This window comes from Pristiophorus japonicus, chromosome 6 (genome assembly GCF_044704955.1).
Source record: "Pristiophorus japonicus isolate sPriJap1 chromosome 6, sPriJap1.hap1, whole genome shotgun sequence".
Classification (NCBI taxonomy): Eukaryota; Metazoa; Chordata; class Chondrichthyes; family Pristiophoridae; genus Pristiophorus; species Pristiophorus japonicus.
In genome coordinates, this window is record NC_091982.1 from 17,860,766 (window position 1) to 18,149,123 (window position 288,358).

Sequence of the window (288,358 nt, forward strand, 5' to 3'; positions counted from 1 at the left end):
AAAGATTTTATGGTGCTGGATTAAAAAAATAATGTACAGGAGCCAGGTTAAAAGTCCAAAATAAATATGTTTATTAAACATTTGTACAGCACAGTTGTACTCAGCTTAACATAACTTATCTTTTAACTTTAATAACTTTAAAATCTTGAATAAATTTTTAAATGAACAACCAAACAAACAAACACGCCATCTATCCTCCTCCTTAGCGGTGTGTGCCCCTCCTGCCCCTGTTGATGCCGCTACCCCTGTGCAAGCCCGTTGTTGCAGACTTCTGCTTCCTCGCTCCCCTCCCCCACCCACCCCAAGGTTTATTCTGTGTTTTTTCCGACGCCGCATTTCTTGTTGTTGGGTTACGACAGGGACAGAGCTAGCATGTGTCAATGTGGAAGGCCCGGGTTCCTCTTCGTGATCATCCTCAGCCTGTGGATCAACCCTTGATTTTGGTGTGGAGTTATAAACGTTCCTGGCAGCAATGACAGCCTGGGTAAGGCCCCCCACACCCCCCCCCCCACTCTTGCTGGTACCACCTCTGTCATCTGTCCCGAAAGTCTTGCTACCTCTAATGACAGTCCCACAGTTTCTCCCCTCACTTCACACATTCCTCCAGCCAGTGTTGCTACTTCATCTCTCAGCCCTGCTAATTCTACCATCACCCCACCGAATGTTTCCAGGAGCAATCTCGATTGTTGAATGTTCTCCCCACTCATCCCCACGAGGTGTCCTATGTTCTCTGCATCCTGTGTTTCTGCTTCAGCTCTCCCTTTCACCCTCCTCTGATGTTTCACAAGTGTGGCTTGCTGCGACACACTGGGACCCGCTTCCTCAGATGGCACAACCTAGAAATGTCCCGTCAATTGATTCGCTCAAGAAAGGGCTTGGAATCCTCGAGGGGTTCACCATCTCCAAATCCAGTGTAACCCTCTCGCTGTCAAAGTCTTCCTGCTGCCTTTCATTCTCCTGATGTAGAATAACTGGAATGGCAGTTTCCTGAACATACTTCAGGTGCACCATCTGTCTCCTCCTGATGTGCAACATCTGCAAAACATAACAGGGATGCTTGGTTAGCAGCAGGGAGGAAGGAGAAGCATTGGCAGCACAGACAGTATGTAACATTTAGCCAACCCAGACTGTGCAATTTTCAGGGCTTACCCTCTCTTGGGAAACTAGGCCCAGCTTCTTGCAAGATTTGATCATATACGCTATCCTCTGCTCCATGGCTGTTAGTTGCAGCCTACCTGCTGGACCTCCTCCAGTTTGTGACCGTTCTCAGTTGACCTGTGACACCATTTTCTGCAAAGATGAAAATTTAACTTTTTAAGAGAGGGTCCTTCTGAACACACACACACACACACACACACACACACACACACGAATCACATTTACAGATGTTATTACAGTACATAAATATAAATATAATTGAAAACATAAATACATTTAAATTAAAATTATTACTTACAGTCACTGGTTGTCCGAGGTCCTGCCACTTTTTCAGCTGTGCACCGGTTCGCGGGGCGGTGGACATTGTATTAAACTCGACTGCAACCTGATCCCAAACCTTTGCGAGTACAGAGGGTTTAAGTTTCTTTTTACCGAAGCTCCCTTTGTTTTCAAGAACTTCCCATCTACTCTCAGTTATGTCTACCAGGGGTTCAGTTTCTTCCACGAGAAATCTCTTGGCCCTTACAGCTTCCCCTTCTCCGACTCCGTCTCTGACCCTTTCTCATTCTGTGCGCCCTTCCCTTGCATCCATCTTTTGATTGAAGTTGTATTTCCGATCTGCAAGTCCACCTCTGCCACCAATGGATTCTCACTGGTGATCCAGACTGATTTTTTTTTTACAGCGCATGCGCAGAGTTTTTTTTAGTTAAGCGCATGCGCGGTGCATTTTTAGGTGCACACTGTTAGCTCCGCCCCCCCCCCCCCCCCCCCCTCCCCGAGATGGACTCGGGTAGCGAGTGCTACAACTAGTTTTTGTTTTGGGGAGACTAAAACGTTTTTTTTCCCAGCACTGACGGCGGTGAGTAAAACGTGCATACAGGTAAGTGGACGCCAGAAATCTTCATTACGGAAAATAGGTTCCTTACTCTCCGGCCTCTACCCATGAAACTCTACAGTTCAGGTACTCACCAATTTTTGGTCCAGTGTCAATTAACTTTGCTTGACGATTACTCTCACAGACCATATCTCAATTATAAGAAAACCTTTTTCTTTATTAAATATATAGCGCATCTCTTGAATCCCAGTTCAAGTAACATCTCCCAGCTGGTAAGCTAAGGATTGAAGTCCAGAGACACGTAGAGGGGTTTCCAAATGGGGAGCTGGGCCTCAAGTGGTGCCTCGACTGTATTACGATTACCATTGATAAGTGATCAGTGCATTCTGGCCAGACTGGTTGTTGGTTTTCTTCCCCCTTGGCAATGTATTCAGTCTCTACTTGATTACCACCATGTTATATATGTGGACTTGTATTTACTCTGTACAGCCACCAGAGGGCTCTTCCCCTGGAGTTGCAAGGGATCCCATAATCCCTTGGGAGCACAGGTATTTAAGGAAACTTCACAGGTTGGAGAGGCACTCTGGAGACCTGCAATAAAAGACTAAGGTCACACTTTACTTTGAGCTCACAGTGTTCAGTCTGACTCTTTCTCCCTACAGAACAACTGGCGACGAGATACAGATAGCGAACCCAGAGATGCAGAGAACAGTGGCCATCCTGGAGAAATTTTCAGAGGGAGATGATTGGGAAACTTTTGTGGAGCGACTCGACCAATACTTTGTGACCAACGAGCTAGATGGGGAAGAGAGAACTGCCAAATGAAGGGCGATCCTCCTCATCGTCTGTGGGGCACCAATGTATGGCCTCATGAAGAATCTGCTCACTCCGGCGAAACCCACGGAGAAATCGTATGACGATTTGTGCACACTGGTCTGAGAGCATTTGAACCTGAAGGAAAGCGTTCTCATGGCGAGGTACCGGTTCTACACCTACAAAAGATCTGAAGGCCAGGAAGTGGCGAGTTACGTCGCCGAGCTAAGACGCCTTGCAGGACATTGCGAATTTGAAGGACATTTGGAGCACATGCTCAGAGACTTTTTCGTACTTGGCATTGGCCACGAAACCATACTTCGCAAACTTTTGAATGTAGAGACCCCAACCTTGAATAAGGCTATAGTGATAGCCCAGGCATTCATTGCCACCAGTGACAATACGAAGCAAATCTCTCAGCACACAAGTGCTGCTACAAGTACTGTGAACAAAGTGATGTTGTTTTCGAGTCGTAACGCACAGGGCAGGTCATACATACCTGCAGCTACACGTCCGCAGATGACTCAGAGTCCACCATCAAGGGTGATGAATGCAAGGCCATTAACGCCTTGTTGGCGCTGCGGGGGTGATCATCGTTTCCATTCATGTCGATTCAAAGAGTACGTTTGAAAGGGCTGTGGAACAATGGGACACCTCCAACGAGCGTGCAGGCGAGCTGCAAAGCCTGTTAAACCTGCAAACCACCATGTTGCAGAGGAGGACAGATCCACGGAGGATCATGACGAAACAGAGCCTCGGATCGAGGAGGCAGAGGTACAGGGGGTGCATACATTCACCATGAATGTTCTTCTGATAAAGCTGAATGTTAAACTAAATGGATTCCCAGTGTCAATGGAGCTGGACATGGGCGCGAGCCAGTCCATCATGGGCAAAAAGACTTTCGAAAGGTTGTGATGCAACAAGGCCTCAAGGCCAGTCTTAACTCCAGTTCGCACGAAACTAAGAACTTACACAAAAGAACTGATTCCTGTAATCAGCAGTGCTACCGTAAAGGTCTTCTGTGATGGAGCAGTGCACAAGCTACCACTCTGGGTGGTACCGGATGATGGTCCCACTCTGCTCGGCAGGAGTTGGCTGGGAAAGATACGCTGGAACTGTGACGATGTCCGAACGCTATCGCCCGCTGACGACACTTTGTGTGCCCAGGTCTTAAACAAATTTCCTTCGCTGTTCGAACCAGGCATCGGGAAATTCCAAGGAGCAAAAGTGCAGATCCAGCTAATTCCAGGGGCACGACCCATCCATCACAAGGCGAGAGCAGTACCGTACATGATGACAGAAAGGGTAGAGATCGAGCTAGACCGGCTACAAAGAGAGGGCATCATTTCACCGATCGAGTTCAGCGAGTGGGCCAGTCCTATTGTTCCAGTCCTCAAGGGAGAGGCACAGTCAGAATCTGTGCCAATTACAAAGTAACTATCAATCATTTCTCCCTGCAGGACCAATACCCACTACCAAAACCAACGACCTCTTTGCAATGCTGGCGGGAGGAAAGACGTTCACGAAGTTGGATCTGACTCCAGCCTACATGACGCAGGAACTGGAGGAATCATCGAAGGCCTTCACCTGCATCAACTCGCACAAAGATCTTTTTGTTTATAACAGATGCCCGTTTGGAATCCGATCAGCGACATCGATATTCCAGAGAAACATGGAAAGTTTACTGAAGTCGGTCCCGCACACCGTGGTCTTCCAGGACGACATCTTGGTCACAGGTCGGAACACAGTCAAGAACCTGGAGGAGGTTCTTAGTCAACTCAACCGCGTGGGGCTCAGGTTAAAACGCTCAAAGTGCATTTTCCTGGTGCCTGAAGTGGAGTTCTTGGGAAGGAGGATTGCGGCAGATGGCATCAGGCCCACCAACGCGAAGACGGAGGCAATCGAGAACACACCTAGGCCACAGACCGTGATGGAGCTGCGGTCATTTCTGGCACTCCTGAACTACTTTGGTAACTTATTACCGGGTCTCAGCACCCTGCTAGAACCACTACATGTCTTACTACAAAAAGGGGGTGAATGGGTTTGGGGCAAAAGCCAAGAAAATGCCTTTGTAAAAGCGAGAAAATTGTTATGCTCAAACAAATTGCTTGTGTTGTACGATCCATGTAAGCGTTTGGTACTAGCATGTGATGCGTCGTCATATGGTGTCGGGTGTGCATTGCAACAAGCTAATGATTTAGGGAAACTGTAACTGGTTGATTATGCATTCAGGAGTTTGTCTAAGGCTGAGAGAGCGTACAGCATGATTGAAAAAGAAGCATTAGCGTGTGTCTATGCGGTAAAGAGAATGCATCAATACCTGTTTGGGCTAAAATTCGAATTGGAAACAGACCATAAGCCACTTATATCCCTGTTTTCCGAGAGTAAAGGGATAAATAACATCGGCCCGCATCCAGAGATGGGCGCTCACGTTGTCCGCGTACAACTACGCCATCCGCCACAGGCCAGGCACAGAAAACTGCGCCGATGCTCTCAGTGCTTCATGGGAGCTGTCCAATGACCCAGTGGAAATGCAGGAAGAGATAAAACTGTTCCAGCATGCACAGATGAAATGTCTATACAGGCAGACTGCCTTCTGTGGAGCAATCGAGTAGTGGTCCCCAAGAAGGGCAGAGACACCTTTATCAATGACCTCCTCAATACCCATCCAGGCATCGTAATGATGAAAGCGAAAGCGATAGCTAGATCCCACGTGTTGTGGCCCGGTATCAATGCGAACTTAGAGTCCTACGTTCACAGATGTATTACATGCTCGCAGTTAAGCAATGTACCCAGGGAGGTGCCGCTAAATTTATGGTCTTGGCCCTCCAAACCATGGTCTAGAATAAATGTCGACTATGCAGGTCCATTTTTGGGTAAAATGTTCCTTGTGGTTGTAAGTGCGTACTCCAAGTGGATTGAATGTGAGATAATGTCGGCTAGCACATCCGCTGCCATCACTGAAAGCCTGCGGGCTATGTTTGCCACTCACGGCTTACCCGATGTCCTGGTGAGCGACAACAGGCCATGTTTTACCAGTGCTGAGTTCAAAGAATTCATGACCTGTAATGGGATCAAACATGTCACATCTGCCCCGTTTAAACCAGCGTCCAATGGTCAGGCAGAGAGAGCAGTGCAAACCATCAAGCAAGGCTTGAAGAGGGTAACTGAAGGCTCACCGCAGACTCGCCTATCCCGAGTTCTGCTTAGCTACCGCACGAGACCCCACTCACTCACTGGGATCCCATCTGCTGAACTGCTCATGAAAAGAGCACTTAAGACAAGGCTCTCGTTAGTTCACCCTGATCTACATGAACAGGTGGCTTCAACAAAGTGCATACCATGATAGTGCAAATGTGTCATGCGAGATTGAAATCAATGGTCCTGTATTTGTATTAAATTATGGACAAGGTCCCAAGTAGCTTCCCAACACTGTCGTGGCCAAAGAGGGGAGCAGGGTGTTTCGGGTCAAACTTTCAAATGGGCTCATTCACAGGAAACACTTGGACCAAATCAAACTCAGACTATCCTGAGCAACCCACCTTGGACCCTACCTTTTTTGATCCCCCAACATACACACCAGTGGCAACCGGCACCACGGTTAACCACGAAGTAGAACCCATCATCCACAGCAGCCCAGCAGGGCCCAACACACCAGACAGCCCAGCAAGGCCAGCTGCACAGCAGCCCAGCGAGGGCCCAACAAATGATTCAACCAGCTTTCACACCGAGACGATCAACCAGGGCAAGAAGGGCCCCAGATCGACTCACATTGTAAATAGTTACACTATTGACTTTGTGTGGGGGGGGGGGGGGGGGGGAAGTGTTGTTATATATGTGGACTTGTATTTACTCTGTACAGCCACAAGAGGGCTCTTCCCCTGGAGTCCCAAGGGATCACATAATCCCTTTGGAGCAAAAGTATTTAAGGAGGCTTCACAGGTTGGAGAGGCACTCTGGAGACCGGCAATAAAAGACTAAGGTCACACTTTACTTTGAGTTCACAGTGTTCAGTCTGACTCTTTCTCCATACACAACACACCCCACTGCAGTAAGGTTGTGGTGGGGAATTCCTCCTACAGGTTCAAAGTCATGGACATGAACTTGCACCCTGCCACTTGTGGCGCAGCCATTGGTGGCCTAACATGCCACATCCAATACCCTCACTTCAGGAGAACAGAGTTTTATAAGACTTCTTTAAAGGAGGGTGGGGGTTGTACAAGAGTTCAGAGTCTGAAGGTTGCAGGTGGTTATAGAGATTGGGAGGGAGGGCGGGCGGGGAGCGGGGAGTGGGGAGCCCCCCCTCCCTCCCAATTGAGAAAAACGAGAATGAGAATTTTAAAATTAAGGCATGGATAAAGGTTTCAGCAGCAGATAGGCTGAAGCAGATGTTGTAACGGAGGATCAAGAAGGCTGGCTATCTGTGATGGACAGGATACAAGGTCGGAAGACCAATTTGGCGTCAAATAGGATTGGGAGTTTGCAATTCGTCTGGGTCAACCCGGGAGGGGAATGGAGTTTGTAATGGGGTATGAAAATGATGGCTTTGGTCTTCCCCATGTTTAATTTGAAGCAATTGCAGCTCATTTGGGACTGGATGTTGGACCCGCCCTCTGACAACATAGAAGCAGTGGAGGTGTGGAGAGGCAGTGGAGAAGTAGAGCTGCATGTCATCAGCAAACATGTTGAACCTTAACCCCATGCCTGTGGATGATGTCTCCTAGGTGGCGCATGTAGTGGAAGAGGAAGGGGGTGGTGGGTGCAAGGATAGAGCCAGGGACTGCTGCTCTGGGATTGCCAGCAAGCAGTCACCAAAATGCATGTGGCAGAGAACAGCAAGGAAGGTGTAAGGGAAATAAATTCCACACCGAGTCCGAGAACAGTGAGGGAAAGTTTATTCGTACAGAACGCTCTGGGAGAAATGGGGAAACTCCGCAGCTTCGCCACACCTTCTCCCTGAGTGGAGTTTTCAAGTTACAATTATACCTTTGGGGGCGGCCCTGCCCCCTTACATCATCGTCCAATTATTTAACATTTAGGCATAGTATTACCCTTTATGGTATTGCTGTGGCAGTCTTACATTGTGGCAAGTCAAAGGTTAACTAGCAGGCGCAGACACAAGTGGGGTTAGTTCCCCGCATCAGCAGAAAAACAAGGAACTATCTTTCTGTTATTAGTACAAGCGATATACATCTGTTTGCCTCTCCAACCGCCCATTGTCTTACTTCCTCTATCTCCCATGACTCAGGGTCAATGGACATTGGAGACTACACATGCCTTCTGCTTAAGTATACATTTCTTACTTGACTACGCTCCCTGTCCCATAATTCATCAGAGAGAGACAGGGGAGCTGGCGACACATTATAAAAGTTACAAAGGTTATAGGTTAAGAAATTTTCTCCAACAGAAGGAGTAATGGCAAAGCCATGAGCCAAGGTTGGTGGGGAGTTGCACCAAGAGAAATGTAGAGTGAGAGAGGCATTGTGCTTGTGAAGAGAAGTGAAAAGCTTTAAATAGTGTACTTCAACTCTCAAGCTCTTACGTAGGACAAACAAGATTTTTGAAGTAAAAGAAACTGAACTGAATACCATATTTCCAAGACAACAGACTAGCTTCTCATTTTATTTCCTCATTAGTTCTATAGTACTTCAGGAAAGAGGCTCCATGACATGGAGTTCAATATCACCACTGGAGAATACCAGTGCAGAGCATGGGTTTTGTGCCCTCATAGACATTTTTAAGTCAGGTTCTAACACAAGTACACAGGGCAGAGTTGTTTGCCAGCTCTACTTGTACTTAAACAAGAAAATTAGAGAGCATCACTACGGTTCCGGACATGAGACACCAGCTAGGCCTGGTCAACTAGCCTTTGAGCACCACAAAATAAATAACACCTGTGGAGTAGTGGAGGGAGACAGGGTAAAATCAGGAAAGTGATTGCATGTGAACAGAGTCTGACAGGGTCAGTTGTGATGGCCTCTGCGGTGATATAGGCTACAGTGTCACATGAATGCCTATTTAATCAGCAGCTACAGGAGAGGTTAGAATCACAGAAATTTACAGCACGGAGGGAGGCCATTTTGGCCCATCGTGTCCGCGTCAGCCAACAAATAGCTATCCAGCCTTATCCCACTTTCCAGGTCTTGGTCCGTAGCCCTGTAGTTTACGGCTCTTCAAGTGTATATCGAAGTACTTTTTAAATGTGGTGAGGGTTTTTGCCTATACCATCCTTTCAGGCAGTGAGTTCCAGACCCCCACCATCTCTGGGTGAAAAAATGTCCCCTCTAAATCTCCTACCAATTACTTTAAATCTGATTAGTGGTGGAGGAGGGAGGAGGAGGAGATCGAGGAGAAAAAGGTGTTTACAAAAAGAAAAATAACTGATGAGCACTGGAAAAACTAAAACAAGTACACCATCAAAAAGCAAGATCAATTTATTATATCAATAAAGCCACATATTTGAATGGATTCTCCCTGGAAGTGTATCTGATTTTATATTTTTCAAGAATCAGTTCAGCCTGAAAAAGCTTTTAGAAAGTCAACACACAAAAATAAACTGGCATATTTAATTTTTTTCCACCATCGCTCCAAAATGAAATTGTAGCCCAGCTTTTCACTTTTCATTTCTTAAGTTCAAATTTAACAAACAGTATCAGCAACATGGGAGTCGAATTAACCATTTATTTTGCACCAAAAAGCTATCCTGAATATACGTTAAGGCCAGGGGAAACCTTTTCCTTTTCATATTAAAAATTAGATACCAGCTAATCAGACACAAATATATTACAACATGTAAACATTTTAATGTAAATTGTGTCAGAAAATAGCAGCGACAAACCATTAAGTAATGGTGCAAAATTGAACAGATTTGTAAATTATTATAAATCTCAGCTCATTTCTCTTGGACCATCCGGGCCTTCCAGGCTTAGCAAATCATATTCTTTTTCAGGGTTCGAAATTACAGGGAGGAACAGATGTTTTTTTCACAAGTAAAATGTGGTCCATTTATAAATGGAGTGATAAATAACTACCTTGTCCATCAACCAGACTGTCATAAGGTTTGGCCCAACATTGATTGCTACTCGTGTCACAAATCTCTCTCCTTTAATTAGTGTGTTCGGTTAGTCCTTGATCAGGTTGCTAAATATAGCTGGTGAGGGGGTGGGGGGCGGGGGGATTGTGTAGGGAGGAATTCATAGATATTACCATTGTGCGATAGACAAACTACATTGGCATTTCACCCATTTCAATTAGAACTTTAAGTTTAAAACAATATTACGTGAAGTTCCCAATCATCATGTTAGGCTGACTAGATGATACACAACCAATGAAGCAGCCTCACAACATATTCCCCAAGCAATATTCCCCAACACCCAAGCAATTCACTGCTCTTAAAAAGCAGGAAATGCTTCAAGTTTAAATTCCTATCATTAGATGAAGAGGTCATATCATGTACAGCAAAGGCAATGCTGGTCCATTGTATAGGAGCACATTTATAAAAACGTTGTTTGCCTCCTTTCCAGTAATGTTTCAGTAATGAAACAGGGACCTTTGGAATGTAGCATGTGCACTGCAATAGACTAACACTTAGAACAATCCACATGTTTGAAGAGTTGAGACAAGCAACCAAAAAGGAATCAAACAAAAATTAAATCCTCAATTGAACTCGATAATGAAACAACAATTATCTATCTGGCAATTTGGCAACTACATTTCTACTATAGTAACAGCATTACAGCCCTCAAGGTGCAGCATTGTTTCTCAAACCCACTTCAGACAGCTGGACATTATGACTCATGAACTGACTCTATTTAAGATCCTTTTCCAAGGCAGCCTTTTCCTATCTTAATTATAATCAATTAGGGCATACCTGTAAGGGAAGTAGTGTTTAGAATTTGTGCACAAGTTAATTTGCTAAAAGTGCTCTATTACTATTTACAATAGTATCAGTTTAAGCACAAGAATTTTCAGTAGAAACTTCTTACAACTGATAAAGAAGGGAGGTAAAAACCTATACACTAAATAGAAGAGTCCTTTATAACAAACTAGGTGAAAGTTAACCCTAACCCTCCACATTACTAATAATTCACCTGGGTCAGCAAAACTCAATCCAGCCCAGAAGCTACTTGCAGACCATTTCTCTTGTATTTGTAGCATCTCTCAGAACTTTGTTCTGTATTTCTTTGGGTCTGCTCATAGCCCACTCAACTGCTTCATGTTACCAGAGCTGGCATTCAGTGTTTCCCTTTTCCACTTGCTGTTTAGTCAGAGAAGACGAGAACATTTTATTAAGAGGCATGCAAAGACTAAATTAAAAGGCTTTTATTTATTCACCTGGTCTCCACTCAGTAACTTTCTGGATGGCATATTTGAATCCAGAAGCTCACTGTTATGGGAAATTATAGACAGTGACACACATTCCATCATTGTTTGGTATAAAATATTGGAGTGTTCCTGAGAGTCCCTTCAGCAAGACAATATTCAGGATTAGAGAGAAATGTTATTAAAAGCAGACCAATCGCCCAAGATTTCATGCTATTACATGTCCAGTGTAACCGTGAGGACTAGAATCAGGGGAGAGGCCTACTAGTGAAGCACACAAAATAGTGAGCAACAGGAGGAAGGCTCATGAGAAAAATACCATGGAAATGTAGGCACTTAACAACAATGTTGGGATACAAGAGACTTTGTACAAAAATGACTCTTAAACATCTGAATTGGTTTCTTTAAAAGGAATTCAAGATTCAAGTATGCATAGGCAATAGATTCAGTCATTTCAGAAGGTAAAAATATTTGAAACAGACAAGACATGTCTTGATTCATGATATCAAGTCCACTAAGTGCATTATCAGTCATTGATTGACAAGTGACATTTGGCAGTAGAGACCCTCAAAAGTCTTTTTGCACAAAGTGCTCTTTCATTTGTGCTTCTTTCCTCCCAGTTGAGGCCGAAGTAGCAGGGAGCCTGGGATCCATTCATTGGGATTGGACATCATTTCTTGCCAGAGAGTCGCCTCCTCCTCTGTGGAGTCCATCCATTCTACTGGGATTCCATAACTATATCCTACAAAACAAGAGTGAACAGTGGTGAAAGTTCACTCACCCCAGTGACTACACACACAAAAAAGTCCATTTTTACTACATTTACACAAGGGTCAGAGCTGTGACAAGGAACATGTCAAACAACAGGTTAAGCACAGATGAGAATGTTCTTACTTTGAAATCATGATGACACAAGATTACTTTGTTGGAAGGAGGCAAAGCAGCAACTACCACGTGAATACACAGGTTGTGAATTACACCCACCTCCAACACTGAACTGTGCTCCTGGCACTGCCATATTTCAAAAGAACATTAGGAGGGATAATCACAGGCAATACTGAGGAGTCAAGAGCTAGCTGGAATTTCTTCCTTTTTGCTTGATGCTACCCCTGATCCAGCTGCATGCACACTTTTGAGTCATGTTAGTATGTTTCAACCAAAGTTTAGATACCATTGTGGACATCCATTCGCATGAGTAACATGCAGTCAAGCTTTTTTTTTAAATGACCGTGCCCCAGTCAGTACTCCGTTGAATTACATTAATTTTTGTACAGAAACTAAAGATATACTTATTTGATATTCCATTTGAGAACACATGCAACTAAAAAAGGAACTCTGCAGAAGGAGAAGAGGAGCAAAAAAATCCAAGGGTACTAAAGGTTACCAATAGCCCTTTTCAAAAGTATAAAATAATTTTCTATTTAAAACACTCAGTTTGGTTCAAAATTGGTGTGGCTAAAGACAGTCAGGAACAGACAAATAGTCAGTGAGATTGGATGGAGTACAGTCATACTACTGTCATCAACAATTCCCCCCTTTACAGTGGACATCATATGTTTGAGGGGGTGGAAAGGCTAAACTGTTAGTAAAAAGCAATGTTAAATTAAGAATTGATGGTTAGGGAGTCTCTTTTTGAAAAAAGTAGTGGTAGTGGGATGATCAACAAATGTCTCCTTACAGCAGCAATTTTTTTAATGGGGTCCACAGGATAATATGGAAGCTGGATTTCTGTTTTATGTACCTGCGGTTCTGACAAATGCTGCCCAATCCTGAAGGGTAACTGCAGGAGTTATGCTATAATCATCTAAATGTGGCTGCCTCTCTCACAAAGTCACTAGATGGCAACAGGTTATTAATTGAGTTGCATTCAGCCACAATAAACCTCCGCTCCATCAGGCAATAAAAATAAACATTCAGGAGCAGCAGTACGGACACGTATCATTTTTAAGAACGTGCATGGTGGCTATGTGCAGGACAAGGAATTATAAACAGACTTGCCACCACAAAAAAGGTTAGTCAATACAGTAATTGTCAAGCGCACTAAGTGCTACTTGCATTGGGAATATAGCATTTTCTACAATGTTAGCACAATCTTCTCCAACAGCCTGTTTAAGATTTATACCTGAATAGTTGACATTTCCTCCAGGTTAATGTTGGTAGAAATGGAGTAGTTTTTCTTCTCCCCTTGCCCTAGCTCTTGTGCGCCTCAAGCCTCAATTCTATCAAACTCTCTGGTTGCTAGCTCTGACTCAGCACCCTTTGGTGAATGCTTGGTCCGGAGCCGAGTTTCCTCTCCCACATCTGAACAGTTAAGGGCTGTTTGTTTTCCCCTTTCACCTACAAAACATTGTCCACTTCCATTCCTGCCTCTTCCCCACGGTTGCTGAAGAGCTAATTTCTCCAAAGCTCCCCCACGTCCACAAACTGCAGGTAATTTCGAACAGTGGTTCTCAAAATTCTTTTAGTGAAGTATCTTTTTTCAAATGGATTAGTAATCACGGACGCCCCATCTAAATTATTATCGCCCCCTTGTATTGATACTGTAACAGGATCTTCTGACAATGAATTGCAATATAGCTATGGTGACATTTACAAGAAGGGAATTCCTCAAGTATGCATGTATAAAATGATAGTGATTTTAAAGCATTGATTTTTTTAAATTACAAATGCATTGCTTATTCAGTGTATTCAAGTGCTGCCCAGATTATTATGCAGAGCAGGTCACCAGTCGTCCTGTTTAACCCTTGCCACTGGATAAAGACCTAGCTTTGTCAAGCCCGTGTGGTGGCTGATGTGCAATGGTCACCACACGTTAAAAAAAATCCATGCACAGGCATCTTCCATCCCCTCAATTGGAGTTCAGGACTGGAACATCGGGTCCTTCATTGAAACATCTGTGAATTCATGTAGAAGCAAGTCATCCTTGTTCGAGGGACCGCCTATGATGATGATGATGAGATTATTATGACAGATTTGCTCCTTGGCCAGCATTTGACTATAGACAGACAGATCTAATTTTAATGCATGTCTGACTTATGGGGAATGTTCTTTTTGGCCGTATCCTACATCCGGCTGTTAGTCGGGATGGGATCTTAGTTTACAGTCGGTTCCTCTCCAAACAGCTGGCCGTGTCTTCCCGCCTCCGACTCTGGTTGCTGGCAGTGGCATTGCAGCCACTGCTGGCCCGCAGTCTTTTCCCCTCTCGCCTTCTCCTCCTCTTCTTCCTGCAGTGCACAGCCCTTGCAGGCGCCGCCATGGTAACCATTCACTGCCTCATTCAGCAGCGCTCGGCCAATCAGCACCGGATCGCTCTCCATCACAGATTGCTTATTTCTTCACGGACCCCCTTGGAAAGTCCCTACGGACCCCAGGTTGAGAACCACTGATTTAGAACATCACGGCCCATGTTTTCCCCTGCACAATAAGCCATGCAACCAGTTCTCCCGTTCCATATATTCCAGTGCATTACAGATCATTGTCCTCATTTTCAAATCCTTCCATGGCCTTGTTCCACCCAGTGTCCTCCAGCAATGTCCCCACATGCAACCTCCTCTCCAATATACATTACTCCTCATTGCCCACACACTCTTTGCTCCATCAGTGGCCATTCTTGCAGCCACAACCCTACTGCTGTCTAGAACTTCATTCCTAAATACCTCGGACTTGCCACCTCTTTGCCATGCTTTCAAAAGCTTCCTAAAATCTTTTTCTTAATCTATGTTTTTGGCCCTTTACCCTTCCCATATTTATTTTCTATTTTCTCATGGTCAGTGTCCAACTTTTTCATCCTCCCTGCAAAGCGCTCTGAGGAATTGTTCTTTCTGTGGAGGAGGGCTGTAGAAATGCTAATCATTGATGATCTATTCGGACACCAGCAAATGCCATCTAGATATACCAGAGATCATATCTTGCCTGACCATCATTTCACTTTGGTTCCTTTGTAGGCATCGCTGATAGGAGACAGTCATCTCCTCACACCAATTAAACTCAATGGCAGGAATAGCACTGGTCAGTCAATGTCTGACGCCAGGTCTACCATCTTGTGATCAAGAACTACAGACCTCAAAAGAAAATTCCACTTATACCCAGGATAAACAACAACAACACATTTACCTGTGCCGAAGCCCAGCCGGAGCCCACCCAGAAAATGATTGGTCAGCTTTTCATGGTCCCATACGGTCAGCTCAACACAGGCCTCCTTAAGATCCTCTGTTCTGAAGCCATCATACACAATGGTGTGATTATAAATAGGGTTGGTGTCCTTCTTCACAATCCGAGTCTTCTGGTAGCTCTTCTTACTTGTGTCAGGAAGCACATAACTGAGGGATAAAACAGAGAAGGAAGTTAAATCATTTAAACAAATACTGTACAACAGAATATGAATATTCCAGACCGTAAACCAAGCCTGCACACTCTCTTTTCTGGGCAACAGAGAATAGAGAGAGAGGATAAATAAAATACATGTTATCCAGGAAAAAGGGCCTGTTGGCACTGTCTGCACAATCAATTACTCATTGTCACTGTCAGTGTGGCTCAGTGGGTAACACACTTGCCTCCGAGTCAGAAGTCCCACTCCAGGAACTTGAGCACATAAATCTAGGCTGACAATCCCAGTACAGTGCTGAGGGAGTGCTGCACTGTTGGAGGGGCCATCTTTTGGATGAGATGTTAAACCGAGCCCCCATCTGCTCTCTCAGGTGAACTTAAAAGATCCCATGGCAATATTTTGAAAAAGAGCAGGAGTTATCCCCGGTGTCCTGGCCAATATTTATCCCTCAATCAACATAACAAAAACAGATTATCTGGTCATTATCACATTGCTGTTTATGGGAGTTAGCTACAGTCCAAAAGTTCTTCATTGGCTGTAAAGCCAGTCGCTGGGTGGAAAGCAGGCAAGGATGGGCCTGGGTAAACACTCCTGTTCCTCCTCGCCCACAAGCAGTGCTGTAAATGCCCTTATCTTATGGAACCGGCCCCTCTCACCTCCTTTTGCCTGCCGGTTTCCCGAGCCCTGGGAAACTCATCCGAAATAGGTAAAAAATTAAAACCCTGTTAGCATGTAGCCTCCTTGAAAGATTTTACCGACCGACCCACCTCTTAAATCCGGGTTGATTGCCCGCACCCCTGACCTGCGCCGTTAAATCTGTTAGTAAGTTGGGGTCAGGTTTGAGATTTTAAAATAATTTACTCCTCGCCCGCCCCAAACCCACCCATTCTTGGGGTTAAAAGTCTCTCCACAATATCTGCTAGTTTATTCAGGACCCTCTGTTGCAGGAGCATCGATAACACTACGTGATTTCACTGTCCCTAAACCATTATATATTTCACCTGCCCATTAGTTCGAAGGCACAGAGTCTTTTCTCTTTCTCCCCCTTCCTCCACACCCAAGAGACTGACCAAGTTTAGCCATCATTTTCCAGTTTAGATAGTTTTCATAAAATAATTGGAGTGCTAATTATATTTTGGGTCTCCAAGGTTTTATAGTAGAAAATGCAATCTAAAACGCAGCAGAAATCCTCAAAGTATGACTTTTTTTCCTCCTCTATCAAATGGTTTCTAGTCATTCATAAACCAATGAAAAAAATTCTCCCTTTCCTTCCAAAAAATTCTGGTTTGACCCTTGAAAATGAAGCAGGTGTGTGAATTCGATGTAGGATATAAATTAGACATGACCATTAAAGTACCATTTCACAAATGAATCCACTCCAGATGATCGAAGCTGGGGTAAGTCCCTGGCATTTTTCATCCAGATGTGTACTTCTCCAGTAGGTGGATCACCAGGGCCTTAATAAATTATATAAAAACTCAAATTAAACCCTTCAATATTAAATATTTCAACTTTGTAAAACAATGCTGTAAATTAAAATCAGAAATAGAGGTGTTCCTATCCTTTTGTAGTTGATCAGAATTAAATCCTCTTCAATCCACCACAAAAGGACTCAGGGCAAAAATAATGTTCTCCAAGATCACCAATGTCACCACCATTATGTACAGGGAAGGAAAGTGGGCACCAGACCAGATGGTCTGCATAGCTCTTCTCCATCCAGGATGTGTAGTAGATCCCTAATCTGCACCTTGTGCACAACACAGGCAGAAGCTGCACTGAACTAATTACCAGCATGTTGCAGTATGTTGTAGGGGAGGACGGAAACCCCCTCATTTTACCCAGAAGGAAAAGGGCTGTGGGATCAGTCTGTGCTGTGAATTGAAACCGATGGAAGGAAAACTTTGGGACAGAAATGAATTTTAAAAGAGCAGACAAGGCCTGCAGGGGATAAAAGGGGGTGCATTCATGGAGACCGACCCCCCCCCAGTGTTTGGACTCATCGGAAAGGGAATTTAATTTGGAACTATCTACCAGAAAGTTTGAAATCCTAAAGTGCACATGGAAGAAACTACAAACTTTAATCGAATTTGGGATTTTTAAAAAAGATGTATATTGGGTCTGCAAGAAAAGGGGTGGGGTCAATATCAAAAGGGCCAGTTTGGACATTGGAACTAATCAAATTGTCTGGGAACTGTATACCCTCGAAACTTGCCCCTTGAAAACATTAGCATTTAAACAATGCCACATACATATTCCAACACCTTTTTCATCAGGCATAGAAATATCTGGCTCAGGTTAGACTAGCACAATGGCTACAGGAGGCCAATGCAATCAACACCCACTCAAACCTTGAGTAGGTTAAGATCAGTGGAAAAAAAAACCTAAAAATCTAAAACTGCTGCATTTTTCAAAATCAAAAAGTCCACCAATGAGAAGAATCGACTTCAGCAGGAGAGGCGGACTGGATAATCTGGCTATAAAAAAAAAGGGGTTTCTGACGTAGTGAAGAAAGAAGTGATGATTTTCCCTGCCCTCGTGATTCAACAACCACAACCAGCAAGCCTCTCGACACTGAAGGAAAACCAGTGTCCGAAGACACCGAAGATAGAAGAAACAAACCACCAGACTGCGGAAGGCACAGTAGTGAGTATAACCTCTGGTCCCCAGAACTCCCAACTCAGTTAGGCCAGGAAAGGTGGGAGGTTGGGCATTGTACTGCTAAACTGGTGTAAAGATTTTCATTGGGTCCGTTTTAGTGGGATTTAGGGGAATTGTTTTGTTGGTGTATTGCTGTTTGTTGAGTTACACCTTGTCAAATAAATTGGAAGCCTAAAGTTCCTCTTGGAATCACCTTGTCTCAGTTCTATTGTATTACATCTCCTGATCGTGAGTCTTATGTCAGAACCGTGTAAGGGAAGCTAGGAGCAACTCGAAAACGCTCAACTGTGTGTCACAGGCTAGGGAAGAAGGGGTTAGGAGTGTTTGACACTCACAGGTGCCTCACAGACTAGGCATAAGCTGTGGGGATGCACGAGTCTCAAAACCCCCTTCATAAGCTGTGGACACAGTCTCTCCAGGGGTGCTCTTGCAGCACTCAGGGTACCTCACAGGCCAGGCATAAGCTGTGAGGGCAGAAGCCCAGAGAGAGACACCCAAGGCACAACAACCCTGTGAAAACCCCTTACAGAACATGGCGACCACGAAGGGACATAAGCAAACAGGAGATGTTAATATAACAGATGAGGTGATAAGAGAGGAAACTAAAATGGAGGAGAGAATTTCCTCATATATTTTTGGCAAGGTGAACCTCACCAAACCTTGGGTGCAAGCCCTCACTCGGGCAGAGCGCCCAGTGGATGCTGCTGCTCAGTGGACAGCAGGGAAGGACCACAACCACAGGGTGAAAAGGCCATCTAGCTTATCTGCCTCACCCGCCAAGTCCGAAAGCTCGACCAGCGGGTGAAGGACTTGGAACAGAGTCTTCAGAAATCAGAGGAGCTCTCTGCTATCCGGGCTGTGGTTGGGGACAACCTGCTGGCCGAATTAGCTGGGGAGCAGCAAAGGAACCGGCAGTTGGAGGAGACCTTCCGAAATAGCCGGGACTATCTTCAGTGTCAGGTCACTGAGGCCAAGGGTAGTGAGGGGTCCCTCCGGGAACAGAATTCTCGGCACACCCAGAAAACTTGGGAACTGGAGAATAAATTAAAGGACGTACAGGCAGCCTATAAAGTGGCCAGTAGCAGTGAGTTTGCAGATCACGGTCCCTGCCAGGTGAGGATTAAAACTCTCACCCACGCTCTATCCCAGGCAAAGGGGATGGTCGCCCTGATAGGACCCGTAGGGTCCACAGGGGACAAAGGAGAGTATTGGGGGGGTAGAGGAGAATCCAAAGGCAAGAGGCGCCTGACCACCTCCTGAGGCACCGGTGGTTTGTCCGGTGGGGTACCAGGAGGGGCGGGGCACGCAGGTAGTAGCATACCCAGGGCTGGGGGCAGGACCAATGTGTCCCGTTTGGCAGCAGGGATGTGAGGCTCCAGCCGAGGGTCAGTTAAAGGCTGGATCAGGCGATCAGGCACTGTCTGCTGCACCGGGTATGGTGGGACAGCCGGAGGTAGAGGGACCAGCGCAGAAAGATCCTGAACCAGGGCGGATGTGCCCGGTCAGGCAGCGCAAGTACGGTCCTCCACAGGGAGGTGGCCAAGGTCGGGGAGCGACTTTATTATTCCCCATGGAGTTCAATCACTCAGAGCCATGGTGGCCCATTTGGCCAAACTCACTCGCAGTGGGGACCCGTCTATCCACTTCATGGAGGTGATGCAGGCAGGGGAAATTAATGGGTGTGACGAGGAAGAGACAGCCAAGCTGCTGCTCTTCTCTCTGGACAGCAAATTGTACCAGGCCCTACCGGCAGAATGCCGGAGGGGGCAGCGTACATTTACTGAGGTCCAGAGGGCCATCCTTGAGGCTATGGGCTTCGATGACGGCAGTCTTTCGAACGGGTCGAAAGGACAAGGCAGCTCGCAGGGGAAACCCCGCAGGCGTTTGCGGACAGGCTGTGGGTGGTATACCACGCAGCCTGTGGGGAGCTCCTTGACCGGGCGAATCTTTCCGCGGTACAGACTGGCCGCTGGCTGAGGATGCTGGTGGCAAACTGCTTGCCCCGGCTCAAGGCCAGGGCAGAACTGTGGTTCGATTCCCGGGACCCCAACCTCACCGAGGAAGCAGTGGTCAGGCAACTGGCACTGGTCCAACAGAATGGAGGAGGGGAGGAGGAGAAAACCTCCAAAGGTCGGGTAAATGAAGTAAAACCCAACTCGATTCCCAAAAGGGAATGGCACCAGGAGGGTGGCCGCTCGCCTGATAAGGAGGGAGTGTGCTACAGGTGCGGGAAAGCTGGGCATTTTAAAAGGGATTGCAGGAGCCCAGTAAAGAGATATGGGGGGAGAAGTCCTTCAGGAGCCGCCCAGAGTGGGGGAAGTGGAGGGAGCTCCTCACCATCCCTTGACCAGATAGTAGCTGCAGTGAGGACAGCACTGGAGGGGACTGGGAAGGTAGCCACGGCAACAAGCAGGGAAGCACCAGCAACCCTGCCAGTACAGAGGCCGTGACTAGCCCAGACCCAGCCTGTATACCTGTGCCCACTAGAATACGACCCCTGGGGACGACCCTGGGTCAAGATGGAGGTTGAGGGTGTATTGGGTACTTACCTTTTGGACACTGGTGCTTCCAGCATGATAGGCCATTCGGAGGACCCCGCAACCTCACCTCTATCAAACGGGGTGCCGTATCAACTAGTTGGGTTCACAGGTAATGAGAAGGCTGGGTTTTTCTCAGTCCCGCTCGCAGTTCGTTTAGGAGCACTCCAAACACAATGGAAGTGCGTCCTGATGAACTGGGAGCAGGTGGGAAAAGGGATTTTGGGGGCAGATTTTATCATCGCTCGCCAGATCCTAGTAGACTTGAGGAATCACTGTCTATGGGGCACAGTGGGCACGGGAGCAGAGGGAGAAGTCATGGTTATTGATAAGAAACAGGGAAAAGGGACTCTATGTACAATGAAGCCAAAAGGGGGTTACGACCTGGAGGTTCTGGTCGGTAACACCCCGGCCGAGTACCGGGCCTATGTGCAAGCAAATCTTGCAGCATTTGCCACCCATAAACACGACTGTGGGAGAGTCACAGGAGTGGAGGTTAGAATAGATGGGGATCCCATGTCCCGCCCGCAAAAGCAGTATGGCTTTCCCCGAGAGGCAGAAGCAGATTTGGAGACAGCTTTAAGCTCGCTTGTCGAGCAGGGTGTTTTGAGACCCATAGCCACCCATGTCAACTCCCCGCTTTGGCCGGTTAGGAAACCGGATAATTCTTGGAGGGCTACGGTGGATTATAGGGTGCTCAATAAAAACATCCCAGCTTGTGCCCCCACAGTAGCGGCGGTTGCGGATCTGATAGGGGAAATCCCTGCATCCGCAACCACGTTGACAGTGTTGGACATATCCAACGGGTTCTGGTCTATCCCTGTACGGAGGGAAGACCAGTACAAGTTTGCCTTCACCTTCCTGGAACAGCAGTATACATGGAGCTGCCTCCCACAGAGCTTTTATAATAGTCCCAGCACCTTTCACCAATGCATGGCGAACTGCTTAAAAGGCTTCAGCCAGCCACACCAGCTGGTCCAGTATGTGGACGACCTGTTGTTGTTCATAGACAGCAGTGAGGAACACAGTCCACTGCTGGCCGAACTGCTGGTCATACTGAAGGAAGGGGGTTTTAAAGTTAACCCCAAGAAAGCCCAGATAGGTCTAGGAGAGGTAAAATTCCTGGGCCTGACAATAAGGGCAGGAGAAAGGGCCATTGATGAGGCTAGAGGAAAGGCATTGCAGGAACTCCCTGTCCCTAGCGATGTGTGGGGGGTAAGGTCTTTCCTGGGAATCACTGGCTACTGTAGGGACTTCATCGAGGACTATGCAGCCACTGCCGCCCATCTGCTCAGACTCCTACATAAGAGGTTCGAGTGGGAATGGGACAAGGGCTGTGAGGCAGCATTTGTCCGTCTTAAGAGAGACCTGCAGGTAGCACCAGCCCTAGGGGCAATTGATGGGGGGGAGGAATTCTTCCTGGAGGTGGCAGCCAGTGGCGACAGCTTAAGTGCAGTGTTGCTCCAGGGGCGAAACAGTCAGCTGAGACCAGTGGTGTACTCCTCCAGGGTCCTCACGGAGGAGAAAAGGGATACTCCAATTGTGAGAGGCACTTGCTTGCCACCCACTGGACAGTAAAGAGAGCTCAGCTCTTTACCAGAATATCCCCCATTACACTCCTCACCCATCATACCCCGATGCAGATGCTGTTGGACGGGAGGATTAAGGACGGGACAGTGAGCAGTGCTAGAATCACTCGCTGGACTCTCCTCCTCTCCCAAATGACTTTAAAGGTCAAGGGCCTCTGCGAGCCCAGGCTTGCAGCAAATTTAATCTATCCAGGGCAGCCGCATCGATGCTCTGTGGAGGGAGTGTGGGACATTAACTTTGGATTTCGGGCAGGGATACACCTCACAGGCCGCGAGATCTACGTTGATGGCTCCAGTTCAGTGTCCGCGGGTACAAGACTCACGGGCTGCGGAGTTTGGGATCCCAAGGCAGGAATTGCCTTGGCTCTTAAACTCCCATGCACCCTGAGCGCCCAGCAGGCGGAACTCTCGGCGGTGATGTATGTGGTCACACACCCCGAGGAATTCCCTACCCCATACACGATTTGCTCGGACAGCATGTTCACTTGCAATTCGTGTACAGAGTATCTGGCGATTTGGTTACGCCGGGGTACACCTCTGCGGATGGGAAGCCCCTTGTGACCAAACCCCTGCTGGAAAAGATCGTGGCTGCAGTGGGAGAAACCGGGGATGTATATATCCATAAGGTAAAGGCCCACTCCAAAACTGAGCCACGGGGGGAAGGTAACCAGCAGGCAGACCTGCTGGCAAGGGAAGGTGCTCACACAGGTTGCCCATGGGACCCATATGAGGCAGGCAGGATAGCAGCAGCAAGAAGCAAGCCAGGGACACAAGGGAGCGTAGGGGCGGCTGCGGCCCCGGACCTTAAAGTAGTCCAGATGCAGGATCCGATCCTGAAGGCTGCCTTGGCTGCTACCAAAAGGGGGGAAAAGGCGGAGGGCCCATACAGTGCTGTAGATATTGCTGTGCGGGAAGGCATGTTGTTTAAAGGGGACAAATGGGTAGTGCCGCCACAATACCGGAGGGAATTCCTTCAGCTGGCCCATGAGGGTCCAGTTGCGGGACACCCTGGGCCGGAATCTACCTGGCAACGGGTAGAAAAGGCAGGGTGGTGGCCAGACCTCCGGGAAGACGTCCGCAACTTCTGTGCGGGCTGTCTGGTTTGTGCTGCAAACAACCCAGACCCTCAGAAAAGGAAGGTGTCTATGGGACACGTCAGGCGGGTAGAGGGACCATGGCAGTCGATCCAGATCGACGACATCGGACCTCTACTGGCCGCCCAGGGAGGTTATAAATACTGCCTCGTCCTGGTGGATGTGTTTTCCAAGTGGGTGGAAGCCTTCCCTTGCCGAACAGCTACCGCGGTGGGGACTGCAAAAATCCTGGTGAGGGAGGTGTTCTCTTGGTGGGGTCTACCTCAAATCGTGGAGTCCGACCGGGGAAGCCATTTCACCGGCCAGGTGATGCAGGCCACCCTAAAGGTGCTGGGGATAAGAGCCAAATGGCATGTCGCCTACAACCCTCAGTCCTCAGGCCCCATAGAACGCCTGAACCGGACCCTAAAGGAAAGGCTGCGCAAGGAGACGGGAGACTCACCGAACAAGTGGGTGGAGGTCTTACCGTTAGTCCTCATGGGAATCCGGGCCAGTCAGTCAAAGAGCACAGGGTACTCACCCCATGAGCTGATGACGGGCCGGATCATGAGAACCCCAGTGCATGTGTTGGCGCCGGTTCTCACCGAAGGGCAGCTCCGAGAGGTGAACCGGGACCGGTTTGTCAGGAACCTGTTTGAACACCTTAAACAGATTCACTGGCAGGCTGCTAGTAACATGGGCAGACAGCATCAGAGTAACCGATTGCTGCTAGAACCCAGCAAACACCACGAATGGGAGATAGGGGACCAGGTCATGGTGAGGAACTATGCTCGGGTCAGGGTTTGTGAAGCATTATATATGGGACCATACAGCATAGTCGACAAGGCTAGCCCTATGGTCTATGCGGTTCGACTGCCTCGCCGGGTGAAGTGGTATCACATTAATCAGTGTAAATTGTTTGACCCCAAAAGAGGTAAAAAACAGAGGGGACGAGCAAGGGAAGGGAATCAGGCACTGGGGGAAGAACAGGCCCCGGTGGATTTGGAGGCTCCGGAGGAGGCAGCGGGCCCCGAAGCTCTACAGCCGGGGCTGGTTCACTGCTCCTGTAAGGCTATCCCACCACTGGGTAGAGGTTCCCAGCCCACTAACAGAAGTAGGGAGAAAGGCTCTACCATTAGCAAGGTTCAAGGGGAAGCTGAACCTCCCATGGTGGATCAGCTGGGGCTAGCCCAAGAGGTGGAGGAGATGGCATTGCAGCCCATAACGTGGGACTCTGCACCGACAGTAAGGAGGAGTAACAGAGTGCCACAGCCCAGGGCGCCGTGGTCCCCTGTTTACTTAGCTCCCCGCCCCAGACCGAGAAGGCGAAAGACAACAGGGAGGGTGCTCTGTTGCGCTAGCAAGGGTCTCCCACCGATTATCCGGGGCTCGGGAGGGCCTTGGAGGGCAGCACAAGACTCATTAAGGGGGACCATACGAGCCCCTCAGCGGAGGGCATCCTGGTCCCCAGGGTACGGTCAGCCGAGTGGTCAACGACGCCTGTACAGTGACAGGATATAGCCTGGCCACCCGGGGACGGGTGGCGGTGTGTATATTTTCCCTTCCTGTTTTGTTACTTTGTGTTGTGTGTATATGTGTTTAGGTAAGGCAGTGACGGTTGGGTACAGCATTTTTTGTGTTTGGAACATGTTAAGTGGGCCGAGCCTGGAGAAGTCTCTCAAGGCAAGGCCATGTTCTTCTTGCCTTTCAGATGTCAATACCTCCCTACTGGACGTTAGTGATGCTGGTATCGCTAAGTATCTGCACCGGGCACCGAGGGGACACCGAGGACTCCCTGGTTTTCGGATGCTCCGGGGGCAGAGCGCCGACAGTGACCACAGGAGAAGGGACTCCGGCGGTGGATGGCCGGGTCACCTACTCCCACGAGGGGAAATGGCCTGGGTGGTTGGGATCGAACTCCACCAAGTACTCCAACCATAAGGACTTTACCTACAGAGAGGCCTCCATCCCCTGCCCGGAGATCACTGTGGCCACTTCCAGAGTGAGAGTGACAGAAGGCAGGAAGGTATGCCTAACTTGCCAAGGGGACATACCTCTGGGACGGTGGTGGTGGCTCAGAAAGCTCAAGAGGGACATGGGAGACCGACACTCGGACTGGGAACGTCTGGATAATGATACCTACCGAACCATCATGGGGTCATCTGGCGGGGTCACGGTGTGCTGGGAGAAATGGTGGGCGTACGACCAAGGAATTTATTTGTGTATGTGGGGATCCACTCGCGTGTGTTCAGAGGGGGTCTCCATTGCTTTTTATAGGTGGTGGCAGGATGTCGGGGATGGGGTGGTATGGTATCGCAGCGGGGAGGCGTGTGTGATCCCCAATCCCCGGGTACCAGTAAATGCCACCGAACTTGTAGTTCGGGAAAGAAAACCCCCACCCACGGCCAAGCCCACCGTCCCACACGAGTGCCCGACAACAACCAGGGGGCCGGGGAATGGTTTAGTGTTGGTCCCTACCGAGAAACTATTTTATCAGGGGGTACACTACACGGTGGCATCAGTGGTGCTAAATCTGACAGAAGTCCGCCTACCTACGTGGTGTCCCCGGGAAACCCAGCTGTTATTCCAGGCTCTGCTGCGGGAGATGTTCCGGAAGTTCTATGAACTGGACTTCGGGGATGTCAAAGTGACAGATTTGTATAAACAGTGGGATAGGGCCGAACCGGGCAGGCAGAGGCGTGGCACTTTAAATGACATTCTTACGGGGTTTAACACCGGGGCGTCCGCCATAAACAGTTTGGATAACATGCAGCTGGCCCTCCAGATAAATGGGTTAAAGAATCAGCTGCGCAAAGTCCTGGGGGACGAGAATACCGTAGTGGGATCCGCGCTCCACGAAGAGGTGGCAATGACAGTTCACTTAAAGGAGATTATCTCTCAATTGGAGGCGCAGGCCAGGGCTGTAAACGACTTGATTCGGGAGGATAGAAACGCCTCTGATCAAGCTGCCCAAAATGAGGTGTGCGTGCTCTATGGGGCCTGGTTGCTGGGAGAGGGACGGAGTAACCTCGAGGATCTGAGACAGGGACAGGTCCCCTCCTGGATCAGCAACCAGCACTTAGCAGCACTGCACCCTTACGATAATATTTTGAGTCCTTGCCAACTTCGTGTAGCGTCGGAAGCCTACCCGGTACCGGTGGACTGTGGAAAGTCAAATCATACCATCATGGGTGTGGTGGTCAGGATGCCCGTGATGGGGGCGTCCCCACGACCAGCACCCCTGTACCGAGTGGAGAATGTGGGAGTCATTCGTGGAGGGGTGCATGTTCGATTCCAAGAGGTCCCACCTTATGTCACAATGTGGGAGCACACTGTGACAGGTACAGACCTCTCGGGTTGTCGGAGCAGGGGAGCACAGGTAATCTTGTGCCCCCAGCACTTGAACACTTTTGCAAGGCCACAATGCGGGTTCAGCACTGCTGGGGCAGAGCCTATCAATTGCACAATGGAGGTAATGGCCCCTAACCACATGCCTCCACAGGTAGCATATGTAGGCAGTGGGACATATTGTGTCACCACAAGTGCCCAACAGTATGAACACGGACCGGGAAGGTGGTGTCCAATACCGTACAGCAGCTTTTGCTTTAAACCCAGGGCAGAGGTTCAAGTGGCACACACCAGAATCACACCCATCCCTGAACCTTCCACGATTCACCTCACGGTACAAAACAACCTCAGCCATCTACAACAATATGTCGCCCAGTTTGGCTATCCCATTGCCCCACTACCTGAGAAACTTACAGCCCTCCTCCAGGCAGTGGATTTGTCACAAAAACATTTTTACACCATGGAGCAGAAAACTGAAATTCTAGCAGGGGAGATTGCCCAGATTAAACCCCCAGCATGGTGGGATTTGGGAATACGTGCAGACATACCTGCGTGGATCCGGGTGGGATCGCATGCCTTAGTAATCGGCCAACTCCTGATTGTAGCATATCTGCTAGTTACAAGCTGTAAGCTCAGGAGAAAAAGAAAAAGAACGCAGTTCCTCAGGCTACTACACAGCCAGGAGAGCCTTTGCTAAACACTCAAGGTGTGTAAACAAAGCTTGACCGCGACACTTAGGCGGTTTTGTTATTTCCAGGGATGACTGCGTTTTTCATACATGGCTCCTGGGGAGTTAGCAGGGCAGGTTTCTTTGTTTTACAGTTGAGACTGAAATGAGACTCAATGTACAATTACTGCTGTAACCTTATGTACATATATGTATGTTGCTGTCGTGTATTGTAACCTGTTGGATTTGTGTGTTTAGTACCGCGTTAAAAGGAATTACGATATATATCGACGGGATCAGTTTCGAGTTAAACTGGGGAAAGTTGGGCAATTTGGGAGACCTAGGGTTTTCTCACCACCCTGAACTTTGACACACTCGAGTGGTGTCTGACTGTGTCGGATGGGGGATTATGTAGGGGAGGACGAAAACCCCCTCATTTTACCCAGAAGGAAAAGGCTGTGGGATCAGTCTGTGCTGTGAATTGAAACCGATGGAAGGAAAACTTTGGGACACAAATGAATTTTAAAAGAGCAGACAAGGCCTGCAGGGGATAAAAGGGGGTGCATTCATGGAGCCCCCCCCCCCCCTCAGTGTTTGGACTCATAGGAAAGGGAATTTAATTTGGAACTATCTACCAGAAAGTTTGAAATCCTAAAGTGCACATGGAAGAAACTACAAACTTTAATCGAATTTGGGATTTTTAAAAAAGATGTATATTGGGTCTGCAAGAAAAGGGTGGAGTCAATATCAAAAGGGCCAGTTTGGACATTGGAACTAATCAAATTGTCTGGGAACTGTATACCCTCGAAACTTGCCCCTTGAAAACATTAGCATTTAAACAATGCCACATACATATTCCAACACCTTTTTCATCAGGCATAGAAATATCTGGCTCAGGTCAGACTAGCACAATGGCTACAGGAGGCCAATGCAATCAACACCCACTCAAACCTTGAGTAGGTTAAGATCAGTGGGAAAAAAAACCTAAAAATCTAAAACTGCTGCATTTTTCAAAATCAAAAAGTCCACCAATGAGAAGAATCGACTTCAGTAGGAGAGGCGGACTGGATAATCTGGCTATAAAAAAAGGGGTTTCTGACGTAGTGAAGAAAGAAGTGATGATTTTCCCTGCCCTCGTGATTCAACAACCACAACCACAAGCCTCTCGACACTGAAGGAAAACCAGTGTCCGAAGACACCGAAGATAGAAGAAACAAACCACCAGACTGCGGAAGGCACAGTAGTGAGTATCACGTCTGGTCCCCAGAACTGCCAACTCAGTTAGGCCAGGAAAGGTGGGAGGTTGGGCATTGCACTGCTAAACTGGTGTAAAGATTTTCGTTGGGTCCGTTTTAGTGGGATTTAGGGGGATTGTTTTGTTGGTGTATTGCTGTTTGTTGAGTTACACCTTGTCAAATAAATTGGAAGCCTAAAGTTCCTCTTGGAATCACCTTATCTCAGTTCTATTGTATTACATCTCCTGATCGTGAGTCTTATGTCAGAACGGTGTAAGGGAAGCTAGGAGCGCCTCGAAAATGCTCAACTGTGTGTCACAGGCTAGGGAAGAAGGGGTTAGGAGTGTTTGACACTCACAGGTGCCTCACAGGCTAGGCATAAGCTGTGGGGATGCACGAGTCTCAAAACCCCCTTCATAAGCTGTGGACACAGTCTCTCCAGGGGTGCTCTTGCAGCACTCAGGGTACCTCACAGGCCAGGCATAAGCTGTGAGGGCAGAAGCCCAGAGAGAGACACCCAAGGCACAACAACCCCGTGAAAACCCCTTACAATGTTGATCAGCTGAATTTGAAGCCTTCTGTTACTGTTTCTCTAGAAAGATTCCTCCCACTCATTTTAAAGCTGAAAATGGCAAAAAACTCAATAGAAACACAACACAAGAGAGCTCTGCATCATCAATCACTCAAATCTGCCCATTGCCCTTGGATGTTAAATGTTCATTTGGTTAGGATTTACTATCTTAACATAGCAGTGGTTGAGAAATATTTGTCCCACTCAGGTTGAACCAAATGCTTTCAGCAGTAGCTGTTGTGAAAGATGCTCACACAAGCAAAGAAAAGGGGCCCATCTCCTCATCACAGGTCCAAGTTCCAGGGTTATCCTGTCATTTGCCTGTGCTCAGAAACAATTCCATTAATTTATAGAAAACTATGACAGGGACTCGTAAATTATGGTCATAAATGTTTATGCCCTCCTCTTCCCACAAAGTGACCTCTTTTTCCATGAAGAAAAATTCTCAATGGGATTAAAAGGCAAAAATGTTCATAACTAATTTTGAAACCATTTTTAAAAAAAAACTAGAATTGGGGGAAATGCCATTTGGTGCAATAATTATACCCTTTTTAATTAATCTCAACTCTACTACCCATTCACCTTCTCAGCTAACTTCCTACAAACGTCCCCCAAAAAAGTACCTTTGATCCCATGTGTACTGTTTGCTTCAATGGTCTTTCCTGCAAAATGTTCAGTCTAAATTCCCTACATATTCATTATTTTTAAATGATGTCCTCCAGTTTCTGAACCCTTTGCCTGGATTAATTAACTATCACCATAAGATTTAAGCCACCTTTCATGTCTCTTCCCCCACCCATCCCCATGCGAACAAATCTAATTTCATCAACCTGTCCTTATAAGATTTCATCTATGATAGCGACAATTAGGATGATACTATCAAGTTCCAGTGAAGTTCCTTTCTGAATAATACTTCCAACACTCATTCATCCTGATGGTTTTTGCCCGCAGTAGGTACACAGGGTTCCAGTTTGTACAGAATAAATCTTTAGTTGCACGAGTTTGGCCTTCACACTTAGCTATAAAATCTGTTACCATCTCACCTCCATTGAATTATGAAGGAATGGAAGTTCCACAAGTGTACCTATGCATTCAATACCTATTTGTGGTTGCTCCAATGAAATGGCAAAGGTGGTTTTTATACTACTTATTTTAGCCAATAACAATCATTTCCAAAGAGGGACCAGTCCTTACTACCAACATGGTCAATTGGGTGTGGGGAAGTTCTTATCCAGCACTGTTACATGCAGGATACATCTGGAGGAGTGAAATGGAGGTGAAGGTTGACCATTACTGTCAAAATTTTCTATTTTGCAAATGGAAGTACGTGATTAAAAAAAAAAGAAAAAGTCTGATAGCTGGGTGACCGAATATTGACGAACCGCTGTCGAAGAATATCGGAAAGTAGGTTTAGGTTTCTGGCTACATTCCCCTACACAGCTGAATCACTGAAGCAGCATTGAGCAGAGGCTGCACATCCTCCCCACAAGCAGGAGACAAGGAGAAGAGAAATTGAAGAAAGCTAAACCCAGCATCCCCTCTGGAGTTTTCAAGTAATATTGATTAATATCTTACCAGCCATCTTGGAAAGGGGGACCCAAATTGAGCACGGGAGAGAAAATAACTGGGATTTGTATACTCTTTGCTGGGCATACTTTGAGGCATCTTTGAAAGATAGATCGATTTTTACCTAAAGCGCCCGGTGGTACGTATTTGATAGCAAGGTTTATTTCCCCTCTGTGGTCTATTCCAACTCCCACTGCAGGAATCTGCAAAAGAAAGTCAAAAATGTTGAAACATGTACAAGAAATGATCAGTTCAGTTATTTTCTGGAAAAAATGGCTACTTGGAATCGAATCTTTACCTGGGTGAAAACAGTGATCATTGTCAATGCAGCGCTGGTGATTGAGCATTGCCTCTTATTTTCACCTCCCCAAAATCAAAATATTCACTGGTCTGGTGTTTTGTTTTTGGAAAAGGAACAGTCTCATGATAAAGTATTGCTACCAGTATCCATGAAGAAATGTGCAATATGTCCTTGACTGTGCCTTGTAAATAATAATGTAGTTCATTTCAGAACTTAAAAAAAAACACATCTATATATCTTGCATCCATACACACCCCATTTACAAATGTTTACTTTCTGTTGTCACATTTGTCAACCTCCCACACCCATTGTAAATTCCTGCATCCGCATTTAAAATGCTTACTTCAGCACATCACTGTAATGACACCCTGCTGCCAGTGGTGGCACTATTGCACCTCAATTTGATGATTCCTAGCCTGTACTGTAGAGAAACTCCTAAGCTTCAATCAACCCTAATTCTCCTTTTCCCAAATTGTCAGAATCTTTGCTATATAACTGTAAATAAGTATATAAAAATAAGGGCAAAATGTACAATTTTAAAATGGGGTCTGAATATTATACGCCTATAGCTTATTAAAAAAATCTTACCACAGCGCACCAAGGTCTAATTATCGTCCGCTCTCTAATCTCGCTTCATCTGAAGACTACACAGTGCCACAGGAGATTGACTAATTGTAATCATTTGTGTCGCAGTGTGTACTATCCCTGGGCGACTTTGAAGCAGTTTTTGGGAGTGGATTGTTCCAGAAACTAAATCTCTCTAACATTCTGCCTTCAAAAGAAAAGTTCAAGTCAATGCACATTTACAGAGTACTTCAAAAGCTCTCCAGATCAATGGATCAGCACAAGGTCTACAACTTAGCAGAAAAGCTGGTTATACGTTAGCAGCAACCTTCAAAATGTCAATGATTGAGGTTTACCCAATTCCAAAACTAAAAATAAATCCAAAAGTTTCAATAAAACTTGCAAGCACAACACCCATTGAAATTATATTTTGTATTTTGATTAAAATTATTTGAAACTTCACTTTTACATAGTCAAATGCAGAAACCCTGCTTACAATGTTATTTTACCACAACAGGGCACCATTTCCCCCCTTCTTGTACTGGATCCTGGGAAGCTACCATTGCTGGCAGTTTGCACTGTATAGAGGTAATTTCCAACTTCACCACCTGAGCAGTAACTTGACAGAATGAATTGCCTGCCCCTTGTAGAATCCGTCTAGTTTGTATTCCACAAAAATCAAGGAACAAAATCAGGCCAGTTCTATATAGGGTGGGCTATCTGCTCCACTGGGTCACTGCCCAGGTGTCATAGTTGAAAATGACTCCCTGCAGATGCAATGTAGGACTTTAGCCAAGATACTTTAAAGAACATTACTTGATTGTGCAATACTCTTTCCCCATCCACATATTCATTAAAACATTTCATTGTTTGATTTGTGAAGAACAACACCACAGTGGGTCATTATTTGCTGTGCTGGGTGATCTTATGGCGGTTACCGGAAGTTAGATTTGACTTTGCACGTTTAGGTTTTAAAATGTTTTGTAAGTTGCTGATAACGCCACAGCAAGGGAAACCGGGTATCTGGTTCCTGAGTGAACATCAACTGTGTATCTCCTTCAGCAATCAGTTTGAAGGGTTGTGAAATTAACAGCACCGGGACTGCGAAGGAAGTGCAAATTAGAGTAGGTGAATTCAATGTCAAATCAGGTACAGAAAGAGAAATAGAGAGGGGAAGAAAGACTGAATTAAGAGAGAGATTAAAAAAAAAAGACACAAAGGATAAGTTAACATTTAAAAACATTTTAAAATTATTTTTTAGATCACCAACAATACCCGAAGGAAAGAGACTCCATACTTTTAATAGTTAATTTTCAGTGCCAGAGGGGTTGTTTGGCAGTAATTAACACTTAGCACGTTGTTAAAGGGTACTTAGATAGGAAGCAGCGAAGCCTGGTCTCCAGTCGTCTTAGATCTCCTTTCCACTGGACCAAGACCTTGCTGTGTCAAGCCCGTGTGGTGGCTGGTGTGCAACGGCCACCCCACGTTAAAATAACTCACGCACAGGCATCTTCCACCCTTTAAAATAAAGTTCGGGGCCTGGAATGTCAGGACCCTCATGGACAACCCCAACAGCAACAGACTGGAACATCGCACTGCTATAGTTGCCTGAGAACTCAGACATTTCGACATAGACATCGCCGCCCTAAGTGAAATCTGGCAGGCAAGGGAAGGCCAACTCAAGGAACAAGGTGAAGGTTACACTTTCTTCTGGAAAGATAAACCAGAAGAAGAACGGGGCCTCCATGGGGTAGGCTTGCTATACAAAATGAGCTAGTTGGCCGTTTCAGGGACTCCCCTTGTGGGATAAACGAATGCCTCATGACTCTTCGGCTCACCCTAGCCCTGAACCAGTGCGCTATGGTCATCAGTGCGTACGCCCCAACACTGGAAGCTCATCATAGGTGGTCCCTCAAAACGAGGATGACGTGTTTCTACGCCAAAAAGATTACAGGCGAGACAAAGAGGAATTCTACTCCAGCCTTGAGCAATCCCTGTCCCGAGTCCCAACGGACGACAAGCTGATCCTTTTTAGCAACTTTATAGCCAGAGTTGGAAAGGACACCGACCTCTGGGGAGGTGTGATCGGCAGAGAGGAGGTAGGGAAAACTAACTCCAATGGTACTCTTCTCCTGACGAAATGCTGAGAACATGGTCTAGTTATAACCAACACCTTGTTCCGTCAGAGAGACAAGTACAAGGCTTCATGGCAACACCCTCGCCCCAAGCACTGGCATCTGCTAGACTACGTCATCATCCGAGCGAGGGATCGCAAGGTCGTCCACATCACCCGCACCATGACAGGAGCTGACGACTGCTGGATGGACCACCGACTAATCCACTAACTGAAGAACAAGGCCTCAAGAATAGATGGAATCCCAGCCAAAGCACTAAAACATAGCGGAGAAGCACTATTGGCGCGAACACGTGAACTCATTTCTCTTATGTGGAAGGAGGAGAGCATACCAGGGAATCTCAAACGCCGTAATCGTGACCATCTTCAAGAAAGGGGACAAGTCTGATTGCGGTAATTACAGAGGAGTTTCCCTGCTATCTGCCACAGGGAAAGTCATCGCAAGAATCCTCCTCAATCGCCTTCTCCCTGTAGCTGAAGAGCTCCTCCCAGAGTCGCAATGCAGATTCCACCCACTAAGGGGCACAATGGACATGATCTTCACCGTGCATCAAATCCCATAGAAAGGCAGGGAACAACACCAACCCCTGTACATGGCCTTCTTTGACCTGACAAAGACCTTTGACACTGTCAACCGTGAGGAATTATGGAGCATTCTCCTCAAGTTCGGCTGCCCTCAAAAGTTTGTCGTCATCCTCCACCTGCTTCACGATGACATGCAGGCCGTGATCCTGACCAATGGATCCACCACAGACCCAACTCACGTACAGACCAGGGTCAAGCAAGGTTGTGTCATCGCATCAACGCTCTTCTCAATCTTCCTTGCTGCAATGTTCCACCTCACATTCAGTAAGCTCCCCGCTGGAGTGGAGCTATACAGAACAAACGGGAAACTGTTCAACCTCCGTCACCTCCAGTCCAGATCCAAGGTCATCCCATCTTCCATCATTGAATTACAGTACGCAGACGATGCTTGCGTCTGCGCACACTCGGAGGCCGAACTCCCAACCATCGTCAACACCTTCACCGAAACGTACGAGAGCATGGGCCTTACACTAAACATCCGTAAGGCAAAGGTCCTCTACCAACCTGCCCCCGCCACACAGTACTGCCTCCAGATTATCAAAATCCACGACGAGGTCTTGGACAACGCGGGCCATTTTCCACACCTCGGGAGCCTACTGTCAACATGGGCAGATGTCGGTGACGAAGTCCAACACCACTCTCAGTGCGCCAGTGCAACCTTCGGTCGCCTGAGGAAGAGAGTGTTTGAAGACCAGGACCTCAAACCCAGTACCAAGCTCATGGTCTATAGAGCAATAGTGATACCCGCCCTCCTATAATGCTTCAGAGACATGGACTATGTACAGCAGGCACCTCAAAGCATTGGACAAGTACCGCCAACGCTGCCTCCGCAAGATCCTGCAAATCCATTGGCAGGATAGACACACCAACGTCAGCATTCTCACTCAGGCCAACATCCCCAGCATTGAAACATTGACCACGCTCGATCAGCTCCGATGGACGGGTCACATCGTCCACATGCCCGATACAAGACTCCCAAAACAAGCGCTCCGCTCGGAGTTCCGACACGGCAAGCAAGCCCCAGGTGGGCTGAGGAAATGCTTCAAGGACACCCTCGAAGCCTCCTTGAAAAAGTGCAACATCCCCACCGACACCTGGGAATCCCTGGCTCAACATCGCTCAAAGTGGAGGAGAAGCATCAGGGAAGGTGCCGAACACCTTGAGTCTCTTTGCCAGGAGCAAATGGAGGCCAAGCGCAAACAGCGGAAGGAGCGCACAACAACCCAAGCACCCCACCCACCCATCCCTCCAACCACCGTCTGCCCCACCTGTAGGTCCTGCCTCAGACTCAGCAGTCACCCAAGAACTAATTTTTAGTATGGAAGCAAGTCATCTTCGGCTCCGAGGGATTGCCTAAGAAGAAGATGACTTTGATTGGCGTGGACAAGACTTAATTTTCTGTGGCAAGTTTAGTTTTCATCTACCACACACATACAGCAACTTCACCCCATTCAATGCACGTCAATGGTGAGTCAGGCAGTGAGAAGCTGTTTGAAGCTAACAGTGACGCAACTTGGACAACAACTTTTGGATATCTGTGTTTAACCGCGTATCTGCCCCTCAACTGAAATTGTTGTACCATTTGCGCATAACAGTGAGTGCCATTAGCCTCATTGCGAGAGGGATGGAGTACAAAAGCAGAGAGGTCCTGCTGCAACTGTACAGGGTATTGGTGAGGCCGCACCTGGAGTACTGCGTGCAGTTTTGGTCACCTTACTTAAGGAAAGATATACTAGCTTTGGAGGGGATACAGAGACGATTCACGAGGCTGATTCCGGAGATGAGGGGGTTACCTTATGATGATAGATTGAGTAGACTGGGTCTTTACTCATTGGAGTTCAGAAGGATGAGGGGTGATCTTGTAGAAACATTTAAAATCATGAAAGGAATAGACAAGATAGAGGCAGAGAGGTTGTTTCCACTGGTCGGGGAGGCTAGAACTAGGGGGCAAAGCCTCAAAATGCGGGGGAGCCAATTTAAAACCGAGTTGAGAAGGAATTTTTTCTCCCAGAGGGTTGTGAATCTGTGGAATTCTCTGCCCAAGGAAGCAGTTGAGGCTAGCTCATTGAATGTATTCAAATCACAGATAGATAGATTTTTAACCAATAAGGGAATTAAGGGTTATGGGGAGCGGGCGGGTAAGTGGAGCTGAGTCCACGGCCAGATCAGCCATGATCTTGTTGAATGGCCGAGCAGGCTCGAGGGGCTAGATGGCCTACTCCTGTTCCTAATTCTTATGTTCTTATGTTCTTATCTTCTCACCGTTATTTTGACAGCAAAATCTTGCCAATGAACAAAAAAAGAAATTTACATCATCTAGACCGTTCTTCCCACAGAAAATGCATAATCTATTCCATCATAGACTCCAATCCAACACACAATCTCCTGAAGGATCACAAAAAATTTCTCCCCCAAAAGGTAAATCAAGAAAAGCTCCACATTATCTATCCTTACATCATACACATCCTTGGCCAGTTGCCTTTCTTGGCCTGATATTGCATTGATTTCTGCAGTTCAGCAACAATAATTGATTATCTCCATTTGCATTTATCCTTACAATCCCAAATTTCACTCAAACAACAACAACTTGTATTTATACAGCGCCTTTAACGTAGTAAAACACCCCAAGACATTTCACAGGAGTATTATAAGACATAAATTTGACACTGAGTGACATAAGAAGAAATTAGGGCAGATGACCAAAAGCTTGGTCAAAGAGTTAGGTTTTGAGAGCTAGAGAGGTGGAGAGGTTTAGGGAGGGAATTCCAGAGCCTTGGGCCTAGACAACAGAAGGCACAGCCACCAATTGTTGAGCGATTATAATCAGGGATGCTCAATAGGGTAGCATTAGAGGAGCGCAGACATCTTGGGAGGTTGTGGGGCTGGAGGAGATTACAGAGATAGGGGTTGGGCGAGGCCATGGAGGGATTTGAAAACAAGGATGAGAATTTTGAAATCAAGGCATTGCTTAACCGGGAGCCAATTTAGGTCAGCGAGAACAGTGGTGATGGCTAAACAAGACGATGAGATTTAGGCCATGGGCAGCTGAGTTTTGGATGACCTCAAGTTTACGTAGGGTAGAATGTGGGAGGCCAGCAAGGAGTGCGTTGGAATAGACAAGTCTCGAGGGAACAAAGTCATGGATGAGGGTTTCAGTAGCGGATGTACTGAGGCAGGGGAGGGGTTGAGAGAAGTGGTGTTGAGGTAGAGCTTGGTATAGTCCTTAGGACTCTCCCTTCTTTCACTCCTAAGCTGTGCTATGAAGAAAGCCATCAAAGTGAATGGAATAGCTGAAAGCCACTTTTGGATGATTTTGATAACTTCAGGGAAACAGAATTTTCTAAAATGGTAATGTCACTAAAAAGGTAATTAACAAAAGACAAAATTGACCCAAGGTTGGAGCTGAAGGGGTGAGAAGAAAAGGTGTCCTGTATTATACCTGCGCGGTATCACACAGGAAGGGCGGGTGGGGGAGGGGGGCATGCTACGCAATGAAAATCCTGATTTTCAATGTGGTAGATTTTGTAATGTGGCTTTTACAATATCTCTGTAATTGATCATAGGAATTGAACACCCTCATCATTGTTACTTGTGATCCCAAAGAACCATTTTTCTAAAAGACTGCAGTGGAGAAAGGCAATAGGATTAGAGTCAGGGTTACAACATTTAATAAGTTACTTACCCTCGATTTTAGAAGATACCAGTTGAGTTCTCGATTACTCCAGTTCCAGCTGGCCAAGTCCACATCCACCTCTCCCAGAAAACTATTCCGGCCCAGTGTGTCATTGTGCCAGACAGACAGATTGAGTTTTTGGATTAGGAGAACACTCTTCTCAATTTTATACTGTGGGGGAAAAAAAGTAATGACCTGAATAGAGATAGTTGTGTAAAATCAAATTATTTGCCTAGTAGATTGTTGTAGTGAATAAAAGCACTAATCTTTCCTCAGTATCTTGGCCAATATGCATCCCTCAATCAATACCACCAGAAACCAAATTAACTGGTTATTAATTCCATTGCTGTTTATAGAACCTTGTTGTGCACAAATTCACTGCCATGTAGGTCTACAAACAGAGACTACATTTCAAAAACAATTCACTATGAAATGCTTTGGGACATCCTAAAGATGTGAAATGCACTATATAAATGCAAGGCTTTTTCTTTATTTTTTTAAAAAAACGCTTTCACCTTTGCCATTGAGATACAATTCTAGCTCTGATCGCTGGGATAAACGTCTTCTTCCGCAGTCAGCTGCAAGACTGGTAAGTGAAATCAGACACAGGAATGCATAAAATTGTCTAATTTGGTATATTTTGCGCACAATTGGAAATCTGATCCGGAGGATGTATTGAGTTGCTGGTGAGAGAAATGGAATGGTCACACCAATGTAGTGTGAAGCAATTTGAGGTTGGGTGTTGAAATTTATTGACAGGAGGGCAATTTAGATGAAGCTTTACTCCATCTAACTAATACGAGACCTCTGTCACCATCTTATTAAGTAATCCTGCAACCCATTTGATCTCATCCTACAAACTCTATTATCTTTCCATAACAGCATCTGGCTATTTGCAGTATAATTTCCATCACCCTTCGTAACAAGCAGCCTTTGAGATCAGTAAGTGTATCCGAATGTGCTCGACATAGCAATGCATTTAACATGTGCTGCACTCGACCTAGAAATGCTCGACGCAAAAGGTATTCCATTCCCCAGCCCTGCATATTGACAGGTCATCCAGGAGGCTCCTAGGCAGGTAAGTCAGCTGTGAAAGAATGTACTCAGGTGGCCCATCAGTGACCCAAAGACTCAGAAACAGTCTTTCAAGACCTTTCCAAAGAGCTATATATGCTTGCAAGGTAAACCTTGGCTGAAGGCACAAAAATTTAGCTTCTGATCAAGTGTGTATTTAAGGCAGTCAGCCTCCACAAAAGGATCAAAAAGAGCGAGATTGCTAAACCACAAACAGATGGATGTGCCGTTTAAAAAAAGGGATACATCAGATATATCACATTTTTAAATCAAGGTTAGTGAGACTTGGTAGGTGTCTAGTGTATTGTAAGTTAAACTTATCGGGGTAAAAACTGGTCTTGCGTGGTCGTGAATCAGCAGCCCAGTTTGCACTCAGTCTGAGTTTCTTTTCGATTGACTACACCAGAAAAGAGGAGTGTAAATGGAGCTCCCGAGTCGCTATCACCTGTTTGTGCTACTGCCCAAGGCTAATCTATACCCCACAGACTTCAATGCCCAGCATTCCAAGTAGTACATACCTACAGAAAGCCTACAATTCCACTATCCCCTAGAGCGAGGAGTAAGCTGTAAGGAATGTTGGGATGTTTACACAGAGATAGGCAGACAAAAGGGAACGTGGAGAAGAATGGAAAATCAGTCCTAGAAGAGTCAGTCATAGGCGGTCCCTCGAAACGAGGATGACTCCACGCCAAAAAAAGATGAGTTCACAGGTGTTTCAATGAAGGACCCGAATTACATCCTCAAGGGTGGAAGGTGCCTGTGCGTGGATTTTTTTTTACTTGTGGTGACCGTTGCACACCAGCCACCACACGGGCTTGACAGACGTAGGTCTTGGTCCAGTGGCAAGGATTACCCAAGACGACTGGAGACCTGCTCTGTTGCACGGGCCTAGTGTGCACACATATTGCAGTGTGGACTGGCCTGTGCTGCCCCTGGGCCCCTGGCCCCGGACTCACACCTCCCTAGGGCCCCGATCACATCCCTCCACAGTCTCTTTGACTTTGACTATATGTTAGTGTGCTGGTAACTTTCCAGGATCCAAGATAAGAAGCCACTTGCTCAATAAAAATTACACAAGGTAGTCACAGGTTTGGATATTTTTCTCCAATGAATTCCATGTGTGACAACAAATGTATCAACTACAGTACTTAAAAAAAAATACATACAAGTTACATCATGGTGAAAGTCACAAAGATAAGAATTTTAAACCAGGCAGTGAATGATCGGTATAAAATTTGCAAAGCTGCAAATGTAAACCTTGGGTTGAGTTGCAACTTCCGGACCAGAGCTCAATGTAGCATTCTTGTTCTAAAATCAGTACATATGGATAAAGATGGTAGAAAGTGGCTTATTCACCATCTTGTCAAAATTCAGTAGAATACAAATATGAAAGCAATATTACACACACACACACACACGTCAGGAAATCGAGGAACTAATGGTTCTTTTAAGATTTATTGGCAAAAACATTGTGATATCAAAAGACTTGATAAAATGTCAGCTATCTGTAAGGGTAAGGACGAGGTAGCTGGCAATTTTTAAAATGGGGGGGGGTGGTGGGGATGCGTGGGCGGTGGAAATGGACCAGTGAGAAAAGAAAAGTGAGGGAAAGATAGAGCAGGTGAGCAAGAAGTGAGACAGAGGGAGACTAAAAAAGAGAGAGCACACTTCACATCCAAATGAACTACTCTTGAAGTGATGTCATGTTCTGCGGGCAAACATTGGGTCCAATTTGCAAACAGTAAAGGAGATCAATGGATCCATTTTTTCTGGTGTTGGCAAAGTGAAGAATATCTCTGCTCTTCAAATGGATCCCGAGGATCTGATCCTGGGGATCTTCAATGCTCACCTAAACAGGCAGGCTTAGTTTAACATTTTATCTGTAAGACGGCATCTCTGACAATGCAGCGAATTAGTGCAAAGGGATGCAAATGCCATCATCATACCTTCAATATTTCATTGTAGAGTGGATTAGTGTTTCTCCTTTTGACAGAGGTCTTCCTCTTGCCCATGCGTGCCTTGTCTGGAAGCAAGTAGGTCTTAACATACCTGTAATTACCCAAAACAATATGCTTCAGTTTGATCTATAATACAGCATAGCATTTTAAACCCTGGTCAGAATGTTATCACCTTCTTTCTTGCCCCTTCTTTCCCAGTGGTATTTGATAGCACAAATGACCCATACAAGACTAGGAAGATTTAATCTAATTCTTTGCCAAGTAAAGTGGTCTAAGCTAGGTGGCAGTAATGAACACTCCTGTGCGAGGGAGGGGGTAAAAGGGTGAATAAAGTCATCAGGGGACTCCCACTGCTGATTACTAGTCAGTGATTCTTGCATTTCAAGCAAGAATAAGATTAGGTTCTTCAAAGTCGAATACCCCAGGACTCCCTAGCATTACACATGAAAAGTAGGCACTCAGGTAATGTATTTTACTTTAAAGACACTATATCAATGCAAGTTGCTGTAGCTTCCAAAGGTAACAGGCACCAGAATTGTTAACTTATCACTGCCTTCAATGGGGGAGTGGGGGGTAAGGGAGATGGTGCTGCAGAGCAGTGAAATGTCACGGGATGTGTTCCTCACTCCTCATGACAAGCAGCTGACTTGAACAGTATCATCAACATGGTCTTGGGGGGAGGGGACGCAGGAGGGTGCAAGCGAAGGGTTAAAAAGCAGAAGCAAGAGAAAAAAAAATATGGCATTTCTCCAGAAAATGTGGTGGGGATGGGTTTAAAAATATTGAAAAAATGATGAGGACTGGTCACCCTAGGGCAGATTATTTTTGTCCCGGTGTGGTGAATGGGGGCGGGGGGTGGGGGGGAGGTGAGTAAAACCAGATGGGGAGTGCAGAGGAAAAGAAAAAGAAATAGTAGGAAAAATGTTGCTTTCTGAAAACAAAAAACTCTTAAAATTGAAGTCTACTTACGCATCAGTTCGACCCTTCCTGTCATCCACTATTGCCAGATCCTTACACTGACTCACATAAATCTGGAACTCCTTAGTCTTCTCGTTGTAATCCAAAGCAAACTGAACTGACCCCTGGGCATCAATGCTGCCGAAATCACCACTGTAGACACTCATGATGCTTCCGCTCACCTGAAAGTGGCATTGATGTACAGTTATTTCTATTGAACCCATCATACTGCCATTCACATTGGCAGATGTATCTGCACAGGGTACAAGAGGTGGTTATATTCATCATAGTTACATGGAATTTGTACAAAGGGAAGAGGAAACACTAATTTCAGTATCCAAGTATAGTTATGCCATGAAACTGTTAAACTCTTCCTCCAACAATCTACAATCAGGAAGCACAACTCAGACTTAAGTAAAATATTAGCTAGAATCATCAATAATACTCTTTAGTGTCTAACAGAATCTTTAACCAATTATCTAGCTGTGTTTTACCAAAAAAAAAAGATATAGCTAATGTTTTGAGATTACAGGGTATTGGTGAGGCCACACCTAGAGTACTGCGTACAGTTTTGTCTGCGTATTTAAGGAAGGATATACTTGCATTGGAGACTGTTCACGGAAGGTTCACGAGGTTGATTCCGGAGATGAGGGGGTTGACATATGAAGATAGATTGAGTAGATTGGGCCTGTACTCATTGGCGTTCAGAAGAATGAGAGGTGATCTTATCGAAACATAAAAGATAATGAGGGGGCTCGACAAGGTGGATACAGAGAGGATATTTCCACTCATAAGGGAAACTAAAACTAGGGAACATAGTTTCAGAATAAGGGCCTGCCCATTTAAAACTGAGATGAGGAGGAATTTCTTCCCTCAGAGGGTTGTAAATCTATGGAATTCTCTGCCGCAGAGAGCTGTGGAGGCTGGGTCATTGAATATATTTAAGGCGGTGATAGACAGATATTTGAGTGATAAGGGAATAAAGGGTTATGGGGAGACGGCAGGGAAGTGGAGCTGAGTCCATGATCAGATCAGCCATGATCTTATTAAATAGCGGAGCAGGCTCGAGGGGCCAAATGGCCTACTCCTGCTCCTATTTCTTATGTTCTTATTACTACAAAAAAAAACTTAGCATGCATGTTCCAATTTCTTTACCATTACAGAGCTATACAGGCCAACTTAGAAAACAAGCAAATATTGACACTGCCCACAAAAAGCTGATAACTCAAGAGCAGGGCTGACACCCAAGAACAAGTAGTTATACCTTAAGCAGTAGGTACACACAACATTCTCTCACTTGTACTGCAAGAAAAATAATAAGCACATGAAAGCCTAAAAGGGGAAAGCCAAGCTTTAAATGCACAAAATGGGTGGTGCATTTCTTGGGGGGGTGGGGGGGGCGATGTAAGAGAGGCACTTCCAGGTGACAAGCTCTGGTGAAATATTTTGAACATTTGCATTAAAATATAATTGAGAGAATCGTTGCAGAAATTCAAGACAGCCCCCACTCCTTGTCTCCAATATACAGGAGCGGTATTCCAGGTCATCCGTGCAGGACACACGTGAAGAGGAAGAACGGGCTCCATCTGGTGCATTAGCGACTGGACTCAGGAGAAGCTGGATGGTGGGTTGTAGGTGGCTGTTTGCACTCATTCAAGAAATGTTGAACATGCTGTCTGTGCCCCCAAAACACTGACTGTCAACAAGAGACACTGATGTTTGGCATGTATGCCTAGCAGTCCACGGACCAGTTTAACACTGAGTGCTTGAATACATAACAGAGGCTTGACTGGTTAATAATTAAAACTATAGGAAACTATATACTACTTATTACAATTATGAGGTGCTCAATGTTCACATGAAGAGTTACAGAAAAATGGAAGAATGGCGACATAAATCCCTCCAAAAGTTAACTAGTGGCCTATAGTGGGAAATACTTCACCCGGGCTACTCCACCTTTATCAGGGCAGGGAGGTTTCTTACTTTCAAGGTTTAAAATTCACTCGCAGCTGGCTCTGGTCAGACATGGCATCATTTCACCAGCTACACAAAGCCAGGAAGCTTTCCAGCTCCTGCTCTGCATGGGGCTCCAAAATTCTTATCCACAAAGATCCTATCTCCTTCCCTCTACACATGCTTTCTCTTGTCTCCAACTACACTCCACAGGTTGGAATTTATAGATGGGTTTGTTTATATTTCCACCCTGGGAAAAATGAGACAACCACAAAGCAAATGCCCATTTGAGAGTACCTCAGACAGAGGCAGGTTGAGCCCTGTGGTTCAAACATGTGTGTGTGTGTTCAAACAACTGTTTTTCAGCCATTTGCAGCAACTGAACGCCAGGTTTTACTGAACTACTGAGCAGTTGGCTGCTGACTGGTTCTACCACTGGGGAGCACAGCCAATACAGTTAGCAGTACAGGTATCACTCGGCAGAACACCCAGGGTGCCAGAGGGATTTGAATCTTTGTTGTATAACAGTGCATGCAAAACATGTGCTGGAGTAATTATATGGAATAGGCCAAGATTTTGCATGGTACTTATAGATAAATTCATACCGAAGACACAGATGCCATATCTGAGGAGTGGCTGGCATCACTAGGAGTCTTCCTATGCCATCCAACGTTGAAGCTGACCTCCGAAGCAGAATCAGATTCACTCTGACAAAACAAGACCAGTCGAATAAAGCAGTTCAATATCTTTCAGCTTAGAATCACATAAAATCAACAAGACTCTCAATCATAATTCAGGGGCAAAATAATTTAACACTCCTGTTTGTCGTTTCCTTTTCTTCACCAAGTTATTTAAAGAATTTCTAAAATTCTTGTTGCTCCTTTTACAGCATAGGAGACCTATGCTGGCATCACCGACTCCCAATGCAGTGGTTTGGTCAGCTTGAAGGTAATATGGATTCACTAAGTGGGGGGAAAATACAGACTTTCTGGAGGTTTATCTTTATGGCCAACTGCATGCGGCTTGCATTAGAAACTAACTGTGCTAGCATAGGTCTCTCCATAGTGTCAGCTGTGGCTCAGTGGGTAACACCCTCGCCTCCGAGTCAGAAGATTTTGGGTTCAAGTCCCACTCCAGGTGCTTGAGTACATAAATCTAGGCTGACACTCCAGTGCAGTACTGAGGGAGTGCTGCACTGTCAGAGATGTCATCTTTTGGATGAGACGTTAAAATGAGGCCCCATCTGCTCTCTCTGGTGGATGTAAAAGATCCCAGGGCACTATTTTGAAGAAGAACAGGGGAGTTCTCCCTGGTGTCCTGGCCAACATTTATCCCTCAACCAACATCACTAAAACAGATTATTTGGTCATTATCACATTGCTGTCTGTGGCAGCTTGCTGTGCGCATATTGATTGCCGCGTTTCCCACATTACAACAGTGACTACACTTCAAAAAAGTACTTAACTGGCTGTAAAATGCTTTAAGACGTCTGGTGGTGGTGAAAGGCGCAATGAAATGCAAGTTTTTCTTTCATAGTATAAAAGCAGCTCAAAGTTTGCGAATCAAAATACTTCACACAATGAATTGTTTTGGAATTGCCATTGTTTTGCTATGTAAAGAAATGCAGCAATCATTCTGCACCAGCAATACCCCACAAATAGATTGGGATGAATGACCATCCAATTATTTCTTGGTAGTTTGGTGAAGGGTTGAATATTAGCCTGCACATCAGTGGAACCTCCTGCTCAAATAATGCCACAGGATCTTTAATATCCACCTGAGTAGACCAATGGAAATCTGAATTTAGGTGTCTCATATGTAGAATATTTTCTGGAATGGAGAGACAGGCATTAGAAAAACTGTCCCAGCAATGGGAGCAATATTCAAGCCTTGGACAGACAGGCTGAAGTCTTTAAAGGTGGTTGTTGAGAGGAAAAGCAGTTTTTGGCATGGACGAAGGTTTTGGAAGTAGCTTCATCAATGGAGCTTGCATACAGTAAATTTTAACCATCAACAATTATTGTAGGGTAAGTGTTAGGTGACATAGACAGAAAAATGGTTAATATGTATTTTAAAGAACAGGAGAGGTTGCATGACAGAATTTCATGTATTTGCCTTTTCCACTGGAATGCTACAACTGGCCTCCCAAGACAAGGCATGCTTACCACACCCCTGGACTGTGAAGGAACCCGTACATGCTTCAGTGTGATGAAGTTGGTCTGGTGACTTCGAATAAGAGGTATGGGAAACTATAGGAAATAGCATTGTGAGATGAAGTCATCTTCACCCATGTCAATCAATAGTGCAACGTTTCCCACTGCTCATGTATATATCTTGTAGATTACAGTAGTAGATTCATATCTTATAGGCACATTTAAATTAGCGATTTGTAGTAAAGAAAGGTATATATATCGGTGAATTTTAACAGGTATTTGGATTTCACCCAGGACAGTTGAGCTCGAGAGCTGTATGCTCAATAGGCCTCATCTCCCTAAATCGGTTTTGCTTGATTTATAAATACTTTACCTTTGAATAAGTGAGACTTTGCTTATGAGAGCATTATCTTACAGTCATTGGATGAATTCACATAAATATATCTAGTTAACTAACACAAGGATTGTAATTGGTAGATTTTTCTTAAATTGCCAAAATTTACTCCCATTACTACTCAGCAGCTCAACATCTTTTTTTGAATTAATTCCATTCATCTAGTTTATGCAACCAGCTCTTACTTCAATGCACAATTCCTACTCACGATTATGTTCCATTACCTCAGAGGCCAGCAAAGGAACGGACTTGCTCAGCTTCTTCATCCTTGCATGCTCCAAAGCTGGAATGTTTATTACAGGTGGCTTGTCATCAGCTGAAAAAACCGATGTTGGCATAAAAATATGGAAACCACTTTGGACATCAAGTAAGGAACATTTAGCTGCAGTGATGCACTGTACACAAGAACTACTACTGCAATTCATGAATCACTGAAAGTTAGCATGCAGGTACAACAAACAATTAAGGAAGCAAATGGTTGAGAGGAAAAGCAGTTTTTGGCATAGAAGAGGGTTTTGGAAGTAGCTTCATCAGTGGAGGTTATTACAAGAGGATTTGAGTACAAGAGTAAAGACGTCATACTGCAATTATATAGGGCCCTGGTGAGACCACACTTGGTGTATTGTGTACAGTTTTGGTCTCCTTACCTAAGGAAGGATATACTTGTCATTGAGGGAGTGCAATGAAGGTTCACCAGCCTGATTCCTGGGATGGGGGGGAGGGGGTGGAGAGGAATTGTCCTATGAGGAGAGATTGAATAGACTATATTCTCTAGAGTTTAGAAGAATGAGAGGTGATCTCACTGAAATATAGAACATTCTTACAGGGCTTGACAGGGTAGATGCAGGGAGGATGTTTCCTCTAGCTGAGGAGTCCAGAATCAGGGTCACAAACTCAGAATAAGGGGTCAGCCATTTAAAACTGAGATGAAGAGAAATTTCTTCACTCAGAGGGTGCTGAATTTTTGGAATTCTCTACCCCAGAGGGCAATGGAGGCTCAGTCTTTGAGTATATTCAAGAGAGCGATAGATTTTTGGATATTAAGTGAATCAAGGGATATGGGATAGTACACTAGAAAAAAATAAAGCCTCACATAATAAAGACTGTAATATAATTAACATTGTCAAACATTGATCTGGTTATTTCCTTGCTCTGTTATTTCCATCAACGTAGCCTCAAAATGCCAATGACAACAGAAACACTGCTGCAGAAAAATCAACGCTGAAGCATTTAAAGACCCTGCAAAGAAAGTCCCATTCAGTCAACGCCTCACAACCAACCTGACGACTCCCAATGAACCGGAGCCGCAAACTGCCTGGTCTACCCTCAAGTCCACCATACCTAGCACCTGTGAAGAGACTCTTGGTTACTCTACCAGAAAACATCAAGACTGGTTCGATGAGAACGACCAGGAGATCCAGGAGCTAATAAACTGTAAACGCAAGGCTTTCTTGAATTAGAATCATCACGACACGAAAGAAAGAAAATAGATCTACAGACAACTGAAGGCCGAGGTCCAACAAAAAACTCGTGACCAAAAGAACAGATGGTGAGTGGAAAGAGCGCAGGAGATCCAGCAATCATGACGTGCGTGGAGTTTTTAGCGCAGTCAAGATTACCTACGGCCCAAGCACTCAAGGTCCTATCCCACTGAGGGCTAAGAACGGAGAGGTGCTCATCAAGAACAGAGAGGCAGTCAGCACCCGCTGGAAGGAGCAGTTCGAAGATCTCCTTAACCAAGACTCTGTCTTTGATGCGAGTGTCCTCGACTCCATCCCACAGCATGCTACCCACCACCATCTCGGCACAATACCAGCCCAGCGCGAGGTTGAAAAGGCTGTCTGACAGCTGAAAAACAACAAGGCCTCAGGAACAGATGGAATCCCTGCCAAAGTACTAAAACATGGCGGAGAAGTACTCTTGGCACGAATCCATGACCTCTCATCTGGAAGGAGGTGAGCATGCCAGGGGATTTCAGAGATGCCGTAACCGTGACCATCTTCAAGAAAGGTGAAATTAATTCATTTGGTCCTGTTACTTGTTTAAAGAAATGAAATAGCTTCTATGTTTTATTTACACTGATGCCCTGAAGCGGGAGGAAATGCTGTGCACCTCAGACATCACTTCCACACACAGCTGAAAGAACCCCATTGCAGAAAAGCACAGAATTCAATAGATTCAGAAATTATACAGGTTTATCAATTTGGTCAAATTTTGGATAAAGACTTGAAAATAGAACTTTGCTGCAGATTAACGTTTTCATAATGAATCTCTCACCATCTCTTTTTGTTTCATTCACATTCACTGAAGAAGTGATGGTTTCTCCTGTAAATAGGACATAAATTCTGGTTGTTACTAAAATGATGAACACATTCACAAACTGGACTAGGAGAGCCAACAGATTCCAGCCTCCATCTACCCATGAAGCATGGAAGTCAGCAGATTAAGAAGAACTTGTACATTAAAACGTTTGCGCATGGCATGCACTGCCCATCTACAAGCGTTACTTCCTATAATATTGTTTATACCAACATTTACTATGGAACTTGCCTATGTAAATGTTTAGAACCCTGTCTAAATAGGTCAATATTTTAGAATGATAAGTCCTTATGTAAACATTTTGCCATCGCTGTTGATGAATCAATCAAATCACTCAATGATTTCAGAGAAATTTTCATCCAATTTTTCCACAGTAACTAACATTCCTAATATCAGTAAGACTTCAAACAAACTTTAAAAAACCATAAGCAAGATACTGCAGTTGCTGGAAATCTGAAATAAAAACAGAAAATGCTGGAAATACTCAGCAGTTCAAGCAGCAGCTGTGGAGAGAGAAACAGAGTTAACGTTTCAGGTCAATGACCTTTCGTCAGAACAGTTGTTGAGGGGCACAACTGCTATTAATACTTTTACCAAACATACCAGAGTACTCCTCTTTGTATGCAAGCTGACTGTTTTGACAACAGTAAATTGACAGGAGTAATTTCATTCCACAGCTGTGTGTTAGTCAGCTGGGTAGAAATCCATCCATCTCAACAGTCATTAAGCTTAGTTATTTAACTCTTTCTCACACTTTGCATCTTTCAAAGGTGGGCAGAATTCATTGATGGCATAACTACTGCAGAAATTATTTTCCGTATGTGTAATGTTGAAGAAATAGAATCAGAAAATTTATACATAAAAATTCAGTTATATTAAGCCACATGTCCAGTCAAACAGATAGCTGATGCTCCAATTATATCTTATAGAAAGAAAGAAAAATGTAAGCATACAGAAGAGGGCAGGAAAAGGCTACCTGGTCGATTGATCCTATTTGATCCCAGCATAGTGCACCTTGTGCACACTATTATCTGCCCTCTCTCTTTCTGCCCCCTCCCCCCCCCCCACCCCCACCAAACACACACACACAATCTCCCAGGAAAGGTGAAAAACCAGAGTAGAACCTTAAGCTAATTTTGAAAATCTCAGTGAAATTCCTCTCTGAACAAATAAACAGTCAACTTAGTTTCATGTTATCAGAGTGACTGGTGTCACCAGCCCCATTGACACCTACATTCTAATTCAAGACGCTTAGTTCTTACAAGAACTCGTCCTGCTCCCTCTTGAACACTTGCAGAAAATCTGCCCTTGCTGCGCATGTTGACAACTTATCTGAGAGGTCAACAACTCCTAGAATCTAGTTCTATGCTTTCATAACTTTTATTTATGTCTCCAGTCCTCCCTTGCCCATATTTCAAACAGCCTAACCAAGTGCACAGAATCTAATCGCTTCATTATTTTAAAAAAGGCCTCAATGCAAATCTGTACTTTTCCAAAATAAAAAAGTTCCAGCTCTCTAAACCGATCTTGATAACCAAGGGGACTTTAAACAAGATATCAATCAAGTTGCCCTCTTCTGAACCTGTCATGTATGTACATGCTGTTTGTAGCCACCAGATGGTGTCATTGTTGGAGGCCACTGAGCAGCACGCACATGGTGCTGCTCTGATATAAAAGGCCAGCCATTTTGTGAGTCAGGCACTTTGGACAGAAATAAAGCAGAAGTAAGGTTGTACCTTGCTTAGTTAAACAGTACTCAGTTTGAACCTTTATTGCATACATAACAGAACCTTTTTCAGAGTCTCTACATAACCATCCCCTCCCCCCAGTACATGAGGGACTGAAAACTGGACACAGAATTCGAGATGTAGCCTGTCCAAGGCTTTGCACAAGGAGAGGATAGTACTTCTTGTTTTATACTTAACTATCCTAGCAATAGATCCTAACACCCCATTATTGTTTGCTGAATCATGCACTATAACCGCCAAGTTTCTTCGCACTTAGTGGCCTTGAGCACACAACCCTGACCAGCTATATTTTCCATTAAGTTGTAAATGCATCAATACAATATTCTACCAGGCAATACATTGAGAGTTCTTTTTAACTGCTAATCATGGAGTGAAACACAGCAGCCAACTTGCACATGCTGCATACTTCAGTGCAATACTAAGGGAGTGCTGTATTGTTGGAGGGACATTCTTTCAGATGAGACTTCGATCATATCCCCATTTTCCTGGTCAAGTGGACATAAAAGATCCAATTCCATTATTCAAAAAATGAGCAACAGAGTTCTCCTGTGTCTTGGGTAACATTAATACTGCAACCAACATTACCAAAACAGATCAACTGGTCTTTCATCTCATTGCTGTTCGTGGGATCTTACAGTATGTAAATTCATTGCAGCATGTGTCTCCATAACAGTGACTACATGTCAAAATTAATTTATTGGCTGTGAAATGCTTTGGGACATCCAGAGGATCTGAACACTGTTATATAAATGTGAGTTCTTTTTGTTTCTGCAACAGGAATATGTCACCATTTTGCTGTTTATAAAATATTAATTACTCTATTGAAACTTAAAAATGCCAAGTGAAAAGTTACATTTACAGATAATGCCAATACTTACTTTCTATAGTAGAGCTTAGGTTGTCCATACTCTTAGCATTAGCCTTCTTAGCTCTGGCTAAAGCCCTCATTACAGGAGACAATCCATAAGTAGGACCTGAATTAAATTAGGAGAACACTTTCAAACACAACTGATCACATTAAAAAAAATGAATCAAATAGAGTACATGGCAGCAAAGTACATTCCAGCAACTGAAGGATCAACCTTCAATATTTGAACCAGGGAAGCTGCTTTGGCTGAAGCAAACTTGAACGGTTGGTAGAAATCTGTAGGCAGGGGCCCCAAGTGTCCCCTTAGGAGGAACATAAAGAGAGAAGAGATGACAAGTTAAAACCAATTTGAAATAATTTTATTTTTTTACTAATGACCGCATTTTCTTGCTGCAATCTGTTTGCAAAGTATATTTTGTTCTAAACATTTGGACATCACAGGCATGGTTTGTTTCTTAACCTGAACAGAGATTCCACTAGAACCCAATAATCTTGAGGAACAGAGATTTGGTCCAACAAACTTCACCCTCTTTGATAGATCAACATCTATTCCCATCTCCCATGCGCTCAATCCCTTCTGTTGTTTCTTGAACCCATTATTACTGTATATTTCAATACCCTTCCTCGTTAACATTCCACAACTATTGGCCTCTGGATGTAGAAGTCCCACTTCCCTTTACACCCCTAACTTTCCAATTTTTAAAACTCACTTCTCCTGGTAATTTGAGCCCTTTGCCAGGGTGAACAATTTGCTTTAGTCAACTGTCAATTACTTTCAGAATCTTAAATTTCAGGTTCAGACACCGTAAAATCTCTTCTCCAAAAGAAAACCAACTTTTTAATCTTTGTTCTCAATTTTATAAACCCAGACTCATCTTTGTTGCCCACCCGTGAACCTTCTCAATTTACAGGTAGCCAGTGAGTTTTTGTATAAGCATCATGGTTTTCCCAAAGTTGAACAGAACCATTGTACAATATAGAACCAACATGGACAAGTTAGAGCAACACCTAATGAGTGGTGCGAATGGCATCAAACCACAACTTCATTGGGGGAGCGCCAGAAGATTGGGAGCATGATATTGTTTGCACTGACAGAAAAGTGGATAAACTAATAAGAGTTAGGTATCAGGATTTTAAGTGAAGTATTCAACCTTCAAAGAAAAGCAAATTACTAAATATGAAAAATCAAACCTGATTCAATCCTTTGAAAATCACCGTTACTCTCCGAATCATCCACACAATGGACGACATTTGAAGACTGCTCCTCCTGGACTCTGGAATTACTATTTACTGCTTTGTCCGATAGGTCAACCCCATTGTCTTCTGTACCGGTGAAGGCTAAAGGTTTAATATTGATTATAGGGTGCACATTGACTGAACACTGGAGTTCATCTGTGGATGATGCTCGCATATATGCATCTGCAGAATGTGCCTTCTTGCAGAACAATGTTGACTCTTCACTTGCACTTCTTGGCATCATGTGTTTATTGCATTTCAGTGTGGTCTCAGGTTCAGTTACATCACCTCCCCGGCTCTTCAAAGAAATGTTGACGCAGTCATTTTTTACAGGGTCCATTTCCCGTTCCACTATAGGAATATCAGATGGCGAAGAGCTTAACGTGATTTCCTCATCTATTTCCTTCGGAAAAAAATGGTGTTCTTTGTAGAGGTTTATTGTGTAACCATCTACAGGGGTCCTCACCTCTGGTTTGCGACCATTGTCAATCAATATTGGGCTCTCATTGCAGGCTTCATCATCAGCCTTTATCATTGTGTGCTCCTCCTCTAGTGCTGGGTCATACATAGCTGATTCAGCTGCCATTTTCTTTAGCTTCTCGTACATCTCCTTTCTCTCATTCTCTTTTGGTGGAAGAATCTCCTTTTTTATAGTTTCCTCCACAATGTAATCAGAAGCAGTTTGACTGCTGTCCATGATTGGCAAAGACTCATCCCAACTGGAGAGCTTCATTATTGTGGGTCTTCCATGTTCAAATGATTCCGGTACAACGGAGTCGTTTGCCTGATCATTGTTGCTGCGAGTTTGTTGGACAACTGTTTTAGAGGTTTCACCAACCATAGAAGGATTTGCTTCTATGTGTTTATCCAATTTGGTCATCCATGCACCATTCTTTTCCATTGTGACAGTTGGTTTGACTCTTGAAGCAGGAACAGGAGGCAACTTGTTAGTCCCGGTTAACTGATCAACTTCTCCCTCTTCCTCAGAGGAATGAGATACTGATTGATTCCTTTGAAGTTCCAATTTAGGAGAGCTATTTGTAGGAGGAATTTCCATGGTTACCAAATTGGACTTTGGCTCAGTCACTGTGGAATGCTTTATTTCAGTGGGACAGCCTTTGTAATCTGGTGATCTAAGTTTTCTGAATGGAATTTTGGAAACATCACTTGGAAGCTCATTGTTTGCTTTACTGGAATCAATTCCTTTTTCCCAAAAATGCCTCAGGTTTTTAAAATGGCTGGGATCAGTGAGGGCTTCCTCTTCAGGGTGCTTATTACTTAAAGCACTTATGGTGAACACAGTACCTGGTTTATGGCCTTTCTCTCTCTCATCATCAGAAGAGGATGACTGATATTTATCTATTCTGGAAGTAGGTTGGGAGGCAGCTTTTGCTTGGTCAGTCATCTCAGCAGTCCCATTCTTACCTTGCAACATTCTACTTGACAGCTTCAGATCCTCAACAGGTGCTTTTGGAGTTTCTCCTGCTGTTTCTAAAGCAATTTTCAGTCTTGGAATTTGAGATGTGGGTGACAGGTCCAATTTCTCAAGTACCTGGTGAGCTTGTTGGTCTTCATTAGCAGTGGTTGCAGGTAGTCCTTGTGGACCTACAGTATATAAAGCAATATCCAGTTAATAACAAATCCAGGCATTGCAAGTAAAGTTACACTAAAGTGAACTAGGCAGATATTAAATCAGTAAAACTTCCTATGATAAAATGAAGCATTTTTGTCCAGCTGTGACTTGGTAATGGTTCTGTTAAGTCAGTCACGAGACACGTTAAAACCAGCTGTACTCAGAAATCTTGTCCCTGCCTAAAATCAATACCATGTTTCAAGGATTATTCAGCTATCTCTGGGCAGTTCACTCGAGGAAGAAACCGAGTCACACAGTTCAAACAAATAGAAACATAGAAACATAGAAAATAGGTGCAGGAGTAGGCCATTCGGCCCTTCGAGCCTGCACCGCCATTCAATGAGTTCATGGCTGAACATGCAACTTCAGTACCCCATTCCTGCTTTCTCACCATACCCCTTGATTCCCCTAGTAGTAAGGACTTCACCTAACTCCTTTTTGAATATATTTAGTGAATTGGCCTCAACAACTTTCTGTGGTAGAGAATTCCACAGGTTCACCACTCTCTGGGTGAAGAAATTCCTCCTCATCTCGGTCCTAAATGGCTTCCCCCTTATCCTTAGACTGTGTCCCCTGGTTCTGGACTTCCCCAACATTGGGAACATTCTTCCTGCATCTAACCTGTCTAACCCCGTCAGAATTTTAAACGTTTCTATGAGGTCCCCTCTCATTCTTCTGAACTCCAGTGAATACAAGCCCAGTTGATCCAGTCTTTCTTGATATGTTGTGTAATTAGCTCATATGTGTCTAGTTGGCAGCTCCTTTTAAACTTAGCGGACAAGTTTCAAATGACACCAAGGCCATTAACTGTCTTGAAGCTAATTAAACACATTGTACTATCTTCACAAGACCCTTGGGAAAAGGAAGGAGAGCCACATCTCATCCCATTGAGGCTATAAAAAAAGCAAAGCAAGCACCATGGTTTATGTATAGAGGTATAGAATTGAAAAGTTGGAAAGTTATGCTAAACCTGTATCGAACTTTGGTTAGACCACACTTAGAGTACTGGTCACCAAATTATAAAAAAGGAAAGAGAGGCACCAGAGAGAATGCAGAGAAGATTTACAAGGATGATACCAGAAATGTGATGGAACGCCTATCAGGAAAGGATGAATAGGCTGGATCTTGTTTCTCTTGAAAAGATAAGGCTGGGGGGTGATAGAGAATTCAAACAGGCTGCATTTAGACAGATTGTGAAAATTCACAGACCCCCAAGTCAAGGCTGCTACATGCAGTTCAGCATGTTGCATTAAGGCATCAATCAACTTGACATTTTAGGACCCTTGGGTAGCGAGGTTAAAAGACTATTAATTGAGCCAATAAGGTCAAAGGCGGCAAGTTCTTTTCTGTAAATTGATCCAGGTATAAGTACAGCCATTTTGACCATGTGGTCCCAGAAGGACAAAGACCTGGCTTAAAGCCAAGAACTTGTTACTGCTGTCTGCCAAATTAAAGAATGTTAAAACTACAATCGGAGCTCATATTTCATTGGAAATTAAGAGATCTAACAATTTTGGCGTCACGAACACAATCGCTGAGGAAAGAAACTGAATTTTGGACATCGGTAAGGACTCCTCTTTTTAAAAAAGTCCTCGGTCAAAAGTCTAAATTCGCCTCTCCTTCTACGCGATTCCGAAAGCCTCCGGTTTGCGAACCCTCTGGTTGTTAGTCGGCTCGAGGTCCCATAGGCTTCTAAACTTCGGCAGTGTGTTAGTTAATTAATCACCGACCTACTGATCGGCTGGAAAGCTTACGACTCGAGACCCCAGTAAAGAACTCAGTATTATGGCAGCAGGAGATAAGAGCAAAGAATTGCCTACAACTGTTAAAAGTGGGCAAGCACCACCTGAAGTTTCGCTAGATTTAATTCTCGAACAGTTGAAAGAATACATAGAGCAACAATTCAACTTATCTAAAACCTGTATTAAGATCGAACAAAAGTACGGAACCTCCAAAGGACAATGGTCCTTGGACGAGATTAAAAGGGTCTGGGGAAAAATGACCCGTATGAAAAATAAAGAGCGAACTAGATGGTCCCTAGCGGTTATGGGCCAGATCCGAAACCGGAATGAAATTATAATGCGTTCCCAACATGATCGAGAACTGACCAGTACAAAGGATCAATTGCAAGCAGTTTGTGCACAGCTGCGACAGAAAAAGCTTGAACTTGAAAAGCTGGAAGCGGAAGTTAAAGATCTTAAAGGTGAAATTAAAGAATGGAAAAAATCATTAGATCAAGAGACAGCAATAGGAAAAGGAAAATGTATTGATCAATTCCCAGGGTACCCATGTTTGGATAAATTAAAAGCGCAAACCCGAAGACACGACCGAGGAATAGATACGAATTCTGAATCCTCCGACAATACAGGGTCGGAGGATGACGAATTAGGGGTGCGTTTTGCCCCGTTTAAAAAAAGACGAGTTGTAGTCAAATCAGAAGAGACTGCGGATGAGGGCGGAACCAAAAAAACGAGGAAAAGGGTGTATGCAGAATACTTATTTCATGATCCGGCAGACCCAGAGAAAATTGATAAATGGTCCAAGGAATTGCCCAATCCAAAGAAAGGGGGAGTAAAAACGTGGGACCAATTGGACCGCTTAAGAAATATATATCAACTTCATCCCTGGGACGGAGTGCAAATTTTGACCATAATGGTGCCAAAAACACAGGGAAGAAAATTGCACGACAAGGTAGAAGAAGCTTTGGGGCAGGATGAGCAAGATTTAGATGCAGGATGGGAGGCGATTAAACACTGGCTGCAAGCCTTCAGTCCAGCTAAGACAGACTGGGGAAAAATTGCAGCCTGCCAACAGAAAGGAACAGAGGAGGTCCTGGAGTATGACGAGCAGTTTAGATGCACGTGGCTAGAACATTCGGGTATGAATAATACGGATGAGGAAATGGATGAACAAGTGTTTGGACCCCTGAATGCAGCTTTTGTGGCAGGTCTAAAGCCAGAACTGTCCAAAATGCTTAAGGTAGTGTTACCGGACTGGGAAGGTAGAGGAACTACCTTTGCAGCATTGATGGATCGATGTAACCAATTAGATCGGGATATGGGAGCTAAAGTCCGAGCTGTACAGGCTATGCGATAAAAATCCCAGAATTCCGATAAACAGTTATTAGGAAAATTACCTGGAAAATGTCATTATTGTGGGAAAGAAGGTCACTGGGCCAAGACGTGCAGGGCAAAACAGCAAGGTCGTGGCTGGGGAAGAGGACGCAGCCAGGGATACAATTCAGCCAACAAGCCAGGCTTGTCACAAGATAACGACCTCATAGAAGCATTTAAGCGACTGACAATACAACAACAGAAGGAGTTACTTGGGATAGCAAAAAACGATTAGAGCCCACCCTGGCCCCCCCCTCCTCGCATGAATACAACAGAGGGGAGATGGGCTATATATAACTGTGAAGGTGGGCAATAAGGATGTGGACTGTCTTTTAGACACAGGGGCGGAATTAACATGCCTACCCCTACAATATGGAGACTTTTTGCCGTTGGATGCTAGGGCACGTACAGCCTATGGAGTTGGGGGCCATAAAATGGAAATTAAAAGGACAACACTGGTACTTATAGGGCTGGGTCCACATGAACTAACCACGCCGGTCTGGATAGGTCCAGTAGATCAACCCCTTTTGGGAATGGACGTTCTAATCCAAGTATATTCATCGTTGCATTTCGAGGATGGTCGGGTGACATGGTCAATTAGAACTTTGAAGAAAGAAGAATTGAAGGAACACCCGAAATGGGCTAAAGATAAGAACGATTGTGGCCTACTCCAGATGGAGCCTGCGTCATTTACCGGGACCAAGCCTCCATGAACTAAACAGTATCCCATCAGTCCAACTGCCATTGCGAGAATCTTACCGGTTATTCAGCAATTGGAGAAACAAGGGGTACTTATTAAAACGCATAGCTCCTCCAATAGCCCCGTGTGGCCGGTACAGAAATCTAATGAGACTTGGCGTTTGACTGTCGATTATAGAAAAGCTAACCAGTGTATTGATCAAAAAGCTCCTTTGGTCGCAGATCCCTCCACCATTTTTAATGCCCTCAAACCGGAACATAAATATTTCTCAGTTATAGATATGGCCAACAGATTTTGGTCGGCGCCTCTGGTATTCCACATGGCTTTACAAAGCCATTTGCGAGAATTACCTCCCCTGTCATCCACAGTCATCCAATATGTAGACGATACCTTGCTAGCTTCAAACACGGAGGAACAGCATGAACAAGATTTACGAGCTTTGCTGGATCACCTTCGGCTGAAAGGACATAAAGCCAGCATCAACAAAGCACAAATATCCCAAGAAGAGGTTGTATACCTGGGACAAAAGATTTCACAAGGAAAGAGAGAACTTACCCAGGATAGAACTGCAGCCATTCGGGCTGCTAAAAAACCCACCACTATTCAGGAACTAAGGTCTTTTTTGGGATTGTGTAACTTTAACAGAAATTGGATTGACTCCTTCACACAGCTTGCTCAGCCACTGAATGATATTTTAAAGGGGAAACGTGCCTCTAAAGAAGCCATCACCCTCACTAAGGAACAGCAAGAGGCCTTCCTGAGTTTGAAAAAGACTTTGTGTTCGGCACCGGCTCTGGGAATCCCCGACAGTGGTAAGCCATTTACCCTGTTTGTCCATGAGAAAGAAGGATATATGACAGCTATACTGACACAAGAACATGGGGATCGGCAAAGACCTATTGGCTATTATTCGGCAAAACTGGATGTGGTAGCCCTCGGATGGGGAAGTTGCCTAAGGCCCATGGAAGCTACATGTTGAGCGGTAATGATCACTGCGGGTCTAGTCCTTGACCAAAAGCTGATTGTCAAGTGTCCCCACACCGTACACGCTTTGCTGTCTATGAATAGAATGTCTCAGGTGATGGCAGCTAGATGGACCCGCTGGACAGCAGTTTTGGAAGCTCCTAATCTCCATATCGTCCGGGCCAGCCCGATTAATCCCGCAACTATGCTCCCGATGTCAGAATCGAGGGAGCAAGAGGGAGGAGAATGTGAAGAGCATGACTGCGTGGAGATTTTAAAAGAAACAGAAGAAGCAGCCTTAGCAGCAGAGGAGCCTCTGCACAACGCAGACCTCATCCTGTTTACAGATGGTTCCTCCTTTGTTGACAATGGTACCAGAAAAGCAGGATGGGCAGTTACAACCTTATATGAGGTAGTGGCAAAAGGATGTTTACCCTCAGGAACGTCAGCACAACAGGCTGAGTTACGGGCCCTGTCAGAAGCATGTCGAATAGCAGAAGGACAGACAGCTAATGTCTACACAGATTCGCGTTATGCTTTTGGAGTCGCTCACGACTTTGGTCTGTTATGGAGGAAAAGGGGATTCCTCACTGCTACTGGTACACCTATCTGAAATGGAAAAGAAGTCCGAGACTTACTGGAGGCCATACAATTAACTCAGGAAGTGTCCATCCTGAAGTGTAAGGCCCATACCAAGGAAAATACCACAGATGCACAGGGAAATGCCCTAGCCGACCAGGCAACTAAAGATGCCGCCTCACAGGGCGTTCCTCCAGAAGAACCAACACAGATGTGCAGATTGAAAGCACTCATTACATTCCCCGATGGGGAGTCCCGAGTAGCATTGACTCAGATCAGGGAACACACTTCACAGGTGCTGTCTGCCAAGAAGTCTGTAGGTTACTGAACATTACGTGGGATTTACACTGTCCTTATCATCCACAATCATCAGGACAAGTAGAGCGAATGAATCGAACTCTGAAACAACAGCTTGCCAAATATCACCAAGAAGGAACACCAGGGCCCCAGGCACTACCAATAGTGTTATGTAGCATTAGGGCAACCCCGAACAGAACTACAGGTCTAAGCCCATTTGAAATTATAACAGGAAGACCCATGTCGCTGCCAGGAACTATCGATTTACGGAAAGCTGATGGTCACTTAATGAGTGACACTTTGTTATCATACTGTCAGAACTTAACCAATGCTATTAGTTCTGTTTCCCGACAGGTATCGGCAGCTTGGGGTAATCCACCTGAAGGAGGACATGACATCATCCCGGGAGTCTGGGTGTATGTGAAAAAGTTGCATAAAGAACCTTTGGGTGCCAAGTGGGAGGGACCTTATCAAGTGTTATTGACCACCCAGGCAGCTGTTAAAGTCCAAGGAAAGAAAGTCTGGATCCACGCTTCACACGTTAAACAAGCACCCGTAACTGAAGCTGAAATCTAATAAGGACAATTACTTTTTGCGAAAATGTATAAATTTACTGTATTATTGATTGTAGGTATTCTAGGCATAGGCCTACTTCTTACTAGCCGACCCTCTGCACCAAAGGGAAATAGTAGGGTAGCAAGGGAATTACATGTAAATACCTTTTTATATATGTCATACATTTATGCCAAACAAGGTAACATTTCTAGTTGTTGGGTGTGTGCGCATATTCCTATTCACTCAAAGGGAGGGATTCCCTTGAGGCCAGTTCCCTTAAATATCTCGGAAATGGCTGAGTGGATAATTAATCAAAACAAAACAGGCAATGCATTTCAGGATACGGAAAACTGGGCACGTAAATGGAAGTCAGCAGGTTACAATCTGACTACCTTTGAAGGGGGATACCAACCATGCTACAATAATTCCAAACGGCCCCCATTTTTTGTTATCACTAATACAACGGGAATAGGAAGACCGGGGGAATCGCTCTGTCTGATTAGAAACATCAAAGGAGGCCAAAATATGGGGTATAGTAAGTGCTCCCGGAATTATAATATAATCAAGCCACGGAACCGTCCAAACTGGGCCGATGTGGGAATTTTTAACGTAACGGGGATTCTGAATAAAACAGATGAAAAAGCCTGGACAGGCCCCGGAGTGTTGCTAACAAAGAAACAGCTAACATTCATTGCATATAATGGCACCTATTGGGTGTGTGGCCACAAGGCCTACCCTTGGCTGCCCCAGAATTGGATGGGATCCTGCTATTTAGCCTACATTGTGCCTTATATGTATCATATAAAGTCACTGTCGGAAAACTTACACCGTCCTAAGAGAGCTATCACAGAAACAGAGAGGTTCTTTGCCATTCTGATCCCTGGGTATGGGACCGCCAAACTGGCAAGGGAATCCATTAACATGGCATCCATTGTGGAACGAGTAGCCAATGATACCTCAGAGGCCCTAGTTAAAATCAATGCAGAAATGGTAGCAATCCGCACAGTAGCCCTACAGAATAGACTGGCCCTTGATTACATCCTGGCTGAAAAGGGAGGTAATTGCGCCCTACTCGGAACTGAGTGTTGCACATATATCCCAGATAACTCCGAAGAAATTACCCACATATCCAAAAGGAGGTAGAAAAAGTTAAGCAACCCCCATCATTCACTTTGTGGAGTGGAGCCACTGAATGGCTAGGTTCAATAGGAACTTCATTGGTGGAAGGTTTAATTCTATTTGTTGTAATTGTTTTACTTTTATATTGTTTGTTTATGTTGATTAAATGTTGTTGTGACCAGGCGGTTGTAGCTGCTGTCCCGCAGGTGAGACACCTTGCAGGTCCCAGCAGACTGTCTGTACGTGGCACAGGGGTATGTTATGCTTAAGGGAAGGTTGTTTACTGGTTGAATTAAGATATTGATTTGGATTAAGGTTAATTAACCTACTAAAACCAGACTTCCATTGTGGCCACGATGGAATGCGGGTTGGTGTAAATTTGTGTGGAAGCTACTAGTCTGGACATCAACAAATTTTAGAAGGAAACTCTATTAACATGTATGAAATTATTTTGTAGAATGTTTAACCAGTGATACCTGATGTTTTATGATTCAGTTTGTGAAAGAATCAGAGGGATTGATAGAGAATTCAAACAGGCTGCATTTAGACAGACTGTGAAAATTCACAGACCCCCAAGTCAAGGCTGCTGCATGCAGTTCAGCATGTTGCATTAAGGCATCAATCAACTTGACATTTTAGGACCCTTGGGTAGCGAGCCAATTAAAAGGTTAAAAGACTATTAATTGAGCCAATAAGGTCAAAGAAGGCGAGTTCTTTTCTGTAAATTGATCCAGGTATAAGTACAGCCATTTTGACCATGTGGTCCCAGAAGGACAAAGACCTGGCTTAAAGCCAAGAACTTGTTACTGCTGTCTGCCAAATTAAAAAAGTTAGAACTACAATCGGAGTTCGTATTTCATTGGAAATTAAGAGATCTAACAGGGGGTGACCTAATAGAGGTCTCTAAAATTATGAAAGGTTTTAATAGAGTGAATACAGAGAGAATGTTTCCACTTGTGGGGAAGAGCAAAACTAGAGGCCATCAATATAAAGACAGTTACCAAGAAATCAAATCGGGAATTTAGAAGAAACCTCTTTACCCAAAGAGTGGTGAGATTGTGGAACTCGCTACCACAAGGAGTAGTTGAAGCGAATAGTAAAGGTGCATTTAAGAAGCGGTTAGATAAGCATATGAGGGAGAAGGGAATAGAGGGTTATGTTGATAGATTTAGATGAGGTAAGACGGGAGGAGGCTCAAGTGGAACGTAAACACCGGCATAGACTGGTTGGGCCGAGTGGCCTGTTTCTGTGCAGTATATCCTATGTAGTCCTATGTAATTCTATGGCAAGATTTCAGGCTCAACTGATATGATACAATGCTGCAAATCATGTTAACACTTTTACTTTCTTTAAACAGATAAAAAAGGCTCCTCAGATATTTCTCAAAAGAAGACGGTGCCCCTTTTAATATTTTCCCTTTTTTGATGGGGTAGAAGGGAAAGTTTACTAAAGTAATAATTGTGAGCACCACACATCACCTGGTTCAGAGGCAAGGGTTTCTGGCTCACTTTCTCTGGATGAGTTCTTCCATTTTGGAATCCGGGTAATGCTAGAGGTAGACATTTTCCTTTTGTCACTGGTCTCTGGAATCTGGTAAGTGGGTGCCCCTTTATAGCGAATGGCTATGCTCTTCTTTGGTTTTTGCATGACCACAGTCTTCTCCTGGATCGGAGACGCTACAGTCGAAATTGTGGCAGGTCCTTGGCCTGAAACAGAAAAATTGATACTCACTTAACTGGGAGCTATTTTCTGACACAACCTTCTCCGTTCACAAAATGTACAATAATTTCACTTTCAGTACTGAAATATACACAAATTGGCTGGTTTACAATGACTAGCAAATGGATATCGCAGCTGAATTGAATCCAGCTCAGACTGGAGAGGCAATTCTTTTCTCTCTACCAACTGCAAAGGAAGTGTTTGAGGAAGCCTAAACTCAACACCTAGTTGGCAAAAGTCTACAGTATGAAACCGACCATCAGTGACAGAAAATGACAATCTAACTGAAAGAGGCTATAAGGATAGGAAAAAATGTGGGAAAAGTCAAAGTCCCACTACATACGTGATTTCTTTGGAAAAGGAGTGAAGCCAATATTTTCTGTACTTGAACTCCGCCAGCTGAACAATGGAGAAAGTTTCCCCTTCCCTCCATAGCCTCAGTCCGCCACTGGTAGCTATGCTTTCAGCCAGCTTGGTCCCATTCTGGAATTTCATCCTCAAACACCTCAGCCTCTCCACTTCCCTCTCCCCCTTAAAACCCACTTTGACCAAGCCTTTGGTCATCCTTGCCATTTGCTCCTCGTTTGGCATTGTGCCTGTTTTCAGCCATCTCTGAAACACCTTGGGACCTTTTTCTGCATTCAAGGTACTGTAGAAATGCAAGCCACTGCTGTTATTTCACCTAAAGGCTCTGGGAATGCTTGTTACAGTTATTGAATATAAAAGCATTCTGTTTCCCCCCATATTGAATTCTTTTATCTTGATGTTTTACCAGCAACAAAGATTTCAGTTTGGAATCAATGGCAATTGTAGCACAAGATATATTTTCCCTAGCGGTGAGATCAGATTACTGAAGGATGTTATTTTTTGCCCCATTAAGCACAGCTACTACTAGCAGAGGGTAAAGCAAATGCATCATGTAGAGTGTGGAAAATCAGCCACAAGGACAAGTTTCCCCAGGATACAGGATAACCTTCTGTTCAATTACAGCTCCAATATATTGTGCATGATGTTCATAACACCACCTTCAGCCACGTGCTTTTAGCTCTCACCACCAATGACACAGCTGACTGCATCTTTCACTGTACATGGAATGGACAGTGTCTCACCACACTATGTATACTGGAGACTGAGCTAGGTTCAGATTCATGCTCAGGGTTCAAATGAAGTCACAAGTAACTTGGATAGTGTGTGAAACTCATTTGAAACCAGAGCCTTTAGGTGAGATAATAGCAGCAGCTTGCATTTCTATAGCACCTTGAATGTAGAAAAAGGTCCCAAAAAGGTTTAAAATCAATATCCCATTTGGTTTTTTTCCTTCCCACATTAAAGAGACAAGAGACTGCTAAAAGTGCTATAGGAGGAGACTGAGGCAGTAGTGTGGAAGACAAGCAAAACCTTGACAGTTTCATACTGATAATGGAAGATATTAAAGATTGTCCTGAAATAAAAACGATTGCACACCCTCATTACAAAAGAGGAAAAGTATTTGAAAGTAGAGGGGAAAATTACTCAAAGTTTCCAATGGATTTAAAGAGATATGATGGAACAGTGATATTTATGGTACAGCTGCCTCTCTAGGTTTTGATTAACTTCATGCTCATTAAGATGAGAGAGACCAGCAATGGAGATCAGAACACCCTTAGTACTCTTGGGTCTGATGTCGAAGTGGATAGAGAGACACGTTTCCACTACATTGCACAGATGTGATACTTCCATTTCCCACACCAGCTATGTTTTGTGGCTCATATTGGGAAAGTAATTTAACATTTCCTTTCTCTATTTCCATTTCAATTGTTTAAAAAAAAAACCATCACATTCACACTTGTTAATCTGAGTGCTGATGACCTTGAGGATTCTAACCAAGAAGATAGTTACTTAACCAGCGTGAGGGAGCTGGATTCATCGCGGAGCTTTGTCATTGACAAACTGCTGACTGGAAAGAACTGCTGACCTCCAACATGAGGAGATAGTCAGTAAGTAGTGGGCTGGGAGAAAGTGAAAGAAAATTGGATAAACACATGTGCAGCTGAAGTGATAGACTGATTAAACACTATGGGCTGAATTTTTGGGTCCGTTACGCTGCAGGTTTCGCCCCGGAGCGGCGAGAAATGGGGCGGCAAGGTATTCTGCACCCCGTTGCGATCATCCAGTCCCGTTTTGCGGCGGAGCTTAGGACCACCGCCAGGAAGAGCTGCACCAGGTGTGTAACGCCTCTCATTGTGACAGCGGCAGTAGTTTGGATTCACACCTGACCCGTATGCCCCGAAGCGTGCCCTGCGATGACCACCAGGGAATACAGAGCGGCCCTGCCGGCAGCAGTGAGGCAGATAAAGTGCAAAAAAAAGATACGTTTCGGTGTTTATTCTTTTAGTTTTTTGTAGCAATGTGTGTTGTAGTGGTGTGGGCAATGTTATGAGAATGTTTGCGAGGTTTTTATTTTTTTATTTTTCCCCTCCCAAGACCTCTCTCGGAGCGCTCCAGGCCCTGCACTTTAGCTAGGTTCCCATTTTTGTGCCGTGAAAGTTGTACGCCTCCCTTTACACTGCACCCCTGGGGCCCAGATGGCAAAAATTTCTCCACACAGCGCAAACGTTACCCGGGCGGTAACCTTCCCGCCCCGAAAACAGCAAAACCGAAAATCCAGTCCATTGGATCAATGGCAATCTGGTGTTCATTCAGGTCCTTCACATGGCCAGGCTTGCTAACCGCTCCCAGCTCATTTCTCCTTGCATCACCAATTAGGTCATTTTATCAGTTAGGAAGACTTTGTTTTTTAACCATCATGTTACTGAGAATGAAATATCCTCTTGAAATATTTTGTATTATATAGCTAGACTGTTGGAAATTTGGAGACAGAGGGAGCTAGGTCATTTTATTTTTTAATTGGCAAGGACTGAATCATTGCTGATTGGGCTTTTCTCAGAAGCTCAATTAAAATATTGCAAACCAGGGATTTAGGGGGGAAAAAAAGTGATTGAATTGCACTCTCACACACAGTGGGTGTGGATTGAGTGCTCATCATTTGTCCCCCACCTCCAGTAATGTCAACAAACATCGTCTTCTGAAACTTCAGATGAGAAGAAACATTTCAGCACCACATACTCACCATTCAAATCACGGTGTTCAGAATCTTTCGGAGCCTTCCGTGTTTCCTCTGTAAATTCTAAATGACTCCGTGCTTTTGGAATCGGAGTACTGCCAACAGTCGGCTCAGTTCTTTGGTCCTTGATCTCAGCAGCCTGGTCGGCTTGTGTCCGATTGCAGTGTGTTCCTGCAACATTGTCTTGTTTGGTCAGGTCTGGAGCCTGTTCACAAGTAGGAGACTCTGCATCGGGGACTGCAGGAATTCTGTGCTGACCTGTAACAGAGAATATATTAACTTACCCCAACGAGTAGCCCCTTCACAATGTGGTCTCACTAATTCTCAGCACAGGGCAATATCATTTCAAGTACAAAAAGACCCCAAACAATTTGAAAATTAGTATGCTTCAAGCGGCAATAAAATAAAGTATTTTTAAAAGAAAAATGAACTTTGAAACAGAAGACAAAATGAATGGCTTTGTGCCCATTTTCAACATAAGCAAGACAGAGTAGACTTTGGCTGCATATTCTCAGTGGGAATCAGTAGAGCCCCTATTCATAGGCCCTCTCCTGAGGGGGTAATACCAGCAAAACAAGAAATATCTCCAACTATGTATGGATCCATTTTCTCCTTACACCTCAGGTCAAGGGTTAGAGGGAGGAGTGGGGGGAGGGGGGGGGGATGATGTGGAAAGAGAAGAGTACGTCATATGTATTCTTCCCCCCCGCCAAAAATTAAATTCATCTCGTAGATGCCTGTATAAATCAATGTGGAGCATTTATTAGACACAAGAAACTGCACCATATTTTGAGAGGTTATGATATCGCTCCACAGTTTTGAGGGTGGATCGAGGGAAATTATACTTCTGCTCTTGAAGTCATCAGAATCATGATGTCTTACTATCAGCACCTTCAAAATAGTAAAATGTGACAGAATATAGTTATTTTTAAACTAATTTTTGAAAACCAAGGGAGAAATTTTAACCCCCACCCCCAATCCCCACAAACACACTACCCTGCACTCTCCCCGCAAATATTGGGACCCAAGTGTTTATATAAGGAAAAAAAGCTTGTGAACATTTAGGCGGTTAAAAATTAAAAATCGTGCAACCCGCTGCGTACACCCAGCTACCATTTTTACCGCAGCGAATTGCGTGGTGTGTCTGTGACCCGCTCGAGAGGCAGGACACCTCATTCAAATATTGAACTCTTTTAGAGTTTATCTGTAAAACAAAACATTAAACTGGGTGACACACCAGACATTTACAAGGCCCTTTTCATTCTAATATTTAAATCAGGCTCCCACAATGCAGCTGGGAGTCTGATTTAAATTAACATCTGTGCTCCAGGTTTCACAGGGCTCGGAAAACCAGGCAGCTGGATCAAGCAGGCAAGAGCTTTTTAGAGCGCGGCTTGTGGGCCACTCAAACAAATCATCTGCTGCAATTGGCCGAACCCCCCTCCCCCCACACCCCCAAGCCTGATATCCCGAGCCTTCCCTCCCTCCCGATTGCTAATTCATAAAGAGCACGGAAATCAATGGGATCCTTATATATTGTACATTACTGATAGTATAGTGTTGTATAGTATTGTGCTCACATATGTGAATCATTTTATTTGTAAATATGGACATAATGAGTAAGCAGGAGAGCAAGGGTAAATTTACTTTATTAAACAAATCTTACTGTAAAACTTAATATGAATACCCACCAACCCAATCCAAACTGCTATATTGCTCCCTCCATCATCAAATCATAACCCTCATCACCAAATCACACCCTGGTCTCTTCAGTCTATTGCTCTGGCTCCTTCTCCTCCTTCAAACACCTTAGCTTGGTCTACCACTCTCTCATGATGGTTCACCACTCTTTACTGTCCTTTAAATTACTCGTTCTCTACCATCCCACAAACCCCATTCCTTCTTTCGCCCAGAGACATTGTTCCTCCTTTGGCCTCTGCACTGAGTAACTCCTCATCCTTGATGATTTCTATATCCATCTCAACACTCCTTGCCCTCTTTCCTAGGATTTCACTGCCCTCCCTAAACATCTCCCTCTTTATAAACTCTCCTACCCAGTTCGCCTTGTTGAACTTGTGCACCCTCTCTACTCCCATCTCCGACCAGCTTGCATCCCTCACCACCCACTTCCCCGACTGCCTTCCACATCCGCTCCTGGAAAAAAAGTCTCTCCCACAAGTGCACTTTCAAATTCCCAACTTTCTATCCTTTGGCCTTCTATTCACCATGACGTAGTGGTCAATCTGCACATCACTCCTTCACTTCCCCCTTTGATGCCCTTGCCCCCAGCAGAACCTTTACTCTCTCCCATCCTGGTTGTTCTCCCTAGTACAATCTTAAAACAGCGAGAGCGGAGCGGCACAAAAAGAGCAAGGAGACAGGAGGCCCGAGACTGAAGAAGTGGGAGCAGAGCGAGAACGCCATAAAAAGAGCGGGAGGCTCCGATTCAAAAACAACCAAAAAAAACTCAGTGACATCACAGGGAGAGCAGGTAGGTGATTGGTTGCTGAGTATTACAGCTTTTCATTGCTATTTAAGTTAGGGAAGGGGGTTGAATTAAGAGCTAAGAAACTGAAACTTGTTAGTAATGATTAAATTAATAACTTAAACATAAAATAATTAAACAATAAATCTAAAACATTGATTGAATCAAAGATTTAACTAATTTATTAATAAATAAAACAAGGTTAGAGATGGCAGGGCAGGTGATGTGTCATAACTGCAGCATGTGGGAGTTGGCAGAGAGCATCGCGATCCACATCGGCAGTAAGTGTCTGCAGCTCGGGAACTTCGGCTCAGAGTTGTTGAGCTGGAGTACGAGCTGCAGACATTGCGATGCATCAGGGAGGGAGAGAGTTACCTGGACACTTTGCTCCAGGAGGCAGTCATGCCCTTAAGGTTCAATAGTACTTTTGAGTTAATCAATGATCAGGGACAGGAGGGTGTGACTATGAGTCAGGAAGGTATGGGGACCCAGGATGCAGTGTTGGAGGAGCCTCAGCCCTTGACCCAGTGCAACAGGTACGAGGTACTTGCTCCCTGTATGGATGAGGAAAAGGACTGCAGGGAGGATGGGCAAACTGACCACGGCACTGTGGTACAGCAGACCATCCAAGTTGGGGGGGCGGGGGGTGGGGGGGAAGGAGAAGGAGAAGGAAGGAAGGGAGGGATGTGGTAGTGGTAGGGGACAATATAGTCAGGGGGCAAGATATTGTTCTCTGCAGCCATGACAGGGAGATCCGGAGGTTGTGTTGCCTGTGTTAAGGATATCTCCTCGTGACTGGAAAAGAACTTGGAGTGGGAGGGGGAGCATCCAGTTGTCGTGGTCCATTTAGGAACCAATGACCCAGGTAGAACTAAAAATGAGGTTCTGCTGAGGAAGTTTGAGGAGCTAGGGTCTAAATTAACAAGCAGAACCTCAAGGGCAATAATCTCTGGATTATGACCTGAGCCACGTGCAAATTGGCATAGGGTCAAGCAGCTCATTGTTAAATGCGTGGCTCAAAGAGTGGTGTGGGAGGAAGTGGTTTCAATTCATGAGGCACTGGCACCAGTACTGGGAAAAGTGGGAGCTATTCCGTCGAGATGGGCTCCACTTAAACCGGGCTGGGACCAGTGTTCTGGCAAATCGAATAACTAGGGCTGTAGATAGGGGTTTAAAGTTTTTTAAAAAGGGGGGTGGGGCGGGGGATCAGGTGAGGGGAAATTTAGATATCTAAAGAGAAAGGTCAATGCAATAGAGCAGTGTCGCGATTTGGGTAAAAATAAGCTGAGTGTGACAGGAAGGTGTTATATATGTAAACCTGTATATACTTTGTGTAGCCACCAGAGGGCTCATCCCCTGGAGACCCAAGGGATCCCACAATCCCTTGGGAGCACAGGTACTTAAGGAGGCCTCACAGGCTGGAGAGGCACTCTGGAGACCTGCAATAAAAGACTAAGGTCACACTTTACTTTCTCACAGTATCCAGTCAGACTCTTTATTCATACATAACAACTGGCGACGAGATACAGATGACGAACCCAACGATGCAGAGAACAGTGGGCATCCTGGAGAAATTCTCAGAGGGAGATGATTGGGAAACCTCCGTGGAGCGACTTGACCAATACTTCGTGGTCAACGAGCTGGAAAGAGAAGCGAACGCTGCCAAATGTAAAGTGATCCTCCTCACCATCTGTGGGGCACCAACGTATGGCCTCATGAAAAATCTGCTTGCTCCAGCAAAACCCACAGAGAAATCGTATGATGATTTGTGCACACTGGTCCGAGAGCATCTGAACCCGAAGGAAAGCGTTCTGATGGCGAGGTATCGGTTCTACACTTACAAATTGTCTGAAGGCCAGGAAGTAGCGAGTTATGTCGCTGAGCTGAGATGCCTTGCAGAACATTGCAAATTTGAAGGACATTTGGAGCACATGCTCAGAGACTTTTTCGTACTTGGCATTGGCCATAAAGTGATACTTCGCAAACTTTTGACTGTAGAGACCCCAACCTTGAGTAAGGCTATAGCGATAGCCCAGGCGTTCATTGCCACCAGTGACAATACGAAGCAAATCTCTCAGCACACAAGTGCTGCGATAAGTACTGTGAACAAAGTGATGATGTTTTCAAATCGCAACGTACAGGGCAGGCCCCACATGCCTGCAGCTGCACGTTCACAGATGTCTCAGAGTCCACCATCAAGGGTGATGAATGCATTGGCCCGCATCCAGAGATGGGCACTCACGTTGTCCGCATACAACTACGCCATCCGCCATAGGCCAGGCACAGAAAACTGCGCCGATGCTCTCAGTAGGCTGCCAGTGCCCACCACGGTGGTGGAAATGGCACAGCCCGCAGATTTAGTCATGGTTATGGAAGCATTCGAGAGTGAGCAATCACCCGTCACAGCCCAACAGATTAGAACCTGGACGAGCCAGGACCCCTTACTGTCCTTAGTAAAAAATTGTGTGCTTCACGTGAGCTGGTCTAGTGTCCCAGTGGAAATGCAGGAAGAGGTAAAGCCGTACCAGCGGCGCAAAGATGAAATGTCTATAAAGGCAGACTGCCTTCTGTGGGGTAATCGGGTAGTGGTCCCCAAGAAGGGCAGGGACACTTTCATCAGTGACCTCCACAGTACTCACCCAGGCATCGTAATGATGAAAGCGATAGCCAGATCCCACGTGTGGTGGCCCGGTATCGATGCGGACTTAGAGTCCTGCGTGCACACATGCATGCTCACAGTTAAGCAATGCACCCAGGGAGGCGCCACTAAGTTTATTGTCTTGGCCCTCCAAACCGTGGTCTAGGGTTCATGTCGACTATGCAGGCCAGTTTTTGGGAAAAATGTTCCTTGTGGTTGTAGATACGTACTCCAAATGGATTGAATGTGAGATAATGTCGGCAAGCACGTCCGCTGCCACCACTGAAATCCTGCGGGCCATGTTTCACCAGTGCCGAGTTTATGACCCGCAACGGGATCAAACGTGTTACATCTGCTCCGTTCAAACCAGCATCCAATGGTCAGGCAGAGAGAGCAGTGCAAACTATCAAGCAGGGCTTGAAGGGGGTAACTGAAGGCTCACTGCAGATTCGCCTATCCCGAGTCCTGCTTAGCTACTGCACGAGACCCCACTCGCTCACTGGGATTCCACCCGCTGAACTGCTCATGTAAAGAGCACTTAAGACAAGGCTCTCGTTAGTTTGCCCTGAGCTACATGAACAGGTATAGAGCAGGCAGCTTCAACAAAGTACATATCATGATAGCGCAAATGTGTCACACGAAATTGAAATCAATGATCCGGTATTTGTGTTGAACTATGGACAAGGTCCCAAGTGGCTTCCCGGCACTATTGTGGCCAAAGAGGGGAACAGGGTGTTTTGGGTCAAACTTTCAAATGGACTCATTCACCAGAAACACTTGGACCAAATCAAACTCAGATTCACGGACTGTCCTGAGCAATCTACTTTGGACCCTATCTTCTTTGAACCCCCAACATACACACCAGTGGCAACCGACACCGCGGTTAGCCATGAAGCAGAACCCATCACCCACAGCAGCCCAGCAGGAGTCACCACACCAGGCAGCCCAGCAAGGCCAGCTGCACAGCAGCCCAGCGAGGCCCAATCATCGACTCACCAAAACCAGCATTCGCACCGGGACGATCAACCAGGGAAAGAAAGGCCTCAGATCGACTCACCTTGTAAATAGTTACACTATTGACTTTGGGGGGCAGTGTTGTTATATTTGTAAACCTGTATATACCTTGTATCGCCACCAGAGGGCTCATCCCCTGGAGTCCCAAGGGATCCCACAATCCCTTGGGAGCCCAGGTACTTAAGGAGGCTTCGCAGGCTGGAGAGGCACTCTGGAGACCTGCAATGAAAGACTAAGGTCACACTTTACTTTGAGCTCATAGTATCCAGTCAGACTCTTTATTCATACATAACAGAAGGGACAGAGAGTTTAATGGTAGCAGTGCAGCAGAGAATAAAATCAAAGCAGGGAATAATGGTAAAAAAATTAAATTAAAGACTCTTTATCTGAATGCCATGAAGCATTCATAACAAGATAGATAAACTAGTGGCTCAAATCGAGATAAATGGATTGATCTAGTAGCCATTGCAGAGACATGGTTGCAAGGTGACCAAGGTTGGGAACTAAATATTCCAGGGTACTCGATGTTTTGAAAAAGACAGGCAGAATGGTTAGCCCTGATAATAAAGGATGACATAAGGCCGGTAGAGAGAAAGGATCTCGGCTCAGAAGATTAGGAAGTAGAATGAGTATGGGCGGAGATAAGGAATAACAAGGGGCAGAAAACACTGGTGGGAGTAGTATATAGGCCCCCGAATAGTAGCTATACCGTTGGACAGAATATTAATCAAGAAATAGAAGGAGCTTGTAATAAAGGTAATGCAATAATCGTGGGGGACTTTAATCTTCATATAGGCAGGGCAAATAAAATTGCCAAAGGTAGTCTGATGGAATGCATTCGGGACAGTTTCCTAGAACAATACATCATGGAACTAATCAGGGAACAGCTATTTTAGATCTTGTATTGTGTAATGGGACAGGGTTAATTAGCAATCTCATAGTAAAGGATCCTCTGGGGGAGAGTGATCATAATACGATAGAATTTCACATTATATTTGAGAGTGACTTGCCTAAGCCCAAAACTAGAGTCTTAAATTTAAATAAAGCCAATTACATAGGTATGAAGGGCGAGTTGGCTAAGGTAGATTGGAAAAATAAATTACAAGGTATGGCAGTAGATAAGCAGTGGCTAGCATTTAAAAAATATTTCATAATTCTCAACAAAAATACATTCCATTGAGAAAAAAAAACTACACAGGAAAAGTAATCTATCTGCGACTAACAAAGAAGTTACGGATAGCATTAGATTGAAAGAAGAAGTTTATAATGTTGCGAAGAAAAGTAGTAAGCCTGAGGATTGGGAGAGTTTCAGAAATCAGCAAAGGATAACCAAAAAATGATCAAAAGGGAAAAAATAGACTATGAGAGAACATAAGAACATAAGAAATAGGAGCAGGAGTAGGCCACCTGGCCCCTCGAACCTGCTCCGCCATTCAATAAGATCATGGCTGATCTGATCATGGACTCAGCTCCACTTCCCTGCCCGCTCCCCATAACCCTTTATTCCCTTGTCGCTCAAAAATCTGTCTAGATCTGCCTTAAATATATTCAATGAACCAGCCTCCACAGCTCGCTAGGGCAGAGAATTCCACAGATTTACAACCCTCAGAAAAGAAATTCCTCCTCATCTCAGTTTTAAATGGGCGGCCCCTTATTCTGAGACGATATCCCCTCGTTTTAGTTTCCCCTACGAGTGGAAATATCCACCTTGTCGAGCCCCCTTATTATCTTATATGTTTTGGTAAGATCACCTCTCATTCTTCTGAAAACTAACAAGAAATATAAAAACAGATTGTAAGAGCTTTTACAAGTATGTAAAAAGAAAGAGAGTAGCAAAAGTAAACGTTGGTCCCTTAGAGGATGAAGCAGGAGAAATTATTATGGGGAATAAGGAAATGGCAGAAATGTTCAAATGTTTTGTATCTGTCTTCAGAGTAGAAGATGCAAAAAGCATATCTAAAATAGTGGGGAACCAAGGGTCTAATGAGGGTGAGGAACTTAATGTAATTAATATAAGTAGAGAAAAAGTATTAGAGAAATTAATGAGACTAAAAGCCAACAAATCCCCTGGACCCGACAGCCTACATGCTAGGGTTCTAAAAGAGGTAGCTGAAGAGATAGTGGTTGCATTGGTTTTGATCTTTCAAAATTCTCTAGATTCTAAAACCGTCCCAGCAGATTGGAAGGTAGCGAATGTAACACTGCTATTCAAGAAAGGAGGGAGAGAGAAAACAGGGAACTACAGGCCAGTTAGTCTGACGTCAGTCATCGGGAAAATGCTGGAATCCATTGTTAAGGAAGTGGTATCAGGGCACTTAGAAAATCATAACATGATTAGGCAGAGTCACCACGGTTTTATGAAAGGAAAATTGTGTTTGACAAATTTATTAGAATTTTTTGAGGATGTAACTAGCAGGGTAGATAAAGGGGAACCAGTGGATGTAGTATATTTGGATTTTCAAAATGGCATTTTTTTTTATACAAAATATTTTTTACCATATAAAAAGAGGTCATTACACAAGATAAGGGATCATGGGATTGGAGGTAATGTATGAGATTGGATAATGGACAGAAAGCAGAGAGTAGGGATAAACTGGTCTTTTTCAGGTTGGCAGACTGTAACTAGTGGGGTGCCGCAAAGATCAGCTATTTACAATCTATATTAATGACCTAGATGAAGGGACCGAGTGTAATGTATCCAAGTTTGCTGACGATGCAAAGCTAGGTGGGACAGTAAGCTGTGCAGAGAACACAAAGCATCTGCAAAAGGGACATAGATAAACTAAGTGAGTGGGCAGTAAAGTGGCAGATGGAGTATAATGTAGGGAAATGTGAGGTTATTCACTTTGGTAGGAAGAATAGAAATACAGAATCTTTTTTAAATGGTGAGAAACTATTAAATGTTGGTGTTCAGAGAGATGTGGGTGTCCTTGTGAATGGAACACAGAAAGCTAGCATGCAGGTACAGCTAACAATAAGGAAGGCAAACGACATGTTGTCCTCTATTGCAAGGGGGTTGGAGTCTAACAGCAAGGAAGTCTTGCTACAAGTCTTGCTACAATTGTACAGGGCCTTGGTGAGACCACACCTGGAGTACTGCACACAGTTTTGATCTCCTTATCCAAGGAAGAATATACTTGCATTGGAGGTGTGCAACAAAGGTTCACTACATTGATTCCTGGGATGAGAGAGCTGTCTTATTATTAGAGATTGTGTAGGATATATTCTCTGGAGTTTAGAAGAATGAGAGATGATCTCATACAAGATTCTGAAGGGGATTGACAGGGTAGATGCTGAGAGGTTGTTTCCCCCGGGCTGGAGTGTCTAGAACTAAGGGGCAGAGTCTCAGGATAAAGGGTAGGTCGGCCTTTTAAGACAGAAATGAGGAGGAATTTCTTCACTCAGAGGGTTGTGAATCTTTGGAATTCTCTGCCCCAGAGATGCTGAGTCTCTGAATATATTCAAGGCTGAGATAGATAGATATTTGAAGTCTGGGGAATCAAGGGATATAGAGATCAGGCGGGAAAGTGGAGTGGAGGTCGATGATCAACCGTGATCTTATTGAATGGCGGAGTAAGCTACAGGGGACATATGGCCGACTCCTGTTCCTATTTCTTATGTTGTGTTCTTAAAAGTTATCTGCATGCTTGCTAGTGTTTTAGTTGTGCCATGTTATCACTTTTATAATCTAAAACTAATCAGTTAGATGCAGCCTCATGTGTGGAACTTCACTTTTTACATGTTAATGAAAGGCCACAACTCAAATTATCACAGCTGAGCTTCACCTTCACAGGTCAAGGATATTCTAAACAACATGTTTCAAGCAATGCAACAAAGAGAAGTAAGAACGTAAGTATACAGATACAAACCACTCAAATCACCAGATATTTTTAGCATTAGATTAGTGTTGATTAATTCAAATTGCTAAATAATTCAATTTTTATCAATTTCAAAGCAATTGAATCATCAGCAAACTACCACCATTTAAGAATTATGGAACAGCTCAATAGAACATACTTCCCCTTTTCCTACTCACCATTTAAGTGGCCCTGTTCTAAGATACTAGCATTTGGTGCTGTTCGCTCCTCAGTTCTGCACAAGTCTCCTGAAGTACCCATAGGAGTAATTCTTCTTGGAATTTGAGAAACACTGGAAGTGTACCTCATCTGCAGGTCGGTGGATATGTCAGAACCTGTGGGAGTCTGGTAGGTTTGTGGATGGTGAATATCTATACTCTTGGTTTGTTTCTGCCAAGCTGAAGCTGGTTCAGATATTGGAGAGGATACAATAGGTCCTGCACGGTCTCTTTGCTGTCCTGCAACATACACCAGTTAAGAAAACTTAGGAGCTCCCTTAGAATTAAGAATTTATACCATGTATCAGGTGACCTCACTGGGGTCAAAAATAGACCACATTCAGATTAGTAGAAATTTTACTTATTCTTTCCTTAATCCATCTGCATTATAAAGCGTTCTCCAGTCTGATCATTATGAAACAACATTCAGCTGAGAAAGAGCACAGGAACACAAGTAGGCTATGCAACCTCTCGAGCCTGCTTCACCATTTAATCAGATCACGGCTAATTTGTACCTCAACTCAATTTACCTGCCTTTAATCCATATTCCTTGATACCCTTGCCTAACAAAATTCTATCGCTCTCATTCTCATCAAAAGGGTGAATTTGGAAGGAGGGGAAAAATGAAAGAAACCAAAATGCACACGAAGCATTCCATCCGAGTAGGACTACTCTGACAGGTTCTCATTCTCTTCCCATAATGGGCACTTGCTGCAATTCTGTTGCCACACTGATCTCTCAGATACCAAAGGTTTATCCCCAAGGAGATGGGAAGAAATGCCCTGAACACAGAACTGAGCCAAAGTGGCCTTATATCAGGCTGTCTATCTATTCCAACAGGGATTTCATACCGGGACGTTTGTTTTTTTTTGGAGAGGAAGCAAAGAGAATCTAGAACAGAAAGTAAATATTTGCTGTTAATGAGGGAAGGAGGAGGAATCACCAAGACATCTTCAGCCACTCTTGCACATTGTCTCCTGGTTAAAGTGATATTGGTAGAATCCTTGGAGATGATTACCGGCTCATCCCATTAGCCACAGATCGCTGCATTGTCCGAGTACAATGAAAGGTCATCGACCTGAAACGTTAACTCGGTTTCCCTCTCCACAGAGGCTGCCTGACCTGTTGAGTATTTCCAGCATTTTGTCTCTTTATTTCAGATTTCCAGCATCTGCAGTATTTTACTTTGGTGAAAATATCTGCTGTGTAGTTTAGTCCAGCCAGTAGAGGGTGCTTTATTACAGCAACTTGTGGTTCCATGTTCCAAGTTGCAAAGACAGAACTTTGACTACAGTCTGGTGCTTTGCATTCCACATTTGCACCCCAAAGTCTGTTGATCTGTAAGCTGAGACCAGTGCAGGACAGGTTCACAAGAGCTACTGTTCCACCTAAGCTCAGAAAATGTAACACGACATCAAATACAAAATGGTCATGGAAATGCCCACCTGCACGTAGGATTAGACAGCTAAGTGCAGAGATCTTGAGAAGGCACGCATTGGGGATGCAAGCATTTTCAACCAGCATTGAGAAAGGGGTTTTTGCACGTAATCTTTTAAGTCATACTGGGGGAGGGAACGTTTTTATTTATAAACAAAATACCTTGGGAATTAAATATATTTACATGTTCCAGGAAGCTTTTTGCTCTCTCAATAGTAACCTGATCACCCATCACAATGCCTTCCTCTTACAATTGTAAAGATTTTTAAAATCAGAGTTTGGCATCAGCAGGCTAACCAAAGTGCTATTTCTTGATTTATTTGATTTTCTCTGCAATGTTAATCCCCACAAAATTTGGGTCTTGGTTCTTAGTTTTCTCAACTTAAAGTCACAGTCACAGTATGGGTGCTCTGAAACATTGCATCGAGAATACTGTGAGATGGCAGAGTGGGTGGGAGAAGAAAAATCACATCCCTAAAGTTCAAGTGCAGATTGCTATCACTAGCTGTCCATGAGAAGGTGATCTTAATGCTGCAAAAATTCTTACGCTCCCAATCCAGTGCTAGAACTATATGGATCAAGAGAGTGACACATATGGCCCATTAGTTACCTATGGCTGTATAGCTAAATTATTCAGTTAAGCAAAGACAATGTAGCTTAACTCTAGCACATCACCCAGCAACTTGAATCCAAAAGGAATCCAATTCCAGAATGCTTGGGAAAGCAACTATACTGCATTTCTGGGGCTGTTCCAATACTTTATCTTCCAATGACAAACAAAGCAGTCCAACCAATGGATTTCAATTCCATCTGCATTGACGATGTATTTAAGGGGGAGCTAGATAGGTACATAAGGGAGAAAGGAACAGAAGGATTTGCTGATAGGGTGAGAGGATGAGGAAAAGGAGTGGGAGGAGGCTCGAGGAGCATAACTGCTGGCATAGACCAGTTGGGCCGAATGGCCTGTTCCTGTGCTGTAAATTCTATGTAATTTAACACGCAATGACGCACCTCCGCATTGTAAATGGGCCAAGAATTAGGATACACTGTCATTCAACCCCAGTACAGATACAGTTAATTACCATTTTCAGGTGTTTCTATAGCAACTCCTGCAGAGGTTGGCTCATCACTGCTGCTTTCCAGAGGATCATATTGTGACTTCCGCTGCAGTACAAGGAGAGAATAGTTACATTTACAGGTCAAGTCTAATCAAAATCTCAACTAGGGCATTATTAGCTGTACAACTGCTGCCAAAATAAGTAATGAGGAAAAGATCACTTAACCTATGAAACCCAATCCCTCCAAAAACCATGTACACATACCATCCTATGCAACCATACCATCCTCCTCCAGTGCCTCTAAAGCAGAAAAACAGTGGCAAGAAAAGAAGCACCAATGACTTAGTACCCAGGATTCTCAGAAGCTGTGGTGGAGATTATGTTGGCAGAGAAATGGGTTAGACAACAAAGGCTTGTTGGCACCCATGGAATCATGTCCCAGAAAAGGAAGCGCAACCAGTCTGGAGGGAGGTGACATTGGCAGTCAGTGCCAATTCTACCACTGCATAGTTATTCAGTGCTGGAAAATCTTTTATTGACTAGGAGAATGAGCTGGTAGCTCCGATTCCGTACATTGACCAGAGGCTCCAACCTCAACGAACGTAGCTTTATTTGACAGGTGCCGTGGTTCGCAGCCTTCTGATTAGCGGACTTGCGATCTTCTTCCTTTTCCCACATTCCATTAATGTAGAACATGTTGGTATTAAGTCAGCCTACATCATTGATGACACGTTGGATTTTAGAGTTATTCTTAAAATAACGAATATATTAAATGTAACAAGGTAAGTGAAGACACAAGTGCCTGTACAGATGGTGAGATACTGCTGATAGCATACAGGACCACAAAGTCTAAAATGAAGTGAATGAGATCATTAGTAAGGACAAGACACCCCCATCTTCCGCCTGAAGGGTACACCTGCTCTCGGACCATTCCACTGGCCCACATCACATTTCCTGCACTGTTTGGGTGAGAAAGCAAAAGACTGTTGGATTGCCTGCACCTGATCACATGTTCACAAGGAAATGTCTGTAGACACATTGGTGAGAACACAATGTGAATTAGTCAGTAACATATCTAAATCTTTATGTTCTTTCAAAAGGAGAAACGTGCACACAATCAGGAAATCTTAGTGTTTTCTAATTCCACAACTTATGTTCTTATCTGACCTGCACTGTACCCGACCCGAGAGCAGAGTGTTCTTGATGTGGATATTGAGCCCAAAGATAAAATGGGAAGATCCAATTGCCCGCAATGCATTCCATTATATGTTTTAAGTATAAACATTTTACAGTACATGCCTAACTTCAATTTCTTCCCACTTTTATCCGATATGTGATGCAATATAACAACTTGCATTTATATAGTGTCTTTAATGTAGTAAAATGTCACAAAGCGCTTCACAGAAGCATTTCCAAAGAAAATTTGACACCGAGCCACACAAGGAGCTATTAGGGCTGATGACCAAAAGCTTGGTCAAAGAGGTAGGTTTTAAGGAACGTCATGAAGGAGGAGAGAGGCAGAGCGGTTTAGGGAGAGCATTCCAGTGCTTAGGGCCTAAACAGTTGAAGGCACGGCCATCAATGGTGGCATGATTAAAATCAGGGATGCTCAACAGGCCAGAATTGGTGGAGCGCAGAGTTGTAGGGCTGGAGGAGATTGCAGAGATAGGAGGCCATGGAGGGATTTGCAAACAAGGATAAGAATTTTAAAATTGAGGCGTTGCTTAACCAGGAGCCAATGTAGGTTAGTGAGCACAAGAGAGATGGGTGAGCGGGACTATATACAAGTTAGGACATGGGTAACAGAGTTTTGGATGACCTCAAGAAGGTAGAACTAGGGAGGCCGGCCAGAAGTGCGTTGAAAGAGTCATGTCTAGAGGTAACAAAGGCATGGATGAGGGCTAGAACAGCGGATGAGCTGAGGCAAAGGCAGAGACGGGTGATGTTACAGAGGTGGAAATATGCAGTCTTAGTGATGGTGCGGATATGTGTTAGGAAGGTCACCTTGGGTTTAAAAAAATCCCAAGGTTGCAAGCAGTCTGGTTCAGCCTTAGACAGTTGCCAGAGAGAGGGATGGAGTCAGTGGCAAGGGCCGAAGACAATGGCTTTGGTCTTCCCAATATTTAATTAGAGAATATTTCTGTTTATCCAGTACTGTATGTCAAACAAACAGTCTGACAGCTTAGAGACAATGGAGGAGTCGAGAGAGATCGAGGTGAGCTAGCGCAGCATACATGTGGAAACTGAAGCCGTGTTGACAGATGATGTCGCTGAGGGGCAGCATGAAGATGAGAACTAGGAGGGGTCTAAGGATAGATCCTTGGGGGACACCAGAGGTAACAGTGCGGGAAGAGAAGCCATTGCTGGTAATTTTCTGGCTATGACTGGATAGATAAGAATGGAATCAGGCAAGTGCAGACAATGGTGGAGAGACATTGGAGCACAATTTTGTGGTTAACCATGTTAAAGGCTATAGACAGGTCGAGAAGGATGAGGAGATATAGTTTACCTTTATCGTCATCAACTAAGATGTCATTTATAACGTTGGTAAGAGCCATTTTGGTCATGTGCCGGGGCAGAAACTTGATTGGAGGGCTTCAAACATGGAGTTCCGGTAAAGATGGGCCTGGATTTGGGAGGTGATATGTTCAAGGACTTAAGAGGAAATGGAGGTTGGAGATGGGGCGGTAGTTTGCAAGGACAGAAGGGTCGAGGTTTTTTTTTTTTTTTTACTAGAGCTGTGATGACGGCAGATTTGAAAGAGAAGGGGACAGAACCCAAGGAGAGAACAGTTAACAATATTATTGTGTTTCTAATACAGATGAGGCTGCACACAGGGAGGTTAAAGTAACAGTGGCCTCAGTCTTTAATAAGACACTCCAGAGTGAGGAACAGGCCTTAGGGGCCGGCTTATATACAGTGCTCCCAAGGGACGCTGGGATCCCTTGGGACTTCAGTGGATGAGCTCCCTGGTGGCGGAACATGGGAGTGCATGCTTTACAGATACACAACATCACTCCCCCCGCCGGCCAAAGTCAAAGTGAAAACTATTTACAAGGTGAGGCAGTCGGGAGCCTTTCTTTCCCTGGTGGACCGCCTCGGTACAAATGTCTGTTCTGGTGTGTTGGCTGTGCCCTCACTGAGCTGGCGTGTTGTTGGCCCTGCAGGGCTGCTGGGTGAGCCTGGCCTTGCTGGGCTGTTGGGCGTAATGGGTTCAATTTCCTGGTCCGGCGTGGTGTCGTTGATCCTTTGGGTGTGTGTTGTGGGCTCGAAAAAGGTGGTGTCTGCTGTGGGTTGTTCAGGGCAGTCTGTGAACCGCAGCCTTGTTTGGTCCAGGTGCTTTCTGCAAATTTGTCCATTGTTTAGTTTGACTACAAACACCCTATTCCCTTCTTTAGCTATCACCGTACCCACGATCCACTTGGGACCATGTCCATAGTTTAGCACATACACAGGGTCATTCAGATCAATTTCCTGTGACACAGTGGCGCGACCATCGTTTACATTTTGTTGCTACCGCCTGCTCTCTACCTGATCATGCAGGTTGGGGTGAACCAGCGAGAGTCTGGTTTTAAGTGTCCTTTTCATGAGTAGTTCAGCTGGGGGCACCACTGTGAGCAAGTGGAGTCTCGTGCGGTAGCTGAGCAGTACTCGGGACAGGCAGGATTGGAGTGAGCCTTCTGTGACTCGTTTAAGGCTCTGTTTGATGGTTTGTACTGCCCGCTCTGCCTGCCCATTGGAGGTTGGTTTAAACGGGGCTGAGGTGACATGTTTGATCCCATTGCGAGTCATGAATTCTTTAAATTCGGCACTGGTGAAACATGGCCCGTTGTCACTGACCAGTATGTCAGGCAGGCCGTGGGTGGCAAACATGGTCCTCAGGCTTTCAATGGTGGCGGTGGCGGTGCTTCCCGACATTATTTCACATTCAATCCATTTTGAAAAAGCATCCACCACCACCAGGAACATTTTACCGAGAAACGTGTCCGCATAGTCGACATGAATCCTCGACCATGGTCTGGAGGGTCAGAACCACAAACTTAGTGGTGCCTCTCTGGGCGCGTTGCTCAACTGAGCACATACGCTGCATTGCCGTACACAGGACTCTAAGTCAGAGTCGATATCGGGATATAACACGTGGGATCTGGCTATCGCTTTCATCATTACTATACCGGGGTTTGTGCTGTGGGAGACCCGAGATGAATGGACAGCTCGTCCTTTCGCCGCTGGAACGGCTTGATTAGCTCTTGCATTTCAACGGCGATGCTGGCCCAGCTCCCATTCAGTACACAGTTTTTTACTAGGGACAGCAGAGGATCTTGGCTGGTCCAAGTCCTAATCTGGCGGGCCGTGACAGGTGATTTATTATTTTCAAACCCTTCCATGACCATCAACAAGTCTGCGGGCTGCGCCACCATCAACAGGTTTGCAGGCTGCGCCATTTCCACCCCCATGGTGGGTAATGGTAGCCGACTGAGAGCATCCGCACAGTTCTCGGTGCCTGGCCTGTGGCGGATGGTATAGTTATACGCTGATAGCACGAATACCCACCTTTGTATGCGGGCTGAGGCATTAGTATTTATCCCCTTGTTTTCAGCGAACAGGGATGTGAGGGGCTTGTGATCAGTTTCCAGTTCAAATTTGAGGCCAAACAGGTACTGATGCATTTTATTTACCCCGAACACACACGCTAATCCCTCTTTCTCAATCATGCTGTAGGCCGCCTCGGCCTTAGACAAGTTCCTGGAAGCATAGGCGACAGGTTGCAACTTCCCTGCAACGTTAGCTTGTCGTAATACACACCCGACACCGTACGACGATGCATCACATGCTAGCACAAGTCTTTTACACGGGTTATACAATACACGCAGCTTGTTGGAGCATAAAATGTTTCTGGCTTTCTCAAAAGCAATTACTTGTTTTTTTCCCCCATACCCAGTTCTCACCTTTGCGTAATAACACATGTAGGGGCTCTAAAAGAAGTTACCAAAATAGTTGAGGAGTCCCAGGAACGACCGCAGCTCCGTAACATTCTGTGGGCTGGGCGCGTTCGTGATAGCCTCTGTCTTGGCTTCTGTGGGCTGAATGCGATCTTTCTCCCCAAAAACTCCACTTCTGTTGCCATGAAGATGCATTTCTACCTCTTCAGCCGCAGCCCTACGCAATCCAGTCGCTGGAGGACCTCCTCCAGGTTTTGGAGGTGCTCGGCAGTGTCCCGACCCGTGACCAATATGTCGTCCTGAAAGATAACTGTGTGTGGTACCGACTTGAGTAGGCTCTCCATGTTTCTCTGGAAGAGCGCTGCAGACGACCGAATTCCATACGGGCATCTGTTGTAGATGAATAGTCCCTTGTGCGTGTTGATGCAGGTGAGGCCCTTCGGAGACTCCTCCAGCTCCTGCGTCATGTCGGCCAAAGTCAGGTTGAGCTTGGTGAACATCTTGCCTCCTGCCAGCGTTGCAAATAGGTCGTCTGCCTGAGGTAGCGGGTATTGGTCCTGTAGCGAGAAACGATTAATAGTTACTTTATAATCCTGACCGTGCCATCACTTTTGAGTACTGGAACAATCGGGTGGCCCACTCGCTGAATTCCACTGGGGAGATGATGCCCTCGCGTTGCAGCCTGTCTAGCTCGATTTCCACTGTCTCCCTCATCATGTGAGGTACCGCTCGCGCCTTGTGATGAATGGGTCGTGCCTCTGGGACCAAGTGGATCCACACCTTCGCCCCGGAAAAGTTTCCAATGCCTGGCTCAAAAAGGGAAGGAAATTTGTTAAGAACCTGCATATATGAGGCCTCATCGACATGTGATAGCGCTCGGATGTCATCCCAGTTCCAGCGGATTTTGCCCAGCCAGCTCCTTCCAAGCAGTGTGGGGCCATCGCTCGGGACAATCCAGAGTGACAGTTCGTGCACCGTGCCCTCGTAGGTGACCTTGACCATGGCACTGCCCAGGAGAGTGATAAGCTCTTTGGTGTATGTTCTTAGTTTCGTGTGGATGCGGCTCAGGGCTGGTCTGAGTGCCTTGTTGTACCACAGTCTCTCAAACATCTTTTTACTCATGATGGATTGGCTAGCACCAGTGTCCAGTTCCATGGCTACGGGTAAGCCATTCAATTTTACGCTTAGCATTATAGGTGGACATTTCATCGAAAATGTGTGCACCCCATGTACTTCAGCATCTGCCTCCTCTCTCTGAGGCTCGAAATTGCTTTGATCCACCATGGACCGATCTGCCTCTGCCACGTGGTGGTTAGCAGGTTTTGCAGAGCTCGCAGCTCATTTGCAAGCTCATTGGAGGTGCCCCATTGTTCCACAGCTCTTGCAAACATACTCTTTGAAGCGGCATGAATAGGCTGAATGGAAGCCTCCACAACGCCAACAATGCCTTGCATTTATCCTTTGTTGGGGACTCTGAGTCATTTGGGTCACCTGAGGCTTGCTGGCAGTTGCAAACTTGTGGGTTCAGCCCTGTACATTTCTGCTCGCAAACACAGTTCCAGTTAATTTATGAACATTGCTAGCACTTGTGTGCTGAGAGATTTGTTTGATGTTATCACTGGTGGACATAAACGCCTGTGCTATCGCAATGGCCTTACTGTGGGTCGGTGTCTCTACAGTCAAATGTTTTCATAGGATGGTCCCGTGGCCAATGCCCAGTACAAAAAAGTCTCTGAGCATTTGCTCCAGGTAGCCATTAAACTCACATTGTCCTGCAAGTCGCCTTAGCTCGGCGACGTAGCTCGCCACTTCCTGACCTTCAGATCGCTGGCACATGTAGAACCGATACCTCACCATCAGCACGCTCTCCCTCGGGTTAAGATGCTCCCGAACCAGTGTACACAGCTCCTCATATGACTTATCTGTGGGTTTCACCAGAGCCAGAAGATTCTTCATGAGGCTGTATGTCGGTGCCCCGCAGACTGTGAGGAGGACCGCTCTCCTTTTTGCAGCGCTTCCTTCTCCGTTCAGCTCGTTGGCTACAAAGTACTGGTCTAGCCGTTCGACATAGGCTTCCCAGTCCTCACCCTCCGAGAACTTCTCCAGGATGCCCACAGTTTGCTGCATCTTTGCGTTGGATTTGTATTCTCGTCGCCAGTTATTGTGTTCCTAACGCAGATGAGGCTGCACACAGGGAGGTTAAAGTAACAGTGACCTCAGTCTTTAATAAGACACTCCAGAGTGAGGAACAGGCCTTAGGGGCCGGCTTATATACAGTGCTCCCAAGGGATGCTGGGATCCCTTGGGACTTCAGGGGATGAGCTCCCTGGTGACGGAACATGGGAGCGCATGCTTTACAGATACACAATAAATATCAGCTAGCATGGGAGCCCAGAAAGGGAAGCTGGGTGGTCAGCAGTTTAGTGGGATTAGGGTCAAGAGGACAGGAGGTGGGTCTCATCAACAAGATGAGCTCTGGGGAGATGGGAGAAAACTAGAGAAATATGCAAATTCGGGGTTGTGGGGGGGGGGGGGGGTGGGGATCCTTAGAGGAAGTTTGGCCCAGTGGGCTAGGGGAAGAGTGGGAAGCAGTAGAACGGATGGTCTCAATCTCTAACAAATAAGGCAGTGCTATTGGTTGTGATTGGAGCAGTGAGACGTTTGGCATTTGCCTGATCAGCTCCAAGTCTTTAAAGAGCATGACTCAGTGGCTGGTGTGAGATTTTGTACAAATGAATTAGTAGCTTTACTTCAATTTAAAAAAAACATTCTCCAGAAACCGGAAAAGGTGGAAAAAAAATAAGAAAGTGTAGAAAGTGGCTAAAGTTAAAATAAAGGTTAAAAAAAATTAAAATTCACAAAATTCTAAAAACATTTCCCTCCTTTTGCTCCTCAGACATCGGTCAAGGACATTACTTGCCCCTGTATACAGATAACAGAATTTTATTTGTTGATACTGAATCGTGGTGTACTGTTGAGTATCCAAATTGGGCAATTTAAACAAAGTGGATGAATATAACAATAATGGCGATGATAAAAGGGGTGAGCAATACAGTGTATTTTTAAAAAAGGAAACACATTTATGATAAGGTTAGAAAGAACTCTTTTTTTTTGTGGATCACCAGCGTGCTGTTAATGGTTTGTGCTGTAGAATACACACTGCACACAGGGGCGTAAGTGTACCTAAAATATAACTGAAGCATGAAGATTTTTTTGAAAAACATAGAACTGATTATAAAAAGGGCTCAAGGGACAGAAGATGAACTATTGGCATTATGAATAGCCATTTGATTTACCCCTAAAGTAACAGGCAAAAAATACACCCCCTGGGTGATGGGGTAATGTATGGTTACTACAAGTGGTCCCTGTATTTTTGGCCAGGGAGCATGGGTGGGGAGAAGAGGGACTGGAATGAAAGGAAAAGGAGCCCAGAGTTCCGTCTCTATCAATATTCAGGGACCCTATCCAGAAACTGAATGTGTAGATGATCTTGAACAAGGACAGGATCAGCACACCTGGAATGTTACCCGTAATATATATAGCGCCACCTGTGGATTACTGTGGCACTGCAGCCAATGCTGTGTACAAATTAAAAAGGGAACAGATCACCTGACTAAAGTTCCAGAGTGTTCTGCCATCTTAAGGCTTGTGTGTGTTTGTGAGTTGTACTGAAGATACAACAATGGTGATGAGAATGGGATAATCGGGGGGGGGGGGGGGGGGGAAAGCTGCAATTTTTGTTGGTGGAGGATTCAGCCAACTAACAGAGAGACTTTGAGAGCTTCTCTGTTTTGATTAACAGCTACAAATCCAAGGTAAATTACAAGGACACTTGTCTGAACTGCCAGAGTCCAGGTGGCTGTGACTATGGGAATAATAGGGCACTTGGGGGAGTATCAAATGACCGTAAAAGTTTCGGAGCATATGTGAAGCAGCTTGAAATGTTTTTCACCGCAAATGATATCATCAAAGTCCGCAATGATGAAAACCATAACCAAATGGAGTTAGAAAGACAACGGGCGATTTTCTTAACTGAAGCAGGGCCCGAGGTGTATGAAACCCTGAAAAATGTGCTTGTGCCTGTCAAGCCAAAGGACACAACTCTTAAGCAGATAAGTTAGAACAGCACTACAGTCCTGAGACCCTGGGAATTGCTGAAAGTTATCATTTTGGAATACGGGATCAGTTAATCAAAGAAAATATCAGTGAGTACATTGTAGCATTAAAAAAGCTATCTATTCACTGTAATTTCGGAAACTTTCAGGACCGAGCATTGCGTGACCGCTTTGTTTGTGGGATGAAAAATGATGCAATCAGAAGAAAGTTATTGACAACACCTAACTTGACTTTTGATTTAGCTTGTCAGATAGCTATGGCAATGAACATGGCCGACCAATATTCCCGAGAATTTCATACTATTTCCAGTCATCAGACAACCATGTGAATCACCTGCTGGTTAAAAGCAAAAGGCAGTTGAGCCCCAAGGTCTCAGAAACTGGCAATGGTAACAGAGCATTGAAGTCCTGTTATCGGGACTTGGGACAACACATTGCTCAAAGTTGTCCATATGTGAAGGCAGAGTGTTTTATCTGCAGGAAAACTGGGCAACTTGCGATGACATGCCAACTGAAGGGTAAACTAACTTTCAAAGCTATAAGTAGAAATCCCCAGCGACTACATAGCATGGAAGAAAATCAACAGGACAAGGAGGTTTTAGATCACGAGGTTAACTAACAGCGATTCGAAAAGTATCATAATCCACATAGATGTTGCAGGAACAAAGATACCCATGGAAATCGACACGGGTGCATCCGTGAGAAACATAGAAACATAGAAAATAGGTGCAGGAGTAGGCCATTCGGCCCTTCTAGCCTGCACCGCCATTCAATGAGTTCATGGCTGAACATTCAACTTCAGTACCCCATTCCTGCTTTCTCGCCATACCCCTTGATCCCCCTAGTAGTAAGGACCTCATCTAACTCCTTTTTGAATATATTTAGTGAATTGGCCTCAACAACTTTCTGTGGTAGAGAATTCCACAGGTTCACCACTCTCTGGGTGAAGAAGTTCCTCCGCATCTTGGTCCTAAATGGCTTACCCCTTATCCTTAGACTGTGACCTCTGGTTCTGGACTTCCCCAACATTGGGAACATTCTTCCTGCATCTAACCTGTCTAACCCCGTCAGAATTTTAAATGTTTCTATGAGGTCCCCTCTCATTCTTCTGAACTCCAGTGAATACAAGCCCAGTTGATCCAGTCTTTCTTGATAGGTCAGTCCCGCCATCCCGGGAATCAGTCTGGTGAACCTTCGCTGCACTCCCTCAATAGCAAGAATGTCCTTCCTCAGGTTAGGAGACCAAAACTGTACACAATACTCCAGGTGTGGCCTCACCAATGCCCTGTACAACTGTAGCAACACCTCCCTGCCCCTGTACTCAAATCCCCTCGCTATGAAGGCCAACATGCCATTTGCTTTCTTAACCGTCTGCTGCACCTGCATGCCAACCTTCAATGACTGATGTACCATGACACCCAGGTCTCTTTGCACCTCCCCTTTTCCTAATCTGTCACCATTCAGATAATAGTCTGTCTCTCTGTTTTTACCACCAAAGTGGATAACCTCACATTTATCCACATTATACTTCATCTGCCATGCATTTGTCCACTCACCTAACCTATCCAAGTCGATCTGCAGCCTCACAGCATCCTCCTCGCAGCTCACACTGCCACCCAACTTAGTGTCATCCGCAAATTTGGAGATACTACATTTAATCCCCTCATCTAAATCATTAATGTACAGTGTAAACAGCTGGTTGTAGTACCGGAGTCGCTATACCGCGACAAATTGCGTGATTTCCCATTGGGGAAATCCAAGATAGAGCTGCGAGGCTACTCAGGAGGGAACATTCCTGTGGTAGGTCGTATCACCGTACCGGTGAAATACAAGGATCAATTTCAGAGCTTGCCTCTATTAATAGTAGCAGGAGACAAGCCTGCCTTACGAGGTAGAAATTGGTTGGGATCACTGAAGCTGGATTGGAGTGAGATTTTTCGTGTTGAAACGAGATTTGCATCAAAGGATGATGTCATCAAGAATTATCCGAAGGTGTTCTGTGAAACAGGCAGTCCGATCCAAGGCTTCAAGGCAAGTGTCAGGCTACAGAAGGACACTAGATCGGTTTACTGCAAGCTACGTCCCGTACCATATGCACTCAAGGAGAAAGTTGAGCAAGAACTCAAAAGACTAGAGACTGAGAACATTATTTCTAAGAGATCTATGTAATTGGGCTACACCTATTGTTGTTGTACCTAAGTCCGATGGTAAGGTAAGATTGTGTGGTGATTATAAAGTAACTGTAAACCAGATTCTAGAGGGTAATCTCCCCAATACATTGCCAAATGTAGCAGATTTGTTCACAACACTGACAGGTGGTCAGATCTTCTCAAAGTTGGATCTTACAAATGCCAGTGCCAGTAGCATATCGTACATCCAAGAGGAAGTCAGAATTTAAGTCTGAGTCCAAGTCAGGCAGACAAACAGTCTGAAGTTAGAGAGAGTTCAAATGGAAATCAAGGGCATCCCTTGGAGGAAAACTTTTCTCAGGATCAGCCTCGAATGAATTTAAATTTGACACCATGTTTGGAAGGTTCTGTTCGAGAGCGAAGGTATCCTCTTTGAAACAGAAAACAAGTGGTTAAGCTTGATTTGTAAATATGGCAAAATAAGTCCATATCTTTTGTTATGTATAACCATGCAAGTTATGTATGATGGTTATTTTGTTATAATTACTTCTTCATTAAGGTGGGAGAAGTGTAATATATATATAGCGCCACCTGTGGACTACTGTGGCATTGCAGCCAGTGCTGTGTACAAATAAAGAGGGAACAGGTCACCTGACTAGAGTTCAGGAGTGTTCTGCCATCTTAAGGCTCATGTGTGTTTGAGAGTTGTACTGAAGATATAACATTACCCACTTCCTCTCCCCTAAATACACATTACCAACATGGCTCACAAAAAGCAGCCATTGTGGGGAAGGTGCCAGAAAGTTGCTAGCATCAATGAAACAAGTACATGTCTTGAGAAGAGGCTGTAAAATGGAAAACAAATTCAAGAAAGATCAAAGTAATAATAATATAAGTAGTAACCAGGAGTATACAACATTGCTTTCAGTGAGGAAGATCACGTATTTGCAGATTTGACTGATAAAGCTTCTACACTCCAATATCGTCTTTTCTACCTGAAAGTCCTGTCGAAGCCCTGGCTTCACTTTAAACTTCTGCCTTGCTGCAACTTTTTCTTCCTCACCTGGAAGTTCTTCAGTAGCTCCATCAGTTGAAACACTACAAAACAAAAGTAACATACATATTGAGATCACTAGTGCTGATACACCCATGAGGAGGGTGGGTCATGTCAAGTTAGCTGCAGCTGTGGCCACTGGACCATCAATTTGTTAAGTTGTGAAAAAATAGCAGGAGGACATATTCTGTAGTAAAGGCAACATTACTTGCTTGATCAATTAACAGTTCTATAAAATTATTTTGATTTCCACAATTGTGTCCTGCTCAACAACAGAACTTTTCCCTGGTCTTAACTGAATGGGTGACATTACCCAGAGTACCACCCACCTTTTTTTTCCTTTTCTGAAAATGAAGGGCTTAAGAACAAAAAACAAAACAACTTGAATGAATCCTCAAGATTCCTTGGTATCATGGGAAACCCAGTCATGCTGGCCATGACACTGCACAAGGTCAATGTATTGATCAGTGACTGGGTGAAGCCAAATATCTGGTAACTGGCTGAAAGATAACTTAAGCTTGCCTGCAAACACGTCATACAAATACGCCTTGTGACAACTGCATACAAATATTGACCAAAGCCTGTGTTAACAAGGGTGTGTACTAATGTGTACCATGAACAGCCTCTCAGTGGTGAAATTACCTTCGCTCCATTTACCTTGGCAGGTATTGTCCATTAATCTGCATGGAGTTGCTCAAGCAGTGAATGCAAAGGTGTGATACAAACAGCAAACAATATAGACTCCGAGAAAGATAAAGAGAAATTAACAGTTAATGAATTGTTCTCGGATGGAGGGGGTGGGGGGGGGGGGGGGGGGGTGGGGGGGGTATTGCTACGTGCCCAAATTATCAAATATTTCACTTATCACTAACAATACAAGCCTCTAACGGTACAAGCCTCTATAGGGGCAACATCATTATGAAAATAATTTAGAAAGAAGAATAGTCAGACATAATTATCATCATGGCAATTGCCTATGGAAGTAGCTTAATGCATTTTGACAATTTATATCAGTCACACATGGGTGAACCTTTTGTTGCACAAAATCTTGTTTCATGAATGCAATGCTCTTTTAAAGTCATCATCATAGGCAGTCCCTCAAAATCGAGGAATACTTGCTTCCACTCCAAAAGTGAGTTCTCAGGTGACTGAACAGTCCAATATGGAATTTCAGTCTCTGTTGCAGGTGGGACAGAAAGTCGTTGGGAGGAAAGGGTGGGTGGGGAGTCTGGTTTGCCACACACTCCTTCCGCATGCTCTCGGCGACAAGACTCGAGGTGCTCAGCGCCCTTCCGGATGCTCTTCCTCCACTTAGGGCGGCCTTTGGCCAGGGACTCCCAGATGTCGGTGGGGATGTTGCACTTAATCAAGAAGGCTTTGAGGGTGTCCTTGAAACGTTTCCTCTGCCCATGTGGGGCTTGCTTGCCGTGTAGAAGTTCCGAGTAGAGCGCTTGCTTTGGGAGTCTCGTGTCGGACAATGTGGCTCACCCAACGGAGCTGGTCAAGTGTGGTCAGTGCTTCGATGCTGGGGATGTTGGCCTGATTAAGAACACTGATTTGGTACGTCTGTCCTCCCAGGGGATTTTCAGGGTCTTGCGGAGGCATCGTTGGTGGTATTTCTCCAGCAATTTGAGGTGTCTACTGTATATGGTCTGTTATACAGGAGGACAGGTATCACTACAGCCCTGTAGACCATAAGCTGGTGCCAGATTTGGGCCTGATCTTCGAACATTCTCTTCCTCAGGCGGCCGAAGGCTGTGCTGGCGCACTGGAGGTTGTGTTGAACCTCGTCGTCGATGTCTGCCCTTGCTGATAATAGGCTCCCGAGGTATGGAAAGTGGTCCACATTGTCCAGTGCCGTGCCGTGGATCTTAATTTCTGGGGGGGCAGTGCTATGTGGTGGAGTCAGGTTGGTGGACGACCTTTGGCTTACGGATGTTTAGTGTAAAGCCCATGCTTTCGTACACCTCGGTCAAGATGTTCATGATGGCTTAGAGTCCAGCCTCTGAATGTGCACAGACACAAGCGTTGTCTGTGTACTGTAGTTCGACGACAGAGGATGGGACGGTCTTGGATCTGGCCTGGAGGTGACGAAGGTTGAACAGGTTTCCGCTGGTTCTATAGTTTAGTTCCAATCCAGTGGGGAGCTTGTTGAGTGTGAGGTGGAGCATTGCAGCGAGGAAGATCGAGAAGAGGGTTGGCGCAATGATGCAGCCCTGCTTGACCCTGGTTCAGACGTTGATTGGGTCTGTGGTGGATCCGTTGGTCAGGATCACTGCTTGCATGTCGTCATGGAGCAGGCGGAGGATGGCGACAAACTTTTGGGAGCAGCTGAAACGGAGGAGGACGCTCCATAGTCGCTCGCGGTTAACTGTGTCAAAGGCCTTTGTAAGGTCAAAGGAGGCCATGTACAAGGGTTGGTGCTGTTCCCTGCATTTCTCTTGCAGTTGTCGTGCCATAAAGATCATGTCTGTTGCAGGTGGTGAAGAAGGCAAATGGCATATTGGCCTTCATAGCTAGGGGATTTGAGTATAGGAGCAGGGAGATCTTAATGCAGTTGTACAGGGCCTTGGTGAGGACTCACCTGGAATATTGTGTTCAGTTTTGGTCTCCTAATCTAAGGAAGGACGTTCTTGCTATTGAGGGAGTGCAGCGAAGGTTCACCAGACTGATTCCTGGGATGGCGGGACTGACATATGAGGAGAGACTGGATCAACTGGGCCTGTATTCACTGGGGTTTAGAAGAATGAGAGGGGATCTCAAGGAAACATATAAAATTCTGATGGGACTGGACAGGTTAGGTGCAGGAAGAATGTTCCCAATGTTGGGGAAGTCCAGAACTAGGGGTCACAGTCTAAGGATAAGAGGTAAGCCATTTAGGACTGAGATGAGGAGAAACTTCTTCAGAGAGTTGTTAACCTGTGGAATTCTCTACCGCAGAGAGTTGTTGATGCCAGTTAGATATATTCAAGAGGGAGTTAGATATGGCCCGGACGGCTAAAGGGATCAAGGGGTATGGAGAGAAAGCAGGAAAGGGGTACTGAGGTGAATGATCAGCCATGATCTTATTGAATGGTGGTGCAGGCTCGAAGGGCCGAATGGCCTACTCCTACACCTATGTTTCTATTTTTCTACCCCTTAGTGGATGGAATCCGCATTGTGACTACGGGAGGAGTTCCTCAGCCACAGGGAGAAGTCGCTTGAGGAGGATTCTAGCGATGACTTTCCCAGTGGCTGACAACAGGGAGATTCCTCTGAAGTTGCCACAGTCGGACTTGTACGGTTTTTTAAAGTGCCGCACCATTAATCCATTGATTTACTTGACTAACATCAAATTCTGTTTATAATGAAGGTTTCCAGGAGTTTTAACTAGTTTATTAGGATCACGTTAATTTTCCTTATATTGCATGTGATTGAGATTTTTTTTGAAACTGGTGTTGGGTGATCAGAGCTCTTTGTTTTCCATGAAAGCTGAAAACCAGCAGCCTTAACTAGGTGTGTACAATATCTGGCTGACTCGGCATACAAACCACTTAATTATTAATAGGCAGGCAGTAATCAATCTCTGTACAAAGCAGAGCAAAACCGCCTGGTGTACCACGGGCCAATAGGATACAAGTTGACACTGACAGTTCCCCATATAACAATGTTCTGATCTTAACAGAATAGTCGAGTGGGGAACAGCACTTCAATACAGCAGGGGAGGCGGGTGTTGTGGGCAGAAGAGAAAGAATTAAAAAGAAAGCTAACCCAGACTACTCACTGAAAAAGGAACCAGTTTAAAAACAGATGGCCGGGATGGGGGTTGGGGAGGGAGAATAAGGCGAATAGTTAGAAACATAAATAATATGAAGCTCCAGTTGCCTATTTTCCTTCCCTGTATCCTTATAGCACTAATTAATGTTGAGGTACAGTTCCATCAACAGCAGTCCCAACTATCTCCCTCAAATAGTCCTCTAGGCAGCAAGTGTTAACAAGTTAAAGCATCCAGGCTCACCATCATTGAGCCATATCCTAGTCCTTACCCACCATCCCCTAAAAGCGCACTTTCGTACAGGAGTCACTTGATAGTGATTGGGGAACACTTGCTGTTAGAACAGATTTGAAAATTGTAACCTTGTATATTCATATCTTGCAGTTTGAGGCAGTGTTGGGATGGGTAATGATGGAGTCAGGTGAGCTTGTTGTGCTTCAGTCTGCTCAGTAATCTCTGTAAACAGAAAAAGAAAATAGGTAAAAGATAACAAGCACCCAAAAGGAGAAATGATTATTTGCTCAAAAACTCAATTTGTTGATTCCAAGTACCATTTTATACCACCTCCCCAACCATTTTTTTTTTCAAAAGCACAAAAAGGGCAAATGAGCAATGCCTTGCTCCATACAGTACTTAGCTTTACATCTGGCAAGGACAGCATTGGGCTCAGTGGTGATAATCAAATAATCTGCTAACGTGCACTGTCAATCTACAAACACACTAACCACATGTATCTCTACAATCTCTAAAACTTCAGTTTTAAGCCTTTAAGTGTTTGTAAATACCAAATATTAGCAGTTTAAAATGTTGCCAAAAATTACGTTTTCAATAAACCAAAATTTATTATCTATTCCCACTGATTGTAAATTTGGCATTTTAAACTGAAAGGAAACTGGTCACAATTTTCCTTTTAATGAAATGTAATCCTAATCTCATTTCATAAAGTTAGGATCTACATTGATCCACTGGGAGACTGGTTTTAAACAAATCACAAGATTAAACATTTGCAATGTTCACAAGGTCAAAGTTTGCCATTATGATTACACTGACAGCTAATAGGTCCCTTATTTAAGGCTCTGATTGGGACGGGAGTGTGGCAGGATGTTAATACACTACTCCTTTCACCTCAAGGAACTGGATTCAAATCCAGCCCAGACCAATAGGATAAAAGCCATCTCCCCCTTGCTCGCTGCAAGGGTCAGATGTGAAATGAGTTTGTGGTGTTCTCAATGTAGTTCCTAAAGAGTTTGAGCAAATTGTACAAAACTTGCCAAATCAGGTCCTGCTGCCAGATTGAGAGAACACATGAACAATGATAACTTATAAATACATACCTCATGCAAGGAAACATCCGGGGCACATTACTGAAGGAGCAGAGGATACCAAGCAGGAAGCTGGAGAAAGGTTAAACACTGTCAAAGAGCCAATTTTGATGAGGCTTTTGAAAGTGTAAGAGATCGTGACAGGCAACAGACAAAGAGCTTTAGAAAACATTTGAGTATGTGGGAAAGCGACGTGGAGCTGAAGGGGGGAAATTAAGCATGGCACTGGTGTTGGAGGGGTTTTTTTATAAATAGGGCAATGACTTCTACTCAGCAATCATCCTGTGTTATAACAACAGCAATTTGCATTTGGAAAGCATCTTTAATGTAGTAAAACGTCCCAAGGTGTTTCACAGGAGCGTTATCAAGCTAAATTTGAAAAGGAGAGAGAGAGAGGTTTAAGGAGGGAATTCCAGGGCTTAGGGCCTAGGCCACCAATGGTGGAGTGATGAAAATCAGGGATGCGCAAGAGACCAGAATTGGAGGAGCGCAGAGATTGCGGAGGGTTGTAGGAAGTTAGCGAGATAGGGAGGGGAGAGGCCTTGGAGGGATTTGAAAACAAGGATGAGAATTTTTAAATAAAAAAGTGTTGCTGGTCTGGGAGCCAATGTAGATCAACAAGCACAATGGGTGATGGGTGAACAGGACTGGTGCAATTTAGGATACAAACAGCAGAATGTTGGATGGGCTCAAGTTTATAGAGGGTGCAAGGACCAGGAGAACATTGGAACAGTCGAGTCCAAAGGCATCAAGGGCATGCATGAAGGTTTCAGCAGGTGATGAACTGAGGCAGCAACAGAGACGGGCAATGTTAGAGGTGGAAGCAGGTGGTCTTGGTGGAGAGGTTATGGGGTCAGAAGCTCAGCTCAGGGTCAAATAGGATACCAAGATTGGGAATGTTCTAGTTGAGCCTCAGACTGTGGCCAAGGATAGGGATGGGGCCGGTGACTCGGGAACGGAATCTGTGGCGAGGACAGCAGGCTTGGGCCTTCCCAATATTTAGTTGGAGGAAATTTCTGCTCATCCAATGTCGGACAAACAGCGTGACAAATCAGAGGCAGTGGAGGGGTCAAGAGAGGTGGTGGTGAGGTAGAGCTGGTTTCGTCGGCGTACATGTGGAACCTGATGTGTTTTTTGGATGATGTCGCCAAGGGGCAACACGTAAACGAGAAAAAGGAGGCGGCCAACGATAGATCCTTGGGGACTCCAGAGGTAACGGTGCAGGAGCAGGAAGAAAAACCATTACAGGTAATTTTCTGGCTACTACTAGATGGATAGGAATGGAGCTAGGCAAGGGCAGTCCCATCCAGCTGGACAATGAAGGCGGCATTGGAGGATGTTAATGTAGTCAACCATGTCAAAGCTTACAGGCAGATCGAGAAGGATGAGGAGGTATATCCAGTTTACCATGGTCACTGTCACATAGGATTTCATTTGTGATTTTGATAGGTGCTGTTTTACTTTGGCAGTGCGGAAATCTGATTGGAGGAGTTCAAAGCAACCTAGGATGCAGAATCTGGGTGCTATGAAAGTGTTCAATCCCCAAGGGGATCTTGATCTGAATTCAGGAGAGAGAGAATAAAAAGGAAGGGGTTTGAAGACTCTAAGAGTTACCACCCAAATCTAACCTCTCTTCACACTACAGGTTCCCCTGTTATCTGGCTACACCGCAGCATTAGCAGAGAGCTTTGAGCACATCACCTTCCCACCCTCCACTGCAGAAAAGGAGGATGCCATGTGTAATTTGTAGAAAAAAGTAGCACTGGAGTGCAATTACTTCCAGACTTATGACTAAAACAGAACAGAACCAATGGATTGCAGTTATTGCTCAGAAATCCACACTTCTAGCTACACCATCTACTTCCGCCTTTGCTCCTAGCTCACATTTCCAATCATCCTGCCATCCATCTCCCCATTCTGACTGCACAAGTCTGAAAACAGAATGCAATGCATCTGAACCACAGAAGATAAACCACACTAAAATCACCTCTCCATGAGAAACACAGTCAGTGGAAGAGGGAAGATATTTAAATCAAGATAAACAGTAGAAACACTCAGCAATATTTGTTGCACAAGTAAAATTGAATAAACTATTCTATTATACATGCACACAAAACAAATGCCTGACACTAATATAATCTCAGGTTCTACATCATTCTCTTTACTATTTTAGTTCAAGACATCAAACATTACACTTGGCTTCCTCCTCCCCTGAGAGTTTTGGAATTGGCTCAAAGCTTCAAACTCACCATCAGCTAATTATCATTAATAACCTGCAGCTGCACTCCAGTACAATCCACAATTGTTTCCTTAAATCACTTATATTGTGAATCAGTTTGGCTACAAAAAATTTGAGGGATGTCAGAAATAATTCCCACAATGGGCTTTTATGGAAATGTTTGTATACATGATTGCAGGAATTGCTTGGATTGCCATCTACTGTGTGCGTGTATCTGTCTGTCTCACCCTGTCCTCTCCCACCCAGCTAATGACATGAGGTTTTCTATCAGATTCACGATTTAAGTTTCTCCTTTCTTCTCCCATCTCTCCAAAATAGACAATATCTGAACTAGCTGAGTAATGCATTCGAACCCAGGCCTATATTGGTCATGGGCAGCCCCTTGAATCCAACAGCCATGTTTTAATTTCCTCCTCTTCTCTTAGCACCACAGAATTACTGAATTAGTGTTAAAACAAGATTGAATCCTCTCTCTAAGTCAATCCTGTGGAGACAATCCAGCCCAGGATTTTGATTCCTCCATTTCAGTTTAGGAGAGGTCATCTGATTCCCACAGAGGCATAAGCCAATCAAATTTGAGGAAATTAGTTAATATTTGCATTGGCATGGTTACAAACTCAAATCAACTTTTCAGCTGATGATTTTCAAGCATAAAAAAAAAACTTAAAATAGTATCTCTAATCTGTCTAGCCGAATGGTAAGTACCTAAACAAACTGAAAAGTCCTTCTCGAGTGTCCTTGGTATGTTACATATTAATGCACAATGTACTTTTGGTTGTAAAGGGAGGACTGTATAAAAGAGCTCTGTGCTGGGGGAATAGAACACCATTCTATCTAGTATGTACATCAGTCCATGGTGTAACCGACTTAGGAGTACCAGATATCGAGTAAACCTCCCACTACATTGCTCAATTAAGTCCTCCTCAGTCAGGACATCAAAATGAAAATGTAAAGTTTCTTTGTCTGTGTTCCAGTATACAAGATCTAAAACTTCTACTGTCCTACCACAACATTCTTGGGGCGAGAGAGCGAGGAAGGGAGGAAGGGCGTGAGCGGGAGAGAGGGAGGGGAGACGAGGGGAAGGGGAGAGAGGGGGGAGACGAGGGGAAGGGGAGAGAGGGGGGAGGGGAGGGAGGGAGTGCAGAGAGAAGGGGTGGAGGGGGGTTGTGGAGAGAAGGGGGGGCGCAGAGAGAGGGAGAGAGAGGGGGTGGAGGGCGCTGAGAGGGAGGGAGGGAGGGGAGATGCGGGGAGAGAGGGAGGGGGGCGCGGGGAGAGGGAGGGAGGGGGGGGCGCGGGGAGAGGGAGGGAGGGGGGGGCGCGGGGAGAGGGAGGGTGGGGGGGCCGGGGAGAGGGAGGGAGGGGGGGCGCGGGGAGAGGGAGGGAGGGGGGGAGAGGGAGGGAGGGGGGGAGGGAGAGGGAGGGCGCAGGGGGAGGGAGGGGGGACGGAGAGAGGGAGGGACGGAGAGAGGGGGGAGGGAGGGGGGGGGAGAGGGAGGGAGGGGAGGGAGGGAGGGAGGGAGGGCGCGGGGAGAGGGAGGGGGGGCGCGGGGAGAGGGAGGGAGGGGGGATGGAGAGAGGGAGGGAGGTGGGATGCGGCGGGGGGAGCGGAGGGAGGTCGCGGAGGGAGGCAGTCGTGGGGGGGGCATGGAGAGAGGGAGGGCGTAGAGAGAGGGCGGGGGGAATGTGCAGAGAGAGGGCGTTGGGAGGGGGGGCGCGGAGAGAGGAAGGGGGCACATGGAGAGAGAGTGTGGGGGGGCGTGGAGAGAGGGAGGATGCGGAGAGAGGGGTCGCGGAGAGAGGGTGGGGGGCACAGAGAGAGAGAGGGAGGGGGCACGCGAAGAGAGTGAAGAAGGGGAGGCGCGAAGAGAGGGCGGGAGGTGGTGCGGAGAAAGGAGGGGGTGCGGAGAAAGGAGGGGGTGCGGAGAGAGGAGGGGGTGCGGAGAGCGGGCGGGGAGGCGTGGAGAGAGAGAGGGGGGGCAGAGAGAGGGGGGGGGCACGGAGAAAGGGAGGGGGACGCAGAGAGAGAGGGGGGGGCGCGGAGAGGGGGAGGAGGCACGGAGAGGGGGAGGGGGCACGGAGAGAGGGAGGGTGCGCGAAAAGAAGGAGGGAGGGGCGGCACGAAGAGAGGGAGGGAGGGGTCACGGAGTGAGGGGGGTGGAGAGGGGGGGGCGCAGAGAGTGGACAAGGGGGGGCGCGGAAAGGGGGCGGGGAGAGAGGGAGGGATGGGCGCGGAGAGAGGGAGGAGGCGCGGAGAGAGGGAGGTGGGGCGTGGAGAGGGGGGGCCACGGAGAGAGGGAGGGAGGGGGGGCACGGAGATAGGGAGGGAGAGGGGCCAAGGAGAGAGGGAGGGAGGGGGGCCAAGGAGAGAGGGAGGGAGGGGGGCCACGGAGAGAGGGGCGTGGAGAGTGGGCGAGGGGGGGCGCGGAAAGAGGGAGGGGGGGGCGTGGAGAGAGGGCGGGGGTGGTGCAGAGAGAGGGAGGGAGGGGGGGAGGGGGGACGCGGTGGGGGGAGCGGAGGGAGGTCGCGGAGGGAGGCAGTCGTGGGGGGGGCATGGAGAGAGGGAGGGCGTGGAGAGAGGGCGGGGGAATGCGCAGAGAGAGGGAGGTGTGGAGAGAGGGCGTGGGGGGGCGGGCGCGGAGAGAGGAAGGGGGCACGTGGAGAGAGAGTGTGGGGGGGGCCTGGAGAGAGGGAGGATGCGGAGAGAGGGTGGGGGGGCGGGGAAAGAGGGTGTGGGGGGGGGCACAGAGAGAGAGAGGGAGACGGCACGCGAAGAAAGTGAGGAAGGGGAGGTGCGGAGAGAGGAGGGGGTGCGGAGAGCGGGCGGGAGGGCGCGGAGAGAGAGAGGGGGACGCGGAGAGGGGGGGGCGGAGAGAGGGAGGGGGTGCGGAGAGCGGGCGGGGGGGGCGGAGAGAGAAAGGTGGTGCGGAGAGAGGAGGGGGCGCGGAGAGCGGGCGGGGGGGCGCGGAGAGAGGGAGGTGGTGCGGAGAGAGGAGGGGGCGCGGAGAGAGGAGGGGGCGCGGAGAGCGGGCGGGGGGGCGCGGAGAGCAGGCGGGGGGGGCGCGGAGAGAGGAGGGGGCGCGGAGAGCGGGCTGGGGGGCGCGGAAAGGGGGGGTGCGGAGAGAGGGAGGGGGCACGGAGAGAGGGAGGGGGACACAGAGAGAGAGAGGGGGGACACAGAGAGAGAGAGGGGGCGCGGAGAGGGGGAGGGGGTGTGGAGAATATAGGGGGCACGGAGAATGGGAGGTGGCACGGAGAGAGGGAGGGAGCACGGAGAGAGGGAGGGAACACGGAGAGAGGGAGGGAGCACGGAGAGAGGGAGGGTGCGCGGAAAGAAGGAGGGGGGGGCACGAAGAGAGGGAGGGAGGGAGGGGGCACGGAGTGAGGGGGCTGGAGAGGGGGAGGGAGGGGGCGCAGAGAGTGGGCGGGGGGGGCGCGGAAAGAGGGCGAGGAGGGGCGGGGAGAGAGGGAGGGATGGGCGGGGAGAGGGAGGGATGGGCGCGGAGAGAGGGAGGAGGTGCGGAGAGAGGGAGGAGGGGCGTGGAGAGAGGGGGGGGCCACGGAGATAGGGACGGAGGGGGGGCACGGAGATAGGGAGGGAGGGGGGGCCACGGAGAGAGGGAGGGAGGGGGGCCACGGAGAGAGGGAGGGAGGGGGGCCACGGAGAGAGGGGCGTGGAGAGTGGGCGAGGGGGAGCGCGGAAAGAGGCCGAGGGGGGGCGCGGAGAGAGGGCGGGGGTGGTGCGGAGAGAGGCCGGGGGGGGGAGCGCGGAGAGAGAGCGGGGGGGGGGGGGAGAGGGAGGGAGCGCAGAGAGGAGGGGGCGACGGCGCGTGAGAGGGGGTAGCGTGCGAGGGGGGGAGGGGCGCCAGAGAGGAGGGGGAGGTGCGCCAGAGGGGGCAAGTGCGCACCGGGGGATGGGCGCCAGAGAAGGGGAGGTGCCGGGGGCGGGGGGGGGGTGCGGCAGGGTGAGCGAGCACTTGTTCTTGGATCATGTTGAAATTGATATGAATCTATATTGTGGAGGCGATGAAGGTGCCTTCACTCACTGTTCAATGCACATAATGGATGACAATGAGTAGCCCACACAAGAGGAATCCATCGTTAGTGCTCATTTCTGCCCCTTATTTAAGCATTATCTTAAAATCAAAATTATAATCTATATTTATGCAATTTTATTTCCTCTCTCCTCCTGGGGTCTGGCTCGTCTTAATTCTACAAGTACCCACTCAACTATCCCGGGAGCTCTAGACATTTTAAATTCTGCAGTAACAAGCACCGAGAATTATTGTAATTATATCTGGTGGGTTTAATCCCTATCCTCTACTTGAGGCAGTTGTCCAAACCATTAATGTTGCCAAAAATGGTAACCCATATGAAACTGCAGTGAAGTGATGCTGTGGCCTTGCCTGCTTGCAAAATGCTGTCCGACTGGTTTGGCCTGTTGTGTTGTCATGCACGCTTGAACAAAGGGAACTGAGCACTTGTGAAAATATGATCAATGTTATCTGGAAATTAGTGAGTGAAGTTTTTTTTTTAAATAAAAGAGTCTGGTGCATAAGTATTAAATATTTTGATGACAACTATCGTAGAGTTAGATTTCAGAGAGGCATTCAATCGTAAGGAATTTCACATTGGCAAAGCTTATATTTTCACAATGAAAATAATGAAGATTAAGTCTGCACTTTAAAGACAATATTATAAAGTAGACATTGCCAATCACATGAGCAAAAGGGCCAGGGGTTTCCAAATGGTATCACACTGAGAACAATCCCATTTTGATTTTAGAAGAAAGCCTTGAAGTTTGAGCAGAAATGCACTTAATGTCAATATATGTACCCAACTCACATACAAACATATTTGAGGGTAAAGACTGTGTTTTTACCCTTCATAACAGAGATTACAGAACAATATGATAAAAGTGCTTAAAATTGTGAAAAGGAGTGTCAGGGTAGATAGAAGCAGATGGTTTCCAGTAGTTGAGATGCCAAGAAGGGCCTTAGATACAAGATTAAATGCAAGCGATTTAGAACACAAGAGCAGGAGAATTAAGGCTATGCAATTCACTTCCAGGCTTAATAGTTGAAAAAAACTCAAATATTCAAGATTAGAATGGATAGGTGGATGAAGGAAAATGGTGGATAAATGTAATTAGAACAATTTGCTCACGTGAAAAATAATCGTTAATTGGTGTAACTTTTATGTATTCTATGAATGCAGAACCTGCATCAGATCTACAGGAAAGATCAGTGATATTGAAACCAAAAGAAGATCTAGAACAGATATGAATTTGTAACAGAAATTAAACAACCATACTTATCTGGCCCATAATTTTTTTATGAGTTTTTTTTTGGATGAGATATTAAACCAAGGTGGACAGGTGTAAGAGATCCCATGGCACTACTTGAAGAGCAAGGTGTCCTAGTGAACCTTTATCCTTCAATCAACACCTCTAAAACAAATGAGCTGGTCATTAACCTCATTACTATTAGTGGGATCTTGTTGAATGCAAATTGGTGCCCTGTTTCCCTACATTTCAACCGGATGTAATTGGCTATGATGCACTTTGGGATGTGTCGCGGGTGTGAAAGGTGCTATATGTTACTGCTTTCTTTCTTTTGTACTGAGATACCTTTTTAGGATTAGGTAACAATTCAAATGAAAAGCAACTGTTATAAAAGGCATGCTTCATAAGGATTGTAGGAAATATATATATTACATCAATATACATTATTGGTCACTTGATCCTGTTTGCATTGTACAAAAAGTTAGAATACTGATCATTTACCATGTTTTATGGGTTTTTTCTTCCTTATGGAGTCCTTGATCAGGTCAACTCCAAGTAAAGAATTCCGGTATCTTTTTGCTTTAACTTCGTCAAACCACTGTCCAGTAACCAGCTTTCTTCTCTTCTCATCTTGAATGGATTTCTGTGCTGTCCTAAAGAAAGAGCAGAGGGGTTTTTCAAACAGACACTAAGTGATCAGTCACCTCACATCAGAGATGACATTCCAGTGTTCTGGAGTAGTCAAGCAGGGAGATTTACAAGAGGACTAGTGTGGAGGAGGAGGGAGTGGGGCAAAGAGAAGGGGGGGGTGATGGGGGGGAAGACTTTTTGCTTGTATGAAAGTGCATTGCCTCAACTCATCATCATCATCATAGGCAGTCCCTCGAATCGAGGATGACTTGCTTCCACGTCAGAAAGTTCACAGGTGTTTCAATGAAGGACCTAAAATTTTAGGTCCCCAACTAAATCTTGACGGGTGGAAGATGCCTGTACGTGGATTTTTTATTTTTTTTTAAACGTGTGGTGGCCATTGCACACCAACCACCACACGGGCTTGACAGAGCTAGGTCTTGGTCCCGTAGCAAGGATTAACCAAGACAACTGGAGACCACCTCTGCTGCACGGACCTAGTGCGCACACATAGTGCCCTTGGGCCCACGCCTCTTCTGGGCCCCAAACTCACACCTCTCCTGGGCCCTGATCACATCCCTCTACAAACTCTCGCCGCTCCAACTAGTGAAATAATCAATCACAGACCAAAATTCACAAGTGAACCTTGGCTACCTTGATTTAGGAACTCCGAGTAGGTTTTAAAAAAGAGTCAATGACCTATGTAATGGTGTACACTCTATTTGGAGTACATTACAAAGTCAAGTGCTAAGGATTAACATTAACAGTTCTGAAAGGATCATCTACCATCTGAGCACAGGAATTCCATTGTACAGTTGAAGGCCGCAGCCAATTAGGCGATAGGAAAAATTTTTTTGTTATTTTATTTCACTGGGGGTTGAAAGATTATTTCCATTTGAATAAATTTAAAATTAACATTCTAAAAACCATCTCCACAGTTCTTACAATAAATTGGATAATGTTCCCATCAGTGTGTTATTACTATGTAATGCAAGATATTATTCTGTTGCAAAGAATGAATTGTCTTTCAAGAGGCAAGTTAGCTTAAGGCCACAAGCCTAATTGGTATATATACACACAACATGAGATCACTCAGAGATTAACTGTTGTTTGATCAGCAAAGTTTGTGCATTATAATATGCTAGTCAGTTTCAAGTTCAGAAGCTCCCAGCATTTTAAGATTGCTCTCCATCACGCACAGTGTGATATCTGCAATCACTAAGATACCTGAATGGTTTATAATAAGTGCAATGATATGCTGTGTTTTACTGACAGTAGTGTATGTAATGTGCATGGTCTACAAATACAACACTTCCAATCTGCCCCTTGAAGCAATGTCATCATTATCATCATAGGCAGTTCCTCAAATTGAGGATGACTTGCTTCCACATCAAAAAGTTCACAGGTGTTTCAATGAAGGACCTAAAATTCCAGGTCCGAACTAAATCTTGAAGGGTGGAAGATGCCTGTGCGTGGATTTTTTTAACGTGTGGTGATCGTTGCACACCAGCCACCACACAAGGGCTTGACAGAGCTAGGTCTTGGTCTAGTGGCACGGATTAACCAAAACGACTGGAGATCAGCTCTGCTGCACGGACCTAGTGTGCACACATAGTGCAGTGTGGGCTGACCCGTGCTGCTCCTGGGCCCTCGCCTCTTCTGGGCCCCGAATTCGCGCCTCTCCTGGGCCCCAATCACATCCCTCTACAATCTCTCGCCGCTCCTTCGCCCCGACCACGCCGCTCCTGCTGTACCTGGATCTTGGTGACGTCCCTTTTCACTGCCATTGCTCTCCTGCACCAGCACGTGCTGCTTCCTGGAGTGGTACACTGCCTTGTTGCTCCTTCCACTCCCCGGCCTGCTCCGATGGTGCTCAATGGTATATTCCCAGCCATATCTGGGAGGTGCCTTAAAGTGTTTAAGAAGTAATAATGGCACACTAAATGCTTTAAAGAACATGATTCCTGGGTCACAGCTGGGAATGCAGCAATAGCACCTTTCCAGGACCGGGCTAGGATGACTTGGGCTAGAGTGACCTGGGGTGGCTTTCCCAGCACTGAGCCAAGAGCTAGATCTTCATTATTTAAAACTCCAAGCAATTGTATTGTAATTGCTCAACACTGGGAAACAATCAGTGTAGACATCTGAATTCCCACAATGCTAAAAGTAATAAAACAAAGCTTTACATAATCATTGCCACAGTTACCCTTTATTTTATGCTTTAAAGAGAAAAATAAAAGGCTGCCATGGGACCAACAGTTTGGACAGAATTCTCTACATCAAATAAAGTCTTTGATCTTTGAAACAGGAGTGGTTTCTGGGAGAGCTCCTCGTGGGGGAGACTTGTACTGGTACAATATGCCAAAATGACATCTTCCTATGCTGAAATTTCTATGGATTAGACTTCTTCCAAAAAGCTAGTCAACAACCCAGTAACTCATTAGGAAATGCATTGCATAATGTGGTACTGATCGATATCGACCAAGGTGAGCAAACTGGGGTGATGCACACAGACACAGCGAATGAAAAGTTTTCATTAAAAAATTATTGTTGATGCATCCGCTGTATACCAATATTTTTGGTTTCTTGTATGTTTTAAGACTATCTCTGTGCATTTGAAGTTGACAATGGATTAATTACAAGTTAGGAAATAGAGCATAAAAACTAGGGAAAATCCTGTGATAGATTATGATGAGTGAAATGAGAAGGGTTTTGGCTTGCAGCAATTCGATGCTTCAACCCGCAGGGTTTTCAGATACACATTAATTTGGAGTCAGTAGTAATACCTCATGGGTAGCAAGCCTACACCTGCATGTAGGTGTGGGAGCTACATTACAACACGGAACGTTTTTCAGCACAGACTGAGTTACAGCTTCTTAGTGAATGAAGGTTGATAAACAAGGGACTCACCTGATTCGCTCACTGTCTTTTTTCTTAAGTTCAGAATCCCTCTGAATTACCTTCAAGACTTTCTGATACTCATCCTCTGTCAGGAAACTAAGGTCCAGGTTACTATCCATCACTCCCTTCATTCCGTTATTGCATGACATGGGGTGCAGCGGAGGGTGGGAGGTTTGTGGATGGTGTTACAGAAAAGGACACAAACCAGTATGCAACTCCGGTCACTTCTACTGGAGTCACGGACAAGATTCAAACCAATCCTGCATGATCAGTTAATTGTACAAGCAATTAGATCATAAATTCCAGCAATGGTTTTCCTCAAAGAGTATCTAATTTCTTTTAATAGGTTTTAGCTTTTTGGTTGCAAGGTTAATATCAAAGTGTCCATATCCAAGAGTTGTTGGGCTTTGCTTCAGATGAAAGGGATGTCAATCAAAACCTTAGTAGATTTCCACATGAGCGTTCATGCGTCTGTAAATGGTGCACTGAAGATTATGGTCATCAATAGCTTCAGAGGGCAAATGGCTGAGAGCACCTACAATAAGAGAAACAAGAAAAGATTACTGCTGCAGCATTAATATATATAAGACCAGGCCCTCAAAACTGCCACCAAGCTCATGGTCTACAGGGCTGTAGTAATATCCGCCTTCCTGTATGGCTCAGAAACATGGACCATGTACAGTAGACACCTCAAGTCGCTGAAGAAATACCATCAACGATGTCTCCGCAAAATCCTACAAATCCCCTGGGAGAAGAGACCAACGTTAGCGTCCTCGACCAGACCAGCATTGAAGCATTGACCACATTTGATTAGCTCCGCTGGGCAGGCCACATAGTTCGCATGCCAGACACAAGACTCCCAAAGCAAGCGCACTACTCGGAACTCCTTCACGACAAGCGAGCCAAAGGTGGGCAGCGGAAACATTACAAGGACACCCGCAAAGCCTCCCTGATAAGGTGCAACATCCCCACTGACACCTGGGAGTCCCTAAGTGGAGGAAGTGCATCCCGGAGGGCGCTGAGCACCTCGAGTTTCATCGGCGAGAGCATGCAGAAATCAAGCGCAGGCAGCAGAAAGAGTGTGCGGCAAACCAGTCCCACCCACCCTTTCCCTCAACGACTATCTGTCCCACCTGTGACAGAGACTGGTTCTCATATTGGACTGTACAGCCACCTAAGAACTCATGTTAAGAGTAGAAGCAAGTCTTCCTCGATTCTAAGGGACTGCCTATGATGATGATGAATATATTAGACATGTATAACATGCCTTAATGGATTACAAACAACATCTCAGTTAACCTCAACCTGCTCAGCACAAGACACAGCAAGAGTGCATTAGATGTTTGTTCCACAACTTCTCCATACAATAAGTTCAAAAGTCACAGCCATGCCTCCAGGGAACAAGACTAAGTGGAGACAAAGTGGCTTCTCCTAGTAGACACGTCGTATTTTCACAACTAGATGACCCCAGATTTATCCAATCAGCTTGCAAATAAAACTTTCTCCTCTACACTTTATAGAAACAACGACGTCACACTGAAGACTCTCTTTTCTTCCACCACATACATTCTACAAATCACAGCATACTGGTGCTATAAAGGGCCTTCTGAATATAAACCAATGTAATGCAGCAATAAGCACCTTGTGCTAGAATAGTGGAGCTTCTATATTTTACATCCGAGGAGGATCCTCCTTCCTGCATGCTCATTTGCTTTTAAATCAAAATTTAAATCCCGCTGATACTCTTAAGTAATTATTTTACCAGGATCTAACTGTGAAACCCATTTACCCTACTCCCCTTCCTCCAATAGACGTCAGTTTTTAAAACCTAGCTTCATCACCTAATCATTATTTTTTGACTTGCCTCAGCTTTTACTTTCTTCAATCTTCATGATCCTGCAACTTAAATTTCTCAATTGCAAACGGTAGTTTCGGCAGCAAACTCACCCGACCATTCCACTAATTATCTCTTCATTAACGCAACTGTTTCTGAGCGCAAAAGTCCAATATTTCAAGCATAGAAATGATAAATCTTCTCCCTCCCCCACCACCACAGGCAACCTCTCTTAACTAACCTGTGAAGATAAGTTAAAGTTCAAGCCTCTTCCCCATCCTTACACAAGAGAATGTAAAGTGACAAAATCAAATCATTAAAACCATTCTTACAAATTAGATCTTATACCACTAAATACACGAGCCTGCTGAATATGTCAAGCAACCTTTACAAAAAAAATTGACCACCGCATGTTTGTTTTCCCTCCTAGTCTTTCTTGAAGTGAATAAACCAATAGCTATTCACAGCAGGGCAATGAACAGAATGGAGAAATATTTTAGAAGTCTCCAATAGTAAAATCAGGCATCATACAACAGTCCAGATGAAGATCCTACTGGTCACAGAAAGCTTTTAAATGGTCCAGTAAATACTCCACGCACATACCACGTCAGAAGAAAGGCAGAAAGGCAGTAATCACTCCTCCAATGATCTTACACATTCTGGGGTTTATGTATTTTGCTAAAATAGTTGTGAGTTGACCGACAGTACTACAATGATTACCTATTAGCTGGTACAGGCACACTTAAGGCAACAGGCACCTAATTACAAACCTGGTTGTTAAGGAAAACAAGAGCTTTTTGATTGGAAGAGGGGAAGAAAAAAAAACATGTTAAGACAAAAAATGCATTACATTTGAAGTACTTTTATCAAGATAAATCGGTCACTATTTACATAAACTGTTTGAAAAAATGGCCATTGCAGGGTTTTTTGAGAGTCATTTGAATTTTTACTCTCTGTCTAGAATTACTTTGGTTGAGAGGTTGGCAGGCTACCAAGTGTCTTGTAAAGCCCACGAGGTACACAAGCATGGCCCTGTGAGATTTGTCCTCCATTTCTCCATCCTGAAGAGAGGAGGGGGAGGAGAGAAAGAGAAGCTATTGCTTGTTCATAGCCTATAGCATGACAGAGCAACGCTACCCCACATCATGTCTGTGCCAGAACACCCAACAGCAATAGTAACAACTCCCACATGATTACTTCATTGTCTGCTTGGTTTGGGAAATTATGCCTCTTCAGCCATTTTCTAGAACTCAGCTTTAAACCCACATCATCGATGGTATGAGATGTGAATTGGCTAGAATAGACTGGCGAATGATACTTAAAGGGTTGACGGTGGATAGACAATGGCAAACATTTAAAGATCACATGGATGAACTTCAACAATTGTATATCCCTGTCTGGCATTACAAATAAAATGGGGAAGGTGGCTCAACCGTGGCTAACAAGGGAAATTAGGGATAGTGTTAAATCCAAGGAGGAGGCATGTAAATTGCCCAGAAAAAGCAGCAAACCTGAGGACTGGGAGAAATTTAGAATTCAGCAGAGGAGGACAAAGGGTTTAATTAGGAGAGGGAAAATAGAGTATGAAAATAAGCTTGCAGGGAACATAAAAACTGACTGCAAAAGTTTCTATAGATATGTGAAGAGAAAAACATAAGAACATAAGAATTAGGAACAGGAGTAGGCCATCTAGCCCCTCAAGCCTGCTCTGCCATTCAATAAGATCATGGCTGATCTGGCCATGGACTCAGCTCCACTTACCCGCCCTCTCCCCGTAACCCTTAATTCCCTTATTGGTTAAAAATCTATCTATCTGTGACTGGAATACATTCAATGAGCTAGCATCAACTGCTTCCTTGGGCAGAGAATTCCACAGATTCACAACCCTCTGGGAGAAGAAATTCCTTCTCAACTCGGTTTTAAATTGGCTCCCCCATATTTTGAGGCTGTGCCCCCTAGTTCTAGCCTCCCCTACCAGTGGAAACAACCTCTGACTCTATCTTGTCTATCCCTTTCATGATTTTAAATGTTTCTATAAGATCACCCCTCATCCTTCTGAACTCCAACGAGTAAAGACCCAGTCTACTCAATCTATCATCATAAGGTAACCCCCTCATCTCTGGAATCAGCCGAGTGAATCGTCTCTGTACCCCCTCCAAAGCCAGTATATCCTTCCTTAAGTAAGGTGACCAAAACTGCACTCAGTACTCCAGGTGCGGCCTTACCAATACCCTATACAGTTGCAGCAGGACCTCCCTGCTTTTGTACTCCATCCCTCTCGCAATGAAGGCCAACATTCCATTCGCCTTCCTGATTACCTGCTGCACCTGCAAACTAACTTTTTGGGATTCATGCACAAGGACCCCCAGGTCCCTCTGCATCTCAGCATGTTGTAATTTCTCCCCATTCAAATAATATTCCCTTTTACTGTTTTTTTTCCCCAAGGTGGATGACCTCACACTTTCTGACATTGTATTCCATCTGCCAAACCTTAGCCCATTCGCTTAACCTATCCAAATCTCTTTGCAGCCTCTCTGTGTCCTCTACACAACCCGCTTTCCCACTAATCTTTGTGTCATCTGCAAATTTTGTTACACTACACTCTGTCCCCTCTTCCAGGTCATCTATGTATATTGTAAACAGTTGTGGTCCCAGCACCGATCCCTGTGGCACACCACTAACCACCGATTTCCAACCCGAAAAGGACCCATTTATCCCGACTCTCTGCTTTCTGTTCGCCAGCCAATTCTCTATCCATGCTAATACATTTCCTCTGACTCCGCGTACCTCTATCTTCTGCAGTAACCTTTTGTGTGACACTTTATCGAATGCCTTTTGGAAATCTAAATACACCACATCCATCGGTACACCTCTATCCACCATGCTCGTTATAGCCTCAAAGAATTCTAGTAAATTAGTTAAACATGATTTCCCCTTCATGAGTCCATGCTGCATCTGCTTGATTGCACTATTCCTATCTAGATGTCCCGCTATTTCTTCCTTAATGATAGTTTCAAGCATTTTCCCCACTACAGATGTTAAACTAACTGGCCTATAGTTATCTGCCTTTTGTCTGCCCCTTTTTTAAACAGAGGCATTACATTAGCTGCTTTCTAATCCGCTGGTACCTCCCCAGAGTCCAGAGAATTTTGGTAGATTATAACGAATGCATCTGCTATAACTTCCGCCATCTTTTTTAATACTCTGGGATGCATTTCATCAGGACCAGGGGACTTGTCTACCTTGATTCCCATTAGCCTGTCCAGCACTACCCCCCCTAGTGATAGTGATTGTCTCAAGGTCCTCCCTTTCCACATTCCCGTGACCAGCAATTTTTGGCATGGTTTTTGTGTCTTCCACTGTGAAGACCGAAGCAAAATAATTGTTTAAGGTCTCAGCCATTTCCACATTTCCCATTATTAAATCCCCCTTCTCATCTTCTAAGGGACCAACATTTACTTTAGTCACTCTTTTCCGTTTTATATATCTGTAAAAGCTTTTACTATCTGTTTTTATGTTTTGCGCAAAAGTTTACCTTCGAAATCTATCTTTCCTTTCTTTATTGCTTTTTTAGTCATTCTTTGCTGTTGTTTAAAATTTTCCCAATCCTCTAGTTTCCCACTAACCTTGATTAAAAGATTAGTGAAGACAAACATAGGTCTCTTGAAGTCAGAATCAGGTGAATTTATAATGGGGAACAAAAAAATGGCAGACCAATTGAACAAATACTTTCGTTCTGTCTTCACTAAGGAAGACACAAATAACCTTCTGGAAATATTGAGGACCTAGGGTCTAGTGAGAAGGAGGAACTGAAGGAAATTCTTATTAGTCAGGAAATTGTGTTAGGGAAATTGATGGGATTGAAGACCAATAAGTCCCGAGGGCCTGATAATCTGCATCCCAGAGTACTTAAGGAAGTGACCCTAGAAATAGTGGATGCATTGGTGGTCATTTTCCAACATTCTATAGACTCTGGATCAGTTCCTATGGATTGGAGGGTAGCTAATGTAACCCCACTTTTAAGAAAAGGAGGGAGAGAGAAAACAGGGAATTATAGACCGGTTAGCCTGACATCGGTAGTGGGGAAAATGTTGGAATCAATTATTAAAGATGAAATAGCAGTGAATTTGGAAAGCAGTGACAGGATCGGTCCAAGTCAGTATGGATTTATGAAAGGGAAATCATGCTTGACAAATCTTCTAGAATTTTCTGAGGATGTAACTAGTAGAGTGGACAAGGGCAAACCAGTGGATGTGGTGTATTTGGACTTTCAAAAGGCTTTTGACAAGGTCCCACACAAGAGATTAGTGTGAAAAATTAAAGCACATGGTATTGGAGGTAATGCATTGACGTGGATAGAGAACTGGTTGGCAGACAGGAAGCAAAGAGTAGGAATAAATGGGTCTTTTTCAGATTGGCAGGCAGTGAGTAGTGGGGTACCGCAAGGTTCAGTGCTCGAACGCCAGCTATTTACAATATACATTAATGATTTAGATGAAGGAATTGAATGTAATATCTCCAAGTTTGCAGATGACACTAAGCTGGGTGGCAGTGTGAGGAGGATGCTAAGAGGCTACAGGGTGACTTGGACAGGTTAGGTGAGTAGGCAAATGCATGGCAAATGCAGTATAATGTAGATAAATGTGAGGTTATCCACTTTGGTGGCAAAAACAGGAAGGCAGAATATTATCTGAATGGTGACAGATTAGGAAAAGGGGAGGTGCAACGAGACCTGGGTGTCATGGTACATCAGTCATTGAAAGTTGGCATGCAGGTACAACAGGCGGTGAAGAAGGCAATTGGCATGTTGGCCTTTATTGCGAGAGGAATTGAGTATAGGAGCAGGGAGGTCTTACTGCAGTTGTATAGGGCCTTGGTGAGGCCACACCTTGAATATTGTGTACAATTTTGGTCTCCTAATCTGAGGAAGGACATGACAGAACATAAGAACATAAGAATTAGGAACAGGAGTAGGCCATCTAGCCCCTTGAGCCTGCTCTGCCACTCAACAAGATCATGGCTGATCTGGCCGTGGACTCAGCTCCACTTACCCGCCCGCTCCCCGTAACCCTTAATTCCCTTATTGGTTAAAAATCTATCTATCTGTGATTTGAATACATTCAATGAGCTAGCCTCAACTGCTTCCCTGGGCAGAGAATTCCACAGATTCACAACCCTCTGGGAGAAGAAATTCCTTCTCAATTCGGTTTTAAATTGGCTCCCCCGTATTTTGAGGCTATGCCCCCTAGTTCTAGTCTCCCCGACCAGTGGAAACAACCTCTCTGCCTCTATCTTGTCTATCCCTTTCATTATTTTAAATGTTTCTATAAGATCATCCCTCATCCTTCTGAACTCCAATGAGTAAAGACCCAGTCTACTCAATCTATCATCATAAGGTAACCCCCTCATCTCCGGAATCAGCCTAGTGAATCGTCTCTGGACCCGCTCTAAAGCTAGTATATCCTTCCTCGAGTAAGGTGACCAAAACTGCACGCAGTACTTCAGGTGCGACCTCACCAATACCCTGTGCAGTTGCAGTAGGACCTCCCTGCTTTTGTTCTCCATCCCTCTCGCAATGAAAGCCAACATTCCATTCGCCTTCCTGATTACCTGCTGCACCTGCAAACTAACTTTTTGGGATTCATGCTCAAGGACCCCCAGGTCCCTCTGCACCTCACATTGTTGGAATTTCTCCCCATTCAAATAATATTCCCTTTTACTGTTTTTTTTTCCAAGGTGGATGACCTCACATTTTCCGACATTGTATTGTATCTGCCAAACCTTAGCCCATTCGCTTGACCTATCTAAATCTCTTTGCAGCCTCTCTGTTTCCTCTACACAACCCGCTTTCCCACTAATCTTTGTGTCATCTGCAAATTTTGTTACACTACACTCTGTCCCCTCTTCCAGGTTATCGATGTATATTGTAAACAGTTGTGGTCCCAGCACCGATCCCAGTGGCACACCACTAACAACCGATTTCCAACCTGAAAAGGACCATTTATCCCGACTCTCTGCTTTCTGTTAGCCAGCCAATTCTCGATTCATGCTAATACATTTCCTCTGACTCCGCATACCTTTATCTTCTGCAGTAACAGGACTGACATATGAAGAAAGATTGGATCGACTAGGCTTATATTCACTGGAATTTAGAAGAATGAGAGGGGATCTCATAGAAACATATAAAATTCTGACGGGATTGGACAGGTTAGATGCAGGAAGAATGTTCCCGACGTTGAGGAAGTCTAGGACCAGGGGTCACAGTCTAAGGATAAGGGGTAAGCCATTTAGGACCGAGATGAGGAAAAACTTCTTCACTCAGAGAATTGTGAACCTGTGGAATTCTCTACCACAGAAAGTTGTTGAGGCCAGTTCGTTAGATATATTCAAAAGAGAGTTAGATGTGGCCCTTAAGGCTAAAGGGATCAAGGGGTATGGAGAGAAAACAGGAATGGTGTACTGAAGTTGCATGATCAGCCATGAATGGTGGTGCAGACTCGAAGGGCTGAATGGCCTACTCCTGTACCTATTTTCTATGTTTCTATCAATATTTTTTTAAATCCCCAAGTTTATCTGATGTTTAATCAGTTCTTGAGAGCAATTACACATCATGGTGGTATCATCAAATTCTCAAAGACAATGTTGTTCATGATGAATTGAATAAATGCTTAGTTTACAAATTCTGAGGAATGGTGCATTGTGTACAAGATTCTGAGACTCTTTAAAAAAAAAAATCCAGAAAAATCAGCATTCAAATCAATATTAAAATGATCCTGAATTGAAAGTGAGAAATTCTGCATGAGTGAGAAGTTCTACACCTTTACTGCGGATGCTGGAATCTGAAGTAAAACAGAAAATGCTGGAAATACTCAGGTCAGGCAGCATTTGTGGAGAGAGAAACAAAGTTAATGTTTCAGGCCACTGACCTTTAGTCAGAACTGGAAAAAGTTAGAGATGTCAACATGAGCATTGCCAGCATTTTATTTTTTATTTTAGTTCTACACATTTCCTTTGTTTGCATACAGCTTTCAATAAACCAATGGGGCAGGGTGACCACAAAGCATCAAGTTTGTACACAAGCCAACTTTCAGTTCTTACAAGCTTTTTAAAAAAACAAACGAATGTATCTCTCATTGTGAACAACAGCATACATGAAGGGATGTAGATACTCATAGGCTATCATTTTTTTTCAAGGCAGAGAGGAGTAGCAGTCATCGGGGGCAGGTTCCAGACATGGAGAGTTTAATTTGTTCCTGGAACAGATGTTAGTATTTTCCTTCCCAACTGCAGCTAAACCAATTTGTTGCATCAGAAATAAATCTCTGCATGCAATACGAGGGAACAGCTCTACACTTTTAAAACCCATCTACATGCCGGAACTTGATATTCAGACCCACCCACTTCCAAATGAGAAAATTGCTAACAGCACACCATTTCAAAAACGCTAAAAAATATTTTTGTCTCAAAAGTTCTCTTATTCCATTTCCAGGTTGAGTGTTTTATGAGGTCATTTTTATTTATCAAAATGTATTTTTCTTGAGACTGCACAAATAAGTTCCGACAGTATACTAAGCAAACAATGGCTGGCATCGGCCGACAGGCAGGAAAATGGAGTGGGCACATCCAATGGCCCGAAAGGGACCAAAGTATGTTAGGCCCCATTCTACGGGAGCACCTCTCTTCAAGGCTGCCTGACACTGCCTCCTACCCTCAATACTGCCAGAATCTGGAGCCCCCTCAACACCAAAACCCACCTCCAAATTAATTGCACTCAGCTATACAAACAGTTAATTCAGGAATAGCACAATGCACTATTTGCATTTATGAGCAAGCTGCCCTCTATCCAAAGGGTAGGCTCACCAATAAATGCTGTCCTGAAATTTCTGTCCAGGATAATCCATTCAGCAGTCATCTTAATCTTTAGTTTGCAAATTTGATCAACCCTAGGCTCTAAGAGGAAGGCAGTTCTGAGACAGATCCTTTTGGTTTCTGTTAAGTAAATAGAATGTAGATTTAGATCGCCATTCCCCTCCCCACTGTAGATTAGAAGGGAGGAACCAGATGAACATTTAATAAAAATAACAGCAAAGCTGGCAGGAACGAGTGTACATGGAAGTTAATGTAATTAATGCAGTTTACTTAAGCTCATATTACAGTTTGAATTACATTGAGATTGTCAATGACCAGCTAATGTGACACATCCACTAAAAGTGTGCAGAAGCAATTTTACCTTGAGAGGGACACAAGATGCACGGTAAGGTTGGGCACTGAAGACACCTTCTTACACTAGCAATGCTAAATTGAGCAAATCAACAAATCTTAACAATTGGTGATTGCCAATTCACCAAAATTAAAATAAGAGTGGGGGAGAGGAGGGGGGGTCGTCAAGAAATCAAATAACTCCAATTTGGCCTCATGGAATTTTGATTTCCATGCCAACACTGGTACATTGCACGCGATTTACTTCGTTTCACTCTTTGTGCTTAATCTTTTGGCAACAACCCAAGCACTGGTTCATTCAATGCCACAGTCTTAATGAAGTACTGTTTATGGGCAAGCTAGCAAGCATTAAACCAGAAGTTTGTGTCAGGTAAGAAGAACCAGGTAGGGAATGGCATGTTCCACTCCCCAAAGGCAACTAATGAGCCAGTTTGATTTTACAGTAACTTTTTCCTCTCATTCTAGCCCATAGATTTAAATCATTGTTACCGAAAAGATGGGGTGGTGAAGGGGGGAAAGTGGTTCAACAATAGTTTCTTCTCTACACCTTCCCTCAGCTGCTGAAGTGAGAATTGGAGAGTGCATAGGATCACCTCCTAATCAATGGCCAATCCATTTTTAAGAAAAAGAACATAACATCCACAATATAGAGCAGATGTACTGCAAGGAGGGCACCGTGGCTAATGTCACCGCAGCATGTCTGAACTTTTCTCCTTAAAAACCAAGCAACATAATATAATCTTTTGGAAGCCAAATATTTTACTTTATTTCATCTTACCAAGTTGATTAGAAACATAGAAACATAGAAAATAGGTGCAGGAGTAGGCCATTCGGCCCTTCGAGCCTGCACCGCCATTCAACAAGATCATGGCTGATCACCCACCCTAGCACCTCCCCCCCCCCCCACACCCCCTCCACACCCCCCGACCCCCCCAGCTGCAAGGGCCATATCCAACTCCCTCCCGAACACATCCAATGAACTGGCATCAACAACTCTCCGCAGCAGGGAACCCCACAGGCCAACAACTCCCCGAGTGAAGAAGTCTCTCCCAATCCCAGCATCAAACAGCCCACCCCCCATCCCAAGAGCGTGCTCCACCCCCCCGACTCCAGACTCACCCAACACCGAGAACACTCCCCCCGCACCCAACCCGCCCCGTCCCGTCCCGTCAGAATTCTTCCCAAATGCCGAACACCCCCGGATGTCGAGCCCCCAGCCCTGGCCACCCCGGAGCCACGCCCCCGCGACGCCAATCAAACCACATCCACCAACCGCCATCTGCGCAGTCAACCCGTCCACCCCACTCTGAACACTCCCCGCACCGAGACACAGAGCCCCCAGGCCCGCCCCTCCAACACACTTATGTTAAGCTTAGAAGGTGATGGTAGGCCTATAGAAACATAGAAACATAGAAACTAGGTGCAGGAGTAGGCCATTCGGCCCTTCGAGCCTGCACCACCAATCAATAAGATCATGGCTGATCATTCACCTCAGTACCCCTTTCCTGCTTTCTCTCCATACCCCTTGATCCCTTTAGCAGTAAGGGCCATATCTAACTCCCTCTTGAATATATCCAATGAACTGGCGTCAACAACTCTCTGCAGTAGAGAATTCCACAGGTTAACAACTCTCTAAGTAAAGAAGTTTCTCCTCATCTCAGTCCTAAATGGCTTACCTCTTATCCTTAGACTGGTTCCGGACTTCCCCAACATGAGGAACATTCTTCCTGCATCTAACCTATCCAGTCCCGTCAGAATTTTATATGTTTCTATGAGATCCCCTCTCATCCTTCTAAACTCCAGTGAATACAGGTCCAGTCGATCCAGTCTCTCCTCATATGTCAGTTCTGCCATCCCGGGAATCAGTCTGGTGAACCTTCGCTGCCCTCCCTCAATAGCAAGAATGTCCTTCCTCAGATTAGGAGACCAAAACTGAACACAATATTCCAGGTGAGGCCTCACTAAGGCCCTGTACAACTGCAGTAAGACCTCCCTGTTCCTATACTCAAATCCCCTCGCTATGAAGCCAACATACCATTTGCCTTCTTCATCGCCTGCTGAACCTGCATGCCAACTTTCAATGACTGATGTACCATGACGTCCAGGTCTCGTTGCACTCCCTCTTTTCCTAATCTGCCGCCATTCAGATAATATTCTGCCTTCGTGTTTTTGCCACCAAAGTGGATAACCTCACACTTTTACACATTATACTGCATCTGCCATGCATTTGCCCATTCATCTAACCTGTCCAAGTCACCCTGCAGCCTCTTAGTGTCCTCCTCACAGCTCACACTGCCACCCAGCTTAGTGTCATCTGCAGACTTGGAGATATTACACTCAATTCCTTCATCTAAATTATTAATGTATATTATAAATAGCTGGGGTCCCAGCACTGAGCCCTGCGGCACCCTGCTAGTCACTGCCTGCCATTCTGAAAATAACCCATTTATCCCGACTCTCTGCTTCCTGTCTGCCAACCAGTTTTCTATCCACATCAGTACATTACCCCCAATACCACGTGCTTTAATTTTACACACCAATCTCTTGTGTGGGACCTTGTCAAAAGCCTTTGGAAAGTCCAAATACACCACATCCACTGGTTCTCCCTTGTCCACTCTACTAGTTACATCCTCAAAAAATTCTAGAAGATTTGTCAAGCATGATTTCCTTTTCATAAATCCATGCTGACTTGGATCGATCCTGTCACTGCTTTCCAAATGTGCTGTTATTTCATCTTTAATAATTGATTCCAACATTTTACCCACTACTGATGTCTGGTCTATAATTCCCCGTTTTCTCTCTCCCTCCTTTTTTAAAAAGTGGTGTTACATTAGCAACCATCCAGTCCATAGGAACTGATCCAGAGTTAATAGACTGTTGGAAAATGATCACCAATACATCCACTATTTCTAGGGCCACTTCCTTAAGTACTCTGAAATGCAGACCATCAGGCCCCGGGAATTTATCGGCTTTCAATCCCATCAATTTCCCGCCTAATAAGGATTTCCTTCAGTTCCTCCTTCTCACTAGATCCTCGGTCCCCTAGTATTTCCGGAAGGTTATTTGTGTCTTCATTCGTGAAGACAGAACCAAAGTATTTGTTCAACTGGTCTGCCATTTCTTTGTTTCCCATTACAAATTCACTTGAATTTGACTGCAAGGGACCTACGCTTGTCTTCATTAATCTTTTTCTCTTCTCATAACAATAGAAGCTTTTGCCTATCTATGGGCTGCTTTTGTCTGCAGAAACTGTATAACTGAGTGGCTTGTTAGGCTACTTCAGACTGCATTAAGAGTTCATGTAATATGGAGAGAACACATGTAGCCCAGGCCAAGTAGGGATGGCAGAGTCCCTTCCCCGAAGGGAATTAGTGAACCGTTGAATTTTTGCAACAATCTGTCAGCTTTCATGGTCATTTTCCTGCCTCTGATGCTAGCCCACAAATTACAACATTTATTGGTTTCAATTTCACAAATTGCCATGAAGGAGTTTAACTTGTGACCATGGGTTGCTTTTTCAGGGCCATAACCACTACACTACTGTAGCCGTGAAACGCATCCTGATCCATTAGGGTGGATATATTATCCCAGTAAAGTTAAACTAGAGACAGTTGATTTGTAACAAAAAGCTGGCCCAATCTCAAAGTTCATACTCGAACAGAAAGAAAAAAATTGTGACGAGTTATCCAAATCAGTCTGCACCAGGAAGGGGCAAAGAAAAAACACAAGGATTCTGGTAACCCTTGCTGCATGTGTACTGTGCAGACATCAGATAAGGATAGCCTTAGACCTTGCTGTGATGCCCCTCCTGTGATTGAATAGCTTGTTCATACATTCTGTCGAAGCTCACACAATGGTAGCCAATTGGACATGATACCAGCATACAACTAGCTCCCATGCTATCATAACCTAACAAATAGTCAACGCATTCTGGAAGGGCGGAGAGAAAAGAAAAACACTGGCAAAAGAAAAAAAATATTGTAAGATCAGGTCCCCCCAGTTCACCTTTATAATAAAACGACTCTTAGCACTTGCATTCAGTGAAAGTCATGTGCAATATCATGCAACAACTTAAATAATTGTTTTAAATTTAAAAAAAAATACATTTCCCCATTACCAAGTTAAATCATGAAGAGCAGTTTCAGCTTACAAGTGCAGTTGCAAAAACCTGGTGGAGGTGGTCTTAAATTCTAATATTAAACTGCATTCAGTGTAATGCAGTGCTCTGGCAATGTGACTCCATTGCATATACCCTTCATAACAATTTGTTCAGATCAGGCTGTTCCTGGTACAAAGTCCAAAAAACACAAATACAGCAGTGACCCGTTCAGGTAATCTGATAGAGGTCATACCAGTAACATTATTTTTACATTTACTGGTTTTGTAACTTGAAGTGGAAAGGCATGTTAGAACCCAAATGATGCTTATCCCACTATGTTCCCAATTTGACTCAAGCTTTGGGATCCAAGTGAAGGGCAGACGTTTTTCGCAGCATGGAAGTCATCACTTTGTGCACCACTTCAGATCAACCTTTGCAAAGGCTGCAGGGTAACTCAGCTGGGCTCTGCACAATGAAAAATGTCCTTCATTGTAATCAAACACTATGAAAATGTTTATCAGCTAGAAGCAGCGCTTTAGTCCTGGGAAGTTCCCTCCCTAATGTCACTTGGACGCGAGTATCCCGCTAGGCCGCGGATATCAATCTCGACATGGGTGCCTACCTTCAGGAAAAGTAGAAGTACCTTGATTAAATACAGTAGAGGACATTTGAAATGTATTATTCTTGGGACAAATTTAACATGAAGAACCCACAATTAATTTGCACTCAAACTCAGCACATACACACACACACACACACACACACATATATAAAAAGGCCCTTTCATATCAGAATTTTTTTTGATTGGGGAAGAGCATCTTCTGCATACTACTCTGGTCTTTATTCATTCAGCAACCGGTGCTGGGCTCCACTATAACACCAGGTCCACTATAACATGCAGGATCTGTTGTTCCGGAAATTATTTTTGTCTTAAGCCAATAGCAGATTCTAGGCACACACTTTTGTGGCAATTTGCTGCTTTCAATTCCCTGCAGGTCCCACCATTTATACACTTGAACCAGCAAATGGAGAATCGTACATGAGTTGGCTGTACTCCTGTAAAATACAAACATAGGACTGTATAGAGCATTCTGCCTCGAGCACCATGTGGAATGGACTTAATTTTGTTTTAAATCACAGGAGAGTTGTAGATTGAAGATTCGTTCTTTCCTTGCACTTTGTTTGATGAATGTTGTGTGGAGGAATACACCTCAAAAATTTATTGGACTATGAACACATACTGTAGGGTAAATATTTGAATATTGTGTTTGTATCATGGTGAGGATTTTTAGTGTTGTCACTCATTAAATGAGTTAGTCAATGTGCCTGTAGGTGTCAAAGTACGTCACACAGTAAACTATGTGCCTAAAGAGACAGCAGCTCAAATATCAGCTCACCAATAAAGGAGCTTATTCAGTCAGAGGCTTAAGCTGCATCATAATAAGTATTACCCATAGCAACCAAGTGGATGGAGGAGTAGAAACATTGGCGTGATAGTCAAAAGATTGGAATTTCATTTAAAAAATTCGTAATACATATATAATATTTTCACATTAGAGACAGCAGATACTGAGCAGGAAGAGTTAGGAGTGTTGACACTGCATGAAAAAAGGATTTGAGAATGTTTTTTTAAATAAAAGTAGGGAGTACGGCATTGCTTTAAAGAAGGAGTTCCAGAGAGTAGGATTGAGAAGCTGCAGGCTTTGCCAATGAAAGAACAATGATTGGGAGAGCGTTTGAAGGAAAAGATCATGCAAAGCAAGGTGTGGGCTGATTGTAGGGCTGGAGGGATTTGTAAACATGGACAAGAATTTTTGAATTCAGTGCATTGGAAAACAGGGAACCAATGGAGGGCAGAAGGACAGGCGTGATGGGCAAGTGAAGCAGGGAACGTTATACAAAGTGAAGCTAAGGAATCCAACAAGAACAGCATTGGAAAAGCAAGTGTCTTAAGGTAATAAGAATGTGCATTCGGGTTTCAACATGCTGATAAGATGAAGGTGTAAGTGGGCAATGTTGCAGAAGCGGTCTTAATGAGGGACAAGATATGCGATCGTCAGAACAGTTAAAAGACTGAGGCTTTGAGTGCCAACAATTTTTCAATCTAAATTTTAAAAGTTCTAACAAAATACTTGGATTGAAGTATTCCAGACTATTCTGCAACTTGGGGAAGAGGGCTTGGGTGTGAATGATAAATGGACACGATTGGAACTGTTTTCCAATGTCATTTTGTACTTTACAAATCGGGAGGGCTGGTCTAGCCCCACTGAAGATGACCTGTAGGCTGGTTGTGAGCATCCTGTTCCGTCAGCTGGAGGATCTTCTCCCTCAACCCCACTTACCTGCACTAACCCAATATCCCTTGATTCCCTTAATATCCAAATATCAATCTATCTCGGTCTTGAATATATTCAAAGACTGAGCCTTCACAGCCCTCTGAGGTAGAGAATTCCAGAGATTCACCACCCTCTGAGTGAGGAAGTTTCTCATCTCAGTCCTAAATGACCCCGGTTCTAGACTCCTCAGCCAGAGGAAACATCCTCCCTGCATCTACCCGGTCAAGCTCTGTAAGAATGTTGTAAGTTTCAATTAGATCACCTCTCATTCTTCTAAACTAGAGAATATAGTCTACTCAATCTCTCCTCATAGGACAATCCCCCCATCCCAGGAATCAGTCTGGTTAACATTTGTTGCACTCCCTCAATGGCAAGTATATCCTTCCTTAGGTAAGGAGACCAAAACTGTACACAATACTCCAGGTGTGGTCTCACCAGGGCCTATATAATTGCATTGGTCCCCTCATCCAAATCATTGATACAGCTTGTGAATAGCAGGGGCCCAAGCATTGATCCTTGTGGCACCCCACTAGTTACAGCCTGCCAACCCGAAAATGACCTGTTTATTCCTACTCACTGCTTTTTGTCTGTTAACCAATCCTCAATCCATGTGAGTATATTACCCCCAATCCCATGAGCCCTAATTTTGTTCAATAACCTCTTGTGTGGCACCTTATCGAATGCTTTCTGAAAATCTAAATACACCGCATCCACTGGATTCCCCCCCCCCCTTATTGATTCTGCTAGTTACAACCTTAAAAAACTCAAACAGATTTGTCAAACATGATCTCCCTTTCATAAATCCGTTATTATTTTTTAAGTGCCCTGTTACCACGTCCTTAATAATAAATTCTAGCATTTTCCTTACTGCTGATGTCAGGCAAACTGGTCTGTAATTCCCTGTTTTCTCTCTTCCTCTTTCTTAAATAGCGGGGTTACATTAGTTACTTTCCAATCTGCAGGAACCGTTCTAGAATCTATGGAATTTTGGAAGATGACAACCAATGCATCCACTATCTCTATAGCCACCTCTTTCAAAACTCTAGGATGTAGGCCATCAGGTCCAGAGGATTTATCGGCTTTCAGTCCCATTAATTTCTCCAATACTGTTTTTTTTACTAATACTAATTTCTTTCAGGTCCTCATTCTCTCTAGACCCTTGGTACTCCACTATTTCCGGGAGGATTTCCGTGTCTTCTTCCGTGAAGACAGACACAAAGTATTTGTTTAATTTCTCTGCCATGTCCTTAGTCCCCATTATAATTTCTCCTGTCTCAGCCCAAGGGGACCCACATTTACTTTTGCTAATCTTTTCCTTTTTACATACCTATAGAACTTTTTGTAGATTGTTTTTATGTCTCTCACTAGTTTACTCTCATATGCTATTTTTCTCTTCTTTATCAATTAATAGTCCTCCTTTATTGAATTCTAAAATCCTCCTAATCCTCAGGTTTACTGCTCTTTTTGGCAACATTGTAAGCCGCTTCTTTTGATCCAATACTATCTTTAACTTCATTAGTCATGGTTGGACCATTTTTCTTGTGGGGTTTTTCTGCCCGAAAGGAATTTATGTTTGTTGTAAATAATGCATTAATTCTTTAAATGCTAGCCATTGCTTGTCTACAGTCATAGGGCTAGACTTTCCACTTTCAGGCTAAGGCTGAAAAAAATGGGCCTTGTTCCAGCAATGTAGGACCTATCGCCCATGCTGATCGCCGGCTCAAGGCCCATTTTTTTTGTTGCAATTTTCCACTTGGCCTTACCCCAGCGATGTAAAATGGGCGATGTGATTTCTCGGTGATCTCACGATCGCCCAAAGAAAACGGAAGTGAATGAAAAAAAAAAGCTTCCCTAGCAACGCATTACTGCGCATGTGCAGGTTGATTTTTTTTTTAGGTTGATGTTCTTTCCCGTGTTTTTGGAGGTCAGGGGTCATCACACATGCTCAGAAGCTCTGTGAGGGTCGGGGAGCGAGAGAGAGAGAGAGAGGAGAAAGCATTTATTGTTCGAACTAATCTGGTGGTATTAATCGATAATGGAGGCATCAGGTGAAAGGCGTAGGCGAGGAGGCCAATGAAGCCCTGGTGAATGTAGTGAGCACCAGGTGGGAGGATCTGATATGGGGTGGGCATATCGCAGGATTTGGGCAGAGATTGCCGACGTCGTCACGTCGGCATCAAATGAAGCCCGGACACCGGACACCGGACCAGTGTCGTAAGCGTTGGAACAGCCTACTTGCAGCTGCGAGAGTAAGTTGAAATTTATATTTATGTATTGTTTAATGATCTAAATAGTAACTAGAATCTGCAATGTTATTTGGTTACATTTAAACATAACCCAATTATGAATAAATTTATGCAACCCAGCATATAAAGTTAAATGTTGCAGTGTGAAATCCTCGGGGGAGTGTTTGCTAGTGCTGTTGGGGAGGAGTTAAACTAATATGGCAGGGGGATGGGAACAAATGCAGGGAGATAGAGGGAAACAAAAAGGAGGCAAAAACAAAAGACAGAAAGGAGATGAGGAAAAGTGGAGGGCAGAGAAACCCAAGGCAAAGAACAAAAAGGGCCATTGTACAGCAAAATTCTAAAAGGACAGAGGGTGTTAAAAAAACAAGCCTAAAGGCTTTGTGTCTTAATGCAAGGAGTATCCGCAATAAGGTGGATGAATTATCTGTGCAAATAGATGTTAACAAATATGATGTGATTGGGATTACGGAGACGTGGCTCCAGGATGAGCAGGGCTGGGAACTCAACATCCAGGGGTATTCAACATTCAGGAAGGATAGAATAAAAGGAAAAGGAGGTGGGGTAGCATTGCTGGTTAAGGAGGAGATTAAGGCAATAGTTAGGAAGGACATTAGCTTGGATGATGTGGAATCTATATGGGTAGAGCTGCAGAACACCAAAGGGCAAAAAACGTTAGTGGGAGTTGTGTACAGACCTCCAAACAGTAGTAGTGATGTTGGGGAGGGCATCAAACATGAAATTAGGGGTGCGTGCAATAAAGGTGCAGCAGTTATAATGGGTGACTTTAATATGCACATAGATTGGGCTAACCAAACTGGAAGCAATACGGTGGAGGAGGATTTTCTGGAGTGCATAAGGAATGGTTTTTTAGACCAATATGTCGAGGAACCAACTAGGGGGGAGGCCATCTTAGACTGGGTGTTATGTAATGAGAGAGGATTAATTAGCAATCTCATTGTGCGAGGCCCCTTGGGGAAGAGTGACCATAATATGGTGGAATTCTGTATTGGGATGGAGAATGAAACAGTTAATTCAGAGACCATGGTCCAGAACTTAAAGAAGGCTAACTTTGAAGGTATGAGGCGTGAATTGGCTAGGATGGATTGGCGAATGATACTTAAGGGGTTGACTGTGGATGGGCAATGGCAGACATTTAGAGACCGCATGGATGAACTACAACAATTGTACATTCCTGTCTGGCATAGAAATAAAAAAGGGAAGGTGGCTCAACCGTGGCTATCAAGGGAAATCAGGGATAGTATTAAAGCCAAGGAAGTGGCATACAAATTGGCCAGAAATAGCAGCGAACCTGGGGACTGGGAGAATTTAGAACTCAGCAGAGGAGGACAAAGGGTTTGATTAGGGCAGGGAAAATGGAGTATGAGAAGAAGCTTGCAGGGAACATTAAGACGGATTGCAAAAGTTTCTATAGATATGTAAAGAGAAAAAGGTTATTAAAGACAAACGTAGGTCCCCTGCAGTCAGAATCAGGGGAAGTCATAACGGGGAACAAAGAAATGGCGGACCAATTGAACAAGTACTTTGGTTCGGTATTCACGAAAGGGGTCGGGGGGTCTAGTAAGGAGGAGGAACTGAGGGAAATCCTTATTAGCCAGGAAATTGTGTTGGGGAAATTGATGGGATTGAAGGCCGATAAATCCCCAGGGCCTGATGGACTGCATCCCAGAGTACTTAAGGAGGTGGCCTTGGAAATAGTGGATGCGTTGACAGTCATTTTCCAACATTCCATTGACTCTGGATCAGTTCCTATGGAGTGGAGGGTAGCCAATGTAACCCCACTTTTTAAAAAAGGAGGGAGAGAGAAAACAGGGAATTATAGACCGGTCAGCCTGACATCGGTAGTGGGTAAAATGATGGAATCAATTATTAAGGATGTCATAGCAGTGCATTTGGAAAGAGGTGACATGATAGGTCCAAGTCAGCATGGATTTGTGAAAGGGAAATCATGCTTGACAAATCTTCTGGAATTTTTTGAGGATGTTTCCAGTAGAGTGGATAAGGGAGAACCAGTTGATGTGGTATATTTGGACTTTCAGAAGGCGTTCGACAAGGTCCCACACAAGAGATTGATGTGCAAAGTTAGAGCACATGGGATTGGGGGTAGTGTACTGACATGGATTGAGAACTGGTTGTCAGACAGGAAGCAAAGAGTAGGAGTAAATGGGTACTTTTCAGAATGGCAGGCAGTGACTAGTGGGGTACCGCAAGGTTCTGTGCTGGGGCCCCAGCTGTTTACACTGTACATTAATGATTTAGACGAGGGGATTAAATGTAGTATCTCCAAATTTGCGGATGAAACTAAGTTGGGTGGCAGTGTGAGCTGCGAGGAGGATGCTGTGAGGCTGCAGAGCGACTTGGATAGGTTAGGTGAAGTATAATGTGGATAAATGTGAGGTTATCCACTTTGGTGGTAAAAACAGAGAGACAGACTATTATCTGAATGTTGACAGATTAGGAAAAGGGGAGGTGCAACGAGACCTGGGTGCCATGGTACATCAGTCATTGAAGGTTGGCATGCAGGTGCAGCAGGCGGTTAAGAAAGCAAATGGCATGTTGGCCTTCATAGCAAGGGGATTTGAGTACAGGGGCAGGGAGGTGTTGCTACAGTTGTACAGGGCATTGGTGAGGCCACACCTGGAGTATTGTGTACAGTTTTGGTCTCCTAACCTGAGGAACATTCTTGCTATTGAGGGAGTGCAGCGAAGGTTCACCAGACTGATTCCCGGGATGGCGGGACTGACCTATCAAGAAAGACTGGATCAACTGGGCTTGTATTCACTGGAGTTCAGAAGAATGAGAGGGGACCTCATAGAAACATTTAAAATTCTGACGGGGTTAGACAGGTTAGATGCAGGAAGAATGTTCCCAATGTTGGGGAAGTCCAGAACCAGAGGTCACAGTCTAAGGATAAGGGGTAAGCCATTTAGGACCGAGATGTGGAGGAACTTCTTCACCCAGAGAGTGGTGAACCTGTGGAATTCTCTACCACAGAAAGTTGTTGAGGCCAATTCACTAAATATATTCAAAAAGGAGTTAGATGAGGTCCTTACTACTAGGGGGATCAAGGGGTATGGCGAGAAAGCAAGAATGGGGTACTGAAGTTGAATGTTCAGCCATGAACTCATTGAATGGCGGTGCAGGCTAGAAGGGCCGAATGGCCTACTCCTGCACCTATTTTTTATGTTTCTATGTTTCTATGTAATGCTAATATGTAATCGAACATTTAAATCTGTCAGCCTTAAATGTCTTCAACGTCTTAAATTGCCTGATCCATTTGTTTATGCCTTGCAATGTTATCGTATCATTTACAGAAGAAGATCTCGATCAATAATCGGGAGCAGCGCAGGACGGGCGGGGGTTCTGCCATGTTGCACACTCTGACTGCCTACGAGGAGCTCGCGGTGGCCTTGGTGGGGCCAGAAAGCTGTTTGGTCACATCCCGTGGTGTGGCCAAACCCACGCTTGAGACATGTGAGTAATGAGAAATGTGCATTTGTCAATGTGTGAATCATTCGTAAATACTGAAAATATCGTAGTTACGCATGTAAAGTTAAGCAATTAAAATGTAATTTGATGTTATGCAATGTTATGCAATTCCAATCGAATGTTATGCAATTATAATATAATCTGATATATAATGGTGATGTACTATCGATGTTCGAATGAGGTCATGTTAGGTCATGTTAAAGCTTGTGATCACCTGTGCAAATGGGGTAAATGAAAGCATTGCAATGTTTTGACTTTGAGAAAAATTGCAATGCAATGATTTGAATAGTTAATCGTTGTTTATCAAATTAAAGGTCAAGTGGTCGTCAAGTCAGTGGAGTCCACTACCACTGAACCGTCTCCAACATCACAGGAGTCAGAGGAAGAAGAGGAGCCACTGCAGACTCCTGTTCAGCAGGAGGAGGAGGAGGAGGAGACGGAGACGGAGGAAGAAGAAGAGATTTTTTTGACGGGGGGGGGGTGGAACAACCTGCGACCATCTCGGTTGAGCTGGAAGAAGCACCGGGACCAAGCGGTGTGCAGGTGGCATCATACTGCAAACGCCGACCCCACGGAGATCTGGTCAGCGTGGCGAGTAATCGCCTACCTTGGAGGGCCAGACAGAGAGCTTGATTTCCCCGTGCAGGGAGACGGTCACGATTGGTCGCGACCTTATCCAGGGGTTCGAGGGATTCTCTGCGAACTGGAGCCAGTTTCCGGCATCCTGGAGCGAGTCCTGCCAGAACTTCTCCAACTATTCTCCTGAGCAGTCACAGACTGCAAGGGAGACCTTGGAGGCTATTCGGCAGCAGACAACCGCAACCAATGCCCTACGGCATGCGTTGCTGGCTGGACACGGCGCTGCACCCCGAGGTGTCGTGTTTGCTCGCGGCGACACCCCGAGCACACAAGCGAGTACGGAGGGCACAGTTCCTCCGGACTCGGAAGTAGAGCCTCAGGCTTCCGCTTCCTCTCCGTCACCTCCACCACGGCAGGAAGCCTTGACATCCCACTCTGCACGACGTCTTGGTGTCGGTCTGCGTAGACCAAAACGGGCGGGTGGGGTGTGAACACGGGGTGGGACAGGGTCTGGAGGGAAACGTGGCCGCAGGTAGGGAGGAGGGAGTGCTTCTCTATAGTTCACTTGTTTTAAAATATTCACTTGCTGTTATCAATTTATTATAGTCTTGTTATTGTTAATGTTATTTTTATTGTTATTGTTACTAAATTGGCCAATTGTATGCAATAGTTAAATGTTCACTTGTTCACTTGTTATAATTACTTAACTGTTCACTTTCCATTCTTTCTGAAATGGTCACTTGTTAGCATCACTGAAATGGTCACTTGTTATCATGACTGAAAGGTCACTTGGTACCATCACTGAAATGATCACTTGTTGTCATGACTGAAATGTTAACTTGTTATCATTACTTAAATGGCCACTTGTTCCTTAAAATTCTTCTTTTAACGTTTTGGGGATTTTGAGGGAAGGGTGGGTTGGTGCAGCGGGTGGGGGGTTGGAGGGAGGGTGTTGTTCAATAGTTCTTTTAAAAAAAAATTGTTAATAAAAAAAAATTCTACAACTTTTGTACCTTCTCTCTTAGTTACAAAAAATTTACAATGTACAGTTTTTCATGCATATTTGTTTGTTTATTCAGTTTACCACGCAAATGAAACTTTTGATTAACCGTAACTGTAATTGAATGTTTGAATATCAACAATAATAGTTCATGCGAAGCGTTCATTAATAAGCTGCTGACGCAAAAGCTTAGCGGCCGTGTAACTGCCACTGGCTACTGGTCTTCGGGAAAGGTATGGTGGTACCAGTGCTAGATCGCCAGGCTGATTAAGCTTCCCTATGTCCTCGCACGCGTCCTCTCCCGCCTGTTCCTCCTCTTCATCTTCGCCGGCTGCCTCATCTCTCTCATCTCCTTCTGGAGGTGGACCTGCAGCATGATCTGGCATTATTTGTCCTCTCTTTATAGCTAGGTTATGCAGCATGCAACACACCACAATAAACTCTACTACCTGATCAGGGTGGTACTGGAGGCTGCCGCCCGAATGATCCAGGCATCTGAAGCACTGCTTTAGGACTTCAATTGTCTTTTCAACAATGTTGCGAGTCGCTATGTGACTTTCATTATACCGTCTCTGTGCTTCAGTGACAGGATTACGCAGAGGGGTCATGAGCCAACTGGCAAGGCCATATCCTTTGTCCCCCAGCATCCAACCGTGACCTTCTGGCTGATTGACAAACAGGTCAGGGATAGTACTTTCACGTAAGATGTGCGCATCATGGATGCTGCCAGGAAATGTAGCATTTACTGTCATGATTGTTTGATTGTGGTCGACAACAAGCTGCACATTTAGGGAGTGGAACCCCTTTCTGTTACAAAACACCTCCGTGTTCTTTAAGGGTGCTTTCAGGGCAATGTGCTTGCAGTCTATTGCTCCCTGCACCTTGGGGAAGTCTGCTATTCTTGAGAAACCCAAAGCCCTCTCGGTCTGTGCCTCCCTGGTCATTGGGAAGCTTACGAAGTCCATCCTGCGAGCGTAAAGGGCTTCAGTCACCTGTCGAATGCAGCAGTGTGTAGCGTGCTGAGAGATATGGCAGATGTCGCCAGCTGAAGCCTGAAAAGATCCCGATGCGTAAAAGGCTAGGGCAGCAGTAACCTTCACCTCAACGGACAGTGCGGTTCTGATGGTGCTGGAAGGCTGCAGATCATCCTTGACGAGTTGACATATCACATCGAAGACCTCCTTCCAGAATCGCAGCCTCCTTAGACAAGCATTTTCAGACAAGTTCAGGTAGGATTGCTTCTCCAAGTACCTTCGTTGGCTATACGGTCTCCTCCTCTGACTTCGTCTCTGTCTACACATTACTGTGCCACCTCTTCGATTGATCCTTTCAGCAACCAATGTGTTGCAATTAAAGGCAGGGAAAGCATAAGCACCATAATCACTATCAATAATTACTTTCACTAATTTTAATAATCGCTCTACTCTATACTCTCTAATCACTGTAGTCTGCCCTCTCTGTACCAGTCAGTTTGATAGGCCACAATATCATTAAATAACTTCACTATGTAAAAGCTATTTACTAAATTATTCCAATATATGAGATCTATTTAGCATAAATTTGATAATACCTATTTATATTCCCTGTCCAAAATTTCTGAGTACAATTTTCTTCAATTTTACTCTCTAAATAACTCAGAACTAATTCTCCACCCTTCCTCCGAAGTTAAAAATGGTGTCCGTAGTGCCCATTTCCCTCTAAGGCCCAGAAAAAGAAACTATTTTTGAGCACTCTTTTGGACCTTGCATCGGCCCAGCGAAGTGCATGCTAGGTGCCGAAACTTGGGATGGGCCTTGTGTGGGTGCTCATTTGGGCGATCACCTCGGCGATCAAAGTGGAAACTTAGGGGCCTATTTTTCGGGCGATATTTTGGGCTTAGTTTCCACTTTTTGCTCAAAATGGGCGATAGAGGTCCGTTTTGGGCCATAGATGGGCCATAGATGGGCAATGTGAAGTGGAAAGTCTAGCCCAAACCTTTTAATGGTTTCCCAATCTACCCAAGCCAACTCTCCCCTCAGTGTATGCTCTATAAAATATATATTCATCCAAATCTACTTTGTTAAAAAAGACACATACAATTGTCATCCAAAAGAAGTTGCTGAAAGTGAGAAAATAATGCTGTTTTAATTTTGAATTGTGAAAATGGCATTGTGATTGAAATGCCACAAATATGTTCCAGCTCTTCACACTGCTCCCATTCTCTTAACTACACCCCCACTCCAAGAATGCCTCTTAAAATATAGAGCCCTCTGAGTTGAAAGGTGCACTGCCGAGTTTGATACTGAGCCACAGAGTGCAGAAAGATCCCTGATCTATACGGAGTTATACCTGTTGGTGGTAGAGATGCTACAATTGGCCTCAATCCTTGGACTGTAGACTGGGTGGGAGAGGAAGCACAGCATGAATTCCTACATGCCATCCGGAGATCTCCATTGGAACGTGTGTATGGACACAGGACAAATACAAGATTGGTTGTGATACTTTCTACAGTTGAATTGCCTGCCAACACTCATTGTCTAACCTCATACATGAGGGATGGCCATTTGAATAAGGTATTGAAGAGCTACTTATGGAATCATACCTCGGCAAAAGCCAGTACCTTTAGGGGATGGTATGAAAGTTGCAGAAAAAGTACATTAAAACCTACCTTCAAAGTAAAATACACGAGAAACTGATCAGACCATCACCAATAGCATGCTGAAGACCGTAATCAATTATTACAATTGGATTCTGGTGAAACATTCAATAAATTTATCATCCAAGAGATTTAAAACCAAAACATTTAATTTCCAAAAGCTAAATCAAAATCTTCAGACTGTAGGCCAGGTCAGTTAGGAACTTAAGAGCCATTTGACTCCATCTTTTGTAGTCTTCAAAATATAGCAATATTTTATGATTTAAGGTACAATAAGATTGAGGAAGGTTTAAGTTAACATTTCCATCTTTAACAATGTTATCAAGGAAAAGTGAGAGAGTCTTGCTTTGAGGCTCTTCTACCTATCTGCTCAGTTAAACCAATAGTATTGGGCCTCCCAAAGGGTGTGAAAATAGCCCATTCGAAAATTTGCTCAATTTGAGGCAACCTCACATCACACAGTGTTTCAGAGTTGTCTTATTCCTGGTTTAAAGCTGGAGCATTGAAAAGCAAGGGCGTGTAGCAAGTGTCTCAAAAACTTTGTTGGTATTTGATTTTATCTCTGTTCATTCTCGAGAGTGTTTGTATAAACAAATCTAGTACTTAGAAACATTTCTGACTCAATTTTCCCAAAAGTGCAAAACACTTGGGGCCAGAGTTTGGTCAAACCCAAGTTCTGCCCATGTACCATCGAAAGGACCACTAAGATCCTGACTGTATTTTGGGCAGAAGTTTGGTGGAAAAAATGGTCCTTACACGCCGATTCTGGGCAGCAGCGGTCAGTAGGTCGGATTCTGGGCGGCAAATGGTCGGGCCCAGGGAGGAAGGGTGGAGCCTATCCACCAAGATCGCTGCAAAAGAAAAGAAAACAAGTGCACTAACCTTTTCTTGCCAGTCTTCATACTTACCATTCAGGTAAGACCTGCCTCCGCACGGAGGTCTCTTCTGCTGCCGGATCGGAGGACCGCCTGGACCAATCTGGGGAGTGAGCGGGCGGGAGGACTTTTGTTGGCGTTGCACGCTGGCGCACGCCAGCGAACGCTCCCCAGCGGTCCTTTCTCCCCGCCAGCGTGAGGACCTGACCAAACTCTCTCAGGAGGGGAGAGAGAGTGCCCAGAAATCAGAGAGTCCGCCGAGAAAACTTGGCGGCAGCGGAAGGTAAGTCCACCAAATTCGGGCCCTTGGTACATAGTTTCTACATGGTTTGGAAAAGAAAATTGCCACAGCGGTTTTAAGGTGCAAAGAGCTTTCAACTCGTATGAAGTTATTAATTCTAATAGGTTGGAATGGAATAAGTTAAATGCAGCAACACAACAGTAGATCCAACATGTTAACCAGCAAATTTCTCATTTACAAATCAATATCTCACCACTGATTGCAACACAGCCTTGTGAATCTCCAACCCCCAGAATCAAACAGATCAAATCAACTTATATTATCTGTGACCCGACATAGCCATTATACATAGTAGCCATTCCATTAGACATCTGGCAAGATGGCAGAAGTCATATCTAGATACCTAACTGACTGCAAGCCAAAATCACTTAACACTGGTGTTCAGTCACAGTCCAGCAATAGCTCTGGTTGCAGAGAGAGAGAGAGAGAGAGAGAGAAGATGCACTAGTGAGTTCATACTAACATACCAATCCCAATTTGATCCAGCTTGGCCTCCCACACTATCACTATGGCTAGTCATCCAATAGGCAATCCTTCATTTTTTGGAGATCTAATTGGACATAGTTCCTCTGAACTTTTTTCTTATTCCTAATAAGCTCCAAATATTATAGAATCATAGAATGATCAGCACAGAAGCAGGCGATTTTGCCCATTGTGTTTTTGCCGGCTCTTTGGTAAAGCTATCCGATTAGTCCCATTCCCCTGCTCTTTCCCCTACAAATTCCCCCCCTTCAAGTATCTATCCAATTCCTTTTTGAAAGTTATTATTGAATCTGCCTTTCAGGCAATACATTCCAGATCATAACTCACTGTGTAAAACATTTTATCCTCATGTCGCCACTACTTCTTTTGCTGATTACCTGAAATCTGTGTCCTCTGGTTACAGATCCTTCTGCCACTCCTTATTTACTATCAAATCCCTTCAAGATTTTGAACACCTTTATTAAATCGCCCCTTAACCATCTCTGCTCTAAGGAAGAACTCCCCAATTTCTCTAGTCTCTCCCCATAACTGAAGTTTTTCATCTTTGCTACAATTAGAGTAAATCTCCTCTGCACCCTCTCTCCTTAACATCCTTCCTAAAGTGTGGTGCCCAGAATTGAACACAATACTCCAGCTGGTGCCTAACCAGTGTTTTATAAAGGTTTAGCATAACTTCTTGTCTTTTGTACTACAGGTACAGCATCGAAAATCCAGAGTTTCGGAATCCGGACACCGGGACGATCCGTGGCGGGGTCGTCCAGAATCCAGAAAATGTTCCGGAATCCGGATCCCCCACTTCACGCCACTGCCGACCTCTCCCTTGCCTCGGACATTTCCAGATTCGGGACGTCAGAAAGACGTTCCTGTTGTGTATGGAGAAAGAGTCAGACTGAACACTGTGAGCTCAAAGTAAAGTGTGACCTTAGTCTTTTATTGCAGGTCTCCAGAGTGCCTCTCCAATCTGTGAAGCCTCCTTAAATACCTGTGCTCCCAAGGGATTATGGGATCCCTTGGGATTCCAGGGGATGAGCCCTCTGGTGGCTGTATGGAGTAAATAAAGTCCACAGACATAACAACACTCCTCTCCCCGCAAAGTCAATAGTGTAACTATTTACAATGTGAGTCGATCTGGGGCCCTTCTTGCCCTGGTTGATCGTCTCGGTATGAAAGCTGGTGTTGTTGAATCATTTGTTGGGCCCTCGCTGGGCTGCTGTGCAGCTGGCCTTGCTGGGCTGCCTGGTGTGTTGGGCCCTGCTGGGCTGCTGTGGATGATGGGTTCTGCTTCGTGGTCAACTGTGGTGCCGGTTGCCACTGGTGTGTGTGTTGGGGGATCAAAAAAGGTAGGGTCCAAGGTGGGTTGCTCAGGGTAGTCCGTGAATCTGAGATTGATTTGGTCCAAGTGTTTCCGATGAATGAGTCCATTTGAAAGTTTGACCCGAAACACCCTGCTCCCCTCTTTGGCCACAACAGTGCCGGAAAGCCACTTGGGACCTTGTCCATAATTTGATACAAATACAGGATAATTGATTTCAATCTCGCGTGACACATTTGTGCTATCTTGGTATGCACTTTGTTGAAGCCGCCTGCTCTCTACCTGTTCATGTAGATCAGGGTAAACTAAAGAGAGCCTTGTCTTAAGTGCTCTTTACATGAGCAGTTCAGCAGGTGGGATCTCAGTGAGTGAGTAGGGTCTCATGCGATAACTAAGCAGGACTTGGGATAGGCGAGTCTGCAATGAGCCTTCAGTTACCCTCCTCAAGCCTTGCTTGATGGTTTGCACTGCTCTCTCTGCCTGACCTGTGGCAAATGGTGTAGTTGTATGCGCCCATCTCTGGATGCGGGCCGATGCATTGGTATTTATCCCTTTACTCTCGGAAAACAGGGATATAAGTGGCTTATGGTCAGTTTCCAATTCGAATTTTAGCCCAAACAAGTATTGATGCATTCTCTTTACCCCAGAGACACACGCTAACGCTTCTTTTTCAATCATGCTGTCGGCTCTCTCAGCCTTAGACAGACTCCTGGATGCATAAGCAACCAGTTGCAGTTTCCCAAAATCATTAGCAGTACACACCCGACGCCATATGACGACGCATCACATGCTAGTACCAAATGCTTACATGGATCATACAACACAAGCAATTTGTTTGAGCATAACAATTTTCTCGCTTTTACAAAGGCATTTTCTTGGCTTTTGCCCCAAACCCATTCGTCCCCTTTTCGTAGTAAGACATGCAGTGGTTCTAGCAGTGTGCTGAGGCCCGGTAAGAAGTTACCAAAGTAGTTCAAGAGTCCCAGAATCGACCGCATTCTGTGGCCTTGGTGCGTTCTCGATTGCCTCCATCTTCGTGTTGGTGGGCCTGATGCCGTCCGTCCGCAATCCTCCTTCCCAGGAACTCCACTTCAGGCGCCAGGAAAACGCACTTCGAGCGTTTTAACCTGAGCCCCACGCGGTTGAATCGACTAAGAACCTCCTCCAGGTTCTGCAGGTGCTCGACTGTGTTCCGACTTGTGACCAAGATGTCGTCCTGGAAGACCACGGTGTGCGGGACCGACTTCAGTAAACTTTCCATGTTTCTCTGGAATATCGCTGCCGCTGATTGGATTCCAAATGGGCATTTGTTATAAACAAAAAGACCTTTGTGCATGTTGATGCAGGTGTGGGCCTTCGATAATTCCTCCAGTTCCTGCGTCATGTAGGCTGAAGTCAGATCCAGTTTCGTGAACGTCTTTCCTCCCGCCAGTGTTGCAAAGAGGTTTTTGGTAGTGGGTATTGGTCCTGCAGGGAGAAATGATTGATAGTTACTTTGTAATCGCCACGGATTCTGATGGTGCCGTCTCCCTTGAGGACTGGGACAATAGGACTGGCCCACTCGCTGAACTCGATCGGTGAAATGATGCCCTCTCGTTGTAGCCGGTCTAGCTCGATCTCTACCCTTTCTCTCATCATGTACAGTACTGCTCTCGCCTTGTGATGGATGAGTCGTGCCCCCGGAATTAGGTGGATCTGCACTTTTGCTCCTTGGAATTTCCCGATGCCTGGTTCGAACAGCGAAGGAAATTTGTTTAAGACCTGGGCACACGAAGTGTCATCAGCAGGCGATAGCACTCGGACGTCATCCCAATTCCAGTGTATCTTTCCCAGCCAGCTCCTGCTGAGCAGTGGGGACCATCACCCGGTACCACCCAGAGTGGGAGCTTGTGCACTGCTCCATCGTAGGAGACCTTTACGGTAGCACTGCCGATTACAGGAATCAGTTCTTTCGTGTAAGTTCTTAGTTTGATGCGAACTGGAATTAAGACTGGCCTTGAGGCCTTGTTGCACCACAACCTTTTGAAAGTTTTTTTTGCCCATGATGGACTGGCTCGCACCTGTGTCCAGCTCCATTGACACCATAGTTCAACATTCAGCATTATTGGGGGACAATTCGTGGTGAATGTGTGCACCCCATGTACCTCTGCCTCCTCGGTCTGAGGCTCCGGTTCGTCGTGATCCTCCATGGATCTGTCCTCCTCTGCAACATAGTGGTTTGCAGGTTTAACAGGCTTAGCAGCTCGCCTTCACACTCGTTGGAGGTGTCCCATTGTTCCACAGCCCTTGCAAACGTATCCTTTGAATCGGCATGAATGGAAACGATGATCACCCCCGCAGCGCCAACAAGGTGTTAATGGCCTTGCATTCATCACCCTTGATGGTGGACTCTGAGACATCTGTGGACGTGCAGCTGCAGGTATATGTGACTTGCCTTGTACGTGACGATTTGAAAACATAATCACTTTGTTCACAGTACTTGTAGCAGCACTTGTGTGCTGAGAGATTTGCTTCGTATTGCCACTAGTGGCAATGAACGCCTGGGCTATCGCTATGGCCTTACTCAAGGTTGGGGTCTAAACAGTCAAAAGTTTGCGAAGTATGGTTTCGTGGCCAATGTCAAGTATGAAAAAGTCCCTGAGCATGTGCTCCAAATGTCCTTCAAATTCGCAATGTCCTGCAAGGAGTCTTAGCTCGGTGACTTCCTGGCCTTCAGACCTTTTGTAGGTGTAGAACCGGTACCTCGCCATCAGAACGCTTTCCTTCGGGTTCAGATGTTCTCGGACCAGTGTGCACAAATCGTTGTACGATTTCTCCGTGGGTTTCGCTGGAGAGAGCAGATTCTTCATGAGGCCATACGTTGGTGCCCCACAGACGGTGAGGAGGATCGCCCTTCATTTGGCAGTGCTCTCTTCCCCATCTAGCTCGTTGGCCACGAAGTATTGGTCGAGTCACCCCACAAAAGTTTGCCAATCATCTCCCGCTGAGAATTTCTCCAGGATGCCCACTGTTCTCTGCATCTTTGGGTTCGCTATCTGTATCTCGTCGCCAGTTGTTGTGTATGGAGAAAGAGTCAGACTGAACACTGTGAGCTCAAAGTAAAGTGTGACAGTCTTTTATTGCAAGTCTCCAGAGTGCCTCTCCAACCTGTGAAGCCTCCTTAAATACCTGTGCTCCCAAGGGATTATGGGATCCCTTGGGACTCTAGGGGATGAGCCCTCTGGTGGCTGTACAGAGTAAATACAAGTCCACATATATAACAGTTCCAAAGTCTGGAAATACACAGAATTCGGAGTGGTCTCGGTCCCGAGGCTTACGGATTTGACGCCGTACCTGTATATTCCTCTATTTATAAAAGCCAAAGATCCCATATGCTTTTTTAACAGCCTTCTCAAAATGTCCTGCCATTTTCAAAGACTTGTGTATATAACCCCCAGATCATTCTGTTCCTTTTAAAATTGTACCATTTTAGTTTATATTGCCTCTCTTCATTCTTCCTATCTCCACATTAAATTCCTTCTGCCAAGAGTTTGCCCATATCACCAGTCAGTCTGTGTCCTCCTGAAGTCTGTTACCATCCTCCTCACTGTTTACTACATTTCCGAGTTTCGTGTCATCTGCAAAGTTTGAAATTGTGCCCTGTCTATCCAAATCTAGGTCATTAATATATATCCAAAAGAGCAGTGGTCCCAACACCAGTCCTTGGGGGAACACCACTGCACACTTTCATCCAGTCTGAAAATCAACCACTCTCTACTGCTCTCTGTATTCTGTCCTTTAACCTATTACATATCCACGCAGCCACGGCCCCTTTAATCCCATGGGTTTTCGTTTTGCTCACAAGTCTATTATGTGGTACTTTATTAAACACATTTTGAAAGTCCATATCCATATCAATATGATGTTCTAAATACCCATTCTCTTTCCTGCACCATCATGATGTTAAAAGCAAAAGTGATCCTTCCACAACTCATTTCCCCATCCCCCACTCCTTCCCTCCCCCAAGGTCGGAGATCTATTAAACATCTTACCTCCTTCAGACTTTTCTTCCTCATAACAGTTACAGGCTTTTAAAATCTAAGCTTGGTTTCACCTAAATTACTAATCACTTTTTAAAAAACTGTACTTCACCTTCTCTTCAAACTTTGATAATGTCCTTCATTATGGACTTTGATTCAGAATTAATCACTTGCGGAGAATGTCTCCTTTCTTGCTCAGGTACCTTCATGAAAAATGAGGACATGTTTAAACGAAATAAAAGGTATATAATTGGTTTGCAATTTTCCCTAGAAGCACACCTTCAGTAAAGTTGCACATTGCACTCTGAGGAGCAACTGAAGAGCATTGAAAAATCTCCATGCAGTGATCAATAATCAGGGCCATAGCTTGCAGTTCTCACTGAGAACTTGATCGTATCTCAAAATGTGATCCTGAAATAGCATGCAATTAAAAATAGAATTTGAACTTGCTCATTCGCCATACACCAGTGTGGGCCTATTGTTTCATAAAGTGGGCCCGAGCCACAGTCAGCAACCAGTCCAGGAAGCACAAAGCAAGTTAGACAAAGTATGCAAGTGAAGTGAATAGAACAAAAGCAGGAGAAATTTAATATGGACAAGTGTAAAACACTCCACACAGAAAGAAAGTATTCCGTGAATGTTGTCCAAATAGCTATGGCTCAAGTTCAAAGATCCAGGGGCATTTGTGGACTCAGCGGTAAACAAAAGGTAAGCTTTTTAAAAATTCAAAAATCATTCATGTGGAGCCAAGAGGAGCAGGAGTGCTCCCCCAACTCCACAGTACTCCAGCAATCGGACCCCCTGCTGCCTCTCCAACCGTCCCCACCCAGAGGCATACCTTCGGGCCAGTGCCAGTGAGATAAATAGCCCGACATTCTTCTTTTAATGGGCGAGCTGCCTGTGGAGGCACGACAGGTTTCAGCAGCTCACCCAAATGTTAATGAGGCCCGAGGCCCAATTTCAGGTCAGCCCCGGGCCTCTCGGTCAGGCCCATGATCTGTACCCGGCGCCTGTTTCAGAGCCGAAAATAGGCCTGAAAGAATTTCCACCCCATGAGCTGTTCAACCATAAAAGGTGATGACAAAAGTGGCCTTCTAGAGGTAAAAGCTAAAGGCAAGTCCAGAACAGTACTTCAAGTTAAAGCTAGACAGCAGGAACAGTGGACATGGAAACTTAGGACTGATATCAGAAATTTCTTCATACAGAATGAAGCAGAATTGACTTCCAGTGGAGCCAAAATCCTCTTGGATGCTGTGGTGATCCAAGATGTGCTGAACTTCCTGACCTGTTTTGATGCTACAATCTTTATAATTTTTACACACTCACTTATGAAGCACCCCTGGAAATTTCTTAAAACTTATTTTTTGTGAGGAGAGTTATTTCCTGTTAGAGAGTATAGTATTGATACTGTCTCCCAAATTCCCTTGCTCGGTTCTTCCTAGCACTACAAAAGAATTTCGAGGTTACTGTCCAGAACAGCAATAAGGAGGTACATATCATAAGTCAAAATAACACTCGTCTCTTTGATCTGTGCTGGATTATCCACGTTCGGCAGTGGTGGAGATGCTGCAACCAACCCAGAGTGACCCACCACTACTGGGGAGTAAGGGAAACAAAAAACAAAAAACAGCCAGGATTCTTCACTTTCAGTAACTCCCTGCTGGGCAAGTATGTGTGGCTATTGGGTGAAGTCAAAATCAAGCTCAGCTCTGATCCTCTCTCTGGTCAAATAGTCTGCTGACAGTCACTTCACAGTCTCAGACTTGAAGGCAGACCACTTGGGAGAAGTATTACAGCCAGCTCCTGTGCGAACCTAAAACAGTAGTCAGTGTCTTTAAAAATAGAAAAATCAGAGGGGAAAAGATGACAGTCAATGGACTAGCAACACATCAGAGGCCTGGAGATTATTTGCACAGCAAATTACCCAAGCCCATCACTCTGCACACAGATTGATTTATCTGAATTTAGCATCCCACAAACCATCTCCCTCGTTATTATAGATGTTGAACACTAAGAATTCTATGTTTGTGATGCAAAGAACATTACATCACCAAGTTTAGAAACAGTATGAAAAAAATATCATCTAAATCTTACAGAACTGATACTTAGCTCTATAGATATATAACGCAACTCCCTCACACTGTAGGGCTTAGTAGCTCTTCCTGGTTAGTTTCCTGGTGAATGCATAGCACTCAAATGTTTAAAAAACAAAATAATATATATTCTTTGACTTTGGAAAGCATCACTGATGAAGAATTACTCAAGGTCCACCAACAACAAGTGAAGATGTTCAGAATAATGTAGGATGCTGCAGGAGCTGTTTAAATATAAATCAGAGATTTGTGACAATGTCTCGGTCAAGGGCAAAGGAAGAATGATCGCAGTTGTCACTCTCGGTTATGGATACTGCAGCACAGTGACAAACAGGAATCCCTCCAGACTGTACTAATTACAAATCTGTGGAGCTTCACCAATGGTTCAATGGTTAAATACAATGCCCCGTGTGTGGAACTGGATCACACAGACTAGGAAAGTCTCAGTCAATCTCTCATCTCTGCTGTTAGCTGCTCCCAGTTTGGGCAGCAGCAAGAGTTGTGTAATTATTCACCGCATCTCTGGGATACAGAGGAATTTTTTTTTAAATCAGTCAAGTTTCCCACCCTTATTGCTATCCAGCAACTACTGGTAGAAATGTGGATTTTAGGTGAGGGCCAAATTGGGCTCATGATGATGCCTTCTTTCCCTCCCTTCCTTTTGGCCCATCGTGACCGACAAGGACACGATGGGCCGAATGTACTCCTTCTGCTTTGTCATTTTCTATGATTCAAGTCCCCCTCTCCCCACAAGTGCCACTCCCACCAGCCAAATAACATCTCAATAAGGCTTCCAATTTGGATGGTGCCTCTCAGGGCAGCCAGAATCCATATAACCATACCTCAGCAAAACGAGGCAGTGTCTTTACAAAGAGAAAAGAAAATTAGGGCCAAAATAAATCTTTAAGGCACACACCATTTCTCCAAAGTATCTGTAAAAAATTCATCAAAATCTTCATGTCTCACAATGCTTAAAAGATACCCAGAGGTTTTCATTCTTCCAAATGTTAACCAAATACTTCTTCCCTTATCTTTATGAAAAGTGGGTGGGGGGCAGAAGAAAAGGAAGGCGCTGCTATTGTCCCGGCTAAGTTTTTGCTTGGAGTGTGCGGCCCCCTTAAGGGGCTGCACGGCCCGTTCAAATTATCACGCATGCGTGTTTTTTTCCATTATAAAGCAGTTGGACAGTTTGCAGAGACCTCCAGATCACTGCACCGCCGCGCAGCTTAATAAGAACATTGGACAGCACCATCTTTTTGATGAGCTAAGGAGGCTGAAATTGCCTCTTCCCTTAAGGCCGGTTACCGTCGGAAATCGACAACCATGCAGCCGAGTGGTATAGCCACCGATTTTTCGTGGAATGGCCGCCATTTTGAAAATTGGCCGCCATTTTGAAAATTGCCCTCCTGTGGCATCCCGGCGGTGCCCCCGCTCCCCCCCCCCCCACTATCGCTCTGCTGCTGCCAATCTGTCCTAAGTGCATCATCAGAGCTCGCACTGCTGATGTGCCCTGCCCGCCCACCGATGGCAAAATTCCGCACTGAAAATCTTGTTCCCGCCGCTCGGTGCCGCAGACAGCTTTTTCTGTCAGTGCACTGTGCTTGCAGTGCTTGCAAAATGGCGGTGCGGCTGCCATTAAAAGGGGAGGACCTCCTGCCGCAGCCGCCATCTTATTTTTTTTGTTGTGGGCCGACTGCCAGGTCGGTCTGACACATATGCCCCCCAGGTTCAGCCGAGCCGCCAACAGGCAGCCTGGCACCCCGTCTTGGGTGCCAGGCCTCTGGCCCGGCCGAAACCCTCCTCGGTGGCCTAGTGGACCTAACTTTAAAGAATCACAGAGCTCGCAGTGGCTCTCCCCTTTAAGTGAAGGGGAGAAATGTGGTGACGTGCCAGCGTGATGACGTCTACGCTGATGAGCGATAGCGGCGGACACTCAGCCTGCCCCCCCCCCCCCATTTCCGCCCCTCTACTTACCGAACTTCTGCTCTCCACTGCACTTCCGCCCCCTTTATGATAGACTTACAGGCCGCTCGGAAAAAACAAAAGAGGCAAACAGCGGAATTTCATGCAAGAGGCCACAACATCTACCGCGGTAGCGAAAACAGTCGAAACACGTTCGGTGCGCCGCGTTTTTGGCATGGGGCAATTTCGGCCCCAAGGAATCCAAAGACAAATTGGAATATTTTCTTAACTACTGAGAGACTCGGAGCTGTGAAGGAGTAAAGGGATTTAGGTACACAAATCACTAAAAGCTAGTGCACAGGTACAAAATGGAATGTCGGCCTTTATCTCAAGGGGGCTAAAAACTCGAAAGTGAGGAAGTTATGCTTCAGTTAGAATCATGGAATCTTACAGCACAGAAGGAGGCCATTCAGTCCTTCACGCATTTGCCAGCTCTTTGAAAGAGCCTTCCAATTCAGTCCGACACCACAGCATTTTCCCCATAACCCTGCAAATTACTCCTCTTCTAATACTTGTCCAATTGGCTTTCACAGGATCCTATGCAATCTGATTCTACCACCCCTTCAGGTAGTGTCTTCACAGATCTTCACAACTCTCTGAAGAAATTTCTCTTCATTTCCCCTCTAGTCCTTTTGCCAACTATTTTAAATCTATGAACTCTGGTTACCGACTCACTTGCCAGAGGAAATAGCTTCTCCCTATTTGCTCTATTAAAACCCCGCAATTTTGAATACCTCTAATTAGGTCTCCCCTTAACCTTCTCTGCTCTAAGGAGAACAATCCCAGCTTCTCCAATCTCTCCACATCCCTCATCCCTGGCATCATCCAGGTAAACTTCCAAGGCCTTGACATCCTTCCTTCTGTGTAGTGCTCAGAATTGTACACAATACTCCAGCTGAGGCCTAACTAGAGATTTGTAAAGGTTTAGCAAGACTTCCTTGCTTTTGCATTCAATGCCCCTATTTACGAAGCCAAGTATCCCATACGCTTTCTTAACTGTCTTCTCAACTTTCCCTGCCACCTTCAAAGATATGTGAATATACAACTCAAGGGCCCTTCATTCTTGCACCCCCCTCAAAAGCTATATAAGGTATTGGTGAGGCCATACCTGGAATACTGCGTGCAGTTTTGGTTTCCATATTTACGAAAGGATATACTTGCTTTGGAGGCAGTTCAGAGAAGGTTCACTAGGTTGATTCTGGGGATGATGGGGTTGACTTATGAGGAAAGGTTAAGTAGGTTGGACCTCTACTCATTGGAATTCAGAAGAATGAGAGGTGATCTTATCGAAACGTACAAGATTATGAGGGGGCTTGACAAGGTGGATGCAGAGAGGATGTTTCCACTGATAGGGGAGACTAGAACTAGAGGACATAATAGAATAAGGAGCCGCCTATTTAAAACAGAGATGAGGAGAAATTTCTTCTCTCAGAGGGTTGTAAATCTGTGGAATTCGCTGCCTCAGAGAGCTGTGGAAGCTGGGGCATTTAATAAATTTAAGACAGAAATAGACAGTTTCTTAAACGATAAGGAGATAAGGGGTTATGGGGAGCGGGCAAGGAAGTGGAGCCGAGTCCATGATCAGATCAGCCATGATCTTATTGAATGGCGGAGCAGGCTTGAGGGGCCGTATGGCCTACTCCTGCTCCTATTTCTTACGTTCTTATGTTCTTATGTAAAATAGTACCATTTAGATTATAGTGCCTCTCCATGTTGTTTCTCCCGAAGTGCATCACTTCACACTTATCTGCATTAAACTGCATCTGCCATCTGCCCATTTCACCAGTCTGTTTATGACCTGAAGTTTGCTACTATCACGCTATTTACTACTTTGCCAAGTTTTGTATCATCTGCAAACATCAAAATTCTACCCTCTATACCCATCATCATAGGCAGTCCCTCGAAATCGAGGAAGACTTGCTTCACTCTAAAAGTGAGTTCTCAGTTGACTGAACAGTCCTATACAGGAATTACAGTCTCTGTCACAGGTGGGACAGACAGTCATTGAAGGAAAGAGTGGGTGGGGAGTCTGGTTTGCTGCACGCTCCTTCCGCTGCCTGCGCTTGCTTTCTGCACGCTCTCGAGGTGCTCAGCGCCCTCCCAGATGCTTTTCCTTCACTTAGGGCGGTCTTTGGCCAGGGACTCCTAGGTATCGGTGGAGATGTTGCATTTTATCAAGGAGGCTTTGAGGGTGTCCTTGAAACATTTCCTCTGCCCACCTGGGGCTCGCTTGCCGTGTAGGAGTTCCGAGTAGAGCGCTTACTTTGGGAGTCATGTGTCAGGCATGCGAACAATGTGGCCCGCCCAACGGAGCTGGTCGAGTGTGGTCAATGCTTCGATGCTGGGGATGTTGGCCTGATCGAGGACGCTAACGTTGGTGCGTCTGTTCTCCAGGGGATTTGCAGGATCTTGCGGAGACATTGTTGGTGGTATCTCTCTAGCGATTTGAGGTGTCTACTGTATATATGGTCCACGTCTCTGAGTTATACAGGAGGGCGGGTATCACTGCAGCCCTGTAGACCATGAGCTTGGTGCCAGATTTGAGGGCCTGATCTTCGAAAACTCTCTTCCTCAGGTGGCCAAATGCTGCGCTGGCGCACTGGAGTCCAGGTCTATATACATGCATACATACATACATACAAGAAAAATAATGGTCCTGGGGGACCCCATTGCGTACTTCTCTCCAGTCAGAAAAACATCCGTTCACTACTACTCCCCGCCTCCTAACCCTTAGCCAATTTCGTACTTAAGTTACCAGTGTCCCTTTAATACAAGATGCTTCTATTTTCCGAATAAATCTGTTGAGGTACTTTATCAAATGCCTTTTGAAAGTTCATATACACGACATCCACTACCTTGATCAACCCTCTATGTTACTTCATCAAAGAACTTGATCAGGTTAGTCAGACATGATTTGCCTTTAACAAATCCATGTTGGCTGTCCCTTATTAACCCAAGCTTCTCCAAGTGAACATTAATTTTGTCCTTGACACTGGTCTCTAGTAGTTTTCTCACTACCGACGTTAGACTGATTGATCTCTCTCCCCCTTTTTTGAACAGGGTTGTAATATTTGCAATCCTCCAATCCTCTGGCACCACTCCATTATCCAAGGAGAATCGAAAGATTGTGGTCAGAGCTTCTGTTATCTCCATCCGAGCTTCCCTCAGCAACCTAGGTTGCATCCCATCTGGATTAGGTGACTTGTTGGCTTTGAGTGATGCCAACCTATTTAGCACCTCGTTTCTATCTATTTTTATTCTATCCAGTGTCTCCACTCTCCCTCCTCTACTCCAACATTAATTTCAGCCTTTTCTTTTGTGAAGACAGGTGCAAAGTATTCATTCAGTACCTCAGTCATGCCCTCTGCCTCCCCAAGATGATTTTCTTTTCTGCCCCACCATTCCTTTAACTATCCTTATAGTTTTCATGTTTATAAAAAATGGGTTCCCTTTTATGTTACCTGCTAATCTTTTCTCATACCCTCTTTTGTATCATTTTTCAATTTCCCTGTATTCTGGCTGATTTTTGATTGTATTCTATACCTGATATTTGTCATAAACCTCCTTTTTAATGCCCATCTTTTTTCCATATGGAAATATGCTTGGCTCGTACCCAAACTTTCTCCGCCTTGAAGGCCTGCCATCGCTCATTTACTGTTTTCCTGGCCAATCTTTTGTTTACCCCAATCCAGTTGCTCACAGCCTTGGTCAGACCCGATCTGGAATACTGCACTGGTTTTCAGCCCCAGACCTTGGAAGAGGTACAATGCAAATTCACCAGAATTATACCAGGGCTTAAAAGGTCAAATTACAAAGTCAGCTTGCACAAACTCAGCTTCTATCCCCTTGGGCTTAGGAGGTTAAGCGGTGATCTAATAATGGTAATTAAAATTATTAAGGGATTCAATAGAGTATTCAGAGAAACTATTTCCTCTGGTGGGGGAATCTAGAACAGTAGGGCATAAGCACAAAATTAGAGCTAGACCATTTAGGAGTGAAATCAGGGAGCACTTTTTCACACAAAGGGTAGTGAAAATCTGGAACTCGCTCCCCAAAAAGGCTGTGTGAATTGAAATTTAAGACCAAGATTATTTTTGTTGGGCAAGGGTATCAAGGAATATGGAACAAAGATGGGTAAGTGGAGTTGAGGTACAGGTCAGCCATGATCTAACTGAATGAAGGAACAGGCTTGAGGGGCTGAATGACCTACTCCTGTTCCTATGTCACTTCTTTACATTTCAAATAATGTTCTCAAACCCAAACAATAGCAACACAAATAAATCAACAACAGCACTCGAGGAGCAAGGATGGGGAAAGAAATATACTTAACTATACAGTGGATAGGCTTGGAGAACAGTGAACGAACTAGCTACTGTATAGTCAGAGTGATAACACATCTATATATAATCACTCACCTGATGAAGAGAACTGAGAGCAGAGAATAAAAACAAATCCAACCAACTGCCATAACTAAAACAACTCCGGCTCAACATTCATTATTTTTGGGGGGGGGGGGGGGGGGCAGGAAGGAATATTGGCTCCCTCTGAAGTGGAAAACTAAACTTTCAAAACATGGATTCACGCAAGTAAAAGATAATCTCAAACATCCAGCCATACGTACAAAAATCAGCACAATAAAAATAAAGAAACTTTTACCTTCTCTGATAAATTGCATCAGGTGTCAAGAGGAAGTCACCATACCAAAACATTTTTACTCTAAGTTGGAAGACTGTACAGCTTGTCCTCACACCCAGCCTTAACAGGATCTCTTTACAGACATATGTGCACACCCAGCTCAATAGTGGGCCACCATCAGGAGGAAAACCTGAAATGGATTTTGGCAACAAAAAGGAATTGGTGAATCCACTACAGGATCCAGTTTAATGTTCAGCTCGCAGGTAGTCAAATTAATAACGTTTCCATGGGGATAAACCAGTCGGAGTTAAATATTCCATGTAGGGGAGGTTGCATGCAATTCAAAGGTACAGGGTACAATGGTCTTTGCAAAGTGTTTCCTAAACTTTTTTTTATTGTTTGCTTTCAAAAACACAATTCATTGTTATGATTCACATTGAACTGTTTTGTATCCTGAAAACTTTGTTATATCCATTGCAGGTGATAGGGCACACTGTTCTGTTCACACCCAATCATGTTAAAGACCGTGCTCCTTTAATTGTTACTGGGGCGTATTACACATTTCACACTGTGTGAACAGGAAGCAGGTGGAGCAGATGGAATGTGAAGGGGAGGGACACCATCGAATTGTTAAAACATTAGATTATTACAAAGAATTCCAATATATTTCATTATATAAATTTTCATTTATACAGTAAGTGCTGTGACCTTTAGTGGAGGAGAGGGGAACTGGTTAGGAAATGGTTGATTTAACGCACAATACAATTGATAGAACACGATTACATAGAACTACATAGAATCTATAGCACAGAAATAGGCCATTCAGCCCAATTAATTGCAGTGTCCACCAGTACGCTTCAAGCCTTCTACTACCAGTGGACACCGCAGTATATAAACGGGTGTCTAGTAGACATCAATAATAAAGTCCTGATTTAGTTGGGAAGGTGTCTTTTTGTTTTGGTGGCACTTGATGCTTCTTTTGGCATCTCTTTAGTTTGATTGGACCATCCCATATTAGTGGTGCCTTAAAAGAGGCACGTGTTGTGATGATTTTTGTTTGGTGACCTTGGGGCAACCTAATGTCACCCTTATTGGTCCATCAAAAAATGTCCACTCTAATGACCTCTTCCCAACCTTCTCCCTCATGCACGTATCAAGCATCTCTTTAATTGCATCAATGCTATGTGCTTCAAGCACTCCAAGAGGTAGTGAATTCCACATTCTCACGCATATTGAGTTAATAGCTATCTCTGTTCGAACTGGCCTCGGTGTCCCCAAGCTAAACAGTGGGGAAATCGGCCAAACCTTCTGCTCCTGATCGTTATCCAGTAAGCCCTGGTAGAAAATTAATGTCTGTGATTGTGAGGTGAGGACACAATTGAGCTCAGCTGTGATATCCTCCCCCCTCCCCTTCACACTAGTCAATTGGGTGAATTACAAGTGAAGACTAGCCACTGGGCAAAGTGCAGGAGAGCTACTAATGCCCACGGAACAGAACTCAAGTCAGTGTTTGTGTTATCAGGCTATAAATGTTAATCAGGCTGTTTTTTTGAGGCCCATTATATGCCCCCCACTGCGACATTTTTCTACACTTCCAGTATCCTGAGACAAGCTGAGAGATTGAGCAAATGACCCACTCCCATGCCTTAACTAATGCAACTCATGTTGTGGCTGTTGGGAGGTGCTCGAGAGTGGGCTGGTTTTGAGCCTGCTTCAACCCTACCTGTGGGGAAAGAAAATGGAGGGAACCCGATGGTGGGTAAATATAGTCTCACAACACAATTTTCTTTAACCCTCGCTCCTTTGATTCCCTTTTCCCCAGAGCAATGCTGATGAGATTAGACACTTGCTGAAGTGGAGAGCATTGAGTCTGCACCCCGGCCTTACCTGCACAGTCAAGGCCTATTACTGTATAACTATTTGCTCTTTCTTTAACATTTCACGCCATGGTTTTTTATTTATTTGTATTTCTTTGATTTTTAAAAAGGAAATAAAGGCGTTGAAACCTTTTCTTTAATATCTTTTAACCTGTATATTATTTTTAAGGTGCGAAGAATTATAATTAATATGAATTGATTTTGTTAATTATTTTAACAGATACACATAAGTATTTCTATTTAAGCAGAGCTCTGGTGACAACGCCAAGGAAAACTGACTCAGAGGAGTTACTAACCTTGACAACAGTGAGGCAATTGTGTTCAACTCTATCTGAGAAGCTGAAGCTCCCCTTTAGATTAGTGACTGCACCTCTGCAAATTTGAATCCAGCCTCCTCATGCTCCCCATCAATTGCCTCACTGATGTCATGAGGACTTATCATGTATGCAAAAGTATGCAAAAACTTAACAAATTGCTATAAAAAGGATTACAGAGGAGGGGTGATAACATTCAGACTATCTATTGGTTTGTGTAAGTGGTTTTTCCCTTGGTGGTTTTGAATCACCCCCCTTACAACAGTTCTAGACACCAGAATTACAGTAGAGAACAGATTACTCAATTATAGACAGATCTTTCGGTCTCAACCATCACAATGCTTTTATTCAAGTTAAAGCACACACCTGCTTCCAGTAAAACACACCCTGGTGGCGTAAAACAAACACAGTGCAACACACAACACTGGCCCGTCTGAACAGGCCCCTATCGCGAAGTACCCATGACTAAAACACCCCTGCTCAGCTCAATAGAGCACCACCGAATCTGTCGTACGCCTATGATCCACGCAGAAACCTCCCCACTAAACCCCTAAGGCTTGGTTGGGACACACGACACACCTTCACACTATGCGATGGCCTAAAGGATGTGTGGGCTGGGATAAAGCTCCCCTCTGGCTTACTTGCTGTGTCTCCTGATGAGGCGTACCTTCTGGTTTCGTACCGATCTATGGTTTCCAAGTCCCAGTCTCAAGGTTATCTTCCCAGTCGAAATAGCGAGGCTCTCTTTGCTCATAGACGAAGGTTTCTTCTCTCCGTCCCAGATGGAGTGCCCGGTCCTTGAATGCGTTGAACGAAGCAAGCAAGTGTGGAAGAGGAGAGCGAGAGAGAGATGGCAGCAAACTGCCTCTCTTATACCTGAAAAAAGCTTGCTGAATCCTCGCGCTTAAAAACAGTTCTTTGCCTGAGGCAGTCCAACTAAAGAGCAAAGATTTACATCTTTGGCCTGTGCCTTTGTTACCGGGCTCTTCCTGGGGATAAAGGCTCCAACGAGTCTGGGTGGCCAAATAGCTTCCTTTGTCCTGAGGTTCCCGCGCTCCGGGGCTCTCAGTCATTCCGATGGCTTGAGCACTTACCCGAATACCTGATCTCTCACTGATGGGTTCCCATTACATGACAAAAGGGTCCTCCATCTGCTTTCAGCCATCCCCACCCAGCTGATGTGTATTCCTGTGGAACATGCCTGGGCCTGTCCCAGTCATGCTGTCAGCTCTTCCGAAATATGAAAAAGCAATGTCCAAAACTTAAAATCCAAAATCCTAAAGTCTGTGTCGATGTTTATGCCAATGCTTACAGTTGACAGGAAGGGAAGAGGGATATGCATTGTCATTGTCTTTCAGGTTTGGTCTAGTGGGAGGATGGGGATATATCTGACTTGCTGTCACTCTGTATTCCCATTGGGGAAAAAAAGAAAGACTTGCATTTATACAGCGTCTTTCACAATCACCGGATGATAACAACAACAAAACGCATTACGGCCAATGAAGTACTTTTTGAAGTGTAGTCACTATTGTAATGTAGGAAGCACAGCAACCAATTTGCAAACAGCCATATGATAATGACAAGATAACTTGTTTTAGTGATGTTGATTGAGGAATAAATATTGGCCAGGACACCAGCGACAACTCCCCTGCTCTTCTTTGAAATAGTGCCATGGGATCTTTTACATCCACCTGAAAGAGTAAACGGGGCCTACCAATTCTCATCCAAAAGACAGCACCTCCAACAGTTCAGCACTCCCTCAGCACTGCATTAGAGTGTCAGCGTAGAATTTTGCACTCGAGTCTCTGGAGTGGGACTGTGAACCCAGAACCTTCAAACATAGGGGCGAGGCTGCTATCCACTGAGCCACGGCTGATGCAAAAATGTTGGTTGGTCAAATGGAAGAAATGCCTCGCAGTCAATGAAGTGGGCAGAATCGGTGTCTGACTCTGAGGAATTGATTGGTGAGGATGGAATCAGTGTCTGACTCAGGAATTGATTGGTGGGGATGCATTCAGAGCTTGGTAGGCTGTTGGTGGGCTAATGGATGCCTGCTGGCCCAGTGCAGATGGTTCAACAGTAATCGTGTACTTAATATTGATGGTCCACTGCAGGGTTAACCCCAGTCATCAATTGACCCTATTAATTAGATTATTTGAATGTGCAAGTTGAACTTATTTAAATGCTTGCTGCTAATATCATTTTTAATGAGGTGTAATGACAGATGGAATATATTGCTGTGAGGTGGCAGAAAACATAACAGTGTGAGAATAGGAGCAGAAGAACTGCACAGAACAGCAACAAGCCATTAGGCCCAACAAACCTGTCCCTTTTCATAGATCTACCCTGCTGTGTTTGAAGAACACCTTGAGGTTGTTGTATCCGAGCTAATTATTACATCAGTAATTTACATGCTTTGGTTAAATGCATAACCAACTAGAACAGGTTCAAACCAACTGTATAGTGAAAATGGAATCTCTGTCCTATTTTGTATGTACTGATGAATGGTGGCAAACCCCAATTCACCAGGAAAATTATAAGCAAGTCACAGCCCCTGAAGGAGTACTACTAATATATAACGGATGGCCTGTTCAAAGTAAAAACGAGTGTCAGTAAACATTTCAAATGACAATTTTGAAATTTGGGTCATAAAGGAGATGATGTATTGTGGACCAATAACCGTGGAAAACTTCTAGTGAACTGGTATTCATAAGAACATAAGAAATAGGAGCAGGAGTCGACCATTTGGCCCCTCGAGCCTGCTCCGCCATTCAATAAGATCATGGCTGATCTGATCATGGACTCAGCTCCACTTCCCTGCCCGCTCCCCATAACCCTTCACTCCCTTATCATTCAAAAATCTATCTATCTCCACCTTAAATATATTCCATGATCCAGCCTCCACAGAGAATTCCACAGATTTACGACCCTCTGAGAGAAGAAATTCCTCCTCATCTCAGTTCTAAATGGGTGACTCCCTTATTCTTAAACTATGCCCCCTAGTTCTAGATTCCCCCACGAGGGGAAACATCCTCTCTGCATCTACCTTGAGGAGCCCCCTCATTATCTTATATGTTTCAATAGGATCACCTCTCATTCTTCTACACTCCAATGAGTATAGGCCCAACCTGCTCAACCTTTTTTCATAAGTCAACCCCTTCATCTCGGACTCAACGTAGTGAACCAAAATTACCTGAGTAAGTACCAAAGTTTGAACACAGGCAAACAATTGGAGAGATCCTCGCTGGTGATTTTAAGCATGCTCCACCTGTGTACCAGAGATTTCACTAGGAGCAGTCCTTTCAGGAGGTCTTTTGAGCTGTTCAACCTGTGTATTCGGTAACCCAAATACTGCCCACTTCAACAGCCTTTCCTGGTAGCTTATTGTGCATCGCAATTACACTTGAGGTGAAAATGATCCGCCTGACTGTCTGTGGGAGCTTGCTGTGTGCAGATTTACTGCCACGTTTCTTCAAAAGTACTTCCTTGGCTATAAAGATAGGCATTGTAGGGAGTGTAGCTGAAAGCATAAAATTACAAAGAGATATTGATAGATTAAGTGAATGGGCAAAACTGTGGCAAATGGATTTCAATATAAGCAAATGTGAGCTCATCCACTTTGGACCTAAAAGGATAGAACAGGGAACTTTCTAAATGGTGTAAAGCTAAAAATAGTGACTGTCCAAAGAGACTTGGGGTCCAGGTACATAGATCATTAAAATGTGATGAACAGGTACGGAAAATAATCAAAAAGGCTAATGGAACGCTGGCCTTGATATCGAGAGGACCAGAATACAAGGGAGTAGAAGTTATGCTGCAACTATACAACTATTTTTGGTAAAACATAAAATCAAAAGCCCGATTTTGGCAAGAGCACTAGAACCCACAAATTAACAATTTAAACTTTAACAAAAACTTAAATCAAATTAAAATTTGGTTGCCAGGGATGATGACGCACTCCAGTTCCTCTGGACTGCAACTATACAAAACCTTTGTAAGACCACACCTGGAGTATTGTGAGCAATCTGGGCACCACACCTTAGGAAGGATATATTGGCCTTGGAGGGAGTGCAGTGGAGATTTACCAGAATGATATCCGGACTTCAAGGGTTAAGTTATGAGGAGAGATTACAAAAATTAAGGTTGTATTTCCTCGAACTTAGAAGGTTAAGGGGTGATCTGATCAAAGCTTTCAGGATATTAAGGAGAACAGATGGGGTAGTTAGAAATAAACTATTTCCATTGGTTGGGGATTCAAGGTCGAGGGGGCATGGTCTAAAAATTAGAGCCACATTTTTAGGAGGGAAATTAGAAAAAACTTCAACACTCAAAGGGCGGTAGAAGTTTGAAACTCTCTTCCGCAAATGACAGTTGATGCTAGATAAATTGTTAATTTTAAATCGGAGATTGATAGCTTTTTGTTAAACAAAGGTATTAAGGGATATCGTCATAGGCAGCCCCTCGGAATCGAGGAAGACATGCCTCCACTCTTAACATGAGTTCTTGGGTGGCTGTACAGTCCAATAGGAGAATCACAGTCCCTGTCACAGGTGGGACAGATAGTCGTTGAGGGAAAGGGTGGGCAGGGAGCCTGGTTTGACACACACTCCTTCCGCTGCCTGCGCTTGATTTCTGCATGCTCTCGGCGACGATACTCGAGGTGCTCAGTGCCCTCCCGAATGCACTTCCTCCACTCAGGGCAGTCTATGGCCAAGGACTCCCAGATGTCAGTGGGGATGTTGCACTTTATCAGGGAGGCTTTGAGGGTGTCCTTGTAACGTTTCCTCTGCCCGCCTTTGGCTCATTTGCCGGGGGCAAGTCCCGAGTAGAGCGCTTGCTTTGGGAGTCTCGTGTCTGGCATGCAAACTATGTGGCCTGCCCAGCGGAGCTGATCAAGCGTGGTCAGTGCTTCAATGCTGGGGATATTGGCCTGGATGAGGACGCTAATGTTTGTGCGTCTGTCCTCCCAGGGGATTTGCAGGATCTTGCGGAGACATCGCTGGTATTAAGGGATATGAGCTAATGACGGGTACATGGAGTTAGGTCGCAGATTAATCATGATCTCATTGAAAGACGGAACAGGCTCGAGGGGCTGAATGGCCTACTCCTGTTCCTATGTCCCTGTAAAGCGCTTTGGGATGACTTGAGGTTTGGAAAGGGGCTATATAAATGCAAGTGTTTCTTTAAATGTCTTTTTTTAGAGTTCTGCCCTGAAGTGCTAACTCTTTGCTGGGATACTGTTGCAAGGCTATCAGAGCTCTCCATTACCTCATCCAAGTGACCATTTTTCACGTGTAAGCCTAGACAATGGGTTTCACCAAATTATTTAATCCTGGGCGCAAGCCAGATCCATGTCCTCACCAGACATCCACAAATGCATATTCTAGCAGAGCCGATTGTTAGACTGGACTTAGCAGTTGGACTTAGTATCGTGCTTACTACTACCCCAGCTGAGACCACTTAAGTCAACACAGGCTTGGAATGGTTCAGTATAACACCGCACAGTACATTTAATCAAACACCTGCTGGAGGAGCAGAATTCTCTCATCGGCATTGTGGCCGGTTGAATCCCTAATGTTGCCACTTTGCACCAATCAAAGAAATTCATTTTTAATAAAAGTTACATATGTATAAAAACTTTGCAACGAACACCTCAGCTCCTCGGCCGCCATTTTCAAAATTCATTTGTTGTGTGATCTCTGTCACGGGATAATTACAGATATAATGAGCTTACCCTTAAAAGTCTTATTTACATGATGCGGAGGGAGGTTCAGAGAAGCAGGCTGGGTTAAAGAAACAATAAGGCAACTCAAACAAAGATAAATTAAAAACACCCTTCACAAACAATGCTGCTGGTTCCAAAATGTTATCTTCTTGGTACAACCTGTTAACAGCCCAGTTCAATACTGGTTACTCCCTCTTCTGTATAATAACTGCTGACTCATGCTCTTCCAGCAACTTGGCTCTCGCTTAAAGGGAACAAATTATTTGAATTTCATTGGTTCCAATGCTGGACGTGGAAGTGCTTGACAGGACAGTGTCGAGGAAGCTTAATTACGCTTGATATTATATTTTCATAATTGTCTGTAAAGTTATGTCTCCCCCTACAGTCAAAGAGCAGTTCCTACATATGGACCTTTGCTTGTCCTGTGAGGGCTAACAATGACCCCATTTGCAGTCATTTGCTCGCTCAATTGCAAACAATCTCACATTATGCCTTGCAATTCTTTTTGAAAATGGCAAATATTATCAATAAGGCCAATTGTAGCACCCTTAAATCCTTTGTCGAGGGTAGAGACGTTTTTTGATAAATAATCCAAGATAGATCCATAGTGGTCCTTGCCTTGGAATAGCCACTTTCCTCTTTATCATCCTTGTCTGCCGTCCAGACATGCCCTGGTGCACCATCTTGCCGTCCAGAAAATGCAGGGGTCCCCAATGGTCGGCTCTCAATGCGGGAGTCCTCCCTTTACCGAGTGAGGATTTGGCATGGAGAGTGTCACATGGGGCAGTCTCGTGCAGTAAGATTTTAAAGTAGGCCCACAAACTCCCAGGCCACCGGCATTTTCTGCAGGCTGGAGGAGTCTGTGTTCCATGTAGACAGTGAGTGTGAGAGCTTGCAGGCCCTCTTCCACGTTTGAAGGGGCAGCTCCTCAATATTTGGTTTCACTTCAGTCCCACGCTCCCTGACTTTGGTCACCCGGTGCAGACAGGAGCGGGCAAGTCGGAGGACCGCCTCATAGGGCTGCTCCTGGGCCTGGCCAAGGAGGCCATTGACAAGTCCAGGTAACAGGTGGTCAAGGGAGTCGGTCGGCCCGACTACCTGCCTCTCTTCCACACCTATGTTCGCGCCCTGCAGCTGGAGCGCGCGGTATCCACTGGCACACTTGGGGCCTTCTGCGACCAGCGGGCACCAGAGTGACTGGAGTGCATCATCACCTCCCCAAAACAGAATTTTGATTTAATTTGTGAAGTTTCTTTTTAAATCTTGGTTGAGCCCCTTTAAAAGAGTGCACTTGTTTCTTTTTACATTGGCGATGGCACCGCCCAGCGAGCACCGAAGTTAAATAACAAGTGGTTGTCTTTTTAAAAAAAAAATCAGGCTCAAGATTTTTATACTCCTAAAAGACAGTCAGGCATGCAGTTACACACCAGTGCTGCAGAGGGTATTGCAGTCCAACCTCCTGAAAGTTTTTACATAATGGCTGGAATTTTCCCATACAAAAAGGGTGGGTTTGGAGTGTGGGGCAGTTAAATTGTTAAAAATGTGAATCCCAACCTTATCCCGCCTCCAACCCGCCTGCTTCCAGGGGGAGGGGCTGGATGGGAGGCTCGGGGGGGTGTTTGGAGGGGCGGGGGAGGGGTATGGTGGGGCGGTGGTCAACCTGCTCCCAGAGGGCGTTACCATAATTTGAATATTGTAATGAGGCTGAAGCCTCCTTTCCCCCCGTCCATTTTGAATTTAACTGCCTGGGAAACCCGGCAGTTACATTGAGGCAGGGGCTGCTACGTCCAGGAGGTAAGTGGCTTCATACCTTCCTCCTGGATCCAGGGTCCCGACCATACCAACCCCCCACGATCGGCGACCCCCTCACAAGTCCTCCGATTGCATTTCCAGGCCTCCCACCCCCCCAGGCCCCTCCCCCACCCCAAGATGATGAGGCCAGCCCTGATCCTCCAGCTCCCTCCTGCCGATCTTCCGCCCCCCCCCCCTCCCCCACACCTCCACCCCCCCCTCCCGCCCCATCCATGGCTGTCCCACCCCCTCCCCATCCCACGATGCCCGATTCCCTTTCCCAATCCCAATCCCCAACCACCCCCATCGCCTGCCGATCCTGCAATCTCCTGCGGTCTCCCGGGTTTCCTGCCTGCCTCGGAGCTCCAGCCCCACCCCAAACACATTTCTGGACTATCTCAGTTGCATTTTTATCCTGCTTTCGTCCACTTGGTCTGATGCCCGCGACCATGAAATTTGGAACAGGCCACCATCAATGCCCCTATAAATGGTCATCAAGAAGCAGCCGGGACAACCTCAGGAGTGATTGCCTCTGCTCATATTTCTCGCAAGAGGGCATGAGAGGCACGTCTTGACTTGAGCTTTGTACGAGACTCAGACAATGTACAGGAAATGGAAGTTGTGTGGCATTCTTGGGCGACGACAAGCACAGAATGAAAAAGTTTGACTCGATCTGGAATTTATAAATTTCCAAGCTTCGGAGCCAGTTATATAACTTTAAAAAGGCTAACTTGAAAGAAAGGAGGGAACACCATAATTGGATTGATGAACTAAGATCAGAAAAATGACTTTCCTCATCCATAATCATCTTGTGATCTGAAGATCTATCCTGTTGCAGATATATTTCTGAAAACAGAAAATAATATTTGATGGGAGGGAATTCTATTTATAAGTTCCCAGATCATTTTGGGAGTGTTTGGAACACATTGTAATCTAAAGATACTGTCACTGAATCAGGCTGCGACAGGTCAGGGAAAAATTTGGCCACTGACAATTTCCACAGGTGTGCAGGGAATTTGGGAGTCTCTTGGGAATCCAGTGAAAGCTAATAAACTGGCCAGACTGCTTCTAGTATAATGCCTGCAGCATTTTGGCCTTTCTTTTTAAAGATATCCCTCTCTGGCTTTCAAATAGTGGCATTAGATTGTTAACAATCACCAATATCACCGGAAATGGCAGCTGCCACCTCAGATTAACATTGAACCGGAAGGAACAATAGCATTTCTGAAAATATTGCATTGGAGCATCGGTTTAGATTACGAACTCAAACTTGTGGTGTGGGTCTTGACTCCATTACCCAGAGGGTACACTGCTACAATTGACTCAAGTTAACACACTAGCTTCAGCTCGAAGTTAAGGTACAGTGTAAAACGAGGCAGGGTCAGTGAAGAAAATGTGGAAATGCAAATGTGGGCCTTTCACCAGAATGTAGATTGTGAGTGATGGAGGGTCACGCATTCAACGCTGTTGAGTTTTAGCGAGATCCTAAGGGCTCGAACTTGGTGGCCTCGGCTGCCGCCCAGTTTTCTGGGCGGTCTCCCCTCGGTGCCATTTTGGTGGAGGCGAGAGGGGAGTACCGCTGGTTAACCGCCCACTGACGGCCGCTGGCGCGCAAGTGTCCTCCCGCCCGCCGAGCTGGCAAACTGGCGCAGGCGGGAGTTGGCGGCAGCAGGGGGAAGGACTGCTGCGTGACGGCAGGGCTATTCCCAATGGTAAGTAAGAAGACCTGCAAAAAAAAGGTGAGTGAACTTTTTTTTAATTAATTTTTTTCAGCGATTTATGTGTATGGGGTCCCCTGAAGGCCTTCCAATGGGATTTTTTTTGGTGAGAATTTTTATTTCTATGTGCTCCCACCACCGCCCCACTGGGCCCGACTCAATCCTCAATGGCACTTTGGCGAGGATTGCATTTGCCACTGCCACCCAGATTCACGGTGTAAGTCCCTTTTTTGCTGCCGGGCGGTCTTTCAAGGCCTTTTTTACGAAACTCCCGCCCAAAGTTCCGTCAGGTACCTCGGTGGCACTTGGACAGAACTTAGCTTTAGAGAAATTATTTGATGGGGTTGTAAGGGGCCAGATTCTAAATGCAAAATGGGAGGTGGGCTGGGAATCCTAGATAAAGGTGGAAAATGCATTGGTTACAAAGATGCTTTATACTGTCCTACAAAAAATAACTTCTTCAGTTAAGCAGCCCTCAACCGTCACAGGCTCCCAGTAAATAGTGGTGGCATGGATTCCATCCTCTATACATGGTGAGATGCAATATTATCTCAGAATTGCTAAAATGGAAAAGTGCCTTTCTTAAAATTTTTCTAAAATAGTTAAAAATTGTCCCAAATGTTCCATTTACATTTTATTTGCAGCTATCAAATAAAAGGGACATTACTAAGCTTGGCTGTAAAGATAATGATTTTCCCATTTCTTGACTCTACTAAAAGATGTTTTCCATTTGTATGGCGTCACTCCTTCAATGCCATTTTCGATCAAAGCCTTTAAGTGGATACACTTGTAGTCATTTATTTTTGGAAAAGCAGTGACAGTAAAATCTTTCCTGTTATTGATTATAGCCCATTTGAGTGAAGACCACGCGGATTCCAAAGGACTGAGGTGAGGATAACTGGGAGGAAAGCAGAAAAGCTCATGGCCGTAACATCTAGCAATTTTAGGACAGCAAGAAATATTGGTCATTTGGATGGTCAATGATGGGGCATTCTGGATGACCTCTGGTTCCTGTGGAGGAATCTCTGAAAGGTCATCAGTCGGATTTCGGTGCTTCAATCCCGGAGAAGTAACCCACTGTTTTGGTCTGATCACCACTGTGCATTTTCCATAGGACTTCCTGAGCACCTGACATAATTCTTTGAAGGCTTCTTCATTAGCACCTGTAGTCTTTGGAGATGTCCACAGTTCTTGTGACTGGAAGAAGACCCTGTATTGCCATGGAACCCATCCTCTTAATCCCCCAGCATGGATCAGTGTCAAGCCACCCGACTGGGATTTGGGGTTGGCTACACCGTAGGAGATGTCGCCTGTAATCAGATTTTCAGAAATATGTGTCTCACCCAAATAAACAGTATAAAGTCCATCATTCTGAAATTTCCTCAATGTCTTCAAGTATTGCAAGCATTGGTGTCTCCCTGGGCTACTGATTTCATTTGAGTACATCTTAGATCTTAGAAGTAATTTAATGAAAATTTGCATATTGTTCCATATAGGATCCGTTCTCTTATGACTTTACTAATTGAGAGAAAAGCTACCATAACATAACAATGGATGGGTTTCATTATACATGACATTACAGTAGATGGGAGGGATTGGACATGACAACATAATGCATGAGATGACCTGTGCAAGATGTCACAATTGATGGGAGTGACTGTACATGACATTGTAATGGGAGAGAAAATCAGAAGGTCTGTTACGCCTCCAGACGCTGCTCTGGTCCACCTCCTAGACTATCATTGACTGATATTTTTTTTAATTCGTTTTGGGATGTGGGCATCGCTGGCAAGGCTACTATTTATTGCCCATCTTTAATTGCCTTTGAGAAGGAGGTGGTGAGCCACCTTCTTGAACCGCTGCAGTCCTTGTGGTGAAGGTACTCCCACAGTGCTGTTAGGGAGGGTGTTCCAGGGTTTTGAACCAGCGACAATGAAGGAACAGCGATATATTTCCAAGTCAGGATGGTGTGTAATTTTGAGGGGAACTTGCAGGTGATGGTTTTCCCACATGCCTGGAGCTGTTAGCCAGTAACAATGGTGGCAGAGGGCTCCCAATGGTCCCGAAGCGCACCACACCCCCATTGCCAATGACACATGAGAGCCAGGAGGAAGATCTTGCTTCTGGCTCGGAGCACATTCCCACCTCGGGACCATCCTCTCCCATATCCATCCAAGCAGTGGTTCTGCCATCATCCCTCCCAATGAGGCAGTACCTGAGGAGCTCCTCGGCCAGGTGGCTTGGAGTCAGGAGGTGAAGGGGAAGGGGTACAGGTGGGGAGGAGAAGCGGGGTGAAGGAAAGTGAGGTGCATGGCCACAGATGTTGTCTGGGGCATATTTTTAGGTTGCTGCTGTTATTTTGGTGGAAGGGTCGGGGCAAGGGGCGAGGGGGCTACCTTGTTGGTTTGCATTTGTGTTCTGTGTTGATGGAAATGGGGACCATTGTAATGATGTAAATGTGATAAATTTGTGGTGGGGTGGGGCGAGGGTGGGGTGGGGTGTTTTTACAATTATACTTATGATTTCAGACAAATGGTCGGATTAAATGTTTTTAATTTAACATAACCTTGTTGAGCATTGTCTCAGATAGCTGCTCCGTTATACACTGGTGATTCCTTAACATGAAAGGGTATAATTACACTTAACTTGAATCAACTTAAACTTTAACTGTCACCAAGGTGATGCACACTGTTGGTGTATGACCTGCACACCCAGCAGTGTTGCAGCTTTGTAAATAACAACAACGTTCTTTCAAGCAAAGCACTCATTTATGAGCTGCTGATGTAAGAATCTTGCTGCTATGTAGCCATCACGGGCCCTTTCCTGCAGTCTAGAGGGGGGCAGGGGCATGGTTTCAGCGTCAGCCTGATTGTCTGGCCCAAGGTCAGCGTCCACCTTCTCGTCCTCCTCTTCCTCTCTCTCCTGAGGTGAATCATCAGTCCCTTCTGGCAATTCTTGTCCCCTCAAATTGTGCAGCATGGAGCACACCACCACGAATTGAGCTACCTGCTCAGGATAGTATTGGAGCTAACCTCCTGAGTGGTCCAGGCATCTAAAGCATTGCTTAAGCACTCCAATGGTTTTGTTGATGATATTGTGAGTGGACCTGTGGCTCTCGTTGTATCGCTTCTCGGCTTCGGTGTGGGTGTCACGCAGGGGGGTCATCAGCCAGGTGGCGAGGCCATTTCCTTTGCCACCAAGCATCCAGCATTGAACTTGTGGCTGACTGGTAAACATTCAGATACAGCGCTCTCAAGCAGGATGTGAGCATCATGGCTGCTGCCCGGATATTTAGCATTCACTTCCATAATAATTTGCTGGTAGTCGACAACGAGTTGCATATTCAGGGAGTGGAATCCCTTGCGGTTCCTGAAAACCTCTGCTTCCTGAAAAGGTGCACGCATCGTAATGTGCGTACAGTCTATTGCTCCCTGCACCTTGGGGAAGTTAGCAATTTGGTAGAATCCGAAAGCCCTCTCAGTCTGAGCCTCCCTGGTCATAGGGAAGCTGATAAAGTCCATCCTGCGTGCGTAAAGGGCTTCAGTGACCTGTCTAATGCAGCAAGGTGTGGCATGCTGAGATATAGCACAAATGTTGCCAGCTGAGGCCTGAAAGCAACCCGACGCATAGAACGAAAGTGCCGTGGTGAGCTTGACCTCGACGGACAATGCGGTCCTGATGGTGATGGTAGGCTGCACATCTCCCCTGATGAGCTGGTATATCTCACTGATAACCTCCTTGTGGAACATAAGAACATAAGAACATAAGAATTAGGAACAGGAGTAGGCCATCTAGCCCCTCGAGCCTGCTCCGCCATTCAAAAAGATCATGGCTGATCTGGCTGTGGACTCAGCTCCACTTACCCGCCCGCTCCCCATAACCCTTAATTCCCTTATTGGTTAAAAATCTATCTATCTGTGATTTGAATACATTCAATGAGCTAGCCTCAACTGCTTCCTTGGGCAGAGAATTCCACAGATTCACAACCCTCTGGGAGAAGAAATTCCTTCTCAATTCGGTTTTAAATTGGCTCCCCTGTATTTTGAGGCTGTGCCCCCGAGTTCTAGTCTCCCTGACCAGTGGAAACAACCTCTCTGCCTCTATCTTGTCTATCCCTTTCATTATTTTAAATGTTTCTATAAGATCACCCCTCATCCTTTTGAACTCCAACGAGTAAAGACCCAGTCTACTCAATCTATCATCATAAGGTAACCCCCTCATCTCCGGAATCAGCCTAGTGAATCGTCTCTGTACCCCCTCCAAGGCTAGTATATCCTTCCTTAAGTAAGGTGACCAAAACTGCACGCAGTACTCCAGGTGCGGCCTCACCAATACCCTATACAGTTGCAGCAGGACCTCCCTGCTTTTGTACTCCATCCCTCTCGCAATGAAGGCCAACATTCCATTCACCTTCCTGATTACCTGCTGTACCTGAAAACTAACTTTTTGGGATTCATGCACAAGGACCCCCAGGTCCCTCTGCACCGCAGCATGTTGCAATTTCTCTCCATTCAAATAATATTCCCTTTTACTGTTTTTTTTTCCAAGGTGGATGACCTTGTATTCCATCTGCCAAACCTTAGCCCATTCGCTTAACCTATCTAAATTTCTTTGCAGCCTCTCTGTGTCCTCTACACAACCCACTTTCCCACTAATCTTTGTGTCATCTGCAAATTTTGTTACACTACACTCTGTCACCTCTTCCAGGTCATCTATGTATATTGTAAACAGTTGTGGTCCCAGCACCGATCCCTGTGGCACACCACTAACCACCGATTCCCAACCTGAAAAGGACCCATTTATCCTGACTCTCTGCTTTCTGTTAGCCAACCAATTCTCGATCCATGCTAATATATTTCCTCTGACTCCGCGTACCTTTATCTTCTGTAGTAACCTTTTGTGTGGCACCTTATCGAATGCCTTTTGGAAATCTAAATACACCACATCCATCGGTACACCTCTATCCACCATGCTCATTATATCCTCAAAGAATTCCAGTAAATTAGTTAAACATGATTTCCCCTTCATGAATCCATGTTGCGTCTGCTTGATTGCACTATTCCTATCTAGATGTCCCACTATTTCTTCCTTAATGATAGCTTCAAGCATTTTCCCCACTACAGATGTTAAACTAACCGGCCTTTGCCTTTTGTCTGCCCCTTTTTTTAAACAGAGGTGTTACATTAGCTGCTTTCCAATCCGCTGGTACCTCCCCAGAGTCCAGAGAATTTTGTAGATTATAACGAATGCATCTGCTATAACTTCCGCCATCTCTTTTAATACCCTGGGATGCATTTCATCAGGACCAGGGGACTTGTCTACCTTGAGTCCCATTAGCCTGTCCAGCACTACCCCCCTAGTGATAGTGATTGTCTCAAGGTCGTCCCTTCCCACATTCCCGTGACCAGCAATTTTTGGCATGGTTTTTGTGTCTTCCACTGTGAAGACTGAAGCAAAATAATTGTTTAAGCGCAGTCACCTAAGGCAGGTGGTGTCGGACAAGTTGAGGTAAGACTGCTTCTCCCTGTAAGTGCGGCGGGTATAACGTCTGGTCCTCCTCATCAATCTGGCACATCGTACATTGGGCACATAATGCTGTCGAATGTGCCTTCTGCCATCTCGAGTCTGCAGCCTGTGCGTGGTCATCAAGATAGGCTGAGAAATGACAGGCCCCATTCCAATAGCTACCAGTATTACACCGATTGTTCACAAACAATAAATGTCCCCACTAAGACACCTAAAGTAAATTCCAATCGTCCACAGTATGAAAAGATGTGTGTTCAGATGTTCACATCAACTTAAAAGACCTCCAGAGTACATCCAAACTCCCCTGAAGTTGAAGCAAAGCAGCCTTTTAAATGATGTGACCTGTGATTTAGAAAATGGCGTCCATACTGCTGTGATTAGGTCAGGTCAGTTCAACATTTTCACAGCGTTTTTTTCGGCGAGCGATATTGTCGGCGAGCTATGTGCGAGGTGCCGAAAGTAACACTGGGCGATTTTCTGGGCCTTAGTTTCGGCAAATGTGATCTTTACGACAAAAAAAACAGTGGCCAGGCGGTATAATTAAATCTCGGCATTACTTACGTGCCGAAAGTAACGCTGGGCGATATTATGGGCGTTAGTTTCTCCCATTCTGATCTTTCCGCCCCAAAAAAGTGGGCAGGCGGTATTATTTTTTATTGGTGTTACATACATGCCGAAAGTAACGCTCTTGCGATAAGTGGCCGAGAAATGGGCCTTCCTTTCCATTTTGTGGCTAAATGGGCGATTTATGGGCGTTACATCTCATTTCAGCGTTAAAATGGACATTAACTGGGCGGTATGCATGCAAAAACAATGGAAAATCTAGCCCCAGGTCTGGAACGGATCACTTGCCCATCCTCCCAGCAGAGATGTACAATGTAAAGAAATGAAGAAAAACAGGAACAAGTAAGTAAGTAAATAATTAATTGGAATCCATCACAGTAGCTAGGTTGATCTCTATAACATAAGAATGAATGGGTTGGACCCTATGACATCACAACAGATGGGTTTGATTGCATATGACCTCAAAGTGAATGAATTAGACTCAATAATGAGTGGGTTGAACTATATGACAAAGGCCCGGAGTTTCCACAGAGTTGCTCCCACTCTGCCGCTGTACCTTTGCCGGAAGTGCAGCAAAAACCTTGTGTACACATGTATACTGATTTCCACCACACTTTCAGTGAAGTTACAGCAGCAGAGTGGGAACAGGTCCAAGGAAATTCTGGGCCATAGGGCTAGATTTTACACTTTTGTGCTTATCGCCCAAAAATGAGCGTAATTTCCGGCGTGGGCAGTAAAAATAGGTTTTCAGATCGTCGACTTCTCGCCCCTTCTCAAAGCACCTAGTCTCCATTTTTGAAATTGGGCGTTACCGCGAGCGATATGAAATGGGCGGTAGCATTAAATCTCGCTGACCTTCTGCCGTAAAGTGTCGCCGTCCTTAGCAACAGCATGGCAACGCTCGATTACCACAATTCAGGAGGTCAAGGGTCATTATGACATGCGCAGAAGAAGAGAGAGAGAGGGAGCTGAGAGTGACTGAAGGCGTGTGTGGGTGTGGTGTGGCTGCTTTGGGAGGAAGAAGGGAGACTTTAGAGCTTTACAGCAAATAGGGAAACAAAAATTAGCTGTTACCAGCCACATATTTGCCCAAATTTGGCCTATAACAGAGAGAGAGGAGAAGGCATCACAACACGCTGTGGAGACTGATGCTGGAGAAAACAGTGAGGTGGGAGAGGAGCACATTGGAGGCCGCAAAAGAGACAGGAGGTTCTCAGACGAGGCAAATGCCTCCCTCCTGCAGGAGGTCGAGTTACGCTGGGGTGATTTGACACAAGGAGGGCGTGGGAAGCCCACCCCAAAGGCCTACCAGAAGATATGGGCCGAGATAGCAGAGGTGGTCTCGTCGGCGACCAACGAGGTGCGTGAGGGCAACCAATGCCGCAAACGATGGAACGACATTGTCAGATCCACAAGAGTAAGTATTACATTGATTTACATGTACTTATGTATTTATATAATTTGATTTGTAAGAGTCATGAGTGAGTATCAGCAGATGTGAGGTCTTCCACTTTTACCGGGAATGTTTTACTCAAAGCCTGCGGTCACGGTGCACGTCTTTAGGTAAAGAATGATAATAATCATAATAATCATAACTACATCTGTCAGTTATGTGTTGTATCAGTCTCTGTGACAGTACCTAGCAATGATATCACGCAATGATCTCATGCCATGTCATCCTGTCACCTTTTACAGAAGAAGCTATCGACGATGAGGTCCATGCAGAGGCGAACGGGCGGGGGGCCACCAGTCCCCAGCAACATCACTGAGATGGAGGAGCGGGTGCTCGCAATCGTGGGGAAGCACCCCCCGGACAGCCACGGAAGCATCTGCAGACCCTGAAGTGATGCCACGTGAGTAAAGCTTACACCATTGCGTGATGTAAAGTCAATAGATGCCACACCCACTCATATCCGAACAATCATATATGATAGATGATCTCTAAAAGTGTCATAGTAATAATGCTGGCCTAATGAAAATCATTGCAATACAAATGTGTTGATGGTCATGAAATGTGATGTCCGTGATGATTTTGATAGCGGTGGTGCTTTTGTCGTGCATATGCTGTGTGTAGCGCTGGACTCACCTTGTGACCCTAGCACCCCCTTCTCCTCTAATAACCTCATTTGTGTTTTGCAGCTCAGCCAGCAGCGCGGCCCCAGGCAAGGCCACAGAGGCCAGAAGGTGGGGGCGCGGGGCCGGACTCACCGGACGATCCTACATCTGGTGCTGAGGAGCTCCAATTCTCGCCCATCAATCTGCTGGGTCTGTTCTCTGAGGATGACAGCGCAGACGTTGAAGAACCTGCATCGCCACACTCCAGAAGCCATTCCACCCCAAGGCCATCTAGTGGTCCTCTGGTCATTCCTGCCTCCACTCTGGAGGTACTGGCTCCAAGCACCTCGCCACAGGGCACTCCATTTGTCCTCAGGATGGCGCCTATCCTGCGGAGGCCTCGTGGACGCAGCAGGTCTGGTCTACGAGCACCACATGAGAGCGAAGAGATGGTACAGTTGTCCAGGAGGACTGTAGACATTGGTGACCAGCTCATCGAAGCATTGGGGGGCATATCCCGACAGCTGGCTACCATGACTGAGTACGTTCCGTGGATGGCGGGGGCCCTGGATGCGATAGCCAGGAACACTGCTGGCACAGGCCTCCCAGTGATCCCAGAGCGCGGCACTCCACCCCTAGGTTCTGCACCACCAGTTCGAACGACAGATGAGAGCAAGGACCAAGATCCTGCTTCTGCATCAGAGAATGTTGCCCCCTCGGCACCCCCTGCTCCGGTACCCGTGCAACCACCGCATCTGCCTTCATCCACCCTCAATGAGGCACCACCTGAGGAATTCCTCGGCCAGGCGCCGTGGAGCGAGGAGGGGAAGGGGTAGAGGTGGGGAGAAGAAGGGTGGGGAAGGAAAGTGAGGTGCATGTGCGCAGGTGATGGCTGTGTTATATCTCCATCTGGGTGTATGCAATTTGTTGTAATGTATGGGGGGAGGGGGCCACGCTCCTGCTTTGCCTTTGTATTCTGTGTTGCTGGACATGTTGAACATTTGATTGATGTCAATGGTGGAAAAAGCGGGGTGTGGGCGGGGGTTGAGTGTTTTTGCCCTGATACTTATGATTTCAGACCAATGTTGGTATAAACATTTTGTTATTGAACATAACCTTGTTGCACATTGTCTCAGATAGCTGGACCGTTGCACACTGGTAATTCCTTAACATGAAAGGGTTAAATAAAACTTAACCAATCAACGTAAACTTTTACCCGGCACCAAGCTGATGGGCACCATTGATGTCTGAGCTGCACACACATAGCAGTGTGTCAGCATTTTCACTCACAGCAACGTTCTTTCAAGCAAATCTATTATGTCTGTGGTGTACTTATGAATGACTCCATGAGGCAATGTGTTGTACTCAAACTGTAGTGACCTTGGTCCTTTACTCGTAACTCCAGAGTGAGGCAGCCATATGGTGGCTCCCCTTTTATACAGCCCCTGCCACCAGGGCAGGAAACCCTGGTCTCCACCAGTTGCACCCTCTAGTGGTGCCAGCATGTATATACACAGTGTAAACCTTATTGACAGTACATCAGGTAGACAAGTCTCCATCTTATGCAACGATACAGTGACTACACAGAGAGTATATCTATAGTCTGCATTTATAACATCACTCTCCTTTGTGCCAATTACCTTTGCACTATGTGCTCTGGCTTAGCTCTCCCCAGACTTAAGTGCCAATAGCCCTTGCACCTTGGCTGTGCTTTGGCTTGGCTCTCTCCCTGTTAACCCCCAAGTCCTTTTGCCACAACGTTGGGTAGTGGTTACCAGTTTGGATGGTTCGATGATGCAGTGGAGGTTCCAGTGGGTTCTGGGTGTGATCCATGTGTGTGTCCATGGCTACATACATCCATTTCCCCCCCCCAACCCCAGATCATGCAGCTGGCCCATTACAGTAATATACGGGATCAGACACAGTGCAAGTACAAAGAAAGGAAGAGAAAAAATTTTTTTTTTACAGTTTCTATCGTGACACCTTGGTTCAGTGACTTACATTTATTACGTTTTACCATCGTGCACCAGAATTGGGTAGATTGCATTCATGGTTCAGTCATGGTCAGTTCTGAGGTAGCAGTCGAGGTATGCGAGCGAGCTAGTTCCAGAGCAATCGGATGGGGTCCTAGTTGTCTGATGGCGGTACTGCGCCTCTTGCTAGCGGGGTGGGCTTGTCAGGACTCAGGGCCTTTGCCATTGCCTAGTGGTGGGCAAAGCTACAGATATGTGTGGCCTCCCTGTCCTCCTTTGAGGGCTGCAGAATCTTCTGCCTGCTCTCTAACAGTGTTGGGAACCTGGCTGTTCCAAGTCCCGTTTGGGGAACTCGTTGGTTCTGACCTTTTGCTCCCGGACATGACCGAGGTAGCCACTGGGTCTGGGGGCTGCGCTGTCTCCACCCGGGAGGTGGGCAACGGCGGTCGACTGCGCGTATTGGCGCCGTTTTCATTTCCATGTCCGTGGCATCGGGTGCCTGCAGCATGGGATAGACCTGGGGCAGGGTATCAGGATCAGTGCCTTCATCCTCCCGAATTCGCTCGCTTGCTACTTTTGGGGACACTTTATTCCCGACATCTTGAAACAACATTTTGTTCTTTACATTTTTAATCGCTTTGTTACGTTGCCATCCATACAATGTCTCTTTAAGTTCAGTTGGTTGCAGGTCTCCTTTTAAGAGAACCCTGCTGGCTTTACCCCAATCAAATCCTTTGTTAGACACCATGTGTTGGTCCCTCAGTGTTGCACCTCGTGGTCTGGCCGTGGCCATCAGTTTTTCCAGCCACGCTGCACCTCGCTGTAGCAGGGACGCCATCTTGCCTCTGTCCTCGAGGTCGATTGCCTAGATCCTTCTCTCCGCAATTCTGCCACAAAAGCTGGAAGAGTGCCTGTGAATTCGATCTTCATCCCCAGGAGTCCTGCCACTGGAGCCGGGAAAGTACTTTTAGGTCGTTCTGGTCGGATCATTGCCACGCAGTCGTGTTGGATGGTCTGTGCCTCAGGTGCTGCGCTGGTCTGTTCTTTAGTGCCTGGCCCAAGCAAAGGTGAAGTTTTGCTCTGTCTTTGAGCATGGGGGATATCGTTTGCTGGAGTGAAGAGGTCTTCTCATTTCCACTCAATCTTCCCCATCCACCTTCTTCCGAGCAGCGTTGGACCATCACCTGCAACAATCTGCAGAGGTAACTTGTGCACCACGTCATTATGGATTAGACTTACATCCGCACCATCAAGGACTGGGATCAGCTCCTTGGTGTAGGTGTGCAACTTTTCCTGCACTGGAACCAGCTCGGGTCGTTTTTCGCTCCATAGCCTCTCAAAGGCATCTTGGCTCATCACTGACTGGCTCGCTCCCGTGTCCACTTTCATGAAGACTGGATCGCTGTTTATCTCAACTTCCATCTTCACTGGTGTACAATCGGTGGTGCAGGTATACACTCCATACACTTCTTCTTGGGGCTGAGCTGCCTCTCTGGCCAAATCATCATACTCCCCGCTGGATTCAAAGTCATCTACCGACTCCTCTGCTAGACGGTGAGTCTTATTTCTTTTACACATACGCTGGAGGTGGCCCTTCGTGTTACAGGCTTTGCATACGTACTCAGCAAACTGACACTGGTGAGCCCTATGGTTTCCTCCACAACGCCAGCATGGTGCTACTTGATTAGCACCCCTCGGCGGACTCTGAATTCTGGAACCCTAAGGTCTGTGCTCTCTGCCCTGGGCAGAGCCACGTTCTACAGTCTTGCCTGTGATAGGCACCATTCTGAGTACAGTATTTGCCAGGTTTGAGTCCACAGGATGAATAATTTGCTTGGTGCTGCAGGTCGAGGTCATGAATGCCTGACTGATGCTGATGGCCTTCTGCAGGATGACTGTGGTGTCGGCAGATAATAGCTTGTGAAGGAGGCTCTCGTGGCCAATTCCTATATCGAAGCTGTCTCACAATGCTTCGTTGAGGTGCGTGCCAAAATCACACAGTGCCGCAAGTCTCCTGAGGTCGGCAACATATTTTGCAATCTCCTGGCCCTCAGGTCTGTGGTGAGTGTAGAATCTGTGCCTGGCCGTGAGGATGCTCTCTTTTGGTTTCAATTGGTCACGAATTAGTTCAGTCAGCTCATCATATGTCTTATCCTTGGCCTTCGTGGGTGCCAACAAGTCCCTGATGAGGCGGTAGACCTCGGGCCCACAACTGGTCAGCAGTATAGCCTTGCGTTTCACCGCCAATGCATCCGTCTCCCGTCAGGTCACTTGCCACGAAATATAGCTCGAGCCTTTCCGTGAAAGCATCCCAATCATCACCCTCTGCGAAGTCTTTTAGTGTGCCAATGGTAGCTATAATTGCGTGAAAGTCCGTATTCTCGTCGCCAGTTATTATGTCTGTAGTGTACTTATGAATGACTCCACAAGGCAATGTGTTGTACTCAAACTATAGTGACCTTGGTCCTTTACTCGTAGCTTCAGAGTGAGGCAGCTGCATGGTGGCTCCCCTTTTATACAGCCCCTGCCACCAGGGCAGGAAACCCGGTCTCCACCAGTTGCACCCTCTAGTGGTGCCAGCATGTATTAACACAGTGTAAACCTTATTGATAGTACATCAGGTAGACAAGTCTCCATCTAATGCAACTATACAATGACTACACAGAGAGTATATCTATAGTCTGCATATATAACAAAATTGTTCAGATATCAGCTCCTCACGTAAGAGTAGCGCAGCTATGTAGCCACCATGGGCCCTTTCCTGCGTTCTGGAGGGGGTTGTGGGCATGGTTGCATAGCCAGCCTGATTGACTGGCCCTAGGTCAGCATCCGGCCCCTCGTCGTCCTCTTCCTTTCTCTCCAGAGGTGGAGCATCAGTCCCTTCTGGCAATTCTTGGCTCCTCCTGATAGCCAGGTTGTGCAGCATGGAGCACATGACCATGAATTTACCTACTTGCTCAGGGTTGTATTGTAGCTCCCCTCCTGAGTGGTCCAGACATCTGAAGTGCTGCTTAAGCACAGTTATTGTTTTGTGGACCACATTGCGTGTGTCTCCTTGGCTCCGGTTGTATCGCTTCTCGGCCTCTGTGTGTGTGTCACGCAATGGGATCATCAACCTGGTGGCTAGGCCATATCGGTTATCATCAAGCATCCGGCATTATCCTTGTGGCTGACTCTTAAAAATGTAAGAGACAGCGCTCTCACGCAGGATGTGAGCCTCATCGAAGCTGCCCGGACATTTGGCATTCACTGCTATTGTGATCTGGTTGTGGTCGATAACTAGATGGACCTTCAGGGAGTGAAATCCTTTTCTGTTACAAAAACACTCCGGGTCCTGAGAAGGTGGCCGCATGGTGATGTGAGTGCACTGTACAGCTCCTTGCACCCTGGGGAACTTAGCAATGCGGTAAAATGCTCCAGCCCTGTCAGTCTGAGCCTCTGTGATCATGGGTGTCATGTATCCTACATGGCTACTGTTGGTACTATCACAAGGTGTGCCACCAGAGGGCACAGCAGTGGGAGACTTGTAGGTTACCTGTACAGGTGTGCCTGGCCTAGTATAAAAGGCAGGCCACCAGGTGTGACCCTCACTCTGGAGTTAACAAATAAAGGACTCAAGTCACTGCAGTTCAAGTACAACACATTGCCTCGTGGAGTAATTATTAGAGCATCCAAGGACACAACAATTGGCGACGACATTACGGACTTTCACGTGAAAATGGCTACCCTTGGTACGTTGCAGCAGTTCACCGATGGTGATGATTGGGATGCCTTTGAGGAACGGCTGGACCACTTCTTCACAACAAATGACCTGGCCCGGCCACACTGGCTGATAAACGTAGAGCTAGCGTGCTATCCAGTTGTGGGCCCACCGTCTATGGCCTCATCAGGGACTTGTTGGCACCAGCGAAGACAATGACCAAGACATACGAGGAGCTCGTAACCCTGATCCATGAGTGACTCAAGCCCAAGGAGAGCACCCTCACAGCCAGACACCGGTTCTACACCCACCGATGGCCCGAAGGCCAGGAAGTCGCGAAATATGCCGCAGACCTCAGGACCTCAGGAGGCTGGCAGCACCGTGTGATTTCAGCAGCCACCTCAACGAAGCACTGTGGGACATTTTTGTCATTGGAATCGGCCATGAGAGCCTTCTTCATAAGCTACTGTCGGCGGATACCACAGTCACACTGCAGAAGGCCATCTCGGTGAGCCAGGCATTCATGACCTCGACCTGTGGCTCCGGGCAGATGACTCATCCTCAGTACTCAAACCCGGCAGGCACTGTGCACCAAGTGGCGCCTTTTAGGGGCTGGACTGTAGAACGCGAACCCTCTCAGGGGAGAGAGAACAGGCCCCCGAGTCCCTTAACTCAGAGTCCGCCGAGGGGACTAATCAAGTAGCTCCATGCTGGCGTTGTGGAGGGAGTCACAGGGCTCACCAGTGCCGCTTTAAAGACTATGTATGCAAGGGCTGCAGCACTGCCACCTCCAGCGAATGTGTAAGAGAAATATGACTCACTGTGTCGATAAGGGATCTGCAGATGGCCATGAATCCATTGCAGATTATGAAATGATAGGCAGAGAGGCAGCTCAGCCCCACGATGAGGTATATAGAATGTTTACCTGCACCACCGAGTGTTCCCCGTTGAGAATGGAAGTCGAGATAGATGACATTCCAGTCTTCATGGAAGTGGACACGGGGGCGAGCCAGTCAGTAATGAATCAAGAAGCCTTTGAGAGCCTATGGGACAATCAAGCTGAATGACCCAAGTTGGTCCCAGTTCAGGCAAAGCTACGCACCTACACCGATGAGCTTATCCCAGTCATTGGTCGTGCGGATGTAAAGGTACTCCATGATGGCGCGGTGCACAAGTTACCTCTGTGGATTGTTGCAGGTGATGGACCAACGCTGCTCGGCAGAAGGTGGATGGAGAAGATCCAGTGGAAGTGGGAAGACTTCACCCCTTCAGCGATTGATGTCCTCCACGTTCGGAGGCACAGCAAGCCCTCACTTCAGGGTGGACCCGGCACCAGAGAGCAGACCAGCACAGCACCCGAGACACAGATCGCTCAGCATGACTGCGTGGAGATGATGCAGCTGAGACGACCCGAGTGCATCTTCCAGGCTCCAGTGGCAGGACTCCGGAGAAAAAAAAATCGGATGCAAAGGCAACTTCCCAGCTTCGGTGGCAGAACCCGGGGAGAAGAGGATCACCGCAGTTGACATCGTGGATGGGGGAAAGATGGCGCCCAAACCATGAGGTGAGGCGCTGAAGAAAAAGATGGCGGCGGCCAGACCACGAGGTGCAGTGCTGATGGAGCAACACGTGGCACCAAACAGAGAAGCGGATTGGGGTAAAGAAAGCAAGGCTCTCTTAAAGGAGGCCTGCCACCCACTACAATTAAAGGGACAGTTCCACACACTCAAGCATTGTAATAGCAACTGTAAGTTAGAGATAAAATGTGTAACTGACGATCAGAGTTGTGTACATGCAATAAGCAAGGAAAAGTCACGCGATCATGTAAAATGTGTAATGGATGATCAGAATTGTGTACATGCAACCAGCGAGGAAAAGTCGCGCAATCGCGATCACAGCTACAGAGTATCCACAACAAGTAATGAAAAGTTGAGCAATGTAGGATTTCAACTGCACGCAGCCAATGCAGCGGGCAGACACCCAATGGGAGCACACAGGTCCAGCGAGCTACCCAATGCTGTAGCCAGCATCCCGGGGACCAGAGTTATGCATTATGGAGTGTGGCCACAAGCAGCCAACACACACGAGCTGCAGAGCAAGCGATCTCAGGAAGGGAACGGCACCGGTATCGATACCCTGCCCTTGATCGGTTCCACCTCTCAAGCACCCGATGGCACCAACCTCCACCAGCCTGAAAGAGCAAACTGTGCGAAGTCGCAGCCCCCAGACCACAGCGCCACCAAGGCCACACCAGGAAACGAAGGGTCACCCGCTACAGCCCCCCCCAAAGGGGACCGGGACCAGCCAGGATCCCAAACCAAACAACGCCCAGGCTAGCGAGTCAGTAGTTCCCTGTGCACTGCTAGACTACATAGAAACATAGAAAATAGGTGCAGGAGTAGGCCATTCGGCCCTTCGAGCCTGCACCACCATTCAATAAGATCATGGCTGATCATTCACTTCAGTACCCCTTTCCTGCTTTCTCTCCATACCCCTTGATCCCTTTAGCCATAAGGGCCATATCTAACTCCCTCTTGATTATATCTAACGAACTGGCATCTTCAACTCTCTGCGGTAGAGAATTCCACAGGTTGACAACTCTCTGAAGAGGTTTCTCTTCAACTCGGTCTTAAATGGCTTACCCCTTATCCTTAGACTGTGACCCCTGGTTCTGGAATTCCCCAACATCGGGAACATTCTTCCTGCATCTAACCTGCCCAGTCCCGTCAGAATTTTATATGTTTCTATGAGATCCCTTCTCATCCTTCTAAACTCCAGTGAATACACGGCCAGTCGATCCAGTCTCTCCTCATATGACAGTCCTTCCATACCGGGAATCAGTCTAGTGAACCTTCGCTGCACTCCCTCAATAGTAAGAACGTCCTTCCCCAGATTAGAAGACCAAAACTGAACACAATATTTCAGGTGAGGCCTCACCAAGGCCCTGTACAACTGCAGTAAGACCTCCCTGCTCCTATACTCAAATCCCCTAGCTATGAAGGCCAACATGCCATTTGCCTTCTTCATCACCTGCTGTACCTGCATGCCAACTTTCAATGACTGATGTACCATGACACCCAGGTCTCATTGCACCTCCCCTTTTCCTAATCTGCCGCCATTCAGCTAATATTCTGCCTTCATGTTTTTGCCACAAAAGTGAATAACCTCACATTTATCCACATTATACTGCATCTGCCATGCATTTGCCCACTCACCTAACCTGTCCAAGTCACCCTGCAGCCTCTTAGCATCCTCCTCACAGCTCACACCGCCACCCAGCTTAGTGTCATCTGCAAATTTGGAGATATTACATTCAATTCCTTCATCTAAATTATTGATGTATATTGTAAATAGCTGGGGTCCCAGCATTGAGCCCTACGGCACTCCACTAGTCACTGCCTGCCATTCTGAAAAGGACCCATTTATCTCGACTCTCTGCTTCCTGTCTGCCAACCAGTTCTCTATCCATTTCAATACATTACCCCCATTAACATGTGCTTTAATTTTGCACACTAATCTCTTGTGTGGGACCTTGTCAAAAACCTTTTGAAAGTCTAAATACACCACATCCACTGGTTCTCCCTTGTCCACTCTACTAGTTACATCCTCAAAAACTTCCAGAAGATTTGTCAAGCATGATTTCCCTTTCATAAATCCATGCTGACTTACTAAAGTAAATGTTGGTCCCTTAGAAGATGAGAAGGGAGATTTAATAATGGGAAATGTGGAAATGGCTGAGACTTTAAACAATTATTTTGCTTCGGTCTTCACAGTGGAAGACACAAAAACCATGCCAAAAATTGCTGGTCATAGGAATATGGGAAGGGAGGACCTTGAGACAATCACTATCACTAGCGGGGTAGTGCTGAACCGGCTAATGGGACTCAAGGTAGACAAGTCCCCTGGTCCTGATGAAATGCATCCCAGGGTATTAAAAGAGATGGCGGAAGTTATAGCAGATGCATTCGTTATAATCTACCAAAATTCTTTGGACTCTGAGGATTGGAAAGCAGCTAATGTAACACCTCTGTTTAAAAAAGGGGGCAGACAAAAGGCAGGTAACTATAGGCCGGTTAGTTTAACATCTGTCGTGGGGAAAATGCTTGAAGCTATCATTAAGGAAGAAATAGCGGGACATCTAGATCGGAATAGTGCAATCAAGCAGACGCAGCATGGATTCATGAAGGGGGAATAATGTTTAACTAATTTACTGGAATTCTTTGAGGATATAACGAGCATGGTGGATAGAGGTGTACCGATGGATGTGGTGTTTTTAGATTTCCAAAAGGCATTCGATAAGGTGCCACACAAAAGGTTACTGCAGAAGATAAAGGTACGCGGAGTCAGAGGAAATGTATTAGCATGGATAGAGAATTGGCTGGTGAACAGAAAGCAGAGAGTCGGGATAAATGGGTCCTTTTCAGGTTGGAAATCGGTGGTTAGTGGTGTGCCACAGGGATCGGTGCTGGGACCACAACTGTTTACAATATACATAGATGACCTGGAAGAGGGGACAGAGTGTAGTGTAACAAAATTTGCAGATGACACAAAGATTAGTGGGAAAGCGGGTTGTGTAGAGAACACAGAGAGGCTGCAAAGAGATTTAGATAGGTTAAGCGAATGGGCTAAGGTTTGGCAGATGGAATACAATGTCAGAAAGTGTGAGGTCATCCACCTTGGGGAAAAAAAACAGTAAAAGGGAATATTATTTGAATGGGGAGAAATTACATCATGCTGAGGTGCAGAGGGACCTGGGGGTCCTTGTGCATGAATCCCAAAAAGTTAGTTTGCAGGTGCAGCAGGTAATCAGGAAGGCGAATGGAATGTTGGCCTTCATTGTGAGAGGGATGGAGTACAAAAGCAGGTAAGTCCTGCTGCAACTGTATAGGGTATTGGTAAGGCCGCACCTGGAGTACTGCATGCAGTTTTGGTCACCTTACTTAAGGAAGGATATACTGGCTTTGGAGGGGGTACAGAGACGATTCACTAGGCTGATTCCGGAGATGAGGGGGTTACCTTATGATGATAGATTGAGTAGACCGGGTCTTTACTCGTTGGAGTTCAAAAGGATGAGGGGTGATCTTATAGAAACATTTAAAATAATGAAAGGGATAGACAAGATAGAGGCAGAGAGGTTGTTTCCACTGGTCGGGGAGACTCGAACTAGGGGGCACAGCCTCAAAATACGGGGGAGCCAATTTAAAACCGAGTTGAGAAGGAATTTCTTCTCCCAGAGGGTTGTGAATCTGTGGAATTCTCTGCCCAAGGAAGCAGTTGAGGCTAGCTCATTGAATGTATTCAAGTCACAGATAGATAGATTTTTAACCAATAAGGGAATTAAGGGTTACGGGGAGCGGGCGGGTAAGTGGAGCTGAGCCCACGGCCAGATCAGCCACGATCTTATTGAATGGCGGAGCAGGCTCGAGGGGCTAGATGGCCTACTCCTGTTCCTAATTCTTATGTTCTTATGTTCTTATGTTCTTATGTTCTTATGTTCTTATGTTCTTATGTTCTTATGACTTGGACCGATCCTGTCACTGCTTTCCAAATGCGCTGCTATTTCATCTTTAATAATTGATTCCAACATTTTCCCCACTACTGATGTCAAGCTAACTAGTCTATAATTACCCGTTTTCTCTTTCGCTCCTTTTTTAAAAAATGGTGTTACATTAGCTACCCTCCAGTCCATAGGAACTGATCCAGAGTTGATAGACTGTTGGAAAATGATCACCAATGCATCCACTATTTCTAGGGCCACTCCCTGAAGTACTCTGGGATGCAGACTATCAGGCCCTTGGGATTTATTGGCCTTCAATCTCATGAATTTCCCCACACAAATTCCTGACTAATAAGGATTTCCTTCAGTTCCTCCTTCTCGCTAGACCCTCGGTTCCCTAGTATTTCCGGAAGGTTATTTGTGTCTTCTTTCATGAAGACAGAACCAAAGTATTTGTTCAATTGGTCTGCCATTTCTTTGTTCCCCATTATAAATTCACCTGATTCTGACGTTTGTCTTCACTAATCTTCTTCTTTTCATATATCTATAGAAGCTTTTGCAGTCAGTTTTTAATGTTGCCAATAAGCTTCCTCTCATACTCTATTTCCCCCCCTCCTAATTAAACTCTTTGTCCTCCTCTGCTGAATTCTAAATTTCTCCCAGTCCTCAGGTTTGCTGCTTTTTCTGGCCAATTTATATGCCTCTTCCTTGGATTTAACACTATCCTTAATTTCCTTTGTTAGCCACGGTTGAGCCACCTTCCCCATTTTAGTATTACTCCAGACAGGAATGTACAATTGTTGAAGTTCATCCAAGTGATCTTTAATTGTTTGCCATTGCCTATACACCGTCAACCCTTTAAGTATCATTCGGCAGTCTATTCTAGTCAATTCACGTCTCATACCATCGAAGTTACCTTTCTTTAAGGACCCTAGTCTCTGAATTAACTGTGTCACTCTCCATCTTAATAAAGAATTCTACCATATTATGGTCATTCTTCCCCAAAGAGCCTTGTACAACAAGATTGCTAATTAGTCCTTTCTCATTACATATCACCCAGTCTAGGATGGCAAGTCCTCTAGTTGGTTCCTCGACATATTGGTCTAGAAAACCATCCCTAATACACTCCAGGAAATCCTCCTCCACCGTATTGCTACCAGTTTGGTTAGCTCAATCTATATGTAGATTAAAGTCGTCCATAATAACTGCTGTACCTTTATTGCACGCATCCCTAATTTCTTCTTTGATGCTGTCCCCAACTTCACTACTACTGTTTGGTGGTCTGTACACAACTCCCACTAACATTATCTGCGCATTGGTATTCCGTAGCTCCACCGATACCGATTCCACATCATCCAAGCTAATGTTCTTCCTTACTATTGTGTTAATTTCCTCTTTAACCAGCAACGCTACCCCACCTCATTTTCCTTTCTGTCTATCCTTCCTGAATGTTGAATACCCCTGGATGTTGAGTTCCCAGCCTCGGTCACCCTGGAGTCATGTCTCCGTAATCCCAATTATATCATATTCGTTAATAGCTGACCGCGCAGTGAATTTGTCCACCTTATTACGAATACTCCTCGCATTGAGGCACAGAGCCTTCAGGCTTGTCTTTTTAACACACGTTGTCCCTTTAGAGTTTTGCTGTAATATGGCCCATTTTGATTTTTGCCTTGGGTTTCTCTGCCCTCCACTTTTACTTTTCTTTCTATCTTTTGCTTCTGCCCCCATTTTACTTCCCTCTGTCTCCCTGCATAGATTTCCATCCCACTGCAATATTAGTTTAACCCCTCCCCAACAGCACTAGCAAACACTCCCGCTAGGACATTCGTTGCGGTCCTACCCAGGTGCAGACCGTCCGGTTTGTACTGGTCCCACCTCCCCCAGAACCGGTTCCAATGTCCCAGGAATTTGAATCCCTCCCTCCTGCACCACTCTTTAAGCCACGTATTCATCTTAGCTATCCTGCTATTTCTACTCTGACTAGCACGTGGCACTGGTAGCAATCCTGAGATTACTACCTTTGAGGTCCTGCTTTTTAATTTAACTCCTAGCTCCCTAAATTCAGCTTGTAGGACCTCATCCCATTTTTTACCTATATCATTGGTACCTATATGCACCATGACAACTGGCTGTTCACCCTCCCCCTCCAAAATGTCCTGCAGCCGCTCCGAGACATCCTTGACCCTTGCACCAGGGAGGCAACATACCATCCTGGAGTCTCGATTGCAGCCGCAGAAACATCTATTTATTCCCCTTACAATAGAATCTCCCACCGCTTTAGCTCTCCCACTCTTTATCCTGCCTTTCTGTGCATCAGAGCCACCCATGGTGCCATGATCTTGGCTGCTGCTGCCCTCCCCTGATGACTCATCCCCCCCAACAGCACCTAAGGTGGTGTATCTGTTTTGGAGCAGGGTGACCACAGGGGACCCCTGCACTACCTTCCTTCCACTGCTCTGCCTGATGGTCACCCATTCCCTATCTGCCTGAGTAACCTTTACCTGTCGTGTGACCAACTTACCAAACATGCTATTCATGACATCCTCAGCATCGCGGATGCTCCAGAGTGAATCCATGCGCAGATCCAGTGCCGCAATGTGGTCTGTCAGGAACTGCAACTGGATTTCCTTCACATGTAGTCGTCAGGGACACTGGAATCGTCACTGACTTCCCACATAGCACAGGAGGAGCATGACACGGATCTGGGCTCTCCTGCCATGATTTAACCCTTAAAAATTAATTTAATTTGGCAACAATGCCTAAGGTTTCTTACTGATAAAAGACACACACAAACAGCTCCTCTGCGAGCAGCAGCGACCCAGGGCGCAAAGAAAGGACAAGGAGGTCACAGGCATCTGTGAACCTGCCCGACGCGAGGGACAATGGCTACAGCCCCGAGAGCAGGCAACTTGAGCCAACTGGGTTCCCACTGCCAGCACTGGGCACCGCACTGCCACCAGACTGCAGGGACACCATCCAGCAGTTCTGGGACTAGTTCATCCTTACCCACCGGTCACCGCATCGATAATATATCTCATCAGTCTAACGTACTTGTCTCACAATGGAACCACAAATGTAATGCAAACTTATTTTGCTGAACTTGAATGTATATGAATGCAATGAGCCTCCGGCATAATCTATATGTTGGGGGTGGGGGGGGGGGGAGAATGGAGTGGTCAGGGACACACACAAACGGCAACCAGCACTCTACTGCACCAACCACTCACTCAAGATTGAAATGACCTATCAACCAGATAGAGCCCAGATAGAGCTAAGCCCAGAGCATTGTCAATGCAGAGGCGATTGCACTAAAGGCTCAGGGGAGAGTGATGTCACATGGCTACTGTTGGTATTATCACAAGGTGTGCCACCAGAGGGCACAGCAGTGGGAGACTTGTAGGTTACCTGTACAGGTGTGCCTGGCCTAGTATAAAAGGAAGGCCACCAGGTGTGATCCTCACTCTGGAGTTAACAACTAAAGGACTAAGGTCACTACAGTTCAAGTGCAACACATTGCCTCGTGGAGTCATTATTAGAGCATCTAAGGACACAACAATGGGGAAGCTGATAAAGTCCATCCTTCTTACGTACAGGGCCTCCATGACCTGTCTAATGCAGCGATGGGTGCCATGGTGAGAGAGAGGGCAAATCTCAACCGCGGAGGTCCGAAAGGAACCGGACGCGTAGAAAGACAGTGCCGCGGTGATCTTAACTTCGACCGACACTGACGTCCTGATGGCAGGCTGCATGTAGCTTGATGAGCTCACATATTTCATTGATCACCACCTTGTGGAAGCGCAGTCTCCGAAGGCAGGTGTGGTCGCACATGTCGAGGTAAGACCTCTTTTCCCTGTACGTGCGGGGTGTGTATGGTCTGTCCCTCCTCCTCATTGTTGCACGCCTCAAATTGGGGACATAATGATGTGCATCACATATTGAGCCATTTGCACTCTGCAGCATCTGTGTATTCATCGATGCCGGCTGAGAAATGACTGGCCCCATTGCAATGAAAGTATAATAGCGATTGATCAGAAGCAATAATTTCCTCACTAAAATACACCGAGAGTAAAGTCCCCAATAGTCCAGACTCTGAAAATATTTCTGTTGAGATGGTCTCTTCACCTGAGATGAACTCCAGAGTCAATCCACACTCCCCCGAAGTTGAAGTAGCCTTTTGAATGAAGCGACCTGCGATTTTAAAAATGGCAGCCACACCGCTGGCTTTAGTTCAGAACAGTTCCACTTTTTCTGGGCGGTTTTTTGGGCGAGCGATATTGTGGGCGATATGTGTGCGAGGTGGTGAAAGTGATGGTGGGCAATCTCCTGGCCGTTAGTTTTGCCAAATGTGGTCTTTACAACAAAAAAAAAATGGGCAGGCGGTATTATTGAATCTCGGTGTTAATTCCGTATGGAAAGTAACGCTGGCCGATATTATGGGCTTTGATTTCGCCCATTCTGATGATTCCGCCCAAAAAAAAGTGGGCGGGTGTTATTATTTTTTCCTGGTGTTACGCACATGGGGAAAGTAACGCTCGGCGATAAGTTTCCGAAAAATGCCCGTCAGTTTCCATTTTGTGGCTAAATGGGCGATATATGGGCATTATATGTCATTTCAGCGGTAAAATGGACGTTAAGTGGACGTTAAGCATGCAAAAAACGAGGAAACTCTAGCACATAGTCTTTAAAATGCTTAAAGGAAACAACAAAGAAAATGTGCGCAAGTTGGTAGATTTAAACCATTTTCCCCCTAAAGATGAAATGAAATAGACACCCAACCTGTGTCACTTTCTCTTATGATCTGGTTATGAATGGGATTGGAGGCTATAAAAATGAAAATAAACAGGGATACTAAAATCTCCATCATCCAGTCCTCTTAAGGCTAACGGAATGATATCTGGGAATGTAAATGATCTTGAAAAATATAGGTTGCATTATCAGACTGACAGATTATCTGCCATTACATTTGAGGACAAGGGAGAACTTTTTATTGAAATTTTACTTTTGATTATTGATCTCCTTCATAAGAGCATGAGAACATAAGAATTAGGAGTAGGAGTAGGCCATAAGACCCCTTGAGCCTGCTCCACTATTCAATAAGATCATGGCTGATCATCGATCTCAACTCCACTTTCCTGCACTGTCTCCATATCCCTTAATATCCAAAAATTTATTGATCTCTGGCTTAAATATACTCAATGACTGAGCTTACACAGCCTTTTTGGGACAGAAAATTCCAAATATTCATAACCCTCTGAGTAAAGAAATTCCCCCTCGTCTCAGTTTTAAAGGCCAACCCCTTATCCTGAAACTATGCTTAGACTCCCCAGCCAGTGGAAACAATCACTCAGCTATCACTACCCTGTCAATCCCCCTCTGAATCTTATACATTTCAATGACATCATCTCCAGAGAGTATAAGCCCAATCTACTCAATCTCTCCTCATAGGACAATCCCCTCATCCCAGGAATTAGCCGAGTGAATCTTTGTTGCACCACTTTGAAGGCAAGTATATCCTTCCTTAGATAAGGAGACTAAAACTGTGCACAATACTCCAGGTGTTGTCTCATCAAAGGCCTGAACAATAGTAGCAAGACTTAGTTACTCTTGTACTCCAACCCTCTATCGATAAAGGACAACATGCCATTTGCCTTCCTAATTGCTTGCTAGCGCTCTGTGATTCTTGTACGAGGACACCTAAATCTCTCTGAACACCAACATTTAATCGTTTCTCACCATTTAAAAAATATTATTTTTTCCTAATCTTCCTACCAAAGTGAATAACCTCACATTTCCCCACATTATACTTCACCTGCCACTTTATTGCCCACTCACTTACCTGTCTTTATCCCTCTGCAGGTTCTTTGTGTCCTCCTCACAGCTTACTTTCCCACCTAGCTTTGTATCATCAGCAAACTTGGATACATTACACTTCATCTAAGTCATTAATATAAATTACCCGTTTATCCCTACTCTCTGTTTTCTTTCTGTTAACCAATCCTCTATCCATGCTAATATATTACCCCCCTCTCCATGTGCCCTTATCTAGTGTAACCTTTTATTTGGCATCTTATCGAATGCCTTTTGAAACTCCAAATATACTACGTCCACTGATTTCCTTTTATTTACCCTGCTAGTTACATCCTCAAAAAACTTTCACAAAACCATGTTGACTCTGCTTAATCATATTATGATTCACTAAGTGCCCTGTTACCACTTCCTTCAGGAGATGAAATAAATTTGATAGAATCTATGACAGAGCACAGATTCAAAATGGTTGGGGGGGGGGAGAGACTTTCAACTGCTGCCCGCCTGTTTTTCGCCGGAAAAATGGAGGAACAGCAGTTGAAAGTCAAGTGGGGACCTTGTGCACCCATTTGCCTGCCTGAATCAACTTTCAAGCAGGCCTTTAAATGTGCACGCAGCACTCCCACCCAAAACCGATGGTTAAATATGCAAATTGGGGACCTACGCCTGTCATAGGACCCCAATTGCAGCTTTCAAAGAGAAATAGGCAGAGCGTACACTGTACATCAATTCCATTTTCCAAATGTTGAGAAGCCTTAACAGAAGGATTTAACAGCCTAACGGGGTTCCCTTAATCCCTAAAGGGACTGCTGGAGGCCTCTCCAGAAGAGTATGTTTTTTTTTCAAGATTCTTATGGGACTATAAAGAGCAGGAGTGCTCCCCTGGTCTTAACAAATTTTTTCCGGCCCACTTTTGCACTCCCTGAAACACTCAACATCCCCCCCACAACAGACCATATCTGCCGACCAGCTGCGTGCAGTAGCTGGCCAATTTTTCACCGCAGGACACAGGCAAGCTTCAATAGGGCACCCGATTGTTGCCTGCAGCTGCCCAATAAAATATTAATGAGGCCTGAACATGAATAATTCGGGCTTCCTGATTGCTACGTTAGGCGGGAGGGGCGCCTCCCTAACCAAAAGTCTCACCCATAGTCTGTGAAAAGTGCAGGCTAAAGTCAGATGAGTGATCTTTCAGATGAGAGTAGAGACAGTACGGAGAGATAGAGAGAGCAGTGCTGGACAAAGAGACTAGGGAGGAATACGAGAGGGAGGGCGGAGAAGGAACGCGAGAAGAGAGAGAGAGAGTGGCAGCGGTGTGCTTAATTCATCAGAATGAACTGCTGAAACGTCCAGTACAATTTAACGAGGAAATGTGACTCGAAGGTGATTTAATGATTGTGGTGTATGTAGCACACAAATCACTGACTCCACACGGTCTGGTGTAAGTCTAACTGCTGTGACCTTCGTCCTTTATTGTTCAGCTCCAGAGTGTCTCCCAGGTGTGGTGGTCAGCCTTATATAGTCCTTGTTACAGGTACTACCAGGGTTTCCCACCGCAGCGCCCTCTGTGGTATGGCATAGTACTTACATTACATTTAAGGTACTGGGACGATACACACATCATTACATAACATCACCTTCCCCCCCCCCCCCCCAACCTGGACGCAGGACAACGATACACACATGATTACATAACAATGATGTTGTCAGCTTGTGAGCGGTACTCTGGCTGAGTGTGCTTATCGCCATCAAGTCCTCCATTTGTTGTGCTGAATGTTATTTTTTCATATTTGGGATTTGAGATTTATTCACGGAATACTTCTGCGCAACTGCCAATAACTTCCAGATACTTTGCAGCAGTCACTCCATATATACTATCATTGGCAACCATAACCCATGTGATCCCCTATCATATTGTTTCAGATAACATCACAAAGCTTTATTACACATTGATCCCCAAAACTCCAGAGGGTGGAAATTTGGTCACGCCTCATTTGGGGCGGTAACCCAGGCAGAGCAGTAATTTTAGAGCCTTGAAAAAGTTTGCGCCCTCTGTCCAGAAATTCATCAGAATTGGTCGAAGAGCTGACAGGGGTGCTAAAGTTGGCATAACAAAAGTTTGGTCGGTAAATTCTGCGGACCCATTGCGCATGTGCCGAACTCCAAGTCAGAACCCGGGAACAGCCGGCTCTTAAAAGCGCGGCAACTCAACTATAAGCATGCGCACTTCAAGACTCTCACTCACCCGAGTCCGGGAGGATAGATGCCAGCACAGCCAGGCAACAAACGCAATGCTTCTCAGCCACAGCCTTTGAAGTGCTCCTGGAGACCGTGGAATGGTGACAAGGTGCCCTGCTGCCCAGAGGGAGTCGAAGGCCATCCCCCAAAGTCTTCAGGAGGCTGTGGCGGGAGGCAGCTCTGCCCGTGACACGGTGCCCAGGGCGGCCACTCAATATCGCAAAAAATTCAATGACCTGACTATGAGTGGAAATATCCTCTCTGCATCCACCTGGTTGAGCCCCCTCATTATCTTATATGTTTCGATAAGATCACCTTTCATGTCAAAGGTGTATGATTACATAGCAAATGGCAGGTCAAACCAGGTATCAGAGGAAGATATACATCCATACTTTGTTCATAGGAATGAATTGTCAATGGATAAAGATTGTATCATGTGGGGTGCAAGAGTGGTTATCCCAAATAAATTCAGGTCCAAATTGTTAGCAGATCTTCATGACCAGCACCTGGGAATGTGCTTGACCAAGAGTTTTGCATGCAGTTTACTTATGGTGGCCAGGTTTAGATAAGAAACCGCAGCAGTACCATTACAGCCATGGAAATGGCCTCCCAGGGTGTGGCAAAGGTTACATAGATTTTGCTGAGCTAGAAGGGCAACAATTGTTCATTGTGATTGATAGTCATTCGAAGTGATTAGAGGTGTTTCCGATGCGGAAAATAACAAGTAAAACACTAGACAATTTGACAAGCTTGTTTTCTTCATATGGCCTTCCAGAAGAAATTGTGTTTGATAATGAGCTGCAATTTTGTTCAGAAGAATTTGCACAGTTCACGAGCAGAAACATACCAATGTTCCACCGTACCACCCTGCTTCATATGATGCAGCAGAGCGCACAGTACAAATTGTAAAACATGCCCACATCAAGCAAATGTTGGATCCAAATGCAAAGAAACGGCAGTTGTCGTTGGACCACAAATTAGAAAATTATCTAATTACTTATCATAATACTCCTCGTACAACTACCGGTAGAACACCAGCAGAGTTGTTTCTCAAACGCCAGCCACAAACCAGGTTCTCGTTGTAAAAGCCAAACTTGGCGCAGTCAGTGGAAGAGAAACAATTAAGACAGAAAGAGAATCATAATAGGGGTAGAGTAAAAGAGAGAAGTGTGAAATTGAATCAGAAGGTTAGAGTGAAGAACCATTACAGGTTGAGCGTCCGAAATCCAGAGTTCCAAAATTCGGAATGTTCCAGAATCCGGAGAACGGGCCGATCCATGATGGGGTCGTCCAATTACCGCTGCGAGCCAGGCCCAGGGAAAATCCAAAAAACAAAAACTCACAGAAGCCTCACAAGAATCAAAAAACAAAATCTCCAACCCACCTCTTCCTGCAGGTCTTCACACCCACAGGCACCGCTGTTCCTGGGTCCCCCCCGGGCGTCTTCCCTCGGCTAGAACATGGGCGCGGAAAAACTGCATAGCACGGCGACCATGGCACCCCCAGCCTTGCACGCCGGAAAGACGTTCCAAAATCCGGAAATACCCGAACCTCGGCTCGGGCATTTCCGGATTCGGGATGTCAGAAAGACGTTATGAAATCCAGAAATACCCAGAATTCGTAATGGCCTCGGTCCCAAGGTTTCTGGATTTCGGACGCTCCACCTGTACCATAAATGGTTAAAGTGGTTACCAGGAAGAGTAGTGAAGATATATGGTCCTCGCACATATTTGGTCAAGGTGTTTGATCATGGAAAGGTTAGGTTTGTTCACATCGATCATATTTTACTACAGATGTGGAAGGAGTTGAAAGTTGGAATGATTCGATTATTTCTGATGAGTCAGATAGTCTTGTTACATGTAGAGTACCAGTAGCAATTCCTACATCAGATGTACTAGAAACAAGTCCAAGAGAAGGTCAGAATCGAAGTCTGAGTCCGCGTCAGGCAGACAAACAGTCTGAAGTTGTAGAGAGTCAAAATATAGATCAAGGGTTGCCCTTGGAGAAAAACTTTCCTCAGGCTCAGCCTGGAATGAGAGCGAAGGTATCCTCTTTGAAACAGAAAACCTGTGGTTAAGTTTGATTTATAAATATGGAAAAATAAGTCCATATCCTTTGTCGTGTATAGCATGCAAACTATGTATAATGCTTATTTTGTTATGATTACTTCTCCTTTAAGGTGAAAGAAGTGTAATAGTGCTCCACCTAGTGGACTACTGTGGTAATGCAACTACAGATATAATTAATAAAAGGGTCATGTGGCAAAGTCACATGATGGCAGTTTCTGTGTAAGAGCCATCTTACGGAATGTGCTTCTTAGTGATGTCGTAAGAATATATTACTGCTGCGTCCTCCGTAGTTTCTGCTGGTCATTGCCGCGTTGCTGGACATTCAGGACGTTGTCAGACTGCTGTTCCTCCTCCTGCTCGTCCTTCCTCTCCTCCTCGTCCTCTGGAGGTGGGCCTGCAATCCCCACTGGCAAGGCCTGGGCCCTCATGATGGCCAAGTTGTGCAGCATGCAGCACACAACAATGAATAGTGAGACCTGTTGAGGGGAGTATTGAAGGCTGGCTCCAGAGTGGTCCAAGCATTGGAATCGCTGCTCCAGCACCCCTATTGTCTGCTCTGTGATGTTGCGGGTGGCGGCATGGCTCTCAGTGTAGCGTTCCTCCGGCTCTGTGGTGGGGTTGAGGATGGGGTCATAAGCCAGCTGGCCAGGCTGTATCCCTTGTCCCAGAACAACCAGCTTCGGCCTTGCAGTGGTGGCTGAACCAGTCGAGGCACAGTGCTCTCCCGCAGGATAACGGCATCATGTGCGCTTCCAGGATAGCGAGCATTGACTGCGAGGATGCGCTGCGTGTGGTCGCACACCAACTGCACATTTAGGGACTAGTATCCCTTTCTGTTTCTGAAGACCTCTGCATTCTGAAATGTTGCTCGCAAGGCCATGTGTGTGCAGTCAATTGCTCCTTTGTCCCTCGGGAAGCCCGCTATTCTGGCAAACCGACACGTGTACTCATCCTGTTCCTCCATGCTCATCGGGTAGGTAATGAAATCCATTCGACGGCTGTAAAGAGCCTGTGTGACATCATGGATGCAGCGATGTGCTGCGAACTGTGAGACGCTGCATATGTCCCCTGATGCAGGCTGGAAGGAGCTGGAGGCATAGAAGGTGAGTGCCACAGTGACCTTCACTGTGACGTTGCAGCGCAGTCCTGGTGCCGATGTGAGGCTTCAGGTCTTCCTGCAGGAGATGGCATATCTCTGTAACAACCTCCTTTCGGAAGTGCAGCCTTCTGACACACTGCTCGTCTGACAGGTCCAGGTATGAGTGTTGCCGCCGGTAAAGCCATGGGGGTAAGGCTTCCTGCCCTGGTATCAAGGGGCTTTCCTCCTTTGGCCGCCAACGTGGCCAACAGCCCTTCCCTCTTCACAGCGCCTTGCTAGAGCATGTAGAATGCGACGCTGGTGAACAAGTAATGCCCCTATTAAAGTTTTACAAATAAGTCTCTCTGAAGCTCAACTGCTATGTCTGTCTGCCGCTGCAGACTCAGAGGCTCACCACCGTGCTGTGTGTAAACGTTGCACTGAATGTGACCCCCAAGGGAAGCGCTTCCTCATCTCCTTAAGTAGCCACTAGTTAACGATTCTGCAAGCCTGTACCAAACTGTTTTTCCAGACGTTGTTCTTGGCATCTGCTAAATGAGGTGGCCGCACCTAATTTTCCGACCGGGATACAAACGTGGGCGTTGCACCAGGAATACGTCATGATCGGAGCGATCGTCAGCAGCCAGGAACTACTGGTTTGTGCCCCCCCCCCCCCGCCGTGAGCCTCTAATGAATTTTCAGTCGGGGCACCAAACGCTGCACTCCCGGTCGGTAACCTCTTGCCCTCACATTAACGCTCCCCGTGGCCACTAACTGAGGGGTTAGGCAACCGAAAATCCAGCCCCAGTACTTTCATCCATCACAACCGTCATATTTCTACTATGCAACCTTGGCCTGCTGCTCTCTACAAATAATATTTCCACAGCCACTGAGATCTATTATGTTCCATGGAATATTTGATCATCTCACTTTAACATCTAGATAGGGAAGGGACCACAGCTATTGACAGGCATGAACTCTGGGATTATTTGCCCTGATATGAGGGGGTGAAAGTACGTTGTTGAAATGAAAATCGGAAGTTTTATTTAAGAAGTAGGTTATATTAATCCACTCCTGTTTTATTAAGACATTGGTTACTTCAAGCTGTTCCGTAAACAATTATAAAGTACATCACGGTTGATTAAAGTCTTTTCAGTCTTAGTGGCAACACAAGCAACGATTTAATCAATTAAACGTGTCTTAAAGACAACTCATGGTTATCTTTTGTCAGACAAATTTCTGTCTCACATGTGGACAGTAGATATTTCTATGGTAACATGTTCAGAATTAGACAATTAAAAAAAGCTGTTTTCTAACTGAAAACAAAAAGCAGAAAACTACCATTGCTGGAAATCAGAAATCGGAAATACTGGAAGCAATCAGCAGGTCAGTCAGCATCTTTGGAGCGAAAAGACAATTTAATATTTCAGGTATAACCAGCCATTACCAATGAACAGTATTGAAAATAAACAAAACCAAGGGAATAGTAGAAAAAAACATAACCACATATATGGAAATGAAATAGAATAACCTGCTTGAATGGAAAACAGGAGAAGTTTAAATACCTGCAGTGATGTTAACATTAAATGATAGAACAAAGCATAAAAACATAAATTCAACACATGTAAAAGACACAGAGAACTTGTGAATACCTTAGATGGTGGGGGGGGGGTGGGGGGGGGGGGGGAATATGACAAATGTGAAATAGAAACAGGAAAATCTGGTGAAGTGGAACAGAAACTAACAGCCTGAGGAGAAGAGAAAAACAAGCTGACACCAAGGGTACAGACTAACTTGCCAGCATGTTGATGTCGGTCCCTGTCCCAAGCACTCACCTGTCCCGCACCCTGCCCTGAAAATGCTGACACACCAATCCCACATCACCAACATGTATGGTGGGTGTAATGATGTTTCTGGGGGTAGGGGAAGATGAGATGGCACTTGGGATGGGGCCCTCAAGTGGAATACTGTGCTGACAGGTCAGTCTGCATTCTCAGTATCAGCTTTTATTCCTTTTTGGATACTTACATGGTTACATCGTTTTTACAGCACAGAAACAGGCCATTAGCCTCAACAGATCCATGCTGATGTTTATGTGCCACATTCATCTAACCCCATCAATATATCCTTCGATTCCTTTCTCCCACATGTGTTTATCTAACATCCCCTTAAATGCATCTATTCTATTTGCCTCAACCACTCCATGCGGTAGCGAGTTCCACATTCTAACCACTCTCTTGGTAAAGAGGTTTCTCCTGAATTCCCTATTGAATTTATTATTGACAAACTTATATTTATGGCCCCTTGTTCTGGTCTTGCCCACAAGTGGAAACATCTTCTCTACACCTACCCTATCAAATCATTTCATAATCTTAAAGACTATGGTGCAGAAATTGCGGTCGGAGGCAGATGCTTTCGACCTGAAAAATTTCTACGAACATACCCAGTGGTCCAGAAGGTTTGGAGACCTGGGCCTCTACGCAAAGGCCTGTGTAGAGGCCCATGTATCCCAGGGACAAAGGCACTTTACACGCATCCCTGGCATCATGTGGGCCGGCCCAACCAATCAAAGTACGGGTATTCCCATTCATACTTGTGGTGAGTTCTGTTTACACAAGCATGAATGGGAATACCCCCAAAAATGCACAAACACTTCAAATATTTTTTTTAAAACATCACATATTTAAAATTAATCAAAACAGAATTAAATTAATTATTTAAAACAAAAATTTAACTTTTTGAAAAATAAATTTACATTTTTAAAGGGTTTGAAAATAGGTTGCAACTATTTGTACTAACTGAAGTGCAGTCGTTTCTCTGATTGGCTCTCCAGACCTATTGCTGATTGGTCCCCTTGGAGGATAAGCCACACCCTGAAGTTCCTCTGGAATGTGTAACTGGAACCGCCCAACCCAAGTTCTGAGTGACGTTCCGATTTGTAATTCAATCCATTTTGACTTCAGAAGCCACAGAAGATAGGTTTCCCCAAAAGCTATCAAGTTCCAGCCGAAGTCCCTTACCCCAGCGCAAGTGCATCCCTCCGCCAGCTGAAGACCCTTATCCCAGCAATCCCTCCACCAGCTGAAGACCCTTACCCAAGCACAATTCCCACTAACCCTTTTCTGCGTATGCGTCCAACACCACGTTGCCTCCAATCCATCCAGCAGCAGCCCCGAGGCCCGAGCAGCCGAACGCATCCGCCGCATCTGCCCCATAGATGGGGCATTGTGGGCATGTTTATTGGGTAGGAAGTGAATAGTGAGTGTCATGACTTCTGGATTTCATCCACCACAACGATGTCACTTGTAAAACATGCACCGAGCTTGCACGCAGGAAGAACACGATCTATCTTCTCCGAGTTCCCTCTCTTCCCTCCAATTGTCCCCCAACCCCCAACCTGTGTCTCTCTCTTCTCTCCCTCCATCACCACCTCCTGTGTCTCTCTCTTCCCCATCCCCACGCTCCCTCTCTTCCCCCCCCACGCTCTCTCTCTCCCCCCCACGCTCTCTCTCACCCCCCCCAGCTCTCTTTCCCTCCCCCAAGCTCTCTCTCTTCCCCCCCCCCTAGCTCTCTCTCCCCCCCCAAGCTCTCTCTCCCCCCCAAGCTCTCTCTTCCCCCCCCCCCCAGCTCTCTTTCTCTTCCCCACCCCACCCCAAGCTCTCTCTCTCTCTCCCCCCCGCCCCCCCAAGCTCACTCTCCCCGGCGTTGTGGGAGGCTCGGGGCCCGCAGCCGGCTCAGGGCTATGGGAGGCTAGGCGGATGTGTTCGAGCCTCAGGGCTGCTGCTGGATGGATCGGAGGCAATGAGATGTTGGACGCACGCGCAGAAAAGGATTAGTGGGAATTGTGCTTGGGGGAGGGGTCAGTGATATTTCTCCAAACTCTCAATTCAGCTCATGGGGAGACTTAGTACAAATAGTTACTGCGTTAAAAACAAGCTTACCTTATTTCTCAGGTTTTTAAATGTTTAAATTACTGAAAAAAAATTATTTTTCTGTCCTTTAAAATCTCACACTGATAAAAGCAGGCCTTATGCCTTATGCCTGCTTTAATCAGTCTTAAGAATTTCAAGGGCATTCACTGGGCAGGAGTTGGGCAAATAGTCCAACTCTTCGCCCACGGAGGCCCTTTATTTCTGGATGCGTGGGATCTGCCAAGAGGCTTCTTGACGGATCGTATGTTCCGGGTTTAGGCGCATGCGTAGTGCATGTCTAAACCCGGAACTTGCGGAACGCCAATGGGCATGTGCACACCTTGTATGCGCCTGTAGGGGCCGCAAATTCAGGCCCTATATGATGTATGCGCATATGCCACAATCAGGTCGTCCCTGAGTCTTCTGTTTTCTAGAGAAAAGTGCCTCAGCTTGTTCAGTCATTTCAGATTGGTATAATCTCTCAGTTTTGGTATCATTCTAGTAAATTTTTATTGCACCTTCTCCAGTGCCTCTATATCCTTTTTATAATATAGAGACCAGAACTGTTCACAGAACTCCAAGTGTGGTCTAACTGAGGTTCTATATAAGTTTAACATAACTTCTCTGCTTTTCAATTCTATCCCTCTAGGGATAGAATTTCAATTTACTGTGCGCAAATCAGCTGCCATGTTTCCCACATTACAACAGTGACTACACTTCAAAAGTACTTCATTAGCTGTAAAGCACTTTGAGACATCCAATGGTAAATGCAAGTCTTTCTTTCTGTAAAAATGAACCCCAGTGCTTTGTTTGCTTTTTTTATGACCTTATTAATCTGATTCTGTTCCATTTTACCTGCCTTTTCTGTTTCCATTTCATACCTGCCTTACTGTCAACCCCACCACCCCACCAACCCACTACCACCCCATCAATTACTTGCACATTCTCTGTGTCCCTTAAATATCTTCAATTTCATTTATACTGCTCTTTGTATCGTCTCATGTTAACATCACTTCAGCCATTTAACCATCTCCTGTTATTAATTTAAGCACTTCACACATCATTCTACTTCTGCTCTTGTATGTGCGTGTGTGTACATATGCCATTTATACAGATATAGGATCAGTGCATTATTTAATAAGGTTTATAAAAGTTACATAGATACAGGAGCACAGCTGATTTAATAGCATATCTATTATAAATTTTGATAAAGGAGCCATATTTTTTCAAGACTGTTTTCAAAAAACATTTCAGTCTGTGTCACAAGACTGCATCACCTGGAACCAGGCCTGTATTATTAGATGATTTTATCTCCATTTTAGATTCCTTAAACCATGGAAAAAATGTTATGTACAAAATGTACTTCCTTTTAAAAAATTACATAGGTGACAATATTATAAACTAAAGGTTTCTCTTCTTTTCCGAAGATATTGAGTCACTGAGGATCCATGGGCTTGAGCTGCTTTTAGCTTACATATAGCTACTCGGAGAGACCTATTAGTCAAATAGAAAATGTTTTTTAAATGACGCTGATTATAAAATGCAGTAAGATATGACAATATAACTTTGATGAACAATTTGATTAGTGAGGTGATGTTAAAAAATTTGGGAGACCATAAGGATTTCAGCACAGCAAAAGACATTTCAGCTATCTGTGCCAGTGCTAGATCTACACTGGAGCTATCTATTCCAATCCAATTACTATATTCTTTCCTTGTACCCCTTAATATTTTTCTTTCAGAGTTTAATTCTCTTTTAAAAGACTCACCTACAGTAACCTTAATTCCATATTCAGGAACCACTTTCTGCTGTTGCATTAACTGGCTTTCTGCATTCCCGACACAGGCAAGGAGCGCACATCACACACAGATTTACACACACAGCACAGAAACAGGCCGCTGATATCTTGAAAACCCAGCTCATGATTTTCCATTCATTAATGATGTTGGATGAAATATTGCTGAGCACAATTTCATAATATATGCTTCTGGCATGCACCAGGTGTGTAATTTTTACCCCATGAGGCACTGGTTCTTCAATAATCCATTCCTCATTGGTGTTTACTCCATATATACATAATACATACACGCTATTTAATAGGCACCCTATCAATTAGAATACTTGCTTAAACAGGAACATTCACAAATACTAGGTAGTGGGTTTTAAGGATAGTGTAATTTCATCATTGGAGCCTGAATTTGACTCCAGACCAGACTGATAGGATGAACCTTTCTGTCCATGCTGGATGTAAGGTTCCATATGAAATAAGTCTGGGCAGTTTCAACAAAGCTTCATGTCACAAAGGCCTTTTTTTGGTTATTATTTAATTTTCTTTCCTCCTCTCCTAAAGACACTTGCCGGGGTAATGTTCTGTGATTAGTGGCAGCCCTGCAATACCTCACCGGAATAACCATTCTTCCTGTATAAATCTAGTCAGTGAATGTCAGCGGGTTATTCGACTGCAGTGGGATTACAGCCAAGTCTAATCCTCTTCTCAATTGACATCAAAATACGGATCTTTGGACAATGATTAGGAACAGGAATTAGGATTAAATTTTCCCTCCTTGGTTGATGGATGCTGAGGCCAATTGGAGCATCCCCACCACTGACCCTATGAGTTAGTCAAATTTAAAATTCTAATTACAACACCATTGTTGTGATTTAGTCTTTGGGCTGGGAAAGTCAGGCAACAAACTAATCATATGGATTAGTGGATATCTGGCACTTGGATCATTGGAGGAGTATATTTTGCCCTGCGTATAAAGTTAAAGAAAAACTGTTTTACTAATTTGGGAAGGTTTATAGTAGTTTAATAAAAGTTTTTTTTTAACTTTACACAGAAGCAAAATATACCCTGGGGCAGTTTTACACCCACTTAACACTTTATGGTGTTTGAGGTGGGGCGATTAATTTAGTTTTTGGGCCTGGACACATTACTTGCAATTGGAGTTTCAACTAAAGGAAAATGAGTTAATTGCCACAGCGCCACTCCCAATAATAGGCTTGTATTGTAATATAAAATACGTTGGTGTGTAAAAAGCCATCATGAAAGTTCTTCTACTTATGTGTAAAATGATAGCTTCAGATTCTGATACTGCTAGAGTAGTAGACTGGTTTTGTGGAAGGGTAACCTAAATGGCCTGTGGACCATCTCCCTCAGTCGCTTTATTTGCTGCTTTTTTAGTGCCAGAGGGAACAGCATTTTCACCCAACAGTGGAGCTTCAGTTAGAGGTTCATGCACATCAGATGCCTCCAGGCTATTCTGGCCTGCCTCTGGCAACTGAGCATCATTTGGGTTTGCGGATGCTGCTGGACCATCATCTATGGGGGCAGCCACATACACAGAGGATGTTTTCCTGGCTTCTTGTTTGACCCTTGAGAAAAGAAAAACAATGAACAGTTATGATATTCCTAACAGCCATGCCATGTTGTCTATGTGATTGAAAAATGCAGAATAACAAGCAACTTCTTTTTTCCTCTCTGATTTTCTTCATTTGAATCCAATCTAAAGGTATTGGTTGTGTCTGGAGTAAAGTCCCATGGGCAACAGTTGCCCTCTGGTTCTTGTCTAGTTCATCATCTTCAGGTATGAGCCTACACAGATAGCGAGTGTCAGCAGGCTACAGGAGCATGGTTTGGTCAACAAACATCCATGCATGTGCTCATTCCAGTGAACCAAAGCAAGAATCTTGGCAGATTTTGCCCTCCCTATCCCTGGGGAACTTTCAACAACAACTTGCATTTATATATATATTTTTATTCATTCACAGAATGTGGGCTTTGCTGGCAAGGCCAGCATTTATTGCCCATCCCTAATGGCCCTTGAGAAGATGGTGGTGAGCCACCTACTTGAACCGCTACAGTCCTATATTAGCACCTCTAATGTAGTAAAACATCCTAAGGTGTTTCACAGGAGCGTTATCAAACAAAATTTGACACCAAGCCACATAAGGATATATTAGAGCAGATAACCAAAAGCTTGATCAAAGAGATAAGTTTTAAGGAGAGATTTAAAGGAGGAACGAGACACCTAGCTTTACCTCACCACCACCTCTCTCGGCCCCTCAACTGTTTGTCCAACATCCAGTACTGCATGAGCAGAAATTTCCTCCAACTAAATATTGGGAAGATGGAAGATATTATCTTCAACCCTCGGCACAAACTCTGTTCCTGAGCCACTGACTCCATCCCAGCTCTACCTCAACTCTCTCGATTCTCCACTGTCTCGAAATTGTCATATTGCTTGACGGACATCCAGTACTGGATGAGCAGAAATTTCCTCCATCTAAATATTGGGAAGACTGAAGCCATTGTCTTCTGTCCCCACCATAAACTCTGTTCCCTAGCTACCGACTCCATCCCTCTCCCTGGCAAGCTGGTGTCATATTTGACCCCGAGATGAGCTTCTGACCATATATCCGCTCCGTCCATGAGGTCATTCAAAACTCTGCTGCTCGTGTCCTCATTTACACCAAGTCCCACTCACCCATCACCCCTGTGCTCGCTGCTCTACATTGGTTCCTGGTTAATCAACTCTTTGATTTTAAAATTCTCATCCTTGTTTTCAAATCAGTTGGAGGGTGAGAAAGTTGGTTCTCAAACCAGGGTCCTAAACTTAAATAAACGAGACTACAAAGGTATGAGGGCAGAGTTGGCTAAAGTGGACTGGGAAAATAGACTAAAGAATGGGACGGTTGATGAACAGTGGCAGACATTTAAGGAGATATTTCATAACTCGCAACAAAAAAATATATCCCAATGAAAAGGAAAGACTGTAAGAGAAGGGATAACCATCCATGGCTAACTAAGGAAATAAGGGAGGGTATCAAATTGAAAACAAAGGCATACAATGTGGCCAAGACTAGTGGGTGGCCAGAGGATTGGGAAACTTTTAAAAGCCAGCACAGAACGACTAAAAAAATGATTGAGAGGGAAGATAGATTATGAAAGTAAACTAGTACAAAATATAAAAATAGAGAGTAAGAGTTTCTACAGGTACATAAAAAGGAAAAGAGTGGCTAAAATAAATGTTGGTCCCCTGGAGGATGAGACTGGAGAATTAATAATGGAGAACAGGGAAATGGCAGAGACATTAAACAAATATTTTGTATCGGTCTTCACGGTAGAAGACACTAAAAACATCACAATAGTGGATAATCAAGGGGCTACAGGGAGGGAAAAACGTAATACAATCACTGTCACTAATGAAGTAGTACTAGGTAAAATAATGGGGCTAAAGGTGGACAAGTCCCCTAGACCTGATGCCTTACATCCTAGGGTCTTAAGAGAAGTGGCTGCACAGATAGTGGATGCATTGGTTGTAATCTACCAAAATTCCTTGGATTCTGGAGCGGTCCCAGCAGATTGGAAAACTGCAAATGTACCGCCCCTATTTAAAAAAGGAGGCAAACAAAAAGCAGGAAACTATAGATCAGTTAGCCTAACATCTGTCATTGGGAAAATGCTGGAGTCCATTATTAAGGATCAATAGCAGGACATTTGGAAAAGCATGATTCAATCAAATAGTGTCAGCATGGCTTTATGAAAGGGAAATCATGTTTGACAAATTTGCTGGAGTTCTTTGAGGATGTATTGAGCATGGTGGATAGGGGGGAACCAGCAGATGTGGTGTATTTGGATTTCCAGAAGGCATTCGATAAGGTGCCACATAAGAGGTTACTGCACAAGATAAAAGCTCACGGGGTTGGGGGTAATATATTAGCATGGATAGAGGATTGGCTAACTAACAGAAAACAGAGAGTCGAGATAATAATGGGTCATTTTCCGGTTGGCAAACAGTGACTACTGGGATGCCGCAGGGATCGGTGCTGGGTCCTCAACTATTTACAATCTATATTAATGACTTGGATGAAGGGACCGAGTGTAATGTCGCCAGGTTTGCTGATGATACAAAGATGGGTGGGAAAGCAAATTGTGAGCAGGACACAAAAAATCTGCAAAGGAATATAGACAGGCTAAGTGAGTGGGCAAAAATTTGGTAGATGGACTACAATTTGGGAAAATGTGAGGTTATCCACTTTGGCAGAAATAATAGAAAAGCAAATTATAATTTAAATAGAGAAAATTGCAAAGTGCTGCAGTACAGCGAGACCTGGGGGTCCTTTTGCATGAAACACAAAAAGTTAGTATGCAGGTACAGCAAGTAATTAGGAAGGCAAATGGAATGTTGGCCTTTATTGCAAAGGGGATAGAGTATAAAAGCATAGAAGTCCTGCTATAACTATACAAGGGTATTGGTGAGGCCAAACCTGGAGTACTGCTTAGAGTTTTGATCTCCGTATTTAAGGAAGGATATACTTGCATTGGAGGCTTTCAGAGAAGGTTCACTAGGTTGATTCTGGAGATGAGGGGTTTGACTAATGAGAGTAGGTTGGGCCTATACACATCAGAGTTCAGAAGAATGAGAGGTGATCTTATTGAAGCTTAAAGATAATGAGTGGGCTCGACAAGATGGATGCAGAGAGGATATTTCCACTCATAGGGAAAACCAAAGCTATGAAACATAGTCTTGGAATAAGAGGCCAGCCATTTAAAACTGAGATGAGGAGAAATTTCTTCTCTCAGAGGGTTGTAAATCTAAGGAATTCTCTGCCCCAGAGAGCTGTGGAGACTGGGTCATTGAATATATTTAAGGCGGAGATAGGTAGATTTTTGAGCGATAAGGGAGTAAAGGGTTATGGGGAGCGGGCAGGAAAGTGGAGCTGAGTCCATGATCAGATCAGCCATGATCTTATTGATTGGTGGAGCAGGCTCGAGGGGCCAAATGGCCCAGAAGAGATGTCCTTATCCCTGGCACCGGGTAGGCAACACAGCCTTCGGGACTCATACTCTCGGCTGTGGAGAACAGTATCTATTCCCCTAATGATACTGTCCCCTGCCACTACAGCGTATCTTTTTAATCCCCCCACTTGAATGGCCCCCTGTATCATGGTGCTGTGGTCAGTTTGCTCATCCTCCCTGCAGTCCCTGCTCTCATCCACACAGGGAGTAAGAGCCTCAAACTTGTTGGACAAGAGCAAGGGCTGAGTCTCCTCCATCACTCCATCCTGAGTCCCCATACCTTCCTCACTCGTAGTCACACCATCCTGTCCCTGACCACAGATCGAATTTAAATTAATTAATTTAATTGGTGTGACTAGCTCCTGGATTGTGGCGTCCAGGTAATTTTCCCCCTCCCTGATGTGTCGTAGTGTCTGCAGCTCGGATTCCAGCTCATCAATGTGGAGCAGGAGTTCCTCGAGCTGCAGACACTTGCTGCAGATGTGGTCGTGATGGACCTCAATGGCGTCCACCAGCTCCCACATGTTGCAGCAGTGACACATTGTCTGCCCCTGCCTTCTCTAATGTATTTAATTAATTAGATTTAGTTTTTAATTATTATTGTTAGGATTGTTGGAGTAGAGTAGGAGAGGTTAATGCTGCGTTTCATCAGCATACGTGTGGAACCTGACGTCGTCTTTTCGGATGACTTTGCCAAGGGACAGCATGTTAAAGAGAAATAGGAGGGGGCCAAAGACAGACCTTTGGAGAGTCCAGAGGTAACAGTGCAGGAGCGGGAAGAGAAGCCATTGCAGGTGATTCTCTGGCTATTACAACAACAACATGTATTTATATAGCGCCTGAAATGTCACAGTGTCCTACACAGGAGTATTATGAGATAAAAAATTTGATACCGAGCCGCATAAGTAGAAATTAGCGCAGATGACCAAAAGCTTGGTCAAAAAGGTAGGTTTTAAGGAGTGTCTTGAAAGAGGAAAGTAAAGTAGACAGGCGACGAGGTTTATGCAGGGAGTTCCGGAGTTTCGGGCCTCGGCAACAGAAGGCACGCCCACCAATGGTTGAGCGATTATAATCAGGGATGCTCAAGAGGGCAGAATTAGAGGAGCGCAGACATCTTGGGGGGCGGGGCGGTGTTGTAGGGCTGGAGAAGATAACAGAGATAAGGAGGGGCAAGGCCATGGAGAGATTTGAAAATAAGGATGAGCATTTTGAAATCGAGGCATTGTTTAACAGGAAGCCAATGTAGATCGTCGAGCATAGGGGTACTGGGTGTGCGGGACTTGTGCGAGTTAGGACACGGGCAGCCAAGTTTTGGATTACCTCTAGTTTAAGTAGGGTAGAATGTGGGAGGCCAGCCAGGAGTGCATTGGAATAGTCAAGTCTAGAGGTAATAAAGGCATGGATGAGGGCTTCAGCAGCGGATGAGCTGAGGCAGGGGCGGAGACGGGCGATGTTACGGAGGTGGAAATAAGCGGTCTCAGTTATGCTGTGGATATGTGGTCGAAAGCTCATTTCAGGGTCAAATATGACACCAAGGTTGCGAACAGTGTGGTTCAGCCTCAGATAGAAGTTGGGGAGAGGGATGGAGTCAGTGACTAGGGAATGGAGTTTGTGGCAGGGACTAAAAACAATGGCTTCAGTCTTCCCAATATTCAATTGGAGTATGACTGGATAGATAAGAATGGAGCCAGGTAGGTGCAGTCTCACCCAGCTGGATGACAGAGGGGAGGAGGATGGAATGGTCAACCGTGTCAAAGGCTGCAGACAGGTCGGGAAAGGCGATGAGGGATGGGTTACCACGGTCACGGTCACATAGGATGTCATTTGTGACTTTGATAAGAGCCGCTTCCATACTGTGGCACGGGTGGAAACTTGATTAGAGGGATTCAAACATGGAGCTCCAGGAAAAATGGGCACAGATTTGGGAGCCAACAACACGTTCAACGGCTTTGGGGAGGAAAGAGAGATTGGAGACGGGGCAGTAGTTTGCAAGGACAGTGGGGTCAAGCTTTTTTTGGGAGGAGAAGGCTGATATTGGCAGATTTCATGAGGAGGGGGGGGGCAGTAGCTGAGGATTAACAATAACAATATCAGCTAACATGGGGGCCAGGAAGGGAAGTGGTCAGCAGTTTAGTGGGAATAGGATCGAGGGAGCAGGGGGGCAGGTCTCATGGACAAAATGAGCTCGTGGAGGACATGAGGGAAGATATTTGAGAAATTAGAGAAAGATGCGAGTTCAGGACTAGGGCAGGGGGGGATCTTAGAGAAAGTTTTACCCAGTGGGCTAGGGGAAGGGAGTGAAGCAGCAGAGGCAGATGGTCTCTATGTCGGTGACAAGGAAGTCCATGAGCTCCTCGCACCTTGTTGGAACCTAGGCCATTTGTAGTAGCTGGCAGTTACCTGGGTCAGATTAGCTCACTAGGTACAGATGGGGATTATTTGTGGGATGTTCCTGGACAATCAAAAGGTCTAGGCAAGGACGCAGGAGAGGACAACTTCTAGTGCTTTTCCCTCTGCTATTAAGAGTCGAGTACAGATGACAAAAACGGGAGATAAAAACGCATTCCTGCAGCATGAAATCTAAAACATTACGCATAACACAGAAGTGAAAATAATACTTACTGAAGTTCAGTATCTTTTTCCACATTTTTCTTTTTCTTGTTTGTAACCACCCAGACAATAGCTCCAATGACCATTGCTACCAGAATTGCCCCAATTATGGCTCCTATAATGTAATCACTGTCAGAAGCTAGAGCACAAAGAAGAAAATGGGGGGGGAAAGTGCTTCAGTAAATCATTTGATCCATGCAGTCAGTCAGTCCAGTGGAAGAGCGCTTGATGCCATTGTTCTGAATAACCTGTCACACTTTATTGATACTCTCTGGTGTATTACTGTAACATTGTGGGCTCAATTTAGGAAGCCCAACAAGTAAGAAACCAAGATGTACACTGTAAAGTAAAAAAAAATCCAATGTGACCATATTGTGTAATTTCAGCTCAGATCCACTGTAATTGTAAACTCAAGATTTCCCAACATTATTGTCAGGCAAAATGATTTCACCCAAAGGATAATAGAAATGTGTAGTAGTAACCAACCAAAGAGATTCCATTTATGATCCTATGCCCAGTTTTCAAGGGTCTACTATTGGACTCGTGGAGTGAAAGTGGTGAAATATTGGTGCTCTGATTATGGCTCAAAATATCGTTACTATGTCTTATCACATTATATTTACTAAATGTAAATAATTGGTAGAATCTTACATAACAACCTAGAAAACTAGCAAATACTGTTGAGCAGCTTTAAAAACAGCTCCATAAAAGAGGACAACTCAAGATTATAATCCTATGATGTGTGAAGAGAATTAGTAACTGGGGCTTTGTGACTTAAACTGTAGGGCTATCCAACATTCCTTCAATTGTGTTGGAGGAAAAAAAGTAAATAAATGAAAGCTTGAAGAGGAAAATTCAAATCTTGTTGGCTCATGCTCATGCAGAAAGTGTTGAATTTGTACGTTAAAATGGTACAATCTGGTTATTATTAAGCACCTTTATACTTCACAGTTGATAGATTTTTAAGCAAAGTAACATGACATTTAGGGACCGAAATTGCCCCTTTTTATAGCCCCGCTAACGCCTCCAGGAGGCGCTAATAGAAACATAGAAACATAGAAAATAGGTGCAGCAGTAGGCCATTCGGCCCTTCGAGCCTGCACCACCATTCAATGTGATCATGGCTGATCATGCAACTTCAGTACCCCATTCCTGCCTTCTCTCCATATCCCCTGATCCCTTTAGCCTTAAGGGCCACATCTAACTCCCTTTTGAATATATCTAACGAACTGGATTCAACAACTTTCTGTGGTAGAGAATTCCATAGGTTCACAATTCTCTGGGTGAAAAAGTTTCTCCTCATCTCGGGCCTAGATGGCTTACCCCTTATCCTTAGATTGTGACCCCTGGTTCTGGACTTCCCCAACCTCGGGAACATTCTTCCTGCATCGAACCTGTCCAATCCCATCAGAATTTTATATGCTTCTATGAGATCCCCTCTCATTCTTCTAAATTCCAGTGAATGTAAGCCTAGCCGATCCAGTCTTTCCTCATATGTCAGTCCTGCCATCCCGGGAATCAGTCTGGTGAACAATCGCTGCACTCCCTTAATAGCAAGAATGTCCTTGCTCAGATTAGGAGAACAAAAATGCACACAATACTCAAGGTGTGGTCTCACCAAGGCTCTGTACAACTGCAGCTAGACCTCCCTGCTCCTACACTCAAATCCGCTCGCTATGAAGGCCAACATGCCTTTCTTTACTGCCTGCTGTACCTGCATGCCTACTTTCAATGACTGACGTACCATGACACCCAGGTCTCGTTGCACCTCCCCTTTTACTAATCTGTCACCATTCAGATAATAATCTACCTACCTGTTTTTGCCACCAAAGTGGATAACCTCACATTTATCCACATTATACTGCATCTGTCATGCATTTGCCCACTCACCTAACCTGTCCAAGTCACCCTGCAGCCTCTTAGCATCCTCCTCGCAGCTCACATTGCCACCCAGCTTAGTGTCATCTGCAAACTTGGAGATATTACATTCAACTCCTTCGTCTAAATCATTAATGTATATTGTAAGTAGCTGGGGTCCCAGCACTGAACCTTGCGGTACCCCATTAGTCACTGCCTGCCATTCTGAAAAGGACCCATTTATTCCCACTCTTTGCTTCCTGTCTGCCAACCAGTTCTCTATCCACGTCAATACATACCCCCAATACCATGTGCCTTAATTTTGTACACTAATCTCTTATGTGGGACCTTGTCAAAAGCCTTTTCAAAGTCCAAATACACCATATCCACTGGTTCTCCCTTATCCACTCTACTAGTTACATCCTCAAAAAATTCTAGAAGATTTGTCAAGCATGATTTCCCTTTCATAAATCCATGCTGACTTGGACTGATCCTGTCACTGCTTTCCAAATGTGCTGCTATTACATCTTTAATAATTGATTCCAGCATTTTCCCCACTACTGATGTCAGGCTAACCGGTCTATAATTCCCTGTTTTCTCTCTCCCTTCTTTTTTAAAAAGTGGGGTTACATTAGCTACCCTCCAATCCATAGACACTGATTAGAGTCCATGGAATGTTGGAAAATGACCACCAATGCATCTACTATTTCTAGGGCCACTTCCGTAAATACTCTGGGATGCAGACTATCAGGCCCTGGGGATTTATTGGCCTTCAATCCCATCAATTTCCCTAACACCATTTCCTGACTAATAAGGATTTCCCTCAGTTCCCCCTTCTCGCTAGATCCTCGGTCCCCTAGTATTTTCGGGAGGTTATTCGTGTCTTCTATCTTTTAGTGCCCAGGCACGACAGCCAGAGCCAGAGTGCACCTCCCCTCCCACCGCCCCCCCCCCCCCACCCCCGCCCCAGAATTGCCACCGGGATTCTGCATTCCCACTCCAAAACTGCCCTGCAACTTTTTCTCTTTCTAACTGCCCAATTCAGCAAGATTTAACAGTACATCTCGGCAAGCGCTAAATCTCCACTTAATTCAAATTGGGCACCCTTGCGTCAGACAATTTAACCCCTTTAAAATTTTAACAAACTATCACTTCCCAAAAGTTCTCAACAGTCACTCTGCTTCCTTCGATACTCCATTGATAGTTTGAATAGTTACTATGACTGCCTCTGGACCCAGTTCACTGTGACATTCTCTCCTCTGACACTCTCCCCCTTCTCCCCACTGCAGCTCCCCCCCCCCCCCCCACCACCACCTGTTGAAGATAGCACTGTTCTCCTCCAACCCAGTTTTGGCTGGCTCACCTCTCTCACAGTTCAAGCTGTAACTCCCACCCCCTCAATTAACCTGCCACTCTTCACCCTTTCCCTCCAGTTCAAGCTCTCACTCTTTCTCCCCCCAGTAACTCAGTAACATAGCTTGTGTATTTATGAAGTGCAGCAAACAAAGTCTAGTTGTGGAAAATCAGTACTGCAACTTTTGCATCTATGGATTCATTGGATCTCTGGTCTGCATGTCGTTCTCTCACATCCTGATTAAAAAGTTCACGGCAAATTACTGTCATAACTATGCTTTCAGAAGTCTTGCTTTTACAATCTCCATCCCTTGTACTGCTCATTGAAAGCTGTATTCCAATCCTATTAAAGATCATCATAACTGACATCCCCACTCCCTCTATATGCTCAAGCTTAACAAGATTGCTGTGGGAGACTTACAGAGTTTCGACAGGTCGACAGTGCATGATTGGTTTCCCAAAATATTGGATGCTGTGCACTGGTAAACATCATATTCACTCGCTGAAATATTTGAAATTGTCAGCATTCCAGTCCTTGCATCTGAAAGGTTAAACAAAATAAACGACCTTGGAACTGGTGAGCAATTGAAGAGTTATTAGAGGAACAAATAGATGGGAAAAGCTGAAAGAAATAGAATGTAACTTAAATACCCAATAAAAATTAGTCAAAAGGATTTGTTTTTCATTCTTACCAAGAGAGCCAGAGATATTCTGATGAACATTCTTTACAATTTTCACCCAGTGATAAATTGGAGCAGGTACCCCTTGGTTGGAATGGCAGGCTAGGATTGCAGTCTTGGTCTTCACAGGGTGTGCTGTAATACCACACTCTGGCTTGGAGGGTGGAACTGCAACAAAAATTACATTACTTCAACTAAAATTCCTGTAAAACAAGATTATTGAAACAAAACTACAGAACATTTCATATTACCCAAATCTCTTGCAGGGTGTGAAATTATTCTGCAGAATCGTATTTATTAACTCAATTTTTCTGCATGAGAGTAATGCACAAACTTGTCAGAGATTAGAAGGAAGAACAATCTCTCTATGATCATTTTTATGTATAAATTACACTGAAGCTTCAATAAACAATTTATCACAACGTTTTAAAAAAATAATTTGTGCTCCATAATGTTATTTGCAGGAACAAAAAGAAGTTAAAAACTTTAAAAATGGAAGTGGACATGTTTCCTCCTACTACTTGTTCTATGCGTAAGCTTCCAGTCAGCACCATTACCCTTTCCAGCTAGCAAGATAGAATTGGCTCAAAGTTTTCAGGATACTTAACATAAGCTATTATCTATAATTGACAGGTACCTTTAAGTACTCCTAGAGGGCAGAGCAACCGAAAGCCACGTTTATGAGTGAGGGACCAAAAGACAGAAAGCTAAGGTGAGAGAGCGAGGAAGATGATAGAATTAGACAGATAAGGAGACAAACTCGGGAACTATGAGTAGAGGAAAATAGTACAGTCTAAACCAGAACAGTCCAATTTCTTGTCTTTAATAAGAACATAAGAAAATAAGAAATAGGAACAGGAGTAGGCCATACGGCCCCTCAAGCCTGCTCCGCCATTTAATACGATCATGGCTGATCTGATCATGGACTCAGCTCCACTTCCTCGCCCACTCCCCATAACCCCTTATCCCCTTATCGTTTAAGAAACTGTCTATTTCTGTCTTAAATTTATTCAATGTCCCAGCTTCCACAGCTCTCTGAGGCAGCGAATTCCACAGATTTACAACACTCAGAAGAAATTTCTCCTCATCTCTGTTTTAACTGGGCAGCCCCTTATTCTAAGATCATGCCCTCTAGTTCTAGTCTCCCCCAGTAGTGGAAATATCCTCTCTGCATCCACCTTGTCAAGCCCCCTCATAATCTTATACATTTTGATAAGATCACCTCTCATTCTTCTGAATTCCAATGAGTAGAGGCCCAACCTACTCAACCTTTCCTCATAAGTCAATCCCCTCATCCCCGGAATCAAACTAGTGAACCTTCTCTGAACTGCTTCCAAAGCAAGTATATCCTTTCGTAAATATGGAAACCAAAACTGCACGCAGTATTCCAGGTGTGGCCTCACCAATACCTTATATATCTGTAGCAAGACTTTCCTGCTTTTATACTCCATCCCCTTTGCAATAAAGGCCAAGATATCACTGGCCTTCCTGATCACTTGCTGTATCTGCATACTATCTTTTTGTGTTTCATGCACAATTACCCCCAGGTCCGCTGTACTGCGGCACTTTGCAATCTTTCTCCATTTAAATAATAACTTGCTCTTTGATTTTTTTCTGCCAAAGTGCATGACCTCACATTTTCCGACATTATACTCCATCTGCCAAATTTTTGCCCACTCACTTAGCTTGTCTATGTCCTTTTGCAGATTTTTTATGTCATCCTCATGCATTAGTTTTCCTCCCATCTTTGTATCGTCAGCAAACTTAGCTACATTACACTCAGTCCCTTCTTCCAAGTCGTTAATATAGATTGTAAATAGTTTGGGACCCAGCACTGATCCTGCAGCACCCCACTAGTTACTGGTTGCCAACCAGAGAATGAACTATTTATCCCGACTCTCTCTGGGAAGCTTAGATGCAGATCATGGAGCTTCAAAGGCCAAGTATTAGGTTTATACGAAATGTCCCCATTAATTTACATATATCTGAAACTGTTGATACTAACAGACCTAGGTGTGCTGACACAGGATTTATCCACCAGTGGAGCAGCAGGACTAAGAACAGCCAAAACTCCAGGCCCACAGAATTCAAACAGGAAAAATTGTTGATTAAGAAATATAAGCACAAATAAAACGGCCTGGGCTTCATTGCTGGGAGTCTGAGGGCCAGAAATGGTCAACAGGTTATAATTTGGACACCCTTGGATAAAGTAGACTGCTATTTATAATAGTCTAGAAATGGCTTTCCCAACAGCGGTATTTTGGAGGTACAAAATATTTTTTTTTTAAAGCTGATGTTGGAGTTTATCCAGGAGATTGCTGGCCAGTGCCTACACAACTGTTTACTTTTATTGTAACTATTTGCAGAGCTGATAGGATGGACATTCAAGCAAGTAACATCTAATTGTGAAATTATCTCAATCTGGCAAATTTAGGCTCATTTGCTGAAATCCCCCAAATTTCACAAATTCTTGAAGCCAAATTAAAGCCCAATATTGAACTACTCCCAACTCCCCAACAGTTAATCCTAGAAATTAGCTAGCTTGGTTAAGAGAACGGATTTCGCTATCAATCAATGGAGTCCTTTTCATTATACAGGGTAGTCCAATTTCTTTTACTTTTATTTTGCTTCCTGGTATCAAATTGCATATGGCAGTATATGTGATTGGACTAGTAATCCAGAGCAATGCAAATTTAAATCCAACCATGGTAGTTTGAGAATTTGAATTCAATTTTAATAAATTTGGAAATAAAAAGCTGGTACTCCAGTAAAAGGTGACAAGGAAGCTGTTGGATTGTCACAAAATCTCAATTGATTCACTAATGTCCTTTAGGGAGAGGAATCTTGCCATCCATACCCCACCTGAAAATGAGGGCAGGAGAGTGATGTGCTTCTATAACGCCACTAGTATTGCCCTGAAATGTGCTGTTAAGAAATGCTCAAGATTAGCCTGGCAGCAACCTTTCCCTTTGAGAAAAGCTCATAATTGTCTCCATAGCAACACAGCAAAGATCAGTAATTCAGTGTCATGGGAATGAAGGCTGTAACCCCAGGTTCTACCAACCCAAGGAATTGTTCACTTGTGGACCGCCAGGGAAATAGAATATTTTCAAGTCCAGTCTAAGATTGGAATTATTTGTATAATTTAGAGCTTTTCTATATTTTTCCTCCTTTTTTGGAATCGCCCATAAACTACAAAGCGGTTTAGCTGAAGTCTCACAGTCCACAGCATGGTGAGATGAGAAGATGTGCATAATCAAAGCTAAGGCTTTCCTGCTGCAATCATATATTCAAATTACAGTACAGAGGCATCAGTTCACATGGAATTAATATAGGTTTGGAATGGACTATGATCACATGAAGTACATGTACTGCCTGGTACCTCATGTTACACCTTTGACAATCAGCCTAGGTACATACACAGAACCAACAAGTTTTGGTTGACAGTAAGCTTGACAGTTTGTTCAGGTGTGACTGTTCAAATGAAATAGAAAACAATGGACACCTGGAAATGGTTACAAGATGATCTAGCGATTGAGATGGCTTTATTTTTGCAAGTTCGAAATTTGAATGGTTTGTAAGTGTTATCTGAACCCAGAGATGAGATTATAGTGATGAAATGATTCCAAGTTTGTCTTTTTGTATAATTTATACTGTAAACTTTTTGTGGTGGGTTTTTTGGGGTCATTTTTTTACACCGGCAATGAATCTTACTGTGCTTCATGCTGTTGAAACAATTTCCACAACAAATAGCATAATAATGTCATAAAATAAGTTTGAAAGTTTGAAGGTTCCCTTACTACCCTATCTAAACATTAGCTGGGGAGATTGTGAAAACTTCATTTAATATTCCAGGTATGATCTTTTTGATACCCCACATATATCTGCAGCAAACCATGTATTTAATTGTAGTGCAAAGACTCTTCTAATGACAAAACAGCTTTCTGGATGAGATGTTACTCTTTCTAAACATGCTCTGCCAACTGAAAGTAATGCACTGGACTGAAGCCAACTCAAAGCAGAGAAGAAATGTATTTTATCCTACAAATATTCTACAATAAGTAAGAGTCATTAGTTGGCGTTATCAGTTAGAAACACTGGCCTCGATATTTCTTTCCATAGCACCTGGGGAACACTCAGTTCCAAGGCACTATGGAGAGAAAAAGGGGGCAGAGACCTGTTAATCAGTTGTAGACAGACACAACATACATTGGGAGCCTGGGGGAGGAATATCAAGACTATTATCTGTTCATCTTTGGGACTTGGATTTGCACAGATTAAGGAGATAAATGTTTCCCCTTATGTGGAGGCTGTCTCTGAACTTGGCATATACTGCCATTAAATTAGCAGATTGGCTTAAAAGACCTTCCCGATAGCCCTGTTGATAAAATCATTGGGTAACTGAGCTAGAAGGTTCCAGGTTTGAGCTCTGGTCTGTACTGAGTTAGCTCATTTTAGTTGAGGTGACAATAGAGCTGCTACAATTGACTTCAGCAGCCCTTAGAGAGTTGAAAATTAGCAGGGATTTGTCATGCTAATTGCTATTCTATCAGGCAACTTTTTCTAATACTAGTTGATCTCTCACTCCTCAACCCAGGGTGTGTGCCACCCTATGCCACAGCCCGAGCCTGCACCTCCACCAAGATCCACCTTCCCTGCACCTACCTCTGTCACTTGCATAGCCCAGCCTCAACATCAGTCTGCAAGCAGTGCCTTAGGAAACGCACTAAAATTATAATGGCCCAAAATTTGCAGTCGGAGGCTTCCCGCGGGCGGATGCCTCCGACCTGCAAAAAAATCCACGAATTTACTTGGTGGTCCAGGAGGTTTGTCGACTTGCGCTCCTGGGTTTCTATGCATTAGGCCTGTGTAGAGGCCCACATATCCCAGGGGCGCATTTGGTTCGTAAGCGCCCCTAACCACATGCGCCCCTGGGATCGCGTGGGCTTGCTCACCAATAAAAGAAGGGAATCTCCATTCATACTTTTGGAGAGTTCCATACGGAGTGCCGGGCTGCAAGAGCGCAGCACAGATCCCGATCTGCTGTGAAGAAGGCCATTTTTTATTTTTCACCATGGGCACCTCCCCTTTAATTTTTGCCCCGCTACCAGCTTACAGCCCAGCATGCACCCCACGAAGCTGTCGCCGGCATCGCCCAAGTCCACGGCAGCTTCATGGGGCGCTATCAAATTTTCACTCCGGGTCGAAGACGGGTCGCTGCACACGGTGATGACGTTGCCATTGCCGGCGCAGCAGCCCGGGGTGCTATCGGCTAGCGGCGCTGCTAAACTCTCCGGGGGCACTAACGGGAGCTGCAAACAATCCGGATTTTCCCCCCACTATACCTGACCTGATGAAACACTGGATGTCTGACATGGAATGTGTTCCAATCTCCAGCATTAACATCTCTCAGCTTGATGAGCACAAAATTGTAAAAATTGGGAGATAAATGGTTATAGCAGTAATACATATGTAGTTGACTGATGCACTACCTAACACTGTGAGCACTATTGTTCCAATGCTAGTGCCTGTGAAATCTGGTGGATTTTGAACTTGACACATGTAACTCCCAGAGTCAGATGGACGCAGCTTTTCAATGGTAATGGATGCGTTTCCTGGGTTACGTGCTGCCAGCAACCTGCCTTTGAAGTCTTGGTTTATAAACATCAGCTTGTCATTAGAATAATAATATATCTGTAAATGAAAACAGACAGAGTTACAATGCACAGAATAATGCTCGGGATTAAATACCAACAACAAACCCATAAATGCCTCTCCCAGCACAAACCTTCCCCGAGTTCAGCACAGACATTAATTTAACAAACACCATCCAAGGATAGATCATGTATAAAACAATTTTAAAAAAAGAGCAGGGACTGCTGTTCTGAGATTTCAGTGCAGGTTTAATTTCATTTATGCCACTGCACTACAACTGCAATTAATAATATACAGGCCCAGGAGTGCTGATTTCATTGTTTGGCTTATACCAATTTTCTCCTTTCTATCCATTGATTCCTTGATGCTGAATGATTCCACAGATGGCCTCCAGTACTTCATCCAACTTAACTTCATCATATGTGAGCCAAGACACTGAGGGGCGAAATTGCCCCTTTTTATAGCCCCATTAGCGCCTCTGGGGGGTGCTGATGAGGTGCATTGGTGTTTGCGCCCGGGGAGGGAAATTGCCCTGGAGGTTTGGGAGGCACTGTCCCGGTAGTGCCGTGCCCCGTGATTAGCACCCTGGGCCGGTGTGCAACCAGTGTGGACGTCATCGTCGTGCGCTCCAAACCCTCACCACCCCGCGCTGGCCCCTTTGCGCCCCGTGGGCGGAATTGCCCCGCGGGCTGCGAGTCTGGCACAGGCGCATGTCGACACTCGCTTCACGTGCCATGAAGCTGCCGGTCATCCGCCGTCGGGGCCGCACCTTAAAGGGGAGGCCATTAGCACACCAGGCCACCATTCTTATTTTGTCGGCCGACTCTTGCGTCGGCCCGAAAATGGCGTCCCAAGCGTTGACCAGGCCGCCATCGTGCAACCCGGCACTCCGTTTTGGGTGCCAGGCTGCTGGCCCGGTCGATCGCAGCCCTGGTGCCCCAGTGGTGGCCACCAAAGGGCCTGCAGAGTGTGCGGCGGCCCTCCCCTTTAACTGAAAGGGAGGGGGGGGGCGGTGTAACGCGTCAGCGCTACACGGAGCATCCGCCAGGCGCTGGCCTCCTCAGTGCGTCACTGGACCCAGCGCTGCGCTGCCGCCCCGGGAGCAGCCCTCCAGGGGAAGCAGAGCACCAGAGATAGCGCTCCGCTTCCTTTGAGGGGGCGCACGGTTTAATTCCGCCTTGGGGGCGGGACTTCCGGGGCGGGTGCAGGAAATTCCAGCCCGGAAGGTTACCGCCCCCAATCGGGACGAAGGGCAATTTCGTAGCCTGAATATTGGCAGGCTATTCCGCAATGGAGGGCATCACAGTCAAGCCCAATCGTGTTCTCGAACTACATAGAATGTATAGCACAGTAACAGGTTATTCGGCCCAACTGGTCCACTTTGGTGTTTATGTCCCACGCAAGCTTTCTCTCATGCCTCTTCATCTAACCCCATCAACAGATCCTTCTATTCCTTTCTCCCTCATGTGTTTACCCAGCTTCCCCTTAAGTGCATCTGTTATTCACCTCCACCACTCCCTGTGGCAGCGATTGCCATATTCTAACCACTCTCTGGGTAAAGAACTTTCTCCTGAATTTCCTATTCGATTTATTAGTGATTATTTTGTAATTATAGGCCCTTGTTCTGGTCCCTGCCACAAGTGGAAACATCTTCTCTACGTCTACCCTATCAATCCATTTCATAATCTTAAAGACCCTCTATCAGGTCTAGAGAAAAGAGCCCCAGCCTCTTCAATCTTTTCTGTTAACCTCTCAGTTTTGGTATCATTCTAGTAAATCTGTTTTGCACCTTCTCCAGTGCCTCCTTTTTATATGTGGGGACCAGAACTGTTCAGAGTACCCTTACGTGTGGTCTAACCAAGGTTCCATACAAGTTTAACATAACTTCTCTGCTTTTCAATTCTATCCTCCTAGAAATGGACTGCAGTGCGTAGTTTGTTTTTTTATGGCCTCACCTAACATCCACACATGCACATTCAGCAACAGTATGTGCATGTGTGGATAGTGTTCAAGAAACAAAGTCCTGGCCAATCTTCCAGCTGTGGTACTGAGGCCAATAATAATTCCCTAAAGTTTCTCTGGCTGAGATCATGCTATTTTTAGCACAGACCAGAGATTGAACCTGGAACTTTCCTGGCCAGTCCAAGTCGACTACTCACTGGCTTTACTAACTGAGCATAGTAGTTGATTTTGATATTACTTGATATCATTCACATGGATACACACATAAACACACACCAATACATGCAATCAGTGTTTCCGGGTTCCTCCTCCCTTTCCTGTGCTTTGGGTGGTACCAAACGATACACAGAGAAATATACAGCAAAACATGGCCTCCTTCTGTGCAGTAAACCTCTATGATGCTGTGATTCTATGGAAATGCATGGCACACTGGAAAAGTTACAAAAAGCACTTTACAACTTTGATGCTTTCCCTTTCTAGATCCCGACTGCTGTTATCCTTTCTGGTTGCTTTTCTCCTTACTTTCTATGTTTTTGCCCCGATGTATTACCCCTCCTCCCCACCCAGTTACAACAACAACAACTTGCATTTATATAGCACCTTTAACGTTGCAAAACATCCCAAGGTGCTTAACAAGAGCGATATAACATTGAACCATAGAGACAAGTGTGTACTGCAATAAGTGTTCCAGCACTACCCTGTGAGATGTAACAGTAAACAAGGTATTAACGGCTACAATTTATCATCTAGATCCATCCAAACTACCTTCCATCTTATATATCCATGCATGCATATCTTCTTATACATCACTTTTCATGTCAAAGTTCGCATATAGCTGCTAATTGTCTATGCCAAGAGGTGAAAGATGACCCAAATTGAAAAGGAAGTGTAGGAGGATGTTAAACAACAATAAATCCCTCTTTATGCAGGAGATAATTGCTCAAAATGGACAGGAACATTCGGTGACAAAAGGTGGACTAGCAGACATCTGCATTTTAATTCATCATGAGGAAGAGGCAATGGAGACACTGGACATAAACTCATTTAAAGCGTAGGGAACAAAGAAGTTCAGTCACAGTGGGTTCATTCAAAGCAGATGAATATGTTGCAAATGAAACATAACTTCATGTGTGTAATATAGAGCTCCAACTAGTGGACTAGTGTGGTAAATGTTGCTATGATTAGTTGGAGAGCCCAGAAGGAAGAGAAAAATAATGGATGCAACAACTTTAACGTGACTCTTTTAATCTCCACACAAGTAACAAAAGGTCAAGCATTGCACGAAGGCACAGAGGATGAACTACCTGGACCCGCAAAATTGGGCAGCACCACAAGAAATTTCACTCCCGTGTCATTCATTCCATCACTAGCACTCACCAGCTCAGAGAGAGACACTTGAAAGTATCCATGAGGAAATGTCACTGGGTCAGTCATAGAACACAGAGATTTAAAAAAAACAAGCAAAATTCTCAAACTGTCATGGTGAAATTTAAACTCATGTTCTCTGGATTATTAGTCCAGGCCCCTTGATTACAAGTCCAGTAACCACCACCCTCACCACCACCTTTGATGCCCTAGTCCCTATTAAAAATATTACTCTTTCCCATGCTGGCCGTTCCCCCTGGTACAATCCTCATCTTCGCTCCCTCAAGTCAAAAGGGCGCTGACTTGAACGGATGTGGCGGTCAACTGGATTAGACATTCACTGCCAGATCTGGCTCAATCACAAAAAACATTACCGGTTCCTACTCTTGTCTACAAAAACTGCTCACTATTCCAAGATCATTCTAGATTGCAAAAATAATCCCCGGCTACCATTCTCTACTGCTAACCATCTCCTTAAACCCCTCTCCCCTGTCTCCACCACACTCACCTCCAACAACAAGTGTGAGGAGCTCATGGACGTCTTTGTCTCAAAGATTGAGACCATCCAAGTTCCCTTCCTTCACCTAACCCAGAGCCAAACCTCATCTGAGGCCCCCACCTGCCCTAGCCCTAAACTCACATCTTTCTCTAGTTTCTCTCTGATCTCGCCTCTTGACCTCTCCAAGCTCATCTTGTCCATGAGATGCACTTCCTGCTGCCTTGACCCTATTCCTACTAGACTGCTGACCACCTAACTTCCTTTTTTGGCTCCCATGTTAGCCGACATTGTTAACGGTTCTCTCTCCTCAGGTGCTGTTCCCCTCTCCTTCAAATCTGCTGTCATCACCCCTCTCCTCAAAAAATCAACCCTTGACCCCACTTTTCTTGCTAGCTATCACCCCATCTCCAACCACCCTTTCCTGTCCAAAGTACTTGAACGTATTGTCGCATCATAAAATCCGTGACCGTCTTTCCATAAATTCAATATTTGAATCCCTTCAATCTGGTTTTCACCATTACCACAGTACCAAAACAGCTCTCAACAAAGTCACAAATGACATCCTTTGTGTCATATATGTATACTCTGTGTATATACTATGCTGGTACCACTAGAGGGTGCAACTGTGGGAGGCCCAGGCAGGAGCTGTATAAAAGGCTGGTCACCACGTTACGGCCTCATTCTGCAGTTACAATAAAGAGACTAAGGTCACAGCAGTTCAAGCACAGCACTAGGCCGCGTGGAGTTATTCTACAGATAAATAGAGACATATTAACTGGCGACGAGTACAGATCACGGACTTACAGGCAGAGATGGCTGTCGTTGGTCATTTAGAAAAGTTTACAGAGGGTGAAGCCTTTACTCGGGTTTCGTTGGCCAGGTATCGTTTCTACACACACCGCCGTACTGAGGGCCAGGGTTTGCCGGAATATGTCGCAGACCTACAAAGGCTCACGGAACTGTGCGAATTTGGCGAACTCCTCAACAGTTTTTTTAACCAATAACCAATAAGGGAATTAAGGGTTACAGGGAGAGGGCGGGTAAGTGGAGCTGAGTCCACCCGGCCAGATCAGCCATGATCTTATTGAATGGCGGAGCAGGCTCGAGGGGCTAGATGGCCTACTCCTGTTCCTAATTCTTATGTTCTTATGTTCTTATGTTCAGTGTGTTGCGAGACATTTTCACGACAGGACGGGACATGAAGCAAACTATCACCTTAAGCCAGGCGTTCATGACCTTAACGTTGAGATTCTCCCAGAATCAAAACTCACTGGCAAGTACTGTGCAGAAAATAACTGTTGATCAAAGAATTAGTCCGACTCAGAGTCCGCCAAGGGATGTAAATGTGAATCGTTTAACATGCTGACGTTGAGGGAGCAACCATCGGGCCCGTCTGTGTCAATTCAGACACTATGGCCCCAAGTTTCCACATGATTTGCTCCTGATTTTTAGGAGCAACTAGTGTAGAACGGAGTATCTTAGAAATCGGAATTCTCCACATTTAGTTTTCTGCAGTTCTAGTCAGGTAGAACAGTTTCACTTTGGAACTGAATTTTTTTGTCAAAAGGGGGCGTGTCCGGCCACTGACGCCTGATTTGAAAGTTTCCACAGTGAAAACGTACTCCAAACTAACTTAGAATGGAGCAAGTGAAGATTTTTGTACGCTTGAAAAAACCTTGTCTACACTTAAAAAATCAGGCGCAGGTTACAAATTAGGCGTCGGGAACGAGGGGGGGGGAGGGAAGGAAGTCATTAAATTCTACAATCAATCCTTAGTTATACTTATACAAATATTATACAAATAAATCCAACCTGAATAAAAATTTATAAGCAAAGAAAAGATTAAATAAACCATGTTCCTACCTGTGTGAAAGTGCTTCAGGCAGGCCTTTCAGGCAGAGGTGTGGCGTCGGTCTCCACGGCAGGGGCAGGCAGCAAGCAGCCTTCGAGCTGAGCTGCGGTGCTTGAGGCAGGCCTTCATTCCCCGCGAAGATGCAGCACCCGGACGGACTTGAGGCCATTCGGCCATGGGATTGCAGCGGCGTCAGTGGCTGGCCGGGAGCCGAAGAATGAACACAGGACACACGCAGCTCATTAAGGTTCTTGAGGCCATTCGGCCACGCTTTAGGGGCGGCGTCAGTGGCTGGCCGGCAGCCAAAATACAGCAGCAGCCTTCGAGCTGTGAGGGGGACTGAGGCCATTTGGACAGGGAGAGGCAGCCACATCGACATCTTTATATTTAAATTTGCAGAATGGGTGCACCACATATTATGCAATGGTTTGCTTCCTCATGCAAGAAATTCTTTGTTCTTGGTGGACGTTGATCCATTGCAAAGTTGAATTGCCACTTTTATTTCTCCAAACACACAGTCCTTAATTTGCAGGCACCGGTTCTGCAAGTTTAGCAGTGAAAAGCTGAACTCACTGATTTCAGCAGGTGATTTATTCAGCAGTGCTGCTAAAAGCACTCCCTCACACACAGAAATATCAAGAAAATTAAAATGCAAGCCTTTGCAGGGGCCCAAGAAACAAATCTTCACTTTTTCTGCAGCACTTTAAAAAATGGCCGAGTGCCAATGTTTACTTCAGACTGCGCGTGCGCGAACGCTCCAACGCGCACGCGCAAGGTTGCCGGCACCAAGAAGCCTCATTTAAATTGTACCCGTCCCCTCCTACTTACAAAATCGGCGCGAGTGGTAGGCTCCGCCCCCTGTGCGCCGCGCCAAGCAGACATCGAGCTCCAAGGAGCTCGAGAATACGGCATTTTTTTTCAGGCGCCGTTTCCGGCGCGAAAAACAGGCGCCCAGCTCCGAGGGGCGCCTTTTTCGCCGCGTGTGGAAACTTGGGGCCATTGTGTGCAAAGGCTGCAGCCAAAAGAGCCACCCACAGCGAATGTGCAGAAGGACTGCGACTCAAAACGTGGCAGAGGAGTCGGCAGGAGGTTTCCGATCCAGCAAGGATCATAAAGTACAAGCTAAAGAGGTGAGCAGTGCTGAGCAAGTTCCCATCCTTATTTGAACCAGGCATCGGCAACTTCACAGGCGGCAAAGTGCAAATCCACTTGGTCACAAGGCTTACATGATGAGGGAGAAAGTGGAATTAAATTGGACAGACTTCAACGCGAGGGAATCATATCACCAGTTGAATTCAACGAGTGGGCCAGCCCGATTGTTCTGGTACTAAAGAGCGATGGCATGGTGAGAATCTGCAGCAACTATAAGGTACTGATCAGCCAAGTTTCATTACAGGACCAGTACCCGCTACCCAACGCCGATTATCTCTTTGCGACATTAGCAGGGGGAAAGGCATTCACTTTGCTGGATCTAACCTCCACATGACCCAGGAGCTGGCTGAGTCATCGAAAAAATTAATGTGCATCAACACGCACAAGGGACTGTTTTGTACCACAGGTGCCCGTTCAGGATCCACTCGGCTGCAGCCATCTTCCAAAGGAACATGGAGAGTCTGTTGAAATCGTTTCCACGTACCGTTGTATTTCAGGATGACATCCTAATCACTGATCGCGACACCACCGAATACCTGCACAACCCGCAAGAGGTTTTAAGTCGACTAAACAGAGTCGGACTCCGGCTGAAACGATCCAAGTGTGTCTTCCTGGCGCCAGAGGTAGAATTCCTGGGGAGGAAGATTGCGGCAGACGGTATCAGGCCCACAGACTCGAAGACAGAGGCCATCAAGAATGCACCCAGACCACGAAATGTAACGGAGCTGCGTTCGTTCCTGGGACTCCTCAACTATTTCGGTAACTTTCTTCCAGGGTTGAGCACCTTGCTCGAACCGTTGCACAAGTTGCTACGCAAGGGAGATGACTGGGTTTGGGGTCAAAATCAAGAGACTGCCTTCAAAAAGGCCAGAAACTTGCTGTGTTCGAACAAGTTGCTTGTATTGTAGGACCCAGGTAAACGTCTAGTTTTAGCATGTGATGCGTCGTCGTACGGTGTCGGGTGTGTTTTACAGCAAGCAAATGTAGCCGGCAAACTCCAACCGGTTGCATATGCGTCTAGAAGTTTATCCAAGGCCGAAAGAGCCTACAGTATGGTCGAGAAGGAGGCTTTGGCCTGTGTCTATGGGGTACAAAAAATGTACCAGTATTTGTTCAGACTCAGATTCGAGTTAGAAACTGACCACAAGCCTCTAATATCACTGTTTTCGGAAAACAAAGGCATAAACACCAATGCTTCATCACGGATCCAAAGCTGGGCACTAACACTGTCGGCCTACGATTATACGATCCGCCACAGGCCAGGCACTGACAATTGCGGCGATGCCCTCAGCCGGCTACCGTTGCCCACCACCGGGGTGGAAATGGCGCAGCCCGCAGACCTGTGCCTGGTCATGGATGTCTTCGAAAGCAAAGGGTCACCTGTAACGGCCCGACAGATCAGGACTTGGACCAATCAGGACCCCGTGTTATCTCTTGTAAAAAGTTGCGTCCTCAATGGGGGCTGGTCAGCGGTCCCAAGAGAAATGCAAGACGAGATAAAGCCGTTTCACCATCGTAAAGACGAAATGTCCATCCAATCGGATTGCCTCTAATGGGGCAACCGAGTCATCCTGCCAAAAAAAGGCAGGGCAACCTTCATACACAACCTACACAGTGCCCACCCAGGCATAGTCACGATGAAGGCTATCGCCAGGTCTCATATCTGGTGGGCTGGCATTGACTCAGACTTGGAATCATGCGTGCGCCAGTGTAACATTTGCTCACAATTGAGCAATGCCCCCAGGGAGGCGCCACTTAGTCTGTGGTCCAGGCCCTCAAAACCATGGTCCAGGATCCACGTAGATTATGTGGGCCCCTTCTAAGAAAAATGTTCTCTATTGTAGTGGACGCCTACTCTAAGTGGATCGAATGTGTAATAATGGCATCCAGCACGTCCACCGCCACCATTGAAAGCCTCAGGGCCATGTTCGCCACCCATGGCTTGCCCGACATTCTGGTCAGCGACAATGGTCCGTGTTTCACCAGCTCAGAATTCAATAAATTCATGACCCGCAATGGCATCAAGCATGTTAGGTCTGCCCCCTTCCAGCCCGCATCCAACGGCCAAGCAGAGCGGGCAGTCCAAACCATAAAGCAAAGCTTGAAACGCGTCACGGAAAGCTCCTTACACACTCGCCTATCCCAGGTGCTGATCAATTACAGGACACGATCCCACTCACTTACCGGGGTCCTCCCTGCGGAGTTACTAATGAAACGTGCACTCAAAACCAGGCTCTCCTTAGTCCAGCCTGACCTCAACGATCAGGTGGAAACCAGGCGTTATCGGCAAAGCATGTACCATGATCGCGCGGCTGTATCAAGCGACATCACGGTAAACGACCCGGTGGTTGTGCTGAATCACGGTCATGGCCCCAAATGGCACTGTGTTAGCTAAGGAGGGGAATAGAGTGTTTGTTGTCAAACTGCTTAACGGACAAACGTGCAGAAAGCATTTGGACCAGACCAAGTTGCGATTTACAGGTAACCAGGAACTTCTGGGAGAGGACCTTACCTTCAGCGATCCACCTACACACACCCAATCAGCATCAGACCTAGCTGCAAAACACGAGGATGATCCCACCATCTCCAACAGTCCAGTCAGACCAATAGCGCTGCAAGACAGCAGTGGCCCGACCAACTCACCCCTGCCAGAAGTGACACTCAGACGATCAACCAGGGAGCGCAGAGTTCTGGATCGCCTCAACCTGTAACTAACTCGCATCAAAGACTTTGGGGGAGGAATGTTGTCATATATGTATACTCTGTATATACAATGCTGGTACCACTAGAGGGTGCAACTGTGGGAGGCCCAGGCAGGAGCTGTATAAAAAGCTGGTCACCATGCGGTGTTGCCTCACTCTGCAGTTACAATAAAGAGACTAAGGTCACAGCAGTTCAAGCACAGCACTAAGCCTTGTGGAGTTATTCTACAGATAAGTAGAGACATATTACTTTGTGAGTGTGACAAAGGTAAACTACCCCTCCTCGTTCTTCTGGACCTGTCTGCAGCCTTTGCCACAGTTGACCATTCCATCCTCCTCTAACGCCTCGCCACCATCGTCTAGCTAGGTGGGACTGCACTTGCACGGTACCTTTCTTATCTATTGAACCGTAATCAGTAAATCTCCTGCAATGGCGTTTCTTCCCATTCCCGCATCATTGCCTCTGGTGTCCCCCAAGGATCTGTCCTTGGCCCCCTCTTATTTCTCATCTATATGCTGCCCTTTGGCGATATCATCCAAAAACACAGAGTCAGTTTCCACATGTATGCTGATGACACCCAACTCTACCTCTCCACCACATCTCTCGACCCCTGCTTGGTATCTAAATTGGCAGTTTGCTTGTCCTACATCCAGTACTGGTTGAGCAGAAATTTTCTCCAATTAAATATTGGGAAGACCGAAGCCATTATCTTTGGTCCCCACCACAAACTGCGTTCCCTAACCACTGACTCCGTCTCTCTCCCTAGCATCAACCCGAGGGTGAACAAGACTGTTCGCAACCTAGGCGCCATATTTGACCCTGAAATGAGTTTCCAGCCACATATCCGCAGCATAACTAAAACCGCCTTTTCCCACCTCCATAACACTGCCCGCCTCCACCCCAGCCTCAGCTCTTCTGCTGCTGCAACCCTCATTCATGCCTTTGTTACCTCTAGACCTGACTAATGCAACTCAATCCTGGCTGGCCTCCCACATTCTACACTATGTAAACTTGAGGTCATCCAAAACTCTGCAGCCCGTGTCCTAACTTGCACCAAATCACAATCACACATCACCCAGGTACTTTCTGACCTACATTGGCTCCCGGGTTAAACAATGCCTCGCGAAAAGAAGTCAGTTGAACCGTAAACTTGCAGGAGCAAGGTAATATTTGAATGATTGGGGAGATGATTCCAGAAGTTAGGAATTTAGTGTTATATGAAAACTGCCATCCATGGGTGGTCCCTCGAACGAGCATGTAACACACCACTGTGCATTCAGCATTTGTAAATGTATATGGAGTGTTTGATAAAAGGGCTGCTAGATATAGGTGTGGTAAACTGGATTTCTCTGTTTGAATTTGAATTAATAAGAGCACTGTTTGCTTTCTGATGTGTAAAGATATTATTGTTTGCATATTCTGGTTGTGCTCGGCACTCTGTGGACTTCACCTTCCCAAGGAGATAAAAAGAGCACTCAACATAAATAAGTCCATAAAGGTTTGCTTGTTGCTAGGAGTGATGAAAGAATAACCATTATGAGATATGCTCTTGGAGGGACCTGAAAAGCTAAGGGTTGAAAGATCAGCCAAGCCCACTATAAGCCTATCAGAGAAACCCTTTCATATAGCCTTCCTGATAATAAGAGTGCATTAGGACTTGGCCAGGATATGTGTCAGTGTCTCCAATCTACACAAAGTATTCTCACAGACATTTGTGAACATTGAATCTTTTGATGAAAGTATGTTTGGAGATAGTGGTCATTTGGGTTGGCAAATTTACATTGTTGAAAGTTAAATGAAACCACCTTGACAGAGGAGACAATCATAGCAAGGGGAGAGGGTGTGGAGATGGCCCTTCTCTGGGTTGGAAGATGCCCAGCTATCCCCTCACTACGATGAAAAGGTCACACTCACAGTCATAGTACCCTAACAGCAGGTTTATCTTTTCTCTTTCATATTCCCCCTGCGCCCCCCCCCCCCCCGACCCCCACCCACACCTCCCCTCCCACTGTTTTGCTGTCTTTCTGTCTCTGAGGAAAGGCTTCTATTTGGAACATTAAGTAGCTTTTTTCTCTTTTCAAGTTGCATCAATCATATTCCTTACTGTAAACTCTAAATCTATTGGCTAGTCATTTGCTCTGGTGGCACTACACCATATTTGGAAAGATAATGAACTACTTTTCTAACTAAAACAAAGACACAATCCTTCCAGGTGGCAGAGCACAGTCTACATGAGAAGTAAAAGAACATTCTCCATACACATTTAACTTAACAATAATACCAGATACGTCAATGAAGAGCAGGGGATTTCTCCCCAGTGTCCTGACCAATATTTATCCCTCAACCAAGATCAACACAATAGATTATCTGGTCATTATCACATTGCTGTTTGAGGGACCTTGCTGAGCACAAATTGGCTGTCGCATTTCCTATACTGTATTACAACAGTGACTTCACTTCAAAAGTATTTCATTGGTCGTAAAGTGCTTTGGGGTGTCCTGACGTCATGAAGGTGCTATAAAAAAGCAAGTCTTTAATGGTGCTACCAGCAGAAATGCCTGGAACTTTACCAAAACATTCAAAAAGGTCCCTTATCCCTCTATCTCTGAGCACACAGACGTTCCACACATCAAGAGGGCACTTTTGAATATAAACATTCTCAGTAGCATTCTCAGTACCCGTGTTAGTGTTATCTCTTTGCTATGCAGTAGGATCGAGCATGACTGACTCAGATGAATGCAGTTCTAACTCCTACCCAGCTGTACAATAGCTGGTACTCCGTCAAATCTGCTGTCATTACTCCTCTTCTCAAAAACCAACCCTCAACCTCTCCGACCTTGCAAACTACCGCACCATCTTCAACCTCCCTTTTCTCTCCAAAGTCCTTGAATGTTTGTAGCCTTTCAAATCCGTGTCTATCTTTCCCACAATTCCATGGTTGAATCCCTCTAATCCGGTTTCCGTGCCTGCCACAGTACCGAAACAGCTCTCACCAAAGTCACAAATGACATTCTTTGTGACTGTGACAAAGGAAAACTATCCCTCCTCGTCCTTCTTGATTTGTCTGCAGCCTTTGACACAGTTGGCCACACCATCCTTCTCCAATGTTTCTCCACCATTGTCCAGCTAGGTGGGACTGCACTCGTCTGGTTCCACTCTTATCAATCTAATCGTAGCCAGAGAATCACTTGCAATGGCTTCTCTTCCCACTCTTGCATCGTTACCTCTGGTGTTCCCCAAGGATCTATCTTTGGCCCCCTCCTATTTCTCATTTACATGTTGCCCTTTGGCTACATCATCTGAATACACAACATCAGTTTCCACATGTACGCTGATGACACCCAGCTCTACCTCACCACCACTTCTCTCGACCCCTCCATGATCTCTAAATTGTCAGACTGCTTGTCTGAAATCTAGTTCTGGATGAGCAGAAAATTTCTACAATTGAATATTTGGAAGATCGAAGCCATTATTTTTGGTCCCCGCCACAAACTCTGTTCCCCAGCCACTGAATCCATCCCTCTCCCCAACTTCTGTCTGAGGCTGAACCAGACTGTTCACAACCTTGGTGTCATATTTGACCCTGAAATTAGCTTTCGACCACATATCTGCAGCATAACTAAGACCGCCTATTTCCACCTTCGTAACATCGCCCAACTCCATCTTTGCCTCAGCTCATCCATGCCTTCGTTACCTCTAGATTTGACTATTCCAATGCACTCTTGGCTGGCCTCCCATATTCTACCTTATGTAAACTAGAGGTAATCCAAAACTCAGCTGCCCGTGTCCTAACTCGCACCAAGTCCTGATCACCCATCACCCTCTGTGCTCGCTGACCTACATTGGCTCCCGGTTAAGCAACGCCTCAATTTCAAAATTATCATCTTTGTTTTCAAATCTCTCCGTGGCCTCGCCCCTCCATATTTCTGTAATCTGCTGCAGCCCCACAACCCCCCCCGAGATGTTTGTGCTTCTCTAATTCTGCCCTCTGGAGCATCCCTGATTATAATTGGTAGCTGTGCCATCTGTTGCCTAGGCCCCAAGCTCTGGAATTCCCTCCCTAAACCTCTCTGTCTCTCCACTTCTCTTTCCTCCTTCAAGACACTCCTTAAAACTTACCTCTTTGACCAAGCTTTTGGTCACCTGCCCTAATTTCTCCTTATGTGGCTCGGTGTCACATTTTTTCATCTCATAATACTCCTGTGAAGCAAATTGGGACATTTCACTATGTTAAAGGCGCTAGATAAATACAAGTTGTTGTACTGTTTGGTTTCTTCAGTTAGCTGGAGGATTACAACTTGTCTGTTTTCAGACTGGCAAGTTTTTTTATTTGCAAATTATTGGGAAATTTCTAAAAAGTAACCTGGATACCAAAAGTCCAGTTTTAAAAATTAGAACCTATTTCTCTGCCCTTTACTCTTTTATGATCCTATCCATTGCCCAGCCCCCTGTCTGCTTTTGGTTTGGCAAACGTAGACATCCCTACTGAAGTAAGTGACTGTGAAATAAAAGATTTTTTTAAAAAAGGAAAACAATAATGCACAAATGGTTTAAGGGAATTATTGTGTTGGTGACATCGTGATGCTTGAGTTAGTAACTTCTTTTCATAGGATCATGAGCATGCTCGCTAATGTTATTGTTCCAAGATATATTTCTTCCTGTCTCCTCAGACTATAACGGGAATGTAAGTCAGCTGACTTCGAAAGCACCATGGGTTGGAAATTCGTTGAAGGTTTTTTAGCCGGAAAATGATTTGCGACAGTAGCCAAAAAATTCAGTGGTGGCGCCCTGTTAGTGGAGCGGAGCGCTAAGGGAGGTGTTCCACACATCTCTTAGTGCGTTAGGCAAGGTGAGCAACTGAATATCCTATGTTAAAGAGCCGGCTTCGTAGCGCCCGAAGAGAAGCCTCCCTGCAAAAAAAAACGGAACAAAAAAACATGCTCTGTACATTACTCGCCCCAAATAAAGTTAAATCACAAAAAAACAAAAACAAAATATCACTCACTCACCTCATGCAGTCATTCCTTCCCTAAGCGCCCAGGGACAGCTCTGAATGCCAGCGTTCTCTGGCGGTGTCACTACGGGACGCTACGAGTGCAGCACAAAACAACTTTTCCATCCTGGCAATATTGGGGGCGTTGCACACCGGCGCTATGCTCCCAGGCGATACTCCTCAGCGCCGCCAGTACCGGCACTGATTTTGCCGAGCGGCGTGAATGCCGCGCTCGTGGCTACAAATCCTTTTGTGCGAGGGGTGCTAGCCAAACAAATTTCTAGCCCCATAATTGTGCACACTTTACACGTCAAGCGTATATCCCGTGAATTTAGAGAGCTGCTTAAATACATATATTTAATGTATTTTCTCATCCAGCCTAACGCCTTCTCCCCCTTTCAGGGCCCCAGCACTTCCTTAAGAATCTATTACATTTCAAGCTATTGCCAGTTTTGATGAAGGGTCATCAACCTGAAACGTTAACTCTGTTTCTCTCTCCACAGATGCTGCCTGACCCCATTTTCTGTTTTAATTTCAGATTCCAGCATCCACAGTATTTTGCTTTTGTATTTGTGCTTAAATACATTGCTCTGCACCATGGTCTGTGCAGCAGACAGAGACAGAACTTACCTTGACTAGCCTGCTACACAATCCTCGTATATCAAACATGTGTACCGTCTCAGGGCAGTGCCTCACGCTGCTCTCATCCACATTGTAACCAATAGGACAGGAAGTCTGCTGGATCTGGGTAGAAATGTGCTCGTTGGATAGCTTACAATATAAAGATTTATATTCTGTCATGCTGTATTAGTGAAGATCCCATTTTATATTGATTTAGAGTGATTTATTGCTTTGAAATAATCAAAACTGGTAGTGGTTAGAAGGATTATTTACTAGTTTTGATCTCGTTCACTTAAGAACATAAGAACATAAGAATTAGGAGCAGGAGTAGGCCATACGGCCCATCGAGCCTGCTCCGCCATTCAATAAGATCTTGGGTGATCTTCCACCTCAACTCCACTTTCCAGCCCAATCCCCATATCCCTTGATTGCCCTCGAGTCCAAAAATCTATCTATCTCAGCCTTGAAAATATTCGAAGACTCAGCTTTCACAGGCCTCTGGGGGTAGAGAATTCTAAAGATTCACAACCCTCTGAGTGAAGAAATTCCTCCCCATCTCAGTCTTAAATGGCTGACCCATTATCCTGAGACTATGCCCCCTAGTTCTAGACTCTCTAGCTAGGGGAAACAATCTCTCAGGAGGTACCCTATCAATCCCCCTCAAAATCTTATGTTTCAATGAGATCACCTCTCATTCTTCTAAACTCCAGAGAGTACAGGCCCAATCTACTCAATCTCTCCTCATAGGACAACTCTCTCATCTCAGGAATCCATTTAATTAATCTTTGTTGCACTACTTCCAAGGTAAGTGTGTCTTTCCTCAGATAAGGTGACCAAAACTGTGCACAGTACTCCAGGTGTGGTCTCACCAAGGCCCTGTACAATTGTAGTAAGACTTCCATACTCTTGTACACTATCCCCCTTGCAGTAAAGGACAACATGCCATTTGCCTTCCTAATTGCTTGCTGTACCTGCATGCTAACTCTCTGTGTTTCTTGTACGAGTACACCTAAATCTCCCTGAACATCAACATTTAATAGTTTCTCACCATTTTAAAAATATTCTGTTTTTCTACTTTAGTAACCTTATTTTCCTCTAATTTTTTTCTGACCTCTCCTGAAAGTGTTAATTCATTCGGAGGCATTTACAGTCACATAAATAATATGCACTTCCTCTAGAATAGAATCATAGAATCATAACAGCACAGTAGGAGGCCATTCAGCCTGTCGAGCTTGTACCGGCTCTCTGCAAGAACACTTCAGCTAGTTCCAATCCCCCACCGTTTCTCAGTAGCCCTGCAATTTTTTTTCTTTCATGTACTTATCTAATTCCCTTTTTGATAGCCGTGATTGAGTCAGCCTCCACAACCCTTTCAGGCAGTGCATTCCAGATCATAACCACTCGCTGCGTAAAAAAGTTTTTTCTCATGTCGTCTTTGGACCTTCTGCCAATCACCTTAAATCTGTGTCCTCTGGTTCTTGACCCTTCCGCCAATGGGAACAGTTTCTCTTTATCTACTCTGTCTGGACCCCTCATGATTTTGAACACCTCGATCAAATCTCCTCTCAATCATCTGTGCTCTATGGAGAACAACCTCAGCTTCTCCAGTCTATCCACATAACCGAAGTCCCTCATCCCTGCAACCAATCCTGTCAATCTTTTCTGCACCCTCTCTAAAACCTTCACATCCTTCCAAAAGTGCGGTGCCCAGAATTGTACACAATACTCCAGTTGAGGCTGCACCAGTGTTTTATAAAGAGTCATCATAACTCCCTTGTTTTTGTATTCTATGTCTCTATTTGTAAAGCCCAGGACCCTGTTGGCTTTTTTAACCGCTTTCTCAGCCTGCTCTGCCATCTTCAACGATTTGTGCACACATACCCCCAGGTCTCTCTGTTCATGCACCTCCTTTAGAATTGTACCCTTTAGTTTATATTACCTCTCCTCATTCTTATGACCAAATTGTATCACTATGGTATAGTCTGAAAATGACTGGTGAACCTGAGCTATCAAAGAATCATTAAACCTCAACATGCCTGGGCTCAGAGGTAAAAATCAGCCAGCATTCCCATTCTAATCAGTGACCGCTGCTTGAAAGTAGCCTAGTCACTGGAGTTGACAGAAGTATCCGGTCCCAAGATGCAGCAGGTTGAAAATCCGCTTGCTCTAAACCACTTTCTCGTTTCTACTTAATCCAATGCTTCCATCAGAGATTAACCCTCATCCCACCCTATAAACTCATTATATGTTGTGAAAATTAATACTCAGTGCATGTACCTGCAAGTGCTATGTAACCCACAATGTATCAAAACCCAAGAATGTGTTTCAAAAAGATATAAAATATTTTTTAGAAACAGAAAAAAGCCATTTTACCAAACAATCCAATTCTTTTTTCTATTATTTTAATCCTACCTGCCCACCTTAAATCCACCAGACTAAAGAGCTAGGATGGGACAAGTATCTTTCTTTATCAATATCTAACTTGTGAACTTGTAATCCTTTCTTGGTCCAGCAACACATGTAATTCTCTCTTGAATTAATGTGTACTATCTGCTTCAACGCCTCATGCCTATAAGTAAAAACAATGGTAACGGACCAAGTAATGGGACTTAAGAGAGATAAATCTCTACAGTCCTAGCCTCCCTATTGTCAACTGATCTGGACACTGCAATGAAACCGCAGTAGTGGGATTCCCAGGGTCTCAAGGCTGCGGTCCTATCTTCTTGTGTCTGATCAGATTGGGCATTCTATAAAGGAGGCTGATCTGCCTGTGTCAGCATTTGTGGTGGGGGGTTTCCTGACCTCCTCCTGCCATGGACACGCAAGATGTGCAGAATGATGCAGGTGTCTGCTGCTGGCATGCAAATGATGTAACCTTACCCTGATCATCCAGTGGAGTCAGGAGCAGAGGTCACCAGCTCCCACTCTACTGCACTTATGCTGGAGATAGCAGGGCTGAGGATTTTCAAACCCAATGTTCTGAGTTGGCTTTACCTCAATGTAGTCTTCGGAGGGGTTGCTGAGGAAAGTCCACTCGATGCTCAGTTTAGATAAGTTGTCCGTGGTAGTTGCGTATGCACATTGCAAGGTGACATTCCCTCCTTCTGTTGCATTCAACTGGCTGTACTTCACCGTCACCTCAACAGCAAGCACACACCCTGAGAGACAAACAGATCCAATGATGATCGGGAGATCCTTGCTACTAAATCTAACACAGAATGGCATGTGGATTTTAACATAATATAGTCAACAGAAGTAGAATTAGTAAAACAATGCATTGTTCACACACAGAACCAAAACATATTTTACAAATATTCCTGTAGGATTAAATCTGAATGCTTTAAATTAATTTTCTCTCTTTATCTTAAGCAACACAGACTTCACAAATGATGTTGAAATAGCTAAAGATGATAGGCGGAACTGATGAAAATTCTGTTGAGGTGAGGTTGAAGACAAATCAAGAATCTGGTTTATTTAAATACACTTGACTAAACAAAAATTCCAGACTTTAATTTTTTTTCCTACAATGCTTCCCAAAGCAACACAAAACAAGAAGACACACTAATCAATCCAAATAGCGGTGGTACATTCACTTTTTATTTTCTTACCCTACGGGTCGGCTTCTGGCTGGGAAACCCAATCGCTATTTCTTAATTCCCAATTGTCCCTGCTACTGCTTCCTTAATAACGGACTCCGGCATTTTCCCAACGACAGATGTTAGGCTATCTGGTCTATAGATTCCTGCTTTCTGTCTGCCTCCTTTTTTAAATAAGGGGCATTACATTTGAGGTTTTCCAATCCGCTGGAAGCTCCACCGAACGGAACAGCTCCCTCTTACCCCAGTACTGGTGCCAGTGTCAAACCAAAACCCATTTCTCCCACACTAGACTTTGAGCCACATGTTTAACTCTCTGATCTTATTTACCCTATGCAAATTTGCTTGTGGCTCAGGTAGTAATCCAGAGATTATTACCTTTGTGGTACTGCTTTTTAATTTGGCCCCTAGCTGCTCATAATCCCTCAGCAGAACCTCTTTCTTTGTCCTGCCTATGTCGTTGGGACCCACGTGGACCACGACAACTGGATCTGCTGCCCATTTAGTGAGGACTCAAACTCACAATCAACTTGTGACTATCCTCCTTGGGGTTGAAGTGGTTCCAAGATGACAAACTAGGTGATGGAAGTTTTGAACCAAGTTATCCCTCTGTGGTAGAATTGATAATCTGATAGCTGAACTAAAAATGTCAGCAGTTCTCCAGGACATTGTTGATGATTGACCAATAATGGAACTTGCAGGGGTAGACCTATCATTTGGGGCTGGGATTGTTTTCACTTTCCTCCAGATAACACTCTATGGGCTAGAACCTCCACTTTTGAGCTTATCGCCCAAAAATGGGCATTATTTCTGGCGTGGGCGGTAAAAAAAGGTTTTCAGATTGCCGGCTTCTCGTCCATTCTCAAAACAACTAGTTTACATTTTTGAAAATGGGCATTACCGTGAGCAATTTCAACTGGACGGTAGCGTTAAATTTTTTTGACCTTCTGCCGTAAAGTGTGGCCATCCTGCGCATGTCATGGTGACCCTTGATTGCTCGACTCCCACGATTCTGGAGGTCAAGGGTCACCATGACATGCGCAGGAGAGGAGACAGAGAGAGAGGGAGCTGAGAGGGACTGAAGGCGTGTCTGGGTGTGGTGTGGCTGCTTTGGGTGGAAGGAGGGAGAGTTTAGAGCTTCACAGCAAATAGGCAAACAAAAAGTAGCTGTTAACAACCACATATTTGACCGAATTTGCCCTATAATGGAAAGAGAGGAGGAGGCATCACAGCACGCTGTGGAGACTGACGCTGGAGAGAGCAACGAGGTGGGACAGGAGCATATTGGAGGCCACAAAAGAGCGAGGAGGTTCTCGGACGAGGCAAATGCCTCCCTCCTGCAGGAGGTCAAGTCATGCTGGGGTGATTTGACACAGCGAGGGCGTGGGAAGCCCACCCCAAAGGCTTACCAGAGCATATGGGCCGAGATAGCAGAGGTGGTCTCGTCGGCAACCAACGAGGTGCGTGAGGGCAACCAATGCCACAAACGATGGAACGACCTTGTGGGATCCGCAAGAGTAAGTATTACAATGATTTACATGTACTTATGTATTTATATAATTTGATTTGTAACAGTCATGAGTGACTATCAGCAGCTGTGAGGTCTTGCACTTTTACAGGGAATGTTTTACTCAAAGCCTGCGGTCAAGGTATACATCTTTAGGTAAAGAATGATAATAATCATAATAATCATGATTACATCTGCCAGTTATGTGTTGTATCAGTCTTTGTGACAGTACCTAGCAATGATATCACGCAATGATCTTATGCCATGTCGTCCTGGTACCTTTTATAGAAGAAGCTGGGGGCCATCAGTCCCCAGCGACATCACAGAGATGGAGGAGCGGGTGCTAGTGCTCATGGGGAAGCACCCCCAGACTGCTATTGATGCATCCGCAGACCCTGAAGTGATGCTACGTGAGTAAAGCTTACACCATGCGTGATGTAAAGTCAATAGATGCCACACCAACTCATATCCGAGCAATCATATATGATAGATGATTTCTAAAAGTGTCATAGAAATAATGCTGTCCTAATGAAAATCATTTCAATGCACAATGTGTTGATGAAATGTGATGTCTGTGATGAATTTGAGAGCGGTGGTGCTTTTGTCATGCATATGCTGTGTGTAGCGCTGGACTCACCTTGTCACCCTAGCACATCCTTCTCCTCTAACAATCTCATTTGTGTCTTGCAGCTCAGCCAGCAACGCAGCCGCAGGCAAGGCCACAGAGGCCAGAAGGTGGGGGTGCGGGGCAGGAATCGGCGGATGATCCTACATCTGGTGCTGAGGAGCTCCGATTGTCGCCCGTCAATCCGCTGGGTCTGTTCTCGACAGATGAGAGCACGGACTTCAAAGAACCTGCATCGCCACGCTCCAGAACCCATTCCACCCCAAGGTCATCTATTGGTCCTCCGGTCATTCCTACCTCCACTCTGGAGGTGCTGGCCCCAAGCACCTCTCCACAGGGCACCCCATTTGTCCCCGGGACGGCGCCGACCCCGTGGAGGTCTCGTGGACGCGGCAGGTCTGTTCTACGAGCGCGACATGACAGCGGAGAGACGGTACAGTTGTCCAGGAGGACTGTAGACATTGGTGACCAGCTCATCGAAGCATTGGGGGGTATATCCCGACACCTGGCCACCATGACTGAGTACATTCTGTGCACGACGGAGTCCCTGGATGCGATAGCCAGGAACACTGCTGCCACAGCCCTCTCAGTGGTCCCAGAGCGCGGCACTCCACCCCTAGGTTCCGCACCACCTCTGCGAACGACAGATGAGAATAAGGACCAAGATTCTGCTTCTGCATCAGAGAATTTTGCCCCCTCGGTACCCACTGCTCCCGTACCCATGCAACCAACGCATCTGCCTTCATCCCACCCCAATGAGGCACTGCCTGAGGAGCTCCTCAGCCAGGCACCATGGAGCGAGGAGGGGAAGGGATAGAGGTGGAGAGAAGGAGGAGAGGGAGGAAGGAAAGTGAGATGCATGTGCGTAGGTGATGACTGTGTTATATCTCCATCCGTGTGTATGCAATTTGTTGCAGTGTATGGGGGCTGGGGACCAGGCTCCTGCTTTGCCTTTGTATTCTGTGTTTCTGGACGTGTTGACCATGTGATTGATGTCAATGGTGGAAAAGCAGGGTGTGGGCGGGGATTGGGTGTTATTGACTGTGATATTTACGATTTCAGACCAATGTTGGTATTAAACTTTTGTTATTGAACATAACCTTGTTGCGCATTGTCTCAGAGAGCTGGACCATTACACACTGGTGATTCCTTACTAGGAAAGGGTTAAGTACAACTTAACATCAATCAACATAAACTTTAACTGGCACCAAGGTGATGGGCACCATTAATGTCTGAGCTGCACACATTAATGGTGAGCAGTGTGTCAGCGTTATCACTCACATCAGCGCTCTTTCAGTCAAATATTTCCAATATCAGCTCTTCACATAAGAGTGGGATTTAACAAATGCCAGCCACACCACTGGCGTTCGTTCTGGTTAGTTCCACTTTTTGTGGGCGTTTTTTTGACTGAGTGATATTATGGGCGATATGTGTGCGAAGTGGTGAAATTGAAGATGGGCAATCTCCATGGCCGCTCGTTTGGGTAAATATGCTCTTTGTGCCAAAAAACAGTCACCGGGCGTTAATATTGAATCTCGGCGTTAATTCCGTTCGGAAAGTAATGCTGGCCGATATTATGGACATTGAATTCACCCATTCTGCTGATTCCGCCCAAAAAAAGTGGGCGGGCGGTGATATTTCTTCTCGGCATTAAGCACATGGGGAAAGTAACGCTCGGTGATAAGTTTCCTAAAAAAGTCCGTCAGTTTCCAATTTGTGGCAGAATGGGCGATATATGGGCGTTATACATCATTTCAGCGGTAAAATGGGCGTTAAGTGGGCGTTAAGCAGGCAAAAAAAGTGCAGGTTCTTGCCCCATAGCCCTAATGGGTAGAGTAGTCCTAGTTGGACAAGAAATGGGAAGCTCACTAGTATTCTGTACTTGTAAGTTGTGCCTATTTAGGAGTCCTTTCAACTTGGCTCTGTTAATCTACAATTAAACTCTTTACATCTAGGTAAGTGGAATGTGCCTCTATGAGAGGCAGTGTGCATTCTACATCATGCAACAGGATTTCCACAGTTGTGGATTTCTCAGTTTGGAGTCTTAAACATAGTGGCCCTAAAATTCCAGGAACACCATTCCGGCGGGCAGTCTGGTCACATTAAAAAAAAAATGTGCACTTACCTTTCTCTCCTGCGTCCTCTTGAACTTCCGATTCTGTGATGAAGATTCCCGGGCAGTGTATGATGTCACACCGCATGGGAATGCAGCGCGCGCGAAGCCTGTGGCCTCTTTCCGAGTCTGTCCCCGCCCACAGGAGCTGTCAAAAGGAGCTAATTTACATAGGCCATGCCCCTGATTTTTTTTTCACCTTCAGTGCTGCAGCTGTTTTAGAGATCACGACAAGGCTTTCCCTGCTGTAGCTCCTGCCTGAAGGCCTGGCGAGAACCCTGAGACCAGGCCAGGAAGAGGAGGAAGGGGCTTTCTTCATTACAATCCATCCAGAGGGAGAGGAGGAGAGCAGAAAATTCACGACGCGGCTTTGAAAGGTGAGATTTTTCAATGATTTTTTTAATCTGTCTAATTTATTTTAAACATTTTAACAATTTTAAAAGTTAATTAAAGCAATATAAAGACTTTAAAAATGCCTTGCATTTCTGAACGGGTTGTGGTTGTGCAGTGTGTAATAGCATGGCCAGCAACTAAAAAGTAGCATCTTCTAAACTGCATGTACAAATGAAAGGAGGAGAAAATGTTTATAAGATTGATGGCCACAAAATTTCTGGTTTGGGGGAGGGTGTAAGTTGGCGGGGACAGGAATTGTTGGCGGGGCTATGTATGACAGAACACACTGGAGAAGCAACTGCCTTCCTCGTGCAGCAGCGTACAAATGAAGGGATTAGGATGGGATGACAGTACGTGTCCTAAATTCCAAAACTCCTGCCCTCCCATCCATTCTCGAGAAGCTGAGCCTCGATGTAAAAGGTGCAGTTTGTCGGGACCCATTCACCAAGGTGGAAGTACGTGGTTGAAAGTACGCTGTTCAACTGAGATTGTTTGTGGAAACCTTTGGCCATATTTTGGGACTCACTACGATTGCTGGAAAGCCTTTGCACTATTATTTTCAAGAAGACGTCCTCTATATTCTGCATTACCCTTGGAAAGCATTCTATCTCAACACACTTACTGAGCTAGGTACTGAGGCCCCAAGTTTCCACATGATTTGCTCCTGATTTTTAGGAGCAACTGGTGTAGAACGGAGTATCTTAGAAATCGGAATTCTCCACATTTAGTTTGCTCCAGTTCTAGTCAGGTAGAACAGTTTCACTTTGGAACAGAATTTTTTTTTCAAAAGGGGGCGTGTCCGGCCACTTACGCCTAATTTCAAAGTTTCGTAAGTGAAAACTTACTCCAAACTAACTTAGAATGGAGTAAGTGAAGATTTTTGTACGCTTGAAAAAACCTTGTCTACACTTTAGAAAATCAGGCGTAGGTTACAAATTAGGCGTAGGGAACGAGGTGAGGGGGGGAAGGGAAGTCATTAAATTCTACAATCAATCCTTAGTTATACTTATACAAATATTATACAAATAAATCCAACCTTAATCAAAATTTATAAGCAAAGAAAAGATTAAATAAACCAAGTTCCTACCTGTGTGAAAGTGCTTGAGGCAGGCCTTTCATGTTGGAGACAGAGGCAGCGGTGTGGCGTCAGTGTCTCGACGGCAGCGGCAGCAAGCTTCAAGCTGAGCTGCAGTGCTTGAGGCAGGCCTTCATTCTCTTCGTGGCTGGCCGCGAAGAAGCAGCACCGGACGGACCTGAGGCCATTCGGCCATGAGATATCAGCGGCGTCAGTGGCTGGCCGGCAGACGAAGAATCAGCGGACCGATGTGAGGCCATTCGGCCATGAGATAGCAGCGGCGTCAGTGGCTGGCCGGCAGACGAAGAATCAGCGGACCGATGTGAGGCCATTCGGCCATGAGATAGCAGCGGCGTCAGTGGCTGGCCGGCAGACGAAGAATCAACGCAGGACACACGCAGCTCATTAAGGTTCTTGAAGCCATTCGGCCACGCTTTAGGGGTGGCGTCAGTGGCTGGCCGGCAGCCAAAGAATCAGCAGCGGACGGACGTGAGGCCATTCGGCCATAGGATATCAGCGGCGTCAGTGGCTGGCCGGCAGCCGAAGATACAGCAGCAGCCTTCGAGCTGTGAGGGGGACTGAGGCCATTTGGACAGGGAGAGGCAGCCACATCGACAGTTTTATATTTAAATTTGCAGAATGGGTGCTGCATTGTCAACACCGCGTATTATTGCAAAGTTGAATTGGCACTCTTATTTCTCCAAACACATAGTCCTTAATTTGCATGCACCAATGCAGCACCGGTTCTGCAAGTTTAGCAGTGAAAAGCTGAACTCACTGATTTCAGCAGGTGATTTATTCAGCAGTGCTGCTAAAAGCACTCCCTCACACACAGAAATATCAAAAAAAATTAAATTACAAGCCTTTGCAGGGGTCCAAGAAACAAATCTTCACTTTTTCTGCAGTATTTTTAAAAATGGCCGAGTGCCAATGTTTGTGTGAGGCTGCGCGTGTGCGCACGCTCCAACGCGCCCGCGCAGGGTTGCCGGCACCACGAAGGCCAATTTAAATTGTACCCGCCCCCTGCTACTTAGAAAATCGGCGCGAGTGTTAGTTTCCTCCCCACTCCTGTGATGAGCGTGCCGTGCCAAGCAGACATCGAGCTCCAAGGAGCTCGAGAATATCGGACTTTTTTTTAGGCACAGTTTTCGGCGCGAAAAACAGGCGCCCAGCTCGGAGGTGCGCCGTTTTCGCCACGGCACGAAACTTGGGGCCTGAGTGTCTGACTTTAAAGTGGATCAGATTTTACAAGACAACACGGTACCTCAAATGTTATAAAAGTTGGAAGATTTGAATCTCTCATTACTTTGAGAGGAAGCTGCTTGTTTCTATTTCCTGCTGTTTATTTAGTTTGTGTTAAGCTTTTACTCTACAGAACTCCTCAGCATCGACTGCTGCTTATGCTGAAGGCTACTGAGCTGTTTGAAGCAAAGTTTCAGGTAAATGCACACAGACCTGCTTTACCTCGCGCAGAACTTTCCTGCCCTATTCCTGGGCAGAAGATCTCTAAAGGTCGGAATTTTGCGCGAGAACTCATCGCACGGGCAAGACCTGTCCAGCTGGAGCACGCGCATTGCGTGCTGAAAACCAGCTTTTCCGATGCCTTCCCGGGTCGGTAGAAACTTCGTACGGACCCGGGACATCGGAATTTCAGGGCCAGTGTTGGGTTTCTACATTTCTCAGGCACACAACTGAAATTTAAAGAAAAATTGATTCCTCTTAGAATAACAATCCACTCGTTTGGTGCTTAACTTCTAGAATCTGAAGATGTTTCTATAATGGGGTACTGAAGTTGCATGTTCAGCCATGAACTCAGTGAATGGCGGTGCTGGCTCGAAGAGCCGAATGGCCTACTCCTGCACCTATTTTCTCTGTTTCTATGTTTCTATGTTTCTCTAAGGGGAGCAAGAGAAGTTCTTACAGGGAGTCCCCCGGTTTCTCGAGCCTGGGCCTGCAAAAGGAGGGTACCTCTGAAACACATCAGAAGGCTGAGTAGCAAAATGCTGCTTTTATCCTTATCTTAGGCGCATGTACAACTTACATGAAATACGGGGCCGAAATTGCCCACCGCTGGAAACGGGGCGCATGCACCCCGTTTCTAGTATTTTTCCGCCGCAGTGGTTGAGGTGGCCTCTTGAGTGAAATTCCGCTCTTTGGCTTTTTTTTTCAGGTGTACAGGAAGTCACTCATAATGGGGGCAGAAATGCGGCGGTGAGTACACTAGAGGGGCGTAAGTTGGGGGGGGGAAGTGTAGTGACCGTCACTGTCAGTCATCAGCGTAACGCTGATGACATCATCGCGGCGCCGCGTCACCACAGTTTTCCCCTTCACTTAAAGGGGAAAGCCTGCGGGATTTTTAAAGTTGGGCCCACTGGGCCACCAGGGAGGATTTCGGCTGGGCTAGAGGCCTGGCACCCAACAGGGGGTGCCAGGCTGCCTGTTGGCGGCCCGGCCGAACCCGGGGGGCATAATTGTCGGCCGGGCTGCCAACAGGCAGTTGGCCGACAAAAAAAAAACATGGCGGCAGGTGGCAATGCGTCTTCCCCTTTGATGGGAGCTGCACCGCCATTTCAGAAGGCCACAGCCTCACTGCACTGTCTCAAAAAAGCAGGTTTTGGCACCGCCCGGCGGGAGGAAGATTTTCGCGGCGGGGTTCCACCGTCGGGGGGTGAACTTTGGCGGTGCACACTGTGATGGAACACTTAGGATGGATTGGCAGCAGCCGGACAGTAGCAAGGGAGCGGGATACCACAGGAGCGGAATTTTGATAATGGCGGCCATTACACAAAAAGTTGGCGGCCATTGCACTCCACAGCGTGGCCGCGGATTTCCGGTGTTAACAGGCCTTAAGGGTGTTTAGTATCTGATTGGCCTGCTGTAAACTTGCGGGATGTACATGTCTGCAGCTCAAAAGTATTAAACGGCACATTAAAAAAAAATACCCTGCTCTCCTCCGTGATATTTCACACAAGAGGAGTGAAATTCAAAATCTGAGACTGCTATCACTGCACTCAAACGAAGGGGATCTACCAATCACCTCCAGAAAGCAGTCTGGATCTCATGTGAATGAGTCAGTTTGTAATAAAATCACTTTTCCTTTCCACCCAACCTCACAAAGTGCCAGGAAAGTCCAAAAGCTTGGCAGGGTGTGACTGCTGTTTGCTAATAATTAATCCGTGGGCTGAAAACACCTTGTGACAAAACTTCAACCGTTTCAGCATTTCGCAGTAATTGTATCTTTGCTCTTGAGCGTGGGGGTGAATTTCTTATCTGCACATGTGGGCCCAGCCATCAATGTGCTCCAGCTACTGCTGTTTTCCAATGCACGCCCCAACCAGCAGCGTTTTGTGTCTGATGCGCACCACAGACATAACTTCAGCAAATTGAGGTGTGAGGCCGGGAAAGCCAACTCCTTCGACCCACCCCACTCCCTGGGTCTCACTATCTGAGCAACACTGACAATAGGCGCAGGTACTGTTCCGCTTCTCAGAAAAAGTTATAGAAAACCTAGGGCAATGTAATAGGGTCAGAGGCCCAGCCCAGTGATTGGCATGCAGGTACAGCAGGCGGTTAAGAAAGCAAATGGCATGTTGGCCTTCATAGCGAGGGGATTTGAGTACAGGGGCAGGGAGGTGTTGCTACAGTTGTACAGGGCCTTGGTGAGGCCACACCTGGAGTATTGTGTACAGTTTTGGTCTCCTAACTTGAGGAAGGACATTCTTGCTATTGAGGGAGTGCAGCGAAGGTTCACCAGACTGATTCCCGGGATGACGGGACTGACCTATCAAGAAAGACTGGATCAACTGGGCTTGTATTCACTGGAGTTCAGAAGAATGAGAGGGGACCTCATGGAAACGTTTAAAATTCTGACGGGTTTAGACAGGTTAGATGCAGGAAGAATGTTCCCAATGTTGGGGAAGTCCAGAACCAGGGGTCACAGTCTAAGGATAAGGGGTAAGCCATTTAGGACCGAGATGAGGAGAAACTTCTTCACCCAGAGAGTGGTGAACCTGTGGAATTCTCTACCACAGAAAGTTGTTGAGGCCAATTTACTAAATATATTCAAAAAGGAGTTAGATGAAGTCCTTACTACTAGGGGGATCAAGGGGTATGGCAAGAAAGCAGGAATGGGGTACTGAAGTTGCATGTTCAGCCATGAACTAATTGAATGGCGGTGCAGTCTAGAAGGGCCGAATGGCCTACTCCTGAACCTATTTTCTATGTTTCTATGTTTCTATAGATCGCCACTCCCTTTTTCCTGACTTTTGTAGCCGGGAAATTGGCATTAGGAAAATTGGCCCTGTAGACTTTACACACCGAGCTTTCTTTTATTTCTTGAGAAAACTAGGTGAAGATACAAGACCCATAGTGCAGGACAGCAACTACGCAGAAAAATGTAAAACATGAGGTCAGTTGCTCCCAAATTTGTGAGAAAGGAAAATTGAAGGAGGTACAGTGCTCCACAAATGTAACTTCCCAGGAAAGAATGAGTTGGAGTAGTGTTTAGGACGGCATATTTTCATGGGAACAAGAAAGGGAAATTCAGAAGACCAATGACCTTAGTGCCAATAATTAGACAGACAGAGGAACATGAGAAAAGTTGCGAAGAGTTTAATGTCTCGTGGTGAGAGAAGACAAGCTTTTTTTTAATATCCGGGAGTGTGTGAGAGGTGCTAGAAGTGTCTTCCCAGACTTGGGAGCAATATTTCAGTCCTCAACAGACTTGGGCTTTATGGAGATTTATTTTAGAGTTTAAAAAGTACATAAGATACCTATCTATAAGAAACATCAGCTTCTCTATTACTAAAGTAGCCCAAAGCAACCGCTCTACGCGGAGCTTCGGCACGGCAAGCAAGCTCCAGGTGGGCAGAGGAAATGCTTCAAGGACACACTCAAAGCCTCCTTGATAAAATGCAACATCCGCACCGCATCCTAGTAAAAGATCCTCTCGGAATGAATGATCACAGTATGGTTGAATTTGTAATACAGATTGAGGGTGAGGAAGTTGTGTCAGAAACGAGCGTACTATGCTTAAACAAAGGGGACTACAGTGGGATGAGGGCAGAGTTGGCTAAAGTAGACTGGAAACACAGACTAAACGGTGGCACAATTGAGGAACAGTGGAGGACTTTTAAGGAGCTCTTTCATAGTGCGCAACAAAAATATATTCCAGTGAAAAAGAAAGGCGGTAAGAGAAGGGATAACCAGCCGTGGATAACCAAGGAAATAAAGGAGAGTATCAAATCAAAGACTAATGTGTACAAGGTGGCCAAGGTTAGTGGGAAGCTAGAGGATTGGGAAAATTTTAAACAACAGCAAAGAATGACTAAGAAAGCAATAAAGAAAGGAAAGATAGATTTCGAAGGTAAACTTGCGCAAAACATAAAAACAGATAGTAAAAGCTTTTACAGATATATAAAACGGAAAAGAGTGACTAAAGTAAATGTTGGTCCCTTAGAAGATGAGAAGGGGGATTTAATAATCGGAAATGTGGAAATGGCTGAGACCTTAAACAATTATTTTGCTTCGGTCTTCACAGTGGAAGACACAAAAACCATGCCAAAAAATGCTGGTCACGGGAATGTGGGAAGGGAGGACCTTGAGACAATCATTATCACTAGGGGGGTAGTGCTGGACAGGCTAATGGGACTCAAGGTAGACAAGTCCCCTGGTCCTAATGAAATGCATCCCAGGGTATTAAAAGAGATGGCGGAAGTTATAGCAGATGCATTCGTTATAATCTACCAAAATTCCTTGGACTCTGGGGAGGTACCAGCGGATTGGAAAGCAGCTAATGTAACGCCTCTGTTTAAAAAAGGGGGCAGACAAAAGGCAGGTAACTATAGGCTGGTTAGTTTAACATCTGTAGTAGGGAAAATGCTTGAAACTATCATTAAGGAAGAAATAGCGGAACATCTAGATAGGAATAGTGCAATCAGGCAGACGCAGCATGGATTCATGAAGGGGAAATCATTTTTAACTAATTTACTAGAATTCTTTGAGGATATAACGAGCATGGTGGATAGAGGTGTACCGATGGATGTGGTGTATTTAGATTTCCAAAAGGCATTCGATAAGGTGCCACACAAAAGGTTACTGCAGAAGATAGATGTACGCGGAGTCAGAAGAAATGTATTAGCATGGATAGAGAATTGGCTGGCGAACAGAAAGCAGAGAGTCGGGATAAATGGGTCCTTTTCGGATTGGAAATCGGTGGTTAGTGGTGTGCCACAGGGATCGGTGCTGGGACCACAACTGTTTACAATATACATAGATGACCTGGAAGAGGGGACAGAGTGTAGTGTAACAAAATTTGCAGGTGACACAAAGATTAGTGGGAAAGCGGGTTGTGTAGAGGACACAGAGAGGCTGCAAAGAGATTTGGATAAGTTAAGCGAATGGGCTAAGGTTTGGCAGATGGAATACAATGTCGGAAAGTGTGAGGTCATCCACCTTGGGGAAAAAAACAGTAAAAGGGAATATTATTTGAATGGGGAGAAATTACAACATGCTGAGGTGCAGAGGGACCTGGGGGTCCTTGTGCATGAATCCCAAAAAGTTAGTTTACAGGTGCAGCAGGTAATCAGGAAAGCGAATGGAATGTTGGCCTTCATTGCGAGAGGGATGGAGTACAAAAGCAGGGAGGTCCTGCTGCAACTGTATAGGGTATTGGTAAGACCGCACCTGGAGTACTGCGTGCAGTTTTGGTCACCTTACTTAAGGAAGGATATACTGGCTTTGGAGGGGGTACAATTCACTAGGCTGATTCCGGAGATGAGGGGGTTACCTTATGATGATAGATTGAGTAGACTGGGTCTTTACTCGTTGGAGTTCAGAAGGATGAGGGGTGATCTTATAGAAACATTTAAAATCATGAAAGGGATAGACAAGATAGAGGCAGAGAGGTTGTTTCCACTGGTCAGGGAGACTAGAACTAGGGGGCACAGCCTCAAAATACGGGGGAGCCAATTTAAAACCGAGTTGAGAAGGAATTTCTTCTCCGAGGGTTGTGAATCTGTGGAATTCTCTTCCCAAGGAAGCAATTGAGGCTAGCTCATTGAATGTATTCAAGTCACAAATAGATAGATTTTTAACCAATAAGGGAATTAAGGGTTACGGGGAGCGGGCGGGTAAGTGGAGCTGAGTCCACGGCCAGATCAGCCATGATCTTGTTGAATGGCGGAGCAGACTCGAGGGGCTAGATGGCCTACTCCTGTTCCTAACTCTTATGTTCTTATGACTCCTGGGAATCTCTGGCCCACGACCGCCCAAAGTGGAGGAAGCACATCCGGGAGGGCACTGAGCACCTCGAGTCCCATCGCCGAGAACAATCAGAAAGCAAGTGTAGACAGCGGAAAGAACATGCGTCCACCCTGGCTCCTCGACCACCCTTTCCTTCAACCAGTGTCTGCCCCACCTGTGACAGAGACTGTTGGTTTTGCAACCAAATATCCTCTGCAGTAATGGATAGTGCAGTCATTTCATTCCACATCTATCTATCGTATTAAAAGTCTTGTGTATAGTGCATGTAACAACCTTAAGAGGTTGGGCTGTGAGAAGGAGGTGTTGTGGCTTTTTCCTCCCCAGGAAGGGTAAGCATATACGATAAGAGCCTATACAATCTACGGGAAGAAGAGCGAGATAGTGAAATTCAAATGCTGTTGCAGTTGCTGGCTTAAAATCATAGTTCCAGTTATTATTAAATACATTTAGTTCTATACACATAACCATGTTTGGAGTTTTGTCCAGAAGAACCTGAAGCCTCGGTTGTCCAATGTTTAATTGGGTCTTCACCTGCTCATATCCTGAAAACATAACATTTACTTCCTGAAGTACTTTCCTGAAACACTTTCCTGTCATGCTTTTTCCATCATGCTATTTCTGTCGTGCTTTTTTCAGTATACTATTTCAGTCATTCTATTTCCATCACACCAATCTGTCTGTGATGCTTACATTTGCTATTTCTGGCCTGATTACTTATACTAACATCTGATTGGCTCATTCTTTCCACATGACTCATTCCAGAGCTAATCCTCCCAGCTACCAGTTTGTGTCTCTGATCTGCTGTTCTAAACAGTGCCACCTGCCTGAGTCTTGTAAAGATTGGGCCACTTGCCCAACCCAAACCTTGCTGCCTCTCTCCATACTTGGTGCTGGCTGCTACCCACTCTCAGCCCTCTGGCCGCTTGCTACCTGCCGTCTCCCCAGGAGCTGCTGTCCTCTCCCTATCCAGATCTGTACCATTCCCCCCCCCCCCACCCCCCGCTCCTGTTACTTCCTTTTCCTGCTCCTGCACATGCCCACAGAGCCAATACTTTCTTCACCCCTCATCACTCCCTACATCAAACCAACCACATACTCTGCGTTAAAGAACTGAAAGCCAGTTCTCAGGTCACAGCCAGAAATGTCTCAATCTGTTTTTTCTTAGTGCAGAGCAGGTTATCATGAGCAGCTTTCCTGACAGTTAGGCACCAGCTGTCTTTTAGTTGTGTAAAATGCATCATGCATTAATATATTTGGCAACATACAGATCTTCAAAATTAGCTCTCCCAGTAAAGAGCTTTGTACCACAGGGGTACATATTGGGAGCAGAGGTCAGCCACAAGATTGTCCATCCACACCCCAGCACTCCACTTCCACCTCTTTCACAATCACAAAACACCACTCTCACTACTCCCAGACTCCCTCTGTTTGTCCCATAGCTTACCATATCCCCGTTCAGACTCCAAGACTATCTCCCAACACTACCAAACCACACAACCATTCCTCAGTACTTCTAAGGCCTCTGATCTTCTTTACCATCTTCCTCTGTATCCTGAACTTTAGAAAAAGTAAGGTATAAAATTAAAACAAACATTTAATAATCAAAGCCACTAATTTGCAATTTTCCACAAAAATATGGACTCAATCAATTAATCCAAACCCACGGGTACCGCTAACACTCCCAAAATACTATGTAATAAAAAGATAATTTAACTTATTCAATCACTGTCAATCAGTGGCCTTGATAATATATTGTATGTTACATGGTATAAAACAGCGTAACCTTTTACGCATTGTGAGCAACATTATTGGAGACCCTCTAATGGATACAATTGTTCAGACTGAAATATCAAAATCCACATATGCATGTTTGTAGACAGGATGTCAATGTCCTGTGTGCAGTAATTCATCTTTGTTTTGAGAGTCACTAACATTTTTGTTTTTAATGACTCAATTTCCAAAATTGTTCAGATTTGACAGCAAGTCATTTTTATTGACCAACAGGTAATTGGCCCATTGCAGAAACAGCCCACCCACCTTATGCTTTATTTTCGACACATTGTCCCTTACGGTATTGAAATCAAGACACATTGCAATCTCTTACTCTCTCCTACTCATACATTTCCAGAATCTCAAAATTGTGGCACTCCTTGGGCAGAACCTTCAACTTCATTGAGGGTCAGATCAGCTACTCGTTATACATCCCGCCCAGTCAGATAGCACCCAAGTTTCACCCCGTCAAGGTTAAAAGTTCCAATGCTTATCCTCTTTGGGCATTCCTATGATCTTCAGGATTTAAAACTTAAGCTTCATATAGGCTAATGCACTTTGTTTCCTCTGCTATCTTCAAATATGGTGGCATCCTAGATTTATGGGCCTTGGTCTTTTATTTTGATTTCTCAATAAAAATAAGACTTAAAATATCAGATAGGAACAAGCTTGCTGACAGAAAAAATGTTTTGTTGTGTAAAGTCCTTTCACAATACCACAAATCCACACGAGGCACATTCTATGGATAAGGTCACTCCATGATCTGAACCTTTATTCACAGGACCAAGAAGTGATGACCCTGCGTGGGACCTCCCTTTATATACCTGGATGACCAGGTGAGGAGTGTCTCCCACAAGTTCACCCCCTGTGGTCAAGGTGTGCATTTCTCAAGTATATACAGTATTGCAGTGTTGTTACATAAAGGTTACATACATGACATCACCTCCCCCTCAACATCTTATTGGGATCATAGGTTAAGTCTCTCGGGTGGTCTGCGCTCTCTCGTGGAGCGCCGCAGTTGGGGCTCTGGTTGTTGAGCCTTGGTGTGTGTGTCTGTCACCTGTGGTGATTCCGGCCTGTCCGGGCTGACCGCCGGGACTGTGCATGCTGCTGAATGTTCTTGTTGCTCGTTCACTGGCGGTGGTGTGAATACCATCTCATGATCTTCCTCAGGTTCCTCAGTGTCCATGCTGAACCTATTTTTTACTTGGTCCAGATGCTTGCGGCATATCTGCCCATTGTTAAGTTTAACCACTATGACCCTATTCCCCTCTTTGTCTATTACAGTACCCTCAAACCATTTGGGTCCCAAAGCGTGATTGAGAACAAATACGGGGTCATCAATTTCTATACATCTTCCCCTTGAATTTCGGTCAAGGTACTTGTTTTGGGACTGGCGCTTGCCCTCAACAATGTCGGACAGGAATGGATGAATGAGGGACATCCAAGTTTTGAGTGTTCGTTTCATGAGTAGCTCCACGGGCGGGACTCCCGTGAGCAAATGCGGTCGGTACCTATAGGCCAGCAGGAGGCGTGATAGGCGGCATTGAAGGGAGGATCCTTGAATCCGGAGCATGCCTTGTTTTATGATTTGGACCGCACGTTCCAAATTGGAGGCCGACTTGAACGGTGCTGTCCTGACATGGTTAATGCCATTACCCGACATGAACTCCCAGAATTTGTAGCTTGTGAAACATGGGCCATTATCGCTAACAAGGATGTCCGGCAAGCCGTGAGTCGCAAAGACCGCGCGCAGACTCTCCACAGTGGTGGATGTCGTGCACGAATTCAAAATGATGCACTCGATCCATTTTGAGTACGCATCAAACACAATGAGAAGCATTTTTCCCATGAACGGTCCCGCGTAGTCTACGTGAATACGTGACCATGGCCTGGTGGGCCAGGGCCACGGGCTGAGCGGGGCCTCCCTGGGGGCATTATCTAGCTGGGCACACGTCGTGCACCTGCGAACAGTGTTCCAGGTCTGAATCAATTCCCGACCACCACACATGTGACCGGGCAATGGCCTTCATCAGCACGATGCCTGGGTGCTCGCTGTGGAGTTCCCTGATGAATGCTTCCCTGCCCCTCTGGGGCATGATTACCCGGCTGCCCCATAGTAGGCAGTCGGCTTGGATGGAGAGCTCATCCATCCGTCTGTGAAACGGTTTGACCTCCTCAGGGCATGCTCCATGTGCGGGTGCCCAGTCCCCAGTCAGGACACATTTCTTAATCAGGGATAGGAGGGGATCTCTGTTTGTCCAGATTTTGATCTGGTGGGCTGTGATGGGGGAGCCTGCGCTGTCAAAGGCATCGACAGCCATGACCATCTCGGCGATTTGCTCCGCTGTCCCCTCAGTGGTGGCCAGTGGAAGCCTGCTGAGCGCGTCAGCGCAATTTCCGGTGCCAGGCCGGTGCCGGATGGTGTAGTCATACGCAGCCAGCGTGAGAGCCCATCGCTGTATGCGAGCTGACGCGATGGCATTGACAGCCTTGCTGTCTGACAACAGGGATGTTAACGGCTTGTGGTCCATTTCTAATTCGAACCTCCTGCCAAAAAGGTACTGATGCATCTTTTTCACCCCATAGACACATGCAAGTGCTTCCTTCTCAACCATCCCATATCCCCGTTCAGCTTGAGAGAGCGACCTGGAGGCATAAGCCACAGGTTGTAGTTGGCCCTCAGCGTTACCCTGCTGCAACACGCACCCAACCCCATAGAACGATGCATCACATGTCAGGACCAATTTCTTACAGGGGTCGTACAGGGTCAATAACTTATATGAATAAAGTAAGTTCCTCGCCCGATTGAAAGCCTGTTCCTGACAGTCTCCCCAAAACCAATCGTAACCCTTACGCAGGAGCACGTGTAGCGGCTCCAACAATGTGCTTAAGTTCAGCAGAAAGTTCCCGAAATAGTTCAAGAATCCCAGAAATGAATGCAACTCCGATGTGTTGCAGGGCCTGGGCGCTCGTCGAATCGCCTCCGTTTTGGATTCGGTGGGCCGAATCCCATCTGCAGCAACCCTCCTGCCCAGAAACTCAACCTCGGGAACCAAAAACACACATTTAGACTTCTTGAGTCACAGGCCTACTCGGTCCAGTCGGCGTAGCACCTCCTCCAGGTTGTGGAGGTGTTCCTCGGTGTCACGACTGGTGATGAGGATGCCGTCCTGAAATACGATTGTTCCAGGAATGGATTTGAACAGGCTTTCCATGTTTCTTTGAAAAATCGTGGCCACTGATCGAATGCCAAACGGGCACCTGTTATAAACAAACAATCCGTTGTGCATAGTGATGGTGGTCAGTAGTTTGGATTCGTCGGCCAGTTCTTGCGTCATGTAGGCTGAAGTGAGGTTCAACTTGGTGAACAGCTTGCCGCCTGCCAGTGTGGCAAAAAGGTCCTCTGCTCTCAGGAGCGGGTATTGGTATTGTAGGGACACCCGGTTGATAGTGGCCTTGTAGTCACCACAGATCCTGACCGAGCCATCCACTTTTAGGACGGGAACGATGGGGCTCAACCAGTCACTGAATTCAACAGGCGAGATGATGCCCTCTCTCAGCAACCGGTCCAACTCGCTCTCAATTTTCCTCCCGCATCACATATGGCACAGCTCTGGCTTTGTGGTGCACTGGTCTGGCGTCCGGGATGATGTGTATCACTACTTTGGTACCTTTGAACGTCCCGACGCCTGGTTGAAATAGTGACTCAAATTGCTGTGAGCATGAACTTCGCTCCACAGATGACACTGCGTGCACATCCCCCCATTTCCAATTCATCTCAGCTAACCAGCTCCTCCCCAACAGTGCGGGACCATTGCCCGGGACAATCCAGAGCGGCAGCCGGTTCACCGATCCATTGTGTGTAACCGTCAACATTGCACTGCCTAGCACTGGAATGATTTCTTTGGTGTGCGTCCGTAATTGCATCTCAATGCGTTCTAGTTTGGGTCTGCTGGCTTTGAGTGGCCACAGCTTTTTGAATTGTTGAACACTCATGAGTGACTGGCTGGCCCCTGTGTGCAGCTCCATGCGTACAGGGATGCCGTTTAATAGAACCTTCATCATCATAGGTGGTGTTTTGGTATATGAGCTGTGAATGTTTGCCACATGAACCCGCTGAACTTCATTGATTTGTCCCAAGCGTCATCCTGCCTCGCAGACCCCTCTTCTGGTTCATACGCCTCATATATTAGCCTGGTTACAGGCTTTCTGCACATTCTGGCTAAATGGCCACTGAGATTACAATTTCTGCAGACGAACTGTTGAAACCTGCAAGTCCTGGCAGCATGTCTGCCCCCACACCTCCAGCATGAACTGAGATTCCCATTGTTGTGAACAAAAGAGCTGTTATAAGGCATTCCTCGCTGATTGTCCCTTTGACTGCTCTTGAGCACCCTGTTGGTGGGTGTCAATGGCCCCATCCCGGGCCGCATTGTACACTGGGGGGGCGTAAATGTTCGTTCAGCCTGCCATTGTCTCTGTTGGGTCTCTGTTACTCTTGGGTCTATTGCTGCCTGGGGTGTGTCGAACTGCCCTTGCCTGCCTGCGGAGCTCTGTATCACGTTTATGATATTGACTCCCTGATCCATCGCCACAATGGAGGCAGAGTTGCGCGCGTATATTATCTTAATTTTCTCCTCCACCGCCATAAAAGTCTGAGCCATCAACGCCGCCGCTTCCAAGGTCAGGTCCTTGGTCTCAATTAGCTTTCTGAAAATTCCAGCATGACCGATACCCTCAATAAAGAAATCCCTTAGCATCTCCCCCCTGCAGGCGTCTGTGAACTTACAGAGGCTGGCCAAGCGCCGGAGGTCCGCAACGAAATCCGGTATGCTCTGTCCTTCCCGACGTCGGTGGGTATAGAATCTGTGTCGGGCCATGTGTACGCTGCTCGCCAGTTTGAGCTGCTCACCGATTAGTTTGCTGAACTCTTCAAAGGTTTTGTCCGCCGGCTTCTCGGGTGCTAGCAGGTCTTTCATGAGTCTTAGGTCCACAGCTGGTCAGCAGATGAGCTCTTCGCTTGTCGGCCACTGTGTCCCCCAGCCAGTCCTTCGTGACAAAACTCTGCTGGAGCCTCTCAATGAAATCGTCTCAGTCCTCACCAACACAGGACCGTTCATCTGTGCTGCCGGTGGCCATTCTTGTGGGTCGTTGATTCCCGTTTCTCATCGCCAATGTAAGGTCTTTACACAATACCACAAATCTGGACAAGGTTACTCCATGACCTGACCCTTTATTCACAGGACCAAGAAGTGATGACCCTGCGTGGGACCTCCCTTTATATACCTGGATGACCAGGTGAGGAGTGTCTCCCACACAAGTTCACCCCCTGTGGTCAAGGTGTGCATTTCTTACGTATATACAGTATTGCAGTGTTGTTACATAAAGGTTACATACATGACATATTGTTTTTTAGTATTCAGTGATCGGAGTACCGTTTGATCTGTGGGTCAGCTACCTAAAGGTTCCGCAAGGTTGGAAGATATGCATAAACTATTGCTTCCTGGAATCGCCCCACATGCCAAGTTCCTGTGTTTGACCATGTTGGGAAAGAAGGAGATGACAAGTAAAAGATGGACTTCTCCCCAAATTAAAGGATAGAAGATCAGTAACGATAAGTTGCCACTCTCGATCTGGCCCAGAAGCTGGCTAAAAGCAGCAGTAGTGTAGTCCTACATATACATAAACTCCCTTCACATCCTCCCAGCCAGGGCATGGAGTGGGGGAGCCATAAAGAGAGAAAAGAAACAACATTTAAAATGGAGGGAAAGGACAAGTTTCCTGTCCACCAATCAAGTCAACAGTTGCCACTTGTTTGTCTTAGTTTTTCACAAGAAAATTAGTTTATCATAATTATAGCAATCCATAAATACAAGCCTTTTGAAACAAACACAACTAAAATAAAAGAGGATATGATTTTAAAAATCTGAGATAATTCCTTATAAAATCCATAACGGACACATGGCTGGGAACTCCACAACTTCGCTCCCAAACCTCTGCCCCTCCAAGCAAATTCCAAAATCTGTTTAAACATAAATAGAAACATAAAAATTTACAGCGCAGAAGGAGGCCATTTCGGCCCATCGTGTCCGCGCCGGCCGACAAAGAGCCGCACGGCCCTCGGTCAGCTGCCCCAATGGTTACATATAAACCTATGAACAATGACCGAAAGGCAAAGAGCACCCAGTCCAAACAGTCCGCCTCACACAACTGCGACACCCCTTATACTGAAACATTCTACACTCCACCCCAACCGGAGCCATGTGATCACCTGGGAGAGGCAAAAACCTAGGCCAATTTAGGGAGAAAAAATCTGGGAAAATTCCTCTCCGACCCATCCAGGCGATTGAAACAAGTCCAGGAGATCACCCTGGCCGTATTCTATTCCCTGCAGTGCTTACCATTATATCTATGCCGCCGAACAAAAGGTCATCCAGTCTCATCACAATTACCAGCTCTCGGTCCGTAACCCTGCAGGTTACTGCACTTTAAGTGCCCATCCAACCATGTCTTAAAAGTGGTGAGGGTTTCTGCATCCACCACTCTTCCAGGCAGCGAGTTCCAGATCCCCACAACCCTCTGCGTAAAGAAGCCCCCTCCCCCCTCAAATCCCCTCTAAATCTTCCACCAACCACCTTAAAACTATGCCCCCTTGTAATAGCCCCTCCACCAAGTTTAGCTGCTGATCTAGTTTTAGCATCAGTTTCCTGCCTGATAAATCCTTCTCATCATTTTCTTTCTTTTAATTGAGAATCTGAAGTGAAGGGCGAAAGCTCAAGGTACAGGAAACAACCAAGGTAATATTTGCATCAGTGTTAGGTGGACACTTCTGTTTAATGTCCAGTAGTAAGTCAGAACACAGCCTAGCTTCAAATAGCTCCAGAGTCCCAATGAAAATAGCAAAATTGTACCAAGGTATGCTGGGCACGGTAAGAGAGCACTGTGTCGACTATGTGAGAAATACGAAAAGGCAGTCTTCACAAAAAGCAAAGCCAAGCTCCTCCCTGTTAAAGTAAACCGCCAATGTTACCCCTTTGTTCCCATATACAAGACTATATTAATGTAGCTTGAGCTTTAACAAGAGGACACTTTGATTTTTAAAAAATTTAAAGAACAATTAATAGACATTTACTATCTCTAATGTTTTAATTGTAGCTTGCTACTTCAATGATTTATTTTTACTAGTCATGCTACGAACTAACAATAATCATACAGGATCAGAAATCATGAAAATTGCATAGCTCGGTAGAGAGATCCTACTTTCCACTCATTGAGACATGTTGTATTATGAACCTGGATGAGGAACTTACCAAAATCATGATAAAAGTAAACAAACCATGCATACCCCACAGATCCCACTCGCGCAGATTTGATACGGCCCATTATTCAAGTCAAGACACACAATTAATCTATTTTCTCCAAATACCTGAAAATCCAATTAAAGTCGCTAACAATCGCAATCTGAGGGGAAACATCGTTGTGTTAATTGGAACAGTGAATTAGCAAGGAATGGAACGTCTCTGGTTGCTTGTCCTTCTCAATCAGCGCTGCAGTCGTCTGTGCTAGAAAGGCTGATCCAGTCATTTATCATTCCTTGATCTCCATGACAAACATACGTTTCATTTTCCAGGGGTGTGTATGTGTTTTCTTTAACCAATTACGAATTGTAGACTTCCAGTCATGTTCGTGTCTAGGTTTCAGTGAAACATTTGTTGGTATGTTTATAATTTTTATCTGCTTCCATTAATATTAAACTTTGCAGAAATACTGACTGAAATTCTTGAGTATTTGGCTGTGTACTGTCTGATGAGTCTGAATAGGCCTCTCCAACTATAGGTTCAAGTCTAGTTAATTTGTATAGTCCTGAGGCTAATGGTCTTTTGTTTTTTGGCGAGGGTATCCTTGTGTTACTCTTCTTTGCTCCCCTTGACAAGCTGTGGTATAGTTTCATGGGAACCTATCAGATTCTGGTATAATGACTGATTTCTGGGATGGCAGGACTGTCGTATGAGGAAAGATTAGGTTGACTAGGCCTGTATTCACTCGAGTTTAGAAGGATGAGAGGGGATCTCATTGAAACATATAAAATTCTGACGGGGTTGGACAGACTAGATGCAGGGAGGATGTTTCCTCTGACTGGGAAGTCCAGAACAAGGGGTCACAGTCTCAGGACATGGGGTAGGAAATTTAGGACCAAGATGAGGAGAATTTTTTTCACTCAGAGGGTGGTGAACCTGTGGAATTCTCTACCACAGAAGGCTGTGGAGGCCAAGTCACTGAATATATTGGGAAGGAGATAGATATCTAGGCACAAAAGGCATCAAGGGGTATGGGGAAAAAGCAGGAATATGATGTTGAGATAGAGGATTAGCCATGCTCATTTTGAATGGCGGTGCAGGCTCGAAGAGTCGAATGGCCTATTACTGTTCCTATTTTCTATGTTTCTATGTAATGCTCCAGCAAAGAATGGCACAGACAAAATGTGCCAAATGGTCTCTTTCTGTGCGGTCATATGTAGCCATGTATGATCCGAGATGGTGTGTGTTAGCGGACTATTTTACCAAGCAAGGTGTCACGGGCATTCCCAATCCTGTTCTACCCAACATCCAGGAGGAATCATCGGATAACAATCAGGACTGGGAACCCTGGCTGATATTTCCTCTCCCTGACCTCGGAGGTCAATAGTAACGCTCCAACTCCTAGCCCAGCTACCGTTAATCAACTCAGCACAGACTGGGAATCAAATCTAGGACCTTCCTATCTGTATGGCTCAGTATCGCACCTTTTGATACGTTTACCCACTATGTGAATAGAGGAGCAGATAGCTGTGTTTATTTAGACTGAAGGGTTACTGCAGACCCGGGGACGGTGCAAGGCCTCTACAGACACATGGCCATTATAAGAACCTAAGGCATGAAAGAAGATACGACCGTTCAATCCATTGGGTCTTATCCTTCCAAAGATCAGGTACAATGGCCACTTCCCAGTTGAGGAGGGATGTGAGTCATTGATCGGGAAATTCCATAGAGTTGCTCCCGCTCCGACAAGATTACTTCACCCAAAGTGCAGTAGAACCCTTGTTTTTATGTGCCTAAATGGGATTTCCACTGCACTCTGGCAAAGTAACGCCATTGGAGCGGGAGCAGCTCTAAGAAATTTCCCAGCCATTGACTCTCGCTAACCAAAGAGGGTAAAGCATATTACAGATAAAACATCCAAGTACGAATATTTAAGCTCTCCCAATAGTTCAGTGAGTAAATAAAGCACTGGATGTGGGACTGAGTCACACAGATCAGAGAGGTCCTAGGTTCTAGGAGCACAGGTCTACAGCTGCAGTTCTGTGCATAACACATCTTTAATTTAATCATGCCATTGTGGGCCATTGCTGACTAGAGCCCAATTATTTCCCTGTAAGGAGCTAATGGTCTTTGAATTATTTTATTTCAAAAGGGCCCTTTCCTTTTCAATTGTCGAATGGAAGTTGAGATACCTTTTTGTTGTAAACCAAGAAAAGGAGGAAACAGCATTTAATTCCAGATCAGATGAAACCTCACAGGTCACAAATAAACACATGACAGAGACACATAAAACAGCAAGTCTGCTGAGAACCATGGCTGCAAATCATATTATCAACACCACTTTTCTAGATAGACTCCAACTTGTACATTGCTCTTCCCAGAATTCCCTCTCCTATGTCCTATGCACTGAGTCTTGCTCGAAATTGCAAGTGTGGATACCTGGTGAGGACAAGTTCAGGCTCGATTGTCAAGCAACGTGTGGACACTCAGGCCGGACTACCAGCCCTGCGAGTGCGGGTTTGGAGGCAGGCCTGCTGTCAAAATGGCCGTGATTGACAGCGGGGCGGAATCTGTTCTGAATCTGCCTCCGTGTCAGTTTCTCAAGTGCCAGGTCTGCGTGCAGATCGCAGACCCAAAGCAAACAGCGGGCCAGTCAATTAAAATGCTTAGCAGGTACCTTAAAGGTATTTAAAAGGATTTTAACCAGGCACTTAACATTTTACCAAGTTTTTGATAAGTTTCCTGTCGCTCAGGGAACACGGCAGGTAAGTGTGTCGGGTTCTCAATGACTCTCCATTGCTTTGACTAGTTGACAGCTGCAGAAGTGGTATAAAAGCTACCATTTCAAAGTTGTTCACTTTCCAATGTCATACACTGAAGGATTTGGAAGACACTTTTGAGCTGTATGCAGTTTGGAAGTGTTTGTAGTGAACTCTCTATCCACTGTCACCTCCTTGGAGCAACCTCTCTCCCCTTTGACAGATCGCTTCTGTCATCTCAACCTCACCTGTCATCTATTCCAGCAACATTGGTGGCCTTGAAAAAATTCTCACCTTGGTCCTCAGAGTCCCACCACAATCAGCCTCAACACCAATATCACTAAACACACCAGCATCACCAACAACAACACCAACCTTCTCCGCAATCACCTGATGCTGCACAGGACACAGGGCATCAGCACCCGATCACGTTGCTGCCCGGGACACCAGTGATGGCCTCACCATGGCCAGATTTACTTCACTTCACATTGTACACCCTGACTGCCACATGATGTGCCAGGTTGCATCACCCCACATACTGCAATATCCAATCCATTCCTTTCACATTCATCACCATTGCGGGGAGGTAACCTTATGTCTCACCTTTCACTACAACTCATTCAGCCACTTCCAAAGTATTGTGTTCCTAACACAGATGAGGCTGGACACAGGGAAGTTAAAGTAACAGTGACCTCAATCTTTAATAAGACACTCCAGAGTGAGGAACAGGCCTTAGGGGCCAGCTTATATACAGTGCTCCCAAGGGATGTTGGGATCCCTTGGGACTTCAGGGGATGAGCTCCCTGGTGGCGGAACATGGGAGTGCATGCTTTACAGATACACAACATCACTGCCCCCCCCCAAAGTCGAAGTGAAAACTATTTACAAGGTGAGGCGGTCGGGAGCCTTTCTTTCCCAGGTGGACCGCCTCGGTACAAATGTCTGTTCTGGTGTGTTGGCTGTGCCCTCGCTGGGCTGACGTGTTGTTGGCCCTGCAAGGCTGCTAGGTGAGCCTGGCCTTGCTGGGCTGTTGGGCGTGATGGGTTCGATCTCCTGGTCCGGCGTGGTGTCGTTGATCCTTTGGATGTGTGTTGTGGGCTCGAAAAAGGTGGTGTCTGCTGTGGGTTGTTCAGGACAGTCTGTGAACCGCAGCCTCATTTGGTCCAGATGCTTTCTGCAAATTTGTCCATTGTCTAGTTTGACTACAAGCACCCTATTCCCTTCTTTACCTATCACCTTGCCCACGATCCACTTGAGACCATGTCCATAGTTTAGCACATACACAGGATCATTCAGATCAATTTCCCGTGACACAGTGGCGCGACCATCGTTTACATTTTGTTGCTGTCGCCTGCTCTCTACCTGATCATGCAGGTTGGGGTGAACCAGCGAGAGTCTGGTTTTAAGAGTCCTTTTCATGAGTAGCTCAGCCGGGAACACCCCTGTGAGTGAGTGGGATCTCGTGCGGTAGCTGAGCAGTACTCGGGACAAGCGGGTTTGGAGTAAGCCTTCTGTGACTCGTTTAAGACTCTGTTTGATGGTTTGTACTGCTCGCTCTGCCTGCCCATTGGAGGCTGGTTTAAACGGGGCCGAGACGACATGTTTGATACCATTATAGGTCATGAATTCTTTAGATTCGGCACTGGTAAAACATGGCCCGTTGTCACTGACCAGTATGTCAGGCAGGCCGTGGGTGGCAAACATGGCCCTCAGGCTTTCAATGGTGGCGGTGGCGGTGCTTCCCGACATTATTTCACATTCAATCCATTTTGAAAAAGCATCCACCACCACCAGGAACATTTTACCGAGAAACGTGTCCACATAGTCGACATGGATCCTCGACCATGGTCTGGAGGGTCAGAACCACAAACTTAATGGTGCCTCTCTGGGCGCGTTGCTCAACTGAGCACATACGCTGCACTGCCGTACACAGGACTCTAAGTCAGAGTCGATATCGGGCCACCACATGTGGGATCTGGCTATCGCTTTCATCATTACTATACCCGGGTGTGTGCTGTGGAGATCCGAGATGAACGTCTCCTTGCCCTTTTTTGGTAGCACTACGCGGTTACCCCACAACAGGCAGTCTGCCTGAATGGACAGCTCGTCCTTTCGCCGCTGGAACGGCTTGATTGGCTCTTGTATTTCAACAGGGATGCTGGTCCAGCTCCCATGCAGTACATAGTTTTTTACTAGGGACAGCAGAGGATCTTGGCTGGTCCAAGTTCTAATCTGGCGGGCCGTGACAGGTGATTTATCATTTTCAAGTGCTTCCATGACCATTAACAAGTCTGCGGGCTGTGCCACTATCAACAAGTTTGAAGGCTGCACCATTTCCACCCCCGTGATGGGCAATGGTAGCCGACTGAGAGCATCCGCACAGTTCTCGGTGCCTAGCCTGTGGCGGATGGTATAGTTATACACTAATAGCGTGAGTGCCCACCTTTGTATGCGGGCTGAGGCATTAGTATTTATCCCCTTGTTTTCAGCGAACAGGGATGCGAGGGGCTTGTGATCGGTTTCCAGCTCAAATTTGAGGACAAACAGGAACTGATGCATTTTCTTTACCCTGAACACACACGCTAATGCCTCTTTCTCAATCATGCTGTAGGCCCTCTCGGCTTTAGACAAGCTCCTGGAAGCATAGCAACTTCCCCGCAACGTTAGCTTGTTGTAATACACACCTGACTCCGTACGATGACGCATCACATGCTAGCACAAGTCTTTTACAGGGGTTATACAATACAAGCAGCTTGTTGTGGCATAAAATGTTTCTGGCTTTCTCAAAAGCAATTAATTGTTTTTTTCTCCATACCCAGTTCTCACCTTTGCGCGATAACACATGTAGAGGCTCTAAAAGGGTGCTTAACCCCGGTAGGAAGTTACCAAAATAGTTGAGGAGTCCCAGGAACAACCGCAGCTCCATGACATTCTGTGGCCTGGGCACGTTCCTGATAGCCTCTGTCTTGGCGTCTGTGGGCCGAATGCCATCCGCCGCGATCTTTCTCCCCAAAAACTCCACTTCTGTTGCCATGAAGACGCATTTCGACCTCTTCAGTCGCAGCCCTACGCGATCCAGTCACTGCAGGACCTCCTCCAGGTTTTGTAGGTGCTCAACGGTGTCCTGACCTATGACCAATATGTCGTCCTAAAAGACCAGTGTGCGGTTCCGACTTGAGTAGGCTCTCCATGTTTCTCTGGAAGATCGCTGCAGCTGACCGAATTCCAAACGGGCATCTGTTGTCGATAAACAATCCCTTGTGCGTGTTGATGCAGGTGAGGCCCTTCGAAGACTCCTCCAGCTCCTGCGTTATGTAGGCCGAAGTCAGGTCGAGCTTGGTGAACATCTTGCCTCCTGCCAGCGTTGCAAATAGGTCGTCTGCCTTAGGTAGTGGGTATTGGTCCTGTAGCGAGAAACGATTAATAGTTACTTTATAATCGCCGCAAATCCTGACCGTGCCATCACTTTTGAGTACTGGAACAATCGGGCTGGCCCACTCGTTGAATTCCACTGGCGAGATGATGCCCTCACGTTGCAGCCTGTCCAGCTCGATTTCCACTCTCTCCCTCATCATGTGAGGTACCGCTAGCGCCTTGTGGTGAATGGGTTGTGCCTCTGGGACCAAGTGGATCCGCACCTTCGCCCCGGAAAAGTTTCCAATGCCTGGCTCAAAAAGGGAAGGAAATTTGTTAAGAACCTGGGTACATGAGGCCTCATCGACATGTGATAGCGCTCGGATGTCATCCCAGTTCCAGCGGATTTTGCCCAGCCAGCTCATTACAAGCAGTGTGGGGCCATCGCCCGGGACAATCCAGAGTGGCAGTTCATGCACCGTGCCCTCGTAGGTGACCTTGACCACGGCGCTGCCCAGGATAGTGATAAGCTCTTTGGAGTACGTTCTCAGTTTCGTGTGGATGGGGCTCAGGGCTGGTCTGAATGCCTTGTTGCACCACAGTCTCTCAAACATCTTTTTACTCATGATGGATTGGCTAGCGCCAGTGTCCAGTTCCATGGCTACGGGTAAGCCATTCAATTTTACGTTTAGCATTATAGGTGGACATTTCGTCGAAAACGTGTGCACCCCGTGTACTTCAGCATCTGCCTCCTCTCTCTGAGGCTCAAAATTGTTTCGATCCACCATGGACCGATCTTCCTCTGCCACATGATAGTTAGCAGGTTTTGCAGAGCTTGCAGCTCATTTGCAAGCTCATTGGAGGTGCCCCATTGTTCCACATCTGTTGCAAACATAACCTTTGAAGCGGCATGAATAGGCTGAATGGAAGCCTCCACAATGCCAACAAGGTGCGAATGGCTTTGCATTCATCCTTTGTTGGGGACTCTGAGTCATCTGGGTCACCTGAGGCCTGCTGGAAGTTGCAGACTCGTGGGTTCTGCCCTGTACATTTCTGCTCGCAAACACAGTTCCAGTTAATTTATGAACGTTGCTAGCACTTGTGTGCTGAGAGATTTGTTTGGTGTTATCACTGGTGGACATAAACACCTGTGCTATCGCAATGGCCTTACTGAGGGTCGGTGTCTCTACAGTCAAAAGTTTTCATTGGATGGTCTCGTGGCCAAAGTCCAGTATAAAAAAGTCTCTGAGCATTTGCTCCAGGTAGCCATCAAACTACATTGTCCTGCAAGTCGCCTTAGCTTGGCGACGTAGCTCACCACTTCCTGACCTTCAGATCGCTGGCACGTGTAGAACCGATACCTCGCCATCAGCACACTCTCCTTCGGGTTAAGATGCTCCCGAACCAGTGTACACAGCTCCTCATACGACTTATCTGTGGATTTCACCGGAGCCAGAAGATTCTTCATGAGGCTGTAGGTCGGTGCCTCGCAGACCATGAAGAGGACCGCTCTCCTTTTTGCAGCGCTTCCTTCTCTGTCCAGCTCATTGGCTACAAAGTACTGGTCTAGCCGTTCGACTTAGGCTTCCCAGTTCTCACCCTCCAAGAACCTCTCAAGGATGCCCACAGTTTGCTGCATCTTTGTGTTGGATTCGTATTCTCGTCGCCAGTTATTCCTAACACAAATGAGGCTGCACACAGGGAGGTTAAAGTAACAGTGACCTCAGTCTTTAATAAGACACTCCAGAGTGAGGAATAGGCCTTCGGGGCCGGCTTATATACAGTGCTCCTAAGGGATGCTGGGATCCCTTGGGACTTCAGGGAATGAGCTTCCTGGTGGCGGAACATGGGAGTGCATGCTTTACAGATACACAACAAAAGGTGCACACAAATCTGTCCAAGAAGGCAAAGTTTTGAAAATAAATATTTCAATGTTTGACAATACATTTGCATAAACTTTACATGAACATTGGTTCAAGGACCCAAGTGCCTACCCTTGTGTGTTATTCATTGATATGATTGGACAAGGATGAGGGCGAGTGTGAGGTGTGGCTAGTGAGATGGGGATGTGATAATATGGCTAGAGAGAGAGGGATGGGTGAAGGTGCAGGGTAGTTAGTGTGAGTAAGGATGTGCAGGAGTAGGGCAGTGATGGGGATGTGATGAGTGGCACAGCAGGATGAGGTTGAGTATGGCTTTGCAGTAACATTTTGTGATCTACTGCGATCATTGAAAGATTTGCTCCACTGCAGCCTGGTCCTCTTGACGATATCCCTGCTTGTGCCCTTCTGTGCAATGTCCAACCTGGCTGCATTGGTGTCCTGGTGAGGACTCTTCTGCCCATTGGAAGGGAAGAGAACTACTCTGTGTGCTGTGACTCCTTCCATGAGCTTCTGAAGGGAGTCATGGGAGAGCCTGGGTGCAGTCGTGCACCTCTGTGCAGTGCTCGTCAGTGTTGGCAGCATCTCAATGCTGTAGAACACTGACAGCACAACTGTCAAAATTAATGTAGGCATGGTCCCTTTAAGGAAACCAGCTGATGATGTCATCAGACCCACTTCCTGTTAATTGGCCAGGAACCTCACAGGGCGGGCTTAACAAGCTCAATCTAGGGAAGATTGTTTCAAGAGGGCGGGCTGCAGAGAGCAGCGGGTTCCTCACACGCCATGCCGGCCACACCGGACTCGTCACAGGTGGCAAAATCATGGCCCCAGTATCTAGGCTCATTCATGAAGAATGTTCACCAAGGAATTTCCAGAGGGCGCCCTGTACACAGCAGGAGGAATTGGCTTGAGTGGTTGTAAAGGGAGAAAATTGGAAAGAAAATCACAGAACAATCAGAAATAGCATTTGATTAAAGGGAGTTCATGGCCCTAATCTTTGACATAGGTCTTTTCCTTTTTTTCCAATGAACATGTCATTGTATCATGAATAAGATGCCTCCTCATGACAGCATTGTGAAATGACAACTAACAAAAAGATGTTGGTATAAGACCAAGGAGTACATTTTCAAATTGTTGCCGAGGTGTAAAGCTGGTGTTGTGGATTGGCCACACGTTATAGAAAACAGCATGATTTTCATTCCCGTTGAAATCAATGAATCCAAAGCTTCAAATGTCTCTTGGGGTCCTATCAGAATTGGCTGGTGGTATTCAGCAGATTCCATAAAATACAAAGACAGCTTATATTAAACGGAGCTGCCATCTTTCACAACTCACCACTGACATTAGGTGAACATTTTAGACAGTCAGTGTTTGAAACAAGCTGCTATAAGCAGACAGATACATACAAATACACCGTCACCTCCAGCGTGATCCCACCACCAATCACATTTTCCGTTCCGCTCCTCTCTCGGCAGTCCAAAGGGACCGTTCCCTCTGCGACACCCTGGTCCATTCTGCAGTCCACCAGCACCCCCTCCCCTTCCCACATCACATTCCCATGCAAGCGCAGGAGATGCAACACCTGCCCTTTTACCTCCTCCCTTCCCACTGTCCAGGGCCCCAAACATTCCTTCCAGGCGATTTACTTGTACGTCTTTCAATTCAGTATACTGTATTCGCTGCTCACGATGTGGTCTCCTCTACATTGGGGAGGCCAAACGCAGATTGGATGACCGCTTTGAGGAACATCTCCGTTCAGTCCGTTAGCGTGACCCTGAGCTTCCAGTTGCCTGTCACTTTAATTCTCCGCTCCACTCCCACTCTGACCTCTCCGTCCTCGGCCTCCTACACTGTTCCAATAAAGCTCAACGCAAACTCGAGGAACAGCACCTCATCTTTCGTTTAGGCACTTTACAGCCTTCTGGACCCAACATCGAGTTCAACAATTTCAGACCATAATCCCAGCCCATATTTTGTTCCATTTCCTCCTTTTTTTTTATAACCCCCCAGCTTTTATTTATTTTTTCTCTCTGTTTCCCATTGCAGCTGGTAGTTATTCCACCATTCACACCCTATCTAGACTAATCTTTTGTTTCCTAACTTGTGCCATTACCATCTCAATTTGGCACATCATCCTTTTGTCTCTCAAATCTCTCCTGCCTTCCACCCTACCATAGACCTTCCCTTTTGTTCTTTCCTCCCCTCCCCCTTTCAGTGCCCCCGCACTTCTTTAAGAAACTGTTAATTTTGAACTTTTGCCAGTTCTGACGAAGGGTCGTTGACCTGAAACGTTAACTCTGTTTCTCTCCATAGATGCTGCCTCACCTGCTGAGATTTCCAGCAATTTTTAAATTTCAGATTCCAACATCCGCGATGTTGTGTATCTGTAAAGCATGCACTCCCATGTTCCGCCACCAGGGAGCGCATCCCCTGAAGTCCCAAGGGATCCCAGCATCACTTGGGAGCACTGTATATAAGCCGGCCCCTAAGGCCTGTTCCTCACTCTGGAGTGTCTTATTAAAGACTGAGGTCACTGTTACTTTAACCTCCCTGTGTGCAGCCTCATCTGTGTCAGGAACACAATAACTGGCAACAAGTATACCAATCCAACACAAAGATGCAGCAAACTGTGGGCATCCTGGAGAGGTTCTCGGAGAGTGAGGACTGGGAAGCCTATGTCGAACGGTTAGACCAGTCCTTGTAGCCAACGAGCTGGACGGAGAAGGAAGCGCTGCAAAAAGGAGAGCGGTCCTCCTCACGGTCTGCGGGGCACTAACCTACAGCCTCATGAAGAATCTTCTCGTTCCGGTGAAACCCACAGATAAGTCGTATGAGGAGCTGTGTACACTGGTTCGGGAGCATCATTACCCGAGGGAGAGCATGCTGATGGCGAGGTATCGGTTCTACACGTGCCAGCGATCTGAAGGTCAGGAAGTGGCGAGCTACGTCACCGAGCTAAGGTGACTTGCAGGACAATGTGAGTTTGATAGCTACCTGGAGCAAATGCTCAGAGACTTTTTTGTACTGGGCATTGGCCACGAGACCATCCTACGAAAACTTTTGACTGTAGAGACACCGACCCTCAGTAAGGCCATTGCAATAGCACAGGCGTTTATGTCCCCAGTGATAACACCAAACAAATCTCTCAGCACACAAGTGCTAGCAATGTTCATAAATTAACTGGAACTGTGTTTGCGAGCAGAAATGTACAGAGCAGAACCCACGAGTCTGTAACTGCCAGCAGGCCTCAGGTGACCCAGATGACTCAGAATGCAAGGCAATTCACACCTTGTTGGCGTTGTGGAGGCTTCCATTCAGCCTATTCTTGCCGCTTCAAAAGGTATGTTTGCAAGAGCTGTGGAACAATGGGGCACCTCCAACAAGCTTGTAGACGAGCTGCAAGCTCTGCAAAACCTGCTAACCACCACGTGGCAGAGGAAGATCGGTCCATGGTGGATCAAAGCAATTTCGAGCCTCAGAGAGAGGAGGCAGATGCTGAAGTACATGGGGTGCACACATTTTCGACGAAATGTCCACCTATAATGCTAAATGTAAAATTGAATGGCTTACCCGTAGCAATGGAACTGGACACTGGCGCTAGCCAATCCATCATGCGTAAAAAGATGTTTGAGAGACTGTGGTGCAACAAAGCACTCAGACCAGTCCTGAGCCCCATCCACACAAAACTGAGAACATACACCAAAGAGCTCATCACTGTCCTGGGCGGCGCCATTGTCAAGGTCACTTGCGAGGGCACGGTGCACGAACTGCCACTCGGGAGTGTCCTGGGCGATGGCCGCACACTGCTTGGAAGGAGCTGGCTGGGCAAAATCCGCAAGAACTGGGATGACATCCGAGCGCTATCACATGTCGATGAGGCCTCGTGTACCCAGGTTCTTAACAAATGTCCTTCCCTTTTTGAGCCAGGCATTGGAAACTTTTCCGGGGCGAAGGTGCGGATCCACTTGGTCCCAGAGGCACGACCCATTCACCACAATGTGTGAGCGGTACCTCACATGATGAGGGAGAGAATGGAAATCAAGCTGGACAGGCTGCAATGCAAGGGCATCATCTCCCCAGCGGAATTCAGCGAGTGAGCCAGCCCGATTGTTCCAGTACTCAAAAGCGATGGCACGGTCAGGATTTGCGGCAATTATAAAATAACTATTAATCGTTTCTCGCTACAGGACCAATACCCACTACCTAAGGCAGACGACCTATTTGCGACACTGGCATGAGGCAGGACGTTCACCAAGCTCGACCTGACTTCGGCCTACAGGAGCTGGAGGAGTCTTCGAAGGGCCTCACCTGCATCAACACGCACAAGGGACTGTTCATCTACACCAGATACCCGTTTGGAATTCGGTCAGCTGCAGCGATCTTCCAGAGAAACATGGAGAGCCTAGTCAAGTCGGTACCATGCACTGGTTTTTCAGGACGACATATTGGTCACAGGTCGGGACACCGTCGAGCACTTACAAAAGCTGGAGGAGGTCCTCCAGCGACTGGATCGCGTAGGGCTGCAGCTAAAGAGGTCGAAATGTGTCTTCATGGCAACAGAAGTGGAGTTTTTGGGGAGAAAGAGCGCGGCGGACGGCATTCGGCCCACGGTCGCCAAGACAGAGGCTTTCTGGCACGCGCCCAGGTCACAGAACGTCATGGAGCTGCGGTCGTTCCTGGGACTCCTCAACTATTTTGGTAACTTTCTACCGGGGTTAAGCACCCTCTTAGAGCCCCTACATGTATTATTGCGTAAAGGTGAGAACTGGGTATGGGGAAAAAAACAAGTAATTGCTTTTGAGAAAGCCAGAAACATTTTATGCTCCAACAAGCTGCTTGTATTGTATAGCCCGTGTAAAAGACTTGTGCTAGCATGTGATGCTTTGTTCGACGGAGTCGGGTGTGTATTACAACAAGCTAAAATTGCGGAAAAGTTGCAACCTGTCGCCTATGCGTCCAGGAGCTTCTCTAAGGCCAAGAGGGCCTACAGCATGATTGAGAAAGAGGCATTAGCGTGTGTGTTCGGGGTAAAGAAAATGCATCAGTACCTGTTTGGCCTCAAATTTGAGCTGGAAACCGATCACAAGCCCCTCACATCCCTGTTCGCTGAAAACAAGGGGATAAATACTAATGCCTTAGCCTGCATACAAAGGTGGGTACTCGCGCTATCAGCGTATAACTATACCATCCGCCACAGGCTAGGCGAGAACTGTGCGGATGCTCTCAGTTGGCTACCATTGCCCACCACGGGGGTGGAAATGGCACAGCCTGCAAACTTTTTGATGGTGGCGCAGCCCGCAGACTTGTTGATGATCGTGGAAGCATTTCAAAATGATAAATCACCTGTCACGGCCCGCCAGATTAGGACTTGGACCAGCCAAGATCCTCTGCTGTCCCTAGTAAAAAAAACTGTGTACTGCATGGGAGCTGGGCCAGCAGCCCCGTTGAAATGCAAGAGCTAATCAAGCCGTTCCAGCGGCGAAAGGACGAGCTGTCCATTCAGGCAGACTGCCTGTTGTGGGGTAACCGCTTGGTGCTACCCAAAAAGGGCAGGGAGACGTTCATCTCGGATCTCCACAGCACACACCCGGGTATAGTAATGATGAAAGCGATAGCCAGATCCCACGTGTGGTGACCCAGTATCGAGTCTGACTTAGAGTCCTGTGTAGGGCAATGCAGCGTGTGTGCTCAGTTGAGCAAAGCGCCCAGAGAGGCACCACTAAGTTTGTGGTCCTGGCCCTCCAGACCATGGTCGAGGATCCATGTCGACTATGCGGGCCTGTTTCTCAGTAAAATGTTCCTGGTGGTGGTGGATGCTTTTTCAAAATGGATTGAATGTGAAATAATGTCGGGAAGCACCGCCACCGCCACCATTGAAAGCCTGAGGACCATGTTTGCCACCCACGGCCTGCCTGACATACTGGTCAGTGACAACGGGCCATGTTTCACCAGTGCCTAATTTAAAGAATTCATGACCTACAATGGTATCAAACATGTCGTCTCGGCCCCGTTTGAACCAGACTCCAATGGGCAGGCAGAGCGGGCAGTACAAACAATCAAACAGAGCCTTAAACGAGTCACAGAAGGTTCACTCCAAACCTGCCTGTCCCGAGTACTGCTCAGCTACCGCACGAGACCCCACTCGCTCACAGGGGTGCCCCCGGCTGAGCTACTCATGAAAAAGACACTTAAAACCAGACTCTCGCTGGTTCACCCCAACCTGCATGATCAGGTAGAGAGCAGGCGGCAGCAACAAAATGTAAATGATGGTCGCGCCACTGTGTCACGGGAAATTGATCTGAATGACCCTGTGTACGTGCTAAACTATGGACATGGTCCCAAGTGGATCGTGGGCACGGTGATAGCTAAAGAAGGGAGTAGGGTGCTTGTAGTCAAACTAGACAATTGACAAATTTGCAGAAAGCATCTGGACCAAATGAGGTTGCGGTTCACAGACTGCCCTGAATAACACACAGCAGACACCAACTTTTTCGAGCCCACAACACACACCCAAAGGATCAACGACACCACCCCGAACCAGGAAATTTAACCCATCACGCGCAACAGCCCAGCAAGGCTTAGCTCACCCAGCAGTTCTGCAGGGCCAACAACACGCCAGCCCAGCGAGGGCACAGCCAACACACCAGAACAGACATTTGTACCAAGGCGGTCCACCAGGGAAAGAAAGGCTCCCGACCGCCTCACCTTGTAAATAGTTTTCACTTTGACTTTACGGGGGGAGTGATGTTGTGTATCTGTAAAGCATGCACTGCCATGTTCCGCCACCAGGGAGCGCATCCCCTGAAATCCCAAGGGATCCCAGCATCATTTGGGAGCACTGTATATAAGCCAGCCCCTAAGGCCTGTTTCTCACTCTGGAGTGTCTTAATAAAGGTCACTGTTACTTTAACCTCCCTGTGTGCAATCTCATTGTGTTAGGAACACAATACACAGTATTTTGCTTTTGTACATACAAATACAAATGTACATGCTAGAAAGTGCATGTGGATGGATGCCAGTTAAGAACAGGCTAACTTATGATGCCACCAATGGTTAAATAGACAGACAATCAGTATTCGCTGGCTAGACTCGCATATAGTCAATTGATGAGGTACTAGAGGACAATCAGCATCCATGTGGTGTGGCACAGGAGTAAAGCTCCTTTAGGAGAGGAAAAAAGAAAATTGATGGGGGATATAATAGATATCAGGCATCAGCTGCAAAAGCCTCAAAACTATCAACAAGGAAAATTTGCCCTTCAACAGCATTAAACCTGTTCAATCTGCTGGAAGATTTAAGAAAATTCTGAAGGTCCGAGTTCTCTGTAAAGACCTAACAATAGGTCCTTCTCGGCCAGTATCTGAATGACTCACACCTTGATTACTACATTCAGGAGCCCTATCTCAGGTTCAGTTGAAACTGTGGCAGGTGGTACCGGGAACCTTTTATCAGGAAACCAAGTATGACTTACTTAAAACAAACATAGAAGAAAAGGAAAGAATGAGACCAGTACCACTCCCTCTTACACCTTTCACCCAACTACATACACTGCAGTTAGATGAGGGTGGGTCCTACTAGCAGTCCCCAAGGAAATCATAACAAACACTTTAGGGTGCAGCAGGTACTGATAATTGTTATGATTCAAACGCTCGTCATGTCTTTTTACTCAGGTGTACAAATGGTGTTGTGGATTGGCCACATGTTGTAGAAAACAGCACTATTCAGCACATGTCTGTTTTCAATGCAATATTCAGCCTCCATGGGCAAATATACACTTCTTCTAAAGCAAAACCTGGAGTATTGTGTACAGTTTTGGTCTCCTAACTTGAGGAAGGACATTCTTGCTATTGAGGGAGTGCAGCGAAGGTTCACCAGACTGATTCCCGGGATGGCGGGACTGACATATCAAGAAAGACTGGATCAACTGGGCTTGTATTCACTGGAGTTCAGAAGAATGAGAGGGGATCTCATAGAAACGTTTAAAATTCTGATGGGTTTAGACAGGTTAGATGCAGGAAAAATGTTCCCAATGTTGGGGAAGTCCAGAACCAGGGGTCACAGTCTAAAGATAAGGAGTAAGCCATTTAGGACCGAGATGAGAAGAAACTTCTTCACCCAGAGAGTGGTGAACCTGTGGAATTCTTTACCACAGAAAGTTGTTGATGCCAATTCACTAAATATATTCAAAAAGGAGTTAGATGTAGTCCTTACTACTAGGGAGATCAAGGGGTATGGCGAGAAAGCAGGAATGGGGTACTGAAGTTGCATGTTTAGCCATGAACTCATTGAATGGCGATGCAGGCTCGAAGGGCCGAATGGCCTACTCCTGCATCTATTTTCTATGTTTGTATGTTAAAACCTAACCCTGCTGACCCTGTGTGCAAAGTATCTAGGACAATAAACTTCCAGGCGCCATTTAACTACTTTACTTTTAGAATCATGGATTGCTGCAGCATAGAAGGCCATTCAGCCCATCGTGCCTGTGTTGGCTCTTTGAAAAAGCTATCCAATTAATCACACTCCCCTGCCCTTTCCCCATAGCCCTGCAAATATTTCAGGCAGTGCATTCCCGATCATAACTCACTGTGTAAAAAAAAAAATTCTCCTCATCTCGCTTCTGGTTCTTTTGCCAATTACCTTAAATCTGTGACCTCTGGTTATTGTCCCTTCTACCACCGGAAACAGTTCCTCCTTATCAAGACCCTTCATGATTTTGAATACAGCTACCAAATCTCCCCTTATCTTCGCTCCTGTATCTAAGGAGGTTTAGAAGTTTGTGGCCAGAGCCTCCGCTATCTCCAGCCTTAGTTCTCTCAGCAGCCTAGGATGCATCCCATCAGGGCAGGGTTACTTTTCTACTTTGAGCGCTGCCAATCTTTTATTACATCCTTTTAATCTATTTTTATCCTATCCAATTTCTCTACTACCTCCTCCTTTACTGTGACATTGGCAGCATCCGCTTCTTTAATGAAGACAGGTGCAAAGTACTCATGCCTCTTTGTCCATAAGATCCCATATTTGGTCGTTTTTTGGTCCCACCCTTATTTTGACTTCTACTATTTATATGTTTATAAAAGACTGTGGGCTAGAAATTCGGAAAATAGCGCTATAATCGAGGCTTTTTTTCTAAGCGCCGGTATACCGCTATCGTTGGACACTGCAAAATTCGGCAAACAATGACCAGCAATAGTGGTAGTGGTAAATCTGGCCTTGCATGACTACATTTGTGTGCCACAGCCGAATTCACCGATCTGGAAAAAAACTGGACCTTCAGCGCATGTGCAAATTTTATTTTGCGTCGATCTTTTCCTTCCAATTTTTTTTCCCCGCCATTCTGGTCAGCTGTCAGGGTGCGCCCGTGCATGTGCAGTACACACAGGTCTCAATCTGCCATTTTTCACAGACAAGAGAAGATGCAGGGTGATTATAACAGGCAAAGGGCCAAGAAATGTAGTTCCGATGCCAATAAAGCACTGATCACAGCAATTGAAAGTAGATGGGGGGGGGCGAGTTTAATAGGAGTGGTTGAAGTAACCCCCCCCCCACTCCCCTCCCAGCCGTTATAAGCCGATTGTGGACCTGTCTTGCTGAGGAGATTTCCTCAGTTGATGACACTCACAGAGACCACGAGCAATGCAGGAAAAGGTGGAATGACCATTGCAGGGTTGTGAGAGTAAGTAATATTTTTATTGATGCACTCCTTGATTACTTAAATTATAAATCTGACACATGTTGCTGTAGGCAGGCTTAGTGTTGCACCTTATTTGCCATGAATGATCGTTACACATTATTAAGATTGCTTTTTGACATCTTAAAAGATGTTTCTGCATGTTGATGAACCACATGCAACTACCAGGGCCATTAAAGAGATGACTTTATTAAGTATGGTATATCATCATCATTATAAGTGCTTTGATGGCTATCTGTGTGTGCCACAACAGCAGAAGGGCACTCTGGTAACCATTCCTATTGTCATTTTTGCAGGAAAAGTTGTCCCACAAATCGCCACGAGCAGCAATGCACAAGCAGCGGTCCGCCCCAAACGCATCCATTAATGGACCTGGAGGAGAGAGCGGCTGGTCTAATTGGTGCCTCCGGTAGGTCAACTATCCATGCGGGTACTGAGCCCATGTTCCAAATTCAGGGTAAGTCCTGCAAAATCCCTGGGCTGAGTTGGGGCAATGTGATATAGTGTCCCTGGACTAGGGTTGGGGCAATGTGATGCAGTGTCTGTGGACTAGGGTTGGGGCAATGTGATATAGTGTCCCTGGACTAGGGTTGGGGCAATGTGATGCAGTGTCTGTGGACTAGGGTTGGGGCAATGTGATGCAGTGTCTGTGGACTAGGGTTGGGGCAATGTGATGCAGTGTCTGTGGACTAGGGTTGGGGCAATGTGATGCAGTGTCCCTGGACTAGGGTTGGGGCAATGTGATATAGTGTCTGTGGACTAGGGTTGGGACAATGTGATATAGTGTCCCTGCACTAGGGTTGGGGCAATGTGATGCAGTGTCTGTGGACTAGGGTTGGGGCAATGTGATATAGTGTCCCTGGACTAGGGTTGGGGCAATGTGATATAGTGTCTGTGGACTAGGGTTGGGGCAATTTGATATAGTGTCCCTGGACTAGGGTTGGGGCAATGTGATATAGTGTCCCTGCACTAGGGTTGGGGCAATGTGATGTAGTGTCTGTGGACTAGGGTTGGGGCAATTTGATATCGTGTCCCTGGACTAGGGTTGGGGCAATGTGATATAGTGTCCCTGGATTAGGGTTGGGGTAATGTGATATAGTGTCCCTGGACTAGGGTTGGGGCAATGTGATGCAGTGTCTGTGGACTAGGGTTGGGGCAATGTGATGCAGTGTCTGTGGACTAGGGTTGGGGCAATGTGATGCAGTGTCTGTGGACTAGGGTTGGGGCAATGTGATGCAGTGTCTGTGGACTAGGGTTGGGGCAATGTGATGCAGTGTCTGTGGACTAGGGTTGGGGCAATGTGATGCAGTGTCTGTGGACTAGGGTTGGGGCATTGTGATGCAGTGTCCCTGGACTAGGGTTGGGGCAATGTGATGCAGTGTCTGTGGACTCGGGTTGGGGCAATGTGATGCAGTGTCTGTGGACTAGGGTTGGGGCATTGTGATGCAGTGTCTATGGACTAGGGTTGGGGCAATGTGATATAGTGTCCCTGGACTAGGGTTGGGGCAATGTGATGCAGTGTCTCTCGACAGCATATAATGCAGTAGTAGTGGTCCTTCAAGTAAGCCTGTGCTATGTGACCTTACTCATGTCACCCTGCCCCCTCCCCTACTGCTAACTACTCGTCTGTTGTTTTATATTTTGCAGATGAAGGTTCTGAGGTGACACGTCCTCCTATGGAAGCCTCCACCTCAGCCCATCATGTGTGGGTCGAGGAGGCAGATGAGGGCCACGTTGAGGCCCCTCCACTGGAGGAACAAGATGATGAAACTGTTGCAGGTTTTGGAGGGAATTGTGGTGGTGGAGGGGGCTATGCAGTCACCACCTCTTTTAGCTGCAGCCACAAGTTCCTCGGAGGAAGCCAATTTCACAGGCTTCATCTAATCCGAGGCAGCGGGTCCAAGTGGTATGCAGCAACGCAACCCCAGGGTTGAACCCGTATGCCATCTCTTCGGAGGTTGAGTCGGCAAAGCCGGTCTGCTGAAAGACAGGCCTGGATATGGTGGGACTGTCAAGGGAGAGCATCGAACTAGGTCGAGAGCTCCTCCAGGCTCTTGATGACATTCCCAGCAATAATGCAGCACTCTCTGCGGACATGAGGGATGGAATGTCACAGATTGTAGCTGCGACACGGGAGAACATCGAGGCTGTCGATACCCTGCGGCAATTGGTGGTCTCGACCTTTGGCACTGCAGCCCCCAGTGTCACACCACCCAGACCGACAGCACCTGTGAGTGGTGAGGCCGAGCCAGAGCCTTCCCACTCAGAAGCCGGATCTTCCACACCCCGAGCTTCTCCAGGGGGTCCATTGGCGTCTCCATTGTCTCGCCCTCAAAAACAGTTGTGCCATGCTGCACAACTTCCTGGTCCTAACGTGGGTAGGGGTCAGGCAAGAAGCCGGGGGGCGGTTAGGACGAAGGAGGGTCGGTGGGTGGAAAGGTGGCCGCAGTTAAAAGACGTTCACTGCAGGGGTTGTTCTAGTTTTGTTGTTGTTTTCCTGTTTTGGTTATTTTATAAAAGTTTCAAAAGTTTTACAAATTGTGTTCGTTAAAAATTTATTTAAGTTTCAAAATTAAAGTTTACAAAGTTTCATAAATGTACAAATGTTTCATAAATTTACAAATGTTTTATAAATTATTTTGTTCACCTTCACCATTCTTGTGCAATGTCTCATTTGCAGAATAAGAGGGGGAATAGTCAACATGGTGGGATAGAGTGGGCAGGCAACGGTGAAACGTGCCTTTCACTGTTCAAGCAAAGCATTAAATTATGAGCTGTTGAGGCAAGACTTTTGCAAAACCGAATGCTCCACAAGGCCTCCCCTGTGGTGCTGAGATTGTTGTGTCTGTAAGCACTCTAGTAATGACTCCATGAGGTAAGGTATTGCACTTGAACTGTTGTGACCTTAGTCCATTTATTGCAGCTCCTGAATGAGGTGACAGTAAGGTGAGCTCCCTTTTATACCTGGTTACTTGCGGTGTGCAGGTGACCTGTAGGTCTCCACCAGTTGCACCCTCTGGTGGTACAGGCATATTGTATACAGTGTGAGGATACATTCAATGGTTTTATGTAACTGTACATTGAGTGTACATGGTATATACATACACAACATCACTCTCCCCTAAGTCTTGTGCCACTGGCTTTTGCACTGTGTGCTCTGACCCTCAACTTGAGCGCCCAAAGCCTTTGTCTGTGCTTGGGAATGGCTCTTTCTCTGTGCACCCAAGTCCTTATTGCCACGACATTGGGAAATGGTCAGCAGTGGACGGTTGGAGGTTGCAGTGGAGATTTGAGTGGGTTCTGGGTGTGCTCCATGTGTGTCCATGGCTACATTCTCCCATTCCGCTCCCCCCACCATACATAGACCATGTGTGTGGCTCAACATCTGCATTTACATATATGTACAGAGAACGGAAAGAAAAAAAAGTAGGATTGGTTACATCACTGTTTGGGTCTTGCAGAAGTGGAACGAGTACATGTGACAGGTATGGTATTACAGTCTTACCCCCTGGGGTGTAGGTGCAGGTGGGTGAGGACACTGGTTCCAGAGTAGCCGGACTGTGTCCAGGTTGTCTAATGGCGGTGCTGCGCCCCCTGCCAGCTGGGTGGGCTCGGATCGCTCCACTGGCTGGGTCTCAGGGCCTTTGCCGTTGCCTAGTGGTGGGCAGAGCCACAGGAATGTGTGGCCTCCCTGTCCTCCATTGAGGGATGCAGGATCTCCCTGCTACCCTTCAGCGGTAGTGGGAGCCTGGTCATCCCAGGTCCCATCGGGAGGGCTGGAGGGTGCTGGCCTCTTGCTCCCGGTACTGGCCCTGGTGGCCAGAGAGGTAGGACCGATGTGGAGCAGGGTGCCAGTGGTGGTGCCTGTGCCGTCCGCTGATCGCTGGCCCTGCAGTGGGTATGCTCCCACTGTGTGCGGCCATATTCCCTGGGGCATCACATTGGTCCCGGAGGCGCAGGCTACATGATCGGGTAGCCCGCTGGACCTGGATGCTTCAAAGGGAGGTTGCCCTTGGTTTTGTCGGCATGCATATTGAACCTCGCATCACACATTATTCCATCGTTTACATTCATGATACATTGGCTCCGATCGCACTCAGGTACTAATACACATTTGTCAATGATATCTTTTCCCTCAATTACATATTTTCCCTGTATATTACCGGCATCGCTGTACAATATTACATTTAGATACTTGTATTCATCGATTACATCTTTTTCCACGTATCCTATCGGCATCGCTGTTCAATGGTACATTTAGATACTTGCATTTGTTAATTACATCTCTCACATTGGTATCACTGGCATCGCTGTACAAAAAGTGGAACTGTCCCTTTAATTGTTCTGAGTTGCCGGTCCCCTTTAAGAGGGCGTTGCAATCATTTACCCCAATCCAGTTCACTGCTCGGCATCACGTGTTGCTCCCTCAACGCTGCCCCTCGTGGTCTGGTCGCGGCCATCTTTACTTCAGGTGCTTCACCTCGTGGTGCGGGCGCCATCTTCTTTCTCTCCACGAGATAGGCTGCGGTGATCCTTTTCTCCCCAGGTTCTACCACTGAGGCCGGGAATTTACCTTCTGCATCGATCTTCTTCCTTCAGAGTCCTGCCACAGCCCTGAAGGTGAGGTCTGGTCGTTCGGGTTGGATTATCTCGCCGCTGTGTCGTCGCCGCGCAGTCAAGTTGGACGATAGGATTTTCAGGTGCTTCGATGAATCCAAATTTGGGGCCGCATAGGACGCCGATCGCCGGGGCCTGGAGGCTTTCTCAGCTCCAACAGATTTGGATTTGTTTCATCCATCTTCTTCCGAGCAGCGTTGGACCATCACCAGCAACGATCCACAAAGGCAGCGTGTGCATCGCGCCACCTGGACATCTATGCTGCCAATGACGGGGTTGGTGTCATTTGTGTAAGTGAGCAGCTTCACCTGGATTGGTAGCATTTTGGGTTGTTCGATAGGATTGTCCCAGAGTTTCTCGAAGGCCGCCTGGTTCATCAGTGATTGGCTCGCCCCTGTGTCGACCTCCATCGGGACTGGAACACCGTTGATTTCGACTTCAATGTTTCACGGAGAACTCTCGGTGGAGCAGGTAAACACTCCGTATATCTCTTCCTGGGGCTCAGCTGCCTCCTGGACTCTCTCTTCGTCTTCATCAGCGCTGGAGCCCGGGTGGTCGGCCAACTCTTCAGTGACTTTCTTTGAAGAAGCCGATAAACAAATTAATAATCAATTATGGCCCGGAATTTCCTTGGAACTACTCCATCTCTGTAACTTCACCAGACGTTACAGAGATGGAGTACAGAAACCATGCTTACACACATAAATGGGGTTTCTACCACAGTTCCAGCAGTTATGGAGGTGAATGGCAGCAGCTCCAAGGAAATTCCAGGGTCATATCTTCCTTCTGGCGAGATAAATACTACAGATGCAGAAGCCAACTTGCATATATCCGAGGAAATAGTTAAACCATTTGACCTGACAGGCAACTGACTGTAAACAATCAAAATAAACAGAAGTCAGACATCTTCTTGGGATATCGAAGTCTCTCTCTCTCTCTTAGGCAGCTCCTCGGAGTCGAGGATGACTTGCTTCCACACTAATATGAGTTCTTAAGTGACTGACGAGACCAATGCGGGACTTACAGTCTCTGTCACAGGTGGGGCAGACGGTGGTTGAAGGGATGGGTGGATGGGGTGCTCGGGTTGTCATGCGCTTCTTCCGCTGTTTGCGTTTGGCTTCTGCGTGCTCTCGGCGATGAGACGCGAAGTGTTCGCCGCCTTCCCGGATGCTTCTCCTCCACTTTCAACAGTCTTAGGTCAGGGATTCCCAGGTGTCGGTGGGGATGTTGCACTTTTTCAAGGAGGCTTTGAGGGTGTCCTTGAAGCATTTCCTCTGCCCACCTGGGACTCGCTTGCCGTGGCGGAGCTCTGAGTAGAGCGCTTGCTTTGGGAGTCTAGTATTAGGCATGCAGATGATGTGGCCCATCTATTGGAGCTAATCGAGTGTGGTCAATGCTACGATGCTGTGGATGTTGGCCTGAGCGAGAACACTGACGTTGGTGCGCCTATCCTGCCAAAGTCTACTCCAGACACGAGATGTGGGTTTGCTCAACCTTCATAGAAACAGCAAGACAAAATAAATCCATCCCAGAAAGTAGGCACAGGCATTTTAAAGTTACAATATTCCAGCGCTATTAATTCCCAATATATAAAATGTAGAGATTCTTATGATCTGTGTTAGCGCGAATGTTTTTACAACTCTATTTCACAGCTCTGCAATGCCTCACTTGCCTGAGACCTGCCTTTATATACCTGTGTGGGACAGGTATCCAGTGTCTCCTGCAAGTGCACCCCTGGTGGTAAGGTATGCTTGTGGTTACAGGTCATATCTAGTTACAGTCATGTATAGCATGGTAAGATACAGTTATATACAGTGGTGTGAGATACATGACATCACCCTCCCCCAAGGTCTTATTGCCTTTATAGATTCAGTCTCTCAGGTGGTCTACGTTCTCACGTGGAGCGTCTTAGTTGTGTTTCAGTTGTTTGCCTTGGTGCCTGTTTTTCTTTCGGTGTGATTGCTGGTATCTCGCCTGGGCTGTCTGTTGAGACTGCCCTTTCCTCAGGTTGTTGCCTCTGTCTGTCCACCAGGTGTGGTGTGAGTTCCACATTGTAGTCTGCCTCTGGTTCTGCAGTGTTGTTGGTGAATCTACTATTTACTTGGTCTACATGCCTCCGGCCGGTTTGGCCATTGTCCATTTGTACAACTAGTAGCCTGTTTCCTTCCTTGCCTGTTACTGTCCCTGCAGGCCATTTGGGACCCCTGCCATAGTTTAGCACAAACACTTTGTCCCCTATCTCATTCCACCTCCCCCCTCGAATTTCGGTCATGGTACTCAGTTAGCTTCCGGCACTTTGCCTCAACAATTTCATGCATGTCTGGGAGAATTAACGAGAGCCTAGTCTTTAAGGTCCGTTTCATCAATAGTTGTGCGGGGCAAACCCCAGTCAACGAATGCGGACGAGATCTGTATGCCAGCAGCAGTCACGACAGGCAGCTCTGCAGCGTGGGACCTTGGATTTTAAGCATGCCTTGTTTAATGATTTGCACTGCTCGCTCCGCCTGGCCATTGGAGGCCAGCTTGAACAGTGACGTCGTAACATGATTTATGCCGTGGTCAACTATAAAATCTTGGAATTCTGCGCTGGTGAAGCACGGACCATTATCACTGACCAATATGTCAGGAATTCTGTGCATTGCAAACATGGTTCTAAGGCTCTCCACAGTGGTGGAGGTGGTGCTCGAGTTTAAAATGGTGCATTCGATCCACTTTGAAAATGCATCGACGACTACGAGGAACATTTTGCCCATGAATGGGCCCGCATAGTCTACGTGCACCCCGATCACGATTTGGTGGGCCAGGGGCTCAGGTGGGCCTCCCTGGGGGCATTGCTGAGTTGGGTACAAATGGTGCACCGTTGGACGCAGAGCTCCAAGTCCGCGTCAATGCCAGGCCACCAGACGTGGGATCTGGCTATGGCCTTCATGAGAACGATCCCCGGGTGCTCGCGGTGGAGCTCCCGGACAAATGCCTCTCTGCCTCGCAAAGGCATGACTACTCGGCTGCCCCACATCAGGCAGCCTGCCTGTAGTGATAATTCATGCATGCGCCTATGGAAAGGTTTGATCTCCTCGGGGCAGGCATCGCGAGCCTCTGCCCAGTCACCAGTTAAAACACATCTTTTGACTAAGGATAATGTGGGGTTGCTGGCACTGATTTGGCAAGCCGTCATGGGTGAACCTGTGGACTCAAAGGCATTGATTGCCATGACCATCTCACAGTCCTGTTCGTCGGACCCTTCCAGTGGTCGCCAGGGGTAGCCTGCTAAGCGCATCGGCACAGTTGTTTGTGCTTGGTCTGTGCCTTATTGTGTAGTCATAAGACGCCAGCATGAGTGCTCACCATTGAATGCGTGCCGAGGCGTTGGCATTTATTGCCTTGCTTTCGGATAGCAGAGACATGAGGTGTTTGTGGTCGGTTTCTAACGCAAACTTGGCCCTGAAAAGGTATTGGTGCATCTTTTTGACACCGTACACGCACGCGAGCGCCTCCTTCTCTACCATTCCGTACCCGCGCTCTGCCTGCGAAAGTGACCTGGAGGCATAAGCATTGGGTTGTAATTTACGCGCACCATTGACATGCTGTAAAACGCACCCAACCCTGTACGCTGACGCATCACATGTAAGAACTAGCTTTTTACCTGGGTCAAAAAAAGTCAAAACACTGTTGGAACATAGAAGGTTGCGTGCCTTATTGAAGGAGCGTTCTTGAGCGTCCTCCCAAAACCAATCGCACCCCTTTCTGAGTAGCACGTGGAAAGGCTCCAGCAGCGTGCTCAAGTTCTGCATAACGTTCCCAAAGTAATTGTGTAGCCCGAGAAAGGCGTGCAGTTCCGAGACATTCCAGGGCCTGAGTGCCAGACGAATTGCTTCAGTTTTGGATTCTGTTGGGCGGATTCCATCAGCGGCAATCGTTCTGCCCAAAAATTCAACCTCGGGCACGAGAAATAGACACTTGGATTTCTTCACTCTTAGGCCTACCCGATCCAAACGATTTAGTACTTCCTCCAAATTGCAGAGATGGGAGTCGGTGTCCCTGCCCGTGATGAGTATGTAACACAACCGTCCCCGGGATGGATTTGAGCAGACTCTCCAGGTTGCGTTGGAATATAGCAGCCGACCTGATGCCGAATGGACATCGATTGTACATGAAAAGGCCTCGATGTGTGTTGATGGTGGTGAGTAGCTTAGACTCTTCGGTCAGTTCTTGCGTCTTATACGCAGATGTGAGATCTAGTTTCGAGAAAAGTTTTCCTCCAGCCAATGTGGCAAATAGGTCCTCCGCTCTGGGCAGCGGGTATTGGTCCTGTAGGGAGACTCTGTTTATGGTAGATTTGTAATCCCCACAGATTCGTACGGATCCATCAGGCTTCATGACGAAGACGATGGGACTTGCCCAGTCGCTAAATTCCACAGGTGATATAATGCCTTCCTGCAGAAGCCAGTCCAGTTCATGTTCAATCTTTTCCCTCATCACATAAGGCACAGCTCTAGCCTTGTGATGGACCGGTCTAGCATCCTGTGTGATGTAGATTTTAACTTTAGCCCCTTTGAAGGTGCCCACACCTGGCTAAAAGAGATATTCAAATCGACTTAGAACTGTTGAGCAGGAGGTCCGTTCCTCTGACGACATGACGTGAACATCATCCCATTTCCAATTTAGTTTTGCCAGCCAGCTTCTCCCCAACAGTGCTGGGAGATCTCCGGGGACAATCCACAGGGGAAGTTGGTTCACCGTCCCTTTGTGTGTGACTGAGAGCATGGCGCTGCCAAGGACTGGGACGATTCCTTTGGTATAGGTCCTTAGTTTGGTGTCGACCCTTGAGTTTTGGTCTGTTGCTTTTGTGCGGCCACAGCTGTTCAAATTGTTGGATGCTCATGAGAGATTGACTCGCTCCCGTGTCCAGTTCCATGTTGACGGGTATCCCGTTGAGTAGGACCCTCATCATTATTGGAGGCGTCTTGTTGTAAGAACAGTGGACATTGATCGTGTTGACCCGCTGTACCTCGGTGTCCTGGGCACTGTCCCCACCATCTTCTGGTCCGCTTTCCGACCCTTCCGATTCGTATACCAGCCGAGCTGCTGTTTTTCTGCACAAGCGGGCCAGATGCCCTGTATAGTTGCAATTTCTGCAAACGGCATGCTGAAATCGACACCCTTTGATGAGTGCCTTCCCCCACATCTCCAGCACAGACCACTTCCATTGTTTCCGAAGGATGAGCTGCGTCTGGCTGATCTCTCTTGAGCTTCTCTCAGTTTGTAGTATATTGTTCGCATTGTGGGTTGATGAGGTGTGAACGGCCGTTCATGTGGCCCTTGATGGCTTCTGGCACCACTGCCTGCTGTTGAAGGCCTGCTCTCCTGCCTTTGTCTGTGTGTGGGGGTAGCGGCTTGTTTCACGCTGTGAACCCCTTGTTCCGATGTTTCGTTAGTTGTCATACCCGCAGTATAGATCAACCTCGTTTCTTCTTCTCCTGCCAAGAATGTCTGTGCGACCAGTGCTGCTGCCTCGAGGGTCAAGTTCTTGGTCTCTATGAGCTTTCGGAATATGCCTGCGTGGCCTATTCCTTCAATAAAAAAGTCTCTCAGTACTTCTCTCCTTAGTTCATCGGAGAACTCACATAAACTAGCCAGCCTCCGATGTTCCGCCACAAAGTCGGGTATGCTCTTGCCCACACAGCATCTGTAGTTGTAGAACCTGTGTCTGGCCATGTGTAGGCTGCTTGCTGACTTCAGGTGGTCTCTCACCAGTGTGCTCAACTCTTCAAACGACTTGCTTGCTGGTTTCTCGGGTGCCAGCAGGTCCTTCATTAAGGCGTATGTTTTCGAGCCACAGCTGGTCAAGAGATGGGCTCTTCTCTTGTCTGCCTTATCGTCGCCCAACCAGTCTTTGGTTACAAAAGCTTTGCTGGAGCCTTTCTATAAAGTCCTCCCAATTATCTCCAGCATTGTATTTCTCATCTGAACCGTTGGTAGCCATTCTGTGGATTCTGTGATCCCATAACTCGTCGCCACTGTAAAGTCCTGACTCTGCAGTACAGACTTACACGAGGCACATGCTGAAGTTCAAGGTCACTCAGGACCTGCACCTTTATTTCACAGCTCTGGAATGCCTCACTTGCCTGAGACCTGTCCTTATATACCTGTGTGGAACAGGTATGCAGTGTCTCCTGCAAGTGCACCCCTGGTGGTAAGGTATGCTTGTGGTTACAGGTCATATCTAGTTACAGTCATGTATAGCATGGGAAGATACAGTTATGTACAGTGGTGTGAGATACATGACATGGAACATTTTCAGCCTTTGCAAAAATGGTTGTCCCAACATTGTTGGGAACCTTGTATCAAGGGCAAACTTGGGAATTTCCTTAAAGTTTGAACTTGAGGTAGGGTTCTTCAATGTCGTAATCAAGGTGTGACTCATTCAGATACTGGCCGAGCAGGAAACAGAAAGTAGGGATAATGGACATGTGTTCAAATTGGCAGGATGTGACTAATGGAGTCCTCCAGGGGTCTGTACTGGGGCCTCAGCTGTTCACTATATTTATCAATGATTTAGATGAAGGAATAGAGAGCCATATATTTAAGTTTGCTGATGACACTAAGTTAGGTGGCATAGTAAGTAGTGTAGATGGGAGTAGAAAGTTGCAAAGAGACATTGATAGATTAAGTGAGTGGGCAAAACTGGCAGATGGGCATCCAATGTGGAGAAGAGTGAGGTCATCTATTTTGTACCTAAGAAAAATAGATCAGAGTATTTCCAAATCATAAGAAGTTAGGAATTATAGAGGAGCAAAGAGAAGTAGGGGTCCATGCACAGAAATCATGAAAAGCTCATGCACAGGCACACAAATTGGCTGTGTGGTTGGCATCTGTAGGATGGAAGCTGTATACTGCAGGAAGATATCAATGGACTGGTCACATGGGCAGAAAAGTAGCAAGTGGATTCAATCCAGAGATAATGAAGGGCTTCTTCTAAGGCGGTCCCTCGTATCGAGGATGACTTGCTTCCACAACAAAAAGGGATGAGTTCACAGGTGGTTCAATGAAGGACCTGATATTCCAGGTCCCGAACTACATGTTGAACGGTAGAAGACCCTGTGCGTGTATTTTTTTTTAACGTGTGGTGGCCATTGCACACCAGCCACCACACGTGCTTGACAGAGCTTGGTCTTGGTCCAGTGGCAAGGATTAACAAGACTAACTGGAGACCAGCTCTGCTGCACGGACCTAGTGCGCACACATATCGCAGTGTGGGCTGGCCTGTGCTGCCCCTGGGCCCTCGCCTCTTCTGGGCCCTGAACTCACGTCTCTCCTGGACCCCAATCACATCGTTCTGCAATCACCAACACAGGGCACTGGAGTCAGTAGAGATACAGTCAGTAACACAGGGCGCTGGGGGTGGGGTAACTGAGTAACAGTGTGAGGGAGCTGTATTAACATCAGTGGAGATACAGTCAGTGACATAAGGCGCTGGGAGAGGGGTTACTGAGTGACAGTGTGAGAGAGCTAGATTAAGTACAGAGCTAGTTGCACTAGAAAAATGCTCTGATTGGCTCTCCATTATCACATGACCTGATTGTCGATTGGTCCCCTTGGAGGATAAGTCAAACCCAAAAATTTCTCTAACAAGGCAGGGGAATACACAATAGCAGGATACTGAGAAGTATAGAGGAACAGAGGGACCTTGGAGTGCATGTCCACAGATCCCTGAAGGTAGCAGGACAGGTAGATAAGGTGGTTACGAAGGCATATGAAAAACTTGTCTTTATTAGCCGAGGCATAGAATATAAGAGCAGGGAGGTTATGCTTGAACTGTATAAAACACTTGTTAGGCCAAATCTAGAGTATTGCGTACAGTTCTGGTCACCACATTACAGGATGTGATTGCACCAGAGCGGGTACAGAGGAGATTTACAAGGATATTGCAGGACTAGAGAATTTTAGCTACGGTAAGATTGGATAGGCTGGGGTTGTTTTCTTTGGAACAGAGGAGGTTGAGGGGAGACTTGATTGAGGTGTATGAAATTATGAGAGGCCTAGAGTGGATAGGAAGGAGCTATTTGCCTTAGCAGATAGGCTAATAACCAGGGGGCAAAGATTTAAAGCAATTGGTAGAAGGATTCGAACATAAGAATTAGGAGCAGGAGTAGGCCATTCGGCCGCTCGAGCCTGCTCTGTGATTAGAGGGGAGTTGAGAATTCTTTTCACCCAGAGCATGTTGGGGATCTGGAACTCACTGCCTGAAAGGGTGGTAGGGGTAGATCAGATTTAAAATGTACTTGCATGTGCACTTGAAGTGCTGCAACCTACAAGGCTACGGACAAGAGCTGGCAAGTGGGAGTGCAGCGGCAGGTCAGAGTGCAAAGGTAAGAGTTTGGTAGCTGGGAGAACTTTAAGGGTTAATCCCTTTTAAACCATTTCAAGGTTGGTGTAAATTACTAGTGACAATCTCTAGTAGCTTCTAAAGGTAAAATAAGATTACAAGTTTAAGTAAAACTGAAATATTAAACAGATAGGATTCTTGTAGGTTTAAGCAGAGACAAACAAGCAAGCTAGTTTGATTAATTGGCCAGCTAGTAAAAACTGGTTCCCTAAACAGGCCAGTGGTGAGTCAGCGAGGAACAGTATAAAAAGAGAGGGCTTGGTGCAGACTTGCTCGGAGTGCAGCGGCAGGTCAGAATGCAAAATAAGAGTTTGGTGAGTGGGAGAGTTCGGGCAAGTGGGAGCAGGAGGCGTTGCTTTGTCTTGTTTTCCCCAGCAGTGCTGACTCCCTGGCCTGGGAGAAAAAGAAAACGAAGTGTGACATCACAGCCAAGAGGGTAAGTGATTGGTGAGTAGTTTTTCTTTTTTCCTTATCTTGTCAGTAAGAAATCTTTGGCATTGTTGCCACATTAGGTTATTTTCAGGGATAAGTCATGGCAGGAGAGCCCAGATCCGTGTCATGCTCCTCCTGTGCCATGTGGGAAATCAGGGATGCTTCCAGTGTCCCTGACGACTATGTGTGCAGGAGGTGTATCCAGCTGCAGCTCCCGTTAGACCACATGACGGCACTGGAGCTGTGGATGGATTCACTCTGGAGCATGCGCGATGCTGAGGATGTCGTGGGATAGCACATTCAGTGAGTTGGTCACACCGCAGGTAAAGGTTACAAAGGCAGATAGGGAATGGGTGACCATCAGGCAGAGCAGGAGTAGGAAGGTAGTGCAGGAGTCCCCTGCGGTCATTTCCCTCCAAAACAGGTATACCGTTTTGGATGTTGTTGGGGGAGATGGCTCTCCAGGGGAAGGCAGCAGCAGCCAAGTTTATGGCACCGTGGGTGGCTGTGCTGCACAGGAGGACAGGAAAAAGAGTGGAAGAGCTATAGTGATAGGGGATTCTATTGTAAGGGGGATAGATAGGTGTTTCTGCGGTCGCAACTGAGACTCCAGGATGATATGTTGCCTCCCTGGTGCAAGGGTCAAGGATGTCTCACAGCGGTTGCAGGGCATTCTGGAGCGGGAGGGTGAACAGACAGTTGTTGTGGTGCATATAGGTACCAACGATATAGGTAAAAAGCGGGATGAGGTCCTACAAGCTGAATTTAGGGAGTAGGAGTTAAATAAAAAGTAGGACCTCAAAAGGTAGTAATCTCAGGATTGCTACCAGTGCCATGTGCTAGTCAGAGTAGAAATAGCAGGATAGCTATGAATACATGGCTTGAGGAGTGGTGCAAGAGGGAGGCATTCAAATTCCTGGGAAATTGGAAGTGGTTCTGGGGGAGGTGGGACCAGTACAAACCAGACGGTGTGCACCTGGGCAGGACCGGAACCAGTGTCCTCGGGGGAGTGTGTACTAGTGCTGTTGGGGAGGGGTTAAACTAATATGGCAAAGGGATGGGAACCTATGCAGGGAGACAGAAGGAAATAAAATGGGGGCAGAAGCAAAAGATAGAAAATAGAATAGTAAAAGTGGAGGGCAGAGAAACCCAAGGCAAAAATCAAAAAGGGCCACATTACAGCAAAATTCTAAAGGGACAAAGAGTGTTAAAAAGACAAGCCAGAAGGCTCTGTGCCTCAATGCGAGGAATATTCGTAATAAGGTGAATGAATTAACTGCGCAGGCAGCTATTAACGATTATGATATAATTGGCATCATGGAGACATGGCTCCAGGGTGACCAAGGCTGGGAACTCAACATCCAGGGGTATTCAACATTCAGGAAGGATAGACAGAAAGGAAAAGGAGGTGGGGTAGCATTGCTGGTTAAAGAGAAAATTAATGCAATAGTAAGGAAGGACATTAGCTTGGATGATGTGGAATCTGAATGGGTAGAGCTGCGGAATACCAAAGGGCAGAAAACGCTAGTGGGAGTTGTGTACAGACCACCAAACAGTAGTAGTGAGGTTGGGGATGGCATCAAACAAGTAATTGGGGATGCATGCAATAAAGGTACAGCAGTTATCATGGGCGACTTTAATCTACGTATAGATTGGGTTAACCAAGTTGGTAGCAATAAAGTGGATGAGGATTTCCTGGAGTGTATTAGGGATGGTTTTCTAGACCAATATGTCGAGGAATCAACTAGAGAGCTGGCCATCCTAGACTGAGTGTTGTGTAGTGAAAGATTAGCAATCTTGTTGTGCGAAGCCCCCTGGAGAAGAGTGACAATAATATGGTAGAATTCTTTATTAAGATGGAGAGTGACTGTGTTAATTGAGAGACTAGGGTTCTGAACTTAAGGAAAGGTAACTTCGATGCTATGAGACGTCAATTGGCTAGAATAGACTGGCAAATGATACTTAAAGGGTTGACAGTGGATAGGCAATGGCAGACATTTATAGATTACATGGATGAACTTCAACAATTGTACATCCCTG

At 45.7% G+C, this 288,358-nt stretch overlaps 3 protein-coding genes across 6 annotated transcripts; all 3 read right to left on the reverse strand.

Moving 5' to 3' along the window:
* Window positions 1–9,224: 9,224 nt before the first annotated feature.
* On the reverse strand, window positions 9,225–149,820 carry LOC139265568 (synaptotagmin-like protein 2). 4 transcript variants are annotated; one of them, XM_070882657.1, is made up of 21 exons: window positions 149,630–149,820; window positions 107,479–108,004; window positions 104,440–104,591; window positions 95,459–95,552; window positions 91,284–91,386; window positions 79,129–79,210; window positions 76,571–76,849; window positions 66,404–66,655; window positions 63,054–63,281; window positions 54,042–54,221; window positions 51,391–51,486; window positions 48,723–48,770; window positions 46,670–46,761; window positions 44,504–44,605; window positions 41,958–42,127; window positions 40,977–41,079; window positions 37,966–38,127; window positions 30,824–30,902; window positions 16,813–16,912; window positions 15,242–15,447; window positions 9,225–11,870 (listed from the first exon to the last, which is right to left on the reverse strand). In XM_070882657.1, exons 2-21 carry the CDS (start codon window positions 107,616–107,618, stop codon window positions 11,725–11,727), a joined length of 2,814 nt encoding a protein of 937 aa, XP_070738758.1. In that variant the 5' UTR covers window positions 107,619–108,004; window positions 149,630–149,820; the 3' UTR covers window positions 9,225–11,724. The 4 variants fall into 4 exon arrangements, with proteins under 4 accessions (XP_070738758.1, XP_070738755.1, XP_070738757.1 ...); XM_070882654.1 differs by having other exon boundaries at window positions 52,572–54,221; XM_070882656.1 differs by lacking the exon at window positions 76,571–76,849 and having other exon boundaries at window positions 52,572–54,221.
* Window positions 149,821–161,699: 11,879 nt separating this feature from the next.
* LOC139266085 (uncharacterized protein C21orf140 homolog) lies at window positions 161,700–162,479 on the reverse strand. The gene has a single exon (XM_070883937.1). The coding sequence runs from the start codon at window positions 162,477–162,479 to the stop codon at window positions 161,700–161,702; it is 780 nt and encodes a 259-aa protein (XP_070740038.1).
* Window positions 162,480–196,585: 34,106 nt separating this feature from the next.
* On the reverse strand, window positions 196,586–237,485 carry LOC139266086 (V-set and immunoglobulin domain-containing protein 1-like). Its single transcript, XM_070883938.1, has 8 exons — window positions 237,410–237,485; window positions 232,551–232,714; window positions 215,050–215,400; window positions 214,379–214,448; window positions 213,871–214,056; window positions 208,496–208,615; window positions 204,877–205,003; window positions 196,586–198,827 (listed from the first exon to the last, which is right to left on the reverse strand). The coding sequence occupies exons 1-8, from the start codon at window positions 237,483–237,485 to the stop codon at window positions 198,584–198,586; spliced, it is 1,338 nt and encodes a 445-aa protein (XP_070740039.1). The 3' UTR covers window positions 196,586–198,583.
* Window positions 237,486–288,358: the final 50,873 nt, after the last annotated feature.

Bases quoted from the DNA above. Each gene is read 5' to 3' on its own strand.
- LOC139265568 (XM_070882654.1), bottom strand. From the start codon at position 107,618: ATGTCATGCAATAACGGAATGAAGGGAGTGATGGATAGTAACCTGGAC. The intron at 44,606-46,669 runs GTAATGGAACAT...TTGTTTTGTCAG, and splicing joins TTCCTTTGCTGGCCTCTGAG to AGTGAATCTGATTCTGCTTC. The intron at 16,913-30,823 runs GTAAAAATCGAT...TAATTTATTAAG, and splicing joins CGTACCACCGGGCGCTTTAG to GCCCTGGTGATCCACCTACT.
- LOC139266085 (XM_070883937.1), bottom strand. From the start codon at position 162,479: ATGTACTCAAATGAAATCAGTAGCCCAGGGAGACACCAATGCTTGCAA.
- LOC139266086 (XM_070883938.1), bottom strand. From the start codon at position 237,485: ATGCGGTGTGACATCATACACTGCCCGGGAATCTTCATCACAGAATCG. The intron at 232,715-237,409 runs GTAAGTGCACAT...TTTGTCTCTCAG, and splicing joins AGAGGACGCAGGAGAGAAAG to GGTGTGTGCTTGCTGTTGAG. The intron at 214,449-215,049 runs GTGAGGGTTTGG...TTTCATTTACAG, and splicing joins AAAGGGGCCAGCGCGGGGTG to ATATATTATTATTCTAATGA.